The sequence below is a fragment of the Somniosus microcephalus genome, chromosome 12, assembly GCF_052327205.1.
Source record: "Somniosus microcephalus isolate GS21.2 chromosome 12, FLI_Smic_1.0, whole genome shotgun sequence".
NCBI lineage: Eukaryota > Metazoa > Chordata > Chondrichthyes > Squaliformes > Somniosidae > Somniosus > Somniosus microcephalus.
The window spans coordinates 197,903,754-198,192,111 of NC_140998.1; the positions used below are offsets into that span (position 1 = coordinate 197,903,754).

At 51.7% G+C, this 288,358-nt stretch overlaps 1 protein-coding gene across 1 annotated transcript; it reads left to right on the plus strand.

Moving 5' to 3' along the window:
* Window positions 1-18,102: 18,102 nt before the first annotated feature.
* Window positions 18,103-176,236, plus strand: grik5 (glutamate receptor, ionotropic, kainate 5). Its single transcript, XM_086002407.1, has 17 exons — window positions 18,103-18,108; window positions 19,141-19,306; window positions 21,434-21,612; window positions 22,734-22,787; window positions 77,673-77,834; window positions 81,409-81,561; window positions 89,025-89,129; window positions 90,622-90,729; window positions 95,809-96,012; window positions 101,188-101,301; window positions 141,928-142,037; window positions 145,686-145,859; window positions 147,501-147,666; window positions 153,976-154,201; window positions 169,288-169,416; window positions 171,086-171,213; window positions 174,696-176,236. The coding sequence occupies exons 1-17, from the start codon at window positions 18,103-18,105 to the stop codon at window positions 175,071-175,073; spliced, it is 2,562 nt and encodes an 853-aa protein (XP_085858533.1). The 3' UTR covers window positions 175,074-176,236.
* Window positions 176,237-288,358: the final 112,122 nt, after the last annotated feature.

The following is a 288,358-nucleotide window of genomic DNA, read 5'->3' on the forward strand; positions in this document are numbered from 1 at the left end:
TTGCAAAAGACCCCAACACACCCCAACACATTGCAACACACCCCAACACACTCCAACACATCCTAACACACTCCAACACATCCCAACACACCCCAAAACACCCCAACACAGTCCAGCACACCCCAACACAACACAACCCACCCAAACACATGCCAACACACCCCAGCATGCCCCAACACATCCCAACACACCCCAACACATCCCAACACAACCCAACAGACCCCAAGAGACACCAACACACCCCAGCACACCCCAACACATCCCAACACACCCCAACAAACCCCAACTCACCCCAACACATCCCAACACACCCCAACACATCCCAACACACCCCAACACACCCAACACACCCCAACACACTCCAACACACCCCAACACATCCCAACAAACCCCAACGCATCCCAACACAACCCAACACACCCCAACACATCCCAACACACTCTAACACACCTCAACACATCTCAACACATCCCACCACATCCCTACACATGCCAACACATCCCAACACATCCCAACAGATCCGAACAGACCCCAACACACCGCAACACATCACAACACACCCCAACACACCCCAACACATCCCAACCCACCCCAACACATCCCAACACACCACAACACACCCCAACACACCCCAACACACCCCACCACATCCCAACACACCCCACACTCCAACACATCCCAACACATTCCAACACATCCCAACACAGCCCAAACCTCCCAACACTCCCCAAAACACCACAACATTCCCCAACACACCCCAACATATCCCAACTCATCCCAACACATCCCAACACACCCCACAACATCCCAACACACCCCAACACAACACAACACAACCCAACACACCCCAACACACCCCAACACATCGCAACACACCGCAACACACTCCAACACACCCCAACACACCCCAACACATCCGAACACATCCCAACACATCCCAACACACCCCAACACACCCCAACACTCCCCAACACATCCCAATACACCCTAACACACCCCAACACATCCCAACACACCCCAACACATCCCAACACACCCAGCACACCCCAACGCACTCCAACACACCCCAACACACCACAACACACCCAAACACATGCCAACACATCCCAACACACCCCAACTCATCCCAACACCCCACAACACATCCCAACACACCCCAACAGACCCCAACACATCCCAGCACACCCCAACACATCCCAGCACACCCCAACACTTCCCAGCACACCACAACTCACCCCAACACATTCCAACACATCCCAACACATCCCAACACACCCCAACACACCCAAAACATCCCAGCACACCCCAACACACCCCAACACACCCCAACACATCCCAACAAACCCAGCACATCCCAACACACCCCAGCACATCCCAACACACCCCAACACACCCCAACACATCCCAACACACCCCAACACATCCCAACGCACCCAAACACACCCCAACGCATCCCAACACACCCCAACACACCCCAACACATCCCAACACATCCCGACACACGCCAGCACACCCAAACACATGCCAAAGCACCAAACACATGCCAACACAACCCAACACACCCCAACACATCCCAACATACCGCAACACACCCCAACTCACCCCAACACATCCCAACACACCCCAACACATCCCAACACATCCCAACACATCCCAACACACCCCACCATATCCCATCACACCCCACACCCCAACACATCCCAACACATTCCAACACATCCCAACACAGCCGAAACATCCCAACACTCCCCAACCCACCCCAACACTCCCCAGCATACCCCAACACTCCCCAACACATCCCAACACACCCAAGCACATCCCAACACACCCAAAAACATCCCAACACAACCCAAAACATCCCAACACAACCCAACACACCCCAACACACCCCAACACATCGCAACACACCCCAATACACTCTAACACACCCCAACACATCCCAACACACCCCAACACACCCCAACACACCCCAACACATCCCAACACATTCCAATAGACCCCAACTCATCCCAACACACCGCAACACATCCCAACACACCCCAACACACCCGAACTCACCCCAACACATCACAACACACCCCAACACATCCCCACACACCACAACACACCCCAACACATCCTAACACACACCAACACAACCCACCACACCCCAACACAACCCACAGCCAACACATCCCAACACATTCCAACAAATCCCAACACAGCCCAAACATCCCAACACTCCCCAACACACCCAACACTCCCCAACACACCCCAACACATCCCAACATATCCCAACACACCCCAACACATCCCAACCCACCCCACCACATTCCAACAAACCCTAACACATCGCACCACATCGCAACACACCCAAACACACCCCAGCACATCCCAACACATCCCACCACATACCAACACACCGCAACACACCCCATTACATCCCAACACACCCCAACACATCCCAACACATCCCACCGCATCCCAACACACCGCAACACACCCCACCACATCCCAACACACCCCACCACATGCCAACACATCCCAACACACCCCAACACACCCGAACTCAACCCAACACATCACAACACACCCCAACACATCCCCACACACCCCAACACACCCCAACACGTCCCAACACACCCCAACAGACCCCAACACGTCCCAGCACACCCCAACACATCCCAGCACACAGCAACACACCGCAACGCACCCCAACACACCCGAACTCACCCCAGCACATCACAACACATCGCAACACACCCCACAGCCCAACACATCCCAACACATTCCGACACATCCCTACACAGCCCAAACATCCCAGCACTCCCCAACACACCCCAGCACTCCTCAACACACCCCAACACACCCCAACACACCCCAACATGCCCCAACACATCCCAACACACACCAAAAATCCCAGCATACCCCAACACAACCCAACACAAACCAACACACCCCAACACACCCCAACAGATTGCAACAGACCCCAACACACCCCAACACATTGCAACACACCCCAACACACTCCAACACATCCCAACACACTCCAACACATCCCAACACACCCCAACACACTCCAGCACACCCCAACACACCCCAACCCACCCAAACACATTCCAACACACCCCAGCATGCCCCAACACATCCCAACACACCCCAACACATCCCAACACACCCCAACAGACCCCAAGAGACGCCAACACAGCCCAGCACACCCCAGCACATCCCAACACACCCCAACACACCCCAACGCACCCCAACACATCCCAACACACCCCAACACATCCCAACATACCCCAACACACCCAACACACCCCAACACACTCCAACACACGCCAACACATCCCAACAAACCCCAACACATCCCAACACAACACAACACACCCCAACACACCCCAACACACTCTAACACACCCCAACACAGCCCAACACATCCCAACACATTCCGACACATCCCAACACAGCCCAAACATCCCAGCACTCCCCAACACACCCCAACACTCCTCAACACACCCCAACACACCCCAACACACCCCAACACGCCCCAACACATCCCAACACGCCCCAACACATCCCAACACACCCCAAAACATCCCAGCATACCCCAACACAACCCAACACAAACCAACACACCCCAACAGATTGCAACAGACCCCAACACACCCCAACACATTGCAACACACCCCAACACACTCCAACACATCCCAACACACTCCAACACACCCCAACACACCCCAACACACCCCAACACACTCCAGCACACCCCAACACACCCCAACACACCCAAACACATTCCAACACACCCCAGCATGCCCCAACACATCCCAACACACCCCAACACATCCCAACACACCCCAACAGACCCCAAGATATGCCAACACACCCCAGCACACCTCAGCACATCCCAACACACCCAACACACCACAACTCACCCCAACACATCCCAACACACCCCAACACATCCCAACATACCCCAACACACCCAACACACCCCAACACACTCCAACACACCCCAACACATCCCAACAAACCCCAACACATCCCAACACAACCCAACACACCCCAACACACCCCAACACACTCTAACACACCCCAACACATCCCAACATACCTCAACACATCCCTACACACGGCAACACATCCCAACACATCCCAACAGACCGCAACAGAGCCCAACACACCGCAACACATCCCAACACACCCCAACACATCGCAACACACCCCAACACACTCCAACACACCCCAACACATCCCAACACATCCCAACACATCCCAACGCACCCCAACACACCCCAACACACCCCAACATGCCCCAACACATCCCAACACACACCAAAAATCCCAGCATACCCCAACACAACCCAACACAAACCAACACACCCCAACACACCCCAACAGATTGCAACAGACCCCAACACACCCCAACACATTGCAACACACCCCAACACACTCCAACACATCCCAACACACTCCAACACATCCCAACACACCCCAACACATTGCAACACACCCCAACACACTCCAACACATCCCAACACACTCCAACACATCCCAACACACCCCAACACACTCCAGCACACCCCAACACACCCCAACCCACCCAAACACATTCCAACACACCCCAGCAAGCCCCAACACATCCCAACACACCCCAACACATCCCAACACACCCCAACAGACCCCAAGAGACGCCAACACAGCCCAGCACACCCCAGCACATCCCAACACACCCCAACACACCCCTACTCACCCCAACACATCCCAACACACACCAACACATCCCAACATACCCCAACATACCCAACACACCCCAACACACTCCAACACACGCCAACACATCCCAACAAACCCCAACACATCCCAACACAACACAACACACCCCAACACACCCCAACACACTCTAACACACCCCAACACAGCCCAACACATCCCAACACATTCCGACACATCCCAACACAGCCCAAACATCCCAGCACTCCCCAACACACCCCAACACTCCTCAACACACCCCAACACACCCCAACACACCCCAACATGCCCCAACACATCCCAACACACCCCAAAACATCCCAGCATACCCCAACACAACCCAACACAAACCAACACACCCCAACAGATTGCAACAGACCCCAACACACCCCAACACATTGCAACACACCCCAACACACTCCAACACATCCCAACACACTCCAACACACCCAACACACCCCAACACACTCCAACACACCCCAACACATCCCAACAAACCCCAACGCATCCCAACACAACCCAACACACCCCAACACATCCCAACACTCTCTAACACACCCCAACACATCGCAACACATCCCACCACATCCCTACACATGCCAACACATCCCAACACATCCCAACAGATCCGAACAGACCCCAACACACCGCAACACATCACAACACACCCCAACACACCCCAACACATCCCAACCCACCCCAACACATCCCAACACACCACAACACACCCCAACACACCCCAACACACCCCACCACATCCCAACACACCCCACACCCCAACACATCCCAACACATTCCAACACATCCCAACACAGCCCAAACATCCCAACACTCCCCAAAACACCACAACATTCCCCAACACACCCCAACATATCCCAACTCATCCCAACACATCCCAACACACCCCAAAACATCCCAACACACCCCAACACAACCCAACACAACCCAACACACCCCAACACATCGCAACACACCGCAACACACTCCAACACACCCCAACACACCCCAACACATCCGAACACATCCCAACACATCCCAACACACCCCAACACACCCCAACACTCCCCAACACATCCCAATACACCCTAACACACCCCAACACATCCCAACACACCCGAACACATCCCAACACACCCAGCACACCCCAACGCACTCCAACACACCCCAACACACCACAACACACCCAAACACATGCCAACACATGCCAACACACCCCAACTCATCCCAACACCCCACAACACATCCCAACACACCCCAACAGACCCCAACACATCCCAGCACACCCCAACACATCCCAGCACACCCCAACACTTCCCAGCACACCACAACTCACCCCAACACATTCCAACACATCCCAACACATCCCAACACACCCCAACACACCCAAAATATCCCAGCACACCCCAACACACCCCAACACATCCCAACAAACCCAGCACATCCCAACACACCCCAGCACATCCCAACACACCCCAACACACCCCAACACATCCCAACACACCCCAACACATCCCAACGCACCCAAACACACCCCAACGCATCCCAACACACCCCAACACACCCCAACACATCCCAACACATCCCGAAACACGCCAGCACACCCAAACACATGCCAAAGCACCAAACACATGCCAACACAACCCAACACACCCCAACACATCCCAACATACCGCAACACACCCCAACTCACCCCAACACATCCCAACACACCCCAACACATCCCAACACATCCCAACACATCCCAACACACCCCACCATATCCCATCACACCCCACACGCCAACACATCCCAACACATTCCAATACATCCCAACACAGCCCAAACATCCCAACACTCCCCAACCCACCCCAACACTCCCCAGCATACCCCAACACTCCCCAACACATCCCAACACACCCAAGCACATCCCATCACACCCAAAAACATCCCAACACAACCCAAAACATCCCAACACAACCCAACACACCCCAACACACCCCAACACATCGCAACACACCCCAATACACTCTAACACACCCCAACACATCCCAACACACCCCAACACATCCCAACACACCCCAACACATCCCAACACATTCCAATAGACCCCAACTCATCCCAACACACCGCAACACATCCCAACACACCCCAACACACCCGAACTCACCCCAACACATCACAACACACCCCAACACATCCCCACACACCCCAACACACCCCAACACATCCTAACACACACCAACACAACCCACCACACCCCAACACAACCCACAGCCAACACATCCCAACACATTCCAACAAATCCCAACACAGCCCAAACATCCCAACACTCCCCAACACACCCCAACACTCCCCAACACACCCCAACACATCCCAACATATCCCAACACACCCCAACACATCCCAACCCACCCCACCACATTCCAACAAACCCTAACACATCGCACCACATCGCAACACACCCAAACACACCCCAGCACATCCCAACACATCCCACCACATACCAACACACCGCAACACACCCCATTACATCCCAACACACCCCAACACATCCCAACACATCCCACCGCATCCCAACACACCGCAACACACCCCACCACATCCCAACACACCCCACCACATGCCAACACATCCCAACACACCCCAACACACCCGAACTCAACCCAACACATCACAACACACCCCAACACATCCCCACACACCCCAACACACCCCAACACGTCCCAACACACCCCAACAGACCCCAACACGTCCCAGCACACCCCAACACATCCCAGCACACACCAACACACCGCAACGCACCCCAACACACCCGAACTCACCCCAGCACATCACAACACATCGCAACACACCCCACAGCCCAACACATCCCAACACATTCCGACACATCCCAACACAGCCCAAACATCCCAGCACTCCCCAACACACCCCAGCACTCCTCAACACACCCCAACACACCCCAACACACCCCAACATGCCCCAACACATCCCAACACACACCAAAAATCCCAGCATACCCCAACACAACCCAACACAAACCAACACACCCCAACACACCCCAACAGATTGCAACAGACCCCAACACACCCCAACACATTGCAACACACCCCAACACACTCCAACACATCCCAACACACTCCAACATATCCCAACACACCCCAACACACTCCAGCACACCCCAACACACCCCAACCCACCCAAACACATTCCAACACACCCCAGCATGCCCCAACACATCCCAACACACCCCAACACATCCCAACACACCCCAACAGACCCCAAGAGACGCCAACACAGCCCAGCACACCCCAGCACATCCCAACACACCCCAACACACCCCAACTCACCCCAACACATCCCAACACACCCCAACACATCCCAACATACCCCAACACACCCAACACACCCCAACACACTCCAACACACGCCAACACATCCCAACAAACCCCAACACATCCCAACACAACACAACACACCCCAACACACCCCAACATACTCTAACACACCCCAACACAGCCCAACACATCCCAACACATTCCGACACATCCCAACGCAGCCCAAACATCCCAGCACTCCCCAACACACCCCAACACTCCTCAACACACCCCAACACACCCCAACACACCCCAACATGCCCCAACACATCCCAACACACCCCAAAACATCCCAGCATACCCCAACACAACCCAACACAAACCAACACACCCCAACAGATTGCAACAGACCCCAACACACCCCAACACATTGCAACACACCCCAACACACTCCAACACATCCCAACACACTCCAACACACCCCAACACACCCCAACACACTCCAGCACACCCCAACACACCCCAACCCACCCAAACACATTCCAACACACCCCAGCATGCCCCAACACATCCCAACACACCCCAACACATCCCAACACACCCAACAGACCCCAAGATACGCCAACACACCCCAGCACACCTCAGCACATCCCAACACACCCAACACACCACAACTCACCCCAACACATCCCAACACACCCCAACACATCCCAACATACCCCAACACACCCAACACACCCCAACACACTCCAACACACCCCAACACATCCCAACAAACCCCAACACATCCCAACACAACCCAACACACCCCAACACACCCCAACACACTCTAACACACCCCAACACATCCCAACATACCTCAACACATCCCTACACACGGCAACACATCCCAACACATCCCAACAGACCGCAACAGAGCCCAACACACCGCAACACATCCCAACACACCCCAACACATCGCAACACACCCCAACACACTCCAACACACCCCAACACATCCCAACACATCCCAACGCACCCCAACACATCCCAACACACCCCAACACACCCCAACACATCCCAACACACCCCAACACATCCCAACACATCCCAACACATCCCAACACACCCCAACACATCCCAACACACCCCAACACATCCCTACACACGCCAACACATCCCAACAGACCCCAACACAACCCAACACAACCCAACACACCCCAACACATCGCAACACACCCCAACGCACTCCAACACACCTCAACACACTCCAACACATCCCAACACATCCCAACACATCCCAACACATCCCAACACACCACAACACACCCCAACACACCCCAACACACCCCAACACATCCCAACACACCCCAACACACGCCAACACATCCCAACACATCCGAACACATCCCAACACACCCCAACACACCCCAACACACTCCAACACACCCCAACACACCCCAACACACCCAAACACATGCCAACACATCCCAACACACCCCAACACATCCCCACACTCACCAACACATCCCAACACACCCCCACAGACCCCAACATATCCCAGCACAACCCAACACTTCCCAACACACCCCAACTCACCCCAACACATTCCAACACACCCCAACACATCCCAACACACCGCAACACACCCAACACACCCCAGCACACTCGAACACACCCCAACACACCCCAACACATCACAACAAACCCCAACACATCCCAACACACCCCAACACATGCCAACACACCCCAACACACCCCAACACAACCCAACACACCCCAACACTCCCCAACACATCCCAACACACAAAAGCACATCCCAAAACACCCAAAAACATCCCAACACAACCCAAAACATCCCAAAACAACCCAACACACCCCAACACATCGCAACACACCCCAATACACTCTAACACACCCCAACACATCCCAACACACCCCAACACATCCCAACACACCCCAACACATCCCAACACATCCCAATAGACCCCAACTCAGCCCAACACACCGCAACACATCCCAACACACCCCAACACACCCGAACTCACCCCAACACATCACAACACACCCCAACACATCCCCACACACCCCAACACATCCTAACACACCCCAACACAACCCACCACATCCCAACACACCCCACGGCCCAACACATCCCAACACATTCCAACACATCCCAACACAGCTCAAACATCTCAACACTCCCCAACACACCCCAACATTCCCCAACACACCCCAACACACCCCAACACATCCCAACACATCGCAACACACCCCAACACATCCCAACTCACCCCAAAACATCCCAACATACCCCAACACAACCCAACACAACCCAACACACCCCAACACACCGGAACACATTGCAACACACCCCAACACATTGCAACACACCCCAACACGCTCCAACACACCCCAACACACCCAAAACATCCCAACACACTCCAACACATCCCAACACACCCCAACACACCCCAACACACCCCAACACACCCCAAACCACCCAAACACATGCCAACACACCCCAGCACGCCCCAACACATCCCAACACAACCCAACACATCCCAACACACCCCAACAGACCCCAAGAGATGCCAACACACCCCAGCACACCCCAACACATCCCAACACACCCCAACACACCCCAACACACCCCAACACATCCCAACACACCCCAACACATCCCAACACACCCCAACACACCCAACACACCCCAACACACTCCAACACACCCTAACACACCCCAACACATCCCAACAAATCCCAACACATCCCAAAACAACCCAACAGACCCCAACACACCCCAACACACTCTAACACACCCCAACACATCCCAACACACCCCAACACATCCCAACACACGCCAACACATCCCATCACATCCCAACAGACCGCAACAGACCCCAACACACCGCAACACATCCCAATACACCCCAACACACCCCAACTCACCCCAACACATCCCAACACACCCCGACACATCAACACACCCCAACACATTCCAACACATCCCAACACAACCCAAACATCCCAACAGTCCCCAACACCCCCAACACTCACCAACACACCCCAACACACCCCAACACATCCCAACACATCCCAACACACCCCAAAACATCCCAACACAACCCAACACCACCCAACACACCCCAACACACCCCAACACATCGCAACACACCCCAACACACTCTAACACACCCCAACACATCCCAACACACACCAGCACATCCCAACATACCCCAACACATCCCAACACATCCCAATAGACCCCAACTGATCCCAACACACCGCAACACATCCCAACACACCCCAACACACCCGAACTCATGCCAACACATCACAACACACACCAACACATCCCCACACACCCCAACACACCCCAACACACCCCAACAGGCCCCAACACATCCCAGCAAACCACAACACATCCCAGCACACCCCAACACTTCCCAACACACCCCAACACACTCCAACACACCCCAACACACCCCAACACATCCGAACAAACCGCAACACATCCCAACACAACCCAACACATTCCACCACAACTCAACACACCCAAACACACCCAACACACCCCAACACATCCCAACACACTCCAACAAACCCTAACACACCCCAACACTGCCCAACTCATCGCAACACATTCCAACACACGCCAAAACACCCCAACATACTCCAACACACCCCAACACAAAGCAACACATCCCAACACACCCCAACACACCCCAACACATCCCAACACACACCAACACACGCCAACACACCCCAACACACCCCAACACTCGCCAGCACACCCCAACACATCCCACCACAACCCATCACATCCCAACACATCCCAACACATCCCAACACACCCCACCACACCTCAACACACACCAACACACCCCAACACGTCCACCCCAACACATCCCCATACCACCCCATCCTGACACACCCCACCACATCCCCACCCCATCCCATCCCAACACCTCCCCACTACATCCTCACCCCATCCCCACCACAACACATCCCAACACAACCCAACGCATCCCATCCCAATCCAATCCACCCCATCCCAACACACCCCAATACACCCCAACACACCCCAATACACCCCACCCCATCCCATCCAATCCAATCCACCCCATCCCAACACATCCCAATACACCCCAACACATCCCACCCCATCCCAATTAAATCACCCCATCCCAACACATCCCAACACACCCCACCACATTCCAACAATCCCTAACACATCACACCACATCCCAACACACCCAAACACACCCCAACACATCCCAACACATCCCACCACATCCCAACACACCGCAACGCACCCCACCACATCCCAACACACAACAGCACATCCCAACACATCCCACCACATCCCAACACATCCCAACACACCCCAACACACCCGAACTCACCCCAACACATCACAACACACCCCAACACATCCCCACACACACCAACACACCCCAACACATCCCAACAGACCCCAACAGACCCCAACACATCCCAGCACACCCCAACACATCCCAGCACACCCCAACACTTCCCAACACATCACAACACACCCCAACACATCCCAACACACCCCAACACACCCAACACATCCCAACACACTCCAACACACCCCAACACACCCCAACACATCCCAACAAACCCCAACACATCCCAACACAACCCAACACATTCCACCACACCTCAACACACCCAAACACACCGAACACACCCCAACACATTCCAACACACTCCAACAAACCCCAACACACCCCAACACTGCCCAACACATCGCAACACATTCCAACACACGCCAAAACACCCCAACATACTCCAACACACCCCAACACACCCCAACACAAACCAACACATCCCAACACACCCCAACACACCCCAACGCATCCCGACACACACCAACACACGCCAACACACCCCAACACACCCCAACACACCCCAGCACACCCCAACTCACCCCAACACATCCCAACACACCCCAACACATCCCAACACACCCCAACACACCCAACACGCCCCAGCACACTCCAACACCCCAACACATCCCAACAAACCCCAACACATCCCACCACAGCCCATCACATCCCAACACATCCCAACACATCCCAACACACCCCTCCACACCTCAAGACACACCAACACACCCCAACACATCCACCCCAACACATCCCCACACCATCCCATCCTGACACACCCCACCACATCCCCACCCCATCCCATCCCAACACCTCCCCACTACATCCCCACCCCAACCCCACCACAACACACCCCAACACACCCCACCACATCCCAACACACCCCAACACATGCGAATGCACCCCAACACACGCCAACACATCCCAACACATCCCAACACACCCCAACACATCCCATCCCAATCCAATCCACCCCATCCCAACACACCCCAATAAACCCCAACACATCCCAACACACCCCACCCCATCCCATCCCAATCCAATCCACCCCATCCCAACACATCCCAATACACCCCAACACATCCCACCCCATCCCAATCAAATCACCCCATCCCAACACATCCCAACACACCCCAATGCATCCCATCCCAATCCAATCCACCCCATCCCAACACACCCCAATACACACCAACACATCCCAACACACCCCACACCATCCCATCCCAATCCAATCCACCCCATCCCAACACATCCCAATACACCCCAACACATCCCACCCCATCCCAATCAAATCACCCCATCCCAACACATCCCAACACACCCCAACACATCCCAACACACCCCACCACATTCCAACAAACCCTAACACATCACACCACATCCCAACACGCCCAAACACACCCCAACACATCCCACCACATCCCAACACACCGCAACACACCCCACCACACCCCAACACACCACACCACATCCCAACACACCCCACCACATCCCAACACATCCCAACACACCCCAACACACCCGAACTCACCCCAACACATCACAACACACCCCAACACATCCCCACACGCCCCAACACACCCCAACACATCCCAACACACCCCAACAGACCCCAATACATCCCAGCACACCCGAACACATCCGAGCACACCCCAACACTTCCCAACACACCGCAACACACCCCAACTCACCCCAACACATCACAACACACCCCAACACATCCCAACACACCCCAAATCACCCAACACACCCCAACACACTCCAACACACCCCAACACACCCCAACACATCCCAACAAACCCCAACACATCCCAACACAACCCAACACATTCCACCACACCTCAACACACCCAAACACACCCAACACACCCCAACACATCCCAACACACTCCAACAAACCCCAACACACCCCAACACTGCCCAACAGATCGCAACACATTCCAACACACGCCAAAACAACCCAACATACTGCAACACACCCCAACACAAACCAACACATCCCAACACACCCCAACACACCCCAACACACCCCGACACACACTAGCACACCCCAACACATCCCCCCACAACCCATGACATCCCAACACATCCCAGCACATCCCAACACACCCCAACACACCTCAAGACACACCAACACAACACAACACATCCACCCCAACACATCCCCACACCATCCCATCCTGACACACCCCACCACATCCCCACCCCATCCCATCCCAACACCTCCCCACTACATCCCCACCCCATCACCACCACAACACACCCCAACACACCCCACCACATCCCAACACACCCCAACACATGCGAACGCACCCCAACACACCCCAACACATCCCAGCACATCCCAACACACCCCAACACATCCCATCCCAATCCAATCCACCCCATCCCAACACACCCCAATAAACCCCAACACATCCCAACACACCCCACCCCATCCCATCCCAATCGAATCCACCCCATCCCAACACATCCCAATACACCCCAACACATCCCACCCCATCCCAATCAAATCACCCCATCCCAACACACCCAACACATCCCAACAGACCCCACCACATTCCAACAAACCCTAACACATCCCACCACATCCCAACACACCCAAACACACCCCAACACATCCCAACACATCCCACCACATCCCAACACACCACAACACACCCCACCACATCCCAACACACCACACCACATCCCAACACACCCCACCACATCCCAACACACCCCAACACATGCCACCCCAACAAACCCAAACACACCCCACCCCACCACACCCCAACACACCCCACCACATCCCAACACACACCAACACACCTCACCACATCCCAACACATCCCACCACATACCAACACACCTCAACACACCCCCACCACATCCCATCCCAACCCAGCTGACCTCACCACAGCCACACCCCAAGCTATCCCAACCCAATCCACCCTATCCCATCCCACCCCAGCACACCCCAGCACGCCCAAACACATCCCAACACACTACAACACGCCCCACCACACCCCAACACACCACAACACACCACAACACACCCTAACATACCCAACACACCCCAGCAAAATCCACCCCAACACATCCCCACCACATCCCCACCCCATCCCATCCCAACGCACCCCACCACATCCCCACTCCAACACACCCCAACACATCCCCACCCCATCCCCACCACAACACACCCCAACACGCCCCACCACATCCCCAACCCATTCCATCCCAACACAATGCACACCATCCCATCCCAATACACCCCAATACACCCCCACCACATCCCATCCCAGCACAATCCACTGCATCCCAGCCCAACCCAGCCCAATCCACCCCATCCCATTGCAACCAAATCCACCGCAACACACCCAACAAACTCCAACACATCCCCACCGCATCCCATCCCAATGCACCCCACTACATTGCACCCATCCTACCATATCCCACCCCATTCCATCCCCACCCCATCCCAACCCATCCCACCTCAGCCTAACCCAGCCCACCCTATCCCATCCCAACCCATCCCACCCCATCCCAGCCCAACACAGCCCATCCCATTCCATCCCACCCTACCCACCTCACTCCACCACATCCCACCTCATCCCACCCCAATGCACCAACCCCATTCCACCCACCCTACACTATCCCACCCCATTCCACCCCATCCCAGTCTACCTCACCACTTCCCAATCTAGCCCATCCCATACCACCCTACCCCACCTCATACTAACCCATCGCACCCTACTAACAAATTCCCACTCCAACTCATCCAACCCCGCTCCGCCCAACCCCAAACTATCCCAGTCCTATCCACCCAACCTCAAACCATCCCAAAACACTCCACCCCACCCCACACCACCCCTCCCCACCACACACCAGCCAACCCCATTGAGGGTGAGGGTTTCGGTTTGGGATGGGTTGAGGGTGAGGGTGTGGGTTTGGGATGGGTTGAGGGTGAGGGTTTGGGATGGGTTGAGGGTGAGGGTTTGGGATGGGTTGAGGGTGAGGGTTTGGGATGGTTTGAGGGTGAGGGTTTGGGATGGGTAGAGGATGAGGGTTTAGGATGGGTTGAGGGTGCGGGTTTGGGATGGGCTTAGGGTGAGGGTGAGGGTTTGGGATGAGTTGAGGGTGAGGGTTTAGGATGGGTTGAGGGTGAGGGTTTAGGATGGGTTGAGGGTGAGGGTTTGGGATGGGTTGAGGGTGAGGGTGTGGATTTGGGATGAGTTGAGGGTGAGGGTGAGGGTTTGGGATGGGCTTAGGGTGAGGGTGAGGATTTGGGATGAGTTGAGGGTGAGGGTGAGGATTTGGGATGAGTTAAGGGTGAGGGCGCGGGTTTGGGATTGGTTGAGGGTGATGGTTTGGGATGGGTTGAGGGTGAGGCCGAGTGTTTGTGATGGTTTGAGGGTGAGGGTGTGGGTTTGGGATGTGTTGAGGGTGTGGGTGAGCGTTTGGCATGGGTTGAGGGTGAGGGTTTGGGATAGGTTGCTGGTGAGGGTGAGGGTGAGGGTTTGGGATGGGTTGAGGGTGAGGGTGTGGGTTTGGGATGGGTTGAGGGTGAAGGTGAGGGTGAGGGTATGGGTTGGATTGAGGGTGATAGTGAGGGTTTGGGATGAGTTGAGGGTGAGGGTTTGGGATTGGTTGAGGGTGAGGGTTTGGGATGGGTAGAGGGTGAGGGTTTAGGATGGGTTGAGGGTGAGGGTTTGGAATGGGTTGAGGGTGAGGGTTTGGGATTGGTTGAGGGTGCGGGTTTGGGGTGGGCTTAGGATGAGGGTGAGGGTTTGGGATGAGTTGAGGATGAGTGTTTAGGATGGGTTGAGTCTGAGGGTGAGGGTTTAGGATGGGTTGAGGGTGAGGGTTTAGGATGGGTTGAGGGTGAGTATTTGGGATGAGTTGAGGGTGAGGGTTTAGGATGGGTTGAGGGTGAGGGTTTAGGATGGGTTGAGGATACGGGTTTGCGATGGGTTTAGGTTGAGGGTGAGGGTTTGGGATTGGTTCAGGGTGAGGATTTGGGATGAGTTGAGGGTGAGGGTGAGGGTTTGGGATTGGTTCAGGGTGAGGGTTTGGGATGAGTTGAGGGTGAGGGTGAGGGTTTGGGATTGGTTCAGGGTGAGGGTTTGGGATGGGTTGAGGATGAGGGTGTGGGTTTGGGATGAGTTGAGGGTGAGGGTGAGGGTGAGGGTTTGGGTTGGGTTGAGGGTGAGGGCGAGGGTTTGGGATGGATTGAGCATGTTGGTTTGGGATGGGTTGAGGGTGAGTGTTTGGGATGGATTGAGGGTGAGGGTGTGGGTTTGGGATGAGTTGAGAGTGAGGGTGAGGGTTTGGGATGAATTGAGGGTGAGGGTGCGGGTTTGGGATGAATTGAGAGTGACGGTGAGGGTTTGGGATGGGTTGAGGGTGAGGGTGTGGGTTTGGGATGAGTTGAGGGTGAGGGTGTGGGTTTGGGATGAGTTGAGGGTGAGGGTGAGGGTTTGGGATGGGTTGAGGGTGAGGGTGTGGGTTTGGGATGAGTTGAGGGTGAGGGTGAGGGTTTGGGATGGGTTGAGGGTGAGGGTGTGGGTTTGGGATGAGTTGAGGGTGAGGGTGAGGGTTTGGGATGGGTTGAGGGTGAAGGTGAGGGTGAAGGTATAGGTTGGGAATAGTTGAGTGTGCGGGTTTGGAATGGGTTGAGGGTGAGGGTTTGGGATGGATTGAGGATGAAGGTCAGGGTGAGGATTTGGGATAGATTGAGGGTGAGTGTGAGGGTTTGGGATAGGTTGAGGGTTGAGGGTGAGGGTGAGGATTTAGATTGATTGAGGATGAGGGTGAGGGTGAGGGTGAGGGTGAGGGTTTGGGATGGATTGAGGGTGAGGGTGTGGGTTTGGGATGGGTTGAGTGTGAGGGTTTGGGGTGGGTTGAGGGTGAGGGTTTAGGATGGGTTGAGGGTGAGTATTTGGGACGAGTTGAGGGTGAGGGTTTAGGATGGGTGAGGGTGAGGGTTTAGGATGGGTTGAGGGTGAGTATTTGGGATGAGTTGAGGGTGAGGGTTTGGGGTGGGTTGAGGGTGAGGGTTTAGGATGGGTTGAGGGTGAGGGTTTGGGATGAGTTGAGGGTGAGGGTGAGGGTTTGGGATGGATTGAGGGTGAGGGTGAGGGTTTGGGATGAGTTGAGGGTAAGGGTGAGGGTTTGGGATTGGTTGAGGGTGAAGGTGAGGGTGAAGGTATAGGTTGGGAATAGTTGAGTGAGCGGGTTTGGAATGGGTTGAGGGTGAGGGTTTGGAATGGGTTGAGGGTGTAGACGAGGGTTTGGGATGGTTTGAGGGTGAAGGTCAGGGTGAGGATTTGGGATAGATTGAGGGTGAGGGTGAGGGTGAGGGTTTGGGATAGGTTGAGGGTTGAGGGTTTGGGATGGGTTGAGGGTGAGGGTGAGGATTTGGGATGGATTGAGGATGAGGGTGAGGGTGAGGGCATGGGTTGGGATGAGTTGAGGGTGTGGATTTGGGATGGGTTGAGGGTTGAGGGTGAGGTTGAGGGTTTGGGATGGGTTGAGGGTTGAGGGTTTGGGATGGGTTGAGGGTTGAGGGTTTGGGATGGGTTGAGGGTGAGGGTGAGGGTGAGGGTTGAGGTTTGGGATGAGTTGAGGGTGCGGGTTTTGGGATGGGTTGAGGGTTGAGGGTGAGGGTGAGGGTTTGGGATGAGTTGAGGGTGACTGCCAGGGTGAGGGATCTGAACTTTCTCTAAACTCTCTTTCTGTAGATTCCCCACATTAAGGTTGGTCCCGAAGAGACCCCGAAATTACAGTACTTGAGATTTGCTTCCATCAGCCTGTACCCCAGTAATGAAGACATCAGCCTGGCGGTGAGCAGTATCCTGAAGTTCTCCAGCTGCCCCTCCACCAGCCTCGTCTGTGCCAAGGCTGAATGTAAGGACACAAATCGATGCTCACTCTCTGTAATCACTCAACAGCCTGCCCCCACTAAAACCAAACTCCTCCCAGTCTCCCTCATCCCCTCTCCCACGAGTTCTCAACCTCGGTGATTTCCCCAGCAACCCTTGCCCTCTCTCCTCTGAGCTCACTGCCCTCCCGTGCTTCCTAAACCTCTCCCTCCTAAAAACTCCCTGACCCATATTCACTGCCACCCTCTTGACCTTGCCATCTCCCATGGCCTCTCTACTCTTGTGGTCTTTGTAGTGTATGTGCTTTAAGTCAGAACTACTTTTTACAGCTCCTGTATACTGTAGTACTGGCAGTAACCACACCGGTATATAAGCTGTGCGCATGCCTCTGTACTCCAGTCTAGAGATGACCCTCCTCCAGTAAAGACCTGTTGTTTGTTATATACAGCATCCGTGTAATTCTTTATCCACTGAACCACGGATCTAACAGTCTTGAGCACAGATAAGTCCATCTCTGATCATTCCCTTGTATCCCTCATTACCCTCACCCTCTTCCAATCCCACACCCTTCTGTGTCCACCCCTAGAATAAACTCTCCCTCGAGTCACTTACAACGGCACTTTCAAACTCCCAACTGCCAAGTCTTTGGCCCTCCATTGGCCCCAATACTTCTGCCGCTATCGATTTGCCTAAACATTCCCTCACTTCCAGCCTTGTCCCCTCACTCTCTCCCATCTCAGTTGTCTCTCCAGTATGGCCCCTTCGCTCCCTTCATTCCAAGGAGCAGAAGTATGAGTGTATCTGGTCCACCACTGGTTTGGTATCAATCACCATAGGAATATAGGAACAGGAGGAGACCATTCATCCCCTCGAGCCTGTTCCACCAATAAATTAGATCATGGCTGATCTGTATCTTAAATCCATCTATTCGCCTTGGTTCTGTATCCCTTAATACCTTTACCCAACAAAATTCTCTCAATCTCAGTTTTGAAATTGTCAATTGACCCCCAGCCTCAACAGCATTTTGGGGAGAGAGTTCCAGATTTCCACTCCCCTTTCTGACATCGCAACAACAAAAACAACTTGTATTTATATAGCGCCTTTATTGTCGTAAAATGTACCAAGGCGCTTCACAGGAGCGTTATCAATCAAAATTTGACACTGAGTCACGTAAGGAGATATTAGGGCAGGTGACCAAAAGCTTGGTCAAAGAGGTAGGTTTTAAGGAGCGTCTTAAAGGAGGAAAGAGAGAGGTAGAGAGGCGGAGAGATTTAGGGAGAGAATTCGAGAACTTAGAGCCTTGGCAGCTGAAGGCACGGCCGCCATTGGTGGAGCGATTAGAATCGGGGATGCTCAAGACACCAGAATTGGAGGAGCGCAGGTATCTCGGGGGGTTGTGGGGCTGGAGGAGATTACAGTGATAGGGAGGAGCGAGGCCATGGAGGGATTTGAAAACAAGGATGAGAATTTTGAAATCGAGGCGCTGCTTAACCGGGAGCCAATGTAGCTCAGTGAGAACCGGAGTGATGGGTGAACGGGACTTGGTGCAGGTTAGGACAAGGGCAGCAGAGTTTTGGATGACCTCAACTTTACGGAGAGTGGAATGTGGGAGGCCGGCCAGGAGTGCGTTGGAATAGTCAAGTCTGGAGGCAACAAAGGCATGGATGAGGGTTTCAGCAGCAGATGAGCTGAGGCAGGGGCGGAGTCGGGCGTTGTTACGGAGGTGGAAATGGGTGGCCTTAGTGATATGTGGTCGGAAGCTCATCTCAGAGTCAAATATGACACCAAGGTTGCAAACAGTCTGGTACAGCCTCAGACAGCTGCCAGGGAGAGGGATGGAGTTGGTGGCTAGGGAACGGAGTGTTGTGGCGGGGACCGAAGACAATAGCTTCAGTCTTCCCAATATTTAGTTGGCCTTACAAGGCCTAGCTCTAATTTTAAGATTATGCTCCTTACTCTGGATTCTCCCATCAAAGGAAATAGTTTCTCTCTACCCAGTGTTGCTCTCTATAGACAGTGCTGAGATCCTTGTTTTCAAATCCCTCCATGACCTCGCTCCTCCCTATCTCTGTTATGGTATCTCAGCTCCGTGACTGGAAGTCTAACTCCATTTTTTGTTGTTGTCTCGCTCCCTCTTGCCTCTCCTCTGCAGGCCTCCTTCGCCTGGAGGAGCTAGTGCGGCAGTTCCTGATTTCGAAGGAATCGCTCTCGATACGAATGCTGGACCATTCCAATGACCCCACGCCGCTGCTGAAAGAAATCCGTGATGACAAGATCTCCACCATCATCATCGACGCCAATGCTTCTGTGTCTTATCTCATTCTGAAAAAGGTCAAGTGAGGGCCCTAGGCTTTCTGGGGGCTTCTGTTACAGGGAAGGGATGCAGTTGGGACCTGCCTCGGTGGTGGGGGGGGGGGGGGTTGAGGAGTACGAGAGGGCAACCCTCAAGGGGAGGGTGGGGGGAGATGTAGCCTACGTTGCAGAGAGGGGTGTGACATGAACCGGTCCTTGCAACAGTTGGAACCCCTTTCATTCAGAAACATAGAAACATAGAAGGTAAGAGCAGGAGTAGGCCATTCGGCCCCTCGAGCCTGCTCCGCCATTCAATGTGATCATGGCTGATCATCCAAATTCAGTACCCTGTCCCTGCTTTCTCCCCATACCCCTTGATCGCTTTAGCCTTAAGAAATATATCCAACTCCTTCTTGAATATATTTAATGAATTGGCCTCTACTGCCTTCTGTGGTAGAGAATTCCACAGGTTCACCACTCTCTGGGTGAAGAAATTCCTCCTCATTTCTGTCCTAAATGGCTTACCCCTTATCCTTAGACTGTGACCCCTGGTCCTGGACTCCCCGACCATCGGGAACATCCTTCCTGCATCTAGTCTGTCCAGTCCTGTCAGAATTTTATAAGTTTCAAAGTGGATAACCTCGTATTTATCCACGTTATATTGCATCTGCCATGCTTCTGCCCAATCACCCAACCTGTCCAAATCATCCTGGAGTTTCTCGGCATCCTCCTCACAGCACACACGCCCACCCAGCTTTGTGTCATCTGCAAACTTGGAGATATTACATCTAGTTCCCTCGTCCAGATCAGTAAAGCGTGAGGTGAAGCCAGGTGTAGGGGCGGGAGGTGAAAACCAACTCTTCAATGGCCTGCGCTGGTTTGCCATTTGATTATTGCCGGCCTGTAAAGGCTGCTGCTGGATTCACTGACCTCTTTGTGCTTTGCGCTAGCCGTGGCTCAGCTGCTGCCAAATCACCTTCAGTTAGAAGGTCGTGGGTTCAAGTATCACCCCAGAAACGCGAACCCCATAACCCAGACTGACACTCAAAAGTGCAATGCTGAGGGAGCGTGGCACAGTCGGACATGCCGTCTTTCGGACAAGATGTTATCCGAGGCCCCTGGTAGCTATCAGATCACATGACTATTGGTTTCCATTACAGGCTGCTGAATTGGGAATGACCTCAGCATACTACAAGTACATCCTTACCACGATGGTAAGTACATCCTCAATGCATGGTAAACAGCCCTCGCCACATATTACAATTCCCTCACCTGATGGTAAACACTCCCATACCACAGGATAAACACCACCTGTATATTCAGGGTAAAGGTCAAGGTACAGGGTTCCTGTGTATTCAGGGTAAGTGTCACTGTACAGGATCCCTGTGTATTCAGGGTAAGGGTCACTGTACAGGGTCCCTGTGTGTTCAATGTAAGGGTCACTGTACAGGGTCCCTGTATATTCAGGGGAAGGGTCACTGTACAGGGTCCCTGTGTATTCAGGGAAAGGGTCACTGTACGGGGTCCCTGTGTATTCAGCGTAAGGGTCACTGAGAAGGGTCCCAGTGTATTCAGGGTAAGGGTCACTGTACAGGGTCCCTGTGTATTCAGGGAAAGGGTCACTGTACAGGGTCCCTGTGTATTCAGGGTAAGGTTCACTGTACAGGATCCCTGTATATTCAGGGTAAGGGTCACTGTACAGGGTCCCTGTGTATTCAGGGAAAGGGTCACTGTACAGGGTCCCTGTGTATTCAGGGTAAGGGCCACTGTGCAGGGTCCCTGTGTATTCAGGGTAAGGGTCACTGTACAGGGTCCCTGTGTATTCAGGGTAAGAGTCACTGTACAGGGTCCCTGTGTGTTCAGGGTAAGGGTCACTGTACAGGGTCCCTGTGTGTTCAGGGTAAGGGTCACTGCACAAGGTCCCTGTGTATTCAGGATAAGGGTCACTGTGCAGGGTCCCTGCGTATTCAGGGTAAGGGTCACTGTACAGGGTCCCTGTGTATTCAGGGTAAGAGTCACTGTACAGGGTCCCTGTGTGTTCAGGGTAAGGGTCACTGTACAAGGTCCCTGTGTATTCAGGGTAAGGTTCACTGTACAGGGTCCCTGTGTATTTAGGGTAAGGGTCACTGTACGGGGTCCCTGTGTATTCAGGGTGAGGGTCACTGTACAGGGTCCCTGCGTATTCAGGGTAGGGGTCACTGTACATCGTCTCTGTGTATTCAGGGTAAGGGTCACTGTGCAGGGTCCCTGTGTATTTAGGGTAAGGGTCACTGTACGGGGTCCCTGTGTATTCAGGGTAAGGGTCACTGTACAGGGTCCCTGTGTATTCAGGGTAAGGTTACTGTACAGGGTCCCTGTGTATTTAGGGAAAGGGTCACTGTACAAGGTCCCTGTGTATTCAGGGTAAGGGCCACTGTACAGGGTCCCTGTGTATTCAGGGTAAGGGTCACTGTACAGGGTCCCTGTGTATTCATGGTAAGGGTCACTGTACAGGGATCCTGTGTATTCAGGGTAAGGATCACTGTACAGGGCCGCTTCTGTATACAGGGTAAGGATCACTGTACAGGGTCCCTGTGTATTCAGGGTAAGGATCAGTGTATAGATTCCCACGGTATTCAGGGTAAGGGTCACTGTACAGGTTCCCTGTGAATTCAGGGTAAGGGTCACTGTACAGGGTCCCTGTGTATTCAGGGTAAGGGTCACTGTACAGAGTCCCTGTGTATTCAGGGTAAGGGTCACTGTACAGGGTCCCTATGTATTCACGGTAAGGGTCACTGTACAGGGTCCCTGTGAATTCAGGGTAAGGGTCACTGTACAGAGTCCCTGTGTATTCAGGGTAAGGGTCGCTGTACAGGATCCCTGTGTATTCAGGGTAAGGGTCACTGTACAGGGTCCCTGCGTATTCAGGGTAAGGGTCACTGTACATCGTCTCTGTGTATTAAGGGTAAGGGTCACTGTACAGGGTCCCTGTGTATTCAGGGTAAGGGTCGCTGTACAGGATCCCTGTGTATTAAGGGTAAGGGTCCCTGTACATCGTCTCTGTGTATTCAGGGTAAGGGTCATTGTACAGGTCCCTGTGTATTCAGGGAAAAGGTCACTGTACAGAGTCCCTGTGTATACAGGATATGGGTCATTGTACAGGGTCCCTGTGCATTCAGGGTATGGGTCACTGTACAGGATCCCTATGTATTCAGGATAAGGGTCACTGTACAGGGACCCTGTGTATTCAGCGTAAGGGTAACTGTACAGAGTCTCTGTGTATTCAGGGTAAAGGTTCACTGTACAGGGTCCCTGTGTATTCAGGGTAAGGGTTACTGTACAGGGTCCCTGTGTATTCAGGGTAAGAGTCACTGTACAGAGTCACTGTGTATTCAGGGTAATGGTCACTGCACAGGGTCCCTGTATATTTAGGGAAAAGGTCACTGTAGAGAGTCCCTGTGTATTCAGGGTAAGAGTCACTGCACACGGTCCCTGTGTATTCAGTGTAAGGGTTACTGTACAGGGTCCCTATGTATTCAGGCTAAGGGTCACTGTACAGGGTCCCTATGTATTCAGGGTAAGGGTCACTGTACAGGGTCCCTGTGTATTCAGAGTGAAACTCACTGTACAGGGTTCCTGTGTATTCAGGGTAAGGGTCACTGTACAGGGTCCCTATGCATTCAGGGTAAGGTTCACTGTACAGAGTCCCTGTGTATTCAGGGTAAGGGTCACTGTACAGGGTCCCTGTGTATTCAGGGTAAGGGTCACTGTACAGGGATCCTGTGTATTCAGGGTAAGGATCACTGTACAGGGCCGCTTCTGTATACAGGGTAAGGATCACTGTACAGGGTCCCTGTGTATTCAGGGTAAGGATCAGTGTATAGATCCCCACGGTATTCAGGGTAAGGGTCACTGTACAGGTTGCCTGTGAATTCAGGGTAAGGGTCACTGTACAGGGTCCCTGTGTATTCAGGGTAAGGGTCACTGTACAGAGTCCCTGTGTATTCAGGGTAAGGGTCACTGTACAGGTTCCCTATGTATTTACGGTAAGGGTCACTGTACAGAGTCCCTGTGTATTCAGGGTAAGGTTCACTGTACGGGGGACCTGTGTATTCAGGGTAAGTGTCACTGTACAGGGTGCCTGTGTATTCAGGGTAAGGGTCACTGTAAAGGTTCCCTGTTTATTCAGGGTAAGGATCACTGTACAGGGTCCCTCTGTATTCAGGTTAAGGGTCACTGTACAGGGTCCCTGTGTATTCAGGGTAAGGGTAACTGTACAGGGTCGCTGTGTATTCAGGGTAAGGTTCACATTACAGGGTCCCTGTGCATTCAGGGTAAGGGTCACAGTACAGGGACCCTGTGTATTCAGGGTAAGGATCACTGTACGGGGGACCTGTGTATTCAGGGTAAGTGTCACTGTACAGGGTGCCTGTGTATTCAGGGTAAGGGTCACTGTACAGGGTCCCTGTGTATTCAGGGTAAGGGTCTCTGTACAGGGTCCCTGTGTATTCAGGGTAAGTGTCACTGTACAGGGTCCCTGTGTATTCAGGGTAAGGTTCACTGTACAGTGCCCCTGTGTATTCAGGGTAAGGTTCACATTACAGGGTCCCTGTGGATTCAGGGTAAGGGTCACAGTAGAGGGTCCCTGTATATTCAGGGTAAGGGTCACTGTACAGGGTCCCTGTGTATTCAGGGTAAGGGTTACTGTAAATGGTCCCTGTGTTTTCAGGGTAAGGGTTACTGTACAGGGTCCCTGTGTATTCAGGGTAAGGGTCACTGTACAGGGTCCCTGTGTATTCAGGGTAAGGATCACTGTACAGGGTCCCTGTGTATTCAGGGTAAGGGTCACTGTACAGGGTCCCTGTGTATTCAGGGTAAGGGTCACTCTACAGAGTCCCTGTGTATTCAGGGAAAGGGTCACTGTACAGGGTCCCTGTGTATTCAGGTAAGGTCACTGTACAGGGTCCCTGTGCGTTCAGGGTAAGGGTCACTGTACAGGATCCTTGTGTATTCAGGGCAAGGGTCACTGTACAGGGTCCCTGTGTATTCAGGGTGTGGGTCACTGTACAGGGTCCCTGTTTATTCAGGGTAAGGGTTAATGTACAGGGTCCCTGTGCATTCAGGGGAAGGGTTACTGTGCAGGGTCACTGTGCAATCAGGGTAAGTGTTACTGTACAGGGTCCCTGTGTATTCAGGGTAAGGGTTACTGTACAGGGCCCCTGTGCATTCAGGGTAAGGGTCACTGTACAGGATCCTTGTGTATTCAGGGCATGGGTCACTGCACAGGGTCCCTGTGTATTCAGGGTAAGGGTCACGGTACAGGGTCCTTGTGTATTCAGGGTAAGGGTTACTGTACAGGGTCCCTGTGCATTCAGGGTAAGGGTCACTGTACAGGGTACATGTGTATTCAGGGTAAGGGTCACTGTACAGGGTCCCTGTGTATTCAGGGTAAGGGTTACTGTACAGGGTCCCTGTGTATTCAGGATAAGGGTCACTATACAGGGTCCCTGTGTATTCTGGGTAAAGGTCACAGTACAGGGTCCCTGTATATTCAGGGTAAGGGTCACTGTACAGGGTCCCTGTGTATTCAGGGTAAGGGTTACTAAACAGGGTCCCTGTGTATTCAGGGTAAGAGTTAATGTACAGGGACCCTGTGTATTCAGGGTAAAGTTACAGTACAGGGTCCCTGTGTATTCAGGGTAAGGGTCACTGTACAGGGTCCCTAAGTATTCAGGGTAAGGGTCACTGTACAGGGTCCCGGTGTATTCACGGTAAGGGTCACTGCACAAGGTCCCTGTGTATTCAGGGTAAGGGTCACTGTACAGTGTCCGTGTATATTCAGGGTAAGGGTCACTGTAAAGGGTCCCTGTGTATTCAGGGTAAGGGTCACTGTACAGGGTCCCTGCGTATTCAGGGTAAGGCTCACTGTACGGGGGACCTGTGTATTCAGGGTAAGTGTCACTGTACAGGGTGCCTGTGTATTCAGGGTAAGGGTCACTGTACAGGGTCCCTCTGTATTCAGGTTAAGGGTCACTGTACAGGGTCCCTGTGTATTCAGGGTAAGGGTAACTGTACAGGGTCCCTGTGTATTCAGGGTAAGGTTCACATTACAGGGTCCCTGTGCATTCAGGGTGAGGGTCACAGCACAGGGTCCCTGTGTATACAGGGTCCCTGTCTATTCAAGGTAAGGTTTACTGTACAGGGTCCCTGAGTTTTCAGGGTAAGGGTTAATGTACAGGGTCCCTGTGTATTCAGGGTAAGGATCAATGTGCAGGGTCCCTGTGTATTCAGGGTAAGGGTCACTGTACAGGGTCCCTGTGTATTCAGGGTAAGGCTCACTGTACGGGGGACCTGTGTATTCAGGGTAAGTGTCACTGTACAGGGTGCCTGTGTATTCAGGGTAAGGGTCTCTGTACAGGGTCCCTGTGTATTCAGGGTAAGTGTCACTGTACAGAATCCCTGTGTATTCAGGGTAAGGTTCACTGTACAGTGTCCCTGTGTATTCAGGGTAAGGGTCACTGTACAGGGTACCTATGTATTCAGGGTAAGTGTTAATGTACAGTCCCTGTGTATTCAGGGTAAGGGTCACTGTACAGGGTCCCTGTGTATTCAGGGTAAGGGTCACTGTACAGAGTCCCTGTGTATTCAGGGTAAGGGTCAGTGTACAGGGTACCTGTATATGCAGGGTAAGGCTCATTGTACAGAGTCCCTGTGTATTCAGGGTAAGGGTCACTGTACAGGTTCCCTGTTTATTCAGGGTAAGGGTCACTGTACAGGGTCCCTCTGTATTCAGGTTAAGGGTCACTGTACAGTGTCCCTGTGTATTCAGGGTAAGGGTAAATGTACAGGGTCCCTGTGTATTCAGGGTAAGGTTCACTTTACAGGGTCCCTGTGTATTCAGGGTAAGGGTCACTGTACAGGGTCCCTGTGTATTCAGGTAAGGTCACTGTGCAGGGTCCCTGTGTGTTCAGGGTAAGGGTCACTCTACAGGGTCCCTCTGTATTCAGGGTGAGGGTCACTGTACAGGGTCCCTGTGCATTCAGGGGAAGGGTTACTGTACAGGGTCACTGTGCAATCTGGGTAAGTGTTACTGTACAGGGTCCCTCTGTATTCAGGGTGAGGGTCACTGTACAGGGTCCCTGTGCATTCAGGGGAAGGGTTACTGTACATGGTCACTGTGCAATCAGGGTAAGTGTTACTGTACAGGGTCCCTGTGTATTCAGGGTAAGGGTTACTGTACAGGGTCCCTGTGCATTCAGGGTAAGGGTCACTGTACAGGGTCCTTGTGTATTCAGGGCAAGGGTCACTGCTCAGGGTCCCTGTGTATTCAGGGTAAGGGTCACTGTACAGGGTCCTTGTGTATTCAGGGTAAGGGTTGCTGTACAGGGTCCCTGTGCATTCAGGGTAAGGGTCACTGTACAGGGTCCTTGTGTATTCAGGGCAAGGTTCACTGTACAGGGTCCCTGTGCATTCAGGGTGTGGGTCACTGTACAGGGTTCCCTTTGTATTCATGGTAAGGGTTACTGTACAGGGTCCCTGTGTATTCAGGATAAGGGTCACTTTACAGGGTCCCTGTGTATTCTGGGTAAAGGTCACTGTACAGGGTCCCGCTGTATTCACGGTAAGGGTCACTGCACAAGGTCCCTGTGTATTCAGGGTAAGGGTCACTGTACAGTGTCCGTGTATATTCAGGGTAAGGGTCACTGTAAAGGGTCCCTGTGTGTTCAGGGTAAGGGTCACTGTACAGATTCCCTGTTTATTCAGGGTAAGGGTCACTGTAAAGGGTCCCTCTGTATTCAGGTTAAGGGTCACTGTACAGTGTCCCTGTGTATTCAGGGTAAGGGTAACTGTACAGGGTCCCTGTGTATTCAGGGTAAGGTTCACTTTACAGAGTCCCGGTGTATTCACGGTAAGGATCACTGCACAAGGTCCCTGTGTATTCAGGGTAAGGGTCACTGTACAGTGTCCGTGTATTTTCAGGGTAAGGGTCACTGTAAAGGGTCCCTGTGTATTCTGGGTAAGGGTCACTGTACAGGGTCCCTGCGTATTCAGGGTAAGGGTCACTGTACAGGGTCCCTGTGTATTCAGGGTAAGGCTCACTGTTCGGGGGACCTGTGTATTCAGTGTAAGCGTTACTGTACAGGGTGCCTGTGTATTCAGGGTAAGGGTCACTGTAGAAGGTTCCCTGTTTATTCAGGGTAAGGGTCACTGTACAGGGTCCCTCTGTATTCAGGTTAAGGGTCACTGTACAGGGTCCCTGTGTATTCAGGGTAAGGGTAACTGTACAGGGTCCCTGTGTATTCAGGGTAAGGTTCACATTACAGGGTCCCTGTGCATTCAGGGTAAGGGTCACAGTACAGGATCCCTGTGTATACAGCGTCCCTGTATATTCAGGGTAAGGTTTACTGTACAGGGTCCCTGAGTTTTCAGGGTAAGGGTTACTGTACAGGGTCCCTGTGTATTCAGGGTAAGGGTCACTGTACAGGGTCCCTGTGTATTCAGGGTAAGGCTCACTGTACGGGGGACCTGTGTATTCAGGGTAAGTGTCACTGTACAGGGTGCCTGTGTATTCAGGGTAAGGGTCACTGTATAGGGTCCCTGTGTATTCAGGGTAAGTGTCACTGTACAGTGTCCCTGTGTATTCAGGGTAAGGTTCACTGTACAGTGTTCCTGTGTATTCAGGGTAAGGGTCACTGTACAGGGTACCTGTGTATTCAGGGTAAGTGTTAATGTACAGTCCCTGTGTATTCAGGGCAAGGGTCACTGTACAGGGTCCCTGTGTATTCAGGGTAAGGGTCACTGTACAGAGTCCCTGTGTATTCAGGGTAAGGGTCAGTGTACAGGGTACCTGTATATGCAGGGTAAGGCTCACTGTACAGAGTCCCTGTGTATTCAGGGTAAGGGTCACTGTACAGGTTCCCTGTTTATTCAGGGCAAGGGTCACTGTACAGGGTCCCTCTGTATTCAGGTTAAGGTTCACTGTACAGTGTCCCTGTGTATTCAGGGTAAGGGTAACTTTACAGGGTCCCTGTGGATTCAGGGTAAGGGTCACAGTACAGGGTCCCTGTGTTTTCAGGGTAAAGGTCACTGTACAGGGTCCCTGTGTATTCAGGGTAATTGTTACTGTACAGGGTCCCTGTGATTTCAGGGTAAGGGTTACTGTACAGGGTCCCTGTGTATTCAGGGTAAGGATCACTGTACAGGGTCCCTGTGTATTCAGGGTAAGGATCACTGTACAGGGTCCCTGTGTATTCAGGGTAAGGGTCACTGTACAGGATCCCTGTGTATTCAGGGTAAGGGTCACTCTACAGAGTCCCTGTGTATTCAGGGTAAGGTCACTGTACAGGGTCCCTGTGTATTCAGGTAAGGTCACTGTACAGGGTCCCTGTGTGTTCAGGGTAAGGGTCACTGTACAGGGTCCCTCTGTATTCAGGGTAAGGGTCACTGTAAAGGGTCCCTGTGCGTTCAGGGGAAGGGTTACTGTACAGGGTCACTGTGCAATCAGGGTAAGTGTTACTGTACAGGGTCCCTGTGTATTCAGGGTAAGGGTTACTGTACAGGGTCCCTGTGCATTCAGGGTAAGGGTCACTGTACAGGGTCCTTGTGTATTCAGGGCAAGGGTCACTGCACAGGGTCCCTGTGTATTCAGGGTAAGGGTCACTGTACAGGGTCCTTGTGTATTCAGGGTAAGGGTTACTCTACAGGGTCCCTGTGCATTCAGGGTAAGGGTCACTGTACAGGGTCCTTGTGTATTCAGGGCAAGGGTCACTGTACAGTGTCCCTGTGTATTCAGGGTGTGGGTCACTGTACAGGGTCCCTGTTTATTCAGGGTAAGGGTTACTGTACAGGGTCCCTGTGTATTCAGGATAAGGGTCAATATACAGGGTCCCTGTGTATTCTGGGTAAAGGTCACTGTACAGGGTCCCTGTGTATTCAGGGTAAGGGTCACTGTACAGGGTCCCTGTGTATTCAGGGTAAGGGTTACAGTACAGGGTCCCTGTGTATTCAGGGTAAGGGTCACTGTACAGGGTCCCTAAGTATTCAGGGTAAGGGTCATTGTACAGGGTCCCGGTGTATTCACGGTAAGGTTCACTGCACAAGGTCCCTGTGTATTCAGGTTAAGGGTCACTGTACAGTGTCCGTGTATATTCAGGGTCAGGTTCACTGTAAAGGGTCCCTGTGTATTCAGGGTAAGGATCACTGTACAGTGTCCCTGTGTATTCAGGGTAAGGGTCACTGTAAAGGGTACCTGTGTATTCAGGGTAAGTGTTAATGTACAGTCCCTGTGTATTCAGGGTAAGGGTCACTGTATAGGGTCCCTGTGTATTCAGGGTAAGGGTCACTGTACAGGTTCCCTGTTTATTCAGGGTAAGGGTCATTGTACAGTGTCCCTCTGTATTCAGGTTAAGGGTCACTGTACAGAGACCCTGTGTATTCAGGGTAAGGGTCAGTGTACAGGGTACCTGTATATTCAGGGTAAGGGTCACTGTACAGAGTCCCTGTGTATTCAGGGTAAGGGTCACTGTACAGGTTCCCTGTTTATTCAGGGTAAGGGTCATTGTACAGTGTCCCTCTGTATTCAGGTTAAGGGTCACTGTACAGGGTCCCTGTATATTCAGGGTAAGGGTAACTGTACAGGGTCCCTGTGTATTCAGGGTAAGGTTCACATTACAGCGTCCCTGTGTATTCAGGATAAGGGTCACTATACAGGGTCCCTGTGTATTCTGGGTAAAGGTCACAGTACAGGGTCCCTGTATATTCAGGGTAAGGGTCACTGTACAGGGTCCCTGTGTATTCAGGGTAAGGGTTACTAAACAGGGTCCCTGTGTATTCAGGGTAAGAGTTAATGTACAGGGACCCTGTGTATTCAGGGTAAAGTTACAGTACAGGGTCCCTGTGTATTCAGGGTAAGGGTCACTGTACAGGGTCCCTAAGTATTCAGGGTAAGGGTCACTGTACAGGGTCCCGGTGTATTCACGGTAAGGGTCACTGCACAAGGTCCCTGTGTATTCAGGGTAAGGGTCACTGTACAGTGTCCGTGTATATTCAGGGTAAGGGTCACTGTAAAGGGTCCCTGTGTATTCAGGGTAAGGGTCACTGTACAGGGTCCCTGCGTATTCAGGGTAAGGCTCACTGTACGGGGGACCTGTGTATTCAGGGTAAGTGTCACTGTACAGGGTGCCTGTGTATTCAGGGTAAGGGTCACTGTACAGGGTCCCTCTGTATTCAGGTTAAGGGTCACTGTACAGGGTCCCTGTGTATTCAGGGTAAGGGTAAATGTACAGGGTCCCTGTGTATTCAGGGTAAGGTTCACATTACAGGGTCCCTGTGCATTCAGGGTGAGGGTCACAGCACAGGGTCCCTGTGTATACAGGGTCCCTGTATATTCAAGGTAAGGTTTACTGTACAGGGTCCCTGAGTTTTCAGGGTAAGGGTTAATGTACAGGGTCCCTGTGTATTCAGGGTAAGGGTTACTGTACAGGGTCCCTGTGTATTCAGGGTAAGGATCAATGTGCAGGGTCCCTGTGTATTCAGGGTAAGGGTCACTGTACAGGGTCCCTGTGTATTCAGGGTAAGGCTCACTGTACGGGGGACCTGTGTATTCTGGGTAAGTGTCACTGTACAGGGTGCCTGTGTATTCAGGGTAAGGGTCTCTGTACAGGGTCCCTGTGTATTCAGGGTAAGTGTCACTGTACAGAGTCCCTGTGTATTCAGGGTAAGGTTCACTGTACAGTGTCCCTGTGTATTCAGGGTAAGGGTCACTGTACAGGGTACCTATGTATTCAGGGTAAGTGTTAATGTACAGTCCCTGTGTATTCAGGGTAAGGGTCACTGTACAGGGTCCCTGTGTATTCAGGGTAAGGGTCACTGTACAGAGTCCCTGTGTATTCAGGGTAAGGGTCAGTGTACAGGGTACCTGTATATGCAGGGTAAGGCTCACTGTACAGAGTCCCTGTGTATTCAGGGTAAGGGTCACTGTACAGGTTCCCTGTTTATTCAGGGTAAGGGTCACTGTACAGGGTCCCTCTGTATTCAGGTTAAGGGTCACTGTACAGTGTCCCTGTGTATTCAGGGTAAGGGTAAATGTACAGGGTCGCTGTGTATTCAGGGTAAGGTTCACTTTACAGGGTCCCTGTGTATTCAGGGTAAGGGTCACTGTACAGGGTCCCTGTGTATTCAGGTAAGGTCACTGTGCAGGGTCCCTGTGTGTTCAGGGTAAGGGTCACTCTACAGGGTCCCTCTGTATTCAGGGTGAGGGTCACTGTACAGGGTCCCTGTGCATTCAGGGGAAGGGTTACTGTACAGGGTCACTGTGAAATCTGGGTAAGTGTTACTGTACAGGGTCCCTCTGTATTCAGGGTGAGGGTCACTGTACAGGGTCCCTGTGCATTCAGGGGAAGGGTTACTGTACATGGTCACTGTGCAATCAGGGTAAGTGTTACTGTACAGGGTCCCTGTGTATTCAGGGTAAGGGTTACTGTACAGGGTCCCTGTGCATTCAGGGTAAGGGTCACTGTACAGGGTCCTTCTGTATTCAGGGCAAGGGTCACTGCTCAGGGTCCCTGTGTATTCAGGGTAAGGGTCACTGTACAGGGTCCTTGTGTATTCAGGGTAAGGGTTGCTGTACAGGGTCCCTGTGCATTCAGGGTAAGGGTCACTGTACAGGGTCCTTGTGTATTCAGGGCAAGGTTCACTGTACAGGGTCCCTGTGCATTCAGGGTGTGGGTCACTGTACAGGGTCCCTTTGTATTCAGGATAAGGGTCACTTTACAGGGTCCCTGTGTATTCTGGGTAAAGGTCACTGTACAGGGTCCCGGTGTATTCACGGTAAGGGTCACTGCACAAGGTCCCTGTGTATTCAGGGTAAGGGTCACTGTACAGTGTCCGTGTATATTCAGGGTAAGGGTCACTGTAAAGGGTCCCTGTGTGTTCAGGGTAAGGGTCACTGTACAGGTTCCCTGTTTATTCAGGGTAAGGGTCACTGTAAAGGGTCCCTCTGTATTCAGGTTAAGGGTCACTGTACAGTGTCCCTGTGTATTCAGGGTAAGGGTAACTGTACAGGGTCCCTGTGTATTCAGGGTAAGGTTCACTTTACAGGGTCCCGGTGTATTCACGGTAAGGGTCACTGCACAAGGTCCCTGTGTATTCAGGGTAAGGGTCACTGTACAGTGTCCGTGTATTTTCAGGGTAAGGGTCACTGTAAAGGGTCCCTGTGTATTCTGGGTAAGGGTCACTGTACAGGGTCCCTGCGTATTCAGGGTAAGGGTCACTGTACAGGGTCCCTGTGTATTCAGGGTAAGGCTCACTGTACGGGGGACCTGTGTATTCAGTGTAAGCGTTACTGTACAGGGTGCCTGTGTATTCAGGGTAAGGGTCACTGTAGAAGGTTCCCTGTTTATTCAGGGTAAGGGTCACTGTACAGGGTCCCTCTGTATTCAGGTTAAGGGTCACTGTACAGGGTCCCTGTGTATTCAGGGTAAGGGTAACTGTACAGGGTCCCTGTGTATTCAGGGTAAGGTTCACATTACAGGGTCCCTGTGCATTCAGGGTAAGGGTCACAGTACAGGGTCCCTCTGTATTCAGGTTAAGGGTCACTGTACAGGGTCCCTGTGTATTCAGGGTAAGGTTCACATTACAGGGTCCCTGTGCATTCAGGGTAAGGGTCACAGTACAGGGTCCCTGTGTATTCAGGGTAAGGGTCACTGTACAGGGTCCCTGTGTATTCAGGGTAAGGGTCACTGTACAGGGTCCCTGTGTATTCAGGGTAAGGCTCACTGTACGGGGGACCTGTGTATTCAGGGTAAGTGTCACTGTACAGGGTGCCTGTGTATTCAGGGTAAGGGTCACTGTATAGGGTCCCTGTGTATTCAGGGTAAGTGTCACTGTACAGAGTCCCTGTGTATTCAGGGTAAGGGTCACTGTACAGGGTACCTGTGTATTCAGGGTAAGTGTTAATGTACAGTCCCTGTGTATTCAGGGCAAGGGTCACTGTACAGGGTCCCTGTGTATTCAGGGTAAGGGTCACTGTACAGAGTCCCTGTGTATTCAGGGTAAGGGTCAGTGTACAGGGTACCTGTATATGCAGGGTAAGGCTCACTGTACAGAGTCCCTGTGTATTCAGGGTAAGGGTCACTGTACAGGATCCCTGTGTATTCAGGGTAAGGGTCACTCTACAGAGTCCCTGTGTATTCAGGGTAAGGGTCACTGTACAGGGTCCCTGTGTATTCAGGTAAGGTCACTGTACAGGGTCCCTGTGTGTTCAGGGTAAGGGTCACTGTACAGGGTCCCTCTGTATTCAGGGTAAGGGTCACTGTAAAGGGTCCCTGTGCGTTCAGGGGAAGGGTTACTGTACAGGGTCACTGTGCAATCAGGGTAAGTGTTACTGTACAGGGTCCCTGTGTATTCAGGGTAAGGGTTACTGTACAGGGTCCCTGTGCATTCAGGGTAAGGGTCACTGTACAGGGTCCTTGTGTATTCAGGGCAAGGGTCACTGCACAGGGTCCCTGTGTATTCAGGGTAAGGGTCACTGTACAGGGTCCTTGTGTATTCAGGGTAAGGGTTACTGTACAGGGTCCCTGTGCATTCAGGGTAAGGGTCACTGTACAGGGTCCTTGTGTATTCAGGGCAAGGGTCACTGTACAGTGTCCCTGTGTATTCAGGGTGTGGGTCACTGTACAGGGTCCCTGTTTATTCAGGGTAAGGGTTACTGTACAGGGTCCCTGTGTATTCAGGATAAGGGTCAATATACAGGGTCCCTGTGTATTCTGGGTAAAGGTCACTGTACAGGGTCCCTGTGTATTCAGGGTAAGGGTCACTGTACAGGGTCCCTGTGTATTCAGGGTAAGGGTTACAGTACAGGGTCCCTGTGTATTCAGGGTAAGGGTCACTGTACAGGGTCCCTAAGTATTCAGAGTAAGGCTCATTGTACAGGGTCCCGGTGTATTCACGGTAAGGTTCACTGCACAAGGTCCCTGTGTATTCAGGGTAAGGGTCACTGTACAGTGTCCGTGTATATTCAGGGTCAGGTTCACTGTAAAGGGTCCCTGTGTATTCAGGGTAAGGGTCACTGTACAGGGTCCCTGCGTATTGAGGGTAAGGATCACTGTACAGTGTCCCTGTGTATTCAGGGTAAGGGTCACTGTAAAGGGTACCTGTGTATTCAGGGTAAGTGTTAATGTACAGTCCCTGTGTATTCAGGGTAAGGGTCACTGTATAGGGTCCCTGTGTATTCAGGGTAAGGGTCACTGTACAGGGTCCCTGTGTATTCAGGGTAAGGGTCACTGTACAGAGACCCTGTGTATTCAGGGTAAGGGTCAGTGTACAGGGTCCCTGTGTATTCAGGGTAAGGGTCACTGTACAGAGACCCTGTGTATTCAGGGTAAGGGTCAGTGTACAGGGTACCTGTATATTCAGGGTAAGGGTCACTGTACAGAGTCCCTGTGTATTCAGGGTAAGGGTCACTGTACAGGTTCCCTGTTTATTCAGGGTAAGGGTCATTGTACAGTGTCCCTCTGTATTCAGGTTAAGGGTCACTGTACAGGGTCCCTGTATATTCAGGGTAAGGGTAACTGTACAGGGTCCCTGTGCATTCAGGGTAAGGGTCACAGTACAGGGTCCCTGTGTATTCAGGGTGAGGGTCACTGTACAGGGTCCCTGTATATTCAGGGTAAGGATCACTAGACAGGGTCCCTGTGTATTCAGGGTAAGGGTCACTGTACAGGGTCCCTGTGTATTCAGGGTAAGGGTCACTGTACATGGTCCCTGTGTATTCAGAGTAAGGGTCACTGTACAGGGTCCCTGTGTATTCAGGTAAGGTCACTGTACAGGGTCCCTGTGTATTCAGGGTAATGGTCACTGTACAGGGTCCCTATGTATTCAGGGTAATGGTCACTGTACAGGGTCCCTATGTATTCAGGGTAAGGGTCAATGTACAGAGACCCTGTGTATTCAGGGTAAGGGTCAATGTAGAGGGTCCCTGTGTATTCTGGCTAAAGTTCACTGTACAGGGTCCCTATGTATTCAGGGTAAGGGTCACGGTACAGGGCCCCTGTGTATTCAGGGTAAGAGTCACTGTACAGGGTCCCTCTGTATTCAGGGTAAGGGTCACTGTACAGGGTCCCTGTGCATTCAGGGTAAGGGTCACTGTGCAGGGTTCCTGTGTATTCAGGGTAAGGGTCACTGTACAGGGTCCCTGTGTATTCAGGGTAAGGCTCACTGTACGGGGGACCTGTGTATTCAGGGTAAGTGTCACTTTACAGGGTGCCTGTGTATTCAGGGTAAGGGTCTCTGTACAGAGTCCCTGTGTATTCAGGGTATGGGTCACTGTACAGGGTCCCTGTGTATTCAGGCTAAGGGTCACTGTAGAGGGTCCCTGTGTATTCAGGGTAAGGGTTACTGTACAGGGTCCCTGTGTATTCAGGGTAAGGTTTACTGTACAGGGTCCCTGTGTATTCAGGTAAAAGGTCACTGTACAGAGTCGCTACGTATTCATGGTACGGGTCACTGTACAGTGTCCCTGTGTATTCAGGGTAATGATCAGTGTACAGGGTACCTGTATATTCAGGGTAAAGTTCACTATACAGGGTCCCTGTGTATTCATGGTAAGGGTCACTGTGCAGGGTCCCTCTGTATTCAGGTTAAGGGTCACTGTGCAGGGTCCCTCTGTATTCAGGTTAAGGGTCACTGTACAGGGTCCCTCTGTATTCAGGTTAAGGGTCACTGTACAGGGTCCCTGTGTATTCAGGGTAATGGTCACTGTGCAGGGTCCCTCTGTATTCAGGTTAAGGGTCACTGTACAGGGTCCCTGTGTATTCAGTGTAAGGGTAACTGTACAGGCTCCCTGTGTATTCAGGGTAAGGTTCACTGTACAGAGTCCCTGTGTATTCAGGGTAAGGGTCACTGTACAGGGCCCCTGTGTATTCAGAGTAAGGGTCACTGTACAGGGTCACTGAGTATTCAGGGTAAGGGTCAGTGTACAGGGTCCCTGTGTATTCAGGGTAAGGGTCAATGTACAGGGTCCCTCTGTATTCAAGGTAAGGGTCACTGTACAGGGTCCCTGTGTATTCAAGGTAAGGGTTACTGTACAGCGTCCCTGTGTATTCAGGGTAAGGGCCACTATACAGGGTCCCCGTGTATTCAGGTTAAGGGTCACTATACAGGGTCCCTGTGTATTCAGGATAAGGGTCACTGTACAGGGACCCTGTGTATTCAGGGTGAGGGTCACTGTACAGGGTCTCTGTTTATTCAGGGTAATGGTCAGTGTACAGGGTCCCTCTGTATTCAGGGTAAGTTTCACTGTGTATTCAGGGTAATGGTTACTGTACAGGGTCCCTGTGTATTCAGGGTAAGGGTAACTGTAGAGGGTCCCTGTGTATTCAAGGTAAGGGTAAATTTACAGGGTCCCTGTGTCTTCAGGATAAGGGTTACTGTACAGGGTCCCTGTGTATTCAGGGTAAGGGCCAATGTACAGGGTCCCTGTTTATTCAGGGTGAGGGTCACTGTACAGGGTCCCTGTGTATTCAGGGTAACGGTCACTGTACATGGTGCCTGTTTATTCAGGTAAGGGTCACTGTACAGTGTCCCTGTGTATTCAGGGTAATGGTCACTGTACATGGTGCCTGTGTATTCAGGGTAAGGGTCACTGTACCGAGGCCCTGCGTATTCAGGGTAAGGCTCACTGTACAGGGTCCCTGAGTACTCAGGGTAAGGGTCACTGTACAGGGTCCCTGTGTATTCAGGGTAAGGGTCACTGTACAGGGTCCCTGTGTATTCAGGGTAAGGGTCACTGTACAGGGTCCCTGTGTATTCAGGGTAAGGGTCACTGTACAGGGTCCCTGTGTATTCAGAGTAAGGGTCACTGTACAGGGTCTCTGTGTATTCAGGGTAAGGGTCAGTGTACAGGCTCCCTGTGTATTCAGGGTAAGGGTCAATGTACAGGGTCCCTATGTATTCAAGGTAAGGGTCACTGTACAGGGTCCCTGTGTATTCAAGGTAAGGGTTACTGTACAGCGTCCCTGTGTATTCAGGGTAAGGGCCACCATACAGGGTCCCCGTGTATTCAGGTTAAGGGTCACTATACAGGGTCCCTGTGTATTCAGGATAAGGGTCACTGTACAGGGTCCCTGTGTATTCAGGGTGAGGGTCACTGTACAGGGTCTCTGTTTATTCAGGGTAATGGTCAGTGTACAGGGTCCCTCTGTATTCAGGGTAAGTTTCACTGTGTATTCAGGGTAATGGTTGCTGTACAGGGTCCCTGTGTATTCAGGGTAAGGGTAACTGTAGAGGGTCCCTGTGTATTCAAGGTAAGGGTAAATTTACAGGGTCCCTGTGTATTCAGGATAAGGGTTACTGTACAGGGTCCCTGTGTATTCAGGGTAAGGGCCAATGTACAGGGTCCCTGTTTATTCAGGGTGAGGGTCACTGTACAGGGTCCCTGTGTATTCAGGGTAACGGTCACTGTACATGGTGCCTGTGTATTCAGGGTAAGGGTCACTGTACAGTGTCCCTGTGTATTCAGGGTAATGGTCACTGTACATGGTGCCTGTGTATTCAGGGTAAGGGTCACTGTACCGAGGCCCTGCGTATTCAGGGTAAGGCTCACTGTACAGGGTCCCTGAGTACTCAGGGTAAGGGTCACTGTACAGGGTCCCTGTGTATTCAGGGTAAGGGTCACTGTACAGGGTCCCTGTGTATTCAGGGTAAGGGTCACTGTACAGGGTCCCTGTGTATTCAGGGTAAGGGTCACTGTACAGGGTCCCTGTGTATTCAGGGTAAGAATTTCTGTACAGGGTCTCTGTGTATTCAGGGTAAGGGTTATTGTACAGGGTCCCTGTGTATTCAGGGTAAGAATCACTGCACAGTGTCCCTGTGTATTCAGGGTAAGGGTCACTGTACAGGGTCCCTGTGTATTCAGGGTAAGGGTTACTGTACAGGGTCCCTGTGAATTCAGGGTAAGGGTCACTGTGCAGGATCCCTTTGTATTCAGGGTAACGGTCACTGTACAGGGTCCCTGTGTATTCAGGGTAAGGGTTACTGTACAGGGTCCCTGTGTCTTCAGGGTAAGGGTTACTGTACAGGGTCCCTGTGTATTCAGGGTAAGGATCACTGAACAGGGTCCCTGTGAATTCAGGGAAAGGGTCACTGTACAGGGTCCCTGTGTATTCAGTGTAAGGCTCACTGTACAGGGTCCCTCTGTATTCAGGGTAACGATCACTGTACATGGTGCCTGTGTATTCAGGGTAAGGGTCACTGTACTGAGTCCCTCTGTATTCAGGGTAAGGGTCAATGTACAGGGTCCCTCTGTATTCAGGGTAAGGGTTACTGTACAGGGTCCCTGTGTATTCAGGGTAAGGATCACTGTACAGGGTCCCTGTGTATTCAGGGTAAGGGTCACTGTATAGGGTCCCTGTGTATTCAGGGTAAGAGTCACTGTACAGGGTCCCTAAATATTCAGGGTAAGGGTCACTGTAGAGGGTCCCTGTGTATTCAGGGAAAGGGTTACTGTACAGGGTCCCTGTGTATTCAGGGTAAGGGTCACTGTACAGGGTCCCTGTGTATTCAGGGTAAGGGTCACTGTACAGGGTCCCTAAGTATTCAGGGTAAGGGTCACTGTACAGGGTGCCTGTGTATTCAGGGTAAGGGTCACTGTACAGAGTCCCTGTGTATTCAGGGTAAGGTTCACTATACAGGGTCCCCGTGTATTCAGGTTAAGGGTCACTATACAGGGTCCCTGTGTATTCAGGGTAAGGGTCACTGTACAGTGTCCCTGTGTATTCAGGGTGAGGGTCACTCTACAGGGTCTCTGTTTATTCAGGGTAATGGTCAGTGAACAGGGTCCCTCTGTATTCAGGGTAAGTTTCACTGTACAGGGTCCCTGTGTATTCAGGGTAATGTGTACTGTACAGGGTCCCTGTGTATTCAGGGTAAGGGTAACTGTAGAGGGTCCCTGTGTATTCAAGGTAAGGGTAAATTTACAGGGTCCCTGTGTATTCAGGATAAGGGTTACTGTACAGGGTCCCTGTGTATTCAGGGTAAGGGTCACTGTGCAGGGTCCCTGTTTATTCAGGGTGAGGGTCACTGTACAGGGTCCCTGTGTATTCAGGGTGAGGGTCACTGTACAGGGTCCCTGTGTATTCAGGGTAACGGTCACTGTACATGGTGCCTGTGTATTCAGGTAAGGGTCACTGTACAGTGTCCCTGTGTATTCAGGGTAATGGTCACTGTACATGGTGCCTGTGTATTCAGGGTAAGGGTCACTGTACCGAGGCCCTGCGGATTCAGGGTAAGGCTCACTGTACAGGGTCCCTGAGTACTCAGGGTAAGGGTCACTGTACAGGGTCCCTGTGTATTCAGGGTAAGGGTCACTGTACAGGGTCCCTGTGTATTCAGGGTAAGGGTCACTGTACAGGGTCCCTGTGTATTCAGGGTAAGGGTCACTGTACAGGGTCCCTGTGTATTCAGGGTAAGAATTTCTGTACAGGGTCTCTGTGTATTCAGGGTAAGGGTCAGTGTACAGGGTCCCTGTGTATTCAGGGTAAGGGTCAATGTACAGGGTCCCTCTGTATTCAAGGTAAGGGTCACTGTACAGGGTCCCTGTGTATTCAAGGTAAGGGTTACTGTACAGCGTCCCTGTGTATTCAGGGTAAGGGCCACTATACAGGGTCCCCGTGTATTCAGGTTAAGGGTCACTATACAGGGTCCCTGTGTATTCAGGATAAGTGTCACTGTACAGGGTCCCTGTGTATTCAGGGTGAGGGTCACTGTACAGGGTCTCTGTTTATTCAGGGTAATGGTCAGTGTACAGGGTCCCTCTGTATTCAGGGTAAGTTTCACTGTGTATTCAGGGTAATGGTTACTGTACAGGGTCCCTGTGTATTCAGGGTAAGGGTAACTGTAGAGGGTCCCTGTGTATTCAAGGTAAGGGTAAATTTACAGGGTCCCTGTGTATTCAGGATAAGGGTTACTGTACAGGGTCCCTGTGTATTCAGGGTAAGGGCCAATGTACAGGGTCCCTGTTTATTCAGGGTGAGGGTCACTGTAAAGGGTCCCTGTGTATTCAGGGTAACGGTCACTGTATATGGTGCCTGTGTATTCAGGGTAAGGGTCACTGTACAGTGTCCCTGTGTATTCAGTGTAATGGTCACTGTACATGGTGCCTGTGTATTCAGGGTAAGGGTCACTGTACCGAGGCCCTGCGTATTCAGGGTAAGGCTCACTGTACAGGGTCCCTGAGTACTCAGGGTAAGGGTCACTGTACAGGGTCCCTGTGTATTCAGGGTAAGGGTCACTGTACAGGGTCCCTGTGTATTCAGGGTAAGGGTCACTGTACAGGGTCCCTGTGTATTCAGGGTAAGGGTCACTGTACAGGGTCCCTGTGTATTCAGGGTAAGAATTTCTGTACAGGGTCTCTGTGTATTCAGGGTAAGGGTTACTGTACAGGGTCCCTGTGTATTCAGGGTAAGAATCACTGCACAGTGTCCCTGTGTATTCAGGGTAAGGGTCACTGTACAGGGTCCCTGTGTATTCAGGGTAAGGGTTACTGTACAGGGTCCCTGTGAATTCAGGGTAAGGGTCACTGTACAGGATCCCTTTGTATTCAGGGTAACGGTCACTGTACAGGGTCCCTGTGTATTCAGGGTAAGGGTTACTGTACAGGGTCCCTGTGTCTTCAGGGTAAGGGTTACTGTACAGGGTCCCTGTGTATTCAGGGTAAGGATCACTGAACAGGGTCCCTGTGAATTCAGGGAAATGATCACTGTACAGGGTCCCTGTGTATTCAGTGTAAGGCTCACTGTACAGGGTCCCTCTGTATTCAGGGTAACGATCACTGTACATGGTGCCTGTGTATTCAGGGTAAGGGTCACTGTACTGAGTCCCTCTGTATTCAGGGTAAGGGTCAATGTACAGGGTCCCTCTGTATTCAGGGTAAGGGTTACTGTACAGGGTCCCTGTGTATTCAGGGTAAGGATCACTGTACAGGGTCCCTGTGTATTCAGGGTAAGGGTCACTGTATAGGGTCCCTGTGTATTCAGGGTAAGGGTCACTGTACAGGGTCCCTAAATATTCAGGGTAAGGGTCACTGTAGAGGGTCCCTGTGTATTCAGGGTAAGGGTTACTGTACAGGGTCCCTGTGTATTCAGGGTAAGGGTCACTGTACAGGGTCCCTGTGTATTCAGGGTAAGGGTCACTGTACAGGGTCCCTAAGTATTCAGGGTAAGGGTCACTCTACAGGGTGCCTGTGTATTCAGGGTAAGGGTCACTGTACAGAGTCCCTGTGTATTCAGGGTAAGGTTCACTATACAGGGTCCCCGTGTATTCAGGTTAAGGGTCACTATACAGGGTCCCTGTGTATTCAGGGTAAGGGTCACTGTACAGTGTCCCTGTGTATTCAGGGTGAGGGTCACTCTACAGGGTCTCTGTTTATTCAGGGTAATGGTCAGTGAACAGGGTCCCTCTGTATTCAGGGTAAGTTTCACTGTACAGGGTCCCTGTGTATTCAGGGTAATGGTTACTGTACAGGGTCCCTGTGTATTCAGGGTAAGGGTAACTGTAGAGGGTCCCTGTGTATTCAAGGTAAGGGTAAATTTACAGGGTCCCTGTGTATTCAGGATAAGGGTTACTGTACAGTGTCCCTGTGTATTCAGGGTAAGGGTCACTGTGCAGGGTCCCTGTTTATTCAGGGTGAGGGTCACTGTACAGGGTCCCTGTGTATTCAGGGTAAGGCTCACTGTACAGGGTCCCTGTGTATTCACGGTAACGATCACTGTACAGGGTCCCTGTGTATTCAGGGTAACGATCACTGTACATGGTGCCTGTGTATTCAGGGTAAGGGTCACTGTACCGAGTCCCTCTGTATTCAGGGTAAGGGTCAATGTACAGGGTCCCTCTGTATTCAGGGTAAGGGTTACTGTACAGGGTCCCTGTGTATTCAGGGTAAGGATCACTGTACAGGGTCCCTGTGTATTCAGGGTAAGGGTCACTGTACAGGGTCCCTGTGTATTCAGGGTAAGGGTCACTGTACAGGGTCCGTAAATATTCAGGGTAAGGGCCACTGTACAGGGTCCCTGTGTATTCAGGGTAAGGGTTACTGTACAGGGTCCCTGTGTATTCAGGGTAAGGGTCACTGTACAGGGTCCCTGTGTATTCAGGGTAAGGGTCACTGTACAGGGTCCCTAAGTATTCAGGGTAAGGGTCACTGTACAGGGTCCCTGTGTATTCAGGGTAAGGGTCACTGTACAGAGTCCCTGTGTATTCAGGGTAAGGGTCACTGTACAGGGTCCCTGTTTGTTCAGGGTAAGTGTCACTGTACAGGGTCCCTGTGTATTCAGGGTAAGGCTCAATGTACAGGGTCCCTGTGTATTCAGGGTAATGGTCACTTTAAAGGGCCCCTGTGTATTCAGGGTAAGGCTCAGTATACAGGGTCCCTGTGTATTCAGGGTAAGGGTTACTGTACAGGGTCCCTGTGTATTCAGGGTAAGGGTAACAGTACAGTGTCCCGGTGTATTCAGGGTAAGGGTCACTGTACAGGTCCCTGTGTATTTAGGGCAAGGGTCACTGTACAGGTTCCCTGTGTAATCAGGGTAAGGGTCACTGTACAGGTCCCTGTGTATTTAGGGCAAGGGTCACTGTACAGGTTCCCTGTGTAATCAGGATAGGGGTCACTGTACAGGGTCCCTGTGTATTTAGGGCAAGGGTCACTGTACAGGTTCCCTGTGTATTCAGGGTAAGGGTCACTGTACAGGTTCCCTGTGTATTCAGGGTAAGGGTCACTGTACAGCGTCCCTGTGTATTCAGGGTAAGGGTTATTGTACAGGGTCCCTGTGTATTCAGGGTAATGGTTACTGTACAGGGTCCCTGTGTATACAAGGTAGGTTCACTGTACAGGGTCCCTTTTTATTCAGGATAAGAGTCACTGTACAGGTTCCCTGTGTATTCAGGGTAAGGGTTAATGTACAGGGTCCCTGTGTATTCAGGGTAAGGGTTATTGTACAGGGTCCCTGTGTATTCAGGGTAAGGATTACTGTACAGGGTCCCTATGTATTCAGGGTAAGGGTTACTGTACAGAGTACCTGTATATTCAGGGTAAGGGTCACTGTACAGAGTCCCTGTGTAATCAGGGTAAGGATCACTGTACAGGTTCCCTGTTTATTCAGGGTAAGGGTCACTGTACAGGGTCCCTCTGTATTCAGGTTAAGGGTCACTGTACAGGGTCCCTGTGTGGTCAGGGTAAGGGTAACTGTACAGGGTCCCTGTGTATTCAGGGTAAGGTTCACTGTACAGGGTCCCTGTGTATTCAGTGTAAGGGTCACAATACAGGGTCCCTGTGTATTCAGGGTAAGGGTCACTGTACAGGGTCCCTAAGTATTCAGGGTAAGGGTCACTGTAAAGGGTGCCTGTGTATTCAGGGTAAGGGTCACTGTACAGAGTCCCTGTGTATTCAGGGTAAGGTTCACTATACAGGGTCCCCGTGTATTCAGGTTAAGGGTCACTATACAGGGTCCCTGTGTATTCAGGGTAAGGGTAACTGTAGAGGGTCCCTGTGTATTCAAGGTAAGGGTAAATTTACAGGGTCCCTGTGTATTCAGGATAAGGGTTACTGTACAGGGTCCCTGTGCATTCAGGGTAAGGGTCACTGTACAGGGTCCCTGTTTATTCAGGGTGAGGGTCACTGTACAGTGTCCCTGTGTATTCAGGGTAACGGTCACTGTACATAGTGCCTGAGTATTCAGGGTAAGGGTCACTGTACCGAGTCCCTGCGTATTCAGGGTAAGGTTCACTGTACAGGGTCCCTGTGTATTCAGGGTAAGGGTCATTGTACAGGGTCCCTGTGTATTCAGGGTAGGGATTACTGTCCAGGGTCTCTGTGTATTCAGGGTAAGGGTTACTGTACAGGGTCCCTGTGTATTCAGGGTAAGAATCACTGTACAGGGTCCCTGTGTATTCAGGGTAAGGGTCACTGTACAGGGTCCCTGTATATTCAGGGTAAGAGTTACTGTACAGGGTCCCTGTGTATTCAGGGTAAGGGTTACTGTACAGGGTCCCTGTGTATTCAGGGTAAGGATCACTGTTCAGGGTCCCTGTGAATTCAGGGTAAGGGTCACTGTGCAGGGTCCCTGTGTATTCAGGGTAAGGGGCACTGTACAGGGTCCCTGTGTATTCAGGGTAAGGCTCACTGTACAGGGTCCCTGTGTATTCAGGGTAACGATCACTGTACAGGGTCCCTGTGTATTCAGGGTAACGATCACTGTACATGGTGCCTGTGTATTCAGGGTAAGGGTCACTGTACCGAGTCCCTCTGTATTCAGGGTAAGGGTCAATGTACAGGGTCCCTCTGTATTCAGGGTAAGGGTTACTGTACAGGGTCCCTGTGTATTCAGGGTAAGGATCACTGTACAGGGTCCCTGTGTATTCAGGGTAAGGGTCACTGTACAGGGTCCCTGTGTATTCAGGGTAAGGGTCACTGTACAGGGTCCCTAAATATTCAGGGTAAGGGTCACTGTACAGGGTCCCTGTGTATTCAGGGTAAGGGTTACTGTACAGGGTCCCTGTGTATTCAGGGTAAGGGTCACTGTACAGGGTCCCTGTGTATTCAGGGTAAGGGTCACTGTACAGGGTCCCTAAGTATTCAGGGTAAGGATCACTGTACAGGGTCCCTGTGTATTCAGGGTAAGGGTCACTGTCCAGAGTCCCTGTGTATTCAGGGTAAGGGTCACTGTACAGGGTCCCTGTGTGTTCAGGGTAAGTGTCACTGTACAGGGTCCCTGTGTATTCAGGGTAAGGCTCACTGTACAGGGTCCCTGTGTATTCAGGGTAATGGTCACTTTAAAGGGCCCCTGTGTATTCAGGGTAAGGCTCAGTATACAGGGTCCCTGTGTATTCAGGGTAAGGGTTACTGTACAGGGTCCCTGTGTATTCAGGGTAAGGGTCACTGTACAGGGTCCCTGTGTATTCAGGGGAAGGTTCACTGTACAGGGTCCCTGTGAATTCAGGCTAAGGGTCACTATTACATCCGTGAATGATTGAGACACGGACAGCAGGAGTTGAACAAAACAAGTCTTTCCTGATGGAAGGCAATAGTGAAACTGAAAACAACAGAGGCTCACTAGCGCCTTTTATACAGGGGTTGTCACTGCCGGTACTGCAGCCTGAGACCAGTTATTCTCTTAAAGGTACATACACAACAATTCCTCCCCTTTTCGATAAACAGTACATAACATTCATTTAACAACTAAATGATAACTAATTGCAATCACAATTACGGTTGCTAGATACATTGGTTAAGATTAAGCAATTATAAGTTCAGTCTTTGAGGAGGTTTCCTGATTCTGTCTGGATAACGCCTCTTTGGGGTATTAGGTTCTTCTGGCAATGTTGAGTCGGGATCAATGTCGTTGTTTGGTTCACCTGCTTCCAATATTACCGGTTCTGCGGTAGCTGCAATTGGAACGTCGATTTCATTACCAGGTGTATCAGATCGTGGTGTGGAGTTGACGTTTTCCAGTGACTCTAGAATCTGGTCAGCATGGTGTCTTACAATGCTCTCCCCAATGTCCACGGTATACATGAGAGGTCCTTGCCGTGTACAAATCGTTCCTGGCTGCCATTTCTCAGTGCGGTAGTCCCGGGCCAAAACTGGTTGACCTATCTTAAAACTCCTGGTCGGCCTTTCATTCATATTCTGAAACTGCCTGTTCTCCACATCTCTTCGGATGTTTGGCTTAACCAAATCCAAGCGGCATCGTAGTCTTCGATTGAAGAACATCATGGCTGGAGTTTGGTTGGTAACCGCATGTGTCGCATTCCGGTAGGCAAACAAGAAGTTGTCCACCTTGTGTTGTAGGGGTATATCTTCATTACACATTGCCTTGATAGCCTTCTTGAATGTTTGGACAAACCTCTCGGCCAATCCATTAGTGGCTGGATGATATGGGGCAGATGTGTAATGCTTAACACCATTGTTCTTTAAGAACCTCTGGAACTATTCAGACACAAACTGTGGTCCATTGTCAGAGCAAATCTGTTCAGGCAGCCCATTCCTGGCGAATATGGTTCGTAAAACTGTGATAGTTTTTTCCGTGGTGGTTGAGGACATTTTTATTACCTCTGGCCCCTTTGAATGTGCATCCACCGCAATTAAAAACATCGAGTCCATGAAGGGACCAGCAAAATCAGTGTGCACCCTTTGCCATGGAGATGAGGGCCACTCCCATGGATGCAGAGGAGCTTGTGGTGGGGCGTTTTGGACCTTCTGGCATCCTGCACAGCTCTTGGTCAGCTCTTCGATTTCTCTATCGATTCCCGGCCACCACACAAACGCTCTGGCTAAGTTCTTCATTTTTACCCCACCCAGATGACCCTCATGAAGCTCATTGAGCACTCTATCCGTCAACTTAGGTGGAATTACTACTCTGGATCCACACATCAAGGTTCCTCTGCACACTGACAGCTGTTCTCTTCTCGGCGAGAATGCTGGCAGCAGTGGTTCGCCATGTGCTGGCCATCCCTTCACCATTAAATCATAGACCCGTGATAGTGTTGGGTCATTCCGTGTTTCCTTTTCTATGTTTGCATTCGTCACAGGGAGACATTCGACTATGGTCGAGTGGAATAACTCCATTGGATCCACTGCAAGGTCTTCTTCTTCCACCGTCGGCAACGGTAGGCGTGACAATCCATCAGCATTTCCATGCTGTTTAGTTCCTTTGTACTCGATGTCATATTGGTGTGCCCCTAGGAAAAGGGACCGCCTCTGCAGCTGTTGTGCTGTCATTATTGGTACGCCCTTCTGAGGGTTGAAAATGGAGACAAGATGTTGATGATCGGTTAGTAGAGTAAATTTTTGACCGTGCAGGTAGTGATTGAACTTCTTCACCCCCCACACTAGGCTGAGGGCCTCTCTGTCAATCTGGGCGTAGTTACGCTCGGCAGAAGTTAACGAGCGTGACGCAAAAGCTATCGGCCCCTCTAAACCATCAAGGAATTTATGTGACAGTACCGCCCCAATGCCGTAGGGAGACGCATCACACGCCAGTCTGATCGGCAGTGCTGGGTTGTAGTGAGCCAATACTTCCCTTGAAGTGATTAAGTCCTTACTCTTCTGAAAGGCCCGCTTACAATCATCGCTCCATTTCCATGCTACCCCCGTTCGTAGCAGGGCGTTCAGTGGGTGCAGAATTGTCGACAAATTCGGCAAAAACTTATGGTAGTAATTCACCAATCCGAGGAATGACCTCAGCTGCGACACATTTTCAGGCGCTGGGGCCTTAGCAGCCGCTTCAATTTTGTCAGGGGACTTATGTAACCCCTCTTCATCAATCACGTGGCCACAATACGATATCTGTTTCTTAAAAAATTCGCAATTGGGGCGGTTGGCTCGCAGCCCATGTTCCCGTAGTCTAGTGAGCAACTGTTCTAGGTTGTTAAGGTGTTCACTGTCATCTTCACCTTTCACAAGGATGTCGTCCAAGTAACACTGAGTCCCCGGAATCCCTTGCAGGACTTGTTCCATCGCTCTTTGCCATATCACCGGAGCCGATGCTACTCCGAATACCAATCGATGATACTGGTAAAGACCTTTGTGAGTGTTTATCGTGAGATACTTCCTAGAGGACTCTTCAACCTCCATCTGCAAATATGCTTGTGCTAGGTCAATTTTTGTAAAACGCTTCCCTCCAGACAGTGAGGCGAAGATGTCTTCTATCCTTGGAAGAGGATATTGTACTGTGTGAAGGACTGGATTCACCGTCACCTTGAAATCCCCACAGATGCAAATCTTCCTTGGCTCCCCGGACTTATTGCTTAACGTTTTCTTCATGACAGGAATGATGGGTGTCGCCCACTCGCTCCAGTCGACCTTAGACAACACGCCTGCCTTCTCCAGATTCTCCAGCTCTGCCTCGACGGCTGGGCGAATTGCATATGGTACCGGTCTTGCTTTGAAAAACTTGGGAACTGCATTCTCTTCTATTTTTATCGAGGTGGTTACGCCTTTAAGCGTGCCCAGTTCTTGTTGAAATACCTCTTTGGCGTTAGCTAAGATTGTTGACAATCGTCCAGGAGTGACGTCTTCATCTTTTTTACCGTCCACCGTCATTGCATGAATGGAGTGCCAATCTAAGTTTATCTTCCTGATCCATTCCCGTCCCAATAACGGTGGTCCACCATTTGGCAGTATGTAGAGATACAATTTCTGTATTTTCTTGCCGTTGTATTCGACAGGCACCCTTATTTTTCCTCTGGGGTATACTTTTTGCCCCGTATACGTCGTCAAGATGATGGATGTCTCTCTCAAGGGTATGTGTGAAAATAGCCGCTCGTAGTCTCGTCGATTCATGACGGTTAGCGCTGATCCTGTATCCAATTCCATTTTAACTTGGGACCCTGCTATCGTGAGGGTGACCCAAATGGTTCGGTGATCCTCTTTTGCGATTACATTGTGAAGTTTGAGACAGCTTAGTCTCCTGTTCCCGGATTCACTATCGCTCATCTGGTCTTCGGAACTACTGTCCGTCATCTTTTGTACTTTCTTGTACGGTTCCTTCGTAGCCTTTTTGTTGTTGCTGGTCTTCTTCCCAGACCTGCAAACTCGTGCAATGTGTCCCAACTTCCCGTATTGCCTGCATATTTTGTCTTTGGACCAGCAGTCCTTCTGGTCATGGTTAGTTCTGCCGCAGCGATAACATTTTGCAAATCCCCGTGTCATTTCGTGGGTGCCGTATTCCTGTGGTTTTTGTTGAATTTCTGCAGCTCCCCTGGCTGCTGCTTCATACGATACTGCCACGCTGAAAGCCTTATCTAGCGTCAGCCCTTTCTCTGAGAGTAACTTCTTCTGTGTTCCTTCACTCAGGAGTCCACAGACAAATTTGTCCCGTAGGGTATCTGCCAGTCCTGCTCCGAACTGGCATTGCTGTGGTGTATGTAACCTGTTCCACCTTAAGAGAACTTAAGCCTGTTCCACCTTAAGAGATGTACTACTTTCTCTGGGTGCTGTATACGTAATACCGGTGGTGACCACCGGTATATAAGTACTGTGTAGTGATATTGTATTTAGTATAGTCCTGACCTCCAACTAGTAAAGACCTGTTGAACTTTATTCTTGTAGTCTGTGTCAGTAATTAATCTTAATACAACTGGAACACACAGACTTAACAATTGCTTTGACAGCTTGTGTAGTTCTGTAAGGTACTCAGCATTGCTCTCATCTTTATGCTGAGTTCTCCTGTGGAATTTAAATCTTTCTGCTATCAACAGTGGTGCAGGGTTTAGGTGTTCCTGTACGACAGCAACAATTTTGTTAAAACTCTTCGCCTTCGGTTTGGCTGGAGTAATCAGGTCCCGCAAGAGGCCGTACGTTCTAGCACCCTTTAAGTTTAGCAATATCGATGCCTTTTTCTCCTCCGCTATTTCGTTTGCCTCGAAATATACCTCGACTCTTTCCACATACGTGGTCCAGTCCTCTATTGTATTATCAAAAGCAGTGATACAGCCAGTCTTTGGCATCTTGCAAACCAAAATGGCGCCTCCCGTGCTTTGCCTTCTTACCCGCTGATTAAGATGGCGCCTCCCGCGCTTTGCCTTCTTCCCCGCTGTTGTTAGCGCTGCTTTCCGCGGTTTCCATTGCAACCTGCAGCTCCTCGCGGTTTCTTGCGCGTTTAATATTTCTTTTTTTTATTCTTTTCCCGTCGTGGAACAACCCTGTGGGACTCTTGCCTCCCTCTTCGCGGGTCTATATGCAGCCCGGCTTCGTAGCACCGGCCACGCCCTGTGTGCTCCACCCTCTCTCTCTCATCTTTGCGACAACGCTGCTCGGCCCCGTTGCAAACCACCCGCTCGAGTTCGCGACCGCCGCAGCCCAGGAAGGATCAGTGCACTACCTGCCACCAGCCCGATTAGCTGAAGCACCGTCGACAGGAACCAGGCCCTGCTTCCGACAGCTTCTCCAGCAATCTTCAACTCCGCAAACACAGGGGCGGATGCCCACGGTCAACGCCCGTTTCTACTGCCTCTTACTTTCTTTTCTTTCTGGCCTCGACCTCTGCTCACTTCGCTGCAGGAATGGATCCCAGGAGGTGGTGCAGACTGTAGGTAGGTTCGTACCTGCTCGTCGCCAGTAATACGTCCGTGAATGATTGAGACACGGACAGCAGGAGTTGAACAAAACAAGTCTTTACTGATGGAAGCCAATAGTGAAACTGAAAACAACAGTGGCTCACTAGCGCCTTTTACACAGGGGTGGTCACTGCCGGTACTGCAGTCTGAGACCAGTTATTCTCTTAAAGGTACATACACAACAGTCACTGTACAGGGTCCCTGTGTATTCAGGGTAAGGGTCACTGTACAGAGTCCCTGTATATTCAGGGTAAGGGTCACTGTGCAGGGCCCCTGTGTATTCAGGGTAAGGGTCACTGTAAAGGGTCCCTGTTTATTCAGGGTAAGGGTCACTGTACAGGGTCCCTGTGTATTCAGGGTAAGGGTCACTGTACAGGGTCCCTGTGTATTCAGGGTAAGGGTCATTGTACAGGGTCCCTGTGTATTCAGGGTAAGGGTCACTGTACAGGGTCCCTGTGTATTCAGGGTAAGGGTTACTGTACAGGGTCCCTGTGTATTCAGGGTAAGGGTCACTGTACAGGGTCCCTGTGTATTCACGGTAAGAGTCACTGTACAGGGTCCCTGTGTACTCAGGGCAAGGGTCACTGTACAGGGTCCCAGTGTATGCAGGGTAAGGTTCATTGTACAGAGTCCCTGTGTATTCAGGGTAAGGGTCACTGTACAGGGTCCCTGTGTGTTAAGGGTAAGGTTCATTGTACAGGGTCCCAGTGTATTCAGAGTAAGGTTCATTGTACAGGGTCCCTGTGCATTCATGGTAAGGGTTACTGTACAGGGTCCCTGTGTATTCAGTGTAAGGGTCACTGTACAGGGTCCCTGTGTATTCAGGGTAAGGGTCACTGTACTGGGTCCGTGTGTATTCAGGGTAAGGGTCACTGTACAGGGTCCCTGTGTATTCAGGGTAAGGGTCACTGTACAGGGTCCCTGTGCATTCAGGGTAAGGGTTAATATACAGAGTCCCTGTGTATTCAGGGTAAGGGTCACTGTACAGGGACCCTGTGTATTCAGGGTAAGGGTTACTGTACACGGTCCCTGTGCATTCAGGGTAAGGGTCACGGTACAGGGTCCCTGTGTATTCAGGGTAAGGGTCACTGTACAGGGTCCCTGTGTATTCAGGGTAAGGGTCACTGTACAGGGTCCCTGTGTATTCAGGGTAAGGGTCACTGTACAGGGTCCCGGTGTATTCAGGGTAAGGGTCACTGTACAGCGACCCTGTGTATTCAGGGTAAGGGTCACAGCATAGAATCCCTGTGTATTCAGGGTAAGGGTCACTGTACAGGGTCCCTGTGTATTCAGGGTAAGGGTCACTGTACAGGGTCCCTGTGTATTCAGGGTAAGGGTCACTGTACAGGGTCCCTCAGTATTCAGGGTAAGGGTTACTGTACAGGGTCCCTGTGCAGTCAGGGTAAGGGTCACTGTACAGGGTCCCTGTGCAGTCATGGTAAGGGTCACTATACGGTGTCCCTGTGTATCAGGGTAAGGGTCACTGTACAGGGTTCCTGTGTATTCAGGGTAGGGGTCACTGTACAGGGTCCCTGTGTATTCAGGGTAAGGGTCGCTGTACAGAGTCCCTGTGTATTCAGGGTAAGGGTCACTGTAAAGGGTCCGTGTGTATTCAGGGTAACGGTCTCTGTACAGCGACCCTGTGTATTCAGGGTAAGGGTCACAGCATAGAATCCCTGTGTATTCAGGGTAAGGGTCACTGTACAGGGTCCCTGTGTATTCAGGGTAAGGGTCACTGTACAGGGTCCCTGTGTATTCAGGGTAGGGGTCACTGTACAGGGTCCCTGTGTATTCAGGGTAAGGGTCGCTGTACAGAGTCCCTGTGTATTCAGGGTAAGAGTCACTGTACAGGGTCCCTGTTTATTCAGGGTAAGGTTCACTGTACAAGGTCCCTGTGTATTCAGGGTGAGGGTCACTGTACAGGGTCCCTGTGTAATCAGGGTAAGGGTCAGTGGACAGTGTCCCTGTATTTTCAGGGTATGGGTCAGTGTACAGGGCCCCTGTGTACTCAGGTTAAGGGTCACTGTACAGGGTCCCAGTGTATTCAGGGTAAGGGTCACTGTACAGGGTCCCTGTGTATTCAGGGAAAGGGTCACTGTACAGGGTACCTGTGTATTCAGGGTAAGGATCAATGTACAGGGTCCCTGTGTATTCAGGATAAGGGTCACTGTGCAGGGTCCCTGTTTATTCAGGGAAGTGTAATTGTATAGGGTCCCTGTGTATTCAGGGTAAGGGTCATTGTACAGGGTTCCCTGTGTATTCAGGGTAAGGATCACTGTACAGGGTCCCTGTGTATTCAGGGTAAGGGTCACTGTACAGGGTCCCTGTGTATTCAGGGTAAGGTCACTGTACAGGGTCCCTGTGTATTCAGGGTAAGGGTCACTGTAAAGGGTCCCTGTGTATTCAGGGTAAGGGTCACTGTACAGGGTCCCTGTGTATTCAGGGTAAGGATCACTGTACAGGGTCCCTGTGTATTCAGGGTAAGGGTCACTGTACAGGGTCCTTGTGTATTCAGGGTAAGGGTCACTGTACAGGGTCCCTGTGTATTTAGGGTAAGGGTCAATGTACAGGGTCCCTGTGTATTCAGGGTAAGGGTCACTGTATAGGCTCCCTGTGTATTCAGGGTAAGAGTCACTGCACAGGGTCCTTGTGCATTCAGGGTAAGTGCCACTGTACAGGGTCCTTGTGTATTCAGTGTAAGGGTCACTGTACAGGGTCCCTGTGTATTCAGGGTAAGGGTCACTGTAAAGGGTCCCTGTGTATTCAGGGTAAGGGTCACTGTACAGAGTCCCTGTGTATTCAAGGTAACGGTCACTGTACAGGGTCCGTGTGTATTCAGGGTAACGGTCACTGTACAGGGTCCCTCTGTATTAAGGTAAGGGTTACAGTTCAGGGCCCCTGTGCAGTCAGGGTAAGGGTCACTGTACAGGGTCCCTGTGTATTCAGGGTAAGGGTCACTGTGCAGGGTTCCTGTGTATTCAGGGAAAGGGTCACTGTACAGGGTCCCTGTGTATTCAGGGAAAGGGTCACTGTACAGGGTACCTGTGTATTCAGGGTAAGGATCAATGTACAGGGTCCCTGTGTATTCAGGATAAGGGTCACTGTGCAGGGTCCCTGTTTATTCAGGGAAGTGTAATTGTATAGGGTCCCTGTGTATTCAGGGTAAGGGTCATTGTACAGGGTCCCTGTGTATTCAGGGTAAGGATCACTGTACAGGGTCCCTGTGTATTCAGGGTAAGGGTCACTGTACAGGGTCCCTGTGTATTCAGGGTAAGGTCACTGTACAGGGTCCCTGTGTATTCAGGGTAAGGGTCACTGTACAGGGTCCCTGTGTATTCAGGGTAAGGATCACTGCACAGGGTCCCTGTGTATTCAGGGTAAGGGTCACTGTACAGGGTCCTTGTGTATTCAGGGTAAGAGTCACTGCACAGGGTCCTTGTGCATTCAGGGTAAGTGCCACTGTACAGGGTCCTTGTGTATTCAGTGTAAGGGTCACTGTACAGGGTCCCTGTGTATTTAGGGTAAGGGTCAATGTACAGGGTCCCTGTGTATTCAGGGTAAGGGTCACTGTATAGGGTCCCTGTGTATTCAGGGTAAGAGTCACTGCACAGGGTCCTTGTGCATTCAGGGTAAGTGCCACTGTACAGGGTCCTTGTGTATTCAGTGTAAGGGTCACTGTACAGGGTCCCTGTGTATTCAGGGTAAGGGTCACTGTAAAGGGTCCCTGTGTATTCAGGGTAAGGGTCACTGTACAGAGTCCCTGTGTATTCAAGGTAACGGTCACTGTACAGGGTCCGTGTGTATTCAGGGTAACGGTCACTGTACAGGGTCCCTCTGTATTAAGGTAAGGGTTACAGTTCAGGGCCCCTGTGCAGTCAGGGTAAGGGTCACTGTACAGGGTCCCTGTGTATTCAGGGTAAGGGTCACTGTGCACGGTTCCTGTTTATTCAGGGTAAGGGTCACTGTACAGGGTTCCTGTTTATTCAGTGTAAGGGTCCCTGTACAGGGTCCCTGTGTATTCAGGGTAAGGTTCATTGTACAGAGTCCCACTGTATTCAGGGTAAGGTTCATTGTACAGGGTCCCTGTACATTCAGAGTAAGGGTTACTGTACAGGGTCCCTGTGTATTCAGTGTAAGGGTCACTGTACAGGGTCCATGTGTATTCAGGGTAAGGGTCACTGTACAGGGTCCCTGTGTATTCAGGGCAAGGGTCACTGTACATGGTCCCTGTGTATTCAGGGTAAGGGTTACTGTACAGAGTCCCTGTGTATTCAGGGTAAGGATCACTGTACAGGGTCCCTGTGTATTCAGGGTAAGGGTCACTGTACAGGGTCCGTATGTATTCAGGGTAACGGTCACTGTACAGGGTCCCGGTGTATTCAGGTTAAGGGTCACTGTACAGCGACCCTATGTATTCAGGGTAAGGGTCACAGTTTAGAATCCCTATGTATTCAGGGTAAGGGTCACTGTACAGGGTCCCTGTGTATTCAGGGTAAGGCTCACTGTACAGGGTCCCTGTGTATTCAGGGTAAGGGTCACTGTACAGAGTCCCTGTGCATTCATAGTAAGGGTCACTGTACAGGGTCCCTGTGTATTCAGGGTAACGGTCACTGTACAGGGTCCCTCTGTATTCAGGGTAAGGGTTACTGTACAGGGTCCCTGTGCAGTCAGGGTAAGGGTCACTGTACAGGGTCCCTGTGCAGTCAGGGTAAGGATCACTGTACAGGGTCCCTGTGTATCAGGGTAAGGGTCACTGTACAGGGTTCCTGTGTATTCAAGGTAGGGATCACTGTACAGGGTCCCTATGTATTCAGGGTAAGGATCGCTGTACAGAGTCCCTGTGTATTCAGGGTGAGGGCCACTGTACAGCGTCCCTGTGTATTCAGGGTAAGGGTCAATGTACAGGGTCCCTGTATTTTCAGGGTATGGGTCAGTGTACAGCGTCCCTGTGTATTCAGGGTAAGGATCACTGTACCGGGTCCCTGTGTGATCAGGGTAAGGGTCACTGTACAGGGTCCCTGTGTATTCAGGGCATGTGTAACTGTACAGGGTCCCTGTGTATTCAGGGTAAGGGTCACTGTACAGGGTCTGTGTTTATTCAGGGTAACGGTCATTGTACAGGGTCCCGGTGTATTCAGGGTAAGGGTCACTGTACAGCGACCCTGTGTATTCAGGGTAAGGGTCACTCTATAGAATCCCTGTGTATTCAGGGTAAGGGTCACTGTACAGGGTTCCTGTGTATTCAGGGTAAGGGCCACTGTACAGGGTTCCTGTGTATTCAGGGTAAGGATTGCTGTACAGAGTCCCTGTGTATTCAGGGTAAGGTTCACTGTACAGGGTCCCTGTGTATTCAGGGTAAGGGTCGCTGTACAGAGTCCCTGTGTATTCAGGGTAAGGGTCACTGTACAGGGTCCCTGTTTATTCAGGGTAAGGTTCACTGTACAAGGTCCCTGTGTATTCAGGGTGAGGGTCACTGTACAGGGTCCCTGTGTAATCAGGGTAAGGGTCAGTGTACAGGGTCCCTGTATTTTCAGGGTATGGGTCAGTGTACAGGGCCCCTGTGTACTCAGGTTAAGGGTCACTGTACAGGGTCCCAGTGTATTCAGGGTAAGGGTCACTGTACAGGGTCCCTGTGTATTCAGGGTAAGGGTCATTGTACAGGGTCCCTGTGTATTCAGGGTAAGGGTCACTGTACAGGGTCCCTGTGTATTCAGGGTAAGGTCACTGTACAGGGTCCCTGTGTATTCAGGGTAAGGGTCACTGTATAGGGTCCCTGTGTATTCAGGGTAAGGGTCACTGTACAGGGTCCTTGTGTATTCAGGGTAAGGGTCACTGTACAGGGTCCCTGTGTATTCAGGGTATGGGTCAATGTACAGGGTCCCTGTGTATTCAGGGTAAGGGTCACTGTACAGGGTCCCTGTGTATTCAGGGTAAGAGTCACTGCACAGGGTCCCTGTGCATTCAGGGTAAGTGCCACTGTACAGGGTCCTTGTGTATTCAGTGTAAGGGTCACTGTACAGGGTCCCTGTGTAGTCAGGGTAAGGGTCACTGTACAGGGTCCCTGTGTATTCAGGGTAAGGGTCACTGTACAGAGTCCCTGTGTATTCAAGGTAACGGTCACTGTACAGGGTCCGTGTGTATTCAGGGTAACGGTCACTATACTTGGTCCCTCTGTATTAAGGTAAGGGTTACAGTTTAGGGCCCCTGTGCAGTCAGGGTAAGGGTCACTGTACAGGGTCCCTGTGTATTCAGGGTAAGGGTCACTGTACAGGGTTCCTGTTTATTCAGGGTAAGGGTCACTGTACAGGGTTCCTGTTTATTCAGGGTAAGGGTCCCTGTACAGGGTCCCTGTGTATTCAGGGTAAGGTTCATTGTACAGGGTCCCTGTGCGTTCAGAGTAAGGGTGACTGTACAGGGTCCGTGTGTATTCAGGGTAAGGGTCACTGTACAGGGTCCCTGTGTATCCAGGGCAAGGGTGTCTGTACATGGTCCCTGTGTATTCAGGGTAAGGGTTACTGTACAGAGTCCCTGTGTATTCAGGGTAAGGATCACTGTACAGGGTCCCTGTGTATTCAGGGTAAGGGTCACTGTACAGGGTCCGTATGTATTCAGGGTAACGGTCACTGTACAGGGTCCCGGTGTATTCAGGTTAAAGGTCACTGTACAGCGACCCTATGTATTCAGGGTAAGGGTCACAGCTTAGAATCCCTATGTATTCAGGGTAAGGGTCACTGTACAGGGTCCCTGTGTATTCAGGGTAAGGCTCACTGTACAGGGTCCCTGTGTATTCAGGGTAAGGGTCACTGTACAGGGTCCCTGTGCATTCATAGTAAGGGTCACTGTGAAGGGTCCCTGTGTATTCAGGGTAACGGTCACTGTACAGGGTCCCTCTGTATTCAGGGTAAGGGTTACTGTACAGGGTCCCTGTGTATTCAGGGTGAGGGCCACTGTACAGCGTCCCTGTGTATTCAGGGTAAGGGTCAATGTACAGGGTCCCTGTATTTTCAGGGTATGGGTCAGTGTACAGCGTCCCTGTGTACTCAGGGTAAGGGTCACTGTACAGGGTCCCTGTGTATTCAGGGTAAGGATCACTGTACAGGGTCCCTGTGTGTTCAGGGTAAGGGTCACTGTACAGGGTCCCTGTGTATTCAGGGTATGTGTTACTGTACAGGGTCCCTGTGTATTCTGGGTAAGGTCACTGTACAGGGTCCCTGTGTATTCAGAGTAAGGGTCACTGTACAGGGTCCCTGTGTATTCAGGGTAAGGATCACTGTACACGGTCCCTGTGTATTCAGGCTAAGGGTCACTGTACAGGGTCCCTGTGTATTCAGCGTAAGTGCCACTGTACAGGGTCCCTGTGTATTCAGGGTAAGGGTCACTGTACAGGGTCCGTGTTTATTCAGGGTAACGGTCACTGTACAGGGTCCCGGTGTATTCAGGGTGAGGGTCACTGTATAGAATCACTGTGTATTCAGGGTAAGGGTCACTGTACAGGGTCCCTGTGTATTCAGGGTAAGGGTCACTGTACAGAGTCCCTGTGTATTCAGGGTAAGGGTCACTGCACAGGGTCCTGTGTATTCAGGGTAAGGGTCACTGTACAGGGTCCCTGTGTATTCAGGGTAAGGGTCACTGTACAGGGTTCCTCTGTATTCAGGGTCAGGGTTACTGTACAGGGTCCCTGTGTATTCAGGGTAAGGGTCACTGTACAGGGTCCATGTGTATTCAGGGTAAGGGTCACTGTACAGGGTTCCTGTGTATTCAGGGTAAAGGCCACTGTACAGGGTCCCTGTGTATTCAGGGTAAGGTTCACTGTACAGGGTCCCTGTATATTCAGGGTAAGGGTCACTGTACAGGGTCCCTGTATATTCAGGGTGAGGGTCACTGTACAGGGCCCCTGTTTATTCAGGGTAAGGGTCACAGTACAGGGTCCCTGTGTTTTCAGGGTATGGTTCAGTGTACAGGGTCCCTGTGTATTCAGGGTAAGGGTCACTGTATAGGGTCCCTGTGTATTCAGGGTAAGGGTTACTGTACAGGGTCCCTGTGTATTCAGGGTAAGGGCTACTGTACAGGGTCCCTGTGTATTAAGGGTAAGGTTCATTGTACAGGGTCCCAGTGTATTCCTGGTAAGGTTCATTGTATAGGGTCCCTGTGCATTCAGGGTAAGGGTTACTGTACAGGGTCCCTGTGTATTCAGGGTAAGGGTTACTGTACAGTGTCCCTCTGCATTCAGTGTAAGGGTCACTGTACAGGGTCCCTGTGTATTCAGGGTAAGGGTCACTGTACAGGGTCCCTGTGTATTCAGGGTAAGGGTTGCTGTACAGGGTCCCTGTGTATTCAGCGTAAAAAGCACTGTACAGGGTCCCTGTGTAGTCAGGGTAAGAGTCACTGTCGAGGATCCCTGTGTATTCAGGTTAAGGACCAATGTACAGGGTCCCTGTGTATTCAGGGTAAGGGTCACTGCACAGGGTCCCTGTGCATTCAGGTTAAGGTATCACTGTACAGTGTCCCAGTGTATTCAGGGTAAGGGTCACTGTACAGGGTCCCTGTGTATTCAGGGTAAGGATCACTGTACAGGGTCCCTGTGTATTCAGGGTAAGGGTCACTGTACAGGGTCCCTGTGTATTCAGGGTAAGGTCACTGTACAGGGTCCCTGTGTATTCAGGGTAAGGGTCACTGTACAGGGTCCCTGTGTATTCAGGGTAAGGATCACTGCACAGGGTCCCTGTGTATTCAGGGTAAGGGTCACTGTACAGGGTCCTTGTGTATTCAGGGTAAGAGTCACTGCACAGGGTCCTTGTGCATTCAGGGTAAGTGCCACTGTACAGGGTCCTTGTGTATTCAGTGTAAGGGTCACTGTACAGGTTCCCTGTGTATTTAGGGTAAGGGTCAATGTACAGGGTCCCTGTGTATTCAGGGTAAGGGTCACTGTATAGGGTCCCTGTGTATTCAGGGTAAGAGTCACTGCACAGGGTCCTTGTGCATTCAGGGTAAGTGCCACTGTACAGGGTCCTTGTGTATTCAGTGTAAGGGTCACTGTACAGGGTCCCTGTGTATTCAGGGTAAGGGTCACTGTAAAGGGTCCCTGTGTATTCAGGGTAAGGGTCACTGTACAGAATCCCTGTGTATTCAAGGTAACGGTCACTGTACAGGGTCCGTGTGTATTCAGGGTAACGGTCACTGTACAGGGTCCCTCTGTATTAAGGTAAGGGATACAGTTCAGGGCCCCTGTGCAGTCAGGGTAAGGGTCACTGTACAGGGTCCCTGTGTATTCAGGGTAAGGGTCACTGTGCAGGGTTCCTGTTTATTCAGGGTAAGGGTCACTGTACAGGGTTCCTGTTTATTCAGTGTAAGGGTCCCTGTACAGGGTCCCTGTGTATTCAGGGTAAGGTTCATTGTACAGAGTCCCACTGTATTCAGGGTAAGGTTCATTGTACAGGGTCCCTGTGCATTCAGAGTAAGGGTTACTGTACAGGGTCCCTGTGTATTCAGTGTAAGGGTCACTGTACAGGGTCCATGTGTATTCAGGGTAAGGGTCACTGTACAGGGTCCCTGTGTATTCAGGGCAAGGGTCACTGTACATGGTCCCTGTGTATTCAGGGTAAGGGTTACTGTACAGAGTCCCTGTGTATTCAGGGTAAGGATCACTGTACAGGGTCCCTGTGTATTCAGGGTAAGGGTCACTGTACAGGGTCCGTATGTATTCAGGGTAACGGTCACTGTACAGGGTCCCGGTGTATTCAGGTTAAGGGTCACTGTACAGCGACCCTATGTATTCAGGGTAAGGGTCACAGTTTAGAATCCCTATGTATTCAGGGTAAGGGTCACTGTACAGGGTCCCTGTGTATTCAGGGTAAGGCTCACTGTACAGGGTCCCTGTGTATTCAGGGTAAGGGTCACTGTACAGAGTCCCTGTGCATTCATAGTAAGGGTCACTGTACAGGGTCCCTGTGTATTCAGGGTAACGGTCACTGTACAGGGTCCCTCTGTATTCAGGGTAAGGGTTACTGTACAGGGTCCCTGTGCAGTCAGGGTAAGGGTCACTGTACAGGGTCCCTGTGCAGTCAGGGTAAGGATCACTGTACAGGGTCCCTGTGTATCAGGGTAAGGGTCACTGTACAGGGTTCCTGTGTATTCAAGGTAGGGATCACTGTACAGGGTCCCTATGTATTCAGGGTAAGGATCGCTGTACAGAGTCCCTGTGTATTCAGGGTGAGGGCCACTGTACAGCGTCCCTGTGTATTCAGGGTAAGGGTCAATGTACAGGGTCCCTGTATTTTTAGGGTATGGGTCAGTGTACAGCGTCCCTGTGTATTCAGGGTAAGGATCACTGTACCGGGTCCCTGTGTGTTCAGGGTAAGGGTCACTGTACAGGGTCCCTGTGTATTCAGGGCATGTGTAACTGTACAGGGTCCCTGTGTATTCAGGGTAAGGGTCACTGTACAGGGTCTGTGTTTATTCAGGGTAACGGTCATTGTACAGGGTCCCGGTGTATTCAGGGTAAGGGTCACTGTACAGCGACCCTGTGCATTCAGGGTAAGGGTCACTGTATAGAATCCCTGTGTATTCAGGGTAAGGGTCACTGTACAGGGTTCCTGTGTATTCAGGGTAAGGGCCACTGTACAGGGTTCCTGTGTATTCAGGGTAAGGATTGCTGTACAGAGTCCCTGTGTATTCAGGGTAAGGTTCACTGTACAGGGTCCCTGTGTATTCAGGGTAAGGGTCGCTGTACAGAGTCCCTGTGTATTCAGGGTAAGGGTCACTGTACAGGGTCCCTGTTTATTCAGGGTAAGGTTCACTGTACAAGGTCCCTGTGTATTCAGGGTGAGGGTCACTGTACAGGGTCCCTGTGTAATCAGGGTAAGGGTCAGTGTACAGGGTCCCTGTATTTTCAGGGTATGGGTCAGTGTACAGGGCCCCTGTGTACTCAGGTTAAGGGTCACTGTACAGGGTCCCAGTGTATTCAGGGTAAGGGTCACTGTACAGGGTCCCTGTGTATTCAGGGTAAGGGTCATTGTACAGGGTCCCTGTGTATTCAGGGTAAGGGTCACTGTACAGGGTCCCTGTGTATTCAGGGTAAGGTCACTGTACAGGGTCCCTGTGTATTCAGGGTAAGGGTCACTGTATAGGGTCCCTGTGTATTCAGGGTAAGGGTCACTGTACAGGGTCCTTGTGTATTCAGGGTAAGGGTCACTGTACAGGGTCCCTGTGTATTCAGGGTATGGGTCAATGTACAGGGTCCCTGTGTATTCAGGGTAAGGGTCACTGTACAGGGTCCCTGTGTATTCAGGGTAAGAGTCACTGCACAGGGTCCCTGTGCATTCAGGGTAAGTGCCACTGTACAGGGTCCTTGTGTATTCAGTGTAAGGGTCACTGTACAGGGTCCCTGTGTAGTCAGGGTAAGGGTCACTGTACAGGGTCCCTGTGTATTCAGGGTAAGGGTCACTGTACAGAGTCCCTGTGTATTCAAGGTAACGGTCACTGTACAGGGTCCGTGTGTATTCAGGGTAACGGTCACTATACTTGGTCCCTCTGTATTAAGGTAAGGGTTACAGTTTAGGGCCCCTGTGCAGTCAGGGTAAGGGTCACTGTACAGGGTCCCTGTGTATTCAGGGTAAGGGTCACTGTACAGGGTTCCTGTTTATTCAGGGTAAGGGTCACTGTACAGGGTTCCTGTTTATTCAGGGTAAGGGTCCCTGTACAGGGTCCCTGTGTATTCAGGGTAAGGTTCATTGTACAGGGTCCCTGTGCGTTCAGAGTAAGGGTGACTGTACAGGGTCCGTGTGTATTCAGGGTAAGGGTCACTGTACAGGGTCCCTGTGTTTTCAGGGCAAGGATGTCTGTACATGGTCCCTGTGTATTCAGGGTAAGGGTTACTGTACAGAGTCCCTGTGTATTCAGGGTAAGGATCACTGTACAGGGTCCCTGTGTATTCAGGGTAAGGGTCACTGTACAGGGTCCGTATGTATTCAGGGTAACGGTCACTGTACAGGGTCCCGGTGTATTCAGGTTAAAGGTCACTGTACAGCGACCCTATGTATTCAGGGTAAGGGTCACAGCTTAGAATCCCTATGTATTCAGGGTAAGGGTCACTGTACAGGGTCCCTGTGTATTCAGGGTAAGGCTCACTGTACAGGGTCCCTGTGTATTCAGGGTAAGGGTCACTGTACAGGGTCCCTGTGCATTCATAGTAAGGGTCACTGTGAAGGGTCCCTGTGTATTCAGGGTAACGGTCACTGTACAGGGTCCCTCTGTATTCAGGGTAAGGGTTACTGTACAGGGTCCCTGTGTATTCAGGGTGAGGGCCACTGTACAGCGTCCCTGTGTATTCAGGGTAAGGGTCAATGTACAGGGTCCCTGTATTTTCAGGGTATGGGTCAGTGTACAGCGTCCCTGTGTACTCAGGGTAAGGGTCACTGTACAGGGTCCCTGTGTATTCAGGGTAAGGATCACTGTACAGGGTCCCTGTGTGTTCAGGGTAAGGGTCACTGTACAGGGTCCCTGTGTATTCAGGGTATGTGTAACTGTACAGGGTCCCTGTGTATTCTGGGTAAGGTCACTGTACAGGGTCCCTGTGTATTCAGAGTAAGGGTCACTGTACAGGGTCCCTGTGTATTCAGGGTAAGGATCACTGTACACGGTCCCTGTGTATTCAGGCTAAGGGTCACTGAACAGGGTCCCTGTGTATTCAGCGTAAGTGCCACTGTACAGGGTCCCTGTGTATTCAGGGTAAGGGTCACTGTACAGGGTCCGTGTTTATTCAGGGTAACGGTCACTGTACAGGGTCCCGGTGTATTCAGGGTGAGGGTCACTGTATAGAATCACTGTGTATTCAGGGTAAGGGTCACTGTACAGGGTCCCTGTGTATTCAGGGTAAGGGTCACTGTACAGAGTCCCTGTGTATTCAGGGTAAGGGTCACTGCACAGGGTCCTGTGTATTCAGGGTAAGGGTCACTGTACAGGGTCCCTGTGTATTCAGGGTAAGGGTCACTGTACAGGGTTCCTCTGTATTCAGGGTCAGGGTTACTGTACAGGGTCCCTGTGTATTCAGGGTAAGGGTCACTGTACAGGGTCCATGTGTATTCAGGGTAAGGGTCACTGTACAGGGTTCCTGTGTATTCAGGGTAAAGGCCACTGTACAGGGTCCCTGTGTATTCAGGGTAAGGTTCACTGTACAGGGTCCCTGTATATTCAGGGTAAGGGTCACTGTACAGGGTCCCTGTATATTCAGGGTGAGGGTCACTGTACAGGGCCCCTGTTTATTCAGGGTAAGGGTCACAGTACAGGGTCCCTGTGTTTTCAGGGTATGGTTCAGTGTACAGGGTCCCTGTGTATTCAGGGTAAGGGTCACTGTATAGGGTCCCTGTGTATTCAGGGTAAGGGTTACTGTACAGGGTCCCTGTGTATTCAGGGTAAGGGCTACTGTACAGGGTCCCTGTGTATTAAGGGTAAGGTTCATTGTACAGGGTCCCAGTGTATTCCTGGTAAGGTTCATTGTATAGGGTCCCTGTGCATTCAGGGTAAGGGTTACTGTACAGGGTCCCTGTGGATTCAGGGTAAGGGTTACTGTACAGTGTCCCTCTGCATTCAGTGTAAGGGTCACTGTACAGGGTCCCTGTGTATTCAGGGTAAGGGTCACTGTACAGGGTCCCTGTGTATTCAGGGTAAGGGTTGCTGTACAGGGTCCCTGTGTATTCAGCGTAAAAAGCACTGTACAGGGTCCCTGTGTAGTCAGGGTAAGAGTCACTGTCGAGGATCCCTGTGTATTCAGGTTAAGGACCAATGTACAGGGTCCCTGTGTATTCAGGGTAAGGGTCACTGCACAGGGTCCCTGTGCATTCAGGTTAAGGTATCACTGTACAGTGTCCCAGTGTATTCAGGGTAAGGGTCACTGTACAGGGTCCCTGTGTATTCAGGGTAAGGATCACTGTACAGGGTCCATGTGTATTCAGGGTAAGGGTTACTGTACAGGGTCCCTGTGTATTCAGGGTAAGGGTCAGTGCATTGGGTCCCTGTGTATTCAGGGTAAGGGTCACTGTAAAGGGTCCCTGTGTATTCAGGGTAAGGGTCACTGTACAGGGCCCCTGTGCATTCTGGGTAAGGATCACTGTACAGGATCGCTGTGTGTTCAGGGTAAGGGTTACTGTACCGGGTCCCTGTATATTCAGAGTAAAGTTTAATTTACAGGGTCCCTGTGTATTCAGGGTAAGGGTTAATGTACAGGGTCCCTGTGTATTCCGGGTAAGGGTCACTGTACAGGGCACCTGTGTATTCAGGATATGGGTTACTGTACAGGGTCCCTGTGTATTCAGCGTAAGGGTCACTGTACAGGGTCCCTGTGTATTCAGGATATGGGTTACTGTAGAGGGTCCCTGTGTATTCCGGGTAAGGGTCACTGTACAGGGCCCCTGTTTATTCAGGATATGGGTTACTGTACAGGGTCCCTGTGTATTCAGGGTAAGGGTCACTGTTCAGGGTCCCTGTGTATTCAGGGTAAGGGTCACTGTACAGGGTCCCTGTGTATTCAGGGTAAGGGTCACTGCACAGGGACCCTGTGTATTCAGGGTAAGGATTACTACACAGGGCCCCTGTGTATTCAGGGTAAGGGTCACTGTACAGGGTCCCTGTCTGTTCAGGGTAAGGCTCACTGCACAGGGTCCCTGTGTGTTCAGGGTAAGGGTCACTGTACAGGGTCCCTGTGTATTCAGGTTAAGGATTACTCTACAGTGTCCCTGTGTATTCAGGGTAAGGTTTACTGTAGAGGGTCCCTGTGTATTCAGGGTAAGTGTCACTGTACAGGGTCCCTGTGCATTCAGGGTAAGGGTCACTGTACAGTGTCCCTGTGTATTCAGGGTAAGGGTCACTGTACAGAGTCCCTGTGTATTCAGGGTAAGGGTCACTGTACAGAGTCCCTGTGTATTCAGGGTAAGGGTCACTGTACAGGGTCCCTGTGTATTGAGGGTAAGGGTCACTGTACAGGGTCCCTGTGTATTCAGGGTAAGGGTTACTGTACAGAGTCCCTGTGTATTCAGGGTAAGGCTCACTGTACAGGGTCCCTGTGTATTGAGGGTAATGGTCACTGTACAGGGTCCCTGTGTATTCAGGCTAAGGGTCACTGTACAGAGTCCCTGTGTATTCAGGGTAAGGGTCACTGTACAGGGTCCCTGTGCATTCAGGGTAAGGGTCACTGTACAGAGTCCCTGTGTATTCAGGGTAAGGGTCACTGTACAGCGTCCCTGTGTACTCAGGGTAAGGGTCACTGTACAGGGTCCCTGTGTATTCAGGGTAAGGATCACTGTACAGGGTCCCTGTGTGTTCAGGGTAAGGGTCACTGTACAGGGTCCCTGTGTATTCAGGGTATGTGTTACTGTACAGGGTCCCTGTGTATTCTGGGTAAGGTCACTGTACAGGGTCCCTGTGTATTCAGAGTAAGGGTCACTGTACAGGGTCCCTGTGTATTCAGGGTAAGGATCACTGTACACGGTCCCTGTGTATTCAGGCTAAGGGTCACTGTACAGGGTCCCTGTGTATTCAGCGTAAGTGCCACTGTACAGGGTCCCTGTGTATTCAGGGTAAGGGTCACTGTACAGGGTCCGTGTTTATTCAGGGTAACGGTCACTGTACAGGGTCCCGGTGTATTCAGGGTGAGGGTCACTGTATAGAATCACTGTGTATTCAGGGTAAGGGTCACTGTACAGGGTCCCTGTGTATTCAGGGTAAGGGTCACTGTACAGAGTCCCTGTGTATTCAGGGTAAGGGTCACTGCACAGGGTCCTGTGTATTCAGGGTAAGGGTCACTGTACAGGGTCCCTGTGTATTCAGGGTAAGGGTCACTGTACAGGGTTCCTCTGTATTCAGGGTCAGGGTTACTGTACAGGGTCCCTGTGTATTCAGGGTAAGGGTCACTGTACAGGGTCCATGTGTATTCAGGGTAAGGGTCACTGTACAGGGTTCCTGTGTATTCAGGGTAAAGGCCACTGTACAGGGTCCCTGTGTATTCAGGGTAAGGTTCACTGTACAGGGTCCCTGTATATTCAGGGTAAGGGTCACTGTACAGGGTCCCTGTATATTCAGGGTGAGGGTCACTGTACAGGGCCCCTGTTTATTCAGGGTAAGGGTCACAGTACAGGGTCCCTGTGTTTTCAGGGTATGGTTCAGTGTACAGGGTCCCTGTGTATTCAGGGTAAGGGTCACTGTATAGGGTCCCTGTGTATTCAGGGTAAGGGTTACTGTACAGGGTCCCTGTGTATTCAGGGTAAGGGCTACTGTACAGGGTCCCTGTGTATTAAGGGTAAGGTTCATTGTACAGGGTCCCAGTGTATTCCTGGTAAGGTTCATTGTATAGGGTCCCTGTGCATTCAGGGTAAGGGTTACTGTACAGGGTCCCTGTGTATTCAGGGTAAGGGTTACTGTACAGTGTCCCTCTGCATTCAGTGTAAGGGTCACTGTACAGGGTCCCTGTGTATTCAGGGTAAGGGTCACTGTACAGGGTCCCTGTGTATTCAGGGTAAGGGTTGCTGTACAGGGTCCCTGTGTATTCAGCGTAAAAAGCACTGTACAGGGTCCCTGTGTAGTCAGGGTAAGAGTCACTGTCGAGGATCCCTGTGTATTCAGGTTAAGGACCAATGTACAGGGTCCCTGTGTATTCAGGGTAAGGGTCACTGCACAGGGTCCCTGTGCATTCAGGTTAAGGTATCACTGTACAGTGTCCCAGTGTATTCAGGGTAAGGGTCACTGTACAGGGTCCCTGTGTATTCAGGGTAAGGATCACTGTACAGGGTCCCTGTGTATTCAGGGTAAGGGTCACTGTACAGGGTCCCTGTGTATTCAGGGTAAGGTCACTGTACAGGGTCCCTGTGTATTCAGGGTAAGGGTCACTGTACAGGGTCCCTGTGTATTCAGGGTAAGGATCACTGCACAGGGTCCCTGTGTATTCAGGGTAAGGGTCACTGTACAGGGTCCTTGTGTATTCAGGGTAAGAGTCACTGCACAGGGTCCTTGTGCATTCAGGGTAAGTGCCACTGTACAGGGTCCTTGTGTATTCAGTGTAAGGGTCACTGTACAGGTTCCCTGTGTATTTAGGGTAAGGGTCAATGTACAGGGTCCCTGTGTATTCAGGGTAAGGGTCACTGTATAGGGTCCCTGTGTATTCAGGGTAAGAGTCACTGCACAGGGTCCTTGTGCATTCAGTGTAAGTGCCACTGTACAGGGTCCTTGTGTATTCAGTGTAAGGGTCACTGTACAGGGTCCCTGTGTATTCAGGGTAAGGGTCACTGTAAAGGGTCCCTGTGTATTCAGGGTAAGGGTCACTGTACAGAATCCCTGTGTATTCAAGGTAACGGTCACTGTACAGGGTCCGTGTGTATTCAGGGTAACGGTCACTGTACAGGGTCCCTCTGTATTAAGGTAAGGGTTACAGTTCAGGGCCCCTGTGCAGTCAGGGTAAGGGTCACTGTACAGGGTCCCTGTGTATTCAGGGTAAGGGTCACTGTGCAGGGTTCCTGTTTATTCAGGGTAAGGGTCACTGTACAGGGTTCCTGTTTATTCAGTGTAAGGGTCCCTGTACAGGGTCCCTGTGTATTCAGGGTAAGGTTCATTGTACAGAGTCCCACTGTATTCAGGGTAAGGTTCATTGTACAGGGTCCCTGTGCATTCAGAGTAAGGGTTACTGTACAGGGTCCCTGTGTATTCAGTGTAAGGGTCACTGTACAGGGTCCATGTGTATTCAGGGTAAGGGTCACTGTACAGGGTCCCTGTGTATTCAGGGCAAGGGTCAATGTACATGGTCCCTGTGTATTCAGGGTAAGGGTTACTGTACAGAGTCCCTGTGTATTCAGGGTAAGGATCACTGTACAGGGTCCCTGTGTATTCAGGGTAAGGGTCACTGTACAGGGTCCGTATGTATTCAGGGTAACGGTCACTGTACAGGGTCCCGGTGTATTCAGGTTAAGGGTCACTGTACAGCGACCCTATGTATTCAGGGTAAGGGTCACAGTTTAGAATCCCTATGTATTCAGGGTAAGGGTCACTGTACAGGGTCCCTGTGTATTCAGGGTAAGGCTCACTGTACAGGGTCCCTGTGTATTCAGGGTAAGGGTCACTGTACAGAGTCCCTGTGCATTCATAGTAAGGGTCACTGTACAGGGTCCCTGTGTATTCAGGGTAACGGTCACTGTACAGGGTCCCTCTGTATTCAGGGTAAGGGTTACTGTACAGGGTCCCTGTGCAGTCAGGGTAAGGGTCACTGTACAGGGTCCCTGTGCAGTCAGGGTAAGGATCACTGTACAGGGTCCCTGTGTATCAGGGTAAGGGTCACTGTACAGGGTTCCTGTGTATTCAAGGTAGGGATCACTGTACAGGGTCCCTATGTATTCAGGGTAAGGATCGCTGTACAGAGTCCCTGTGTATTCAGGGTGAGGGCCACTGTACAGCGTCCCTGTGTATTCAGGGTAAGGGTCAATGTACAGGGTCCCTGTATTTTTAGGGTATGGGTCAGTGTACAGCGTCCCTGTGTATTCAGGGTAAGGATCACTGTACCGGGTCCCTGTGTGTTCAGGGTAAGGGTCACTGTACAGGGTCCCTGTGTATTCAGGGCATGTGTAACTGTACAGGGTCCCTGTGTATTCAGGGTAAGGGTCACTGTACAGGGTCTGTGTTTATTCAGGGTAACGGTCATTGTACAGGGTCCCGGTGTATTCAGGGTAAGGGTCACTGTACAGCGACCCTGTGCATTCAGGGTAAGGGTCACTGTATAGAATCCCTGTGTATTCAGGGTAAGGGTCACTGTACAGGGTTCCTGTGTATTCAGGGTAAGGGCCACTGTACAGGGTTCCTGTGTATTCAGGGTAAGGATTGCTGTACAGAGTCCCTGTGTATTCAGGGTAAGGTTCACTGTACAGGGTCCCTGTGTATTCAGGGTAAGGGTCGCTGTACAGAGTCCCTGTGTATTCAGGGTAAGGGTCACTGTACAGGGTCCCTGTTTATTCAGGGTAAGGTTCACTGTACAAGGTCCCTGTGTATTCAGGGTGAGGGTCACTGTACAGGGTCCCTGTGTAATCAGGGTAAGGGTCAGTGTACAGGGTCCCTGTATTTTCAGGGTATGGGTCAGTGTACAGGGCCCCTGTGTACTCAGGTTAAGGGTCACTGTACAGGGTCCCAGTGTATTCAGGGTAAGGGTCACTGTACAGGGTCCCTGTGTATTCAGGGTAAGGGTCATTGTACAGGGTCCCTGTGTATTCAGGGTAAGGGTCACTGTACAGGGTCCCTGTGTATTCAGGGTAAGGTCACTGTACAGGGTCCCTGTGTATTCAGGGTAAGGGTCACTGTATAGGGTCCCTGTGTATTCAGGGTAAGGGTCACTGTACAGGGTCCTTGTGTATTCAGGGTAAGGGTCACTGTACAGGGTCCCTGTGTATTCAGGGTATGGGTCAATGTACAGGGTCCCTGTGTATTCAGGGTAAGGGTCACTGTACAGGGTCCCTGTGTATTCAGGGTAAGAGTCACTGCACAGGGTCCCTGTGCATTCAGGGTAAGTGCCACTGTACAGGGTCCTTGTGTATTCAGTGTAAGGGTCACTGTACAGGGTCCCTGTGTAGTCAGGGTAAGGGTCACTGTACAGGGTCCCTGTGTATTCAGGGTAAGGGTCACTGTACAGAGTCCCTGTGTATTCAAGGTAACGGTCACTGTACAGGGTCCGTGTGTATTCAGGGTAACGGTCACTATACTTGGTCCCTCTGTATTAAGGTAAGGGTTACAGTTTAGGGCCCCTGTGCAGTCAGGGTAAGGGTCACTGTACAGGGTCCCTGTGTATTCAGGGTAAGGGTCACTGTACAGGGTTCCTGTTTATTCAGGGTAAGGGTCACTGTACAGGGTTCCTGTTTATTCAGGGTAAGGGTCCCTGTACAGGGTCCCTGTGTATTCAGGGTAAGGTTCATTGTACAGGGTCCCTGTGCGTTCAGAGTAAGGGTGACTGTACAGGGTCCGTGTGTATTCAGGGTAAGGGTCACTGTACAGGGTCCCTGTGTATTCAGGGCAAGGATGTCTGTACATGGTCCCTGTGTATTCAGGGTAAGGGTTACTGTACAGAGTCCCTGTGTATTCAGGGTAAGGATCACTGTACAGGGTCCCTGTGTATTCAGGGTAAGGGTCACTGTACAGGGTCCGTATGTATTCAGGGTAACGGTCACTGTACAGGGTCCCGGTGTATTCAGGTTAAAGGTCACTGTACAGCGACCCTATGTATTCAGGGTAAGGGTCACAGCTTAGAATCCCTATGTATTCAGGGTAAGGGTCACTGTACAGGGTCCCTGTGTATTCAGGGTAAGGCTCACTGTACAGGGTCCCTGTGTATTCAGGGTAAGGGTCACTGTACAGGGTCCCTGTGCATTCATAGTAAGGGTCACTGTGAAGGGTCCCTGTGTATTCAGGGTAACGGTCACTGTACAGGGTCCCTCTGTATTCAGGGTAAGGGTTACTGTACAGGGTCCCTGTGTATTCAGGGTGAGGGCCACTGTACAGCGTCCCTGTGTATTCAGGGTAAGGGTCAATGTACAGGGTCCCTGTATTTTCAGGGTATGGGTCAGTGTACAGCGTCCCTGTGTACTCAGGGTAAGGGTCACTGTACAGGGTCCCTGTGTATTCAGGGTAAGGATCACTGTACAGGGTCCCTGTGTGTTCAGGGTAAGGGTCACTGTACAGGGTCCCTGTGTATTCAGGGTATGTGTAACTGTACAGGGTCCCTGTGTATTCTGGGTAAGGTCACTGTACAGGGTCCCTGTGTATTCAGAGTAAGGGTCACTGTACAGGGTCCCTGTGTATTCAGGGTAAGGATCACTGTACACGGTCCCTGTGTATTCAGGCTAAGGGTCACTGAACAGGGTCCCTGTGTATTCAGCGTAAGTGCCACTGTACAGGGTCCCTGTGTATTCAGGGTAAGGGTCACTGTACAGGGTCCGTGTTTATTCAGGGTAACGGTCACTGTACAGGGTCCCGGTGTATTCAGGGTGAGGGTCACTGTATAGAATCACTGTGTATTCAGGGTAAGGGTCACTGTACAGGGTCCCTGTGTATTCAGGGTAAGGGTCACTGTACAGAGTCCCTGTGTATTCAGGGTAAGGGTCACTGCACAGGGTCCTGTGTATTCAGGGTAAGGGTCACTGTACAGGGTCCCTGTGTATTCAGGGTAAGGGTCACTGTACAGGGTTCCTCTGTATTCAGGGTCAGGGTTACTGTACAGGGTCCCTGTGTATTCAGGGTAAGGGTCACTGTACAGGGTCCATGTGTATTCAGGGTAAGGGTCACTGTACAGGGTTCCTGTGTATTCAGGGTAAAGGCCACTGTACAGGGTCCCTGTGTATTCAGGGTAAGGTTCACTGTACAGGGTCCCTGTATATTCAGGGTAAGGGTCACTGTACAGGGTCCCTGTATATTCAGGGTGAGGGTCACTGTACAGGGCCCCTGTTTATTCAGGGTAAGGGTCACAGTACAGGGTCCCTGTGTTTTCAGGGTATGGTTCAGTGTACAGGGTCCCTGTGTATTCAGGGTAAGGGTCACTGTATAGGGTCCCTGTGTATTCAGGGTAAGGGTTACTGTACAGGGTCCCTGTGTATTCAGGGTAAGGGCTACTGTACAGGGTCCCTGTGTATTAAGGGTAAGGTTCATTGTACAGGGTCCCAGTGTATTCCTGGTAAGGTTCATTGTATAGGGTCCCTGTGCATTCAGGGTAAGGGTTACTGTACAGGGTCCCTGTGGATTCAGGGTAAGGGTTACTGTACAGTGTCCCTCTGCATTCAGTGTAAGGGTCACTGTACAGGGTCCCTGTGTATTCAGGGTAAGGGTCACTGTACAGGGTCCCTGTGTATTCAGGGTAAGGGTTGCTGTACAGGGTCCCTGTGTATTCAGCGTAAAAAGCACTGTACAGGGTCCCTGTGTAGTCAGGGTAAGAGTCACTGTCGAGGATCCCTGTGTATTCAGGTTAAGGACCAATGTACAGGGTCCCTGTGTATTCAGGGTAAGGGTCACTGCACAGGGTCCCTGTGCATTCAGGTTAAGGTATCACTGTACAGTGTCCCAGTGTATTCAGGGTAAGGGTCACTGTACAGGGTCCCTGTGTATTCAGGGTAAGGATCACTGTACAGGGTCCATGTGTATTCAGGGTAAGGGTTACTGTACAGGGTCCCTGTGTATTCAGGGTAAGGGTCAGTGCATTGGGTCCCTGTGTATTCAGGGTAAGGGTCACTGTAAAGGGTCCCTGTGTATTCAGGGTAAGGGTCACTGTACAGGGCCCCTGTGCATTCTGGGTAAGGATCACTGTACAGGATCGCTGTGTGTTCAGGGTAAGGGTTACTGTACCGGGTCCCTGTATATTCAGAGTAAAGTTTAATTTACAGGGTCCCTGTGTATTCAGGGTAAGGGTTAATGTACAGGGTCCCTGTGTATTCCGGGTAAGGGTCACTGTACAGGGCACCTGTGTATTCAGGATATGGGTTACTGTACAGGGTCCCTGTGTATTCAGCGTAAGGGTCACTGTACAGGGTCCCTGTGTATTCAGGATATGGGTTACTGTAGAGGGTCCCTGTGTATTCCGGGTAAGGGTCACTGTACAGGGCCCCTGTTTATTCAGGATATGGGTTACTGTACAGGGTCCCTGTGTATTCAGGGTAAGGGTCACTGTTCAGGGTCCCTGTGTATTCAGGGTAAGGGTCACTGTACAGGGTCCCTGTGTATTCAGGGTAAGGGTCACTGCACAGGGACCCTGTGTATTCAGGGTAAGGATTACTACACAGGGCCCCTGTGTATTCAGGGTAAGGGTCACTGTACAGGGTCCCTGTCTGTTCAGGGTAAGGCTCACTGCACAGGGTCCCTGTGTGTTCAGGGTAAGGGTCACTGTACAGGGTCCCTGTGTATTCAGGTTAAGGATTACTCTACAGTGTCCCTGTGTATTCAGGGTAAGGTTTACTGTAGAGGGTCCCTGTGTATTCAGGGTAAGTGTCACTGTACAGGGTCCCTGTGCATTCAGGGTAAGGGTCACTGTACAGTGTCCCTGTGTATTCAGGGTAAGGGTCACTGTACAGAGTCCCTGTGTATTCAGGGTAAGGGTCACTGTACAGAGTCCCTGTGTATTCAGGGTAAGGGTCACTGTACAGGGTCCCTGTGTATTGAGGGTAAGGGTCACTGTACAGGGTCCCTGTGTATTCAGGGTAAGGGTTACTGTACAGAGTCCCTGTGTATTCAGGGTAAGGCTCACTGTACAGGGTCCCTGTGTATTGAGGGTAATGGTCACTGTACAGGGTCCCTGTGTATTCAGGCTAAGGGTCACTGTACAGAGTCCCTGTGTATTCAGGGTAAGGGTCACTGTACAGGGTCCCTGTGCATTCAGGGTAAGGGTCACTGTACAGGGTCCTTGTGTATTCAGGTTAAGGATTACTCTACAGAGTCCCTGTGTATTCAGGGTAAGTGTCACTGTACAGAGTCCCTGTGTATTCAGGGTAAGGGTCAGTGTACAGGGTCCCTGTGTATTCAGGGTAAGGGTCACTGTACAGGGTCCCTGTGTATTCAGGGTAATGGTCACTGTACAGGGTCCCTGTGTATCCAGGGTAAGGGTTACTGTACAGGGTCCCTGTGTATTGAGGGTAAGGGTCACTGTACAGGGTCCCTGTGTATTCAGGGTAAGGGTTACTGTACAGAGTCCCTGTGTATTCAGGGTAAGGGTCACTGTACAGGGTCCCTGTGTATTCAGGGTAAGGCTCACTGTACAGTGTCCCTGTGTATTGAGGGTAAGGGTCACTGTACAGGGTCCCTGTGTATTCAGGGTAAGGGTCACTGTACAGGGTCCCTGTGTATTCAGGGTAAGGGTTACTGTACAGAGTCCCTGTGTATTCAGGGTAAGGGTCACTGTGCAGAGTCCCTGTGTATTCAGGGTAAGGGTTACTGTACAGAGTCCCTGTGCATTCAGGGTAAGGGTCACTGTACAGGGTCCCTGTGTATTCAGGGTAAGGGTCACTGTACAGGGTCCCTGTGTATTCAGGGTAAGGGTCACTGTACAGGTCCCTGTGTATTGAGGGTAAGGGTCACTGTACAGGGTCCCTGTGTATTCAGGGTAAGGGTCACTGTACAGGTCCCTGTGTATTCAGGGTAAGGGTCACTGTGCAGGGTCCCTGTGTATTCAGGGTAAGGGTCACTGTACAGAGTCCCTGTGTATTCAGGGTAAGGGTCACTGTACAGGGTCCCTGTGTATTCAGGGTAAGGGTCACTGTACAGGGTCCCTGTGTATTCAGGGTAAGGGTCACTGTACAGGGTCCCTGTGCATTCAGGGTAAGGGTCACTGTACAGGGTCCCTGTGTATTCAGGTTAAGGATTACTCTACAGTGTCCCTGTGTATTCAGGGTAAGGGTTACTGTACAGGGTCCCTGTGTATTCAGGGTAAGTGTTACTGTACAGAGTCCCTGTGTATTCAGGGTAAGGCTCACTGTACAGGGTCCCTGTGTATTCAGGGTAAGGGTCACTGTACAGGGTCCCTGTGTATTCAGGGTAATGGTCACTGTACAGGGTCCCTGTGTATTCAGGGTAAGGGTTACTGTACAGGGTCCCTGTGTATTCAGGGTAAGGCTCACTGTACAGGGTCCCTGTGTATACAGGGTAAGGGTTACTGTACAGGATCCCTGTGTATTCAGGGTAAGGGTCACTGTACAGAGTCCCTGTGTATTCAGGGTAAGGGTCACTGTGCAGGGTCCCTGTGTATTGAGGGTAAGGGTCACTGTACAGGGTCCCTGTGTATTCAGGGTAAGGGTTACTGTACAGAGTCCCTGTGTATTCAGGGTAAGGGTCACTGTACAGGGTCCCTGTGTATTCAGGGTAAGGGTCACTGTACAGGTCCCTGTGTATTCAGGGTAAGGGTCACTGTACAGGGTCCCTGTGTATTCAGGGTAAGGCTCACTGTACAGGGTCCCTGTGTATTCAGGGTAAGGGTCAGTGTACAGGGTCCCTGTGTATTCAGTGCTCTCTCTCTCTCTTCCCAGGATTTCCCTGTTTTGCAGCTCCGTGAGATTGTAGACGACCAGGCGAACATCATTGGGTTTTCCATGTTCAATACCAGGCACCCATTCTTCCTCGAGTTTATCCGCAGCCTTAACATGTCCTGGCGGGAAAACTGTGATACGGCTCATTTTCCTGGAGCTACAGTAAGTCTCAGCGTGCGGACGGCGGGTCAGTGAGTGAGAGAGGGTCAGAGTGCGAGGGTCAGGGTGTGAGGGTCGGTGAGTGGGGAGGTCGCTGACTGAGGGTTAGTGAGTGAGGGAGGGTCAGAGTGCAAGGGTCAGGGTGTGCGGGTCGGTGAGTGGGGGGATCGCTGACTGAGGGTCAGTGAGTGAGGGAGGGTCAGAGTGCGAGGGTCAGGGTGTGAGGGTCGGTGAGTGGGGAGGGTCGCTGACTGAGGGTCAGTGAGTGAGGGAGGGTCAGATTGCAAGGGTCAGGGTGTGAGGGTCGGTGAGTGGGGAGGTCGCTGACTGAGGGTTAGTGAGTGAGGGAGGGTCAGAGTGCGAGGGTCAGGGTGTGAGGGTCGGTGAGTGGGGGGATCGCTGACTGAGGGTAAGTGAGTGAGGGAGGGTCAGAGTGCGAGGGTTAGAGTGCAAGGGTTGGTGAGTGGGGGGTTCGCTGACTGAGTGTCAGTGAGTGAGGGAGGGTCAGAGTGCGAGGGTCAGGGTGTGAGTGTCAGTGAGTGGGGAGGGCCGCTGACAGAGGGTCAGTGAGTGAGAGAGGGTCAGAGTGCGAGGGTCAGGGTGTGAGGGTTGGTGAGTGGGGGGGTCGCTGACTGAGGGTCAGTGAGTGAGGGAGGGTCAGAGTGCGAGGGTCAGGGTGTGAGGGTCAGTGAGTGGGGAGGGCCGCTGACAGAGGGTCAGTGAGTGAGAGAGGGTCAGAGTGCGAGGGTCAGGGTGTGAGGGTCAGTGAGTGGGGAGGGTCGCTGACTGAGGGTCAGTGAGTGAGGGAGGATCAGCGTGCGAGGGTCAGGGTGTGAGGGTCGTTGAGTGGGGGGTGTCGCAGACGGTGGGTCAGTGAGTGAGGGAGGGCCAGAGTGCGAGGGTCAGGGTGTGAGTTTCGGTCAGTGGGGAGGGTTGCTGACTGAGGGTCAGTGAGTGAGGGAGGGCCAGAGTGCGAGGGTCAGGGTGTGAGTTTCGGTCAGTGGGGAGGGTCGCTGACGGAGGGTCAGTGAGTGAGGGTCAGAGAAACCTGGGGCTGTATGTTCACAAATCATTGAAGCTGGCAGGACAAGTTGAGAAGGCTGTTAAAAAAGCATACGGGATCCTTGGCTTTATTTATCGAGGAATAGAGTACAAAATTGAGGATTTGAGTACAGGAGCAAGGATGTCTTACTACAGTTATACAGGGCCTTGGTGAGACCACACCTGGAGCACTGTGTGCAGTTTTTGGTCCCCTTACCTAAGAAAAGATATACTTGCAGCGAAGGTTCACCAGACTGATTCCTGGGATGGCAGGACTGTCGTATGAGGAGAGATTGGGTTGACTAGGCCTGTATTCACTAGAGTTTAGAAGAATGAGAGGGGATCTCGTTGAAATGTATAAAATTCTGACAGGGCTAGACAGACTGGATGCAGGGAGGATGTTTCCTCTCGCTGGGGGGTCTAGAACGAGGGGTCACAGTCTCAGGATACGGGGTAGGACATTTAGGACTGAGATGAGGAGAAATTTCTTCACTCAGAGGGTGGTGAACTTGTGGAATTCTCTACCACAGAAGACTGTGGAGGGCAAGCCACTGAATATATTTAAGAAGGAGATAGATAGATTTCTAGACGCAAAAGGCATCAAGGGGCCTGGGGAGAGAGCAGGAGTATGGTATTGAGATAGAGGCTCAGCCATGATCATAGTGAATGGCGGAGCAGGCTCGAAGGACCGAATGGCCGACTCCTGCTCCTATCTTCTATGTTTCTATGTTCTAAAAGCAAGGAAGTTATGCTAAATCTTTATGAAACACTGGTTAGGCCTCAGCCGGAATATTGTGGCCAATTCCGGGCGTCACACTTTAGCAAGAATGTCAAAGCCTTGGAGACCATACAGTGGAGATTGACCAGATTGCTACCAGGAATGAGGGACTTCAGTTATGTGGAGAGACTGGAGAAGCTGGGGTTATTCTCCATAGAGCAAAGAAGGTTAAGGGGAGATTTAACGGAGGTGTTCAAAATCATGCAGGTTTTGATCGAGTAAATAAGGAGGGACTGTTCCCAGTGGCAGGAGGGTCGCTAACCAGAGGACACCGATTTAAGATAATTGGCAAAAGAACCAGAGGCGACATGAGAAACATGTTTTAACACAGCGGGTTGTTGTGATCTGGAATGTGCTGCCCAGACGGGCGGTGGAAGCAGATTCAATAATAACTTTGAAAAGGGAATTGGATAAATACTTGAAGGGGAGAAAATTACAGGGCTCTGGGGAAAGAGCGGGACTAATTGCAAATCTCTTTCAATCAGCCGGCACAGGCACAATGAGCTGAATCACCTTCTGTGCTGTACAATTCTATGATTCTATGTCTCTCTCTTTCCCTGTCTATCTCTGCCTGTCCCCCTGCCTCACGCTATCTCTCTGTCTCTCTCTCTGTCTCTCTCTCTCTTTGTCTCTCTCTCTCTCTCCCTCTCTGTCTCTCTGTCTCTCCCTCTCTATCTCTCCCTCTCTGTCTCTCTGTCTCTCTCTCCCTCTCTCTCTGTCTCTCTCTCTCTATCTCTCCCTCCCTCTCTGTCTCTCTCTCTCTTTGTCTCTCTCTCTCTCTCCCTCTCTGTCTCTCTGTCTCTCTCTCTCTATCTCTCCCTCTCTGTCTCTCTGTCTCTCTCTCCCTCTCTCTCTGTCTCTCTCTCTCTATCTCTCCCTCTCTGTCTCTCTGTCTCTCTCTCTCTCTCTGTCTGTCTCTCTCTCTGTCTCTCTGTCTGTCTCTATCTTTCTCTCTCTTTCTCTGTCTCTCTCTTTGTCTCTCTCTCTCTCTCTCCCTCTCTGTCTCTCTCTCTCTCTCTCTCCCTCTCTGTCTCTCTGTCTCTCTCTCTCTCTGTGTCTCTCTCTCTTTCTCTGTCTCTCTCTTTCTCTGCCTCTTTCTCTCTCTTTCTTTCTCTGTCTCTCTCTCTCTCTCTTTCTGTCTCTCTCTGTCTCTCTCTCTTTCTCTGTCTATTCAATTCAATTCAATTCAAATTGCTTTATTGGCATGACAAGGTACATCTTATGTTTCTCTCTCTGTCTCTGTCTGTCTCTGTCTCTCTGTCTCTGACTCCCCCTCTCTCTTTCTTTCTCTGTCTCTCTCTCTCTGTGTCTCTCTCTTTCTCTGTCTCTCTCTCTGTCTCTCTCTTTTTTTTTTCAATTCAAATGCTTTATTGGTATGAAAGTTTACAGGGAACCATATTGCCAAAGCTTACATAACAAAAAGTACAGGTTTCCAACATTCTGTAGGTGTCAAACAATTTTGACCCTCGTTGGGTACAGACAATATGTACAGACAATATGTCTCTCTCTGTCTCTGTCTCTCTCTTTCTCTGTCTCTCTGTCTCTCTCTTTCTGTCTCTCTCTGTCTCTGTCTCTCTGTCTCTCTCTCTTTGTCTCTCTCTCTGTCTCTCTGTCTCTCTCTCTGTCTCTCTGTCTCTCTCTGTCTCTCTCTCTCTCTCTGTCTCGCTCTGTCTCCCTCTCTGTCTCTCTCTCTCACTCTGTGTTGCAGTGTTCCCTCAGTCCTTACCCTTATGTTACAGTCCGTGCCTCTGATTGCAGCTTCCCTCTGCGCTGATGTTTGATGCGGTCCACGTTGTGGTGAACGCGGTTCGGGAGCTGAACCGCAGCCAGGAGATTGGTCTGAGGCCCCTGTCATGTACGACCTCCCAAATCTGGCAGCACGGAACCAGCCTGATGAATTACCTGCGCACGGTGAGTAAGGGCAGTGCCCGCAACCGTGACTGACTGTACGCACAGGGTCAAACATCGTGCACGAGGAGATTGGCACACATGCAGCGCCCCACACTAGTGACTGATGAGCAACATCAGTGAACGCACTGGACGGAATATCAGCATCACTCACTTGTGAGCAGTGCCCCTGGTGAGCAGTGCCCCTGGTGAGCAATGCCCCTGGTGAGCGATGCCCCTGGTGAGTGGTGCCCCTGGTCAGCAGTGCCCCTGGTGATCGATGCCCCTGGTGAGCAGTGCCCCTGGTGAGCGATGCCCCTGGTGAGTGGTGCCTCTGGTCAGCAGTGCCGCTGGTAAGGGGTGCCCCTGGTGAGCAGTGCCCTGGTAAGGGGTGCCCCTGGTGAGCAGTGCCCCTGGTGATCGATGCCCCTGGTGAGCAGTGCCCCTGGTAAGGGGTGCCCCTGGTGAGCAGTGCCCCTGGTGAGTAGTGCCCCTGGTGAGCAGTGCCTCTAGTGAGCAGTGCCCCTGGTGAGCAGTGCCTTGGTAAGGGGTGCCTCTGGTGAGCAGTGCCCCTGGTGATTGATGCCTCTGGTGAGCAGCACCCCTGGTGAGCAGTGCCCCTGGTGAGCAGTGCCCCTGGTAAGGGGTGCCCCTGGTGAGCAGTGCCCCTGGTGAGCAGTGCCCCTGGTGAGCGGTGCCCCTGGTAAGGGGTGCCCCTGGTGAGCAGTGCCCCTGGTGATTGATGCCTCTGGTGAGCAGCACCCCTGGTGAGCAGTGCCCCTGGTGAGCAGTGCCCCTGGTGAGCAGTGTCCCTGGTGAGCGGTGCCCCTGGTGAGCAGTGCCCCTGGTGAGCAGTGCCCCTGGTGAGCAGTGCCCCTGGTGAGCGGTGCCCATGGTGAGCAGTGCCCCTGGTGAGCAGTGCCCCTGGTGATCGATGCCTCTGGTGAGCAGTGCCCCTGGTAAGGGGTGCCCCTGGTGAGCAGTGCCCCTGGTGAGCAGTGCCCCTGGTGAGGGGTGCCCCTGGTGAGCGGTGCCCATGGTGAGCAGTGCCCCTGGTGAGCAGTGCCCCTGGTGAGCGATGCCTCTGGTGAGCAGTACCCCTGGTGAGCAGTGCCCCTGGTAAGGGGTGCCCCTGGTGATCACTGCCCCTGGTGAGCAGTGCCCCTGGTGAGCAGTGCCACTGGTGAGCAGTGCCCCTGGTGAGGGGTGCCCCTGGTGAGCGGTGCCCATGGTGAGCAGTGCCCCTGGTGAGCAGTGCCCCTGGTGATCGATGCCGCTGGTGAGCGGTGCCACTGGTGAGCAAGCCCCTGTTGAGCGGTGCCCCTGGTGATCGATGCCACTGGTGAGCAGTGCCCCTGGTGAGCAGTGCCCCTGGTAAGGGGAGCCCCTGGTGAGCAGTGCCCCTGGTGATCGATCCCACTGGTGATTGATACTAATGGTGTGCCATTCAGCCCCTCGAGCCTGTGCCGCCATTCAATGAGATTATGGCTGATCTGCGACCTAACTCCATATACCCGCCTTTGGCCCATATCCCTTAATACCTTTGGTTAACAAAAATCAATCTCTGATTTAAAATGAACAATTGATCTAGTGTGGCGGAGACCACATAGGGACAATAACACAATTCACAATGTACAGCCAATGTTATATGTACCTAAACACAATTCACTATGTATAGCCAATGTTGTTATATGTACGTACTTGGTTGGGTTATCGGGGCAGGGTCCCTTTAAGAGCGTCGGTAGCGTGATGTCGTCATGCGTCGGTAGCGTGATGACGTCATAGCCCTGCAACGAGGCTGAGACCCTCAGTCCTCATGGAGAGTGAATAAAGTAACACGCGTTTTGCCTTTGCTGCAACATAAGTCTCAGAGCCTGTTGGTTTCTAGCGACCCCAACACTGGTGACCCCGCTGTTCTTTTGGATGATTCCAAAGACCTCATCCGAAATGGCGACGAACGCCATTTCCATCAAATTACCCGAGTTTTGGGAACGACAGGCTGCCGCTTGGTTTGCCCAGGCCGAGGCTCAATTTGCACTCTGGGACATCACCATGGACGACACGAGGTACTACTACGTCATCTCTGCTCTCAGCAGCTCCACCACAGCCAGAGTCGTGAGCCTGCTCGAGAACCCGCTGGAGCTCAACAAATTCGAAACGCTGAAAAAGCACCTCTTAGAAACTTTTGGACTCACCGAAGTCGAACGCGCACGCCGGCTTCTCTCTCTACCCGGGCTTGGTGACTCCAAGCCCTCGGAGCTGATGGACCACATGCTGGCCCTCCTGGGCACACACACGCCGTGCTTCCTCTTCAAGGAACTGTTCCTCCAACAGCTGCCAGGTCAGGTGCGGTCGGCTTTAGCCAACTCTTCCAGTACCGATTTCCGCGACCTGGCCAAGGAGGCCGACAAATTTTTCTCCGCCGGGCAACAGTACTGCGCGGCCACGTGGAGCCCCGCCCCCACCGATACAGCCCAACGGCCCGCCAAGCCTCTGCTTCTACCACGCGCAGTTCGGCCCCAAAGCCAGGAAGTGCCGGCCCCCGTGCAGTTTTCCCGCATCGAAACAAACGAAAGACCACTCGTCGGCTGCTATGGCTGTCGGCCGTTCAGGCAGTTTGTTATTTATTACGGACACCGACTCTGGGCGTCATTTTCTTTGCGACACGGGTGCCCAGGTGAGCGTCCTGCCCGCGTCAACCATAGACATGCAAGGGGGGAACCACAGCCCCGTTCTCGAAGCCGCCAATGGCAGTTCCATCCGCACCTTCGGGAAACGGAGCGTGGCGCTTTGTTTTGGCGGGCAGCGGTTCACCTGAGACTTTGTCACGGCAAAAGTGTCCACCCCCCTTCTCGGCGCTGACTTCCTCTGTGCCAATGGCCTTTTGGTGGACATCAAGAACCAACGTCTCATCAATGCTGAGACTTTCAGCTCGCTCCCGTGTTCCCTCAGTGGGTCCAGCATGACGAAGTTGTCCAGCGCACTCTCGACCTCCGACGAGTTTTCCCGCCCCCTCGCCGAGTTCCCGGACCTCACGAAGCCCACGTTCTCGTCCGCCGCCACCAAACACGGGGTAGAACACCACATCTCGACCACCAGTCCGCCCGTCTACGCCCGCCCTCGGCGCCTCGACCCGGGGAAACTCGCCATCGCTAAAGCTGAGTTCGACACCATGGAGCGCCTCGGCATCATCCGCCGGTCGAACAGTCCGTGGGCCTCGCCCCTCCACATCGCTCCGAAACCAGGCGGCGGGTGGCGCCCGTGCGGCGATTACCGGCGCCTCAACAACGCTACGACCCCCGACCGCTACCCGATCCCACACATCCAGGACTTTTCCGCCCGCCTGGCCGGGAAAGTGGTATTCTCGAAAGTGGACCACGTCCGGGGTTACCACCAGGTCCCTGTCCGGCCGCAGGACGTCCCGAAAACCGCGATGATCACCCCGTTCGGGCTGTTCGAATTCCTCCGCATGCCATTCGGCCTCAAAAACACCGCCCAGGCGTTTCAACGCCTAATGGACACCGTGTTACGGGACCTGACATTCCTGTTCGTCTACCTGGACGACATCCTCATCGCCAGCGCCTCCAGGACGGAGCATGTGTCGCACCTTCGGACTCTCTTCCGACGCCTCAGCCAGCACGGCCTAATCGTCAACCCGGCCAAGTGCCAGTTCGGGCTGTCCTCGATCGACTTTCTCGTGCACCGCATCACGAAGGGCGGGGCGGTGCCACTGCCGTCGAAAGTGGAGGCCGTGATGGACTTCCCGTGACCCCTCAGCATGAAGGCCCTGCAGGAGTTTTTGGGCACGGTGAACTTTTACCATCGCTCCGTCCCCCGAACAGCGCAGCTTATGCGGCCCCTTTACGAGGCCCTCAAAGGCAAGCCCGACAAGCTCGCCGTCGACTGGTCCGAGGAGATGGCCAATTCTTTCACGGACACAAAAAGGGCCCTGGCTAACGCGACCATGCTGGCGCATCCGTTACCTGATGCGCCGATCACTCTCACCACCGACGCCTCGGACTATGCGGTCGGCGCCGTCCACGAACAGTGGGTCAACGACACCTGGCAGCCGCTCGCCTTCTTCAGTCGGCAGCTCCGCCCCAACGGGCGGAAGTACAGCACCTTCAATCGCGAGCTTCTCGGCCTCTACCTCGCCGTCCGACACTTCCGTTTCCTACTGGAGACTTGCCCGCTCACAGCGTTCGTGGACCACAAACCGTTGACCTTCACCATGGCCAAAGCTTCCGAGCCGTGGTCGGCCTGTCAGCAACGCCAATTGGCCTTCATCTCAGAGTTTACAACGGACATCCAGCATGTGGCAAGGAAAGACAACCCCGTCGCCGACTGTCTCTCCCGAGCCGTCGCCAGCGCCATACACCTCGGCATCGACTACACCCGCATGGCGGCCGACCAGGCCTCCGACCCGGACGTCCAGGCCTACAGGATGGCGGTCACGGGCCTTCAACTAGCGGATGTCGCGTTCGACGATGCCGGCACCACGCTCCTGTGCGACGTCTCCGTTGGGCAGCCATGTCCCGTCGCGCCCGACGGGTGGAGACGGCAGGTTTTCGACGCCGTCCATAATCTTTCCCACCCGGGCAGGAAGCCGTCACAGAAGCTGGTGGCGGCTAAGTTCGTCTGGCACGGGCTCAGGAAAGACGTTCGCGACTGGGCCAGCACCTGCGTGGTATGCCAACGCTCGAAAGTACATCGTCATTTCGCGGTGCCCGAGAGGCGGTTCGACCATGTTAACGTGGACCTGGTGGGGCCCCTGCCGCCCTCCCGCGAGTTCACCCACCTCCTCACAATGGTCGACAGAACCACCCGATGGCCGGAAGCCATCCCGCTGTCTTCAACGACATCCGCCGATGTGGCTCGGGCGTTCATCAGCACTTGGGTCACCCGGTTCGGCGCCCCATCTGACATTTCCTCTGACCCGGGGCTCCAGTTCACATTGGAGCTCTGGAACGTTGTCGCCCGAGGCCTCGGGTTGAGACTCCACTGCACCACAGCATACCACCCTCAGGCTAACGGACTGTGTGAACGGTTTCATCGCTGCATGAAGGCTGCGCTCCGGGCCAGCCTCCAGGACGACAGTTGGATCGACAGACTCCCGTGGGTCATGCTGGGACTCAGGCCCGCCCCCAAGGAGGACCTCCAGTCCTCGTCCGCTGAGCTCGTCTACGGACAGCCGCTGCGGGTTCCCGGGGATTTCGTCCCCAACGCAACGGAACCTTGATCCGCAGCCCGTCAGCAGTCCGACCTTCTGGACAACGCTAAGGTTTTCGCGCTGGTGCCCACGTCGCAGCACGGCCTCCCGCAGTCCCACGTTCCGCTCGACCTTCGTGCGGTGGAGTACGTTTTCGTCCGCCACAACGCCCACCGGGGACCTCTTCAGCCACCCTACGATGGACCATTCCGCGTCCTGGAAACCGGGGACAAGACCTTCGTAGTGGATGTCAGTGGTAAGCCGGACTGCATTTCCGTGGACCGTCTTAAGCCGGCCCACCTGGATCTGGACCGACCCGTTGAGTTGGCACAGCCCCCAAGGCGGGGCCGACCTCCGGTTTCTGCACCCTCAGTCCACCACTGAGCGCCCGAGATCCCTCCGATGAACCCCCCGGTCCCCGCCGCGGAATTGAGGAGCCGTTCCAACTGTGTGATCCGGCCCCCCCAACGACTGACATTGCCAGTGCTAGTGAATTCTGGGGGGGCGTATGTGGCGGAGACCACATTGGGACAATAACACAATTCACTATGTATAGCCAATGTTGTTATATGTACGTACTTGGTTGGGTTATCGGGGCAGGGTCCCTTTAAGAGCGTCGGTAGCGTGATGACGTCATGCGTCGGTAACGTGATGATGTCATAGCCCTGCAACGAGGCTGAGACCCTCAGTCCTCATGGAGAGTGAATAAAGTAACACGCGTTTTGCCTTTTCTGCAAAAGAAGTCTCAGAGCCTGTTGATTTCTAGCGACCCCAACACTAGCACCAATTGCCGTTTGCGGAAGAGTTCCAAACTTCTACCACCCTTTGTGTGTAGGAGTGTTTCCTAATTTCACTCCTGAAAGGTCTGGCTCTAAATTTTAGACTCTGCCCCCTAGTCCTAGAATCCCCAACCAGCGGAAATAGTTTCTCTCTATCTACCCTCTCTGTTCCCCTTAATATCTTGAAATCTTCGATCAGATCATCCCTGAACCTTCTAAATTCTAGGGAATACAATCCTAATTTGTGTAATGGCTCCTCGTAACTTAACCCTTGGAGTCGGGGTATCATTCTGGTAAACCTACGCTGCACTCCCTCCAAGGCCAATATATCCTTCCTAAGGTGTGGTGCCCAGAACTGCTCACAGTGCTCCAGGTGTGGTCTAACCAGGGCTTTGTATAGCTGCAGTATAACTTCTATCCCCTTGTATTCTAAAGGAACTGGAGAACACTGAGGTCTGCCAGCACTGGGGAGCAGGTACCTCACGGCGACTGTGCGTTCTTTCTCTGACTCTCCCAAACACTCATCCTCACTTTGTCTTTTTATTTCCATATTTATTGCTGTCTCTCGCTCTCTGTCTCTCCCTCTCTCTCCCTTTGCTCTCTCTCCTTGTCTCTCTCGCTCTCCGTCTATCTCTCTCTCTCCCTTCTCTCTCTCCCTGTCTCTCTCGCTCTCTGTCTCTTGCTCTCTCTCCCTGTCTCTCTCGCTCTCCATCTCTCTCTCTCTCGCTCTCTCTCTCTGCCTCTCTCCCTCTGTCTCTCTCACTCTCCGTCTCTCTCTCTCTATCCCTGACTCTCTCACTCTCCGTCTCTCTCTCTCTCTCCCTGACTCTCTCCCTCTCTGTCTCTCTCACTCTGTCGCTCTCGGTCTCTCTGTCTCTCTCTCTCTGTCTCTCTCTCTGTCTCTCTTTCTCTGTCTCTCCCTGTCTCTCTCTGTCTCTGACTCTCGCTCTCTCTGTTCCTTTCCCTCTCTCTGTCTGTCCCTCTCTCTCTATCTCTCTCTCTCTCTGTCTCTCTCTCTTTCTCTCTCTCTCTGTCTCTCTCTCTCTGTCTCTCTGTTTCTCGCGCTTTCTCTGTCTTTCTCTCTGTCTTTCTGCTTCTCTCTGTCTCTGTCTCTGTCTCTCTCTCACTCTCTCTCTGTCTCTCTGTCTCTCTCTGTCTCTCTGTCTCACTCACTCTCTCTCTGTCTGTCTCTCTCTGTCTCTCTCACTCTCTCTCTCTGTCTCTCTCTGTTTCTCTGTCTCTCTGCCTCTCTCTCTCTGTCTCTCTCACTCTCTCTGTCTCTCTCTGTCTCTCTGCCTCTCTCTCTGTCTCTCTCTCTCTCTCTCTCTCACTCTCTCTCTCTGTCTCTCTCTGTCTCTCTGCCTCTCTCTGTCTCTGTCTCTCTCTGTCTTTCTGCCTCTCTCTGTCTCTCTCTGTCTCTCTCACTCTCTCTCTGTCTGTCTCTCTGTCTCTCTCTGTCTCTCTCACTCTCCCTCACTGTCTCTCTCTCGCTATGCCAGGTGGAGTATGAAGGTCTCACGGGTCATGTGGAGTTTAACAGTAAAGGCCAGCGGATGAATTACACACTGAAGATCCTCGAGCAAGGGAAGTACGGTCACAAGCAGGTAAGACCTGGGTGTGGGGGTGGCAGAGGGGGAGGGGGTGAGTTTGTGGTCCTGGGGTCGGGGGGGGGGGGTTGTATTTCCTGCGCCTGGGGGGGAGCGGATTCACTCAGTGCGTTTCATTATTCTCCCTCCCCTGAAGGTGCTGACTCTCTCACCCCTCCCCTGAAGGTGCTGACTCTCTCCCCCCCCTCCCCCTGAAGGTGCTGACTCTCTCACCCCTCCCCTGAAGGTGCTGACTCTCTCCCCCCCTCCCCTGAAGGTGCTGACTCTCTCCCCCCCTCCCCTGAAGGTGCTGACTCTCTCCCCCCTCCCCTGAAGGTGCTGACTCTCTCACCCCTCCCCTGAAGGTGCTGACTCTCTCCCCCCTCCCCTGAAGGTGCTGACTCTCTTCCCCCTCCCCTGAAGGTGCTGACTCTCTCCCCCCTCCCCTGAAGGGGCTGACTCTCTCCCCCCTCCCCTGAAGGTGCTGACTCTCTCCCCCCTCCCCTGATGGCGCTGACTCTCTCCCCCCTCCCCTGAAGGTGCTGACTCTCTCCCCCCTCCCCTGAAGGTGCTGACTCTCTCCCCCCTCCCCTGATGGCGCTGACTCTCTCCCCCCTCCCCTGAAGGGGCTGACTCTCTCCCCCCTCCCCTGAAGGTGCTGACTCTCTCCCCCCTCCCCTGAAGGTGCTGACTCTCTCCCCCCTCCCCTGAAGGTGCTGACTCTCTCCCCCCTCCCCTGATGGCGCTGACTCTCTCCCCCCTCCCCTGAAGGTGCTGACTCTCTCCCCCCTCCCCTGAAGGTGCTGACTCTCTCCCCCCCTCCCCTGAAGGTGCTGACTCTCTCCCCCTCCCCTGAAGGTGCTGACTCTCTCCCCCCTCCCCTGAAGGTGCTGACTCTCTCCCCCCTCCACTGAAGGTGCTGACTCTCTTCCCCCCTCCCCTGAAGGTGCTGACTCTCTCCCCCCTCCCCTGAAGGTGCTGACTCTCTCCCCCCTCCCCTGAAGGTGTTGACTCTCCCCCCTCCCCTGAAGGTGCTGACTCTCTCCCCCCTCCCCTGAAGGTGCTGACTCTCTCCCCCCTCCCCTGAAGGTGCTGACTCTCTCCCCTCCCCTGAAGGTGCTGACTCTCTCCCCTCCCCTGAAGGTGCTGACTCTCTCCCCCCTCCCCTGTAGGTGCGGACTCTCTTTCCCCCCCCCTGAAAGTGCGGACTCTCCCCCCTCCCCTGAAGGTGCGGACTTTCCCCCCTCCCCTGAAGGTGCTGACTCTCCCCCCTCCCCTGAAGGTGCTGACTCTCTCCCCACCCCTGAAGGTGCTGACTCTCTCCCCCCTCCCCTGAAGGTGCTGACTCTCTCTCTCCTCCCCTGAAGGTGCTCACTCTCTCCCCATACACACCAGGCCGGAGATGAACCCTGTGGCCTGCTAGTCAGGGACTTCACCCCACACAGAGAGGCTTTCAGGGAAAGTAATGTTGGAGGCCCGGGTGTTTTGTTGACTGTTAATCTCTGCTCAGATCGGGAGCTGGCACTCGAGTCGAGGGCTGACCATGGACGCCACGTTCCTGGACATCAATGTCTCTGAGACGCTAATCAACAAAACGCTGATCGTAACCACCATTCTGGTGAGTGCCCCACCCCTCCCATCCCTGCCCATCCCTCACCTATTGCCCGTCCCTTACCCTGTCCCCAGGTCTGCCCCTCGCCCCGTCCCTGCCCCTTCTGCTCCTGTTCCCCGTCCCTTACCCTGTCCCCGGGTCCACCCCTCGCCCGGTCCCTGCCCCCGCCCTCCTGTTCCCTGTCCCTTACCCTGTCCCTGGGTCCGCCCCTCACCCCGTCCCTGCCCCTCCCCCTCCTGTTCCCCGTCCCTCATCCTGTCGCCTTCCCTCGTCCCTTCCCTGCCCCTCCACTGTCCCTGTCTCTTCCCCTCCTATCCCTACCTCACACCTGCCCCTGCTCCTCCCCCAACCTTACTCCTCCCCAACTCTCCCCCTCCCCCATCCTTACTCCTCCTCGACCCTGCCCCTCCCCCATCCTTACTCCTCCCCAACCCTGCCCCTCCCCCATCTTACTCCTCCCCGACCCTGCCCCTCTCCCACTTTGCCCCTCCTGTTCCCAAACCTGTGCCACCCCAGCCCTGCCCCATCCCGGCACTGGCACATTTATCTGTAAGTGCGTGTGTAACTGTGTGAGTGTGTGTGTATGTGTGTGAGGGCCTGTGTAAGTGTGTGTGTATGTCTTGTGAGTGTGTGTGCATGTGAGTGAGCGTGTGTGTGTGAGTATGTGTGAGTTTGTGTGTGTGAGTGTGTGCGTCTGTGTGTTTGAGTGAGTGTGTGAGTGAGTGTGTGTAAGTGTGTGTATGAGTGTCTGTTTGAGTGAGTGTGTGCATAAGTGTGTATGTGTGTAAGTGTGTGTGTGTGTAAGTGTGTGTGAGTGTGGGTGTGTGTGAGTGTGTGTGTAAGTGTGTGTGTGTCAGTGTCAGTGTGTCAGTGTGTGTATATGAGTGAGCGTGTGTGTGTGTAGGTGTGTGTGAGTGTGTGTATGTAAGTGTGTATGAGTGTGTGTGTGAGTGTGTGTGTGTGTATGTCAGTATGTGTATGTAAGTGTGTATGAGTATGTGTGTGTGTCCGTGTGTTAGTGTGTGTATGTGAGTGTGTGCGAGGTGAGATAATCGGGCGCCGTGTCCTGTGACTGCCCTTGTGGTGTGAGGCGGTGTGAATCTGTGGGTATGTCCCCGGTGGTGTGAGGCGGTGTGAATCACCGGGTGTGTCTCGTGGTGGTGTGAGGCGGTGTGAATCGGCGGGTGTGTGTCTCCTGGTGGTGTGAGGCGGTGTGAATCACCGGGTGTGTCTCCCGCTGGTGTGAGGCAGTGTGAATCACCGGGTGTGTGTCTCCCGGTGGTGTGAGGCGGTGTGAATCACCGGGTGTGTCTCCTGGTGGTGTGAGGCGGTGTGAATCGCCGGGTGTGTGTACCCGGTGGTGTGAGGCGGTGTGAATCGGCGGGTGCGTCCCCGGTGGTGTGAGGCGGTGTGAATCGGCGGGTGTGTATCCCCGGTGGTGTGAGGCGGTGTGAATCGGCGGGTGTGGGTCCCCGGTGGTGTGAGGCGGTGTGAATCACCGGGTGTGTCTCCCGGTGGTGTGAGGCGGTGTGAATCGGCGGGTGTGTGTCTCCCGGTGGTGTGAGGCGGTGTGAATCGGCGGGTGTGTGTCTCCCGGTGGTGTGAGGCGGTGTGAATCACCGGGTGTGACTCCTGGTGGTGTGAGGCAGTGTGAATCGGCGGGTGTGTCCCCGGTGGTGTGAGGCGGTGTGAATCACCGGGTGTGTCTCCCGGTGGTGTGAGGCTGTGTGAATCGGCGGGTGTGTGTCCCTGGTGGTGTGAGGTGGTGTTAATCAGCGGGTGTGTGTCCCGGTGGTGTGAGGAGGTGTGAATCGGCGGGTGTGTGTCTCCCGGTGGTGTGAGGCAGTGTGAATCGGCGGGTGTGTGTCCCCGGTGGTGTGAAGCGGTGTGAATCGGCGGGTGTGTGTCCCGGTGGTGTGAGGCGGTGTGAATCGGCAGGTGTGTGTCCCGGTGGTGTGAGGTGGTGTGAATCGTCAGGTGTGTGTCTCCCGGTGGTGTGAGTTGGTGTGAATCAGCGGGTGTGTGTCCCGGTGGTGTGAAGCGGTGTGAATCGGCGGGTGTGTGTCCCGGTGGTGTGAGGTGGTGTGAATCGGCAGGTGTGTGTCCCGGTGGTGTGAGTTGGTGTGAATCGGCAGGTGTGTGTCCCGGTGGTGTGAGGTGTTATGAATCGGCGGGTGTGTCTCCCGGTGGTGTGAGGCGGTGTGAATCGGCAGGTGTGTGTCTCCCGGTGGTGTGAGGTGGTGTGAATCGGTGGGTGGGTGTCCCGGTGGTGTGTGGTGGTGTGAATCACCGGGTGTGTCTCCCGGTGGTGTGAGGCGGTGTGAATCGGCAGGTGTGTGTCCCGGTGCTGTGAGGTGGTGTTAATCGGTGAGTGTGTGCCCCGGTGGTGTGAGGCAGTGTGAATCACCGGGTGTGTCTCCCCGGTGGTGTGAGATGGTGTGAATCACCGGGTGTGTCTCCCGGTGGTGTGAGGCGGTGTGAACCACTGGGTGTGTCTTCCCAGTGGTGTGAGGTGGTGTGAATCACTGGGTGTGTCTCCCGGTGGTGTGAGGTGGTGTGAATTACTGGATGTGTCTACCTGGTGGTGTGAGGCGGTGTGAATCACTGGGTGTGCCTGCCCGGTGGTATGAGGTGGTGTCAATTACTGGATGTGTCGCCCCGGTGGTGTGAGGCAGTGTGAATCACCGGCTGTGTCTCCCGGTGGTGTGAGGCGATGTGAATCACCGGGTGTGTCTCCCAGCGGTGTGAGGCGATGTGAATCACCGGGTGTGTCTCCCAGCGGTGTGAGGTGGTGTGAATCACCGGGTGTGTCTCCCCGGTGGTGTGAGGCGGTGTGAATCACCGGGTGTGTCTCCCGGTGGTGTGAGGTGGTGTGAATCACCGGGTGTGTGTCCCCGGTGGTGTGAGGCGGTGTGAATCACCGGGTGTGTGTCCCTGTGGTGTGAGGAGGTGTGAATCGGCGAGTGTGTGTCCCCGGTGGTGTGAGGCGGTGTGAATCACCGGGTGTGTCTCCCAGTGGTGTGAGGCGGTGTGAATCGGCGGTTGTGTGTCTCCTGGTGGTGTGAGGTGGTGTGAATCGGCGGGTGTGTGTCTCCCGGTGGTGTGAGGCAGTGTGAATCGGCGGGTGTGTATCCCCGGTGGTGTGAGGTGGTGTGAATCGGCGGGTGTGTGTCTCCCGGTGGTGTGAGGCAGTGTGAATCGGCGGGTATGTGTCCCCGGTGGTGTGAGGCAGTGTGAATCGGCGGGTGTGTGTCTCCCGGTGGTGTGAGGCAGTGTGAATCAGCAGGTGTGTATCCCCGGTGGTGTGAGGCGGTGTGAATTGGCGGGTGTGTGTCTCCCGGTGGTGTGAGGCAGTGTGAATCGGCGGGTGTGTATCCCCGGTGGTGTGAGGTGGTGTGAATCAGCGGGTGTGTGTCTCCCGGTGGTGTGAGGCAGTGTGAATCGGCGGGTATGTGTCCCCGGTGGTGTGAGGCGGTGTGAATCGGCGGGTGTGTGTCTCCCGGTGGTGTGAGGCAGTGTGAATCAGCAGGTGTGTATCCCCGGTGGTGTGAGGCGGTGTGAATTGGCGGGTGTGTGTCTCCCGGTGGTGTGAGGCGGTGTGAATCGGCGAGTGTGTGTCTCATGGTGGTGTGAGGAGTTATGAATCGGTGGGTGTGTGTCTCCGGTGGTGTGAGGCGGTGTGAATCGGCGGGTGTGTATCCCCGGTGGTGTGAGGTGGTGTGAATCGGCGGCTGTGTGACTCCCGGTGGTGTGAGGCGTTGTGAATCGGCGGGTGTGTGTCTCCCTGTGGTGTGAGGCAGTGTGAATCGGCGGGTGTGTGTCCACGGTGGTGTGAGGCGGTGTGAATCACTGGGTGTGTATCCCCGGTGGTGTGAGGCGGTGTGAATCACCGGGTGTGTGTCCCCGGTGGTGTGAGGCGGTGTGAATCGGCGGGTGTGTGTCTCCCTGTGGTGTGAGGAGTAGTGAATCAGTGGGTGTGTCTCCTGGTGGTGTGAGGCGGTGTGAATCGGCGGGTGTGTGTCCCTGTGGTGTGAGGAGTTGTGAATCGGCGGGTGTGTCTCCTGGTGGTGTGAGGAGTTGTGAATCGGCGGGTGTGTCTCCTGGTGGTGTGAGGCGGTGTGAATCGGCGGGTGTGTGTCCCTGTGGTGTGAGGCGGTGTGAATCGGCGGGTGTGTGTCCCCGGTGGTGTGAGGCGGTGTGAATCGCCAGGTGTGTGTCCCCGTTGGTGTGAGGAGTTGTGAATCGGCGGGTGTGTGTCCCCGTTGGTGTGAGGCAGTGTGAATTGGCGGGTGTGTGTCTCCCTGTGGTGTGAGGCAGTGTGAATCGGCGGGTGTGTCTCCTGGTGGTGTAAGGAGGTGTGAATCGGCAGGTGTGTGTCTCCCGGTGGTGTGAGGCGGTGTGAATTGGCGGGTGTGTGTCCCCGGTGGTGTGAGGCAATGTGAATCGGCGGGTGTGTGTTTCCCGGTGGTGTGAGGCGGTGTGAATTGGTGGGTGTGTGTCCCCGGTGGTGTGAGGCGGTGTGAATCACCGGGTGTGTCTCCTGGTGGTGTGAGATGGTGTGAATCGGCAGGTGTGTGTCTCCCGGTGGTGTGAGGCAGTGTGAATCGGCAGGTATGTGTCTCCCGGTGGTGTGAGGCGGTGTGAATCGGCGGGTGTGTGTCTCCCGGTGGTGTAAGGTGGTGTGAATCGGCGGGTGTGTGTCTCCCGGTGTGTGAGGTGGTGAGAATCACTGGGTGTGTCTCCCCGGTGGTGTGAGGCGGTGTGAATCGGCAGGTGTGTGTCTCCCGGTGGTGTGAGGCAGTGTGAATCGGCAGGTATGTGTCTCCCGGTGGTGTGAGGCGGTGTGAATCGGCGGGTGTGTGTCCCCGGTGGTGTGAGGCGGTGTGAATCGGTGAGTCTGTGTCCCGGTGGTGTGAGGAGGTGTGAATCGGCGGGTGTGTGTCTCCCGGTGGTGCGAGGTGGTGTGAATCGGTGGGTGTGTGCCCCGGTAGTGTGAGGTGGTGTGAATCGTCGGGTGTGTGTTTCCCGGTGGTGTGAATCGTCGGGTGTGTGCATGCTCACACTCTGGGTCTCCCGGCCCTGCAGGAAAACCCGTACGTGATGCGGAAGCGCAACTTCCAGGAGCTGAAGGAGGACGACCGATACGAGGGCTTCTGCGTCGACATGCTGAAGGAGCTGGGCGATATCCTCAAGTTCAACTTCAAGATCAAACTGGTGGAGGACGGGCTGTACGGAGCCCCCGAGTCCAACGGTTCCTGGACTGGGATGGTCGGGGAGCTCATCCAGCGGGTAGGAGCTGGCCCAGACAGCCAGGGCACCAGATCAGAGCCAACAACTGCCCGGGGACACAGGAACAGGAGGAGGCCATTCAGCCCCTCGAGCCCGTTACACAGGAACAGGAGGAGGGCCATTGAGCCCCTCGAGCTTGTTACACAGGAACAGGAGGAGGCCCATTCAGCCCCTCGAGCCTGTTACACAGGAACAGGAGGAGGCCCATTCAGCCCCTCGAGCCCGTTACACAGGAACAGGAGGAGGCCCATTCAGCCCCTCGAGCCTGTTATACAGGAACAGGAGGAGGCCATCAGCCCCTCGAGCCTCTTATACAGGAACAGGAGGAGGCCATTCAGCCCCCTCGAGCCTGTTACACAGGAACAGGAGGAGGCCATTCAGCCCCTCGTGCGGTTATACAGGAATAGGAGGAGGCCATTCAGCTCCTTGGGCCTGTTACACAGGAACAGGAGGAGGCCATTCAGCCCCTCGTGCTGTTACACAGGAACAGGAGGAGGCCCATTCAGCCCCTCGAGCCTGTTACACAGGAACAGGAGGAGGCCCATTCAGCCCCTCGTGCGGTTATACAGGAATAGGAGGAGGCCATTCAGCTCCTCGGGCCTGTTACACAGGAACAGGAGGAGGCCATTCAGCCCCTCATGCTGTTACACAGGAACAGGAGGAGGCCCATTCAGCCCCTCGAGCCTGTTACACAGGAACAGGAGGAGGCCCATTCAGCCCCTCGAGCCTGTTACACAGGAACAGGGGGAGGCCATTCGCCTTGGCTATGCAACCTTTTTTTTATTCTTTCATGGGATGTGGGCATCGCTAGCAAGACCAACATTTATTACCCATCCCTAGTTGCCCTTGAGAAGGCCCTGTCCTTGTAATTTAACCCTCTATGGCCCAAGGAGTCTGGTAGCTTCCATCAGTTCTGGGTGTGGGGCGGGAGGTGGTGTAGTAACCAAGATCTCATTACAAACAAAAACCGCGATCAAGGCCAAACATGAGAAGCCACCTCTGTCGCCCAGGCCTCGGAGATTGGACACTTGATATAAATCCATTTCTCGATCCATCCGTCTTGTTCCCTCAAACGGGGCCTGGTGGTGCGATGTTCACATGTGGGGGTAAGAGGAGAGGGGGGGATAGAGAGAGAAGAGGAGCGGAGAGGGAAGGAGAGAGGAGGGAAGCGGGAGGAGGAGAGGAGTGGAAAGGAAGGGAGGAGAGAAGAGAAGGTAGGAGAGGAAAGGAGCAGGGAGGGGAGGAGATTAGAGGAGAGGAGAGGGGAGGAGAGGAGAGGGGCAGAGGGGAGGAGAGGAGGGGGAGGAGAGGAGATGGAAGGAGAGGAGAGGGGAGGAGACTGTTGTGTCGGTACCTTTTTTACCTAGACACAATTAGAACTCAGAACTCAGAGATTCAAACATGAAGTGCTTTATTCGAAGGGAAAGGGAAGTTCTGGAGAGTTCCGAACAAAGAGAGCTAAACTTAACCAAGAGAACACCCAACCATTTATCTGCTGTGAGAGCGCCACCACAGGTGGGAGGAGAACACACGATACATAACAGAGAGGAGGGGGTGGAGAGGAGAGGGGAGGAGAGGAGACGGGAGGAGAGGGGAGGAGGGGGAGGGCAGGAGAGGAGAGGGAAGGAGAGGGGAGGAGAGGAGAGGGGAGGAGAGGAGAGGGGAGGAGGGGGCGGAGAGGAGAGGGGAGGAGAGGAGGGGGAGGAGAGTAGAGTGGAGGGGAGGGATGGAGACGGGAGGAGAGGGGAGTGAAGGAGAGGGGAGGAGAGGAGATGGGAGTAGAGAGAAGGAGAGGGGAAGAGAGGGATGGAGAGGAGAAGAGCGGTGAGGGTAAGAGAGGGGAGGAGAGGCGAGGAGAGGAGAGGGGAGGGGAAGGGAGGGGAGGAGAGGAGAGTTGGGGAGAGGGGAGGTGAGGATAGTGGAGGGGAGGAGAGGAGAGTGGAGGTGAGGAGAGTGGAGGGGAGGGGAGGGGAGGAGAGGTGAGTTGTGCCCTTGTGAGGGATGTGGTTGAGCAGGTTGCTGTCAGTGTCTGGTTCGATGGGATGTGCAAGACCAGCTTATCCCTTTCAGCCATGGTTAAGGCCTGGGAATAGATCTCAGCGGCCCTGGATTTGTTCGAGGATCGTACCTGTGGAGATGGGGCCTATGGGGATGGGTTCTGTGGGGAAGAGGCCTGTGGTGACAGGGCCTGTGGTGATGTGTGCTTGGTGATGAGGCCTGTGGTGATGGGGCCTGTAGTTACAGGGCCTGACGTGACAGGGCCTGTGGTGACAGGGCCTGTGGTGACCGTGCCTGTGGTGACAGGGCCTGTGGTGACGGGGCCTGTGGTGACAGGGCCTGTGGTGACCGGGCCTGTAGTTACAGGGCCTGTGGTGACCGGGCCTGTGGTGACAGGGCCTGTGGTGACCGGGCCTGTGGTGATGGGGCCTGTGGTGACGGGGCCCGCGGTGACGGGGCCTGCGGTGACGGGGCTGTGGTGATGAGGCCTGTGGTGATGGGGCTGTGGTGACAGGGCCTGTGGTGATGGGGCTGTGGTGACAGGGCCTGTGGTAATGAGGCCTGTGGTGACAGGGCCTGTGGTGACAGGGCCTGTGGTAATGTGGCCTGTGGTGACTGGGCCTGTGGTAAAGTGGCCTGTGGTGATGGGGCCTGTGGTGACAGGGCTTGTGGTGACGGGGCCTGTGGTGACGTGGCCTGTGGTGATGAGGCCTGTGGTAACGTGACCTGTGGTGACCGGACCTGTGGTAACATGGCCTGTGGTGATGGGGCCTGTGGTGACAGGGCCTGTGGTAACATGGCCTGTGGTGATAGGGCCTGTGGTAACGTGGCCTGTGGTGATGGGGCCTGTGGTGACAGGGCCTGTGGTAACATGGCCTGTGGTGATGGGACCTGTGGTGACAGGGCCTGTGGTAACGTGGCCTGTGGTGATGGGACCTGTGGTTACAGGGCCTGTGGTGATGGGGCCTGTGGTAACGTGGTCTGTGGTGATGGGAGCTGTGGTTACAGGGCCTTTGGTGATGAGGCCTGTGGTGACAGGGCCTGTGGTAACGTGGCCTGTGGTGACGGGGCCTGTGGTGATGAGGCCTGTGGTTACAGGGCCTAAGGTGACAGGGCCTATGGTAATGGGGCCTGTGGTGACAGGGCCTGTAGTAACGTGGCCTGTGGTGACGGGGCCTGTGGTGACGGGGCCTGTGGTGATGAGGCCTGTGGTTACAGGGCCTGTGGTGATGGAGCTGTGGTGACAGGGCCTGTGGTGACGGGGCCTGTGGTAACGTGGCTGTGGTAACGTGGCCTGTGGTGACAGGACCTGTGGTAACGTGGCCTGTGGTGACAGGGCCTGTGGTAACGTGGCCTGTGGTGACAGGGCCTGTGGTGACGGGGCCTGTGGTAATGTGGCCTGTGGTGACAGGGCCTGTGGTGATGAGGCCTGTGGTTACAGGGCCTGTGGTGACAGGGCCTATGGTGATGGGCCTGTGGTGACGGGGCCTGTGGTGACGGGGCCTGTGGTTACAGGGCCTGTGGTGACAGGGCCTGTGGTGACGTGGCCTATGGTGACGTGGCCTGTGGTAATGTGGCCTGTGGTTACAGGGCCTGTGGTGACGGGGCCTGTGGTGACGGGGCCTGTGGTAATGTGGCCTGTGGTTACAGGGCCTGGTATGATGGGGCCCGTGGTGAAGAGGCTCCTGCAGTCTCAGGTACACTATCAAGGCACTGACTGACTCTGCAGCATCTGAAATAGATTAATATTTAACAACTGTCGGTGTAAACCTTCACGTTACAGAACAAGGATTGGGGCAGAACTGTGAGTGAAAGATAATATCACTGGGACAATAGAAGCAGGCCTGAGGGCCTCGGACAGGCAGGAGAGAGATACAGCGAGAGAGAGAGAGAGAGAGAGAGAGAGGGACTGAGAGACAAAGTGAGATTCAGAAAGAGATGGAGAAAGAGAGAGGTGGAAAAATGAAGAGTAAGAAAAAGACAGAGAGTTGGAGAGAGACAGATCAAAAGAGAAAGAGACAGAGAGACATAGAGAGAGAGACAGAAAGAGAGAGGCAGAGGCAGAGACAGACAGAACGAGAGACACGGGGTGAGAGAGATTGACAGATAGACAGAGATAGAGATGGAGAGAAAGAGAGACAGAGAGAGATGGAAAGAGAGCAAGAGAGGAACAGAGACAGTCAGAGATAATGAGAAAAACAAAGAGAGACAGAGAGAAAGAGAGAGAAAAAGAGAGAGGGGGAGACTGACAGAGACAAAGATGGAGCCAAGAGAGACAGAGAGAGAGAGATGGGGAGTAAATGAGACAGAGCGAGAGAAAGAGGCAGTTTGAGAGAGACAGAGAAGGAAAAAGATGTGAGAGACAGAGAGAGACGGAAAGAGAGAGATGGAATAAGAGAGATGGAAAGAGGGAGGGAGACGGAAAAAGAGATGGAGCGAAGTATAGAGAGAATAAGAGACATAGAAAGAGACCCAGAATTGGAGAGGGAGATAAACAGGGAGATAGAGACAGACAGACATAGAGTAACAGAGAGAGAGAGAGAGAGAGAATCACACAGAGAGTGAAAGAGAATGAGAGAGACAGCGAGAGAGATAGAGATAGAGAGAGAGTGACAGGGAGAGACCGAGAGAGAGAGAGACAGAGACAGAGAGAAATATACAGAGAGAGAGAGACAGAGAAAGAGAGAGAGAGAGACAGAAACAGAGAGAGAGAGACAGAGAGAGAGAGCGACAGACAGAGATAGAGAGACAGAGATAGAGAGACAGAGAGAGAGAGACAGAGAGAGAGAGAGAGACAGAGAAAGAGAGAGAGAGAGAGAGACAGAAACAGAGACAGAGAAAGAGAGAGAGAGAGAGAGACAGAAACAGAGAGACAGAGAGAGACAGAGAGAGAGAGACAGAGAGAGACAGAGAGAGAGAGACAGAGAAAGAGAGAGAGAGAGAGAGCGACAGAGAGAGACAGAGAGAGAGAGACAGAGAGAGAGAGACAGAGAAAGTGACAGAGAGAGAGAGAGACAGAGAGAGAGACAGAGAGAGAGAGAGAGAGAGAGAGAGACAGAGAGAGAGACAGAGAGAGAGAGAGAGAGACAGAGAGAGACAGAGAGAGAGACAGAGAGAGAGAGAGAGAGGTAATACTGGTGAACCCTGTGGGCTGACTGTGTGTTTGTGTATATGTAGAAAGCGGACCTTGCTGTAGCTGCCTTCACCATCACTGCTGAGAGGGAGAAAGTTATTGACTTCTCAAAACCCTTCATGACTCTGGGAATCAGCATCCTGTACAGAATGCACATGGTAAGAAAGATTGGTCTTCATCATTATCTTTATACCCGGAGAAATCAGGGGGAGAGCAAGCTCACGCCTATCACTGTACTGTACATCGGGCATTTAAACATGCTCCCTAATGTCCGCAACATCATTTACACATGCTCCCTACAGTCGGCAACGCCATTTACACATGCTCACTACAGTCTGCAAAATCATTTACACATGCTCCCTACAGTCTGCAACACCATTTACACACGATCCCTACAGTCGACAACATAATTTACACATGCTCCCTGCAGCCTGCAACACCATTTACAGACGCTCCCTATAATACGCCCAACACCATTTACACACGCTCCCTATAATACGCCCAACACCATTTACACACGCTCCCTACAGTACACCCAACATCATTTACACACGCTCCCTACAGCACCTGAATTGAGCTTCCGACCACCTATCCACTCCATCAGCAAGACCGCCTTCTTCCAAATCCATAACATCACCTTACTCTGCCCCTGCCTCAGCTCATCTGCTGCTGAAAACCCTCATCCACGCCATTGTTACCTCCAGACCTGACTATTCCAACGCTCTCCTGGCCGGTCCCCCCAGGTTCTACCCTCCGTAAACTTGAGCTCATCCAAAGCTCTGGAGCCCGTGTCCTAACTCGCACCAAGTTCTGTTCATCCATCACCCCTGTGCTCGCTGACCTACATTGGCTTCTGGTCTAGCATTGCTTCGATTTCAAAATTCTCATCCTTGTTTTCAAATCCCGCCATGGCCTTCCCCCCTCCCTAAATATATAGTACCACATTTAGACACACTCCCTGAATATATATTACCACATTTACAAACGCACCCTAAATATATATTACCACATTTACGAGCAACCCCTAAATATATATTACCACATTTACACACATTCCCTAAATATATATTACTGTCGGTATTCGGGGTCACCAATTGTAGGTGTTGGACAAATGCCTACTTAATAATCGAGTTCGACTCCAGGAGAACAATCAAAAAGGTTTTTAATGCAGGAACAGAGGAATTCAAACAGGTTGCTGAGCTCGCTACAGGAGAGCCTTAAAATAGGTCTTCACCAGACGGAGACGCCACGAGGACTGACCAGGCAGTCCCGTGGATTGCGTCATGAAGTCACCGCGTTTTCCCGCGCTTGGGGCGGTCACGTGATGTGCGTCATGACATCATCGCGTTTTCCCGCGCTTGGGACGGTCACGTGATGTGCGACGTGACATCATCACGTTTGCCCACGTCATCGCGTTCGCCCGTTTCATCACGTTCAAGAGAATTATGTCCGGGAAGTAAGGGACACTCGGTGGTACCGCTACATGCGCCCCCCCAGAATTCACTTTAACGGACGTCAAATGGTGAGGTGGTCTGACGAGCCTGTCCGAACGACTCCTGTAGTCGCGAGACGGAGACTGCCGGGTAGCTGGTGGTTAGGCGGACGATCGTACCAGGTGTGCCGTAATGACGATGGGTGGCTGGTGGTCAGGCGGACGATCATACCTGGTGTGCCGTAACGATGATGGGTGGCTGGTGGTCAGGCGGACGATCATACCTGGTGTGCCGTAACGATGATGGGTGGCTGGTGGTCAGGCGGACGGTCGTGCTGCCTCAACGTGGCAGGCGAGGTCGAAATATGTGGTCCGGTAGATGGGGTCTTGAGCGGATCCCGGTGTGTGTAAGGGTGAATAAAACGTATTCAGCTCTGCGAAGGACCGTGGAAGCGTGTGACCTCTGTAGCCCGTGGTTCGAAGCGGGCACCGGGGCGAAACAGCTGGCCGCGTCATAGTGACTGGCAGGTTGGGCAGATGCGGACCATGGCTCTGTCATTGTTGGAAGAAGGTCCCCAGTCTGACGAAATCTGCAGGAACGCCGAATGGGCGATCCAGGAGAAAATAAACGTGGGTCTTGGCAGGTCGGTGAACTCGCCGACAGGCGAGTGAACTCTTCGGCAGTCGGGAACGCACGGGACGGTGCATGCCGTAGTGCTACTATGGTAACACAGAAGAGAGTGAACCGTTGCTGCGTTGATCAGTGATCGGTGATGACAGCAATTTTCGCGTGGCCGATCGCGGCCGCGGGATGCCCGTTGGACCCGTCCTCGATGTTCGCAGCGTCAGTAGATGTTTGCTTTTGTTGAGGGGAAAACTGTAGAGAGGGCGGCAACGCTTCTAGTTGTCGTTGATTTCGGTAGGGGGAAAACTGCCGGGAGGGCGGCAACGCTTCTAGTTGTTGTTGGTTTAGGGGAAAAACTGCCGGGAGGGCGGCAACGCTTCTCTTTCGCGCTGAAAAGCGTGGTAGAAAAGACAGACCAGCAGGCTGACGGGCTGGTGCGGCGTCGGCGGGGAATGGTTCCCCGTGGTTTGCGAGGGACGCATCTTCATGGGTTGCGAGGGATGGGTCCTCGTGGTTCGCGAGGGAGGAATTTGTGAGGGAGGAATCCCCGTGGTTTGCGAGGGGTGGGTCCTCGTGTGTTGCGAGGAGCGAAGCCTCGTGGATTGCGAGGGGCGAGTCCTCGTGGGTTGTGAGGGGTGCATCCTCATGGGTTGCGAGGGGTGCGTCCTCATGGGTTGCGAGGGTTGTGAGGCTTGGTTTGTGAGGACTGAGTCCTCGTGGCCTCTCCGCTGGGGCACGCTCCGATCCTGTGAGCCCGAAAACGTGCTGCACCCGCGCTGTGAGGTGTTATACTTCCTGTTCCGCCGTGGGATTGTCGAAGAGGCTGATGCTCCGAAATTCGGTAGAACTGTCGAAAACGGAGACCGTATCCAGGTATGTGGTCTGCGCCGTATCGATGTTGCACAGGGCGAATGGGGTTTCTACCTTTATAAAGCACGAGGGCGATTGTTGCTCCCAGTGTTGTGGTAGCTGAGCGAAACGGTTTAAGCTTCCATGCGTGCTTCTTTCGTGAAAAACATTCACGAAAAATCGGGGTCCGGCTGCGCTGCTTTCGTGAAAAACGTTCACGAAAAACGGGGTCACCAATGTAGGTATTGATGAGCTCCCATCCTCACGTCGTTAGTCACCAATTGTAGGTATTCGGGTTCACCAATTGTAGGTGTTGGACGAATGCCTACTTAATAATCGAGTTCGACTCCAGGAGAACAATCAAAAAGGTTTTTAATGCAGGAACTGAGGAATTCAAACAGGTTGCTGAGCTCGCTACAGGAGAGCCTTAAAATAGGTCTTCACCAGACGGAGACGCCATGAGGACTGACCAGGCAGTCCCGTGGATTGCGTCATGAAGTCACCGCGTTTTCCCGTGCTTGGGGTGGTCAGGTGATGTGCGTCATGATGTCATCGCGTTTTCCCGCGCTTGGGACGGTCACGTGATGTGCGACGTGACGTCATTGCGTTTACCCGCGTCATCGCGTTTGCCCGCGCCATCGCGTTCGCCCGTTTCATCGCGTTAAAGAGAATTATGTCTGGTAAGTAAGGGACACTCGGTGGTACCGCTCCATGCGCCCCCCCAGAATTCACTTTAACGGACGTCAAACGGTGAGGTGGTCTGACGAGCCTCTCCGAATGACTCCTGTAGTCGCGAGACAGAGACTGCCGGGTAGCTGGCGGTCTGGCGGGCGGTCGTACTTGAGTTGGCGTAACGACGATGGGTGGCTGGTGGTCAGGCGGACGATCGTACCAGGTGTGCCGTAACGACGATGGGTGGCTGGTGGTCAGGCGGGCGGTCGTGCTGCCTTGACGTGGCTGGCGAGGTCGAAATATGTGGTCCAGCAGATGGGGTCTTGAGCAGATCCCGATGTGTGTAAGGGTGAATAAAACGTATTCAGCCCTGCGAAGGACCGTGGAAGCGTGTGACCTCTGTAGCCCGTGGTTCGAAGCGGGCACCGGGGCGAAACAGCTGGCCGCGTCATAGTGACTGGCAGGTTGGGCAGACGCGGACCATGGCTCTGTCATTGTTGGAAGAAGGTCCCCAGTCAGACGAAATCTGCAGGAACGCCGAACGGGCGATCCAGGAGGAAAGAAACGTGGGTCTTGGCAGGTCGGTGAACTCGCCGACAGGCGAGCAAACTCTTCGGCAGTCGGGAACGCACGGAACGGTGCGTGCCGTAGTGCTCCTACGGTAACACAGAAGAGAGTGAACCGTTGCTGCGTTGATCAGTGATCGGTGATGACAGCAATTTTCGCGTGGCCGATCGTGGCCGCGGGATGCCCGTTGGACCCGTCCTCGATGTTCGCAGCGTCAGTAGATGTTTGCTTTTGTTGAGGGGAAAACTGCCGGGAGGGCGGCAACGCTTCTAGTTGTTGTTGATTTAAGGGGAAACTGCCGAGAGGGCGGCAACGCTTCTAGTTGTTGTTGGTTTAGGGGAAAAACTGCCAGGAGGGCGGCAACGCTTCTCTTTCGCGCTGAAAAGCGTGGTAGAAAAGACAGACCAGCAGGCTGACGGGCTGGTGCGGCGTCGGCGGGGGATGGGTCCCCGTGGTTTGCGAGGGACGAACCTTCGTGGGTTGCGAGGGATGGGTCCTCGTGCTTCGGGAGGGAGGAATCCTCGTGGTTTGCGAGGGAGGAATCCCCGTGGTATGCGAGGGGTGGTTCCTCGTGGGTTGCGAGGAGCAAAGCCTCGTGGATTGCGAGGGGCGAGTCCTCGTGGGTTGCAAGGGGTGAGTCCTCGCGGGTTGCGAGGGTTGCGAGGCTTGGTTTGTGAGGACTGAGTCCTCGTGGCCTCTCCGCCGGGGCGCGCTCCGATCCTGTGAGCCCGAAAACGTGCTGCACCCGCGCTGTGAGGTGTTATACTTGCTGTTCCGCCGTGGGATTGTCGAAGAAGCTGACGCTCCGAAATTCGGTAGAGCTGTCGAAAACGGAGACCGTATCCAGGTACGTGGTCTGCGCCGTATCAATGTTGCACAGGGCGAACGGGGCTTCTACCTTTATGGTGTTGGACGAATGCCTACTTAATAATCTAATTCGACTCCAGGAGAACAATCAAAAAGGTATTTAATGCAGGAACAGAGGAATTCAAACAGGTTGCTCAGCTCGCTACAGGAGAGCCTTAAAATAGGTCTTCAGCAGACAGAGAAGCCACGAGGACTGACCAGGCAGTCCCGTGGATTGCGTCATGACGTCACTGCGTTTTCCCGCGCTTGGGGTGGTCACGTGATGTGCGTCATGACGTCATCGTGTTTTCCCACGCTTGGGACAGTCATGTGATGAGCGACGTGACGTCATCGCGTTTGCCTGCGTCATCGCGTTTACCCACGTCATCGCGTTCGCCCGCGTCATCGTGTTCGCCCGCGTCATCGCGTTAAAGAGAATTATGTCCGGTAAGTAAGGGACACTCGGTGGTGCCGCTACATTACCACATTTACACAAACTCCCTAAATATGTATTACCACATTTACACACATTCCCTAAATATATTACCATATTTACACACATTCCCTAAATATATATTACCACATTTACACAAACTCCCTAAATATATATTACCACATTTACACAAACTCCCTAAATATATATTACCACATTTACACAAACTCCCTAAATATATATTACCACATTTACACTCACTGCATAAGTATAGATTAACACATTTGCACACACACCCAAATATTTATTACCACATTTACACACATTCCCTAAATATTTATTACTACATTTACACACACGCCCTAAATATATATTACCACATTTACACACACTCCCTAAATACATAATACTGTAGGAACGGAGGTTCCTAATGAAAAGACTGAGTTCGACTCAGGCAATTAAAACAACGAACTTTAATGGAATAAAACAGGTTTTAACTGAAAACTGCTGGAATACATCGAATACAGGTCTGTTCTCTCTGAAGGCTCCACGAGGACTGCTGGGCTGGTCCGATGGCTGACATCATGACGTCATCACGTTCTACCCGCCATTGGGGGATCACGTGACGAACGGCATGACGTCATCACGTTAAAACCGCGATGTAAAGGTAACTAGACATAGTACAGTTAAACAGTGTGATTAAAGGTACAGACACAGGCTATAACTACATTGCTGTTAAAGGAATTATGTACAACCGCTCTGAGTCCTTTGGTGGCTCCGCCACATGCGCCCCCCAGAATTGTCTTTAACAGAAAAAGTGAGCCGAGGCGGAGGTCTGACCAGTCTGTCCGATTGACTTCGATAGCCTGGCAGAGGAAGTTGAGGACTGGTGGTCGAGCTAGCAGGCGACTGTGGCTGGACAGGTGCGGCGGGTGTAGTCGAACTGGCAGGCGGCTGTGGTTGCACCGGCACGGTGGCTGCGGGCGGACGGCCACATTTCGGCGGCTGAGCGATGACGACTGGGCTATCCAAGTCCAAATGAGCCGGCTTCAAGCGGTCCACCGAAATGTGATCCGGCTTCCCTCCGACGTCGACCGCAAAGGACTTGTCTCCTGGTTCGATGACTCGGAAGGGACCGGTGTAAGGAGGCTTGAGCAGGTCCCGGTGAGCATCATGCCGGATGAAGACGTACTCGGCGCTCTTCAGCTCAACCGGTGCTTGAGAGTTCTGCAGGCTGTGGTTGGATGTAGGCACCGGGACGAAACACTTGGCCGCTTCCTGGTGGCTGATGAGCTGCTTGGAAGCCGGCCCTTGGCTCCGTGGGAGAAGGGAGAAAATCACCAGGAACTCGGAGTGGCTGGCCGTAAACAAGCTCTGCTGAAGAAGAGTGCAGGTCGTCCTTGGGCGCCATGCGAAGACCCAACAAGACCCAAGGGAGCCTGTCCACCCAGCCCGCACATAGAAACATAGAAGATAGGAGCAGGAGTCGGCCATTCGGCCCTTCGAGCCTGCTCCGCCATTCAATGAGATCATGGCTGATCATCCAAATTCAGTACCCTGTCCCTGCCTTCTCCCCATATCCCTTGATCCCTTTGGCCTCAAGAAATATATCCAACACTTTCTTGAATATATTTAATGAACTGGCCTCCACCGCCCTCTGTGGCAGAGAATTCCACAGGTTCACCACTCTCTGGGTGAAGAAATTCCTCCTCATTTCAGTCCTAAATGGCTTGCCCCTTATCCTTAGACTATGACCCCTGGTTATGGACTCCCCGGCCGTCAGAAACATCCTTTCTGCATCTAGTCTGTCCAGACCTGACAGAATTTTATAGGTTTCGATGAGATCCCCTCTCAATCTTCTAAACTCCAGTGAGTATAAGCCCAATCGACACAATCTCTCCTCGTACGTCATCCCTGCCATCCCAGGTATCAGCCTGGTGAATCTTCGCTGCACTCCCTCCATGGCAAGAACGTCCTTCCTCAGGTAAGGTGACCAAAACTGCACACAATACTCAAGGTGCGGTCTCACCAAGGCCCTGTACAACTGCAGCAAGACATCCTTGTTCTTGTACTCGAACCCTCTCGCTACGAAGGCCAACATACCATTTGCCTTCTTAACCGCCTGCTGCACCTGCATGCTTACCTTCAGCGACTGGTGCACAATTACACCCATCTTTTTGCACTTCCCCTTCTCCCAATCTATTGCCATTCAAATAATAATCTGCGTTCCTGTTTTTGCCACCAAAGTGGATAACCTTACATTTATCCACATTTTAGTGCATTTGCCATGTTTCTGCCCAATCACCCAACCTGTCCAAATCGTACTGAAGTTTCACGACATCCTCCTCACAGCTTACCCGCCCACCCAGCTTTGTGTCGTCTGCAAATTTGGAGATATTACATCCAATTCCCTCGTCCAGATCATTAATATATATTGTGAACAGCTGGGGTCCTAGGACCGATCCTTGCGGTACCCCACTAGTCACTGCCTGCCACTCGGAAAAAGACCCATTTATTCCAACTCTTTGCTTCCTATCTGCCAACCAGTTCTCTATCCAAGTCAGTACCTTGCCCCCAATCCCATGTGCCTTAACTTTACACGCTAATCTCTTATGCGGGACCTTATCAAAAGCCTTTTGAAAGTCCAAATACACCACATCCACTGGTTCTCCCTTATCTATTTTACCAGTTACATCCTCAAAAAATTCCAGTAGATTAGTCAAGCATGATTTACCTTTTGTAAATCCATGTTGACTTTGTCCGATCCTGTCACTGCTTTCCAAGTGCTCTGCTATTACATCTTTTATAATGGACTTTAGCATTTTCCCCACTACCGATGTCAGGCTTACCGGTCTATAATTCCCCGCTTTTTCTCTACCACCTTTTTTGAATAGTGGGGTAACATTAGCTACCCTCCAATCCATGGGTACTGTTCCGGAGTCTATCGAGTTCTGGAAGATGACCAGCAATGCATCTACTATCTCTAGGGCCACTTCCTTAAGTACCCTGGGATGTAGACCATCAGGCCCTGGGGATTTATCGGCCTTCAGTCCCATCAATTTTCCTAACACCATTTCCCTACAAATACTGATTTCTTTCAGTTCCTCCCTCTCATTAGGCCTTATGTTCCCCGGCGTCTCTGGGAGGTTATTTGTGTCCTCCTTTGTGAAGACAGACCAAAGTATGCATTTAGTTGGGCTGCCATTTCCTTGTTTCCCATTATAAATTCCCCTGATTCTGACTGTAAGGGACCTACGCTTGACTTCACCAATCTTTTTCTCTTCGCATATCTATGAAAGCTTTTACAGTCAGTTTTTATGTTCCCTGCTAGCTTACTCTCATATTCTATTTTCCCTTTCTTAATTGATCCCTTTGTCCTCCTTTGTTGACTCCTAAACTGCTCCCAATCCTCAGGATTTTTGCTTTTTCTAGCCAATTTATATGTCCTCTCCTTGGATCTTATGCTATCCCTAATTTCCCTTGTTAGCCACGGTTGAGTCACCTTTTTTGTTTTATTTTTATGCCAAACTGGAATTAACAAATTCTGTAGCTCATCCTTTCGGTCTTTGAATGTTTGCCATTGCCTATCCACCGTCAACCCTTTGAGTGCCATTCCCCAATCAATCCTACCCAACTCGCTCCTCAGACCATCGTAGTTTCCTTTATTTAAATTGAGGACCCTTGTCTCTGAGTCAACTACTTCATTCTCCATCTCAATGAAGAATTTGATCATATTATGATCGCTCCGACCTAAGGGGCCTCATACAACAAGATGCTAATTAATCCTTTCTCGTTACATAATACCCAGTCTAAGATGGCCTGATCTCTGGTTGGCTCCTTGACATATTGGTCCAGGAAACCATCCCGTAAACACTCCAGGAATTCCTCCTCCACAGTATTGTTACTAATTTGGTTGGCCCAATCTATATGTAGATTAAAGTCACCCATGATGGCTGCTGTGCCCTTATTGCACGCTTCTTTAATTTCCCTTTTAATGCCATCCCCAACCTCCGCCTTACTGTTGGGAGGTCTATATACCACTCCCACTAATGTTTTTTTCCCCTTAGTATTTCTCAATTCTACCCATACAGATTCCACATCATCAGAGCTAATATCCTTCATTGCAATTGTATTAATCCCTTCTTTAACCAGTAATGCTACCCCACCTCCCTTTCCTTTTTGCCTATCTTTCCTGAATATCGAATACCCCTGGATGTTGAGTTCCCAGTCTTGGCCATCCTTGAGCCATGTTTCCGTAATCCCAACCAAATCATATTCGTTTACCTCTATTTGCGCAGCCAATTCATCCACCTTATTACAAATGCTCCTCGCATTAAGACACAAAGCCTTCAGGCTTGTTTTTTTAACGCTCTTAGACCTATTAGAATTATTATTTACTGTGGCCACGTTTGATTTAAACCGTTGATTTCTCTGACTGCCACTTTTGTTTTTCTCCTTCCTATCTTTTGCTTTTATCCCTGTTTTCCTTTCCTCTGTCTCCCTGCTCAGGTTCCCAACCCCCTGCCATTTTAGTTTAAACCCCCCCGAACAGTGCTAGCAAACCTCCCCGCAAGGATATTTGCCCCGCTCTGGTTCAGGTGCAACCCGTCCGACTTGTACAAGTCCCACCTTCCCCAGAAGCAGGACCAGTGATCCAGGAAACTAAAGCCCTCCCTCCTGCACCAACTCATTAGCCATGCATTCATCTGCTGTATCCTCCTATTCCTATAATCACTAGCACGTGGCACCGGGAGTAATCCAGAGATTACAACCTTTGAGGTCCTACTCTTTAATCTGCTACCTAGCTCACTAAATTCTTGCTGCAGGACCTCATCCCTCTTCCTACCTATGTCGTTGGTCCCAATGTGAACCACGACCTCTGCCTGTTCACCCTCCCCCTTCAGAATGCCCTGCAGCCGTTCAGTGACATCCTTGACCCTGGCACCAGGGAGGCAACAAACCATCCTGGAGTCACGTCTACGGCCACAGAAACGCCTATCTGTTCCCCTTACGATAGAATACCCTACCGCTATTGCTCTCGCACTCTTTTTCCTCCCTTCCTGAGCAGCAGAAGCACCCCTGGTGCCAGGAAGTTGGCTGCTGCTGCCTTCCCCTGGAGAGTCATCCCCCTCAACAGTATCCAAACTGGTATACCTGTTTGAAAGGGGGATGGCCACAGGGGTCCCCTGCACTACCTGCCTGCTTCTATTGCTCCGCCTGGTGGTCACCCATTTCCCTTCTGCTTGTGCAGCCCTACCCTGCGGCGTGACCAACTCATCAAACGTGTAATCCACGACCCTCTCAGCATTGTGAATGCTCCACAACCCATCCATCCGCAGCTCCAACGCCTCCATACGGCCCGTTAGTAGCTGCAGCTGGATGCATTTCTGGCACACGTGGTCGTCAGGGACACTGGCAGCATCCCTGAATTCCCACATAGAGCAAGAGGAGCATAACACGGGGCTGGGCTCTCCTGGCATGACTTACCCCTTTAATTAATTTAAATTAATTCAATACCACCAGTTAAAGATATACTCTAGGGCGCTTATTTACCAACTGTCCCCACTACACCACAGAGACCCAAGAAAATATAAACCGCAGAATTTAAGCTTGTAATGAAAAGGAGAAAGAAATACTCACCAACCAATCACTTACCTGCTTCCTGGTGACATCACACTTGGATTACTTTTTACCTCTCTCCCCTGCTGTTGAACTGGTACACCGCTCCTCACTCCTCACTGTCGCCGGTTTCAAACTGCCGCCGATGCTCAGTGTTCCCACACAGGTCCGCTCTGGTCGGGCCGCTCCTCACTCCTCACTCACCTTGAAGACTGGCCCGTAAAGCGGCTTTAAGCGACCTGTGGAATCGTTCGCACAGGCCGTTTGCCTGTGGATGATAGGCGGTGGTGTGATGCAGTTTGGCGCCGAGCCCCTGAGCTACAGCGTTCCAAAGCTCTGAGGTAAATTGCGGCCCCTGATCGGAGGAGATGTCGGCCGGCACTCCGAAACGAGCCACCCAACAGGAGATGAAGGCCCTAGCGACGTCCGCCGAGCTGGTGGAAACCAAAGGAATTGCCTCTGGCCACCTGGTGGTGCGGTCCACCATGGTGAGGAGATGAGTAAAACCACGGGAAGGAGGTAGTGGTCCCACAAGGTCTACATGTACGTGGTCGAAACGACGCTCCGGAACGACGAACGGCGCTACTGGTGCTTTGACATGCCACTGGACCTTGGCCTTCTGGCAGACCACGCAGGTGTTGGCCCAGTCACGGACATCCAGGTGCACACCCTTCCAGATGAACTTCGTCGACATTAGACGTTTTGAAGTACGCATACCGGGGTGCGACAATCCGTGTATTGCGTTGAAAACCTTCCGGCGCCACGCAGCTGGCACAATAGGTCGGGGAACGCCCATGGAGACGTCGCAAAGGAGCGTGGTGCCCGCGGCCCGGAAGCTGACGATGGCCGGTTGGAAACTCGACGGGACGGTTCTGTATGCTTGAACCTCCTGCTCTGAAATCTGATCCTCAGCCATGCAAGCGTAACCAATTCCCAGATGAACCGCCTGGACCGTCGCGCGGGAGAGGCAATCTGCCACCAGGTTGTCTTTACCAGACACATGTCGAATGTCCGTAGTGAACTCCAAAATGAACGTCAGGTGACGTTGCTGATGAGCCGACCACGGTTCTGTGGTCTTTGACATGGCGATGGTAAGCGGCTTGTGGTCGACAAAAGCCATGAAGGGACGCCTTTCTAACAAAAACCTGAAATGGCGGACGGCCAGAAAAGGGCCAGCAGCTCCCGATCAAAGGTGCTGTATTCTTTTTCATTTTTTTTTAGCTGACGGCTGAAAAACGCCAGCGGTTGCCTCGTGCCATTGACCCATTGCTCTTGTACCGCGCCTATGGCGTAGTCGGACGCGTCCGTAGTGAGGGCGATGGTGGCGCCTGGAAGAGGGTGCGCCAACATGGTTGCATCAGCCAAGGCGCTCTTGGTGTTCCTGAATGCCCAGTCCATCTCGGCCATCCAGCCGATTGGGTCTTTGCCAGATTTGCATAAGTAGAGCCGCCCTGGGGACGAAGCGGTGGTAGAAATTTACCATCCCCAGGAACTCTCAGAGGGCCCTGATGGTCCGCGGGCGTGGGAAAGACGTGACGGCTTCCACCTTCGTTGCTAGGGGGATGGCGCCATCCGAGGTGATGCGGTGTCCCAGAAAATCGATGATTTGCAGGCCAAACTGGCACTTGGCCGGGTTGATGATTAACCCATGCTGACTAAGGCGTGTGAAAAGAGTACGCAGATGCCCGATGTACTCTTCCTCGCTAGCACTGGCGATGAGGATGTCATCGAGATAGACGAAAATGAACGGCAGATCACGGAGCACAGAGTCCATTAGTCGCTGAAAAGCCTGTGCTGCGTTCTTTAAACCGAACGGCATTCGCAGGAACTCGAAAAGCCCAAACGGTGTGATCACAGCGGTTTTTGGAACATCCTGCGGATGAACGGGAACCTGGTGATACCCGCGGACGAGGTCGACCTTAGAGAAGATGGACTTTCCCGCCAAATGAGCTGAAAAATCTTGTATATGTGGGATCGGGTACCGATCAGGAGTAGTAGCTTCGTTCAGCCGTCGGTAGTCGCCGCATGGCCGCCAGCCGCCACCAGGTTTCGGAACGATGTGGAGAGGCGAAGACCAGGGACTATTTGACCGTTGAATAATTCCCAGCCGCTCCATTGTGTCAAACTTGCCGCGAGCTTGCCAGGTTCTGGCCTTCGAGCCCGTGCATAAACCGGGGAGCCCGTCATGGTGATATGGTGCTCCACACCATGCTTCGTGACCGAGGAAGAGAAGGTGGGCCTGGTCAGCTCCGGGAACTCCCCGAGGAGACGAGTGAATCCATCTGATGATGGGTACATGCAGGCAACAGACCACGACACGGCGGTGCTGCGGTGGCAGGGGATCGAATGGAAAGTGGCCGCGTTGATCAAGCGGCAGTGCCTGACATCAACGAGGAACCCGTTCGCACACAGAAAATCCGCCCCTAGGATGGCCTGCGAGACCTTGGCCGTGACGAACTCCCAGCAGAAGCGCTGACCGCCGAAGCACAGTTGGACCTGCCGCTTCCCGAAGGTACGAATGGCCGCGCCATTAGCTGCCTCGAGGGGAAGGCCGTGGCCCCCAGTTTGAAGATCAAGCCTCGACGCAGGCAAGATACTACACTGCGAACCGGTGTCACAAAGAAAACGGCAACCTGATAGGGAGTCTGTGATGTAAAGAAGCTGCCCTGAAGATCCGATGGACATCGCAGCCATGGCGCGCCCTTTAGACCCGGTCCTCCTTCGTGAAAAACGCTGCGGGAGCTGTGTTGGTTTTTTTTTGGGCGAAAAACTGCATGGAGGATGGCAGCATCTGGCTTTCTCGCCAAAACGGGCGTGGTAGCAGCACCAGCCCACCGCCTGAGGAGCTGGAGACGCGTCTGTGGGGGTTGGGTGCCTCGTGGCCGCGCAGCACTGTTGGGTTACCGTGAATATCTTATCCGCCTCTGCTGCGAGTTCAGCACAGTCTGTGATCGCAGAGCTGGCTAAGGCAGTTTGCACTGGTTCTGGGAGCTGGCAGAGGAACAGTTCCCTGAAAAGGAAACATTCCGGTTCGGCACCCAAGAGCGTGAGCATTTGGCTCATGAGCTCAGACGGTTTGGAGTCCCCGAGGCCGGGCATAGCGAGAAGTCTGCGAGCGCGCTCTGATTTAGATAGGCCGAAGACCTGGAGCAACCGCGCCTTTAAAGTATCGTACTTGCTGTCATCCGGTGGGCTACCGAGGAGGCTGACGATCCGCGAGGCTGTGGCGCTGTCGAGGGTGGAGACCACGTAATAGTAACGGGTCAAATCCGCGACGATGTTCCAGATGGCAAATTGAGCTTCAGCCTGGATAGACCACGCGGCTGGTTGTTGCTCCCAGAATTGTGGCAGTTTCAGGGTCACGGCGTTTGTATCCATGATAAATATCTTCCACGAAAACCGATCGTAGAAGTCGGGGTCACCAATGTAGGAACGGAGGTTCCTAACGAAAAGACTGAGTTCGACTCAGGCAATTAAAACAACGAACTTTAATGGAACAAAACAGGTTTAAACTGGAAACTGCTGGAATACATCGAATACAGGTCTGTTCTCTCTGAAGGCTCCACGAGGACTGCTGGGCTGGTCTGATGGCTGACGTCATAATGTCATCACGTTCTTCCCGCCATTGGGGATCACATGACAAACGGAATGACATCATCACGTTAAAACCGCGCTGTAAAGGTAACTGGACATAGTACAGTTAAACAGTGTGATTAAAGGTACAGACACAGGCTATAACTACATTGCTGTTAAAGGAGTTATGTACAACCGCTCTGAGTCCTTTGGTGGCTCCGCCACAATACCACATTTACACACACTCCCTAAATATTTACTACCACATTTACACCCCCCCAAAATATATATTACCACATTTACACACATTGCCTAAATACAGAAATTCTACATTTACGCATACTCCCTAAATACATATTAACACATTTACACACACTCCCTAAATATATATTACCACATTTACACATACTCCCTAAATTTTTGTTACCACAGCTACACACATTCCCTAAAAATATATTAACGCATTTACACACAGTCCCTAAATATATATTACCACATTTACACACACTCCCTAAAAATACATTAAATTTACACACACTCCCTAAATAAATATTACCACATTTACACACATTCCCTGAATATATATTAACACATTTACACACACTTCCTAAATATATATTACCAGGTTTACAAACACTCCCTAAATATATATTACCACATTTACGAGCACTTCCTAAATATATATTACCACATTTGCACAAACTCCCTAAATATATATTATCAATTTACATACACTTCCTGAATATATATTGCCACATTTACACACACTCCCGAAATATATATTAACGCATTTACACACACTCCCTAATTATGTAGTACCACATTTGCACATACTCCCTAAATATATAGCACCACTTTTACACACTTTCCCTAAATATACAGTAGCACATCTACACACACTCGCTAAATATATATTATCATTTACAGACGCTCCCTAAATATATTTTACCACATTTACACACACACACCCTAAATATATCTTACATTTAGACACACTCCCTAAATATGTATTAAAACATTTACACACACTCCCTAAAAATTATTACATTTACACACACTCTCTAAATATATATTACAACATTTACACACACTCCCTAAAAATTATTACATTTACACACACTCCCTAAATATATTGTTCCACATTTACGCAACACTCCTTAAATATATATTACCTGATTACACACATTCCTTAAATATATATTACCACATTTACACACACGCACTAACTACATATTACCACATTTACACACACTGCCTAAATATTTAGTAACACATGTAGTCACATTCCCTAAATATATATTACCACATTTACACACACTCCCTAAATTTATATTACCACATTTAGAAACATTCCCTAAATATATATTAGCACTTTTACTCACATTCCCTAAATATATAATAACACATTTACACACACGCCCTAAATATATATTACCACATTTACACACACTCCCTAAATATATATTACATTTACACACACTCCCTAAATATATATTACCACATTTACACACACTCCCTAAATATATATTACATTTAAACACACTCCCTAAATATATATTACCACATTTACACATGCTTCCGAAATATATATTACCACCTTTACACACATTCCTGAATACATATTACCATATTTACAAATGCTCGCTAAATATGCAGTACCACATTTACACAGACTCCCTAATTATATATTATGTTTACACACTTTCACTAATTATATATTACCACATTTACACATACTCCCTAAATATATGTTACCACATTTACACAGACTCCCTAAATATTTTTTTCCACATTTACACACACTCCCTAAATTTATATTGCCACATTTAGAAACATTCCCTAAATATAAACCCATTTTGAAGCATTCCCTAAATATATATTAGCACTTTTACACACACTCCCTAAATATATATTAAAACATTTACACACACTCCCTAAATATATATTACCACATTTAGAGGCATTCCCTACATATATGTTACCACATTTACACGCGCTCCTTAAATATATGTTTCCACATTTACACACATTCCCTAAATATTGGTCCACATTTACACACACTCCCTAAATTTATATTACCACATTTAGAAACATTCCCTAAATATATATTAGCACTTTTATTCACATTCCCTAAATATATAATAACACATTTACACACACTCCCTAAATATATATTACCACATTTACACACACTCCCTAAATATATATTACCACATTTACACACACTCCCTAAATATATATTACATTTACACACACTCCCTAAATATATATTACCACATTTACACACACTCCCTAAATATATATTACATTTAAACACACTCCCTAAATATATATTGCCATACATACATACACTTCATCATAAATATATATTACCACATTTACACATGCTTCCTAAATATATATTACCACCTTTACACACAATCCCTAAATACATATTACCATATTTACAAATGCTCGCTAAATATGTTGTACCACATTTACACACACTCCCTAATTATATATTAAGTTTACACACATTCACTAATTTGTATTACCACATTTACACATACTCCCTAAATATATATGACCACATTTACACACACTCCCTAATTATATATTACTGCATTTACACACACTCCCTAAATATATGTTACCACTTTTACACACACTCCTAAATATATATTATCATATTTAAACACACGCCCTAAATATGTAATACCACATTTACACATACTCCCTAATATATTTCACATTTACACACACTCCCTAAATATGTAATATCACATTTACACGCACACCCATAATGTATATTACCACATTTACACACACTCCCTAAATATATTACCACATTTACGCACATTCCCTAAATATATAATCACATTTAAACACACCCCCTAAATATTTAATATCACATTACACACACTGCCTAAATATATATTACCACATTTGCACACACTCCCTAAATATATAATACCACATTTACACATACTCCCTAAATATATATTTCACATTTACACACACTCCCTAAATATATATTACCACATTTACAAGCATTCGCTAAATATATAGTACCACATTTAGACATGCTCCCTAAATATATGTTTCCACATTTACACACACTCCCTAAATATATTGTTCCACATTTACACACACTCGGTAAATTTATATTACCACATTTAGAAACATTCCCTCAATATAAACCCATTTTGAAGCATTCCCTAAATATAAATGAGCACTTTTACACACATTCCCTAAATATATATTAACACATTTAAACACATTCCCTAAATATATATTAACACATTTACACACACTCCTGTAGTTGGGCGCCAATTTGTAGCTTCTAAAAGCTCTTATAAAGATTTGTCCTTGACTACATTAACCACTCCCAGTACAGGGATATTGTGTATCAGTAAAACAGGTTTATTGAGCATTAAACATCCAGTGCAAAGATGTAATACTTAACAAGAAGCTAGTCACAGTCTGTTCGTTCGAACCCCGGCGTTCTTTCCAAGTGACCACGGCGCAAGTCTCCTGATGTAAGTTGCTGTGTTCCATTGACCGATGCTCGCTTCCTTGGGATCTTGCTGTGTTCTGTTGACTGATGCTCCTATCAATCTCTGGTTACACGGTGCGCGCTTTCGATGTTCAAAACCTATATCCTTATACACTTTTCCCTCACGTTTTGCCTACATGGCAGTAATTAACCCTCTGACAACTGGTAAAAAGTCTTGCTTCCCTCGTTAGCCACCTTATGACCTTGTTGATGCCACTAGGTTCCTCTCTATGTGTAACAAAGTACCCTTATCTCAGATGTTCACGTTTCACAGAACACTTCCTAGAATGTTGACAAAACAGTCTGTTCATCCTATAGCTGTACCAATGAAGGATGTCTCCAACTCTTATCTCTCTCTCTCTAGTTTTTATCTCTTTAAGCATAATATTGCTGAATTTCTCATCTCCATAAACTTAGCACTACATCCCGTTACTTCAGTAATTTTAAACAGAGGTTTTTAGTCAGGTTGGCATAATTTCCCATCCTGCTTTGCTCTCAGCCATTCACCATTTTATACAGGCTTTTAGGCTTTTACCATACAATTTCACATATTATACTTATACAAAAATTGTAATAGAATCTTAATAATGTTTACTAAATCCTACAGGTACACCCTATCCTACACTCCCTAAATATATATTACATTTACCAGCACTCCCTAAACATATTTTACCACATTTACATACACTTCCTAAATATATATTACATTTAAACATACTCCCTAAATATATATTGCCACATTTACACACACTCCCTAAATATATATTACCCCATGTACACACACTCCCTAATTATATAGAAACATAGAAACATAGAAGATAGGAGCAGGAGTAGGCCATTCGACCCTTCGAACCTGCTCCGCCATTCAATGAGATCATGGCTGATCATTCAAATTCAGTACCCTGTCCCTGCCTTCTCCCCATATCCCTTGATCCCTTTAGCCTTAAGAAATATATCCAACTCTTTCTTGAATATATTTAATGAACTGGCCTCCACCGCCCTCTGTGGCAGAGAATTCCACAGGTTCACCACTCTCTGGTGAAGGAATTCCTCCTCATCTCAGTCCTAAATGGCTTACCCCTTATCCTTAGACTATGACCTCTGGTTCTGGACTCCCCGGCCATCAGAAACATCCTTCCTGCATCTAGTCTGTCCAGGCCTGACAGAATTTTATAGGTTTCGATGAGATCCCCTCTCAATCTTCTAAACTCCAGTGAGTATAAGCCCAATCGACACAATCTCTCCTCATATGTCATTCCTGCCATCCCAGGTATCAGCCTGGTGAATCTTCGCTGCACTCCTTCCATGGCAAGAACATCCTTCCTCAGGTAAGGCGACCGAAACTGCACACGATACTCAAGGTGCGGTCTCACCAAGGCCCTGTACAACTGTAGCAAGACATCCATGTTCCTGTACTCGAACCCTCTTGCTACGAAGGCCAACATACCATTTGCCTTCTTAACCGCCTGCTGCACCTGCATGCTTACCTTCAGCGACTGGTGCACAAGAACACCCAGGTCTCTTTGCACGTCCCCTTCTCCCAATCTATTGCCATTCAAATAATAATCTGCCTTCCTGTTTTTGCCACCAAAGTGGATAACCTCACATTGATCCACATTATAGTGCATTTGCCATGTTTCTGCCCAATCACCCAACCTGTCCAAATCATACTGGAGTTTCACGACATCCTCCTCACAGCATACCCTCCCACCCAGCTTTGTGTCATCTGCAAATTTGGAGATATTACATCCAATTCCCTCGTCCAGATCATTAATATATATTGTGAACAGCTGGGGTCCTAGGACCGACCCTTGCGGTACCCCACTAGTCACTGCCTGCCACTCAGAAAACGACCCGCTTATTCCAACTCTTTGCTTTCTGTCCACCAACCAGTTCTCTATCCAAGTCAATACCTTGCCCCCAATCCCATGTGCCTTAATTTTGCATGCTAATCTCTTATGCGGGACCTTATCGAAAGCCTTCTGAAGGTCCAAATACACTGCATTTACACACACTCCCTAAATATATATTACCACTTTTACACACACTCACTAAATACATAATCACATTTAAACATACTCCCTAAATATGTAATGCCACATTTATACATATTCCCTAAATATATATTTCACATTTACACACACTCCCTAAATATATATTACCACATTTAGCAACATTCCCTAAATATATATTAGCACTTTTACTCACATTCCCTAAATATATAACACATTTACACACACTCCCTAAATATATGTTACCACATTTACACACACTCCCTAAATATATATTGTCACATTTGCACACACTCCCTAAATATATATTACATTTACACACACTCCCTAAATATATATTGCCATACATACACACACTGCATCATAAATATATATTACCACATTTACACATGCTTCCTGAATATATATTACCACCTTTACACACAATCCCTAAATACATATTACCATATTTACAAATGCTCACTAAATATGTAGTACCACATTTACACAGACTCCCTAATTATATATTAAGTTTACACACATTCACTAATTATATATTACCACATTTACACATACTACCGAAATATATATTACCACATTTACACACACTCCCTAAATATATATGACCACATTTACACACACTCTCTAATTATATATTACGGCATTTACACATACTCCCTAAATATATGTTACCACTTTTACACACACTCCTAAATATATATTATCATATTTAAACACACGCCCTAAATATGTAATACCACATTTACACATACTCCCTAATATATTTCACATTTACACACACTCCCTAAATATGTAATATCACATTTACACGCACGCCCATAATGTATATTACCACATTTACACACACTCCCTAAATATATTACCACATTTACGCACATTCCCTAAATATATAATCACATTTAAACACACCCCCTAAATATTTAATATCACATTACACACACTGCCTAAATATATATTACCACATTTGCACACACTCCCTAAATATATAATACCACATTTACACATACTCCCTAGATATATATTTCACATTTACACACACTCCCTAAATATATATTACCACATTTACAAAAATTCGCTAAATATATAGTACCACATTTACACATGCTCCCTAAATATATGTTTCCACATTTACACACACTCCCTAAATATATTGTTCCACATTTACACACACTCCCTAAATTTATATTACCACATTTCGAAACATTTCCTAAATATAAACCCATTTTGAAGCATTCCCTAAATATAAATGAGCACTTTTACACACATTCCCTAAATATATATTAACACATTTAAACACATTCCCTAAATATATATTAACACATTTACACACACTCCTGTAGTTGGGCACCAATTTGTAGCTTCTAAAAGCTCTTATAAAGATTTGTCCTTGACTACATTAACCACTCCCAGCACAGGGATATTGTGTATCAGTAAAACAGATTTATTGAGCATTAAACATCCAGTGCAAAGATGTAATACTTAACAAGAAGCTAGTCACAGTCTGTTCGTTCGAACCCCGGCGTTCTTTCCGAGTGACCACGGCGCAAGTCTCCTGATGTATGTTGCTGTGTTCCATTGACCGATGCTCGCTTCCTTGGGATCTTGCTGTGTTCTGTTGACTGATGCTACTATCAATCTCTGGTTACACGGTGCGCGCTTTCGATGTTCAAAACCTATATCCTTATACACCTTTCTCTCACGTTTTGCCTACATGGCAGTAATTAACCCTCTGACAACTGGTAAAAAGTCTTGCTTCCCTCGTTAGCCATCTTATGACCTTGTTGATGCCACTAGGTTCCTCTCCATGTGTAACAAAGTACCCTTATCTCAGATGTTCACATTTCACAGAACACTTCCTAGAATGTTGAGAAAACAGTCTGTCCATCCTATAGCTGTACCAATGAAGGATGTCTCCAACTCTTATCTCTCTCTCTCTAGTTTTTATCTCTTTAAGCATAATATTGCTGAATTTCTCGTCTCCATAAACTTAGCACTACATTCCGTTACTTCAGTAATTTTAAACAGAGGTTATTAGTCAGGTTGGCATAATTTCCCATCCTGCTTTGCTCTCAGCCATTCACCATTTTATACAGGCTTTTAGGCTTTTACCATACAATTTCACATATTATAGTTATACAAAAATGGTAATAGAATCTTAATAATGTTTACTAAATCCTACAGGTACACCCTATCCTACACTCCCTAAATATATATTACATTTACCAGCACTCCCTAAACAAATATTACCACATTTACATACACTTCCTAAACATATATTACATTTAAACAAACTGCCTAAATATATATTGCCATATTTACACACACTACATAAATATATACCACCACATTTACACATGCTTCCTAAATATATATTACCACCTTTGCACACAATCCGTAAATATATATTACCATATTTACACATGCTCGCTAAATATGTAGTACCACATTTACACACACTCCCTAAATATATATTTCACAATTACACACACTCCCTAAATATATAATACCACATTTACACGCACTCCCATAATATATATTAACACATTTACACATGCTCCCTAAATATATATTACCAAAATTACGCACACTCCCTAATTATATATTAAGTTTACACACACTCCCTAATTATATATTAAGTTTACACACATTCACTAATTTTATATGACCACATTTACACATGCTCCCTCAATATATATTACCACATTTACACACACTCCCTAAATATATATTACCCCATGTACACACATTCCCTAATTATATAGAAACATAGAAACATAGAAGATAGGAGCAGGAGTAGGCCATTCGACCCTTCGAGCCTGCTCCACCATTCAATGAGATCATGGCTGATCATTCAAATTCAGTACCCTGTCCCTGCCTTCTCCCCATATCCCTTGATCCCTTTAGCCTTAAGAAATATATCCAACTCTTTCTTGAATATATTTAATGAACTGGCCTCCACCGCCCTCTGTGGCAGAGAACTCCACAGGTTCACCACTCTCTGGTGAAGGAATTCCTCCTCATCTCAGTCCTAAATGGCTTACCCCTTATCCTTAGACTATGACCTCTGGTTCTGGACTCCCCGGCCATCAGAAACATCCTTCCTGCATCTAGTCTGTCCAGGCCTGACAGAATTTTATAGGTTTCGATGAGATCCCCTCTCAATCTTCTAAACTCCAGTGAGTATAAGCCCAATCGACACAATCTCTCCTCATATGTCATTCCTGCCATCCCAGGTATCAGCCTGGTGAATCTTCGCTGCACTCCTTCCATGGCAAGAACATCCTTCCTCAGGTAAGACGACCAAAACTGCACACAATACTCAAGGTGCGGTCTCACCAAGGCCCTGTACAACTGTAGCAAGACATCCTTGTTCCTGTACTCGAACCCTCTTGCTACGAAGGCCAACATACCATTTGCCTTCTTAACCGCCTGCTGCACGTGCATGCTTACCTTCAGCGACTGGTGCACAAGAACACCCAGGTCTCTTTGCACTTCCCCTTCTCCCAATCTATTGCCATTCAAATAATAATCTGCCTTCCTGTTTTTGCCACCAAAGTGGATAACCTCACATTGATCCACATTATAGTGCATTTGCCATGTTTCTGCCCAATCACCCAACCTGTCCAAATCATACTGGAGTTTCACGACATCCTCCTCACAGCATACCCTCCCACCCAGCTTTGTGTCATCTGCAAATTTGGAGATATTACATCCAATTCCCTCGTCCAGATCATTAATATATATTGTGAACAGCTGGGGTCCTAGGACCGATCCTTGCGGTACCCCACTAGTCACTGCCTGCCACTCAGAAAACGACCCGCTTATTCCAACTCTTTGCTTTCTGTCCACCAACCAGTTCTCTATCCAAGTCAATACCTTGCCCCCAATCCCATGTGCCTTAATTTTGCATGCTAATCTCTTATGCGGGACCTTATCGAAAGCCTTCTGAAGGTCCAAATACACTGCATTTACACACACTCCCTAAATATATATTACCACTTTTACACACACTCACTAAATACATAATCACATTTAAACATACTCCCTAAATATGTAATGCCACATTTATACATATTCCCTAAATATATATTTCACATTTACACACACTCCCTAAATATATATTACCACATTTAGCAACATTCCCTAAATATATATTAGCACTTTTACTCACATTCCCTAAATATATAATAACACATTTACACACACTCCCTAAATATATATTACCACATTTACACACACTCCCTAAATATATATTACCACATTTACGCACACTCCCTAAATATATATTGTCACATTTGCACACACTCCCTAAATATATATTACATTTACACACACTCCCTAAATATATATTGCCATACATACACACACTGCATCATAAATATATATTACCACATTTACACATGCTTCCTGAATATATATTACCACCTTTACACACAATCCCTAAATACATATTACCATATTTACAAATGCTCACTAAATATGTAGTACCACATTTACACAGACTCCATAATTATATATTAAGTTTACACACATTCACTAATTATATATTACCACATTTACACATACTCCCGAAATATATATTACCACATTTACACACACTCCCTAAATATATATGACCACATTTACACACACTCCCTAATTATATATTACGGCATTTACACACACTCCCTAAATATATGTTACCACTTTTACACACACTCCTAAATATATATTATCATATTTAAACACACGCCCTAAATATGTAATACCACATTTACACATACTCCCTAATATATTTCACATTTACACACACTCCCTAAATATATACTATCACATTTACACGCACACCAATAATGTATATTACCACATTTACACACACTCCCTAAATATGTAATATCACATTTACACGCACACCCATAATGTATATTACCACATTTACACACACTCCCTATATATTACCACATTTACGCACATTCCCTCAATATATAATCACATTTAAACACACCCCCTAAATATTTAATATCACATTACACACACTGCCTAAATATATATTACCACATTTGCACACACTCCCTAAATATATAATACCACATTTACACATACTCCCTAAATATATATTTCACATTTACACACACTCCCTAAATATATATTACCACATTTACAAGCATTCGCTAAATATATCGTACCACATTTACTCATGCTCCCTAAATATATGTTTCCACATTTACACACACTCCGTAAATATATTGTTCCACATTTACACACACTCCCTAAATTTATATTACCACATTTAGAAACATTCCCTAAATATAAACCCATTTTGAAGCATTCCCTAAATATAAATGAGCACTTTTACACACATTCCCTAAATATATATTAACACATTTAAACACATTCCCTAAATATATATTAACACATTTACACACACTCCTGTAGTTGGGTGCCAATTTGTAGCTTCTAAAAGCTCTTATAAAGATTTGTCCTTGACTACATTAACCACTCCCAGTACAGGGACATTGTGTATCAGTAAAACAGGTTTATTGAGCATTAAACATCCAGTGCAAAATGTAATACTTAACAAGAAGCTAGTCACAGTCTGTTCGTTCAAACCCCGGCGTTTTTTCCGAGTGACCACGGCGCAAGTCTCCTGATGTTAGTTGCTGTGTTCCATTGACCGATGCTCGCTTCCTTGGGATCTTGCTGTGTTCTGTTGACTGATGCTCCTATCAATCTCTGGTTACACGGTGCACCCTTTCGATGTTCAAAACCTATATCCTTATACACTTTTCCCTCACGTTTTGCCTACATGGCAGTAATTAACCCTCTGACAACTGGTAAAAAGTCTTGCTTCCCTCGTTAGCCATCTTATGACCTTGTTGATGCCACTAGGTTCCTCTCTATGTGTAACAAAGTACCCTTATCTCAGATGTTCACGTTTCACAGAACACTTCCTAGAATGTTGACAAAACAGTCTGTTCATCCTATAGCTGTACCAATGAAGGATGTCTCCAACTCTTATCTCTCTCTCTCTGGTTTTTATCTCTTTAAGCATAATATTGCTGAATTTCTCGTCTCCATAAGCTTAGCACTACATTCCGTTACTTCAGTAATTTTAAACAGAGGTTTTTAGTCAGGTTGGCATAATTTCCCATCCTGCTTTGCTCTCAGCCATTCACCATTTTATACAGGCTTTTAGGCTTTTACCATACAATTTCACATATTATAGTTATACAAAAATTGTAATAGAATCTTAATAATGTTTACTAAATCCTACAGGTACACCCTATCCTACACTCCCTAAATATATATTACATTTACCAGCACTCCCGAAACATATATTACCACATTTATACACACTACCTAAATATATATTACATTTAAACAAACTGCCTAAATATATATTGCCATATTTACACACACTACATAAATATATACCACCACATTTACACATGCTTCCTAAATATATATTACCACCTTTGCACACAATCCCTAAATATATATTACCATATTTACACATTGATGCGCTATCAACAATACCAAAGACTACGTGATGGACTTATATGAAATAGGCTTTTATTGACTAAGAACTAGAGCATGCCTCTGCTAGTGAATCCATCCTAAGAGCACCCAGGGGAAGGGTGGTGAGTCACCTTTATACCCGGGCTTAGGGGTGGAGCCAGGGGCTGAGACATGCCTGGACTTGTACAGGGTTAACAGTGGTTTACCACACAGGCATGTACAGGTTAACAGTGGTTTACCACATTCACCCCTCGTTTAAAAAAGTGTCCGGCGGGGTGAAGTGTTTCAAAAGTTCGTATACGAAAGTCTCTCCAGGGGTCTTGTCTGCCGTAATGATCTTCGTGGTGCCGGTTGCGGCGGTTCTTTGCCCACGGCCGCTTCTTGCGTGGGACGGAGCACTGGCGTGTCGTCCTCTCGGGGTAGGGATGGCACCGGCATGTCGTCAGTTCGTGGTAGACACCCCGGTGGTGCGTCGTGGCTGGTGGTGGTGGGTGGAGGTAGTGGATGGTGATCGATGGTGTTTTGGGTGGTACCTGAGGGTGCGAGGTCTCGAATTGAGACTGTGTCCTCCCGCCCGTCAGGATACACCACGTAGGCGTACTGTGGGTTGGCGTGGAGGAGGTGAACCTTTTCAACCAGGGGGTCCGTCTTATGGCTCCTCACGTGTTTCCTGAGCAGGACGGGTCCCGGGGACGTCAGCCATGACGGTAGTGATGTCCCCAAGGTGGATTTCCTGGGGAAGACGAACATCTTCTCGTGAGGGGTGGCATTTGTGGCAGTACAGAGCAGTGATCGTATGGAGTGGAGCGCATGGGGAGGACATCTTGCCAGCGGGAGATTGGGAGGCCCTTGGATTTTAGGGGGAGCATGGCGGTCTTCCACACCGTTGCGTTCTCCCTCTCTACCTGTCCGTTACCCCGGGGGTTGTAGCTGGTAGTCCTGCTCGTGGCTATGCCCTTCTCGAGCAGGTACTGGCGCAGCTCGTCGCTCATGAACGATGAGCCCCTGTCGCTGTCGATGTAATTGGGGAAGCCAAATATGGCGAACAGGTCGTGGAGGCACCTGATGACTGTGGCGCTGGTCATGTCCGGGCAGGGGATGGCGAAGGGGAAACGGGAGTACTCGTCAATAATATTGAGGAAGTACGTGTTGCGGTCAGAGGAGGGAAGGGTCCCCTTGAAATCGACGCTGAGACGTTCGAAGGGGCGGGTGGCTTTAATCAGGTGTGCCCTGTCTGGCCTATAAAAATGCGGTTTGCATTCGGCGCAGACCTGGCAGTTCCTGGTCATGGCCCTGACCTCCTCGATGGAGTAAGGCAGGTTGCGAGCTTTAATAAAGTGGAAGAACCTGGTGACCCCCGGGTAGCAGAGATCATTGTGGAGGGTCCGTAGCCTATCGACTTGTGCGTTGGCACATGTCCCACGGGATAGGGCGTCTGGGGGCTCATTAAGTTTCCCGGGCCGGTATAAGATATCGTTGTTGTAGGTGGATAACTCGATCATCCACCGCAATATCTTATCATTTTTGATTTTCCCACTTTGTCTGTTGTTAAACATAAATGCTACTGACCGTTGGTCAGTGAGCAGGGTGAAACGTTTACCGGCCAGGTAATGTCTCCAGTGCCGTACAGCCTCCACTATTGCCTGGGCCTCCTTCTCGACTGAGGAGTGTCGAATTTCGGGGCCCTGGAGGGTCCGTGAAAAGAAGGCCACGGGTCTCCCCGCCTGGTTAAGGGTTGCGGCTAGGGCGAAGTCGGATGCATCGCTCTCCACTTGGAAAGGGATGGACTCATCCACTGCGTGCATTGTGGCCTTCGCAATGTCCTCTTTTATGAGGGTGAAGGCCGCACGGGCCTCTGCCGTCAGGGGGAAGGAGGTTGACTTGATGAGGGGCCGGGCTTTGTCCGCATAGTTGGGCACCCACTGGGCGTAGTAAGAGAAGAACCCTAGGCATCTCTTCAGGGCTTTTAGGCAGTGGGGGGTAGTTCCAGGAGGGGGCGCATTCGGTCGGGGTCGGGGCCGATGACTCCGTTTTCCACCACGCAGCCAAGAATAGCGAGGCGCGCGGTGCAGAACATACATTTTTCTCTGCTGTATGTCAGATTCAGCCGTTGGGCCGTACGGAGGAATTTTTCTAGGTTGGCGTCGTGGTCCTGCCGGTCATGGCCGCAGATGGCGACGTTGTCTAGATAGGGGAAGGTGGCCTGCAGCGCGTTCTGGTCAACCATCCGGTCCATCTCCCTTTGGAAGACCGAGACCCCGTTGGTGACGCCGAAGGGGACTCGGAGGAAGTGGTAGAGGCGACCGTCAGCCTCGAAGGCCGTGTACTGGCGGTCCTCAGTCCTGATGGGGAGCTGGTGGTATGCCGACTTCAGATCAATCGTCGAGAATACCCGGTATTGTGCTATCTGGTTGACCATGTCAGATGTGCGGGGAAGTGGGTATGCGTCTAATTGCGTGTATCGATTGATCGTCTGGCTGTAATCAATAACCAGGCGCTGTTTTTCGCCGGTCTTTACTACCACCACTTGGGCTCGCCATGGGCTGGTGCTGCCCTCGATAGTCCCTTCCCTCAGGAGTCTTTGTACTTCTGATTTAATAAAGCTCCTATCCCCGGCACTGTACCGCCTGCTTTTAGTAGCAATTGGCTTGCAGTCTTTGGCGAGGTTAGCGAACAACGGGGGGGGTTTGACCTTCAGGGTGGACAGGCTGCATACTTTGCGCGGCGCCGTGTTTAAATTCTGCTGGCTGCAGACTAAGTGGGGGCAGGGGCCCGCCATATGCCATCGTGACGCTCTCCAGATGGCACTGGAAGTCTAATCCTAGCAGTACGGAAGTGCAGAGCTGTGGCAGGACGAGGAATTTAAACTCTCTGTACTCCACGCCGTTCACTGTCAGAGTCGCTACACAGTAGCCGCCGACGTCCGCCGTATGGGACTTTGAGGCCATAAAGACCCGGTGGCGTGTGCGCATAACCGATAGGGAGTAGCGTCGCACCGTGTCGGGGTGGATGAAGCTCTCCGTGCTTCCGCAGTCGAAAAGGCAATTTGTGGCATGGCCATTTACCTTTACGTTCATCATGGACCTGGCTAGTTGATGGGGCCTAGGTTGGTCCAGGGTGATGGAGGCCATCGTCGAGGTCGGTGGGTCGCTGTAGTATTCACCCGCGCCGAGGGCCTGGTCCCGAGATGGTGTCCAAGATGGCGGCTCCCCCTCGGCTGGTGGTGTCCAAAATGGCAGCCCGCACGGCTCACACGTGGTTGGTGAGGTCCAAAATGGCGGCCTGTACGGTTCACACGCGTCGCTGCTGGAATTGGGGGTCGATTTCGCCTTGCACACTCTCGCGTAGTGGCCTTTCTTGCCGCATTTGGAGCAGGTCGCGTCCTTTGCTGGGCATTGCTGTCTGGGGTACTTGGCCTGGCCGCAGAAGTAGCATTTCTGGCCTCTGGTCATTGCAGCTGTAGTTGGGCTGCTGGCGGCTTGTGGCCTTACCGGGTCCCAAGATGGCTGCTCCCGTGGCATCCACGTGGCCATCCGGTCAGGGGGGTAGGTGTCCATGTTCTGGAGGGCCACGTCTAATGAGTTAGCGAGGGCCACCGTCTTCTGCAGATCGAGCCCCCTCTGTTCCAGCATCCTCTGCCGAGTATAGTTGGACCTGATGCCGGCTACGTAGGCGTCTCGGATCAGGTCTTCCGTGCATTCCTTGGCCGTCACCGCTTTGCAATTACAGTCCCGGCCGAGGACTCTCAGTGCCAGTAAATATTCAGCGCCCGATTCCCCGGGGCGCTGTTTTCGGGTACCCAGGAGGTGTCTGGCGTAGACCTCGTTAACAGGCCTCACGTATTGTTCCTTTAGCGTCGCGATGGCGGCCGCGTAAGTAGTGGCGTCTCGGATGATCGAGTAGACTCGGTGGCTCACCCGTGAGTTCAAGACAAGCCATTTCGCGTCACCTGTAGTGACAGTAGTGCTGGAGGCCTCCAGGAAGGCTTCGAAACAGCTCAGCCAGTGTTCAAAGTTATTGGCTGCATCTGCTGCTTGAGGATCCAGGTCTAAACGTTCCAGCTTCAAGATTTGCTCCATGTTGAAAATTAGTCAATAAAATTGATGCGCTATCAACAATACCAAAGACTACGTGATGGACTTATATGAAGTAGGCTTTTATTGACTAAGAACTAGAGCATGCCTCTGCTAGTGAATCCATCCTAAGAGCTCCCGGGGGAAGGGTGGTGAGTCACCTTTATACCCGGGCTTAGGGGTGGAGCCAGGGGCTGAGACATGCCTGGACTTGTACAGGGTTAACAGTGGTTTACCACACAGGCATGTACAGGTTAACAGTGGTTTACCACACACATGCTCGCTAAATATGTAGTACCACATTTACACACACTCCCTAAATATATATTTCACAATTACACACACTCCCTAAATATATAATACCACATTTACACGCACTCCCATAATATATATTACCACATTTACACATGCTCCCTAAATATATATTACCACATTTACGCACACTCCCTTGTTATATATTAAGTTTACACACACTCCCTAATTATATATTAAGTTTACACACATTCACTAATTTTATATTACCACATTTACACATACTCCCTAAATATATATTACCACATTTACACACACTCCCTAAATATATATTACCACATGTACACACACTCCCTAATTATATATTACTGCATTTACACACACTCCCTAAATATATATTACCACTTTTACACACACTCACTAAATATATAATCACATTTAAACATACTCCCTAAATATATAATACCACATTTATACATATTCCCTAAATATATATTTCACATTTACACACACTCCCTAAATATATATTACCACATTTAGAAACATTCCCTAAATATATATTAGCATTTTCACTCACATTCCCTAAATATATAATAACACATTTACACACACTCCCTAAATATATATTACCACATTTACACACACTCCCTAAATATACATTACATTTACACACACTCCCTAAATATATATTACCACTTTTACACACACTCACTAAATATATATTACAGTTAAACACACTACATAAATATATACTACCACATTTACACATGCTTCCTAAATATATATTACCACCTTTACACACAATCCCTAAATACATATTACCATATTTATAAATGCTCGCTAAATATGTAGTACCACATTTACACACACTCCCTAATTATATATTAAGTTTACACACATTCACTAATTATATATTACCACATTTACACATACTCCCTAAATATATATTACCACATTTACACACACTCCCTAAATATATATGACCACATTTACACACACTCCCTAAATATATATGACCACATTTACACACACTCCCTAAATATATGTTACCACTTTTACACACACTCCTAAATACATATTATCATATTTAAACATACTCCCTAAATATGTAATACCACATTTACACATACTCCCTAATATATTTCACATTTACACACACTCCCTAAATATATAATATCACATTTACACGCACACCCATAATGTATATTACCACATTTACACACACTCCCTAAATATATTACCACATTTACGCACATTCCCTAAATATATAATCACATTTAAACACACCCCCTAAATATTTAATATCACATTACACACACTGCCTAAATATATATTACCACATTTGCACACACTCCCTAAATATATAATACCACATTTACACATACTCCCTAAATATATATTTCACATTTACACACACTCCCTAAATATATATTACCACATTTACAAGCATTCGCTAAATATATAGTACCACATTTACACATGCTCCCTAAATATATGTTTCCACATTTACACACACTCCCTAAATATATTGTTCCACATTTACACACACTCCCTAAATGTATATTACCACATTTAGAAACATTCCCTAAATATAAACCCATTTTGAAGCATTCCCTAAATATAAATTAGCACTTTTACACACATTCCCTAAATATATATTAGCACATTTAAACACATGCCCTAAAATATATTAACACATTTACACACAGTCCTGTAGTTGGGTGCCAATTTGTAGCTTCTAAAAGCTCTTATATTAATTTGCCCGTGACTACACAAACCACTCCCAGTACAGGGATATTGTGTATCAGTCAAACAGGTTTATTGAGCATTAAACATCCAGTACAAAGAAGTAATACTTAACAAGAAGCTAGTCACAGTCTGTTCGTTCGAACCCCGGCGTTCCTGCCAAGTGACCACGGCGCAAGTCTCCTGATGTAAGCTGCTGTGTTCTGTTGACTGATGCTCGCTTCCTTGGGATCTTGCTGTGTTCCATTGACTGAAGCTCCTATCAATCCCTGGTTACACGGTGTGCGCTTTCGATGTTCAAACCCTGTATCTTTATACCCTTTTCCCTCTCGTTTTGCCTACATGGCAGTAATTAACCCTCTGACACCTGGTAAAAAGTCTTGCTTCCCTCGTTAGCCATCTTCTGACCTTGTTGATGTTGCTAGGTTCCTCTCTATGCGTAACAAAGTACCCTTATCTCAGATGTTCACGTTTCACAGAACACTTCCTAGAATGTTGACAAAACAGTCTGTCCATCCTATAGCTGTACCAATGAAGGATGTCTCCAACTCTTATCTCTTTCTCTAGTTTTTATCTCTTTAAGCATAACATTGCTGAATTCCTCGTCTCCATAAACTTAGCACTACATTCCGTTACTTCAGTAATTTTAAACAGAGGTTTTTAGTCAGGTTGGCATAATCCCATCCTGCTTTGCTCTCAGCCATTCGCCATTGTATACAGGCTTTTAGGCTTTTAACATACAATTTCACATATTATAGTTATACAAAAATGGTAATAGAATCTTAATAATGTTTACTAAATCCTACAGGTACACCCTATCCTACACTCCCTAAATATATATTACATTTACCAGCACTCCCTAAATATATATTACCACATTTACACACACTACCTAAATATATATTACATTTACACAAACTCCCTAAATATATATTGCGATATTTACACATACTACATAAATATATACTACCACATTTACACATGCTTCCTAAATATATATTACCACCTTTGCACACAATCCCTAAATACATATTAGCACATTTACACACACTCCCTAAATATGTATTACATTTACACACACTCCCTAAATATATACTACCAAATTTACACACACTCCCTAAATATATATAACATTTAAACAAACTCCCTAAATATATAATATCACATTTACACACACTCCCTAAATATATATAATCACATTTACACACATTGTCCAAATACATAATACCACATTTGCAAACACTCCCTAAATATATAATACCACATTTACACATACTCCCTAAATATATATTACCACATTTACACACACTCCCTAAATATATATTACAAAATTTACACACACTCCCTAAATATATATAACATTTATACAAACTCCCTAAATATATAATATCACATTTACACACGTTGTCTAAATATATAGTACCACATTTGCAAACACTCCCTAAATATATTGTTCCACATTTACACACACACCCTAAATTTATATTACCACATTTAGAAACATACCCTAAATATAAACCCATTTTTGAAGCATTCCCTAAATATATATTACCACATTTACACACACTCCCTAAATATATATTACCACATTTACACACACTTCCTAAATATATATTACCACATTTGCAAACACTCCCTAAATATATAATACTGTAGGTATTCGGGTTCACCTAAGTAGGTATTGAATGAATGCCTACTAAATAATCGAGTTCGACTTCAGGAGAACAATCAAGAAGTTCATTAATGCAGGAAACAGATGACATACAGCAAGCAATAGAGATCGATGCAGGAGAGCCTTGGAGTAGGTCTTTCCCCAGCGGGGACGCCACGAGGACTGAGTCCGCAGTCCCGTGGATTGCGTGATGATGTCATCACGCTCGGCCGTGTTTTCCCGCGCTTGGGTGGTCACGTGACCGCGTCGTGACGTCAGCGCGTTTGCCCACGCTTGGGCAGTCACGTGACCCGCGTCATGACGTCGGCACGTCTACCCGCACTGTAGCTGGCCATTGCGGCCGAACTCGCGGGAGCGGGAGGCCAAACCGGGCCGGCGGCCATCGCAGGCGCAGGAGGCCAAACTGGGCCGGCAGCCACCGCGGGAGCAGGAGGCCGAGCTGTGCCAGCTCGCATCTGGGTGAGTCACGTGATGAGCGACGTGAAGTCAGTGCGTTAGGTCGCGTTCTTAAAGGGGCAACGGCCCGAACAGGTAAGTTATATATATATAGTTAAGTTAAAGGGAATTATTATGTATTATAAGTAAGGGACACCTGGTGGTACCGCCACATACGCCCCCCCAGAATTCGCTTTAACGAAAGTCAAAAGACGAGGTGGTCTGATGAGCTCGTGGTCTCAGCGGTCGTGCTGTCTCGACTTGGCAGGCGAGGTCTAAAGATGCTGGTCGTGAACGGATCCTTACGCGCGTCGCGGCGAATAAAACGTATCTGTCATGCGAAGGACCGTGGAGACGTTTGACCTCTGCAGCCCATGGTTCGAAGCGGGCGCTGGGGCGAAACAGCTGGCCATGTCATAGTGGTGGGCAGGTTTGGCAGACGCGGACCATGGCTCTGTTGATGTTGGAAAATGTCCTCAGTCGGACGAAATCTGCAGGAACGCCGAACAGACGATCCAGGAGGACTTGGCGGGCGAGTTTTGTGAAATCGCCGACAGGTGAGCGAACTCTTCGGCAGTCTGGAACGCACGGAACGATGCATGCCGTAGTGCTAAGACGGTAGCACAAAAGAGCGTGAACCGTTGCTGCGTTGATCAGTGACCGGTGATGACAGCAACTTTCGCGTAGCCGATCGTGGCCGTGGGATGCCCGTTGGGCCCGTTGTCGGTGTTTGCAGCGACAGTAGATGTTTGCATTTGTGGAGGGGAACACTGTAGAGAGGGCGGTAACGCTTCGAGTTGTTGTTGCTTTAGGGGGAAAACTGCCGGGAGGGCGGCAACGCTTCTAGTGGTTGTTGATGTAAGTGGAAAACTGCCGGGAAGGCGGCAATGCTTCGCTTTCGCGCCGAAAAGAATGGTAGAAAACACAACCAGCAGGCTGACGGGCTGGTGTATCGTCGGCGGGGAATGAGTCTTCGTGTTTCACGAGGGATGGGTCCTCGTGGTTTGCGAGGGATGGGTCCTTGTGGTTCACGAGGGTTGGGTCCACGTGGTTCACGAGGGATGGGTCCTCGTGGGTCGTGGGTCGTGAGGAGTGCGTCCTCGTGGTTCGTGAGGGATGGATCCTCATGGTTCGCAAGGGATGGGTCCTCGTGGGTTGTGAGGAGCGAGTCCTCGTGGCATCTCCGCGGGGGCGCGCTCCGATCTTGAGGGCCAGAGACCCTGCGGAACCCGTGCTTGGAGGGATGTATACTTGCTGTTGCGTTGGGAGATGTCGTGGAGGTGGACGATCCGTGTGGTGGTAGAAATGTCGAATACGGAGACCGTAAGCAGGTGCGTGGTCTGCGCCGCATCGATGTTCTTGGCGAACGGGGCTTCTACCTGAAGAAAGCACGAGGGTGGTTGCTGCTCCCTGTATTGCGGTAGCGACAGCGAAATGGCTGATGCTTCCGTGGCGTGCTTCTTTTGTGAAAATCGTTCACAAAAATCGGGGTCCGGCTGTGTTACGTTTGTGAAAAACGGGATCACCTCCAGGCTGCGCTTCCTTTGCGAATACGTTCGCAAAGACAGGGTCGCCAATGTAGGAACTGGTGTTCGTCGGTTGCTGTTCGTCGGTTGTTCGTCGGTTGTCTTCTGTGAAGACGAGGTTCAGGCTATGCGTTTCTTCCGTGAAAAACGTTCATGGATACGGGGTCACCAATGTAGGTATTGATGAGCTCCCATACTCACGTCGTTGGGTCACCAATTGTAGGTATTCGGGTTGTTGGACGAATGCCTACTAAATAATCGAGTTCGACTTCAGGAGAACAATCAAGAAGTTCATTAATGCAGGAAACAGATGACATACAGCAAGCAATAGAGATCGATGCAGGAGAGCCTTGGAGTAGGTTTTTCCCCAGTGGGGACGCCACGAGGACTGAGTCCGCAGTCCCGTGGATTGCGTGGTGACGTCATCACGCTCGGCCGCGTTTTCCCGCGCTTGGGTGGTCACGTGACCGCGTCGTGATGTCAGCGCGTTTGCCCGCGCTTGGGCGGTCATGTGACCCGTGCCGTGACGTCGGCACGTCTACCCGGCACCCGGCACTGTAGCTGGCCGTTGCGGCCGAAGTCGCGGGAGCGGGAGGCCGAACTGGGGCGGCGCCCATAGCGGGCGTGGGAGGCCGAACTGGGCCGGTGGCCACCGCGGGAGCGGGAGGCCGAGCTGTGCCGGCTTGCATCTGGGTGAGTCACGTGATGCGTGACGTGACGTCAGTGGTTTAGGTCGCGTTCTTAAAGGAGCAACGGCCCGAACAGGTAAGTTATTACATATATATAGTTAAGTTAAAGGGAATTATGTATTATAAGTAAGGGACACCCAGTGGTACCGTCACAATACCACATTTACACACACGCCCTAAATATATATTTCCACATTTACACACATTCCTTAAATATATATTACCACATTTACAAGCATTCCCTACATACATATTATCACATTTACATGGATTCCCTCAATCTATATAAGCAAATTTACACACACTCCCTAAATATATATTACCACATTTACATGCACTCCCTAAGTATATATTACCAAATTTATACACACTCCCTAAATATATATCACCACATTTACACACACTTCCTAAATATATAGTACCACATTTAGACACACTCCCTAAATATATATTACCACATTTACACACATTCCTTAAATATATTACCATATTTACACACACTCCTTAAATATGTATTACCACATTTACACACACTCCCTAAATATATATTACATTTACACACATTCCTTAAATATATTACCATATTTATACACACTCCCTAAATATATATTACCACATTTACACACATTCCTTAAATATATTACCATATTTACACACACTCCTTAAATATATATTACCATATTTACACACACTTCCTAAATATGTATTACCACATTTACACACACTCCCTTCATATATATTACCTCATTTACATGCTCTCCCTAAAAATAATACTACATTTACACACACTGCCTCAATCTATATTAAGTAATTGCACAAAGACACTAAATTCATATTTTGGAAATTACACCCGCTTCCTAAATTTATATTGCAACATTTAAACACGTTCTCTGGCTCTGTTATGGTATTTACACATACTCCCTAAACTTATGTAACTGTATTTACATAAAGACCCTAAATTCACATTGCAGCATTTACACACGCACCCCTCATTCTATGTTACAATATTTACACAGACTCCCCCAATCAATGCAACAATTTACGCACAGACCTTAAATCTTTTTGGACCATTTACACTCGCTCCTTAAAATTATATTGGAGCATTCTCATCCGGTCCTTAAATCTAAATGATACGTACACCCGAAATTAATTTTACAGCATTTACAAACGCTGCCGATTGAAGTGGGCACAGTGAGATTGGGGCACAGTGAGAATGGGGCACAGTGAGAATGGGGCACAGTGAGAATGGGGCACAGTGGGATTGGGGCACAGTGGGATGGGGCACAGTGAAAATGGGGCACAGTGAGAATGGGGCACAGTGGGATTGGGGCACAGTGGGATTGGGGCACAGTGAGAATGGGGCACAGTGGGATTGGGGCACAGTGAGAATGGGGCACAGTGAGAATGGGGCACAGTGAGAATGGGGCACAGTGAGAATGGGACAAAGTGAAAATGGGGCACAGTGAGAATGGGGCACAGTGAGAATGGGACACAGTGAAAATGGGGCACAGTGAGAATGGGGCACAGTGAGAATGGGGCACAGTGGGATTGGGGCACAGTGGGATTGGGGCACAGTGAGAATGGGGCACAGTGAGAATGGGGCACAGTGGGATTGGGGCACAGTGAGAATGGGGCACAGTGGGATTGGGGCACAGTGAGAATGGGGCACAGTGGGATTGGGGCACAGTGAGAATGGGGCACAGTGGGATTGGGGCACAGTGAGAATGGGGCACAGTGAGAATGGGGCACAGTGAGAATGGGGCACAGTGGGATTGGGGCACAGTGAGAATGGGGCACAGTGGGATTGGGGCACAGTGAGAATGGGGCACAGTGGGATTGGGGCACAGTGAGAATCGGGCACAGTAGGATTGGGGCACAGTGAGAATGGGGCACAGTTGGAATGGGGCACAGTGGGATTGGGGCACAGTGAGAATGGGGCACAGTGGGATTGGGGCACAGTGAGAATGGGGCACAGTGGGATGGGGGCACAGTGAGAATGGGGCACAGTGGGATTGGGGCACAGTGAGAATGGGGCACAGTGAGAATGGGGCACAGTGAGAATGGGGCACAATGATAATGGGGCACAGTGAGAATGGGGCACAGTGGGATTGGGGCACAGTGAGAATGGGGCACAGTGGGAATGGGGCACAGTGGGATTGGGGCACAGTGAGAATGGGGCACAGTGAGAATGGGGCACAGTGGGATTGGGGCACAGTGAGAATGGGGCAAAGTGAGAATGGGGCACAGTGAGAATGGGGCACAGTGATAATGGGGCACAGTGAGAATGGGGCACAGTGAGAATGGGGCACAGTGAGAATGGGGCACAGTGGGATTGGGACAGAGTGGGATTGGGACAGAGTGGGAATGGGACAGGTTGGGAATGGGACAGGTTGGGAATGGGACACAGTGGAATTGGGACACAGTGGGATTGGGACAGAGTGGGAATGGGACAGGTTGGGAATGGGACAGATTGGGAATGGGACACAGTGGAATTGGGACACAGTGGGATTGGGACAGAGTGGGAATGGAACACAGTGGGATTGGAACACAGTGGGATTGGGACAGAGAGGGAATGGGACAGATTGGGAATGGGACACAGTGGGATTGGGACACAGTGGGATTGGGACAGAGTGGGAATGGGACACAGTGGAATTGGGACACAGTAGGATTGGGACAGAGTGGGAATGGGACACAGTGGAATTGGGACACAGTGGGATTGGGACAGTGTGGGAATGGGACAGATTGGGAATGGGACACAGTGAAATTGGGACACAGTGGGATTGGGATAGAGTGGGAATGGGACAGATTGGGAATGGGACACAGTGGGATTGGAACACATTGGGATTGGGACAGAGTGGGAATGGGAGAGAGTGGGAATGGGACAGATTGGGAATGGGGCACAGTGGGATTGGAACAGAGTGGGAATGGGACAGAGTGGGAATGGGAGAGAGTGGGAATGGGACAGATTGGGAATGGGGCACAGTGGGATTGGGACAGAGTGGGATTGGGACAGAGTGGGAATGGGAGAGAGTGGGAATGGGACAGATTGGGAATGGGGCACAGTGGAATTGAGACACAGTGGGATTGGGACAGAGTGGGAATGGGACAGATTGGGAATGGGAACAGTTGGGAAACAGACAGAGTCAGATTGGGAAAAAGTGGGAATGGGCACAGTGGGAATGGGAGCAGTGGGAATGGGAGACAGTGGGAATGGGTACAGTGGAAATGGGAACAGTGGGAATGGGAAAGAGTGGGAATGGGCACAGTGGGAGTGGGACTGTTTGTTCGACCAGACATCTCACTCTGTGCTCGGGAAACTATCACTGTTCATGAACAACATCTGTCTCTTTCTCTCCATTCCTCTATTGCCCGGCCTTACACCTACCTCTGCCTCTTGTCCTCCCTCTTCTCCCCACTTCCTCTCCCCTCTCTCTCTGTCTATATCTCATTACTTTCACCATTTCCTTCCCTCCCTCCCTCTCCCCCTCTCTCCCTCTCCCCTCCCTCCCTCTCGCCTCCACCCTGCCCCCATATCTCTCTCTCCCTCCCACTCCCCTCCACTATTCCCCATGCTCTCCCGCCCTCTCCCCACCTCTCTTCCCCTTGAAATCTCTCTTCCTCTACCCTCGTCTATTCCCCCACATCTCTCCCCTCCTCCCTTGCCCACCTCTCTCCCTCCGCCCCTCTACCCTCCTCCCTTCCCCCAAATCTCCCCATTCTCCATCTGTAGGGTCGGAAGCCGGGTTACTTCTCGTTCCTGGACCCCTTCTCCCCCGCGGTCTGGCTCTTTATGCTTCTGGCATATCTCGCTGTCAGCTGTGTGCTGTTCCTCGCCGCCAGGTAAGAACTCACCACTGAAGGGCAGAGGGAGCAAGGCTCGCCCACTCACTGCCTCCACACAACAGAGCAGAAACACTGTCAGAACCCCGGGGGTTAATGGGGTTCAAACACTCACCCTGTCCTATTCAGTGTCCGAGGACAGACTCTCCCCCTCAGCACTCCGGTGGGGGGGGGGTTAATGGAATTCGAGCTCCTTGGGACTGTTCCGGTTTCCAGCTCCCCCCATCTCTCCCCCAGTTGAATAGTGGAACAGACCCGAGGGGCTGATTGGCCTCCTCCTTTTCCGATGTTCCTAGGATCTGGGGTTGAGGGATTCAGTTCTCTCGGGATCTGGATTCAGGGATATAGTTCCTGCTCCAATAAAAACAGGAAAGTGTTGGAAATGCTCAGCAGGTCAGGCAGCATCTGTGGAGAAGGAAACAGAGTTAATGTTTCAGGTCGATGACCTTCCAATACCACTGGGAAAACGTTCAGAGACGAGGCAGGTTTTAAGCAAGTATAGAGGCAGAGACAGGGGGGAGGGGAGGAGAGAACAAAAGGTCTGCGGTAGGGTGGAAGGCGGGAGTGATGAAATGACAAAGGGGATGATGATGCAAGGCAAAAGAGGGTGGTAATGGGACAAGTAAAGAAACAAAAGATGGGTCTGAAGGAGCTGAAAACGGCAACAACAGAATCATTACCAGCAACTGCTGTCCGATAAAATGGAAGCAGTGTATATGATCTAGTCCCTCCACAATCTGGATTCAGGGACCCAGTTCCCTCAGGATCGGGATTAAGAGATGTACGGGGTAGAAATTCAGTTATGTCCTGTTTGGGGGCGGTAACCGAAATAGCACCAGGTGTTTAGCGCCTGGTGCGGGAGAATCGCCCCGGCCGCTAATTTGGGCTTACCGCCCCGGCTAGGAAACGGAGCGCTATCTCGGGCGCTCCAATTCCTCTTGGGGCGGTGTCTGGGGGCGTCAAGCGCGGTAACGCCAGAGCGTTATGCGGCCGGCCCACGTAGCGCTGACGCGTTTCAGCGCCTCTCCCGTTCCGTCAAAGGGGAGGACCGCTGCGCACTCTGCAGGCCGCTTGACGTTCTCCGCTAGCCCACCAGGGCGGCATGGCTGCACACCCCGGCACCAAGACGCGGCGCCGTGGCCTCACCGATGGCCGTCACGTCCCACGCCAAGGGCCGCCACCAGGGCCCCACCTGGAGGTCGGCCAAAACCGATGAAATGGCGGCACGGGGCCGCGGCCGGGCTTCCCCTTTAATTACCGCCTCGCGAGTGGAGGTCGGCCCAGTTCGCGGCCCGCGAGGCTGTCGCCGATGTCGCCTGCGGCAGCTTCGCGGGGCGCAGATGAATTTCTGCCGCAGTGCGCTAAGGGGCTGTGGCGGGGAGCTAAGTGGTCATGTCGCTTGGCAATGACGTCATCGCTGGCGGCGCAGCGCCGCGGGGCGCTACCGGCTACCGCCGCCGCTAACCTCCCGCTGAATTTCGCGGGAGGTGTTAGCGGCGCCGCGCCCGGGCGTTAGGGGATTTGCCCGGGGTGAGCTAACGAGAGGCGCAAACAAACCCAGTTTTTCCCCCACGCGTAGTTCCCTCATCGATCTGGATGAAGGGATGCAGTTCCGTCATAATCTGGGTTCAGGGATCCAGTTCCTTCAACATGTGGATGAAGAGATGCCGTTCTCACAGGATCTGACTCAAGGGATTCAGCCACCTCGAACTGCAGATCCACAATTCTCTCACTCAGGTCCTCTGATGAACTGTTTTCGGCTCTTCAATGAGATTAGAACCTGTTCCCGGATTCCCGGAGTTGGCACCCATTGCCATGTTTACTATCCGGGCGTGCATTGGGTGACTCATCTCACAGTGAGACTTTCCCACATCAACATCCCTCTCCCTCCTGAAACTGGACCATTGGCGTTTGATTCCGTCGCCCTCGACCATTCAAAATCGGACGGCGCGACCCCGTGGAATAATTTGGTCGGAGCCGGCGATTAGTGCGGGCCCAGAATATTTAACTGCGCTGAGGCCCCTTGGCAGGGATCAGTCTGCGTGAAGGCTGTGCTGACCTCCTGCGTCTCTCATTTGGTGGGACTCTCCGTGGATCTGCTGAGCGAGGTTGTCCCACACGCGGGTCAGTGGGAGCAAGGGCATCCTATCTACCAGCCTTGTGCAGTTGAGGCCGAGGAAAAGATTTAGGGGTCCAACTACAGGAATCACTAAAGGCTGGTGGACAGGTACAAAAAAATAATGAAAAATGCTATTGGAATGTTGGCCTTTATCTCGAGGGCTGGAATACACAGGGACGGAAGTGATGTTACAGCTGTACAGAGCTCTGGTTAGACCCCATCTGGACACTGCATTCAGTTCTGGGCATCACACCTCAGGAAGGATATCTTGGCCTTGGAGTGGGAGCAGCGCAGATTCACCAGAATGATACCGAGGCTAAAAGGGTTAAATTATGAGGACAGATTGCACGGACTTGAATTGCACTCCGTCAAATATAAAAGAATAAGGGGTGATCTAATTCATAGAAACATAGAAGATAGGAGCAGGAGTAGGCTATTCGGCCCCTCGAGCCTGCTCCGCCATTCAATGCAATCATGGCTGATCATCCAAATTCAGTACCCTGTCCCTGCTTTCTCCCCATACCCCTTGATCCCTTTAGCCTTAAGAAATATATCTAACTCCTTCTTGAATATATTTAATGAATTGGCCTCTACTACCTTCTGTGGTAGAGAATTCCACAGGTTCACCACTCTCTGGGTGAAGAAATTCCTCCTCATTTCTGTCCTAAATGGCTTACCCCTTATCCTTAGACTGTGACCCCTGGTTCTGGACTCCCCGACCATCGGGAACACCCTTCCTGCATCTAGTCTGTCCAGTCCTGTCAGAATTTTATAAGTTTCAATGAGATCCCCTCTCATTCTTGTAAACTCCAGCGAGTATAAGCCCAATCGACCCAATCTCTCCTCATACGTCATTCCTGCCATCCCAGGTATCAGCCTGGTGAATCTTCGCTGAACTCCTTCCATGGCAAGAACATCCTTCCTCAGATAAGGCGACCAAAACTGCACACAATACTCCAGGTGTGGTCTCACCAAGGCCCTGTACAACTACAGCAAGACATCCTTGTTCCTGTACTCAAACCCTCTCGCTACGAAGGCCAACATACCATTTGCCTTCTTAACTACCTGCTGCACCTGCATGCTTACCTTCAGGTGTTTGAAGGGTCGATCGAGAGAGAAACTCTTTCCTCTGGTGGGGGGAGTCCAGAACAAGGGGGCAGAACCTTAAAATTAGAGCCAGGCCATTCAGGGGTGATGTCAGGAAGCACTTCTTCACACAAAGGGTGGTGGAAATCTGGGACTCTCTCTTCCAAAAAGCTTTTTGAGGCTGGGGGTCAATTGATAAATCCAAGATTGAGATTGATAGTTTTTCCTTAGGCAAAGGTATTAAGGATTACAGAACCACGGCGGGCGGATGGAGTTGAGATACAGATCAGCCACGATCTCATTGAATGGCGGGACAGGCCTGAGGGGCTGAATGCCCTCCTCCTGGTCCTATGTTCCCTCAGTTTGCATGTTGGGAGCATGGAGGGTAGCGGAGCCAAGGCCGCCCCAACTTTCATCATGCCTTCTCTCCTTTTCTCTGTAAGAATGAGTCCTTACGAATGGTACAACCCTCATCCGTGCCTGAGGGAACGTATGGACATCCTGGAGAATCAGTACACCCTGGGTAACAGTCTCTGGTTCCCAGTCGGAGGCTTCATGCAGCAAGGTTCTGAGATCATGCCCCGTGCCCTCTCTACGCGGTGTGTCAGCGGAGTCTGGTGAGTTTGTGCAGACATGAGCCACAGAGAAGGACAAGCTGACCATGTCTGCAAGCTTCCCATTACATCCATTAACACCCAGACAGCGCCTCCTCATTACACGTTTCATTAACATGGTGAAAGTACAGAGAGGTCAGGAGTGGACAGTATGGGGAAATATTTTTACAGGCTATATATATGTAAGTACTGAGTAAGTTGCTCCAATTGGATTCTACAGACTGAGAATAATTCGGTTGGAGCTAGCAATTCGTGCAGCCCAGAATATTTAACTGTGCTGAGGCCCACTGGCTGAAAAGGTTAAATTATGAGGACAGTTTGCATGGACTAGGCTTGAACTCCCTCAAGTATAAAAGAATAAGAGGCGATCTAATGCAGGCGTTGATAGGGTAGATAGAGAGAAACTATTTACTCTGGTGGGAGAGTCCAATGGGATTCTGTAGACTGTGGGACAGAGACCGAGTCAGTTCTAATTGTTACGACAGGTGATGATTTGGGCGATTGGGTTCTACAGAGTAGATTGGAGTAGAATCACTGGGGAGCTTAGAGTGGAGCTGATTTGGCCCATTTCCGTTATATAAACAAGAGCCGATTTGGTCCTTTGTGAAACTGTTGCCTGAAGGCGACTTAGTCCATTATAAAGATGAGAAGATCTATCGATCCAAGGTGATCTGGCCCATTTGAGATTCCGTAGTCTTGGGGCAATTTGATCTGTTCAGATTGGTCTATTAGGATTCTGCAGAGAGGGGTTGACCTGGACCATTGGGATTCTGTAGACTGGTAGATGTTTGATCCATTGGGGTTCCATTGGAATGGTTTGGTCCAATGGATGAGGAATATTTGGTTCACTGGGATCATATAGACTGGGTGTGATCTGAGCCATTGTGACTAGTGGTGATCTGGTCCATTGGGGTTCCATTGACTAGTGGTGATCTGGTCCATTGAGGTTCCATGGACTAGTGGTGATCTGGTCCATTGAGGTTCCATGGACTAGTGGTGATCTGGTCCATTGAGGTTCCATGGACTAGTGGTGATCTGGTCCATTGAGGTTCCATGGACTAGTGGTGATCTGGTCCATTGAGGTTCCATGGACTAGTGGTGATCTGGTCCATTGAGGTTCCATGGACTAGTGGTGATCTGGTCCATTGAGGTCCCATGGACTACTGGTGATCTGGTCCATTGAGGGTCCATGGACTAGTGGTGATCTGGTCATTGGGGTTCCATGGACTAGTGGTGATCTGGTCCATTGAGGGTCCATGGACTAGTGGTGATCTGGTCCATTGGGGTTCCATGGACTAGTGGTGATCTGGTCCATTGGGGTTCCATGGACTAGTGGTGATCTGCTCCATTCAGGTTCCATGGACTACTGGTGATCTGGTCCATTGAGGTCCCATGGGCTACTGGTGATCTGGTCCGTTGAGGGTCCATAGACTAGTGGTGATCTGGTCCATTGGGGTTCCATTGATCAGGAAGATCAGGTCCACTGGGATTCTTTAGAACAGGGAGATCTGGTCCATTGAGGTCTTTAGCTCAAGGAACTTTCATCCATTGACATTCCACAGATGGGTATGTTTTGGTGTATTTAATCTGTGCTTCTGCCCAGCGTTGACTGCCTGTGACCTGAATTCTGTGTCTGATAACTAGGTGGGCGTTTACTCTGATAATTATCTCCTCCTACACCGCCAATCTCGCTGCGTTCCTGACCGTGCAGAGGATGGAAGTCCCCATCGAGTCTGCTGATGATCTAGCCGACCAAACCAACATAGAATATGGAACAATTCAGGGTGGTTCAACGATGACATTTTTCCAGGTACCACCCCTTGTATATGAAAGCCAGACAACTCGTCAAGCACAAATTCAACTTAAAAGGGCATGAGGTAGCGGCAATCACTGAGACCTGGCTATAAACGGGGCATGACTGGGAGGTACATATTCCAGGCCACAGGGTCTTTCAAAAGGACAGGGAAATTGGAAAAGGAGGAGGAGTAGCAATTTTGATAAAAGGCAGAAAGGATTTCAGTAAGCGTGATCGGGCAGTGGAAACACCATGGGTAGAGTTAAGGAACAGCAAAGGATGCAAGACTGTGGTGAGAGTTGTCTATGGGCCTCCAACAGTAGTGGTGGAGTGGGGGGATGGATAAATACAGAGACCAGGGGAGCATCTAGCACAAACGGTGCAATAGTGGGAGATTTTAATTTCCCCATAAACTGGGAGAAGCAGATCAGCTCAAGAAATAAAGGCTGCGAATTTCTAGGGGGTGATTTTCACTCAGAAGTCGGGAAGGAGGCAGGACTACAACTTTCGGGGTTGTAGTCCCGCCTCCATCGAGATGCGGCCAATCCACGCGATTTTAACTTGATTGACCTTGTTGAGCCCGCCCAGCGGGCTCAGCAGGCCAATTAAGGGCCACCCGGCAACAGGTGTCATCACAGACTGAAATTTCATCTGTCAAGACCTTTTGACAGATGAAATATCAGTGTTTCACAGCTGTTTGAAGCTGTCAAACACTGACAGTCTTACCTCTAACCTGAGTCCTTCTACACAGACTCAGTTAGAAATCTCTCCGGCACAGAAAGCTGCAGGCTGTCACTTTTGACAGTTCGCAGCCGTTCTGCTTTCTGTGCCGGTTAGATGATGGACTCCCGAAACCTAGAGGAAGGAAGGCTAAAAAGGTAAGTACAGGTAATTTAAACTTCTTTACACACTTTAGACATACCAAACACACTTACCTTTGCACTCATGCACCCATCAGTCAGCTGAACACCAACATCTCGACCCCTCCAAGTCCTTCAACCTGACGGCCCGACTCCTCTAACTTGGCATGGTTTGGAGCCATCGGGAAGCCCACATTTCAAGTTTTAAAATAGGGATTAGGCTAAAAACTGCCTGTTAACTACCTGTTAACAGGCAGTTAATTGTCACTAATCCCATCCCGCCTCGGGGAGGCGGGTCCCAGTGCGGGGCGGGTATCCGCCTCCTTTGAAACTTAGATGGAGGCGGGTTGGGGGCGGGATGGTGTCGGGACCCCCGAATTCGGGACTTTAACTCCCCTCCCCGCACGCCTCCAATCCCGACTCCGCAGGTCAGTTAAAATCAAAGCCCTAGAGTGTATTCGGGACAGTTTTCTGGAGCAATGGCCCAACATTTGCGATCGGAGGCTTCCGACCTGTGAACAATATCCGAATTTACCCGGTGGCTCAGGAGGTACGGAGACTCGCGATCCAGGGCCTCTCTGGGTACGCGCAGGCAGAGACCCAGGTACCCCAGGGGCGCATACGGTTCGCAAGCAGCCCTGGGATCACGTGGGCCGGCTCAACCAATAAAAGAAGGGAATCCCCATTCATATTTATGGGAGTTTCGTATGTAGGGAATCCCCATAAGTATGAATGGGCATCACTTAAAAAATACACCAACACATGAAATAATTGTCTTTTTAATTACATATTTAAAATTAATTAAAATGCCATTTAATTAAATATTTTAAATAAAAATTTAATTTTTTGAATTGTCTTTTATATGTTTCAGCAGGGCTAAAAATAAACTTACATTATTGGACGGTTTTTAATGTATAAATGTGTGATAACATTTTATTTTTCCATTTTTTTAAACTCTTGTGCTGGTGAAAGCTGGCCTTACGCTCGCTTTTACCGGGCGTAAGAATTTCACGGGCGTTCAGCGGGCGGAAGTTGGGCAAATAGCGCAAATCTCCGCCCAGGGAGGCCTGTCTCCCGGGGATGCGGAGGAACTGTCAAGAGGATTCTTGTCAGATTGCAAGTGCCGGGTTTTAGCGCATGTGCTTCTCATGCCTAATCTTGGGACTTGCGCGGCCCCTACGGGCGCGTGCGCACCTCGTACGCACCCATAGGGGTCGCAAAAATACGGCCCATTATGTTTTAGACCCCGCAAGGGAAACAGGCTGTACTAGGTTTAGCGATGGGTAATGAACGAGAAATCTGGTGGTAAAGGAGCATTAGATAGCGTAATAACAACAGGAAACACTGGAAAAACTCAGCAGGCCAGGCAACATCCGTGGAGAGAGAAACAGAGTTAACATTTCAGGTCGAAACCCTTCTTCAGAACTGAGAAAAAAGCAGGAAATGAAACAGATTAAAAGGCCAGTTTGGGGGCTGGGAAATGGGGGGAGGGGATGAAAGAACCAAAGGGAAGTAAGAGACATTAAGAGATAGTCAAGGCGAGACGAGATGGTAATAGGACAGGTAAAGAGACAAAAGATGGCTCGAGATGAAGTGTGAAATGCGCTGGCAGAATAAGAGACAGCTGCCACCTGTCCTATTACCATCTCGTCTCGCCTTGAATATCTCTTAATGTCTCTTCACCTCCCATAGACCTTCCCTTTGGTTCTTTCATCCCCTCCCCCATTTCCCAGCCCCCAAACTGGCCTTTTAATCTGTTTCATTTCCTGCTTTTTTCTCAGTCCTGACGAAGGGCCTTCGACCTGAAACGTTAACTCTGTTTCTCTCTCCACGGATGCTGCCTGGCCTGCTGAGTTTTTCCAGCGTTTTCTGTTGTTATTTCGGATTTCCAGCATCTGCAGTATTTTGCGATCGTATTAGTTAGCATAATATTTGATAATTACGTTTGAGAGGGTGAGTCACAAACCAAGGGTTTAAACTTAACTGAGGCAAAGTTCGAAGGGGTGAGCCGTAAATTGACCGCAGTAAACTGGGCTGAACTGTCAATGGCTGAACCCACAGACAAACAGTGGGAGGCATTCAAAGTGTTTGTTACAATACAAAGCCAGCAGTACCCTTGAAGGCAAAGTCGTCACTTGTGCAGTTAACCAACCATGGCCAACAAACGAGATAAGACATAGCATCAAACAAAAAGAAAAAGCTCACACAAATACGAAGGAAAAATGGAACTCTGCCAGACTGGGAGAGCTGTGAAAAAAGCAACAATGGATTGCGCAGAAAGAGGTACAAAAAGGGAATATGGAAAACAAACTTGCAAACCTAACAGCCACAGTTTCTATAAATATATTAAGAGAAAGAGAGTGGTAAAGGGAGCAATGTGGGCCCATTAAAGGCAGGCGCAGGCGAGACTGTAATGGACAATAAGGAATAACAACAGAAAATGCTGGAAACACTCAGCAGGTCAGGCAGCATCCATGGAGAGAGAAACAGAGTTAACGGGCTGGATTTTCATTGAGGAGTCAGGTTGGAGGCGGGACTACAACTTTCGGGGTTGTAGTCCCGCCTCCATCGAGTTCTAGCCAACCCACGTGATTTTGACTTGATTGACCTTGTTGAGCCCGCCTAGCGGGCTCAGCAGGCCAATTAAGGGCCACCCAGCAACAGGTGACGTCACAGATTGATATTTCATCTGTCAAGACCTTTTGACAGATGAAATATCAGCGTTTGACAGCTGTTTGAAGCTGTCAAACACTGACAATCTGTACTCCAAGTTAATTCCTTCCTGTCAGGGTGATTTAAAGATCTCCCCGGAACAGAAAGCTGAATGCGAGAACTTTTGACAGATCGCGGCCATTCTGCTTTCTGTGCTGGTGAGACGAGGGACTCCCGAGGCCTAAGGGAAGGAAGGCTGTAAAGGTATGTAAATGTAAGTAAAACTTATTTAAGCACTTTCAACACACCAAACACACTTACCTCTGCACTCATGCACCCATCACTCACGTGAACACCGGACATCTCGATCCCTCCAAGCCCTTCATCCTGACGGCCCGCCTCGCTAACTTGGCGTGGTTTGGAGCCATCGGGAATCCCACATTTCAACAATGAAAATAGGGATTAGGCTAAAAACTGCCTGTTAACTACCTGTTAACAGGTAGTTAATTGGCACTAATCCCTTTCCCGCCTCGGGGAGGCGGGTCCCAGTGTGGGTTGGGTACCTGCCTCCTTTGAAACTGGCGTGGAGGCGGGTTGGGGGCGGGATAGGTTCGTGCCCCCCGATTTCGGGATTTTAACCCCCCACATGCCTCCAATCCCGCCTCCACAGCCCAATGAAAATCCTGCCCAACGTTTCAGGTCTGTGGCCCTTCATCAGAACTGGAAAAAGTTAGAGGTGTAACAGGTTTCAAGCAGATGCAGAGCAGGGAAAGGGGGGAGGGGAGGAAAGAACTAAAGAGGCGGTCTGTGATAGGGTGGAAGGCAGGAGAGATTAAATGACAAATGGGGATGGCAGAATCATCAACAACTGCCGATTGAAAAAATAAGGGCAGGGGTTATGATCTGAAATTGTTGAACTCAATGTTGAGTCCGGAAGGTTACAAAGTGCCCAATCGAAAGATGACGTGCTGTTCCTCGAGCTTACATTGAGCTTCATTGGAACAATGTAATAGGCCGAAGACAGAGAGATCAGAGTGGGAGTGAAGTGGAGAATTAAAGTGACAGGCGACCGGAAGCTCAGGGTCACCCTTACAGACTGAACGGAGGTGTTCCGCAAAGCGGCCGCCCAATCTGCATTTGGTCTGCCCAATGTAGAGGAGACCGCATCGTGAGCAGCGAATACAGTATACTAAATTGCAAGAAGTACAAGTAAATCACTGTTTCACCTGGAAGGGGTGTTTGGGGCCCTGGACAGTGGGAAGGGAGGAGGTAAAAGGGCATGTGTTGCATCTCCTGCGCTTGCACGGGAAGGTACCGTGGGGAGGGTGGGGGTGCTGTTGGGGACAATAAGGAAATGGTAGCCTTGTTAAATGAGGACGCAATTCCCCCCCATTATTGAAGCAATTCTAACTCTTCAACGGGTGCCCTGCCTGCAATCAGCTGGTTCGACCTTGAGTGGAGAATGGACCCTGGGAGCCTCACATTCCTGGGAGACTGGGAGCCTCAGAGCCTGGGACCCCTGTGACCCCGGGACCCTGGGACACTGGGAGCCTCGGACCCTGGGAGCTCCTGGGACACTGGGACGCTAGGAGCCTGGGAGCCTGGGGCCCCAGGAGCTTGGGAGCCTCGGACCCCTGGGAGCCTGGGACTCTGGGATCCTGGACACTGGGAGTCTGGAACCCCTGGGAGCCTGGGACTCTAGGATACTGGACACTGGGAGTCTGGGATACTGGACACTGGGACTATGGGACCCCTGGGTGCTTGGGACTCTGGGATACTGGACACTGGGACTCTGGGATACTAGACACTGGGACTCTGGGATACTGGACACTGGGAATCTGGGATACTGGACACTGGGAGTGTGGGACCCCTGGGAGCCTGGGACTCTGGGATACTGGACACTGGGACTCTGGGATACTGGACACTGGGACTATGGGATACTGGACACTGGGAGTGTGGGACCCCTGGGAGCCTGGGACTCTGGGATACTGGACACTGGGACTCTGGGATACTGGACACTGGGACTATGGGATACTGGACACTGGGAATGTGGGACCCCTGGGAGCTTGGAACTCTGGGATACTGGACGCTGGGAATCTGGGATGCTGGACACTGGGACTCTGAGATACTGGACACTGGGAGTGTGGGACCCCTGGGAGCTTGGAACTCTGGGATACTGGACACTGGGACTCTGGGATACTGGACACTGGGACTCTGGGATACTGGACACTGGGACTCTGGGATACTGGACACTGGGAGTGTGGGACCCCTGGGAGTTTGGGACTCTGGGATACTGGACACTGGGACTCTGGGATACTGGACACTGGGACTCTGGGATACTGGATACTGGGAGTGTGGGACCCCTGGGAGCTTGGGACACTAGGATACTGGACACTGGGAATCTGGGATCTTGGACACTGGGAGTGTGGGACCCCTGGAAGCCCAGGACTCCGGGATACTGGACACTGGGACTCTGGGATACTGGACACTGGGACTCTGGGATACTGGACACTGTGCATCTGGGATACTGGACACTGGGACTCTGGGATACTGGACACTGCGAGTATGGGACTCCTGGGAGCTTGGGACTCTGGGATATAGGACACTAGGAGCCTGGGAGCCTGGGACAATGGGAGCCTGGAAGCCTGGGACAATGAGAGGTTCAGAGCCTGGGACCCTGGGAGTCTGGGACCCTGGGACACTGGGAGCCTAAGACCCCTGGGCATTGTGTTTCCCCGCTGAGACATTCAGGGGCTGATGAGTTTTATCTCTTCCCCCCTGCTCCTCCCCCGCTCTCCCCCCCCCTCCTCAGAATTCCCGGTACCAGACCTACCAGCGGATGTGGAACTACATGCACTCCAAGCAGCCTAGTGTCTTTGTCAAGACCACGGAGGAAGGGATCGCCCGGGTCTTAAACTCCAAGTACGCCTTCCTCCTGGAGTCCACCATGAACGAGTACCACAGGAAACGCAACTGCAACCTGACGCAGATCGGAGGGCTGCTGGACACCAAGGGCTATGGGATCGGCATGCCTCTGGGTAGGTGTGAGGGAGCTGTGAGTAACGGCAACACACACTGGGGAGAGTGGCACAGAATTACATCGAATGCACAGCACAGGAACAGACCATTAGGCCCAAGCAGTTCGTGCTCCACATGAGCCTCCTCCCACCCTTCTTCATCTCACCCCATCAGCATATCCTTCTATTCCTTTCTCCCCCATGTGTTTATCCAGCTTCCCCTTAAATGCATCTACGCTATTTGCCTCAACCATTCCGTGTGATAGCAAGTTCCACATTCTCACCGCTCTCTGGGTGAAGAGGTTTCTCCTGAATCCCTTATTGGATTTATTAGTGACTATTTTATATTTATGGCCCCTAGTTTTGATCTCTTATGAAGAAAGATTGAGCAGGTTGGGCCTATACTCATTGGAGTTTAGAAGAATGAGAGGGGATCTTATTGAAATATATAAGATTCTGAAGGGGCTTGACAGGGTAGATGCAGAAAGGATGTTTCCCCTCGTGGGGGAACCTAGAACTAGGAGGCATAGTTTCAGAATAAGGGGGCACTTTTTAAAATCGGAAATGAGGAGGAATTTCGTCTCTCAAAGGGTCGTGAATCTTTGGAATTCTCTTCCCCAGAGAGCTGTGGAGGCTGGGTCATTGAATATATTTAAGGTGGAGATAGACAGATGCTGAAAGGTAAGGGAGTCAAGGGTTATGGGGAGCAGGCAGGGAAGTGGAGTTGAGGCCAAGATCAGATCAGCCATGATCTTATTGAATGGCGGAGCAGGTTCGAGGGGCCGAATGACCTACTCCTGCTCCTATGTCTTACGGTCTTATGTTATGCTCTCCCCTGCAAGTGGAAACATCTTCTCTACGTCTACCCTATCGAAACCTTTCATAATTTTAAAGACCTCTATCAGGTCGGCCCCTCAGTCTTATCTTTTCTAGAGAAAAGAGCCCCAGCCTGCTCAGTTTGGTGAGTGCCCTCAAACCTGTTTCCCCCATTCAGTGAGATCATGGCTGATCTATATCCTAACTCAATCCAATAGGCTTGGCTCCATATCCCTTTGTTATGTATTGTGTGTTCTCCTCCCACCTGTGGTGGTGCTGTCACAGGAGATAAATGGTTGGGTGTTCTCTGTTAAGTTTAGCTCTCTTTGTTCGGAACTTTCCAGAACTTCCTTTCCTTCCAATAAAGCACTTCATGTTTGAATCTCTGAGTTCTGAGTCCTAAATTGTGTCTAGGTAGAAAGGTACCGACACAGCAAGTGGCAACGAGGAGCGGATGAATCTGCGTACGTTACGGGTGCAGTGAGTAAACAGAAAATTTAATTTGAAACGTGAGATGGCTACTATATTAGGAAACATCGGTGATTTTGATGAAAATGTGGAGCAATGGAGCGCATATACGGAACGTTTTGACTATTTTGTATTGGCGAATGCGGTGGCAAATGAAAAGGTCGTGCCTACCTTTTTGAGTGTAATCGGGCCGAAGACTTTCAATTTACTTCGCAGCCTCGTGCAGCCAGATAAGCCAGGAACTAAAACATATAAGCAACTAGTGGAAATTCTTGGAGCACATTTTTCACCAAAACCTCTGGTTATTGCTGAGAGATTTAGATTTCACAAACGGAATCAAGAGGAGGGGGAATCAGTGACGATGTTTATTGCTGTTTTAAAAAGGTTGTCGGAACACTGCCAGTTCAAGGAGGTGCTGAATGACACCATTAGAGACAGACTTGTGTGTGGTCTGCAAAATGCAGCCACACAGAAGCGCCTTCTTACTGAGGACAACCTTACTCTTGAAAAGGCCATTGAAGTTAGTGTCTCCATGGAGATGGCGGAAAAGGAGGCTCACCAGTTGAGTTCAACAGGGAGAGTTCACAAGGTGTCGTCTGAGCCTAAAGGTGCGCGGAACGGCACATGTTACCGTTGTGGGAAAACGGGCCATCACGCTAATGACTGCTGGTGTACGGAGCTGGAATGCCGAAATTGTGGCAAAAAGGGTCACATTGAACGCACCTGTAGAGATAAAAAAAGAACAGACAGAGCTGGGAAGCATGGAAGCAAAATGTCTGTATTTTGACAAGAGAGGAAAAAGAGTGTTCATTCAGTGCAGTATGATGGAACAAGCAAAACAGAGGGGAGCGACACCTCTGAGGAGGAAGAGGTGCACATACTGATGGTTGCAGGTGGTTCAAATGGCTACTGGGTGTCACCACTGGTGGAGGGACAATCAGTGCGGATGGAGGTGGACACAGGCGCGGCTGTGTCCCTTGTTTCAGACACTGTCTACAACAAAATACTAAAGCATCTTACCCTTCAGCCAACAAACATTGTGCTAAAGACGTATACCGGCGAACCTGTGGCCATGAGAGGTGTCATTGAGGTGACAGTTAAATTGAACGGACAGACTGCAAAACTGCCACTATATTTGGTAAAGGGAAATTACCCATCGCTACTGGGACGTGCGTGGCTGGAGAAAATCACGCTGGACTGGCCTGCAGTCCGCATGATGTCAAAAGGGGAGTCAGGTCTGACTGCAGTGTTAAACAAACATGCAGAACTCTTCAATGGGGAACTTGGGAGCATGAAAAAGATCAGTGTGAGACTGGACATTAAACCTGACAGCCAGCCGAAGTTTCACAAAGCCCGACCTGTACCCTATGCAATTAGGCCAAAAGTTGAGGCTAACTTGGAGGCCTTAGTCGAGAATGGAGTCCTGGAGCCTGTGAGCGTGAGCAAATGGGCCACACCCATTGTTCCTGTCCTGGAAAAGGATGGACCTGTTCGAATCTGCGGGGATTTTAAAGTGACTATTAACCCGGTGCTGTCTGTGGAACAGTAACTTCTTCCCCTCATTGATGATCTTTTTACGGGCCTGGCCAGAGGGCAAAAGTTCAGCAAAATAGACTTATGCCAGGCTTATCTACAAATGCATGTCGATGACAAATCAAAGAAGCTGCTGACAATTGTGACACACAAGGGGCTATACAGGTACTGTTGTGTATGTAACCGTTTACCTTTAAGGGAACTATAGAATGTAACCGTTCGCCTTTAAGAGCACTACTTTAGGGTGGCACTATTTATTGGCTCATGTATACTGTAATACCGATAGTGACCACACCAGTATATAAGGGTTGGAATACGTTAACTAGGGCAGAAATCGCCCAGACCTCTGAATAGTAAAGACCTGTTTTGTTTGTACTTCTAAAGTCTCTGAAGTTATTTACTGCACAACCTACAGACTTTACAGTGGCGACGAGTCCGATCGTACTCTGCGGCAAGACTAACCAGTAGCAGAGAGCTTCAAAAAGAAAACACGAGGCTCCGTCTACTAAAAGTATAGTACTTACTGGAAGCTGGAAGATTAACAGCAAAGCTGCGGCAGCAACAGGCACAGATTACCCTGCTGCCACATCTTGAGCGAGCCAATCAGCCTAAAACAAGGCGGCCGAAGAGACTGTGAGTAGGAAAAAAAATTAAAACAAATAAATAAAAAAAACGGGGTAGAAGTATTTGGAGGAGAAGGGCAAAGCATTCGGGTCCAACGGCGTCGGGTGACAGCCGGACCGCGGGCAGTGTGAGAAGCTGTGCAGCAACCGCTGCCACGAAGCGCTGAGCCTGCGAGTAGGCGCGGGAGTGTCAGAGCCGAGAGCCGCGCGAGCGGGGGAGCCAGAGCCGAGCGGGAGGCGTTGCAAGCCAGCGATCGCATCTCCAGATAAGGGCCGAGAGCCGCGAGAGCGATCGCATCTACAGATAAGGGCCGGCAGCCGCTTCGCGATCCAGCGATCGCATTATAGATAAGGGCCGCACTCGGGCTGACAGACGGCGTCGGGGGACCGGGTGAAGACTGCCAAGTGCGGGAAAACCGCCATTGAAGTGGGCGGGGAGAGCGAGAAGCGCGGGAAAGCCGCCATTTTCGCGGGGAAACCACTGAAGAAGAAGAAGACGGAAGCGGGAAACCGCCATCTTGGAAATTATTAAGAATTTTCAAAAATTAATAATAAGTAAAGAAATACTTGTGTTGTTCTCGAGAAGAGAAGAGGATGCCTAAACGAGGTAATATCACCAAATGCTATCGTTGTGGGAAGTCAACACACGACCAAAAGCAATGCTGGGGTAAAAACCAGGAATGCTGGAAATGTGGCAAGATCGGGCACATAGCTAAAGTGTGCCGGTCAGGAACGACGTGCAACAATAATGAGTCCTCACAAAAATGGGACAGAAAGGTACATGACGCAAATAGGAAGAGTCTGAAGGAACAGAAGTCGGACACACACGCCAAAGGCAGAGGACTGGACGGTCTAAGAATTCACAACGTGAGCAATGAAGCCGACCGTCAAACTATTTGGATAACGCTACCGATTGAAAAGGTCCCAGCAAAAATGGAAGTGGACACCGGATCGGCGTTGACGGTCATGAATAAGCATGACTATCAAAAGTTTTTCAAGCACATTCCACTACGGGATGCGGATCTGATACTGAAGACATACACGGGGCAAAAAGTATTCCCCATCGGGAAGATAGAGGTCAAGGTGAAATACAAAGATAAAGTTCACCACCGGTTGGAGCTGTATGTGTTGTCTGAGGGAGGCCCACCACTTCTGGGACGGGAGTGGATCCGGAAAATAAAGATGGATTGGCATGCACTAAACACCATGACGGTGGAGCCCGAAAAAGAGGACGTCAAACCTGAACGGTTGGCCAGAATATTAGACGAAGCTAAAGAGGTATTCCAGCAAGGACTGGGAAAGCTACGAGGTATTAAAGCAAAGGTCAAGATTGCAGAACATGCAAGCCCAAAGTTTTGTAAGGCCAGGTCGGTACCGTATGCAATACGACCAGCAGTGGAGGCAGAACTAGAAGAACTTGAACGATCAGGGGTTCTGTCAAAAGTAGACCACAGTGAGTGGGCCACGGCCATTGTACCCGTCATGAAATCCTCACCAAGTAGTAAGCCAGGGGGACCGGGGAAGGTCCGTATCTGCGGGGATTTCAAGATCACAGTGAACCCGGTGCTTCAGTCGGTACAATACCCGCTGCCAAGGATTGAAAATATTTTCGCTTCGTTGGCTGGAGGAAAACACTTCACGAAGATAGACCTAGCTCAGGCATATTTACAGATGGAGGTTGAGGAAGAGTCACGCCAATACCTAACTATCAATACCCACAGAGGGTTGTACCGTTATAACAGACTGGTCTTTGGAGTGGCTTCGGCACCAGCAATTTGGCAGAGGGCCATGGAACAGGTGTTACAAGGAATTCCAAGCACGCAGTGCTATTTGGATGATATCCTAATCACGGGAATGGATGAAGAGGAACACCTCACGAATTTGAAACTGGTACTCACCAGGTTAAAGGAGTATGGCCTTAGGGTTAACCGCAATAAGTGTGGGTTTTTCCAAAAACGAATCTCATACTGCGGTCATATCATTGACCGCGAGGGACTACATAAATCACCGGAGAAGATAGAAGCAGTCGTGAAGGCTCCCGCTCCAGGGAACGTGTCACAGTTAAGATCATTCTTGGGGTTAATCAATTACTACCACAAGTTCCTACCAAATTTGTCCACGGTGCTGCATCCACTGAATGAGCTGTTGCGAAAGGAGACACCATGGAAGTGGAGTGAGGAGTGCAAAAAGGCTTTTCGCAGAAGCAAGGAGTTGATTACCTCTGAAGAAGTGTTGGCTCATTTCAACCCAGCATTACCCCTTCGGCTGGCGTGTGATGCTTCACCGTACGGAATTGGAGCAGTACTTTTGCACAGGCTACCAAATGGCTCGGAAAGGCCAGTGGCTTTTGCGTCCCGATCTTTGACACCCGCGGAGCGAAATTACGCCCAGATAGACAGGGAGGCCCTCAGTCTTGTGTGGGGCATGAAGAAATTCAACCATTACTTGCAATGTAAGAGGTTCACATTGCTGACAGACCACCAGCCGTTGGTGTCCATATTTAACCCGAACAAGGCCGTGTCCAACATGACAGCACAAAGGCTACAAAGATGGTCAGTCTTACTTGGGGCACACCAGTATGATATTGAATACAAACGGTCCAAGCAACATGGAAACGCTGATGGGCCAATGGTAGAAGAAGCGAGGACAGTAGACCCAGTAGAGTTGTTCCACTCATCAATAGTGGAGTGTTTGCCGATCACGAACTCAATGATCGAAAATGAGACAAGGAATGACCCGACTCTTTCACGAGTCTATGACTTAACGGTGGAGGGATGGCCAGCGCAGTGCGAACCAACACTGCAAGCATTCGCACAGAGGAAAGAACAACTGTCTGTGTGTCGAGGAACCCTGATGTGTGGGTCTAGAGTGGTGATTCCACCCAAACTCCAAAAGAAAATACTCAAGGAGCTGCACGAAGGACACCTGGGGGGCGTAAAGATGAAGAACCTAGCTAGGGCGTTTGTGTGGTGGCCAGGCATCGATGGGGACATAGAGGAGATAACGAAGAATTGCCTAGGATGTCAGAGGGTTCAGAACGCGCCACCACAGGCTCCTCTGCACCCATGGGAGTGGCCCTCATCTCCCTGGCAAAGAGTACACATCGACTTTGCGGGCCCTTTCATGGACTCGATGTTCTTAATAGCGGTAGATGCCCACTCCAAGTGGCCGGAAGTAATTAAGATGACCACCACCACGACAGAAAAAACCATTACGGTGCTAAGGACAATGTTTGCGCGGAATGGTCTGCCAGGACAGGTCTGTTCCGATAATGGGCCGCAATTTGTGTCTGAGGAATTTAAGAAATTTCTAAAAAGCAATGGGGTTAAACATTACACATCAGCCCCATACCATCCCGCCTCCAATGGACTGGCTGAAAGATTTGTCCAGACCTTCAAGAAGGCCATAAAGGCCATGAGTAATGAAGACATAAGTTTACAGCATAAGGTGGATAGCTTTTTGTTGGCCTATCGAAATGCAACACATGCGGTCACGAATCAAACTCCCGCAATGATGTTTTGCAATAGACGCCTAAGATGCCGGCTGGATTTGCTCAAACCAAACGTAAGAAGGGACGTAGAGAACCGGCAATTCCAGGGCATGAATGAAAGGGCCACCAGATCTTTCCAGATGGGGCAACAAGTTTTGGCCCGGGACTACCGTACGGAGAAATGGCAGCCTGGAACTATTAAAAAAAGGCTAGGACCGTTGATGTACACGGTGGACATTGGGGACAAGGTAATAAGGCGCCATGTTGACCAGATCATAGGGTCCGCCACAAATGAGCAGCCGACTTCACCACCTTACCCGAGTAATGTTGAAACTGAAGTACCCAGAACACCTACTTCTGATCTAGTAATACTAGAATCAGATAAACCTGACACTGTTGTTCCAGCTGAATCGACTTTACCAGAGACACCTACTGGACCGCTGGGAATGACGACACCACTGCGGCGTTATCCGGACAGAATCCGGAAACCTCCACAGAGACTGAACCTGTAAACTGTTTCCACTAAGAGTATGTTGCAACTGTTCCTACGGAGACTGAATCTGTGATCTGTTTTGACATGAAGTTATATATGTTATTATGTTATGTTAAACATGAAGTTATATGACGTTGACTCCATCGAGAGTATATCTGTAAATTGTTATATGACGTTGACTCCATCGAGAGTATATCTGCAAACTGTCTATATAAGTTGAAGATTGTATGTTTAACGGGATTCTGTAAGTAATAAGCTAGAAAGGGAGGAGTGTTGTGTATGTAACCGTTTACCTTTAAGGGAACTATAGAATGTAACCGTTCGCCTTTAAGAGCACTACTTTAGGGTGGCACTATTTATTGGCTCATGTATACTGTAATACCGATAGTGACCACACCAGTATATAAGGGTTGGAATACGTTAACTAGGGCAGAAATCGCCCAGACCTCTGAATAGTAAAGACCTGTTTTGTTTGTACTTCTAAAGTCTCTGAAGTTATTTACTGCACAACCTACAGACTTTACAGGTACTGCCGCCTTCCGTTTGGAATTACGTCGGCCCCTGCTCTATTCCAAAGGGCAATGGATCAGATTTTGAGTGGAGTGCCAGGAGTCCAGTGCTACCTGGGACAAATGAGGAGGATCATCTTCTGATCTCGGATGTGACACTACAACGACTGAAAGAGTACGGACTCAGAGTTCGTAAAGACAAATGTGAATTCTTTCAGTCTTCAGTTGAGTACCTGGGGCATGTGATTGACGCTACTGGCCTGCATAAGGCGCCGCCAAAGGTCAAGGTGATCGTGGAGACCCCAGCACCCCAGAATGTGAGCCAGTTACGTTCATTTCTGGGGCTACTTAACTACTATGGGAAGTTTATTCCAGACTTAGCAACATTGCTGAAGCCGTTACATCAGTTGCTATGTCAAGGCAAAACATGGTAATGGACTGAACTGTGCAATGAAGCTTTCACCCAAGCAAAGAAAGCATTGCTGAATTCGGAGGTCCTGACACACTTCGACCCAAAGCTACCCGTGCAGCTAGCATGTGATGCATCACCATATGGTGTGGGAGCAGTCATATCCCACATCATGCCTTCGGGTGAAGAGAAACCTATCGCCTTCGCATCACGCACCTTGAACAAGGCCGAGAGTAACTATGCGCAGATCGAGCACGAGGCCTTGGGAATCGTTTTTGGAATTCGAAAATTTCATCAGTACCTGTTTGGGAGAAGGTTCACACTCCTGACGGACCACCGTCCATTGACTTCAATCTTCGGGCCCCACACCGGAATTCCGTCTCTCGCTGCAAGCAGGATGCAAAGGTGGGCTTTACTGTTGTCAGGACACACATACGACATCAAATATCGCAAATCAGACTTGCACGGCAACGCAGACGGTCTCTCGAGGCTACCCTTGCCTGTTACTCCCCCAGAGCCTCGTCAGATAGACATCTTCTACTTTAGACAAGTGGAGGGAGCATCTGTCATGGCAGTTCAGGTGCGAAGATACACCCGCAACGATCCAGTCCTGTCTGAGGTAATGGGCGATGTCATTCGAGGGAGAGCGATAGGAGATTCTCCTAGTTTGAAACCTTACGTTTCAAAAAGAAATGAGCTCTCCGTCCAGGCAGGTTGTCTTCTTTGGGGACGCCGTGTCATCATTCCGCCACCCCTGAGGGAACCTATACTGCAACAACTTCATACAGGCCACAGTGGGATGGTTCGGATGAAGGAAATGGCAAGAAGCTACTTCTGGTGGCCAGGTCTCGATGGGAATATTGAGGAGAAAGCCAAAACATGTTCCCCATGTCAAAGGGTCCGGAATGTTCCACAGCTGGCAACCCTACACCCCTGGGATTGGCCTGCAGAAGTGTGGCAGCGAGTACATGTGGACTTCGCCGGTCCTTTCGAAGGGAAGATGTTTATGGTGGTTGTGGACGCTCGTAGCAAGTGGCCGGAGGTCGCTGTGATGAGGTCTACCACGGCAGAGAAAACAATTGAGAAACTTGGTGAGATGTTCAGCCGTTATGGCTCACCAGAACAACTCGTAAGTGGCAACGGTCCACAATTTGTATCACAGGAGTTTGCAACCTTCCTGCATGTGAATGGTGTCCAACACATCAGGTCTGCGACCTATCATCCCTCTACTAACGGCCAGGCAGAAAGGTTTGTGCAAACTTTGAAGCACGCCTTGAAGGCATCGCAAGGTCAGGGCTCAATCCACCAACGTCTGAACAGCTTCCTGTTGTCTTACAGGAACGAGCCGCATGCCACAACCAAAACTTCCCCCGCTTCGCTCATGATGAAGAGGCAGTTGCGGACAAGTTTTGACTTACTCAAACCTCCAAGTGCAGAACGGGTTGTCCATTGTCAACAACAAGCTCGAGTTGAAAAGAGAGAGAAAAGAGCCAAGGAGAGACGGTTTCATCCGGGAGAGCACGTCCTAGCTCGAAACTACAACACTGGACCGAAATGGGTTCCTGCTACGGTGATCGCGCAGACGGGCCCTGTGTCTTACACGGTTGAGACTGCTGAGGACGTCGTCTGGAGAAGACACACAGAGCAACTGTTGCTAGGAGCAGAGACAGCCACAGAGGCTCCAACGGCTGGTTGGCCTGAACTGTTTCTGGATGATACCGCAAACCAGCATCCTTTGCCACAGTGCTCTTCTCCAACACAGGAAGTCAAAGAGACTGTTCCACCTGTGCAAACTCCTGACTTTCAACTGACACAGGCACCTTCTCCATCCAGGCCTGTGTCAATGCCTACTGCTGTGGAAGCCAGCGATGACCGCCGGTATCCTGTCAGAGAGCGGCGGCCTCCAAGACGCTTGGATCTGTAGGCTTAGTGACTTACCCACAAGACTGGGGCAGAATAAACCCCAGGGTAAAGTCAGGGTTTGAGGCAGTCTACCTCTACCCTAGGTTCGTTGAGTGCATTGAAACTAACTTACCTGTTGAGGAATAATGTGGACCTTCCATTTAAGAGGGGGAGGAAATGTTATGTATTGTGTGTTCTCCTCTCACCTGTGGTGGCGCTGTCACAATAGATAAATGGTTGGGTGTTCTCTGTTAAATTTTAGCTCTCTTTGTTCGGAACTTTCCAGAACTTCCTTTCCTTCCAATAAAGCACTTCATGTTTGAATCTCTGAGTTTTGAGTCCTAAATTGTGTCGAGGTAGAAAGGTACCGACACAACACCCTTAATACCCCTGACTTGCAAAAATCTATCAATCTCAGACTTAAAATTACGAATTGAGCTAGCATCTACTGCTTTTTGTGAGAGAGAGTGCCACACTTCTCGCACACTTTGTCAGTGTCAGCTGTGGCTCAGTTGGTAGCCCCCTCGCCTCTGAGTCAGAAGGTTATGGGTTTAAGTCCCGCTCCAGAGACTTGAGCACAGAAAGCTAGACTGACACTCCAGTGCAGTGCTGAGGGAGTGCTGCACTGTTGGAGGGGCCGTCTTTTGGATGAGACGTTAAACGAAGGGCCCGTCTGCTCTCTCAGGTGGGTGTAAAAGTTCCCTTGGCACTATTTCGAAGAAGAGCGGGGAGTTCTCCCCGGTGTCCTGGGCCAATATTTATCCCTCAATCAACATAACAAAACAGTTTATCTGGTCATTATCACATTGCTGTTTGTGGGAGCTTGCTGTGTGCAAGCTCGCTGCTGCGTTTCCCACATTACAACAGTGACTACACTTCAAGAGTACTCCATTGGCTGTAAATCACTTTGGGATGGCTGGTGGTCGTGAAAGGCGCTACATCAATGCAAGTCTTTCTTTGCGTGAAGCAGCGATCCCTAACTTCTCTCCTGAATGGCCTGGCTCGGATTTTAAGGTTATGTCCCCTTGACCTAGACTCCCCTAACAGTGGAAAAAGTTTCTCACAATCCTATCAGTTCCTTTCAAAATACTAAAAACCTCAATCAAATCACCCCTTAACTTTCTATATTCCAGGGATGGGCTGTGACTAATGGACCCCACCGTACAATGGGGATGGGTGGGCTTTGGGGCACATTCACTCGGCCTATCAGCAGACTTGCCAGCCCTGACAACCAAAAGCAAGTCATTACCTTCGCCCCAACATTGGCGGCCGTGCCTTCAGCTGCCAAGGCCCTAGGGTCTGGAATCCGCTCTCTAAACCTCTCCGCCATTCGGCCTCTCCTCCTTTCAGACACTCCTTAAAACCTACCTCTTTGACCAAGCTTTTGGTCGCCTCTCCTAAAGAAAGACTTGCATTTAGATAGCGCCTTTCACGACCACCGGACGTCTCAAAGCGTTTTATAGCCAATGAAGTACTTTTTGAAGTGGAGTCACTGTCGTAATATAGGAAATGTGGCAGCCAATTTGTGCACAGCAAGCTCCCACAAACAGCAATGTGATACTGACCAGATAAGCTGTTTTTGTTATGTTGGTTGGTGGATAAATATTAGCCAGGACACCGGGGAGAACTCCCCTGCTCGTCTTCAAGATCTTTTACATCCACCTGAGAGAGCAGATGGGGCCTCGGTTTAATGTCTCATCCAAAAGACGGCACCTCCAACAGTGCAGCACTCCCTCAGCATAAGAGATTAGCGTGTAAAGTTAAGGCACATGGGATTGGGTGCAAGGTACTGACTTGGATAGAGAACTGGTTGGCAGACAGAAAGCAAAGAGTTGGAATAAACGGGTCTTTTTCCGAGTGGCAGGCAGTGACTAGTGGGGTACCGCAAGGATCGGTCCTAGGACCCCAACTATTCACAATATATATAAATGATCTGGACAAGGGAACTAGATGTAATATCTCCAAATTTGCAGACGACACAAAGCTGGGTGGGCATGTGTGCTGTGAGGAGGATGCCGAGAAACTCCAGGATGATTTGGACAGGTTGGGTGATTGGGCAGAAGCATGGCAGATGCAATATAGCGTGGATAAATGTGAGGTTATCCACTTTGGTAGCAAAAACAGGAAGGCAGATTATTATTTAAATGGCAATAGATTGGGAGGAGGGGAAGTGCAACGAGACCTGGGTGTCCTTGTGCACCAGTCGCTGAAGGTAAGCATGCAGGTGCAGCAGGCGGTTAAGAAGGCAAATGATATGTTGGCCTTCGTAGCGAGAGGGTTTGAGTACAGGAACAAGGATGTCTTGCTGCAGTTGTACAGGGCCTTGGTGAGACCACATCTTGAGTATTGTGTGCCATTTTGGTCGACTTACCTGAGGAAGGGTGTTCTTGCCATGGAAGGAGTTCAGCGAAGATTCACCAGGCTGATACCTGGGATGGCAGGAATGACATATGAGGAGAGATTGGATCGACTGGGCTTGTACTTGCTGGAGTTTAGAAGAATGAGAGGGGATCTCATCGAAACTTATAAAATTCTAACAGGACTAGACAGACTAGATGCAGGGAGGATGTTCCCGATGGTCGGGGAGTCCAGAACCAGGGGTCACATTCTAAGGATAAGGGGTAGGCCATTTAGGACAGAAATGAGGAGGAATTTCTTCACCCAGAGAGTGGTGAACCTGTGGAATTCTCTACCACAGAAGGCAGTTGAGGCCAATTCATTAAATATATTCAAGAAGGAGTTGGATATATTTCTTAAGGCTAAAGGGATCAAGGGATATGGGGAGAAGGCAGGGACAGGGTACTGAATTTGGATGATCAGCCATGATCGCATTGAATGGCGGAGCAGGCTCGAGGGGGCGAATGGCCTACTCCTGCTCCTATCTTCTATGTTTCTATGTTTCAGTACTGCACTGGAGTGTCAGCCTAGATTTATGTGCTCAAGTTGCATGGAGTGGGACTTGAACCCACAACCTTCTGCTACCCACTGAGCCGCAGTTGACACATCTAACATCTCCTTCTGTGACTTGGTGCCAAATCTTGTCCGATAGCGCTCCCGTGGAGTTTCCCGACGTTAAAGGGGCTGTATAAATGCAAGTTGTTATTGAAATTCAAGAATGATTCCGACAGATGAGGACAAAGTCACAACATCCATTCAGTTGCGTTGGCGAGAAACAAGACAAGGACAGTAGGCTGAAGGGGGCCTGAGTGTACTGATGGGGCAGTTCTAGTGAATCCAGGGGAATCAACCCACAGGTTAGAATTTCTACATTCAAAATGCGGTTTCTTGCTTAACTTCAATCACTTTCATATCTCAAAACAGTAAATTAACCCACTCCCAAAGCAGGTACAGCACGGACTCAAAGACAATGAGAATACCCCTTCCTCAGAGGTTACCTCAACACACACAATCCAACAACTAAACCTTACTAGCCCATCTCATATAGACAAGGACCCCCATCCAATTCCCACCCATTCATGTTGGCAGTCTAGTCCCGCTCCAACCAAGTTAAACAGCTCCTCCCCACCAAACCCCAAACTGCTGCTCCCAGCTTCTGCCCACTTCCCTCCTCCATTCTCCTCCCTTGCCTTTCCCCTTATCACCATCTCTTTCCCCTCTTTCACCGCTGTGCAGTCTCTCTCTCCACTCTGCTCCCCTCTGTTCCACTCTCACTGAAACTCATGCCCTCCCCTTCACTCCACTCTCATGAGCATCCATTTCCCCCTCCTCCCGAACCACCATCCATCTCCTCAAATACTGCCGTCAAAACCAGTGACTGCTCTTCATCCGTCCACCACTGGTTGCCAGGTGCTGTGGGCGTGTCCTGGGGCCGTGGGCGTGTCCGGGGGAGGTGGGCGTGTCCTGGGGAGGTGGGTGTGTCCTGGGATTGTGGGCGTGTCCTGGGTGGTGGGCGTGTCCTGGGGTTGTGGGCGTGTCCTGGGATTGTGGGCATGTCCTGTGGAGGTGGGTGTGTCCTGGGGAGGTGGGTGTGTCCTGGGGAGGTGGGCGTGTCCTGAGGAGGTGGGTGTGTCCTGGGACTGTGGGCATGTCCTGGGGAGGTGGGCGTGTCCTGGGCTTGTGGGCGTGTCCTGGGGGGTGGGTGTGTCCTGGGATTGTGGGCGTGTCCTGAGGAGGTGGGCGTGTCCTGGGGAGGTGGGCGTGTCCTGGGATTGTGGGCGTGACCTGAGGAGGTGGGTGTGTCCTGGGGAGGTGGGTGTGTGCTGGGGAGCTGGGCGTGTCCTGGGATTGTGGGCATGTCCTGGGATTGTGGGCGTGTCCTGGGGAGATGGGCGTGTCCTGGGGGGTGGGTGTGTCCTGGGATTGTGGGCGTGTCCTGGGATTGTGGGCGTGTCCTGGGATTGAGGGCGTGAGCTGGGGAGGTGGGCGTGTCCTGGGGAGGTGGGTGTGTCCTGGGGAGGTGGGTGTGTCCTGGGGGTGGGCGTGTCCTGGGATTGTAGGCGTGTCCTGGGGGGTGGGCGTGTCCTGGGGAGGTGGGCGTGTCCTGGGGGGTGGGCGTGTCCTGGGGGTGGGCGTGTCCTGGGGTGGGCATGTCCTGTGATTGTGGGCGTGTCCTGGGGAGTTGGGCGTGTCCTAGGGGTGGGCGTGTCCTGGGATTGTGGGCGTGTCCTGGGATTGTGGGTGTGTCCTGGGGGTGGGCGACTCCTGGGGAGGTGGGCGTGTCCTGGGGAGGTGGGTGTGTCCTGGGATTGTGGGCGTGTCCTGGGATTGTGGGCGTGTCCTGGGGAGGTGGGCGTGTCCTGGGGAGGTGGGTGTGTCCTGGGATTGTGGGCGTGTCCTGGGATTGTGGGCGTGACCTGGGGAGGTCTCTGGTGTTCTATAACGCGGGCCTTTTCTCTCTCCATAGGTTCACCATTCCGCGATGAGATCACGCTCGCCATCCTCCAACTCCAGGAGAATAACCGACTGGAAATCCTGAAAAGGAAGTGGTGGGAGGGAGGCAAGTGTCCGAAGGAAGAGGATCATCGAGCGAAAGGTGAGACCCACCAATCACAGGGCCTAGACCCCCATCAATGCTGCCAGAACCAATCACAGGGCCCAGACCCCAATCCCAGGGCACAGACCACTCCCACTGGATGTTTGTATTTGAATTGAGGACAGTGGGTGGCTGTGTTGTTTCCCACGCTCAGTCACCCCACAGTGATTATTCAGACTACAGAGTAAATTAAATCCGCACGAGGGGTCTGAGTCGCGGCAAAGCCCGGACAACGCTGGCACATCCGCTCACACTGGGGGAATGAGCCTTAGCTCGTTGTGGGAGCTCGTGGCTCAGGCAGACGGCTGGGTGTTTCTCCCACTCGTCATTTCCCTGACTCAGCACTCATGCTCCCGTCCGCAGTGTCAGTACAAACCACAGACACACGGCAATAATCAGGCCATCCAGTACACACATATCTCCAGCATCTCACTCTCTCTCTTTGTCTCTCTCTCTCTCTCGCTCCCTGGCTCTCTCTCATGCTCTCTCTCTCTGTGTCTCTCTCTCTCGCTCCCTGGCTCTCTCTCACATTCTCTCTCTGTCTCTACCTATCTCTCTCTCTGTCTCTCTCTCAATTTTTCAATTCAATTCAAATTGCTTTATTGGCATGACAAGGTACATCTTATGTTGCCAAAGCACCGAAAAAAACATTTATGGTTGAACACATAAACGCAGATCTATCCATACAGTGTATAAACAGATATATTCCTGTGTGTATAAATATACACTCATATAATATGTATATACCCTTTTCTTAGATTTAATGGTTGTCCCTCTGCTTCTGGCAAGCTGTAACATAGTTTGCCGCTAAAGTTACGCAAGTTCTCTGTTCCCCTAATAGGTATGGGAGTTTTTGGTCGTCATTCAAATTTTTGAATTCAGGGCATATTTTTATGAATTTTGGGTAGAAATTCCCCCTTATGCCCTGATATTTTCCACAAGCTGTGAGGAAGTGCATCTCTGTCTCCACCACTCCCTGACTGCAGTGAGAGCATATCCTGTCCTCTCTTGGCAGCCAGGTCTGTCTGTGTCTGCCTTTTTCGATGGCCAGGCTCTGCCTCTCTGTCTCTCTCTCTCTGTCTCTCTCTCTCTGTCTCTCTCTCTGTCTCTCTCTCTCTCTCTCTCTCTCTCTCAATCCCTCTCACTCTCTCTCTCTGTCTCTCTCTGTCTCTCTCTCTCTCTGTCTCTCCCTCTCTCTCTCGCTCTGTCTCTCTCTCTCTCGCTCTGTCTCTCTCTCATGCTCTCTCTCTGTTTCTCTCTCTCTCTGTCTCTCTCTGTCACTCTATGTGTCTCTCTCTCTCTCTGGCTCTCTCTCTCTCTGTCTCTGTCTCTCTCTCTCTCTGTGCCTGTCTGTCTGTCTCTCTCTCTCTCTGTCTCTCTCTCTGTCTCCCTGTCTCTCTCTGTCTCTCTCTCTGTCTCTCTCTCTCTCTGTCTCTCTGTGTCTCTCTCTGTCTCTCTCTCTGTCTCCGTCTCTCTGTCTCTCTCTCTCTCTCTGTCTCTCTCTCTCTCTGTCTCTCTCTGCCTCTCTCTCTCTGTCTCTCCCTGCCTCTCTCTCTCTTTGTCTGTCTTGCTCTCTGTCTGACTGTCTCTCTGTCTGTCTGTCTGTCTCTATCCTTGTCTATCACTGATCGCCTTCCCATCACTAACGCTCTCTTTCTTTGCCTGTCAGGTTTAGGAATGGAAAACATTGGTGGGATATTTGTAGTGTTAATCTGTGGTTTGATAATCGCGGTGTTCGTGGCCGTCATGGAGTTCGTGTGGACAACCCGTCGCTCAGCAGAAACGGAGGAGGTATCGGTAAACAGACCTTCACTCACTAAACCCTCTCTCTATTTTTGTTTATTTGTTTATGGGATGTGGGCGCCGCTGGCAAGGCCAGAATTTATTGCCCATATCTAGTTGCCCTTGAGAAGGTGGTGGTGAGCTGCTTTCTTGAACCACTGCAGTCAGTGTGGTGAAGGTGCTCCCAAAGTGCTGTTAGGGAGAGAGTTCCAGGATTTTGACCCAGCGACGATGAAGGAACGGCCGATATATTTCCAAGTCAGGATGGTGTGTGACTTGGAGGGGAACTTGGAGGTGGTGGTGTTCCCATGCACCTGCTGCCCTTGTCATTCTAGGTGGAAGAGGTCGCGGGTTTGGGAGGTGCTGCCGAAGAAGCCTTGGCGAGTTGCTGCAGTGCATCTTGTAGATGGTACACACTGCAGCCACGGTGCGCTGGTGGTGGAGTGAGTGAATGTTTAAGGTGGTGGATGGGTTGCCAATCAAGCAGGCTGCTTTGTCCTGGATGGTGTCGAGCCTCTTGAGTGTTGTTGGAGCTGCACTCATCCAGGCAAGTGGAGAGTATTCCATCACACTCCTGACTTGTGCCTTGTAGATGGTGGAAAGGCTTTGGGGAGTCAGGAGGTGAGACACTCGCTGCAGAATTCCCAGCCTCTGACCTGCTCTTGTTGCCACAGTATTTATATGGCTGGTCCAGTTAAGTTTCTGGTCAATGGTGACCCCCAGGATGTTGATGGTGGGGGATTCGGCGATGTTAATGCCGTTGAATGTCAAGGGGCTGTGGTTAGACTCTCGCTTGTTGGAGATAGTCATTGCCTGGCACTTGTGTGGCGCAAATGTTACCTGCCACTTATCAACCCAAGCCTGAACATCGTCCAGGTCTTGTTGCATGCGGGCATGGACTGCTTCATTATCTGAGGAGTTGTGAATGGCGCTGAACACTGTGCAGTCATCAGCAAACATCCCCATTTCTGACCTTATGTTGGAGGGAAGGTCATTGATGAAGCAGCTGAAGATGGTTGGGCCTAGGACACTGCCTTGAGGAACTCCTGCAGCGATGTCCTGGGGCTGAGATGATTGACCTTCAATCAGCACAACCATCTTCCTTTGTGCTAGGTATGACTCCAGCCAGTGGAGAGTTTTCCCCCTGATTCCCATTGACTTCAGTTTTACTAGGGCTCCTTGATGCCACACTCGATCAAATCCTGCCTTGATGGCAAAGGCAGTCACTCTCACCTCACCTCTGGAATTCAGCTCTTTTGTCCATGTTTGGACCAAGGCTGTAATGAGGTCAGGAGCCGAGTGGTACTGACGGAACCCAAACTGGGCATCAGTGAGCAGGCTATTGGTGAGTAAGTGTCGCTTGATAGCACTGTTGATGACACCTTCCATCACTTTGCTGATGATTGAGAGTAGACTGATGGGGGCGGTAATTAGCCGGATTGGATTTGTCCTGTTTTTTGTGGACAGGACGTACCTGGGCAGTTTTCCACATTGTCGGATAGATGCCAGTGTTATGGTTGTACTGGAACAGCTTGGCTAGAGGCACGGCTGGTTCTTGAGCACAGGTCTTCAGCACGACAGCTGGGATGTTGTTGGGGCCCATATATCAGAGACTGCACCGTAATCCACCCAGAGCCCCAAAGAGAGCAACAGGAGGAGACTGAGCATCAGTGAAACTCCGCACTGACCACAGTGACGCCCCGGGGTCAGTGAGTGACCTCAGCCCGAGGGGTTGGTGAATGACCTCAGTCCGAGGGGTCATTGAGTGATCTCAGCCCGAGGGGTCATTGAGTGACCTCAGCTGGAGGGGTCAGTGAGTGACCTCAGCCCGAGGGGTCGGTGAGTGACCTCAGCCCAAGGGGTCGGTGAGTGACCTCAGCCCGAGGGGTCGGTGAGTGACCTCAGTCCGTGGGGTCATTGAGTGACCTCAGCCCGAGGGGTCATTGAGTGATCTCAGTCCGAGGGGTCATTGAGTGACCTCAGCCTGAGGGGTCGGTGAGTGACCTCAGCCTGAGGGGTCGGTGAGTGACCTCAGTCTGAGGGGTCATTGAGTGACCTCAGCCCGAGGGGTCGGTGAATGACCTCAGCTCGAGGGGTCGGTGAGTGACCTCAGCCCGAGGGGTCGGCGAGTGACCTCAGCCCAAGGGGTCAGTGAGTGACCTCAGCTGGAGGGGTCATTGAGTGATCTCAGCTGGAGGGGTCAGTGAATGACCTCAGCCCGAGGGGTGAATGACCTCAGCCCGAGGGGTCAGTGAATGACCTCAGCCTTAGGGGTCAGTGAGTGACCTCAGCCCAAGGGGTCAGTGAATGACCTCAGCCTTAGGGGTCAGTGAGTGACCTCAGCCCGAGGGGTCAGTGAAGGACCTCAGCCTGAGGGGTCAGTGAGTGACCTCAGTCCGAGGGGTCGGTGAGTGACCTAAGCCTGAGGGGTCGGTGAGTGACCTCAGCCCGAGGGGTCAGTGAGTGATCTCAGCCTGAGGAGTCAATGTGCAATCTCAGTCCGAGGGGTCAATGAGTGACCTCAGTCCGAGGGGTCATTGAGTGACCTCAGCCTAAGGGGTCAGTGAGTGACCTCAGCCTGAGGGGTCGGTGAGTGACCTCAGCCGGAGGGGTCAGTGCGTGACCTCAGCCCGAGGGGTCGGTGATTGACGTCAGCTGGAGGGGTCAGTGAGTGACCTCACTCTGAGGGGTCGGTGAATGACCTCAGCCCGAGGGGTCAGTGAGTGACCTCAGCCCGAGGGGTCGGTTAGTGATCTCAGCCCGAAGGGTCAATGAGTGTCCTCAGCCTGAGGGGTCGGTGAGTGACCTCAGCCCGAGGGGTCGGTTAGTGATCTCAGCCCGAAGGGTCAATGAGTGTCCTCAGCCTGAGGGGTCAGTGAGTGACCTCAGCCCGAGGGGTCGGTTAGTGATCTCAGCCCAAGGGGTCAGTGAGTGACCTCAGCCTGAAGGGTCAGTGAGTGACCTCAGCCCGAGGGGTCTGCGAGTGACCTCAGCCCGAGGGGTGAGTGAGTGACCTCAGCCCGAGGGGTCATTGAGTGACCTCAGCCCGAGGGGTCAATAAATGACCTCAGCCCGAGGGGTCAGTGAGTGACCTCAGCCCGAGGGGTCAGTGAGTGACCTCAGCCCGAAGGGTCAGTGAGTGACCTCAGCCCGAGGGGTCTGCGAGTGACCTCAGCCCGAGGGGTGAGTGAGTGACCTCAGCCTGAGGGGTCATTGAGTGACCTCAGCCCGAGGGGTCAATAAGTGACCTCAGCCCGAGGGGTCAGTGAGTGACCTCAGCCCGAGGGGTCAGTGTCGGCCTGAGGCCTGAGTCCCCAAGTATAAAAGGGCACCACGCATTCTCAGGCCATGCCGCAGGAGAGGAGGGAAGAACATCTGGAAGGCGCAGTGCGAGTGCCCATGAAGGGGGAATGGGAGCGGGGAAGTAGTGAGCCGACCACTGGTTTGTCCGGAGTCATTCTAATGCGGACTCTCTCTCTCTCTTTCCTCCCTTGCAGATCTCCATGTGCCAAGAGATGTTGAGCGAGCTCCGCCACGCGGTATCCTGCAAGAAGACGTCGCGGTCTAGACGCCGCCGGAGGCCGGGCCGGGTGGGCGTCTCCGTCTCCAAGCAGCTGAGGGCGGGTCGCGACCTCCGACTCAGCAACGGCAAGCTGTACTCGGGGGCCTCGGTGGTGGAGCCAGGCCTGGGGCCAGGGCCGCAGCGGCTGCTGGACGAGGTGGCTCCTCTGAGAGGCTGCACCCACATCCGCATCTGCCAGGAGTGCCGTCGGATACAGGGCATGAGGACCACCCGCATCCCTCGCATCGCGGTGCAGGCCGAGGACCAGCCGCCCGTGACCGGGCCGCAGGGGGACGGAGACGAGCAGGAGTGACCGGAACTGCCGCTGCCCCTGAGAAGCCGTCACTCCCGCCTGGTCTCCGACCCCGACTAATGCCGATCGACCTCTCTCCGAGGGTACCTTGTCTTAAATTGTGCGCCGTGCGCATGTGGCTGAGGTGGGGGGAGCCCTTCGCCCCCCTCTGACCCTGGACCCCCAACCCACCATCACCTACGACCCCGACCACGGCCCCAACCCCTGATCCTCGACCCCCAACCCACCATCACCCGCGACCCCGACCATGACCCCAACTCCTCTGAACCTCGACCCCAACCCACCATCAGCCGCGACCACGACTCTGACCCTCAACCCCAACCCACCATCAACTGCGGCCCCTCTCACGGCCCCAGCCCCTCTCACCTTTGACCCCCAACCCACCATCACCCATGACCATGACCCCAACCCCTTTGACCCTCGATCCCAACCCACCATCACCCGCGACCCCGACCCCAGGACCCCAACCCCTCTCACCTTCGACCCCAACCCACCATCACCCACGACCCCAACCCCTCTCACCTTTCGACCCCAACCCACCATTGCCCGTGACCCCCGCCCAACCCACCATCGCCCCCGATCCCTCCGACCCTCGACCCCAACTCCACCATCACCTGCAACCCAAGACCCACGACCGCAGCCCCTTGACCCAACCACCCTGGCACCTGACACACCCTCGAGAGGCGGGGGGGGGGCCCTCATTTAGTTTTTGTCGTCAAAATGGACAAGAAGCAGGAGAATGCGGCAGAGACGGACAGAAGCGAGAGAGAGAGAGAGGGAGACGGACGGAGGGATGCCGGACGATGCCCGTTGGCAGGGAGTCATCGCCGAGGGACAGTGTGCCGGATGGTGAGCGAACGGCTGGCACCAGAACTATACCCGCTGTCGCAGAACTCAGGGTTCTTAACTGCCTTGTCAAAGGGTTAAAACAAAAAACAAGACACACACCGCGTGCTCCGCACTTTTAACAAAACAATGGACTCCATGTTTGGAGCGTCTTGGACCATGTCTGAAAAATCCCATGGAGATTTCACCGTTCTTTTCTGGGTTTTTTTGTCTTTTATTTTGCTAATTTCTATGTATAGTTACCAAAAAAAAAAATAGCAACTCAAAAGTGGCAAGGACACATCTGCTGAATTGAGTAAATAAAGGACTCTACTATGCATTTCTCCAATTGCAGCTATTTATTCAACAAGCTTCTCAAGGCGACAGAACGAGGCTGCAGATACCAGTTCTCTTCCGCACCCGACCCCGTCGATCTCCTCCAAACCCTTGCGATTTTCTGCTTCACCTCTATCCATCTCAGGAACCTCGCAGGGGGCGACAGCGAAAGACACCGTCAAGGGTTTGGGAAAGGTGGGAGAGATTGACAATAACTACCTTTAGAAACAGCTGTAGGAGGAAGGGAAGGGCTGAGGGAGGGGAGAAGTTCCACAGTTTGGAGGTTCTGGTGCAGGGAAGAGTTGAAGTAGGAGACAGGGCGATGAGTCTCGGAGACAGGGCGATGAGTCTCGAATTCAGTGCAATAAAGTTGCGGGTGGAGTGAGATCACAAGGGGTCAGAGGATTGCAAGCCCTGGAGCAGAAAGTTCAGAGCCGCATTGAGCACAGTGAAGAGAGAACAAGGGGAACGGTTGGATGCTGTTCATAAAAGAGCTATCACTGATCACCAGAAGCTTTGTCGTGTACCCTGCACAACATATGAGTAATAAAGAACGTGCAATTATATAACACCTCACACAACCTAAAGCAGTCCTAAAGAGTTTCACAGCCAATGAAGTATATTTAAAGTGTAAACAATAGTGGAATATGGCCTGAGTGAGTTGCATGCTGGGCTGGGTGTATGCGATGTTGGACTGGGTGAGTGTGATGTTGGACTGGGTGAGTGTGATGTTGGACTGGGTGAGTGTGATGTTGGACTGGTTCAGTGTGATGTTGGGCTGGGTGAGTGTGATGTTGGACTGGGTGAGTGTGATGTTGGACTGGGTGAGTGTGATGTTGGACAGGGTGAGTGTGATGTTGGACTGGGTGAGTGTGATGTTGGACTGGGTGAGTGTGATGTTGGACTGGGTGAGTGTGATGTCGGACTGGGTGAGTGTGATGTTGGACTGGGTGAGTGTGATGTTGGACAGGGTGAGTGTGATGTTGGACTGGGTGAGTGATGTTGGACTGGGTGAATGTGATGTTGGACTGGGTGTGTGTGATGTTGGACTGGGTGAGTGTGAAGTTGGACTGGGTGAGTGTGATGTCGGACTGGGTGAGTGTGATGCTGGACTGGGTGAGTGTGATGTTGGACAGGGTGAGTGTGATGTTGGACTGGGTGAGTGATGTTGGACTGGGTGAATGTGATGTTGGACTGGGTGTGCGTAATGTTGGACTGGGTGAGTGTGATGTTGGACTGGGTGAGTGTGATGTTGGACTGGGTGAGTGTGATGTCGGACTGGGTGAGTGTGATGTTGGACTGGGTGAGTGTGATGTTGGACTGGGTGAGTGCGATGTTGGACTGGGTGAGTGTGATGTTGGACAGGGTGAGTGTGATGTTGGACTGGGTGAGTGATGTTGGACTGGGTGAATGTGATGTTGGACTGGGTGTGTGTGATGTTGGACTGGGTGAGTGTGATGTTGGACTGGGTGAGTGTGATGTCGGACTGGGTGAGTGTGATGTTGGACTGGGTGAGTGTGATGTTGGACAGGGTGAGTTGATGTTGGACTGGGTGAGTGTGATGTCGGACAGGGTGAATGTGATGTTGGACTGGGTGAGTGTGATGTTGGACTGGGTGAGAGTGATGTTGGACAGGGTGAGTGTGATGTTGGACTGGGTGAGTGATGTTGGACTGGGTGAATGTGATGTTGGACTGGGTGTGTGTGATGTTGGACTGGGTGAGTGTGAAGTTGGACTGGGTGAGTGTGATGTTGGACTGGGTGAGTGTGATGTCGGACTGGGTGAGTGTAATGTTGGACTGGGTGAGTGTGATGTTGGACTGGGTGAGTGTGATGTCGGACTGGGTGCGTGTGATGTCGGACTGGGTGAGTGTGATGACGGACTGGGTGAGTGTGATGTCGGACTGGGTGCGTGTGATGTCGGACTGGGTGAGTGTGATGTCGGACAGGGTGAATGTGATGTTGGACTGGGTGAGTGTGATGTTGGACTGGGTGAGAGTGATGTTGGACAGGGTGAGTGTGATGTTGGACTGGGTGAGTGATGTTGGACTGGGTGAATGTGATGTTGGACTGGGTGTGTGTGATGTTGGACTGGGTGAGTGTGAAGTTGGACTGGGTGAGTGTGATGTTGGACTGGGTGAGTGTGATGTCGGACTGGGTGAGTGTGATGTTGGACTGGGTGAGTGTGATGTTGGACTGGGTGAGTGCGATGTTGGACTGGGTGAGTGTGATGTTGGACAGGGTGAGTGTGATGTTGGACTGGGTGAGTGATGTTGGACTGGGTGAGTGTGATGTTGGACAGGGTGAGTGTGATGTTGGACTGGGTGAGTGATGTTGGACTGGGTGAATGTGATGTTGGACTGGGTGTGTGTGATGTTGGACTGGGTGAGTGTGATGTTGGACTGGGTGAGTGTGATGTTGGGCTGGGTGCGTGTGATGTTGGACTGGGTGAGTGTGATGTTGGGCTGGGTGAGTGTGATGTTGGACTGCGTGAGTGTGATGTTGGACTGGGTGAGTGTGATGTTGGACTGGGTGAGTGTGATGGGCTGGGTGAGTGTGATGGGCTGGGTGAGTGTGATGTTGGGCTGGGTGAGTGTGATGTTGGGCTGGGTGAGTGTGATGTTGGGCTGGGTGAGTGTGATGTTGGGCTGGGTGAGTGTGATGTTGGACTGGGTGAGTGTGATGTTGGGCTGGGTGAGTGTGATGTTGGACTGGGTGAGTGTGATGTCGGACTGGGTGAGTGTGATGTCGGGTTGGGTGAGTGTGATGTTGGACTGGGTGAGTGTGATGTTGGACTGGGTGAGTGTGATGTTGGATTGGGTGAGTGTGATGTTGGACTGGGTGAGTGTGATGTTGGACTGGGTGAGTGGGATTTCGGACTGGGTGAATGTGATGTTGGACTGGGTGAGTGTGATGTGGGGCTGGGTGTGTGTGATGTTGGACTGGGTGAGTGTGATGTTGGACTGGGTGAGTGTGATGTTGGACTGGGTGAGTGTGATGTTGGACTGGTTGAGTGTGATGTTGGACTGGGTGTGTGTGATGTTGGACTGGGTGAGTGTGATCTTGGACTGGGTGAGTGTGATGTTGGACAGGGTGAGTGTGATGTTGGACTGGGTGAGTGTGATGTCGGACTGGGTGAGTGGGATGTTGGACTGGGTGAGTGTGATGTTGGACTGGGTGTGTGTGATGTTGGAATGGGTAAGTGTGATGTTGGACTGGGTGAGTGCGATGTTGGACTGGGTGAGTGTGATGTTGGACTGGGTGAGTGTGATGTTGGACTGGTTGAGTGTGATGTTGGACTGGGTGAGTGTGATGTCGGACTGGGTGAGTGTGATGTTGGACTGTGTGAGTGTGATGTTGGACTGGGTGAGTGTGATGTCGGACTGGGTGAATGTGATGTTGGACTGGGTGAGTGTGATGTCGGGCTGGGTGTGTGTGATGTTGGACTGGGTGAGTGTGATGTCGGACTGGGTGAGTGTGATGTTGGACTGGGTGAGTGTGATGTTGGACTGGGTGAGTGTGATGTTGGGCTGTGTGAGTGTGATGTTGGGCTGGGTGAGTGTGATGTTGGACAGGGTGAGTGTGATGTTGGGCTGGGTGAGTGTGACGTTGGGCTGGGTGAGTGTGATGTTGGACTGGGTGAGTGTGATGTTGGGCTGTGTGAGTGTGATGTTGGACTGGGTGTGTGTGATGTTGGACTGGGTGAGTGTGATGTTGGACAGGGTGAGTGTGATGTCCGACTGGGTGAGTGTGATGTTGGACTGGGTGAGTGGGATGTTGGACTGGGTGAGTGTGATGTTGGACTGGGTGAGTGTGATGTCCGTCTGGGTGAGTGTGATGTTGGACTGGGTGTGTGTTATGTTGGACTGGGTGAGTGCGATGTTGGACTGGGTGTGTGTGATGTTGGACTGGGTGAGTGTGATGTTGGACTGGGTGAGTGTGATGTAGGACTGGGTGAGTGTGATGTTTAACTGGGTGAGTGTGATGTTGGACTGGGTGAGTGTGATGTTGGACTGGGTGAGTGTGATGTTGGACTGGGTGAGTGTGATGTTGGACTGGGTGAGTGTGATGTTGGACTGGGTGAGTGTGATGTTGGACTGTGTGAGTGTGATGTTGGACTGGGTAAGTGTGATGTTGGACTGGGTGAATGTGATGTTGGACTGGGTGAGTGTGATGTTGGACTGGGTGAGTGTGATGTTGGACTGGGTGAGTGTGATGTTGGACTGGGTGAGTGTGATGTTGGACTGGGTGAGTGTGATGTTGGACTGGGTGAGTGTCATGTCGGACTGGGTTGAGTGTGATGTCCGGCTGGGTGAGTGTGATGTTGGGCTGGGTGAGTGTGATGTTGGACTGGGTGAGTGTGATGTTGGACTGGGTGAGTGTGATGTTGGACTGGGTGAGTGTGATGTTGGACATGGTGAGTGTGATGTTGGACTGGGTGAGTGTGATGTTGGACTGGGTGAGTGTGGTGTTGGACTGGGTGAGTGTGATGTTGGACTGGGTGAGTGTGGTGTTGGACTGGGTGAGTGTGATGTTGGACTGGGTGAGTGTGATGTCGGACTGGGTGAGTGTGATGTTGGACTGTGTGAGTGTGATGTTGGACTGGGTGAGTGTGATGTCGGACTGGGTGAATGTGATGTTGGACTGGGTGAGTGTGATGTCGGGCTGGGTGTGTGTGATGTTGGACTGGGTGAGTGTGATGTCGGACTGGGTGAGTGTGATGTTGGACTGGGTGAGTGTGATGTTGGACTGGGTGAGTGTGATGTTGGGCTGTGTGAGTGTGATGTTGGGCTGGGTGAGTGTGATGTTGGACAGGGTGAGTGTGATGTCCGACTGGGTGAGTGTGATGTTGGACTGGGTGAGTGGGATGTTGGACTGGGTGAGTGGGATGTTGGACTGGGTGAGTGTGATGTCCGTCTGGGTGAGTGTGATGTTGGACTGGGTGTGTGTTATGTTGGACTGGGTGAGTGCGATGTTGGACTGGGTGTGTGTGATGTTGGACTGGGTGAGTGTGATGTTGGACTGGGTGAGTGTGATGTAGGACTGGGTGAGTGTGATGTTTAACTGGGTGAGTGTGATGTTGGACTGGGTGAGTGTGATGTTGGACTGGGTGAGTGTGATGTTGGACTGGGTGAGTGTGATGTTGGACTGGGTGAGTGTGATGTTGGACTGTGTGAGTGTGATGTTGGACTGGGTAAGTGTGATGTTGGACTGGGTGAATGTGATGTTGGACTGGGTGAGTGTGATGTTGGACTGGGTGAGTGTGATGTTGGACTGGGTGAGTGTGATGTTGGACTGGGTGAGTGTGATGTTGGACTGGGTGAGTGTGATGTTGGACTGGGTGAGTGTCATGTCGGACTGGGTTGAGTGTGATGTCCGGCTGGGTGAGTGTGATGTTGGGCTGGGTGAGTGTGATGTTGGACTGGGTGAGTGTGATGTTGGACTGGGTGAGTGTGATGTTGGACTGGGTGAGTGTGATGTTGGACATGGTGAGTGTGATGTTGGACTGGGTGAGTGTGATGTTGGACTGGGTGAGTGTGGTGTTGGACTGGGTGAGTGTGATGTTGGACTGGGTGAGTGTGATGTTGGACTGGGTGAGTGCGATGTTGGACTGGGAGAACGTGATGTTAGACTGGGTGAGTGTGATGTTGGACAGGGTGAATATGATGTTGGACTGGGTGAGTGTGATTTTGGACTGGGTGAGTGTGATGTTGGACTGGGTGAGTGTGATGTTGGACTGGGTGAGTGCGATGTTGGACTGGGTGAATGTGATGTTGGACTGGGTGAGTGTGATGTTGGACTGGGTGAGTGTGATGTTGGATTGGGTGAGTGTGATGTTGGACTGGGTGAGTGCGATGTTGGACTGGGTGAATGTGATGTTGGACTGGGTGAGTGTGATGTTGGGCTGGGTGAGTGCGATGTTGGACTGGGTGAATGTGATGTTGGACTGGGTGAGTGTGATGTTGGACTGGGTGAGTGTGAAGTTGGACTGGGTGAGTGTGATAACTGGACTACGTGAGTGTGATGTTGGACTGGGTGAGTGTGATGTTGGACTGGGTGAGTGTGATGTTGGACTGGGTGAGTGTGATGTTGGACTGGGTGAGTGTGATGTCGGACTGGGTGAGTGTGATGTTGGACTGGGTGAGTGTGATGTCGGACTGGGTGAGTGTGATGTCAGACTGGGTGAATGTGATGTAGGACTGGGTGAGTGTGATGTCGGGCTGGGTGTGTGTGATGTTGGACTGGGTGAGTGTGATGTTGGACTGGGTGAGAGTGATGTTGGACAGCGTGAGTGCGATGTCGGACTGGATGACTGTGATGTCGGACTGGGTGAAGGTGATGTTGGACTGGGTGAGTGTGATGTCGGACTGGGTGAGTGTGATGTTGGACTGGGTGAATGTAATGTTGGACTGGGTGAGTGTGATGTCGGACTGGGTGAATGTGATGTTGGACTGGGTGAGTGTGATGTTGGACTGGGTGAGTGTGATGTTGGACTGGGTGAGTGTGAGGTTGGACTGGGTGAGTGTGATGTTGGACTGGGTGAGTGTGATGTTGGACTGGGTGAGTGTGATGTTGGACTGTGTGAGTGTGATGTTGGACTGGGTGAGTGTGATGTTGGACTGGGTGAGTGTGATGTTGGACTGGGTGAGTGATGTTGGACTGGGTGAATGTGATGTTGGACTGGGTGTGTGTGATGTTGGACTGGGTGAGTGTGATGTTGGACTGGGTGAATGTAATGTTGGACTGGGTGAGTGTGATGTCGGACTGGGTGAGTGTGATGTTGGACAGGGTGAGTGTGATGTTGGACTGGGTGAGTGATGTTGGACTGGGTGAATGTGATGTTGGACTGGGTGTGTGTGATGTTGGACTGGGTGAGTGTGATGTCGGACTGGGTGAGTGTGATGTTGGACAGGGTGAGTGTGATGTGGGGCTGGGTGAGTGTGATGTTGGGCTGGGTGAGTGTGATGTTGGACTGGCTGAGTGTGATGTTGGGCTGTGTGGGTGTGATTTTGGACTGGGTGAGTGTAATGTCGGACTGGGTGAGTGTGATGTCGGGCTGGGTGAGTGTGATGTTGGACTGGGTGAGTGTGATGTTGGACAGGGTGAGTGTGATGTTGGACTGGGTGAGTGATGTTGGACTGGGTGAATGTGATGTTGGACTGGGTGTGTGTGATGTTGGACTGGGTGAGTGTGATGTCGGACTGGGTGAGTGTGATGTCGGACTGGGTGCGTGTGATGTCGGACTGGGTGAGTGTGATGTCGGACAGGGTGAATGTGATGTTGGACTGGGTGAGTGTGATGTTGGACTGGGTGAGTGTGATGTTGGACTGGGTGAGTGTGATGGACTGGGTGAGTGTGATGTTGGACTGGGTGAGTGTGATGTTGGACTGGGTGAGTGTGATGTTGGGCTGGATGAGTCTGATGTTGGACTGGGTGAGTGTGATGTTGGGCTGGGTGAGTGTGATGTTGGACTGGGTGAGTGTGATGTTGGGCTGGGTGAGTGTGATGTTGGACTGCGTGAGTGTGATGTTGGACTGGGTGAGTGTGATGTTGGACTGGGTGAGTGTGATGGGCTGGGTGAGTGTGATGTTGGGCTGGGTGAGTGTGATGTTGGGCTGGGTGAGTGTGATGTTGGGCTGGGTGAGTGTGATGTTGGGCTGGGTGAGTGTGATGTTGGACTGGGTGAGTGTGATGTTGGGCTGGGTGAGTGTGATGTTGGACTGGGTGAGTGTGATGTCGGACTGGGTGAGTGTGATGTCGGGTTGGGTGAGTGTGATGTTGGACTGGGTGAGTGTGATGTTGGACTGGGTGAGTGTGATGTTGGATTGGGTGAGTGTGATGTTGGACTGGGTGAGTGTGATGTTGGACTGGGTGAGTGTGATTTCGGACTGGGTGAATGTGATGTTGGACTGGGTGAGTGTGATGTGGGGCTGGGTGTGTGTGATGTTGGACTGGGTGAGTGTGATGTTGGACTGGGTGAGTGTGATGTTGGACTGGGTGAGTGTGATGTTGGACTGGTTGAGTGTGATGTTGGACTGGGTGTGTGTGATGTTGGACTGGGTGAGTGCGATGTTGGACTGGGTGAGTGTGATGTTGGACTGGGTGAGTGTGATGTTGGACTGGTTGAGTGTGATGTTGGACTGGGTGAGTGGGATGTTGGACTGGGTGAGTGTGATGTTGGACTGGGTGAGTGTGATGTTGGACTGGGTGAGTGTGATGTTGGACTGGGTGAATGTGATGTTGGACTGGGTGAGTGTGATGTCGGACTGGGTGAGTGTGATGTCGGACTGGGTGAGTGTGATGTTGGACTGGGTGAGTGTGACGTTGGACTGGGTGAGTGTGATGTTGGGCAGGGTGAGTGTGATGTTGGGCTGTGTGAGTGTGATGTTGGACTGGGTGAGTGTGATGTTGGGCTGGGTGAGTGTGATGTTGGACTGGGTGAGTGTGATGTTGGACTGGGTGAGTGTGATGTCGGACTGGGTGAATGTGATGTTGGACTGGGTGAGTGTGATGTCGGGCTGGTTGTGTGTGATGTTGGACTGGGTGAGTGTGATGTCGGACTGGGTGAGTGTGATGTTGGACTGGGTGAGTGTGATGTTGGACTGGGTGAGTGTGATGTTGGGCTGTGTGAGTGTGATGTTGGGCTGGGTGAGTGTGATGTTGGACAGGGTGAGTGTGATGTTGGGCTGGGTGAGAGTGACGTTGGGCTGGGTGAGTGTGATGTTGGACTGGGTGAGTGTGATGTTGGACTGGGTGAGTGTGATGTTGGGCTGGGTGAGTGTGATGTTGGTCTGGGTGAGTGTGATGTCGGACTGGGTGAGTGTGATGTCGGGCTGGGTGAGTGTGATGTTGGACTGGGTGAGTGTGATATTGGACTGGGTGAGTGTGATGTCGGACTGGGTGAATGTGATGTTGGACTGGGTGAGTGTGATATCGGGCTGGGTGTGTGTGATGTTGGACTGGGTGAGTGTGATGTCGGACTGGGTGAGTGTGATGTTGGACTGGGTGAGTGTGATGTTGGACTGGGTGAGTGTGATGTTGCACTGGGTGAGTGTGATGTTGGATGAGTGAGTGTGATGTTGGACTGTGTGTGTGTGATGTTGGACTGGGTGAGTGTGATGTTGGACTGGGTGAGTGTGATGTTGGACAGGGTGAGTGTGATGTCCGACTGGGTGAGTGTGATGTTGGACTGGGTGAGTGGGATGTTGGACTGGGTGAGTGTGATGTTGGACTGGGTGAGTGTGATGTCCGTCTGGGTGAGTGTGATGTTGGACTGGGTGTGTGTTATGTTGGACTGGGTGAGTGCGATGTTGGACTGGGTGTGTGTGATGTTGGACTGGGTGAGTGTGATGTTGGACTGGGTGAGTGTGATGTAGGACTGGGTGAGTGTGATGTTTAACTGGGTGAGTGTGATGTTGGACTGGGTGAGTGTGATGTTGGACTGGGTGAGTGTGATGTTGGACTGGGTGAGTGTGATGTTGGACTGGGTGAGTGTGATGTTGGACTGTGTGAGTGTGATGTTGGACTGGGTAAGTGTGATGTTGGACTAGGTGAATGTGATGTTGGACTGGGTGAGTGTGATGTTGGACTGGGTGAGTGTGATGTTGGACTGGGTGAGTGTGATGTTGGACTGGGTGAGTGTCATGTCGGACTGGGTTGAGTGTGATGTCCGGCTGGGTGAGTGTGATGTTGGGCTGGGTGAGTGTGATGTTGGACTGGGTGAGTGTGATGTTGGACTGGGTGAGTGTGATGTTGGACTGGGTGAGTGTGATGTTGGACATGGTGAGTGTGATGTTGGACTGGGTGAGTGTGATGTTGGACTGGGTGAGTGTGGTGTTGGACTGGGTGAGTGTGATGTTGGACTGGGTGAGTGTGATGTTGGACTGGGTGAGTGCGATGTTGGACTGGGTGAACGTGATGTTAGACTGGGTGAGTGTGATGTTGGACAGGGTGAATATGATGTTGGACTGGGTGAGTGTGATTTTGGACTGGGTGAGTGTGATGTTGGACTGGGTGAGTGTGATGTTGGACTGGGTGAGTGCGATGTTGGACTGGGTGAATGTGATGTTGGACTGGGTGAGTGTGATGTTGGACTGGGTGAGTGTGATGTTGGACTGGGTGAGTGTGATGTTGGACTGGGTGAGTGCGATGTTGGACTGGGTGAATGTGATGTTGGACTGGGTGAGTGTGATGTTGGACTGGGTGAGTGTGATGTTGGACTGGGTGAGTGTGATGTTGGACTGGGTGAGTGTGATGTTGGACTGGGTGAGTGTGATGTTGGACTGGGTGAGTGTGATGTTGGACCGGGTGAGTGTGATGTTGGACTGGGTGAGTGTGATGTCAGACTGGGTGAATGTGATGTAGGACTGGGTGAGTGTGATGTCGGGCTGGGTGTGTGTGATGTTGGACTGGGTGAGTGTGATATTGGACTGGGTGCGTGTGAAGGTCGGACTGGGTGAGTGTGATGTTGGACTGGGTGAGTGTGATGTTGGACTGGGTGAGTGTGATGTTGGACTGGGTGTGTGTGATGTTGGACTGGGTGTGTGTGATGTTGGACTGGGTGAGTGTGATGTCGGACTGGGTGAGTGTGATGTCGGACAGGGTGAGTGTGATGTCGGACTGGGTGAGTGTGATGTTGGACTGGGTGAGTGTGATGTTGGACTGGGTGAGTGGGATGTTGGACTGGGTGAGTGTGATGTTGGACTGGGTGTGTGGCATGTTGGACTGGGTGAGTGTGATGTTGGACTGGGTGAGTGTGATGTTGGACTGGGTGAGTGTGATGTTGGACTGGGTGAGTGTGATGTTGGACTGGGTGAGTGTGATGTTGGACTGGGTGAGTGTGATGTTGGACTGGGTGAGTGTGATGTTGGACTGTGTGAGTGTGATGTTGGACTGGGTGAGTGTGATGTTGGACTGGGTGAATGTGATGTTGGACTGTGTGAGTGTGATGTCGGACTGGGTGAGTGTGACGTTGGACTGGGTGAGTGTGACGTTGGACTGGGTGAGTGTGATGTTGGACTGGGTGAGTGTGATGTTGGACTGGGTGAGTGTGATGTTGGACAGGGTGAGTGTGATGTGGGGCTGGTTGAGTGTGATGTTGGGCTGGGTGAGTGTGATGTTGGACTGGGTGAGTGTGATGTTGGGCTGGGTGAGTGTGATTTTGGACTGGGTGAGTGTAATGTCGGACTGGGTGAGTGTGATGTCGGGCTGGGTGAGTGTGATGTTGGACTGGGTGAGTGTGATGCTGGACTGGGTGAGTGTGAGGTTGGACTGGGTGAGGGTGATGTTGGACAGGGTGAGTTTGATGTTGGACTGGGTGAGTGTGATGTCAGACTGGGTGAATGTGATGTTGGACTGGGTGAGTGTGATGTCGGGCTGGGTGTGTGTGATGTTGGACTGGGTGAGTGTGATGTCGGACTGGGTGAGTGTGATGTTGGACTGGGTGAGTGTGATGTTGGACTGGGTGAGTTTGATGTTGGACTGGGTGAGTGTGATGTTGGACTGGGTGAGTGTGATGTTGGACTGAGTGAGTGTGATGTTGGACTGTGTGTGTGTGATGTTGGACTGGGTGAGTGTGATGTTGGACTGGGTGAGTGTGATGTTGGACAGGGTGAGTGTGATGTCGGATTGGGTGAGTGTGATGTTGGACTGGGTGAGTGGGATGTTGGACTGGGTGAGTGTGATGTTGGACTGGGTGAGTGTGATGTCGGTCTGGGTGAGTGTGATGTTGGACTGGATGTGTCTGATGTTGGACTGGGTGAGTGTGATGTTGGACTGGGTGTGTGTGATGTTGGACTTGGTGAGTGTGATGTTGGACTGGGTGAGTGTGATGTTGGACTGGGTGAGTGTGATGTTGGACTGGGTGAGTGTGATGTTTAACTGGGTGAGTGTGATGTTGGACTGGGTGAGTGTGATGTTGGACTGGGTGAGTGTGATGTTGGACTGGGTGAGTGTGATGTTGGACTGGGTGAGTGTGATGTTGGACTGTGTGAGTGTGATGTTGGACTGCGTGAGTGTGATGTCGGACTGGATGACTGTGATGTCGGACTGGGTGAAGGTGATGTTGGACTGGGTGAGTGTGATGTCGGACTGGGTGAGTGTGATGTCGGACTGCGTGAGTGTGAATTCGGACTGGGTGAGTGTGTTGTCGGACTGGGTGAGTGTGAGGTTGGACTGGGTGAGTGTGATGTTGGACTGGGTGAGTGTGATGTTGGACTGGGTGAGTGTGATGTTGGACTGTGTGAGTGTGATGTTGGACTGGGTGAATGTGATGTTGGACTGGGTGAGTGTGATGTTGGACTGTGTGAGTGTCATGTTGGACTGGGTGAGTGTGATGTTGGACTGTGTGAGTGTGATGTTGGACTGGGTGAATGTGATGTTGGACTGGGTGAGTGTGATGTTGGACTGGGTGAGTGTGATGTTGGACTGGGTGAGTGTGAGGTTGGACTGGGTGAGTGTGATGTTGGACTGGGTGAGTGTGATGTTGGACTGGGTGAGTGTGATGTTGGACTGTGTGAGTGTGATGTTGGACTGGGTGAGTGTGATGTTGGACTGGGTGAATGTGATGTTGGACTGGGTGAGTGTGATGTCGGACTGGGTGAGTGTGATATGGGGCTGGGTGAGTGTGATGTTGGGCTGGGTGAGTGTGATGTTGGACTGGGTGAGTGTGATGTCGGGCTGGGTGAGTGTGATGTTGGACTGGGTGAGTGTGATGTTGGACTGGGTGAGTGTGAGTTTGGACTGGGTGAGGGTGATGTTGGACAGGGTGAGTTTGATGTTGGACTGGGTGAGTGTGATGTCAGACTGGGTGAATGTGATGTTGGACTGGGTGAGTGTGATGTCGGACTGGGTGTGTGTGATGTTGGACTGGGTGAGTGTGATGTCGGACTGGGTGAGTGTGATGTTGGACTGGGTGAGTGTGATGTTGGACTGGGTGAGTTTGATGTTGGACTGGGTGAGTGTGATGTTGGACTGGGTGAGTGTGATGTTGGACTGAGTGAGTGTGATGTTGGACTGTGTGTGTGTGATGTTGGACTGTGTGAGTGTGATGTTGGACGGGGTGAGTGCGATGTTGGACAGGGTGAGTGTGATGTCGGATTGGGTGAGTGTGATGTCGGACTGGGTGAGTGGGATGTTGGACTGGGTGAGTGTGATGTTGGACTGGGTGAGTGTGATGTCGGTCTGAGTGAGTGTGATGTTGGACTGGGTGTGTGTGATGTTGGACTTGGTGAGTGTGATGTTGGACTGGGTGAGTGTGATGTTGGACTGGGTGAGTGTGATGTTTAACTGGGTGACTGTGATGTTGGACTGGGTGAGTGTGATGTTGGACTGGGTGAGTGTGATGTTGGACTGTGTGAGAGTGATGTCGGACTGCGTGAGTGTGATGTCGGACTGGATGACTGTGATGTCGGACTGGGTGAATGTGATGTTGGACTGGGTGAGTGTGATGTTGGACTGGGTGAGTGTGATGTTGGACTGGGTGAGAGTGACGTTGGACTGGGTGAGTGTGATGTTGGACTGGGTGAGTGTGATGTTGGACTGGGTGAGTGTGATGTCAGACTGGGTGAATGTGATGTTGGACTGGGTGAGTGTGATGTCGGGCTGGGTGTGTGTGATGTTGGACTGGGTGAGTGTGATGTCGGACTGGGTGAGTGTAATGTTGGACTGGGTGAGTGTGATGTTGGACTGGGTGAGTGTGATGTTGGACTGGGTGAGTGTGATGTTGGACTGGGTGAGTGTGATGTTGGACTGAGTGAGTGTGATGTTGGACTGTGTGTGTGTGATGTTGGACTGGGTGAGTGTGATGTTGGACTGGGTGAGTGTGATGTTGGACAGGGTGAGTGTGGTGTCGGATTGGGTGAGTGAGATGTTGGACTGGGTAAGTGGGATGTTGGACTGGGTGAGTGTGATGTTGGACTAGGTGAGTGTGATGTCGGTCTGGGTGAGTGTGATGTTGGACTGGGTGTGTGTGATGTTGGACTGGGTGAGTGTGATGTTGGACTGGGTGTGTGTGATGTTGGACTTGGTGAGTGTGATGTTGGACTGGGTGAGTGAGATGTTGGACTGGGTGAGTGTGATGTTTAACTGGGTGAGTGTGATGTTGGACTGGGTGAGTGTGATGTTTGACTGGGTGAGTGTGATGTTGGACTGGGTGAGTGTGATGTTGGACTGGGTGAGTGTGATGTTGGACTGGGTGAGTGTGATGTTGGACTTGGTGAGTGTGATGTTGGACTGGGTGAGTGTGATGTTGGACTGGGTGAGTGTCATGTCGGACTGGGTGAGTGTGATGTCCGGCTGGGTGAGTGTGATGTTGGGTTGGGTGAGTGTGATGTTGGACTGGGTGAGTGCGATGTTGGACTGGTTGAGTGTGATGTTGGACTGGGTGAGTGTGATGTTGGACATGGTGAGTGTGATGTTGGACTGGGTGAGTGTGATGTTGGACTGGGTGAGTGTGGAGTTGGACTGGGTGAGTGTGATGTTGGACTGGGTGAGTCTGATGTTGGACTGGGTGAGTACGATGTTGGACTGGGTGAATGTGATGTTAGACTGGGTGAGTGTGATGTTGGACAGGGTGAATGTGATGTTGGACTGGGTGAGTGTGATGTTGGACTGGGTGAGTGTGATGTTGGACTGGGTGAGTGTGATGTTGGACTGGGTGAGTGCGATGTTGGACTGGGTGAATGTGATGTTGGACTGGTTGAGTGTGATGTTGGACTGGGTGAGTGTGATGTTGGACTGGGTGACTGCGATGTTGGACTGGGTGAGTGCGATGTTGGACTGGGTGAATGTGATGTTGGACTGGGTGAGTGTGATTTTGGAATGGGTGAGTGCGATGTTGGACTGGGTGAATGTGATGTTGGACTGGGTGAGTGTGATGTTGGACTGGGTGAGTGTGATGCTGGACTGGGTGAGTGTGATAACTGGACGAGGTGAGTGTGATGTTGGACTGGGTGAGTGTGATGTTGGACTGGGTGAGTGTGATGTTGGACAGGGTGAGTGTGATGTTGGACTGGGTGAGTGTGATGTTGGACTGGGTGAGTGTGATGCTGAACTGGGTGAGTGTGATGTTGGACTGGGTGAGTGTGACTTTGGACTGGGTGAGTGATGTTGGACTGGGTGAATGTGATGTTGGACTGGGTGAATGTGATGCTGGGCTGGGTGAGTGTGATGTTGGGCTGGGTGAGTGTGATGTTGGGCTGGGTGAGCGTGATGTCGTGCTGGGTGAGTGTGATATTGGACTGGGTGAGTGTGATGTCGGACTGGGTGAGTGTGATGTCGGACTGCTTGAGTGTGATGTCGGACTGGGTGAGTGTGATGTTGGACTGGATGTGTGTGATGTTGGACTGGGTGAGTGTGATGTTGGACTGGGTGAGTGTGATGTTGGACTGGGTGAGTGTGATGTTGGACTGGGTGAGTGTGATGTTGGACTGTGTGAGTGTGATGTTGGACTGGGTGAGTGTGATGTTGGACTGGGTGAATGTGATGTTGGACTGGGTGAGTGTGATGTCGGACTGGGTGAGTGTGATGTTGGACTGGGTGAGAGTGACGTTGGACTGGGTGAGCGTGATGTTGGACTGGGTGAGTGTGAAGTTGGACTGGGTGAGTGTGATGTTGGACAGGGTGAGTGTGATGTTGGGCTGAGTGAGTGTGATGTTGGGCTGAGTGAGTGTGATGTTGGGCTGGGTGAGTGTGATGTTGGACTGGGTGAGTGTAATGTTGGGCTGGGTGAGTGTGATGTTGGACTGGGTGAGTGTGATGTCGGACTGGGTGAGTGTGATGTCGGGCTGGGTGAGTGTGATGTTGGACTGGGTGAGTGTGATGTTGGACTGGGTGAGTGTGAGGTTGGACTGGGTGAGTGTGATGTTGGACTGGGTGAGTGTGATGTTGGACTGGGTGAGTGTGATGTTGGACTGGGTGAGTGTGATGTCAGACTGGGTGAATGTGATGTTGGACTGGGTGAGTGTGATGTCGGGCTGGGTGTGTGTGATGTTGGACTGAGTGAGTGTGATGTCGGACTGGGTGAGTGTGATGTTGGACTGGGTGAGTGTGATGTTGGACTGGGCGAGTGTGATGTTGGACTGGGTGAGTGTGATGTTGGACTGGGTGAATGTGATGTTGGACTGGGTGAGTGTGATGTCGGACTGCGTGAGTGTGATGTCGGACTGGATGACTGTGATGTCGGACTGGGTGAAGGTGATGTTGGACTGGGTGAGTGTAATGTCGGACTGGGTGAGTGTGATGTCGGACTGCTTGAGTGTGATGTCGGACTGGGTGAGTGTGATGTCGGACTGGGTGAATGTGATGTTGGACTGGGTGAGTGTGATGTTGGACTGGGTGAGTGTGATTTTGGACTGGGTGAGTGTGATGTTGGACTGGGTGAGAGTGACGTTGGACTGGGTGAGTGTGATGTTGGACTGGGTGAGTGTGATGTTGGACTGGGTGAGTGTGATGTTGGACAGGGTGAGTGTGATGTTGGGCTGAGTGAGTGTGATGTCGGACTGGGTGAGTGTGATGTTGGGCTGGGTGAGTGTGATGTTGGAGTGGGTGAGTGTGATGTTGGACTGGGTGAGTGTGAGGTTGGACTGGTTGAGTGTGATGTTGGACTGGGTGAGTGTGATGTGGGACTGGGTGAGTGTGATCTCAGACTGGGTGAATGTGATGTTGGACTGGATGAGTGTGATGTCGGGCTGTGTGTGTGCGATGTTGGACTGAGTGAGTGTGATGTCGGACTGGGTGAGTGTGATGTTGGACTGGGTGAGTGTGATGTTGGACTGGGTGAGTGCGATGTTGGACTGGGTGAGTGTGATGTTGGACTGGGTGAGTGTGATGTTGGACTGGGTGAGTGTGATGTTGGACTGGGTGAGTGTGATGTTGGACTGGGTGAGTGTGATGTTGGACTGGGTGAGTGTGATGTTGGACTATGTGAGTGTGATGTTGGACTGGGTGAGTGTGATGTTGGACTGGGTGAATGTGATGTTGGACTGGGTGAGTGTGAAGTCGGACTGGGTGAGTGTGACGTTGGACTGGGTGAGTGTGACGTTGGACTGGGTGAGTGTGATGTTGGACTGGGTGAGTGTGATGTTGGACTGGGTGAGTGTGATGTTGGACAGGGTGAGTGTGATGTGGGGCTGGGTGAGTGTGATGTTGGGCTGGGTGAGTGTGATGTTGGACTGGGTGAGTGTGATGTTGGACTGGGTGAGTGTGATTTTGGACTGGGTGAGTGTAATGTCGGACTGGGTGAGTGTGATGTCGGGCTGGGTGAGTGTGATGTTGGACTGGGTGAGTGTGATGTTGGACTGGGTGAGTGTGAGGTTGGACTGGGTGAGGGTGATGTTGGACAGGGTGAGTGTGATGTTGGACTGGGTGAGTGTGATGTCAGACTGGGTGAATGTGATGTCGGACTGGGTGAGTGTGATGTCGGGCTGGGTGTGTGTGATGTTGGACTGGGTGAGTGTGATGTCGGACTGGGTGAGTGTGATGTTGGACTGGGTGAGTGTGACGTTGGACTGGGTGAGTGTGATGTTGGACTGGGTGAGTGTGATGTTGGACTGGGTGAGTGTGATGTTGGACTGAGTGAGTGTGATGTTGGACTGTGTGTGTGTGATGTTGGACTGGGTGAGTGTGATGTTGGACTGGGTGAGTGTGATGTTGGACAGGGTGAGTGTGATGTCGGATTGGGTGAGTGTGATGTTGGACTGGTTGAGTGTGATGTTGGACTGGGTGAGTGTGATGTTGGACTGGGTGACTGCGATGTTGGACTGGGTGAGTGCGATGTTGGACTGGGTGAATGTGATGTTGGACTGGGTGAGTGTGATGTTGGAATGGGTGAGTGCGATGTTGGACTGGGTGAATGTGATGTTGGACTGGGTGAGTGTGATGTTGGACTGGGTGAGTGTGATGTTGGACTGGGTGAGTGTGATAACTGGACGAGGTGAGTGTGATGTTGGACTGGGTGAGTGTGATGTTGGACTGGGTGAGTGTGATGTTGGACAGGGTGAGTGTGATGTTGGACTGGGTGAGTGTGATGTTGGACTGGGTGAGTGTGATGCTGAACTGGGTGAGTGTGATGTTGGACTGGGTGAGTGTGACTTTGGACTGGGTGAGTGATGTTGGACTGGGTGAATGTGATGTTGGACTGGGTGAATGTGATGCTGGGCTGGGTGAGTGTGATGTTGGGCTGGGTGAGTGTGATGTTGGGCTGGGTGAGCGTGATGTCGTGCTGGGTGAGTGTGATATTGGACTGGGTGAGTGTGATGTCGGACTGGGTGAGTGTGATGTCGGACTGCTTGAGTGTGATGTCGGACTGGGTGAGTGTGATGTTGGACTGGATGTGTGTGATGTTGGACTGGGTGAGTGTGATGTTGGACTGGGTGAGTGTGATGTTGGACTGGGTGAGTGTGATGTTGGACTGGGTGAGTGTGATGTTGGACTGTGTGAGTGTGATGTTGGACTGGGTGAGTGTGATGTTGGACTGGGTGAATGTGATGTTGGACTGGGTGAGTGTGATGTCGGACTGGGTGAGTGTGATGTTGGACTGGGTGAGAGTGACGTTGGACTGGGTGAGCGTGATGTTGGACTGGGTGAGTGTGAAGTTGGACTGGGTGAGTGTGAAGTTGGACTGGGTGAGTGTGATGTTGGACAGGGTGAGTGTGATGTTGGGCTGAGTGAGTGTGATGTTGGGCTGGGTGAGTGTGATGTTGGACTGGGTGAGTGTAATTTTGGGCTGGGTGAGTGTGATGTTGGACTGGGTGAGTGTGATGTCGGACTGGGTGAGTGTGATGTCGGGCTGGGTGAGTGTGATGTTGGACTGGGTGAGTGTGATGTTGGACTGGGTGAGTGTGAGGTTGGACTGGGTGAGTGTGATGTTGGACTGGGTGAGTGTGATGTTGGACTGGGTGAGTGTGATGTTGGACTGGGTGAGTGTGATGTCAGACTGGGTGAATGTGATGTTGGACTGGGTGAGTGTGATGTCGGGCTGGGTGTGTGTGATGTTGGACTGAGTGAGTGTGATGTCGGACTGGGTGAGTGTGATGTTGGACTGGGTGAGTGTGATGTTGGACTGGGTGAGTGTGATGTTGGACTGGGTGAGTGTGATGTTGGACTGGGTGAATGTGATGTTGGACTGGGTGAGTGTGATGTCGGACTGCGTGAGTGTGATGTCGGACTGGATGACTGTGATGTCGGACTGGGTGAAGGTGATGTTGGACTGGGTGAGTGTAATGTAGGACTGGGTGAGTGTGATGTCGGACTGCTTGAGTGTGATGTCGGACTGGGTGAGTGTGATGTCGGACTGGGTGAATGTGATGTTGGACTGGGTGAGTGTGATGTTGGACTGGATGAGTGTGATGTTGGACTGGGTGAGTGTGATGTTGGACTGGGTGAGAGTGACGTTGGACTGGGTGAGTGTGATGTTGGACTGGGTGAGTGTGATGTTGGACTGGGTGAGTGTGATGTTGGACAGGGTGAGTGTGATGTTGGGCTGAGTGAGTGTGATGTCGGACTGGGTGAGTGTGATGTTGGACTGGGTGAGTGTGATGTTGGACTGGGTGAGTGTGATGTTGGACTGTGTGAGTGTGATGTTGGACTGGGTGAGTGTGATGTTGGACTGGGTGAATGTGATGTTGGACTGGGTGAGTGTGATGTTGGACTGTGTGAGTGTGACGTTGGACTGGGTGCGTGTGATGTTGGACTGGGTGAGTGTGATGTTGGACTGGGTGAGTGTGATGTTGGACAGGGTGAGTGTGATGTGGGGCTGGGTGAGTGTGATGTTGGGCTGGGTGAGTGTGATGTTGGACTGGGTGAGTGTGATGTTGGACTGGGTGAGTGTGATTTTGGACTGGGTGAGTGTAATGTCGGACTGGGTGAGTGTGATGTCGGGCTGGGTGAGTGTGATGTTGGACTGGGTGAGTGTGATGTTGGACTGGGTGAGTGTGAGGTTGGACTGGGTGAGGGTGATGTTGGACAGGGTGAGTGTGATGTTGGACTGGGTGAGTGTGATGTCAGACTGGGTGAATGTGATGTTGGACTGGGTGAGTGTGATGTCGGGCTGGGTGTGTGTGATGTTGGACTGGGTGAGTGTGATGTCGGACTGGGTGAGTGTGATGTTGGACTGGGTGAGTGTGACGTTGGACTGGGTGAGTGTGATGTTGGACTGGGTGAGTGTGATGTTGGACTGGGTGAGTGTGATGTTGGACTGAGTGAGCGTGATGTTGGACTGTGTGTGTGTGATGTTGGACTGGGTGAGTGTGATGTTGGACTGGGTGAGTGTGATGTTGGACAGGGTGAGTGTGATGTCGGATTGGGTGAGTGTGATGTTGGACTGGGTGAGTGGGATGTTGGACTGGGTGAGTGTGATGTTGGACTGGGTGAGTGTGATGTCGGTCTGGGTGAGTGTGATGTTGGACTGGGTGTGTGTGATGTTGGACTGGGTGAGTGTGATGTTGGACTGGGTGAGTGTGATGTTTAACTGGGTGAGTGTGATGTTGGACTGGGTGAGTGTGATGTTGGACTGGGTGAGTGTGATGTTGGACTGGGTGAGTGTGATGTTGGACTGGGTGCGTGTGATGTTGGACTGTGTGAGTGTGATGTTGGACTGCGTGAGTGTGATGTCGGACTGGATGACTGTGATGTCGGACTGGGTGAAGGTGATGTTGGACTGGGTGAGTGTGATGTCGGACTGGGTGAGTGTGATGTCGGACTGCTTGAGTGTGATGTCGGACTGGGTGAGTGTGATGTCGGACTGGGTGAATGTGATGTTGGACTGGGTGAGTGTGATGTTGGACTGGCTGAGTGTGATGTTGGACTGGGTGAGAGTGACGTTGGACTGGGTGAGCGTGATTTTGGACTGGGTGAGTGTGATGTTGGACTGGGTGAGTGTGATGTTGGGCTGGGTGAGTGTGATGTTGGACTGGGTGAGTGTGATGTTGGGCTGGGTGTGTGTGATGTTGGACTGGGTGAGTGTGAGGTTGGACTGGGTGAGTGTGATGTTGGACTGGGTGAGTGTGATGTTGGACTGGGTGAGTGTGATGTCAGACTGGGTGAGTGTGATGTCGGGCTGGGTGAGTGTGATGTTGGGCTGGGTGAGTGTGATGTCGGACTGGGTGAGTGTGATGTTGGACTGGGTGAGTGTGACGTTGGACTGGGTGAGTGTGATGTTGGACTGGGTGAGTGTGATGTTGGACTGGGTGAGTGTGATGTTGGACTGAGTGAGTGTGATGTTGGACTGTGTGTGTGTGATGTTGGACTGGGTGAGTGTGATGTTGGACTGGGTGAGTGTGATGTTGGACAGGGTGAGTGTGATGTCGGATTGGGTGAGTGTGATGTTGGACTGGTTGAGTGTGATGTTGGACTGGGTGAGTGTGATGTTGGACTGGGTGACTGCGATGTTGGACTGGGTGAGTGCGATGTTGGACTGGGTGAATGTGATGTTGGACTGGGTGAGTGTGATGTTGGAATGGGTGAGTGCGATGTTGGACTGGGTGAATGTGATGTTGGACTGGGTGAGTGTGATGTTGGACTGGGTGAGTGTGATGTTGGACTGGGTGAGTGTGATAACTGGACGAGGTGAGTGTGATGTTGGACTGGGTGAGTGTGATGTTGGACTGGGTGAGTGTGATGTTGGACAGGGTGAGTGTGATGTTGGACTGGGTGAGTGTGATGTTGGACTGGGTGAGTGTGATGCTGAACTGGGTGAGTGTGATGTTGGACTGGGTGAGTGTGACTTTGGACTGGGTGAGTGATGTTGGACTGGGTGAATGTGATGTTGGACTGGGTGAATGTGATGCTGGGCTGGGTGAGTGTGATGTTGGGCTGGGTGAGTGTGATGTTGGGCTGGGTGAGCGTGATGTCGTGCTGGGTGAGTGTGATATTGGACTGGGTGAGTGTGATGTCGGACTGGGTGAGTGTGATGTCGGACTGCTTGAGTGTGATGTCGGACTGGGTGAGTGTGATGTTGGACTGGATGTGTGTGATGTTGGACTGGGTGAGTGTGATGTTGGACTGGGTGAGTGTGATGTTGGACTGGGTGAGTGTGATGTTGGACTGGGTGAGTGTGATGTTGGACTGTGTGAGTGTGATGTTGGACTGGGTGAGTGTGATGTTGGACTGGGTGAATGTGATGTTGGACTGGGTGAGTGTGATGTCGGACTGGGTGAGTGTGATGTTGGACTGGGTGAGAGTGACGTTGGACTGGGTGAGCGTGATGTTGGACTGGGTGAGTGTGAAGTTGGACTGGGTGAGTGTGATGTTGGGCTGGGTGAGCGTGATGTCGTGCTGGGTGAGTGTGATATTGGACTGGGTGAGTGTGATGTCGGACTGGGTGAGTGTGATGTCGGACTGCTTGAGTGTGATGTCGGACTGGGTGAGTGTGATGTTGGACTGGATGTGTGTGATGTTGGACTGGGTGAGTGTGATGTTGGACTGGGTGAGTGTGATGTTGGACTGGGTGAGTGTGATGTTGGACTGGGTGAGTGTGATGTTGGACTGTGTGAGTGTGATGTTGGACTGGGTGAGTGTGATGTTGGACTGGGTGAATGTGATGTTGGACTGGGTGAGTGTGATGTCGGACTGGGTGAGTGTGATGTTGGACTGGGTGAGAGTGACGTTGGACTGGGTGAGCGTGATGTTGGACTGGGTGAGTGTGAAGTTGGACTGGGTGAGTGTGATGTTGGACAGGGTGAGTGTGATGTTGGGCTGAGTGAGTGTAATGTTGGGCTGGGTGAGTGTGATGTTGGACTGGGTGAGTGTGATGTCGGACTGGGTGAGTGTGATGTCGGGCTGGGTGAGTGTGATGTTGGACTGGGTGAGTGTGATGTTGGACTGGGTGAGTGTGAGGTTGGACTGGGTGAGTGTGATGTTGGACTGGGTGAGTGTGATGTTGGACTGGGTGAGTGTGATGTTGGACTGGGTGAGTGTGATGTCAGACTGGGTGAATGTGATGTTGGACTGGGTGAGTGTGATGTCGGGCTGGGTGTGTGTGATGTTGGACTGAGTGAGTGTGATGTCGGACTGGGTGAGTGTGATGTTGGACTGGGTGAGTGTGATGTTGGACTGGGTGAGTGTGATGTTGGACTGGGTGAGTGTGATGTTGGACTGGGTGAATGTGATGTTGGACTGGGTGAGTGTGATGTCGGACTGCGTGAGTGTGATGTCGGACTGGATGACTGTGATGTCGGACTGGGTGAAGGTGATGTTGGACTGGGTGAGTGTAATGTCGGACTGGGTGAGTGTGATGTCGGACTGCTTGAGTGTGATGTCGGACTGGGTGAGTGTGATGTCGGACTGGGTGAATGTGATGTTGGACTGGGTGAGTGTGATGTTGGACTGGATGAGTGTGATGTTGGACTGGGTGAGTGTGATGTTGGACTGGGTGAGAGTGACGTTGGACTGGGTGAGTGTGATGTTGGACTGGGTGAGTGTGATGTTGGACTGGGTGAGTGTGATGTTGGACAGGGTGAGTGTGATGTTGGGCTGAGTGAGTGTGATGTCGGACTGGGTGAGTGTGATGTCGGGCTGGGTGAGTGTGATGTTGGAGTGGGTGAGTGTGATGTTGGACTGGGTGAGTGTGAGTTTGGACTGGGTGAGTGTGATGTTGGACTGGGTGAGTGTGATGTGGGACTGGGTGAGTGTGATCTCAGACTGGGTGAATGTGATGTTGGACTGGATGAGTGTGAAGTCGGGCTGTGTGTGTGCGATGTTGGACTGAGTGAGTGTGATGTCGGACTGGGTGAGTGTGATGTTGGACTGGGTGAGTGTGATGTTGGACTGGGTGAGTGCGATGTTGGACTGGGTGAGTGTGATGTTGGACTGGGTGAGTGTGATTTTGGACTGGGTGAGTGTGATGTTGGACTGGGTGAGTGTGATGTTGGACTGGGTGAGTGTGATGTTGGACTGGGTGAGTGTGATGTTGGACTGTGTGAGTGTGATGTTGGACTGGGTGAGTGTGATGTTGGACTGGGTGAATGTGATGTTGGACTGGGTGAGTGTGATGTTGGACTGTGTGAGTGTGACGTTGGACTGGGTGCGTGTGATGTTGGACTGGGTGAGTGTGATGTTGGACTGGGTGAGTGTGATGTTGGACAGGGTGAGTGTGATGTGGGGCTGGGTGAGTGTGATGTTGGGCTGGGTGAGTGTGATGTTGGACTGGGTGAGTGTGATGTTGGACTGGGTGAGTGTGATTTTGGACTGGGTGAGTGTAATGTCGGACTGGGTGAGTGTGATGTCGGGCTGGGTGAGTGTGATGTCGGACTGGATGACTGTGATGTCGGACTGGGTGAAGGTGATGTTGGACTGGGTGAGTGTGATGTCGGACTGGGTGAGTGTGATGTCGGACTGCTTGAGTGTGATGTCGGACTGGGTGAGTGTGATGTCGGACTGGGTGAATGTGATGTTGGACTGGGTGAGTGTGATGTTGGACTGGGTGAGTGTGATGTTGGACTGGGTGAGAGTGACGTTGGACTGGGTGAGCGTGATTTTGGACTGGGTGAGTGTGATGTTGGACTGGGTGAGTGTGATGTTGGGCTGGGTGAGTGTGATGTTGGACTGGGTGAGTGTGATGTTGGGCTGGGTGTGTGTGATGTTGGACTGGGTGAGTGTGAGGTTGGACTGGGTGAGTGTGATGTTGGACTGGGTGAGTGTGATGTTGGACTGGGTGAGTGTGATGTCAGACTGGGTGAGTGTGATGTCAGACTGGGTGAGTGTGATGTCGGGCTGGGTGTGTGTGATGTTGGGCTGGGTGAGTGTGATGTCGGACTGGGTGAGTGTGATGTTGGACTGGGTGAGTGTGACGTTGGACTGGGTGAGTGTGATGTTGGACTGGGTGAGTGTGATGTTGGACTGGGTGAGTGTGATGTTGGACTGAGTGAGTGTGATGTTGGACTGTGTGTGTGTGATGTTGGACTGGGTGAGTGTGATGTTGGACTGGGTGAGTGTGATGTTGGACAGGGTGAGTGTGATGTCGGATTGGGTGAGTGTGATGTTGGACTGGTTGAGTGTGATGTTGGACTGGGTGAGTGTGATGTTGGACTGGGTGACTGCGATGTTGGACTGGGTGACTGCGATGTTGGACTGGGTGAGTGCGATGTTGGACTGGGTGAATGTGATGTTGGACTGGGTGAGTGTGATGTTGGAATGGGTGAGTGCGATGTTGGACTGGGTGAATGTGATGTTGGACTGGGTGAGTGTGATGTTGGACTGGGTGAGTGTGATGTTGGACTGGGTGAGTGTGATAACTGGACGAGGTGAGTGTGATGTTGGACTGGGTGAGTGTGATGTTGGACTGGGTGAGTGTGATGTTGGACAGGGTGAGTGTGATGTTGGACTGGGTGAGTGTGATGTTGGACTGGGTGAGTGTGATGCTGAACTGGGTGAGTGTGATGTTGGACTGGGTGAGTGTGACTTTGGACTGGGTGAGTGATGTTGGACTGGGTGAATGTGATGTTGGACTGGGTGAATGTGATGCTGGGCTGGGTGAGTGTGATGTTGGGCTGGGTGAGTGTGATGTTGGGCTGGGTGAGCGTGATGTCGTGCTGGGTGAGTGTGATATTGGACTGGGTGAGTGTGATGTCGGACTGGGTGAGTGTGATGTCGGACTGCTTGAGTGTGATGTCGGACTGGGTGAGTGTGATGTTGGACTGGATGTGTGTGATGTTGGACTGGGTGAGTGTGATGTTGGACTGGGTGAGTGTGATGTTGGACTGGGTGAGTGTGATGTTGGACTGGGTGAGTGTGATGTTGGACTGTGTGAGTGTGATGTTGGACTGGGTGAGTGTGATGTTGGACTGGGTGAATGTGATGTTGGACTGGGTGAGTGTGATGTCGGACTGGGTGAGTGTGATGTTGGACTGGGTGAGAGTGACGTTGGACTGGGTGAGCGTGATGTTGGACTGGGTGAGTGTGAAGTTGGACTGGGTGAGTGTGATGTTGGACAGGGTGAGTGTGATGTTGGGCTGAGTGAGTGTGATGTTGGGCTGGGTGAGTGTGATGTTGGACTGGGTGAGTGTAATGTTGGGCTGGGTGAGTGTGATGTTGGACTGGGTGAGTGTGATGTCGGACTGGGTGAGTGTGATGTCGGGCTGGGTGAGTGTGATGTTGGACTGGGTGAGTGTGATGTTGGACTGGGTGAGTGTGATGTTGGACTGGGTGAGTGTGATGTTGGACTGGGTGAGTGTGATGTTGGACTGGGTGATTGTGATGTTGGACTGGGTGAGTGTGATGTCAGACTGGGTGAATGTGATGTTGGACTGGGTGAGTGTGATGTCGGGCTGGGTGTGTGTGATGTTGGACTGAGTGAGTGTGATGTCGGACTGGGTGAGTGTGATGTTGGACTGGGTGAGTGTGATGTTGGACTGGGTGAGTGTGATGTTGGACTGGGTGAGTGTGATGTTGGACTGGGTGAGTGTGATGTTGGACTGGGTGCGTGTGATGTTGGACTGTGTGAGTGTGATGTTGGACTGCGTGAGTGTGATGTCGGACTGGATGACTGTGATGTCGGACTGGGTGAAGGTGATGTTGGACTGGGTGAGTGTGATGTCGGACTGGGTGAGTGTGATGTCGGACTGGGTGAGTGTGATGTCGGACTGCTTGAGTGTGATGTCGGACTGGGTGAGTGTGATGTCGGACTGGGTGAATGTGATGTTGGACTGGGTGAGTGTGATGTTGGACTGGGTGAGTGTGATGTTGGACTGGGTGAGAGTGACGTTGGACTGGGTGAGCGTGATTTTGGACTGGGTGAGTGTGATGTTGGACTGGGTGAGTGTGATGTTGGGCTGGGTGAGTGTGATGTTGGACTGGGTGAGTGTGATGTTGGGCTGGGTGTGTGTGATGTTGGACTGGGTGAGTGTGAGGTTGGACTGGGTGAGTGTGATGTTGGACTGGGTGAGTGTGATGTTGGACTGGGTGAGTGTGATGTCAGACTGGGTGAGTGTGATGTCGGGCTGGGTGTGTGTGATGTTGGGCTGGGTGAGTGTGATGTCGGACTGGGTGAGTGTGATGTTGGACTGGGTGAGTGTGACGTTGGACTGGGTGAGTGTGATGTTGGACTGGGTGAGTGTGATGTTGGACTGGGTGAGTGTGATGTTGGACTGAGTGAGCGTGATGTTGGACTGTGTGTGTGTGATGTTGGACTGGGTGAGTGTGATGTTGGACTGGGTGACTGTGATGTTGGACAGGGTGAGTGTGATGTCGGATTGGCTGAGTGTGATGTTGGACTGGTTGAGTGTGATGTTGGACTGGGTGAGTGTGATGTTGGACTGGGTGACTGCGATGTTGGACTGGGTGAGTGCGATGTTGGACTGGGTGAATGTGATGTTGGACTGGGTGAGTGTGATGTTGGAATGGGTGAGTGCGATGTTGGACTGGGTGAATGTGATGTTGGACTGGGTGAGTGTGATGTTGGACTGGGTGAGTGTGATGTTGGACTGGGTGAGTGTGATAACTGGACGAGGTGAGTGTGATGTTGGACTGGGTGAGTGTGATGTTGGACTGGGTGAGTGTGATGTTGGACAGGGTGAGTGTGATGTTGGACTGGGTGAGTGTGATGTTGGACTGGGTGAGTGTGATGCTGAACTGGGTGAGTGTGATGTTGGACTGGGTGAGTGTGACTTTGGACTGGGTGAGTGATGTTGGACTGGGTGAATGTGATGTTGGACTGGGTGAATGTGATGCTGGGCTGGGTGAGTGTGATGTTGGGCTGGGTGAGTGTGATGTTGGGCTGGGTGAGCGTGATGTCGTGCTGGGTGAGTGTGATATTGGACTGGGTGAGTGTGATGTCGGACTGGGTGAGTGTGATGTCGGACTGCTTGAGTGTGATGTCGGACTGGGTGAGTGTGATGTTGGACTGGATGTGTGTGATGTTGGACTGGGTGAGTGTGATGTTGGACTGGGTGAGTGTGATGTTGGACTGGGTGAGTGTGATGTTGGACTGGGTGAGTGTGATGTTGGACTGTGTGAGTGTGATGTTGGACTGGGTGAGTGTGATGTTGGACTGGGTGAATGTGATGTTGGACTGGGTGAGTGTGATGTCGGACTGGGTGAGTGTGATGTTGGACTGGGTGAGAGTGACGTTGGACTGGGTGAGCGTGATGTTGGACTGGGTGAGTGTGAAGTTGGACTGGGTGAGTGTGATGTTGGACAGGGTGAGTGTGATGTTGGGCTGAGTGAGTGTGATGTTGGGCTGGGTGAGTGTGATGTTGGACTGGGTGAGTGTAATGTTGGGCTGGGTGAGTGTGATGTTGGACTGGGTGAGTGTGATGTCGGACTGGGTGAGTGTGATGTCGGGCTGGGTGAGTGTGATGTTGGACTGGGTGAGTGTGATGTTGGACTGGGTGAGTGTGATGTTGGACTGGGTGAGTGTGATGTTGGACTGGGTGAGTGTGATGTTGGACTGGGTGAGTGTGATGTCAGACTGGGTGAATGTGATGTTGGACTGGGTGAGTGTGATGTCGGGCTGGGTGTGTGTGATGTTGGACTGAGTGAGTGTGATGTCGGACTGGGTGAGTGTGATGTTGGACTGGGTGAGTGTGATGTTGGACTGGGTGAGTGTGATGTTGGACTGGGTGAGTGTGATGTTGGACTGGGTGAATGTGATGTTGGACTGGGTGAGTGTGATGTCGGACTGCGTGAGTGTGATGTCGGACTGGATGACTGTGATGTCGGACTGGGTGAAGGTGATGTTGGACTGGGTGAGTGTAATGTCGGACTGGGTGAGTGTGATGTCGGACTGCTTGAGTGTGATGTCGGACTGGGTGAGTGTGTTGTCGGACTGGGTGAATGTGATGTTGGACTGGGTGAGTGTGATGTTGGACTGGGTGAGTGTGATGTTGGACTGGGTGAGTGTGATGTTGGACTGGGTGAGAGTGACGTTGGACTGGGTGAGTGTGATGTTGGACTGGGTGAGTGTGATGTTGGACTGGGTGAGTGTGATGTTGGACAGGGTGAGTGTGATGTTGGGCTGAGTGAGTGTGATGTCGGACTGGGTGAGTGTGATGTCGGGCTGGGTGAGTGTGATGTTGGAGTGGGTGAGTGTGATGTTGGACTGGGTGAGTGTGAGTTTGGACTGGGTGAGTGTGATGTTGGACTGGGTGAGTGTGATGTGGGACTGGGTGAGTGTGATCTCAGACTGGGTGAATGTGATGTTGGACTGGATGAGTGTGAAGTCGGGCTGTGTGTGTGCGATGTTGGACTGAGTGAGTGTGGTGTCGGACTGGGTGAGTGTGATGTTGGACTGGGTGAGTGTGATGTTGGACTGGGTGAGTGCGATGTTGGACTGGGTGAGTGTGATGTTGGACTGGGTGAGTGTGATGTTGGACTGGGTGAGTGTGATGTTGGACTGGGTGAGTGTGATGTTGGACTGGGTGAGTGTGATGTTGGACTGGGTGAGTGTGATGTTGGACTGTGTGAGTGTGATGTTGGACTGGGTGAGTGTGATGTCGGACTGGGTGAGTGTGACGTTGGACTGGGTGAGTGTGACGTTGGACTGGGTGAGTGTGATGTTGGACTGGGTGAGTGTGATGTTGGACTGGGTGAGTGTGATGTTGGACAGGGTGAGTGTGATGTGGGGCTGGGTGAATGTGATGTTGGGCTGGGTGAGTGTGATGTTGGACTGGGTGAGTGTGATGTTGGACTGGGTGAGTGTGATTTTGGACTGGGTGAGTGTAATGTCGGACTGGGTGAGTGTGATGTCGGGCTGGGTGAGTGTGATGTTGGACTGGGTGAGTGTGATGTTGGACTGGGTGAGTGTGAGGTTGGACTGGGTGAGGGTGATGTGGGACAGGGTGAGTGTGATGTTGGACTGGGTGAGTGTGATGTCAGACTGGGTGAATGTGATGTTGGACTGGGTGAGTGTGATGTCGGGCTGGGTGTGTGTGATGTTGGACTGGGTGAGTGTGATGTCGGACTGGGTGAGTGTGATGTTGGACTGGGTGAGTGTGACGTTGGACTGGGTGAGTGTGATGTTGGACTGGGTGAGTGTGATGTTGGACTGGGTGAGTGTGATGTTGGACTGAGTGAGTGTGATGTTGGACTGTGTGTGTGTGATGTTGGACTGGGTGAGTGTGATGTTGGACTGGGTGAGTGTGATGTTGGACAGGGTGAGTGTGATGTCGGATTGGGTGAGTGTGATGTTGGACTGGGTGAGTGGGATGTTGGACTGGGTGAGTGTGATGTTGGACTGGGTGAGTGTGATGTCGGTCTGGGTGAGTGTGATGTTGGACTAGGTGTGTGTGATGTTGGACTGGGTGAGTGTGATGTTGGACTGGGTGAGTGTGATGTTTAACTGGGTGAGTGTGATGTTGGACTGGGTGAGTGTGATGTTGGACTGGGTGAGTGTGATGTTGGACTGGGTGAGTGTGATGTTGGACTGGGTGCGTGTGATGTTGGACTGTGTGAGTGTGATGTTGGACTGCGTGAGTGTGATGTCGGACTGGATGACTGTGATGTCGGACTGGGTGAAGGTGATGTTGGACTGGGTGAGTGTGATGTCGGACTGGGTGAGTGTGATGTCGGACTGCTTGAGTGTGATGTCGGACTGGGTGAGTGTGATGTCGGACTGGGTGAATGTGATGTTGGACTGGGTGAGTGTGATGTTGGAGTGGGTGAGTGTGATGTTGGACTGGGTGAGTGTGAGTTTGGACAGGGTGAGTGTGATGTTGGACTGGGTGAGTGTGATGTGGGACTGGGTGAGTGTGATCTCAGACTGGGTGAATGTGATGTTGGACTGGATGAGTGTGAAGTCGGGCTGTGTGTGTGCGATGTTGGACTGAGTGAGTGTGATGTCGGACTGGGTGAGTGTGATGTTGGACTGGGTGAGTGTGATGTTGGACTGGGTGAGTGCGATGTTGGACTGGGTGAGTGTGATGTTGGACTGGGTGAGTGTGATGTTGGACTGGGTGAGTGTGATGTTGGACTGGGTGAGTGTGATGTTGGACTGGGTGAGTGTGATGTTGGACTGGGTGAGTGTGATGTTGGACTGTGTGCGTGTGATGTTGGACTGGGTGAGTGTGATGTTGGACTGGGTGAATGTGATGTTGGACTGGGTGAGTGTGATGTCGGACTGGGTGAGTGTGACGTTGGACTGGGTGAGTGTGACGTTGGACTGGGTGAGTGTGATGTTGGACTGGGTGAGTGTGATGTTGGACTGGGTGAGTGTGATGTTGGACAGGGTGAGTGTGATGTGGGGCTGGGTGAGTGTGATGTTGGACTGGGTGAGTGTGATGTTGGACTGGGTGAGTGTGATTTTGGACTGGGTGAGTGTAATGTCGGACTGGGTGAGTGTGATGTCGGGCTGGGTGAGTGTGATGTTGGACTGGGTGAGTGTGATGTTGGACTGGGTGAGTGTGAGGTTGGACTGGGTGAGGGTGATGTTGGACAGGGTGAGTGTGATGTTGGACTGGGTGAGTGTGATGTCAGACTGGGTGAATGTGATGTTGGACTGGGTGAGTGTGATGTCGGGCTGGGTGTGTGTGATGTTGGACTGGGTGAGTGTGATGTCGGACTGGGTGAGTGTGATGTTGGACTGGGTGAGTGTGACGTTGGACTGGGTGAGTGTGATGTTGGACTGGGTGAGTGTGATGTTGGACTGGGTGAGTGTGATGTTGGACTGAGTGAGTGTGATGTTGGACTGTGTGTGTGTGATGTTGGACTGGGTGAGTGTGATGTTGGACTGGGTGAGTGTGATGTTTAACTGGGTGAGTGTGATGTTCGACTGGGTGAGTGTGATGTTGGACTGGGTGAGTGTGATGTTGGACTGGGTGAGTGTGATGTTGGACTGGGTGCGTGTGATGTTGGACTGGGTGAGTGTGATGTTGGACTGGGTGAGTGTGATGTTGGACTGGGTGAGTGACGTTGGACTGGGTGAATGTGATATTGGACTGGGTGAATGTGATGTTGGGCTGGGTGAGTGTGATGTTGGGCTGGGTGAGTGTGATTTTGGGCTGGGTGAGTGTGATGTGGGGCTGGGTGAGTGTGATGTTGGACTGGGTGAGTGATGTTGGACTGGGTGAATGTGATGTTGGACTGGGTGAGTTTGATGTTGGACTGGGTGTGTGTGATGATGGGCTGGGTGAGTGTGATGTCGGGCTGGGTGAGTGTGATGTCGGACTGGGTGAGTGTGATGTTGGACTGGGTAAGTGTGATGTTGGACTGGCTGAGTGTGATGTTGGACTGGCTGAGTGTGATGTTGGACTGGGTGAGTGTGATGTCGGACTGGGCGAGTGTGATGTTGGACAGGGTGAGTGTGATGTTGGACTGGGTGAGTGATGTTGGACTGGGTGAATGTGATGTTTGACTGGGTGAGTGTGATGTTGGACTGGGTGAGTGTGATGTTGGACAGGGTGAGTGTGATGTTGGGATGAGTGAGTGTGAAGTCGGACTGGGTGAGTGTGATGTCGGGCTGGGTGAGTGTGATGTTGGACTGGGTGAGTGTGATGTTGGACTGGGTGAGTGTGATGTTGGACTGGGTGAGTGTGATGTTGGACTGGGTGTGTGTGATGTTGGACTGGGTGAGTGTGATGTTGGACTGGGTGAGTGTGATGTTGGACTGGGTGAGTGTGATGTTGGACTGGGCGAGTGTGATGTTGGACTGGGTGCGTGTGATGTTGGACTGGGTGAGGGTGATGTTGGACAGGGTGAGTGTGATGTTGGACTGGGTGAGTGTGATGTCAGACTGGGTGAATGTGATGTTGGACTGGGTGAGTGTGATGTCGGGCTGGGTGTGTGTGATGTTGGACTGGGTGAGTGTGATGTCGGACTGGGTGAGTGTGATGTTGGACTGGGTGAGTGTGACGTTGGACTGGGTGAGTGTGATGTTGGACTGGGTGAGTGTGATGTTGGACTGGGTGAGTGTGATGTTGGACTGAGTGAGTGTGATGTTGGACTGTGTGTGTGTGATGTTGGACTGGGTGAGTGTGATGCTGGACTGGGTGAGTGTGATGTTTAACTGGGTGAGTGTGATGTTGGACTGGGTGAGTGTGATGTTGGACTGGGTGAGTGTGATGTTGGACTGGGTGAGTGTGATGTTGGACTGGGTGCGTGTGATGTTGGACTGGGTGAGTGTGATGTTGGACTGGGTGAGTGTGATGTTGGACTGGGTGAGTGACGTTGGACTGGGTGAATGTGATATTGGACTGGGTGAATGTGATGTTGGGCTGGGTGAGTGTGATGTTGGGCTGGGTGAGTGTGATTTTGGGCTGGGTGAGTGTGATGTGGGGCTGGGTGAGTGTGATGTTGGACTGGGTGAGTGATGTTGGACTGGGTGAATGTGATGTTGGACTGGGTGAGTTTGATGTTGGACTGGGTGTGTGTGATGATGGGCTGGGTGAGTGTGATGTCGGGCTGGGTGAGTGTGATGTCGGACTGGGTGAGTGTGATGTTGGACTGGGTAAGTGTGATGTTGGACTGGCTGAGTGTGATGTTGGACTGGCTGAGTGTGATGTTGGACTGGGTGAGTGTGATGTCGGACTGGGCGAGTGTGATGTTGGACAGGGTGAGTGTGATGTTGGACTGGGTGAGTGATGTTGGACTGGGTGAATGTGATGTTTGACTGGGTGAGTGTGATGTTGGACTGGGTGAGTGTGATGTTGGACAGGGTGAGTGTGATGTTGGGATGAGTGAGTGTGAAGTCGGACTGGGTGAGTGTGATGTCGGGCTGGGTGAGTGTGATGTTGGACTGGGTGAGTGTGATGTTGGACTGGGTGAGTGTGATGTTGGACTGGCTGAGTGTGATGTTGGACTGGGTGTGTGTGATGTTGGACTGGGTGAGTGTGATGTTGGACTGGGTGAGTGTGATGTTGGACTGGGTGAGTGTGATGTTGGACTGGGCGAGTGTGATGTTGGACTGGGTGCGTGTGATGTTGGACTGGGTGAGTGTGATGTTGGACTGGGTGAATGTGATGTTGGACTGGGTGAGTGTGATGTTCGACTGGGTGATTGTGATGTTGGACTGGGTGAGTGTGAGGTTGGACTGGGTGAGTGTGATGTTGGACTGGGTGAGTGTGATGTTGGACTGGGTGAGGGTGATGTCAGACTGGGTGAATGTGATGTTGGACTGGGTGAGTGTGATGTCGGGTTGGGTGTGTCTGATGTTGGACTGGGTGAGTGTGATGTCGGACTGGGTGAGTGTGATGTTGGTTTGGGTGAGTCTGATGTTGGACTGGGTGTGTGTGATTTTGGACTGGGTGAGTGTGATGTTGGACTGAGTGAGTGTGATGTTGGACTGTGTGTGTGTTATGTTGGACAGGGTGAGTGTGATGTTGGACTGGGTGAGTGTGATGTTGGACAGGGTGAGAGTGATGCCGGACTGGGTGAGTGTGATGTTGGACTGGGTGAGTGGGATGTTGGACTGGGTGAGTGTTATGTTGGACTGGGTGAGTGTGATGTCGGTCAGGGTGAGTGGGATGTTGGACTGGGTGTGTGTGATGTTGGACTGGGTGAGTGTGATGTTGGACTGGGTGAGTGTGATGTTGGACTGGGTGAGTGTGATGTTGGACTGGGTGAGTGTGATGTTGGACTGGGTGAGTGTGATGTTGGACTGGGTGAATGTGATGTTTGACTGGGTGAGTGTGATGTTGGACTGGGTGAGTGTGATGTTGGACTGGGTGAGTGTGATGTTGGACTGGGTGAGTGTGAAGTTGGACTGGGTGAGTGTGATGTTGGACAGGGTGAGTGTGATGTTGGACTGTGTGAGTGTGATGTTGGACTGGGTGAGTGTGATGTTGGACTGGGTGAGTGTGATGTTGGACTGGGTGAGTGTGATGTTGGGCTGGGTGAGTGGGATGTTGGACTGGGTGAGTGTGATGTTGGACTGGGTGAGTGTGATGTTGGACTGGGTGAGTGTGATGTTGGACATGGTGAGTGTGATGTTGGACTGGGTGAGTTTGATTTTGGACTGGGTGAGTGTGGTGTTGGACTGGGTGAGTGTGATGTTGGACTGGGTGAGTGTGATGTTGGACTGGGTGAGTGCGATGTTGGACTGGGTGAATGTGATGTTAGACTGGGTGAGTGTGATATTGGACAGGGTGAATGTGATGTTGGACTGGGTGAGTGTGATGTTGGACTGGGTGAGTGTGATGTTGGACTGGGTGAGTGTGATGTTGGACTGGATGAGTGCGATGTTGGACTGGGTGAATGTGATGTTAGACTGGGTGAGTGTGATGTTGGACAGGGTGAATGTGATGTTGGACTGGGTGAGTGTGATGTTGGACTGGGTGAGTGTGATGTTGGACTGGGTGAGTGTGATGTTGGACTGGGTGAGTGTGATGTTGGACTGGGTGAGTGTGATGTTGGACTGGGTGAGTGTGATGTTGGACTGGGTGAGTGACGTTGGACTGGGTGAATGTGATGTTGGACTGGGTGAATGTGATGTTGGGCTGGGTGAGTGTGATGTTGGGCTGGGTGAGTGTGATTTTGGGCTGGGTGAGTGTGATGTCGGGCTGGGTGAGTGTGATGTTGGACTGGGTGAGTGATGTTGGACTGGGTGAATGTGATGTTGGACTGGGTGAGTTTGATTTTGGACTGGGTGTGTGTGATGATGGGCTGGGTGAGTGTGATGTCGGGCTGGGTGAGTGTGATGTCGGACTGGGTGAGTGTGATGTTGGACTGGGTGAGTGTGATGTTGGACTGGCTGAGTGTGATGTTGGACTGGCTGAGTGTGATGTTGGACTGGGTGAGTGTGATGTCGGACTGGGCGAGTGTGATGTTGGACAGGGTGAGTGTGATGTTGGACTGGGTGAGTGATGTTGGACTGGCTGAATGTGATGTTTGACTGGGTGAGTGTGATGTTGGACTGGGTGAGTGTGATGTTGGACAGGGTGAGTGTGATGTTGGGCTGAGTGAGTGTGAAGTCGGACTGGGTGAGTGTGATGTCGGGCTGGGTGAGTGTGATGTTGGACTGGGTGAGTGTGATTTTGGACTGGGTGAGTGTGAGGTTGGACTGGGTGAGTGTGATGTTGGACTGGGTGAGTGTGATGTTGGACTGGGTGAGTGTGATGTTGGACTGGGTGAGAGTGACGTTGGACTGGGTGAGTGTGACGTTGGACTGGGTGAGTGTGACATTGGACTGGGTGAGTGTGACGTTGGACTGGGTGAGTGTGATGTTGGACTGGGTGAGTGTGATGTTGGACAGGGTGAGTGTGATGTTGGGCTGAGTGAGTGTGATGTCGGACTGGGTGAGTGTGATGTCGGGCTGGGTGAGTGTGAAGTTGGACTGGGTGAGTGTGATGTTGGACTGGGTGAGTGTGAGGTTGGACTGGGTGAGTGTGATGTTGGACTGGGCGAGTGTGATGTGGGACTGGGTGAGTGATGTTGGACTGGGTGAATGTGATGTTTGACTGGGTGAGTGTGATGTTGGACTGGGTGAGTGTGATGTTGTACAGGGTGAGTGTGATGTTGGGCTGAGTGAGTGTGATGTCGGACTGGGTGAGTGTGATGTCGGGCTGGGTGAGTGTGATGTTGGACTGGGTGAGTGTGATGTTGGACTGGGTGAGTGTGAGGTTGGACTGGGTTTGTGTGATGTTGGACTGGGTGAGTGTGATTTTGGACTGGGTGAGTGTGATGTTGGACTGGGTGAGAGTGACGTTGGACTGGGTGAGTGTGACGTTGGACTGGGTGAGTGTGACATTGGACTGGGTGAGTGTGACGTTGGACTGGGTGAGTGTGATGTTGGACTGGGTGAGTGTGATGTTGGACAGGGTGAGTGTGATGTTGGGCTGAGTGAGTGTGATGTCGGACTGGGTGAGTGTGATGTCGGGCTGGGTGAGTGTGAAGTTGGACTGGGTGAGTGTGATTTTGGACTGGGTGAGTGTGAGGTTGGACTGGGTGAGTGTGATGTTGGACTGGGTGAGTGTGATGTGGGACTGGGTGAGTGTGATGTTGGACTGGATGAGTGTGATGTCCGGCTGGGTGCGTGCGATGTTGGAATGAGTGAGTGTGATGTCGGACTGGGTGAGTGTGATGTTGGACTGGGTGAGTGTGATGTTGGACTGGGTGAGTGTGATGTTGGACTGGGTGAGTGTGATGTTGGACTGGGTGAGTGTGATGTTGGACTGGGTGAGTGTGATGTTGGACTGGGTGAGTGTGATGTTGGACTGGGTGAGTGTGATAACTGGACTAGGTGAGTGTGATGTTGGACTGGGTGAGTGTGAAGTTGGACTGGGTGAGTGTGATGTTGGACAGGGTGAGTGTGATGTTGGACTGTGTGAGTGTGATGTTGGACTGGGTGTGTGTGATGTTGGACTGGGTGAGTGTGATGTTGGACTGGGTGAGTGTGATGTTGGACTGGGTGAGTGTGATGTTGGACTGGGCGAGTGTGATGTTGGACTGGGTGCGTGTGATGTTGGACTGGGTGAGTGTGATGTTGGACTGGGTGAATGTGATGTTGGACTGGGTGAGTGTGATGTTGGACTGGGTGAGTGTGAGGTTGGACTGGGTGAGTGTGATGTTGGACTGGGTGAGTGTGATGTTGGACTGGGTGAGGGTGATATCAGACTGGGTGAATGTGATGTTTGACTGGGTGAGTGTGATGTTGGACTGGGTGAGTGTGATGTTGGACAGGGTGAGTGTGATGTTGGGATGAGTGAGTGTGAAGTCGGACTGGGTGAGTGTGATGTCGGGCTGGGTGAGTGTGATGTTGGACTGGGTGAGTGTGATGTTGGACTGGGTGAGTGTGATGTTGGACTGGGTGAGTGTGATGTTGGACTGGGTGTGTGTGATGTTGGACTGGGTGAGTGTGATGTTGGACTGGGTGAGTGTGATGTTGGACTGGGTGAGTGTGATGTTGGACTGGGCGAGTGTGATGTTGGACTGGGTGCGTGTGATGTTGGACTGGGTGAGTGTGATGTTGGACTGGGTGAATGTGATGTTGGACTGGGTGAGTGTGATGTTCGACTGGGTGATTGTGATGTTGGACTGGGTGAGTGTGAGGTTGGACTGGGTGAGTGTGATGTTGGACTGGGTGAGTGTGATGTTGGACTGGGTGAGGGTGATGTCAGACTGGGTGAATGTGATGTTGGACTGGGTGAGTGTGATGTCGGGTTGGGTGTGTCTGATGTTGGACTGGGTGAGTGTGATGTCGGACTGGGTGAGTGTGATGTTGGTTTGGGTGAGTCTGATGTTGGACTGGGTGTGTGTGATTTTGGACTGGGTGAGTGTGATGTTGGACTGAGTGAGTGTGATGTTGGACTGTGTGTGTGTTATGTTGGACAGGGTGAGTGTGATGTTGGACTGGGTGAGTGTGATGTTGGACAGGGTGAGAGTGATGCCGGACTGGGTGAGTGTGATGTTGGACTGGGTGAGTGGGATGTTGGACTGGGTGAGTGTTATGTTGGACTGGGTGAGTGTGATGTCGGTCAGGGTGAGTGGGATGTTGGACTGGGTGTGTGTGATGTTGGACTGGGTGAGTGTGATGTTGGACTGGGTGAGTGTGATGTTGGACTGGGTGAGTGTGATGTTGGACTGGGTGAGTGTGATGTTGGACTGGGTGAGTGTGATGTTGGACTGGGTGAATGTGATGTTTGACTGGGTGAGTGTGATGTTGGACTGGGTGAGTGTGATGTTGGACTGGGTGAGTGTGATGTTGGACTGGGTGAGTGTGAAGTTGGACTGGGTGAGTGTGATGTTGGACAGGGTGAGTGTGATGTTGGACTGTGTGAGTGTGATGTTGGACTGGGTGAGTGTGATGTTGGACTGGGTGAGTGTGATGTTGGACTGGGTGAGTGTGATGTTGGGCTGGGTGAGTGGGATGTTGGACTGGGTGAGTGTGATGTTGGACTGGGTGAGTGTGATGTTGGACTGGGTGAGTGTGATGTTGGACATGGTGAGTGTGATGTTGGACTGGGTGAGTTTGATTTTGGACTGGGTGAGTGTGGTGTTGGACTGGGTGAGTGTGATGTTGGACTGGGTGAGTGTGATGTTGGACTGGGTGAGTGCGATGTTGGACTGGGTGAATGTGATGTTAGACTGGGTGAGTGTGATATTGGACAGGGTGAATGTGATGTTGGACTGGGTGAGTGTGATGTTGGACTGGGTGAGTGTGATGTTGGACTGGGTGAGTGTGATGTTGGACTGGATGAGTGCGATGTTGGACTGGGTGAATGTGATGTTAGACTGGGTGAGTGTGATGTTGGACAGGGTGAATGTGATGTTGGACTGGGTGAGTGTGATGTTGGACTGGGTGAGTGTGATGTTGGACTGGGTGAGTGTGATGTTGGACTGGGTGAGTGTGATGTTGGACTGGGTGAGTGTGATGTTGGACTGGGTGAGTGTGATGTTGGACTGGGTGAGTGACGTTGGACTGGGTGAATGTGATGTTGGACTGGGTGAATGTGATGTTGGGCTGGGTGAGTGTGATGTTGGGCTGGGTGAGTGTGATTTTGGGCTGGGTGAGTGTGATGTCGGGCTGGGTGAGTGTGATGTTGGACTGGGTGAGTGATGTTGGACTGGGTGAATGTGATGTTGGACCGGGTGAGTTTGATTTTGGACTGGGTGTGTGTGATGATGGGCTGGGTGAGTGTGATGTCGGGCTGGGTGAGTGTGATGTCGGACTGGGTGAGTGTGATGTTGGACTGGGTGAGTGTGATGTTGGACTGGCTGAGTGTGATGTTGGACTGGCTGAGTGTGATGTTGGACTGGGTGAGTGTGATGTCGGACTGGGCGAGTGTGATGTTGGACAGGGTGAGTGTGATGTTGGACTGGGTGAGTGATGTTGGACTGGGTGAATGTGATGTTTGACTGGGTGAGTGTGATGTTGGACTGGGTGAGTGTGATGTTGGACAGGGTGAGTGTGATGTTGGGCTGAGTGAGTGTGAAGTCGGACTGGGTGAGTGTGATGTCGGGCTGGGTGAGTGTGATGTTGGACTGGGTGAGTGTGATTTTGGACTGGGTGAGTGTGAGGTTGGACTGGGTGAGTGTGATGTTGGACTGGGTGAGTGTGATGTTGGACTGGGTGAGTGTGATGTTGGACTGGGTGAGAGTGACGTTGGACTGGGTGAGTGTGACGTTGGACTGGGTGAGTGTGACATTGGACTGGGTGAGTGTGACGTTGGACTGGGTGAGTGTGATGTTGGACTGGGTGAGTGTGATGTTGGACAGGGTGAGTGTGATGTTGGGCTGAGTGAGTGTGATGTCGGACTGGGTGAGTGTGATGTCGGGCTGGGTGAGTGTGAAGTTGGACTGGGTGAGTGTGATGTTGGACTGGGTGAGTGTGAGGTTGGACTGGGTGAGTGTGATGTTGGACTGGGCGAGTGTGATGTGGGACTGGGTGAGTGATGTTGGACTGGGTGAATGTGATGTTTGACTGGGTGAGTGTGATGTTGGACTGGGTGAGTGTGATGTTGTACAGGGTGAGTGTGATGTTGGGCTGAGTGAGTGTGATGTCGGACTGGGTGAGTGTGATGTCGGGCTGGGTGAGTGTGATGTTGGACTGGGTGAGTGTGATGTTGGACTGGGTGAGTGTGAGGTTGGACTGGGTTTGTGTGATGTTGGACTGGGTGAGTGTGATTTTGGACTGGGTGAGTGTGATGTTGGACTGGGTGAGAGTGACGTTGGACTGGGTGAGTGTGACGTTGGACTGGGTGAGTGTGACATTGGACTGGGTGAGTGTGACGTTGGACTGGGTGAGTGTGATGTTGGACTGGGTGAGTGTGATGTTGGACAGGGTGAGTGTGATGTTGGGCTGAGTGAGTGTGATGTCGGACTGGGTGAGTGTGATGTCGGGCTGGGTGAGTGTGAAGTTGGACTGGGTGAGTGTGATTTTGGACTGGGTGAGTGTGAGGTTGGACTGGGTGAGTGTGATGTTGGACTGGGTGAGTGTGATGTGGGACTGGGTGAGTGTGATGTTGGACTGGATGAGTGTGATGTCCGGCTGGGTGCGTGCGATGTTGGAATGAGTGAGTGTGATGTCGGACTGGGTGAGTGTGATGTTGGACTGGGTGAGTGTGATGTTGGACTGGGTGAGTGTGATGTTGGACTGGGTGAGTGTGATGTTGGACTGGGTGAGTGTGATGTTGGACTGGGTGAGTGTGATGTTGGACTGGGTGAGTGTGATGTTGGACTGGGTGAGTGTGATAACTGGACTAGGTGAGTGTGATGTTGGACTGGGTGAGTGTGAAGTTGGACTGGGTGAGTGTGATGTTGGACAGGGTGAGTGTGATGTTGGACTGTGTGAGTGTGATGTTGGACTGGGTGTGTGTGATGTTGGACTGGGTGAGTGTGATGTTGGACTGGGTGAGTGTGATGTTGGACTGGGTGAGTGTGATGTTGGACTGGGCGAGTGTGATGTTGGACTGGGTGCGTGTGATGTTGGACTGGGTGAGTGTGATGTTGGACTGGGTGAATGTGATGTTGGACTGGGTGAGTGTGATGTTGGACTGGGTGAGTGTGAGGTTGGACTGGGTGAGTGTGATGTTGGACTGGGTGAGTGTGATGTTGGACTGGGTGAGGGTGATATCAGACTGGGTGAATGTGATGTTGGACTGGGTGAGTGTGATGTCGGGTTGGGTGTGTCTGATGTTGGACTGGGTGAGTGTGATGTCGGACTGGGCGAGTGTGATGTTGGTTTGGGTGAGTCTGATGTTGGACTGGGTGAGTGTGATTTTGGACTGGGTGAGTGTGATGTTGGACTGAGTGAGTGTGATGTTGGACTGTGTGTGTGTTATGTTGGACTGGGTGAGTGTGATGTTGGACTGGGTGAGTGTGATGTTGGACAGGGTGAGAGTGATGCCGGACTGGGTGAGTGTGATGTTGGACTGGGTGAGTGGGATGTTGGACTGGGTGAGTGTTATGTTGGACTGGGTGAGTGTGATGTCGGTCAGGGTGAGTGGGATGTTGGACTGGGTGTGTGTGATGTTGGACTGGGTGAGTGTGATGTTGGACTGGGTGAGTGTGATGTTGGAATGGGTGAGTGTGATGTTGGACTGGGTGAGTGTGATGTTGGACTGGGTGAGTGTGATGTTGGACTGGGTGAGTGTGATGTTGGACTGGGTGAATGTGATGTTTGACTGGGTGAGTGTGATGTTGGACTGGGTGAGTGTGATGTTGGACTGGGTGAGTGTGATGTTGGACTGGGTGAGTGTGAATTTGGACTGGGTGAGTGTGATGTTGGACAGGGTGAGTGTGATGTTGGACTGTGTGAGTGTGATGTTGGACTGGGTGAGCGTGATGTTGGACTGGGTGAGTGTGATGTTGGACTGGGTGAGTGTGATGTTGGGCTGGGTGAGTGGGATGTTGGATTGGGTGAGTGTGATGTTGGACTGGGTGAGTGTGATGTTGGACTGGGTGAGTGTGATGTTGGACATGGTGAGTGTGATGTTGGACTGGGTGAGTTTGATTTTGGACTGGGTGAGTGTGGTGTTGGACTGGGTGAGTGTGATGTTGGACTGGGTGAGTGTGATGTTGGACTGGGTGAGTGCGATGTTGGACTGGGTGAATGTGATGTTAGACTGGGTGAGTGTGATGTTGGACAGGGTGAATGTGATGTTGGACTGGGTGAGTGTGATGTTGGACTGGGTGAGTGTGATGTTGGACTGGGTGAGTGTGATGTTGGACTGGGTGAGTGCGATGTTGGACTGGGTGAATGTGATTTTGGACTGGGTGAGTGTGATGTTGGACTGGGTGAGTGTGATGTTGGACTGGGTGAGTGTGATGTTGGACTGGGTGAGTGCGATGTTGGACTGGGTGAATGTGATGTTGGACTCGGTGAGTGTGATGTTGGACTGGGTGAGTGCGATGTTGGACTGGGTGAACGTGATGTTGGACTGGGTGAGTGTGATGTTGGACTGGGTGAGTGTGATGTTGGACTGGGTGAGTGTGATAACTGGACTCGGTGAATGTGATGTTGGACTGGGTGAGTGTGATGTTGGACTGGGTGAGTGTGATGTTGGACAGGGTGAGTGTGATGTTGGACTGGGTGAGTGTGATGTTGGACTGGGTGAGTGTGATGTTGGACTGGGCGAGTGTGATGTTGGACTGGGTGAGTGTGATGTTGGACTGGGTGAGTGATGTTGGACTGGGTGAATGTGATGCTGGACTGGGTGAATGTGATGTTGTGCTGGGTGAGTGTGATGTTGGGCTGGGTGAGTGTGATTTTGGGCTGGGTGAGTGTGATGTCGGGCTGGGTGAGTGTGATGTTGGACTGGGTGAGTGATGTTGGATTGGGTGAATGTGATGTTGGACTGGGTGAGTGTGATGTTGGACTGGGTGTGTGTGATGTTGGACTGGGTGAGTGTGATTTCGGGCTGGGTGAGTGTGATGTTGGACTGGGTGAGTGTGATGTTGGACTGGGTGAGTGTGATGTTGGACTGGCTGAGTGTGATGTTGGACTGGCTGAGTGTGATGTTGGACTGGGTGAGTGTGATGTCGGACTGGGTGAGTGTGATGTTGGACTGGGTGAGTGATGTTGGACTGGGTGAATGAGATGTTGGACTGGGTGAGTGTGATGTCGGAATGGGTGAGTGTGATGTTGGACTGGGTGAGTGTGATGTCGGGCTGGGTGAGTGTGATGTTGGACTAGGTGAGTGATGTTGGACTGGGTGAATGTGATGTTTGACTGGGTGAGTGTGATGTTGGACTGGGTGAGTGTGATGTTGGACAGGGTGAGTGTGATGTTGGGCTGAGTGAGTGTGATGTCGGACTGGGTGAGTGTGATGTCGGGCTGGGTGAGTGTGATGTTGGACTGGGTGAGTGTGATGTTGGACTGGGTGAGTGTGAGGTTGGACTGGGTGAGTGTGATGTTGGACTGGGTGAGTGTGATGTTGGACTGGGTGAGTGTGATGTTGGACTGGGTGAGAGTGACGTTGGACTGGGTGAGTGTGACGTTGGACTGGGTGAGTGTGATGTTGGACTGGGTGAGTGTGATGTTGGACAGGGTGAGTGTGATGTCGGGCTGAGTGAGTGTGATGTCGGACTGGGTGAGTGTGATGTCGGGCTGGGTGAGTGTGATGTTGGACTGGGTGAGTGTGATGTTGGACATGGTGAGTGTGATGTTGGACTGGGTGAGTGTGATGTTGGACTGGGTGAATGTGGTGTTGGACTGGGTGAGTGTGATGTTGGACTGGGTGAGTGTGATGTTGGACTGGGTGAGTGCGATGTTGGACTGGGTGAGTGTGATGTTGGACTGGGTGAGGGTGATGTTGGACTGGGTGAGTGCGAAGTTGGACTGGGTGAGTGCGATGTTGGACTGGGTGAATGTGATGTTGGACTGGGTGAGTGTGATGTTGGACTGGGTGAGTGTGATGTTGGACTGGGTGAGTGTGATGTTGGACTGGGTGAGAGTGATGTTGGACTGGGTGAATGTGATGATGGACTGGGTGAGTGTGATGTTGGACTGGGTGAGTGCGATGTTGGACTGGGTGAATGTGATGTTAGACTGGGTGAGTGTGATGTTGGACTGGCTGAGTGTGATGTTGGACTGGGTGAGTGTGATAACTGGACTAGGTGAGTGTGATGTTGGACTGGGTGAGTGTGAAGTTGGACTGGGTGAGTGTGATGTTGGACAGGGTGAGTGTGATGTTGGACTGTGTGAGTGTGATGTTGGACTGGGTGAGTGTGATGTTGGACTGGGTGAGTGTGATGTTGGACTGGGTGAGTGTGATGTTGGACTGGGTGAGTGTGATGTTGGGCTGGGTGAGTGGGATGTTGGACTGGGTGAGTGTGATGTTGGACTGGGTGAGTGTGATGTTGGACTGGGTGAGTGTGATGTTGGACATGGTGAGTGTGATGTTGGACTGGGTGAGTTTGATTTTGGACTGGGTGAGTGTGGTGTTGGACTGGGTGAGTGTGATGTTGGACTGGGTCAGTGTGATGTTGGACTGGGTGAGTGCGATGTTGGACTGGGTGAATGTGATGTTAGACTGGGTGAGTGTGATGTTGGACTGGGTGAGTGTGATGTTGGACTGGGTGAGTGTGATGTTGGACTGGGTGAGTGCGATGTTGGACTGGGTGAATGTGATTTTGGACTGAGTGAGTGTGATGTTGGACTGGGTGAGTGTGATGTTGGACTGGGTGAGTGTGATGTTGGACTGGGTGAGTGCGATGTTGGACTGGGTGAATGTGATGTTGGACTCGGTGAGTGTGATGTTGGACTGGGTGAGTGCGATGTTGGACTGGGTGAACGTGATGTTGGACTGGGTGAGTGTGATGTTGGACTGGGTGAGTGTGATGTTGGACTGGGTGAGTGTGATAACTGGACTCGGTGAATGTGATGTTGGACTGGGTGAGTGTGATGTTGGACTGGGTGAGTGTGATGTTGGACAGGGTGAGTGTGATGTTGGACTGGGTGAGTGTGATGTTGGACTGGGTGAGTGTAATGTTGGACTGAGCGAGTGTGATGTTGGACTGGGTGAGTGTGATGTTGGACTGGGTGAGTGATGTTGGACTGGGTGAATGTGATGCTGGACTGGGTGAATGTGATGTTGGGCTGGGTGAGTGTGATGTTGGGCTGGGTGAGTGTGATTTTGGGCTGGGTGAGTGTGATGTCGGGCTGGGTGAGTGTGATGTTGGACTGGGTGAGTGATGTTGGACTGGGTGAATGTGATGTTGGACTGGGTGAGTGTGATGTTGGACTGGGTGTGTGTGATGATGGACTGGGTGAGTGTGATTTCGGGCTGGGTGAGTGTGATGTCGGACTGGGTGAGTGTGATGTTGGACTGGGTGAGTGATGTTGGACTGGGTGAATGAGATGTTGGACTGGGTGAGTGTGATGTCGGACTGGGTGAGTGTGATGTTGGACTGGGTGAGTGTGATGTCGGGCTGGGTGAGTGTGATGTTGGACTAGGTGAGTGATGTTGGACTGGGTGAATGTGATGTTTGACTGGGTGAGTGTGATGTTGGACTGGGTGAGTGTGATGTTGGACAGGGTGAGTGTGATGTAGGGCTGAGTGAGTGTGATGTCGGGCTGGGTGAGTGTGATGTTGGACTGGGTGAGTGTGATGTTGGACTGGGTGAGTGTGAGGTTGGACTGGGTGAGTGTGATGTTGGACTGGGTGAGTGTGATGTTGGACTGGGTGAGTGTGATGTTGGACTGGGTGAGAGTGACGTTGGACTGGGTGAGTGTGAAGTTGGACTGGGTGAGTGTGATGTTGGACTGGGTGAGTGTGATGTTGGACAGGGTGAGTGTGATGTCGGGCTGATTGAGTGTGATGTCGGACTGGGTGAGTGTGATGTCGGGCTGGGTGAGTGTGATGTTGGACTGGGTGAGTGTGATGTTGGACTGGGTGAGTGTGAGGTTGGACTGGGTGAGTGTGATGTTGGACTGGGTGAGTGTGATGTGGGACTGGGTGAGTGTGATGTGAGACTGGGTGAATGTGATGTTGGACTGGATGAGTGTGATGTCGGGCTGGGTGTGTGCGATGTTGGAATGAGTGAGTGTGATGTCGGACTGGGTGAGTGTGATGTTGGACTGGATGAGTGTGATGTTGGACTGGGTGAGTGTGATGTTGGACTGGGTGAGTGTGATGTTGGACTGGGTGAGTGTGATGTTGGACTGGGTGAGTGTGATGTTGGACAGGGTGAGTGTGATGTTGGGCTGGGTGAGTGTGATGTTGGGCTGGGTGAGTGTGATGTTGGACTGGGTGAGTGTGATGTTGGGCTGGGTGAGTGTGATGTCGGACTGGGTGAGTGTGATGTCGGACTGGGTGAGTGTGATGTCGGGCTGGGTGAGTGTGATGTTGGACTGGGTGAGTGTGATGTTGGACTCGGTGAGCGTGAGGTTGGACTGGGTGAGTGTGATGTTGGACTGGGTGAGTGTGATGTAGGACTGGGTGAGTGTGATGTCAGACTGGGTGAATGTGATGTTGGACTGCGTGAGTGTGATGTCGGGATGGGTGTGTGTGATGTTGGACTGGGTGAGTGTGATGTCGGAGTGGGTGAGTGTGATGTTGGAGTGGGTGAGTGTGATGTTGGAGTGGGTGAGTGTGATGTTGGACAGGGTGAGTGTGATGTTGGACTGGGTGAGTGTGATGTTGGACTGAGTGAGTGTGATGTTGGACTGTGTGTACGTGATGTTGGACTGGGTGAGTGTGATGTTGGACTGGGTGAGTGTGATGTTGGACAGGGTGAGTGTGATGTCGGACTGGGTGAGTGTGATGTTGGAATGGGTGAGTGGGATGTTGGACTGGGTGAGTGTGATGTTGGACTGTGTGAGTGTGATGTCGGTCTGGGTGAGTGTGATGTTGGACTCGGTGTGTGTGATGTTGGACTGGGTGAGTGTGATGTTGGACTGGGTGTGTGTGATTTTGGACTGGGTGAGTGTGATGTTGGACTGGGTGAGTGTGATGTTTAACTGGGTGAGTGTGATGTTGGGCTGGGTGAGTGTGATGTTGGACTGGGTGAGTGTGATGTTGGACTGGTGAGTGTGATGTTGGACTGGGTGGGTGTGATGTTGGACTGTGTGAGTGTGATGTTGGACTGTGTGAGTGTGATGTTGGACTGGGTGTGTGTGATGTTGGACTGGGTGAATGTGATGTTGGACTGGGTGAGTGTAATGTTGGACTGGGTGAGTGTGATGTTGGACTGGGTGAGTGTGATGTTGGACTGGGTGAGTGTGATGTTGGACTGGGTGAGTGTGATGTTGAACTGGGTGAGTGTGATGTTGGACTGGGTGAGTGTGATGTTGGACTGGGTGAGTGTGATGTTGGACATGGTGAGTGTGATGTTGGACTGGGTGAGTTTGATTTTGGACCGGGTGAGTGTGGTGTTGGACTGGGTGAGTGTGATGTTGGACTGGGTGAGTGTGATGTTGGACTGGGTGAGTGTGATGTTGGACTGGGTGAGTGTGATGTTGGGCTGGGTGAGTGTGATGTTGGACTGGGCGAGTGTGATGTTGGACTGGGTGAGTATGATGTTGGACATGGTGAGTGTGATGTTGGACTGGGTGAGTTTGATTTTGGACTGGGTGAGTGTGGTGTTGGACTGGGTGAGTGTGATGTTGGACTGGGTGTGTGTGATGTTGGACTGGGTGAGTGCGAAGTTGGACTTTGTGAATGTGATGTTAGACTGGGTGAGTGTGATGTTGGACAGGGTGAATGTGATGTTGGACTGGGTGAGTGTGATGTTGGACTGGGTGAGTGTGATGTTGGACTGGGTGAGTGTGATGTTGGACTGGGTGAGTGCGATGTTGGACTGGGTGAATGTGATTTTGGACTTGGTGAGTGTGATGTTGGTCTGGGTGAATGTGATGTTGGACTGGGTGAGTGTGATGTTGGACTGGGTGAGAGCGATGTTGGACTGGGTGAATGTAATGTTGGACTCGGTGAGTGTGATGTTGGACTGAGTGAGTGCGATGTTGGACTGGGTGAACGTGATGTTGGACTGGGTGAGTGTGATGTTGGACTGGGTGAGTGTGATGTTGGACTGGGTGAGTGTGATAACTGGACTCGGTGAATGTGATGTTGGACTGGGTGAGTGTGATGTTGGACTGGGTGAGTGTGATGTTGGACAGGGTGAGTGTGATGTTGGACTGGCTGAGTGTGATGTTGGACTGGGTGAGTGTGATGTTGGACTGGGTGAGTGTGATGTTGGACTGGGTGCGTTTGATGTTGGACTGGGTGAGTGATGTTGGACTGGGTGAATGTGATGTTGGACTGGGTGAATGTGATGTTGGGCTGGGTGAGTGTGATGTTGGGTTGGGTGAGTGTGATTTTGGGCTGGGTGAGTGTGATGTCGGGCTGGGTGAGTGTCATGTTGGACTGGGTGAGTGATGTTGGACTGGGTGAATGTGATGTTGGACTGGGTGAGTGTGATGTTGGACTGGGTGTGTGTGATGATGGACTGGGTGAGTGTGATGTCGGGCTGGGTGAGTGTGATGTTGGACTGGGTGAGTGTGATGTTGGACTGGGTGAGTGTGATGTTGGACTGGCTGAGTTAAATGTTGGACTGGCTGAGTGTGATGTTGGACTGGGTGAGTGTGATGTCGGACTGGGCAAGTGTGATGTTGGACAGGGTGAGTGTGATGTTGGACTGGGTGAGTGATGTTGGACTGGGTGAATGTGATGTTTGACTGGGTGAATGTGATTTTGGACTGGGTGTGTGTGATGTCGGACTGCGTGAGTGTGATGTCGGACTGGGTGACTGTGATGTCGGACTGGGTGAGGGTGACGTTGGACTGGGTGAGTGTGCTGTCTGACTGGGTGAGTGTGATGTCGGACTGCTTGAGTGTGATGTCGGACTGGGTGAGTGTGATGTCGGAATGGGTGAATGTGATGTTGGACTGGGTGAGTGTGATGTTGGACTTGGTGTGTGTGATGTTGGACTGGGTGAGTGTGATGTTGGACTGGGTGAGTGCGATGTTGGACTGGGTGAATGTGATTTTGGACTGGGTGAGTGTGATGTTGGACTGGGTGAGTGTGATGTTGGACTGGGTGAGTGTGATGTTGGACTGGGTGAGTGCGATGTTGGACTGGGTGAATGTGATGTTGGACTCGGTGAGTGTGATGTTGGACTGGGTGAGTGCGATGTTGGACTGGGTGAACGTGATGTTGGACTGGGTGAGTGTGATGTTGGACTGGGTGAGTGTGATGTTGGACTGGGTGAGTGTGATAACTGGACTCGGTGAATGTGATGTTGGACTGGGTGAGTGTGATGTTGGATTGGGTGAGTGTGATGTTGGACAGGGTGAGTGTGATGTTGGACTGGGTGAGTGTGATGTTGGACTGGGTGAGTGTGATGTTGGACTGGGCGAGTGTGATGTTGGACTGGGTGAGTGTGATGTTGGACTGGGTGAGTGATGTTGGACTGCGTGAATGTGATGCTGGACTGGGTGAATGTGATGTTGGGCTGGGTGAGTGTGATGTTGGGCTGGGTGAGTGTGATTTTGGGCTGGGTGAGTGTGATGTCGGGCTGGGTGAGTGTGATGTTGGACTGGGTGAGTGATGTTGGACTGGGTGAATGTGATGTTGGACTGGGTGAGTGTGATGTTGGACTGGGTGTGTGTGATGATGGACTGGGTGAGTGTGATTTCGGGCTGGGTGAGTGTGATGTAGGACTGGGTGAGTGTGATGTTGGACTGGGTGAGTGTGATGTTGGACTGGCTGAGTGTGATGTTGGACTGGCTGAGTGTGATGTTGGACTGGGTGAGTGTGATGTCGGACTGGGTGAGTGTGATGTTGGACTGGGTGAGTGATGTTGGACTGGGTGAATGAGTTGTTGGACTGGGTGAGTGTGATGTCGGACTGGGTGTGTGTGATGTTGGACTGGGTGAGTGTGATGTCGGGCTGGGTGAGTGTGATGTTGGACTAGGTGAGTGATGTTGGACTGGGTGAATGTGATGTTTGACTGGGTGAGTGTGATGTTGGACTGGGTGAGTGTGATGTTGGACAGGGTGAGTGTGATGTTGGGCTGAGTGAGTGTGATGTCGGACTGGGTGAGTGTGATGTCGGGCTGGGTGAGTGTGATGTTGGACTGGGTGAGTGTGATGTTGGACTGGGTGAGTGTGAGGTTGGACTGGGTGAGTGTGATGTTGGACTGGGTGAGTGTGATGTTGGACTGGGTGAGTGTGATGTTGGACTGGGTGAGTGTGATGTTGGACTGGGTGAGAGTGACGTTGGACTGGGTGAGTGTGACGTTGGACTGGGTGAGTGTGATGTTGGACTGGGTGAGTGTGATGTTGGACAGGGTGAGTGTGATGTCGGGCTGAGTGAGTGTGATGTCGGACTGGGTGAGTGTGATGTCGGGCTGGGTGAGTGTGATGTTGGACTGGGTGAGTGTGATGTTGGACTGGGTGAGTGTGAGGTTGGACTGGGTGAGTGTGATGTTGGACTGGGTGAGTGTGATGTGGGACTGGGTGAGTGTGATGTCAGACTGGGTGAATGTGATGTTGGACTGGATGAGTGTGATGTCGGGCTGGGTGTGTGCGATGTTGGAATGAGTGAGTGTGATGTCGGACTGGGTGAGTGTGATGTTGGACTGGATGAGTGTGATGTTGGACTGGGTGAGTGTGATGTTGGACTGGGTGAGTGTGTTGTTGGACTGGGTGAGTGTGATGTTGGACTGGGTGAGTGTGATGTTGGACAGGGTGAGTGTGATGTTGGGCTGGGTGAGTGTGATGTTGGGCTGGGTGAGTGTGATGTTGGACTGGGTGAGTGTGATGTTGGGCTGGGTGAGTGTGATGTCGGACTGGGTGAGTGTGATGTCGGACTGGGTGAGTGTGATGTCGGGCTGGGTGAGTGTGATGTTGGACTGGGTGAGTGTGATGTTGGACTCGGTGAGCATGAGGTTGGACTGGGTGAGTGTGATGTTGGACTGGGTGAGTGTGATGTAGGACTGGGTGAGTGTGATGTCAGACTGGGTGAATGTGATGTCGGACTGCGTGAGTGTGATGTCGGGATGGGTGTGTGTGATGTTGGACTGGGTGAGTGTGATGTCGGACTGGGTGAGTGTGATGTTGGACTGGGTGAGTGTGATGTTGGACTGGGTGAGTGTGATGTTGGACAGGGTGAGTGTGATGTTGGACTGGGTGAGTGTGATGTTGGACTGAGTGAGTGTGATGTTGGACTGTGTGTACGTGATGTTGGACTGGGTGAGTGTGATGTTGGACTGGGTGAGTGTGATGTTGGACAGGGTGAGTGTGATGTCGGACTGGGTGAGTGTGATGTTGGAATGGGTGAGTGGGATGTTGGACTGGGTGAGTGTGATGTTGGACTGTGTGAGTGTGATGTCGGTCTGGGTGAGTGTGATGTTGGACTGGGTGTGTGTGATTTTGGACTGGGTGAGTGTGATGTTGGAATGGGTGAGTGTGATGTTTAACTGGGTGAGTGTGATGTTGGGCTGGGTGAGTGTGATGTTGGACTGGGTGAGTGTGATGTTGGACTGGGTGAGTGTGATGTTGGACTGGGTGGGTGTGATGTTGGACTGTGTGAGTGTGATGTTGGACTGTGTGAGTGTGATGTTGGACTGGGTGTGTGTGATGTTGGACTGGGTGAATGTGATGTTGGACTGGGTGAGTGTAATGTTGGACTGGGTGAGTGTGATGTTGGACTGGGTGAGTGTGATGTTGGACTGGGTGAGTGTGATGTTGGACTGGGTGAGTGTGATGTTGAACTGGGTGAGTGTGATGTTGGACTGGGTGAGTGTGATGTTGGACTGGGTGAGTGTGATGTTGGACATGGTGAGTGTGATGTTGGACTGGGTGAGTTTGATTTTGGACCGGGTGAGTGTGGTGTTGGACTGGGTGAGTGTGATGTTGGACTGGGTGAGTGTGATGTTGGACTGGGTGAGTGTGATGTTGGACTGGGTGAGTGTGATGTTGGGCTGGGTGAGTGTGATGTTGGACTGGGCGAGTGTGATGTTGGACTGGGTGAGTGTGATGTTGGACTGGGTGAGTGTGATGTTGGACCTGGTGAGTGTGATGTTGGTCTGGGTGAGTTTGATTTTGGACTGGGTGAGTGTGGTGTTGGACTGGGTGAGTGTGATGTTGGACTGGGTGTGTGTGATGTTGGACTGGGTGAGTGCGATGTTGGACTTTGTGAATGTGATGTTAGACTGGGTGAGTGTGATGTTGGACAGGGTGAATGTGATGTTGGACTGGGTGAGTGTGATGTTGGACTGGGTGAGTGTGATGTTGGACTGGGTGAGTGTGATGTTGGACTGGGTGAGTGCGATGTTGGACTGGGTGAATGTGATTTTGGACTGGGTGAGTGTGATGTTGGACTGGGTGAATGTGATGTTGGGCTGGGTGAGTGTGATGTTGGGTTGGGTGAGTGTGATTTTGGGCTGGGTGAGTGTGATGTCGGGCTGGGTGAGTGTCATGTTGGACTGGGTGAGTGATGTTGGACTGGGTGAATGTGATGTTGGACTGGGTGAGTGTGATGTTGGACTGGGTGTGTGTGATGATGGACTGGGTGAGTGTGATGTCGGGCTGGGTGAGTGTGATGTTGGACTGGGTGAGTGTGATGTTGCACTGGGTGAGTGTGATGTTGGACTGGCTGAGTGTAATGTTGGACTGGCTGAGTGTGATGTTGGACTGGGTGTGTGTGATGTTGGACTGGGTGAGTGTGATGTTGGACTGGGTGAGTGTGATGTTGGACTGGGTGAGTGTGATGTTGGACTGGGTGAGTGATGTTGGACTGGGTGAATGTGATGTTGGACTGGGTGTGTGTGATGTTGGACTGGGTGAGTGTGATGTTGGACTGGGTGAGTGTGATGTCGGACTGGGTGAGTGTGATGTTGGACTGGGTGAGTGTGATGTTGGACAGGGTGAGTTGATGTTGGACTGGGTGAGTGATGTTGGACTGGGTGAATGTGATGCTGGACTGGGTGAATGTGATGTTGGGCTGGGTGAGTGTGATGTTGGGCTGGGTGAGTGTGATTTTGGGCTGGGTGAGTGTGATGTCGGGCTGGGTGAGTGTGATGTTGGACTGGGTGAGTGATGTTGGACTGGGCGAATGTGATGTTGGACTGGGTGAGTGTGATGTTGGACTGGGTGTGTGTGATGATGGACTGGGTGAGTGTGATTTCGGGCTGGGTGAGTGTGATGTTGGACTGGGTGAGTGTGATGTTGGACTGGGTGAGTGTGATGTTGGACTGGCTGAGTGTGATGTTGGACTGGCTGAGTGTGATGTCGGACTGGGTGAGTGTGATGTCGGACTGGGTGAGTGAGATGTTGGACTGGGTGAGTGATGTTGGACTGGGTGAATGAGATGTTGGACTGGGTGAGTGTGATGTCGGACTGGGTGAGTGTGATGTTGGACTGGGTGAGTGTGATGTCGGGCTGGGTGAGTGTGATGTTGGACAGGGTGAGTGTGATGTTGGACTGGGTGAGTGTGATGTTGGACTGAGTGAGTGTGATGTTGGACTGTGTGTACGTGATGTTGGACTGGGTGAGTGTGATGTTGGACTGGGTGAGTGTGATGTTGGACAGGGTGAGTGTGATGTCGGACTGGGTGAGTGTGATGTTGGAATGGGTGAGTGGGATGTTGGACTGGGTGAGTGTGATGTTGGACTGTGTGAGTGTGATGTCGGTCTGGGTGAGTGTGATGTTGGACTGGGTGTGTGTGATTTTGGACTGGGTGAGTGTGATGTTGGACTGGGTGAGTGTGATGTTTAACTGGGTGAGTGTGATGTTGGGCTGGGTGAGTGTGATGTTGGACTGGGTGAGTGTGATGTTGGACTGGGTGAGTGTGATGTTGGACTGGGTGGGTGTGATGTTGGACTGTGTGAGTGTGATGTTGGACTGTGTGAGTGTGATGTTGGACTGGGTGTGTGTGATGTTGGACTGGGTGAATGTGATGTTGGACTGGGTGAGTGTAATGTTGGACTGGGTGAGTGTGATGTTGGACTGGGTGAGTGTGATGTTGGACTGGGTAAGTGTGATGTTGGACTGGGTGAGTGTGATGTTGAACTGGGTGAGTGTGATGTTGGACTGGGTGAGTGTGATGTTGGACTGGGTGAGTGTGATGTTGGACATGGTGAGTGTGATGTTGGACTGGGTGAGTTTGATTTTGGACCGGGTGAGTGTGGTGTTGGACTGGGTGAGTGTGATGTTGGACTGGGTGAGTGTGATGTTGGACTGGGTGAGTGTGATGTTGGACTGGGTGAGTGTGATGTTGGGCTGGGTGAGTGTGATGTTGGACTGGGCGAGTGTGATGTTGGACTGGGTGAGTGTGATGTTGGACTGGGTGAGTGTGATGTTGGACCTGGTGAGTGTGATGTTGGTCTGGGTGAGTTTGATTTTGGACTGGGTGAGTGTGGTGTTGGACTGGGTGAGTGTGATGTTGGACTGGGTGTGTGTGATGTTGGACTGGGTGAGTGCGATGTTGGACTTTGTGAATGTGATGTTAGACTGGGTGAGTGTGATGTTGGACAGGGTGAATGTGATGTTGGACTGGGTGAGTGTGATGTTGGACTGGGTGAGTGTGATGTTGGACTGGGTGAGTGTGATGTTGGACTGGGTGAGTGCGATGTTGGACTGGGTGAATGTGATTTTGGACTGGGTGAGTGTGATGTTGGACTGGGTGAATGTGATGTTGGGCTGGGTGAGTGTGATGTTGGGTTGGGTGAGTGTGATTTTGGGCTGGGTGAGTGTGATGTCGGGCTGGGTGAGTGTCATGTTGGACTGGGTGAGTGATGTTGGACTGGGTGAATGTGATGTTGGACTGGGTGAGTGTGATGTTGGACTGGGTGTGTGTGATGATGGACTGGGTGAGTGTGATGTCGGGCTGGGTGAGTGTGATGTTGGACTGGGTGAGTGTGATGTTGGACTGGGTGAGTGTGATGTTGGACTGGCTGAGTGTAATGTTGGACTGGCTGAGTGTGATGTTGGACTGGGTGTGTGTGATGTTGGACTGGGTGAGTGTGATGTTGGACTGGGTGAGTGTGATGTTGGACTGGGTGAGTGTGATGTTGGACTGGGTGAGTGATGTTGGACTGGGTGAATGTGATGTTGGACTGGGTGTGTGTGATGTTGGACTGGGTGAGTGTGATGTTGGAATGGGTGAGTGGGATGTTGGACTGGGTGAGTGTGATGTTGGACTGTGTGAGTGTGATGTCGGTCTGGGTGAGTGTGATGTTGGACTGGGTGTGTGTGATTTTGGACTGGGTGAGTGTGATGTTGGACTGGGTGAGTGTGATGTTTAACTGGGTGAGTGTGATGTTGGGCTGGGTGAGTGTGATGTTGGACTGGGTGAGTGTGATGTTGGACTGGGTGAGTGTGATGTTGGACTGGGTGGGTGTGATGTTGGACTGTGTGAGTGTGATGTTGGACTGTGTGAGTGTGATGTTGGACTGGGTGTGTGTGATGTTGGACTGGGTGAATGTGATGTTGGACTGGGTGAGTGTAATGTTGGACTGGGTGAGTGTGATGTTGGACTGGGTGAGTGTGATGTTGGACTGGGTAAGTGTGATGTTGGACTGGGTGAGTGTGATGTTGAACTGGGTGAGTGTGATGTTGGACTGGGTGAGTGTGATGTTGGACTGGGTGAGTGTGATGTTGGACATGGTGAGTGTGATGTTGGACTGGGTGAGTTTGATTTTGGACCGGGTGAGTGTGGTGTTGGACTGGGTGAGTGTGATGTTGGACTGGGTGAGTGTGATGTTGGACTGGGTGAGTGTGATGTTGGACTGGGTGAGTGTGATGTTGGGCTGGGTGAGTGTGATGTTGGACTGGGCGAGTGTGATGTTGGACTGGGTGAGTGTGATGTTGGACTGGGTGAGTGTGATGTTGGACCTGGTGAGTGTGATGTTGGTCTGGGTGAGTTTGATTTTGGACTGGGTGAGTGTGGTGTTGGACTGGGTGAGTGTGATGTTGGACTGGGTGTGTGTGATGTTGGACTGGGTGAGTGCGATGTTGGACTTTGTGAATGTGATGTTAGACTGGGTGAGTGTGATGTTGGACAGGGTGAATGTGATGTTGGACTGGGTGAGTGTGATGTTGGACTGGGTGAGTGTGATGTTGGACTGGGTGAGTGTGATGTTGGACTGGGTGAGTGCGATGTTGGACTGGGTGAATGTGATTTTGGACTGGGTGAGTGTGATGTTGGACTGGGTGAATGTGATGCTGGGCTGGGTGAGTGTGATGTTGGGTTGGGTGAGTGTGATTTTGGGCTGGGTGAGTGTGATGTCGGGCTGGGTGAGTGTCATGTTGGACTGGGTGAGTGATGTTGGACTGGGTGAATGTGATGTTGGACTGGGTGAGTGTGATGTTGGACTGGGTGTGTGTGATGATGGACTGGGTGAGTGTGATGTCGGGCTGGGTGAGTGTGATGTTGGACTGGGTGAGTGTGATGTTGGACTGGGTGAGTGTGATGTTGGACTGGCTGAGTGTAATGTTGGACTGGCTGAGTGTGATGTTGGACTGGGTGTGTGTGATGTTGGACTGGGTGAGTGTGATGTTGGACTGGGTGAGTGTGATGTTGGACTGGGTGAGTGTGATGTTGGACTGGGTGAGTGATGTTGGACTGGGTGAATGTGATGTTGGACTGGGTGTGTGTGATGTTGGACTGGGTGAGTGTGATGTTGGACTGGGTGAGTGTGATGTCGGACTGGGTGAGTGTGATGTTGGACTGGGTGAGTGTGATGTTGGACAGGGTGAGTTGATGTTGGACTGGGTGAGTGATGTTGGACTGGGTGAATGTGATGCTGGACTGGGTGAATGTGATGTTGGGCTGGGTGAGTGTGATGTTGGGCTGGGTGAGTGTGATTTTGGGCTGGGTGAGTGTGATGTCGGGCTGGGTGAGTGTGATGTTGGACTGGGTGAGTGATGTTGGACTGGGCGAATGTGATGTTGGACTGGGTGAGTGTGATGTTGGACTGGGTGTGTGTGATGATGGACTGGGTGAGTGTGATTTCGGGCTGGGTGAGTGTGATGTTGGACTGGGTGAGTGTGATGTTGGACTGGGTGAGTGTGATGTTGGACTGGCTGAGTGTGATGTTGGACTGGCTGAGTGTGATGTCGGACTGGGTGAGTGTGATGTCGGACTGGGTGAGTGTGATGTTGGACTGGGTGAGTGATGTTGGACTGGGTGAATGAGATGTTGGACTGGGTGAGTGTGATGTCGGACTGGGTGAGTGTGATGTTGGACTGGGTGAGTGTGATGTCGGGCTGGGTGAGTGTGATGTTGGACTAGGTGAGTGATGTTGGACTGGGTGAATGTGATGTTTGACTGGGTGAGTGTGATGTTGGACTGGGTGAGTGTGATGTTGGACAGGGTGAGTGTGATGTTGGGCTGAGTGAGTGTGATGTCGGACTGGGTGAGTGTGATGTCGGGCTGGGTGAGTGTGATGTTGGACTGGGTGAGTGTGATGTTGGACTGGGTGAGTGTGAGGTTGGACTGGGTGAGTGTGATGTTGGACTGGGTGAGTGTGATGTTGGACTGGGTGAGTGTGATGTTGGACTGGGTGAGAGTGACGTTGGACTGGGTGAGTGTGACGTTGGACTGGGTGAGTGTGATGTTGGACTGGGTGAGTGTGATGTTGGACAGGGTGAGTGTGATGTCGGGCTGAGTGAGTGTGATGTCGGACTGGGTGAGTGTGATGTCGGGCTGGGTGAGTGTGATGTTGGACTGGGTGAGTGTGATGTTGGACTGGGTGAGTGTGAGGTTGGACTGGGTGAGTGTGATGTTGGACTGGGTGAGTGTGATGTGGGACTGGGTGAGTGTGATGTCAGACTGGGTGAATGTGATGTTGGACTGGATGAGTGTGATGTCGGGCTGGGTGTGTGTGATGTTGGAATGAGTGAGTGTGATGTTGGACTGGGTGAGTGTGATGTTGGACTGGATGAGTGTGATGTTGGACTGGGTGAGTGTGATGTGGGACTGGGTGAGTGTGATGTTGGACTGGGTGAGTGTGATGTTGGACTGGGTGAGTGTGATGTTGGACAGTGTGAGTGTGATGTTGGGCTGGGTGAGTGTGATGTTGGGCTGGGTGAGTGTGATGTTGGACTGGGTGAGTGTGATGTTGGGCTGGGTGAGTGTGATGTCGGACTGGGTGAGTGTGATGTCGGACTGGGTGAGTGTGATGTCGGGCTGGGTGAGTGTGATGTTGGACTGGGTGAGTGTGATGTTGGACTCGGTGAGCGTGAGGTTGGACTGGCTGAGTGTGATGTTGGACTGGGTGAGTGTGATGTAGGACTGGGTGAGTGTGATGTCAGACTGGGTGAATGTGATGTTGGACTGCGTGAGTGTGATGTCGGGATGGGTGTGTGTGATGTTGGACTGGGTGAGTGTGATGTCGGACTGGGTGAGTGTGATGTTGGACTGGGTGAGTGTGATGTTGGACTGGGTGAGTGTGATGTTGGACAGGGTGAGTGTGATGTCGGACTGCGTGAGTGTGATGTCGGACTGGGTGACTGTGATGTCGGACTGGGTGAGAGTGACGTTGGACTGGGTGAGTGTGCTGTCTGACTGGGTGAGTGTGATGTCGGACTGCTTGAGTGTGATGTCGGACTGGGTGAGTGTGATGTCGGAATGGGTGAATGTGATGTTGGACTGGGTGAGTGTGATGTTGGACTTGGTGTGTGTGATGTTGGACTGGGTGAGTGTGATGTTGGACTGTGTGAGTGTGATTTTGGACTGGTTAAGTGTGATGTCGGACTGGGTGAGCTTGATGTCTGACTGGGTGAGTGTGATGTTGGACTGGGTGTGTGTGATGTTGGACTGGGCGAGTGTGATGTTGGACTGTGTGAGTGTGACGTTGGACTGTGTGAGTGTGACGTTGGACTGGGTGAGTGTGATGTTGGACTGGGTGCGTGTGATGTTGGACTGGGTGCGTGTGATGTTCTACTGGGTGAGTGTGATGTTGGGCTGGGTGAGTGTGATGTTGGGCTGGGTGAGTGTGATGTTGGACTGGGTGAGTGTGATGTTGGGCTAGGTGAGGGTGATGTTGGACTGGGTGAGTGTGATGTTGCACTGGGTGAGTGTGATGTTGGACTGGGTGAGTGTCATGTCGGACTGGGTGAGTGTGATGTTGGACTGGGTGAGTGTGATGTTGGACTGGGTGCGTTTGATGTTGGACTGGGTGAGTGATGTTGGACTGGGTGAATGTGATGTTGGACTGGGTGAATGTGATGTTGGGCTGGGTGAGTGTGATGTTGGGTTGGGTGAGTGTGATTTTGGGCTGGGTGAGTGTGATGTCGGGCTGGGTGAGTGTCATGTTGGACTGGGTGAGTGATGTTGGACTGGGTGAATGTGATGTTGGACTGGGTGAGTGTGATGTCGGGCTGGGTGAGTGTGATGTTGGACTGGGTGAGTGTGATGTTGGACTGGGTGAGTGTGATGTTGGACTGGCTGAGTGTAATGTTGGACTGGCTGAGTGTGATGTTGGACTGGGTGTGTGTGATGTTGGACTGGGTGAGTGTGATGTTGGACTGGGTGAGTGTGATGTTGGACTGGGTGAGTGATGTTGGACTGGGTGAATGTGATGTTGGACTGGGTGTGTGTGATGTTGGACTGGGTGAGTGTGATGTTGGACTGGGTGAGTGTGATGTTGGACTGGGTGAGTGATGTTGGACTGGGTGAATGTGATGTTGGACTGGGTGTGTGTGATGTTGGACTGGGTGAGTGTGATGTTGGACTGGGTGAGTGTGATGTCGGACTGGGTGAGTGTGATGTTGGACTGGGTGAGTGTGATGTTGGACAGGGTGAGTTGATGTTGGACTGGGTGAGTGATGTTGGACTGGGTGAATGTGATGCTGGACTGGGTGAATGTGATGTTGGGCTGGGTGAGTGTGATGTTGGGCTGGGTGAGTGTGATTTTGGGCTGGGTGAGTGTGATGTCGGGCTGGGTGAGTGTGATGTTGGACTGGGTGAGTGATGTTGGACTGGGTGAATGTGATGTTGGACTGGGTGAGTGTGATGTTGGACTGGGTGTGTGTGATGATGGACTGGGTGTGTGTGATTTCGGGCTAGGTGAGTGTGATGTTGGACTGGGTGAGTGTGATGTTGGACTGGGTGAGTGTGATGTTGGACTGGCTGAGTGTGATGTTGGACTGGCTGAGTGTGATGTTGGACTGGGTGAGTGTGATGTCGGACTGGGTAAGTGTGATGTTCGACTGGGTGAGTGATGTTGGACTGGGTGAATGAGATGTTGGACTGGGTGAGTGTGATGTCGGACTGGGTGAGTGTGATGTTGGACTGGGTGAGTGTGATGTCGGGCTGGGTGAGTGTGATGTTGGACTAGGTGAGTGATGTTGGACTGGGTGAATGTGATGTTTGACTGGGTGAGTGTGATGTTGGACTGGGTGAGTGTGATGTTGGACAGGGTGAGTGTGATGTTGGGCTGAGTGAGTGTGATGTCGGACTGGGTGAGTGTGATGTCGGGCTGGGTGAGTGTGATGTTGGACTGGGTGAGTGTGATGTTGGACTGGGTGAGTGTGAGGTTGGACTGGGTGAGTGTGATGTTGGACTGGGTGAGTGTGATGTTGGACTGGGTGAGTGTGATGTTGGACTGGGTGAGAGTGACGTTGGACTGGGTGAGTGTGACGTTGGACTGGGTGAGTGTGATGTTGGACTGGGTGAGTGTGATGTTGGACAGGGTGAGTGTCATGTCGGGCTGAGTGAGTGTGATGTCGGACTGGGTGAGTGTGATGTCGGGCTGGGTGAGTGTGATGTTGGACTGGGTGAGTGTGATGTTGGACTGGGTGAGTGTGAGGTTGGACTGGGTGAGTGTGATGTTGGACTGGGTGAGTGTGATGTGGGACTGGGTGAGTGTGATGTCAGACTGGGTGAATGTGATGTTGGACTGGATGAGTGTGATGTCGGGCTGGGTGTGTGCGATGTTGGAATGAGTGAGTGTGATGTCGGACTGGGTGAGTGTGATGTTGGACTGGATGAGTGTGATGTTGGACTGGGTGAGTGTGATGTTGGACTGGGTGAGTGTGATGTTGGACTGGGTGAGTGCGATGTTGGACTGGGTGAGTGTGATGTTGGACAGGGTGAGTGTGATGTTGGGCTGGGTGAGTGTGATGTTGGGCTGGGTGAGTGTGATGTTGGACTGGGTGAGTGTGATGTTGGGCTGGGTGAGTGTGATGTCGGACTGGGTGAGTGTGATGTCGGACTGGGTGAGTGTGATGTCGGGCTGGGTGAGTGTGATTTTGGACTGGGTGAGTGTGATGTTGGACTCGGTGAGCGTGAGGTTGGACTGGGTGAGTGTGATGTTGGATTGGGTGAGTGTGATGTAGGACTGGGTGAGTGTGATGTCAGACTGGGTGAATGTGATGTTGGACTGCGTGAGTGTGATGTCGGGATGGGTGTGTGTGATGTTGGACTGGGTGAGTGTGATGTCGGACTGAGTGAGTGTGATGTTGGACTGGGTGAGTGTGATGTTGGACTGGGTGAGCGTGATGTTGGACAGGGTGAGTGTGATGTCGGACTGCGTGAGTGTGATGTCGGACTGGGTGACTGTGATGTCGGACTGGGTGAGGGTGACGTTGGACTGGGTGAGTGTGCTGTCTGACTGGGTGAGTGTGATGTCGGACTGCTTGAGTGTGATGTCGGACTGGGTGAGTGTGATGTCGGAATGGGTGAATGTGATGTTGGACTGGGTGAGTGTGATGTTGGACTTGGTGTGTGTGATGTTGGACTGGGTGAGTGTGATGTTGGACTGTGTGAGTGTGATTTTGGACTGGTTAAGTGTGATGTCGGACTGGGTGAGCTTGATGTCTGACTGGGTGAGTGTGATGTTGGACTGGGTGTGTGTGATGTTGGACTGGGTGAGTGTGATGTTGGACTGTGTGAGTGTGATGTTGGACTGTGTGAGTGTGACGTTGGACTGGGTGAGTGTGATGTTGGACTGGGTGCGTGTGATGTTGGACTGGGTGCGTGTGATGTTCTACTGGGTGAGTATGATGTTGGGCTGGGTGAGTGTGATGTTGGGCTGGGTGAGTGTGATGTTGGACTGGGTGAGTGTGATGTTGGGCTGGGTGAGGGTGATGTTGGACTGGGTGAGTGTGATGTTGCACTGGGTGAGTGTGATGTTGGACTGGGTGAGTGTCATGTCGGACTGGGTGAATGTGATGTTGGACTGGGTGAGTGTGATGTCGGGCTGGGTGTGTGTGATGTTGGACTGGGTGTGTGTGATGTTGGACTGGGTGAGTGTGATGTTGGACTGGGTGAGTGTGATGTTGGACATGGTGAGTGTGATGTTGGGCTCGGTGAGTGTGATGTTGGGCTGGGTGAGTGTGATGTTGGACTGGGTGAGTGTGATTTTGGGCTGGGTGAGTGTGATGTTGGACTGGGTAAGTGTGATGTCGGACTGGGTGAGTGTGATGTCGGGCTGGGTGAGTGTGAGGTTGGACTGGGTGAGTGTGATGTTGGACTGGGTGAGTGTGAGGTTGGACTGGGTGAGTGTGAGGTTGGACTGGGTGAGTGTGATGTTGGACTGGGTGAGTGTGATGTTGGACTGGGTGAGGGTGATGTCAGACTGGGTGAATGTGATGTTGGACTGGGTGAGTGTGATGTCGGGCTGGGTGTGTCTGATGTTGGACTGGGTGAGTGTGATGTCGCACTGGGTGAGTGTGATGTTGGACTGGGTGAGTGTGATGTTGGATTGGGTGAGTGTGATGTTGGACTGGGTGAGTGTGATTTTGGACTGGGTGAGTGTGATGTTGGACTGGGTGAGTGGGATGTTGGACTGGGTGAGTGTTATGTTGGACTGGGTGAGTGTGATGTCGGTCTGGGTGAGTGGGATGTTGGATTGGGTGTGTGTGATGTTGGACTGGGTGAGTGTGATGTTGGACTGGGTGAGTGTGATGTTGGACTGGGTGAGTGTGATGTTGGACTGGGCGAGTGTGATGTTGGGCTGGGTGCGTGTGATGTTGGACTGGGTGAGTGTGATGTTGGACTGGGTGAATGTGATGTTGGACTGGGTGAGTGTGATGTTGGACTGGGTGATTGTGATGTTGGACTGGGTGAGTGTGAGGTTGGACTGGGTGAGTGTGATGTTGGACTGGGTGAGTGTGATGTTGGACTGGGTGAGGGTGATGTCAGACTGGGTGAATGTGATGTTGGACTGGGTGAGTGTGATGTCGGGTTGGGTGTGCCTGATGTTGGATTGGTTGAGTGTGATGTCGGACTGGGTGAGTGTGATGTTGGTCTGGGTGAGTGTGATGTTGTACTGGGTGAGTGTGATGTTGGACTGGGTGAGTTTGATGTTGGACTGAGTGAGTGTGATGTTGGACTGTGTGTGTGTGATGTTGGACTGGGTGAGTGTGATGTTGGACTGGGTGAGTGTGATGTTGGACAGGGTGAGAGTGATGTCGGACTGGGTGAGTGTGATGTTGGACTGGGTGAGTGGGATGTTGGACTGGGTGAATGTCATGTCGGACTGGGTGAGTGTGATGTCCGGCTGGGTGAGTGTGATGTTGGGCTGGGTGAGTGTGATGTTGGACTGGGTGAGTGTGATGTTGGACTGGGTGAGTGTGATGTTGGACTGGGTGAGTGTGATGTTGGATTGGGTGAGTGTGATGTTGGACTGGGTGACTGTGATGTTGGACTGGGTGAGTGTGATGTTGGACTGGGTGAGTGTCATGTCGGACAGGGTCAGTGTGATGTCCGGCTGGGTGAGTGTAATGTTGGGCTGGTTGAGTGTGATGTTGGACTGGGTGAGTGTGATGTTGGACATGGTGAGTGTGATGTTGGACTGGGTGAGTGTGATGTTGGACTGGGTGAATATGGTGTTGGACTGGGTGAGTGTGATGTTGGACTGTGTGAGTGTGATGTTGGACTGGGTGAGTGCGATGTTGGACTGGGTGAATGTGATGTTGGACTGGGTGAGTGTGATGTCGGGCTGGGTGTGTCTGATGTTGGACTGGGTGAGTGTGATGTCGCACTGGGTGAGTGTGATGTTGGACTGGGTGAGTGTGATGTTGGACTGGGTGAGGGTGATGTTGGACTGGGTGAGTGTGATGTTGGACTGAGCGAGTGTGATGTTGGATTGTGTGTGTGTGATGTTGGATGGGTGAGTGTGATGTTGGACTGGGTGAGTGTGATGTTGGACAGGGTGAGTGTGATGTCGGACTGGGTGAGTGTGATGTTGGACTGGGTGAGTGGGATGTTGGACTGGGTGAGTGTTATGTTGGACTGGGTGAGTGTGATGTCGGTCTGGGTGAGTGGGATGTTGGATTGGGTGTGTGTGATGTTGGACTGGGTGAGTGTGATGTTGGACTGGGTGAGTGTGATGTTGGACTGGATGAGTGTGATGTTGGACTGGGCGAGTGTGATGTTGGACTGGGTGCGTGTGATGTTGGACTGAGTGAGTGTGATGTTGGACTGGGTGAATGTGATGTTGGACTGGGTGAGTGTGATGTTGGACTGGGTGATTGTGATGTTGGACTGGGTGAGTGTGAGGTTGGACTGGGTGAGTGTGATGTTGGACTGGGTGAGTGTGATGTTGGACTGGGTGAGGGTGATGTCAGACTGGGTGAATGTGATGTTGGACTGGGTGAGTGTCATGTCGGGTTGGGTGTGTCTGATGTTGGACTGGGTGAGTGTGATGTCGGACTGGGTGAGTGTGATGTTGGTCTGGGTGAGTGTGATGTTGGACTGGGTGAGTGTGATGTTGGACTGGGTGAGTGTGATGTTGGACTGAGTGAGTGTGATGTTGGACTGTGTGTGTGTGATGTTGGACTGGGTGAGTGTGATGTTGGACTGGGTGAGTGTGATGTTGGACAGGGTGAGAGTGATGTCGGACTGGGTGAGTGTGATGTTGGACTGGGTGAGTGGGATGTTGGACTGGGTGAGTGTTATGTTGGACTGGGTGAGTATGATGTCGGTCAGGGTGAGTGGGATGTTGGACTGGGTGTGTGTGATGTTGGACTGGGTGAGTGTGATGTTGGACTGGGTGAGTGTGATGTTGGACTGGGTGAGTGTGATGTTGGACTGGATGAGTGTGATGTTGGACTGGGTGAGTCTGATGTTGGACTGGGTGAATGTGATGTTGGACTGGGTGAATGTGATGTTGGACTGGGTGAGTGTGATGTTGGACTGGGTGAGTGTGATGTTGGACGGGGTGAGTGTGATGTTGGACTGGGTGAGTGTGATGTTGGACAGGGTGAGTGTGATGTTGGGCTCGGTGAGTGTGATGTTGGGCTGGGTGAGTGTGATGTTGGACTGGGTGAGTGTGATTTTGGGCTGTGTGAGTGTGATGTTGGACTGGGTGAGTGTGATGTTGGACTGGGTGTGTGTGATGCTGGACTGGGTGAGTGTGATGTTGGACTGGGTGAGTGTGATGTTGGACTGTGTGAGTGTGATGTTGGACTGGGTGAATGTCATGTCGGACTGGGTGAGTGTGATGTACGGCTGGGTGAGTGTGATGTTGGGCTGGGTGAGTGTGATGTTGGACTGGGTGAGTGTGATGTTGGACTGGGTGAGTGTGATGTTGGACTGGGTGAGTGTGATGTTGGATTGGGTGAGTGTGATGTTGGACTGGGTGACTGTGATGTTGGACTGGGTGAGTGTGATGTTGGACTGGGTGAGTGTCATGTCGGACAGGGTCACTGTGATGTCCGGCTGAGTGAGTGTAATGTTGGGCTGGTTGAGTGTGATGTTGGACTGGGTGAGTGTGATGTTGGACATGGTGAGTGTGATGTTGGACTGGGTGAGTGTGATGTTGGACTGGTTGAATATGGTGTTGGACTGGGTGAGTGTGATGTTGGACTGGGTGAGTGTGATGCTGGACTGGGTGAGTGCGATGTTGGACTGGGTGAATGTGATGTTAGACTGGGTGAGTGTGATGTTGGACAGGGTGAATGTGATGTTGGACTGGGTGAGTGTGATGTTGGACTGGGTGAGTGTGATGTTGGACTGGGTGAGTGTGATGTTGGACTGGGTGAGTGCGATGTTGGACTGGGTGAATGTGATGTTGGACTGGGTGAGTGCGATGTTGGACTGGGTGAGTGTGATGTTGGACTGGGTGAGTGTGATGTGGGACTGGGTGAGTGTGATGTCAGACTGGGTGAATGTGATGTTGGACTGGATGAGTGTGATGTCGGGCTGGGTGTGTGCGATGTTGGAATGAGTGAGTGTGATGTTGGACTGGGTGAGTGTGATGTTGGACTGGATGAGTGTGATGTTGGACTGGGTGAGTGTGATGTGGGACTGGGTGAGTGTGATGTTGGACTGGGTGAGTGTGATGTTGGACTGGGTGAGTGTGATGTTGGACAGTGTGAGTGTGATGTTGGGCTGGGTGAGTGTGATGTTGGGCTGGGTGAGTGTGATGTTGGACTGGGTGAGTGTGATGTTGGGCTGGGTGAGTGTGATGTCGGACTGGGTGAGTGTGATGTCGGACTGGGTGAGTGTGATGTCGGGCTGGGTGAGTGTGATGTTGGACTGGGTGAGTGTGATGTTGGACTCGGTGAGCGTGAGGTTGGACTGGCTGAGTGTGATGTTGGACTGGGTGAGTGTGATGTAGGACTGGGTGAGTGTGATGTCAGACTGGGTGAATGTGATGTTGGACTGCGTGAGTGTGATGTCGGGATGGGTGTGTGTGATGTTGGACTGGGTGAGTGTGATGTCGGACTGGGTGAGTGTGATGTTGGACTGGGTGAGTGTGATGTTGGACTGGGTGAGTGTGATGTTGGACAGGGTGAGTGTGATGTCGGACTGCGTGAGTGTGATGTCGGACTGGGTGACCGTGATGTCGGACTGGGTGAGAGTGACGTTGGACTGGGTGAGTGTGCTGTCTGACTGGGTGAGTGTGATGTCGGACTGCTTGAGTGTGATGTCGGACTGGGTGAGTGTGATGTCGGAATGGGTGAATGTGATGTTGGACTGGGTGAGTGTGATGTTGGACTTGGTGTGTGTGATGTTGGACTGGGTGAGTGTGATGTTGGACTGTGTGAGTGTGATTTTGGACTGGTTAAGTGTGATGTCGGACTGGGTGAGCTTGATGTCTGACTGGGTGAGTGTGATGTTGGACTGGGTGTGTGTGATGTTGGACTGGGCGAGTGTGATGTTGGACTGTGTGAGTGTGACGTTGGACTGTGTGAGTGTGACGTTGGACTGGGTGAGTGTGATGTTGGACTGGGTGCGTGTGATGTCGGGCTGGGTGAGTGTGATTTTGGACTGGGTGAGTGTGATGTTGGACTCGGTGAGCGTGAGGTTGGACTGGGTGAGTGTGATGTTGGATTGGGTGAGTGTGATGTAGGACTGGGTGAGTGTGATGTCAGACTGGGTGAATGTGATGTTGGACTGCGTGAGTGTGATGTCGGGATGGGTGTGTGTGATGTTGGACTGGGTGAGTGTGATGTCGGACTGAGTGAGTGTGATGTTGGACTGGGTGAGTGTGATGTTGGACTGGGTGAGCGTGATGTTGGACAGGGTGAGTGTGATGTCGGACTGCGTGAGTGTGATGTCGGACTGGGTGACTGTGATGTCGGACTGGGTGAGGGTGACGTTGGACTGGGTGAGTGTGCTGTCTGACTGGGTGAGTGTGATGTCGGACTGCTTGAGTGTGATGTCGGACTGGGTGAGTGTGATGTCGGAATGGGTGAATGTGATGTTGGACTGGGTGATTGTGATGTTGGACTTGGTGTGTGTGATGTTGGACTGGGTGAGTGTGATGTTGGACTGTGTGAGTGTGATTTTGGACTGGTTAAGTGTGATGTCGGACTGGGTGAGCTTGATGTCTGACTGGGTGAGTGTGATGTTGGACTGGGTGTGTGTGATGTTGGACTGGGTGAGTGTGATGTTGGACTGTGTGAGTGTGATGTTGGACTGTGTGAGTGTGACGTTGGACTGGGTGAGTGTGATGTTGGACTGGGTGCGTGTGATGTTGGACTGGGTGCGTGTGATGTTCTACTGGGTGAGTATGATGTTGGGCTGGGTGAGTGTGATGTTGGGCTGGGTGAGTGTGATGTTGGACTGGGTGAGTGTGATGTTGGGCTGGGTGAGGGTGATGTTGGACTGGGTGAGTGTGATGTTGCACTGGGTGAGTGTGATGTTGGACTGGGTGAGTGTCATGTCGGACTGGGAGAATGTGATGTTGGACTGGGTGAGTGTGATGTCGGGCTGGGTGTGTGTGATGTTGGACTGGGTGTGTGTGATGTTGGACTGGGTGAGTGTGATGTTGGACTGGGTGAGTGTGATGTTGGACATGGTGAGTGTGATGTTGGGCTCGGTGAGTGTGATGTTGGGCTGGGTGAGTGTGATGTTGGACTGGGTGAGTGTGATTTTGGGCTGGGTGAGTGTGATGTTGGACTGGGTAAGTGTGATGTCGGACTGGGTGAGTGTGATGTCGGGCTGGGTGAGTGTGAGGTTGGACTGGGTGAGTGTGATGTTGGACTGGGTGAGTGTGAGGTTGGACTGGGTGAGTGTGAGGTTGGACTGGGTGAGTGTGATGTTGGACTGGGTGAGTGTGATGTTGGACTGGGTGAGGGTGATGTCAGACTGGGTGAATGTGATGTTGGACTGGGTGAGTGTGATTTTGGGCTGTGTGAGTGTGATGTTGGACTGGGTGAGTGTGATGTTGGACTGGGTGTGTGTGATGCTGGACTGGGTGAGTGTGATGTTGGACTGGGTGAGTGTGATGTTGGACTGTGTGAGTGTGATGTTGGACTGGGTGAATGTCATGTCGGACTGGGTGAGTGTGATGTACGGCTGGGTGAGTGTGATGTTGGGCTGGGTGAGTGTGATGTTGGACTGGGTGAGTGTGATGTTGGACTGGGTGAGTGTGATGTTGGACTGGGTGAGTGTGATGTTGGATTGGGTGAGTGTGATGTTGGACTGGGTGACTGTGATGTTGGACTGGGTGAGTGTGATGTTGGACTGGGTGAGTGTCATGTCGGACAGGGTCACTGTGATGTCCGGCTGAGTGAGTGTAATGTTGGGCTGGTTGAGTGTGATGTTGGACTGGGTGAGTGTGATGTTGGACATGGTGAGTGTGATGTTGGACTGGGTGAGTGTGATGTTGGACTGGTTGAATATGGTGTTGGACTGGGTGAGTGTGATGTTGGACTGGGTGAGTGTGATGCTGGACTGGGTGAGTGCGATGTTGGACTGGGTGAATGTGATGTTAGACTGGGTGAGTGTGATGTTGGACAGGGTGAATGTGATGTTGGACTGGGTGAGTGTGATGTTGGACTGGGTGAGTGTGATGTTGGACTGGGTGAGTGTGATGTTGGACTGGGTGAGTGCGATGTTGGACTGGGTGAATGTGATGTTGGACTGGGTGAGTGCGATGTTGGACTGGGTGAGTGTGATGTTGGACTGGGTGAGTGTGATGTGGGACTGGGTGAGTGTGATGTCAGACTGGGTGAATGTGATGTTGGACTGGATGAGTGTGATGTCGGGCTGGGTGTGTGCGATGTTGGAATGAGTGAGTGTGATGTTGGACTGGGTGAGTGTGATGTTGGACTGGATGAGTGTGATGTTGGACTGGGTGAGTGTGATGTGGGACTGGGTGAGTGTGATGTTGGACTGGGTGAGTGTGATGTTGGACTGGGTGAGTGTGATGTTGGACAGTGTGAGTGTGATGTTGGGCTGGGTGAGTGTGATGTTGGGCTGGGTGAGTGTGATGTTGGACTGGGTGAGTGTGATGTTGGGCTGGGTGAGTGTGATGTCGGACTGGGTGAGTGTGATGTCGGACTGGGTGAGTGTGATGTCGGGCTGGGTGAGTGTGATGTTGGACTGGGTGAGTGTGATGTTGGACTCGGTGAGCGTGAGGTTGGACTGGCTGAGTGTGATGTTGGACTGGGTGAGTGTGATGTAGGACTGGGTGAGTGTGATGTCAGACTGGGTGAATGTGATGTTGGACTGCGTGAGTGTGATGTCGGGATGGGTGTGTGTGATGTTGGACTGGGTGAGTGTGATGTCGGACTGGGTGAGTGTGATGTTGGACTGGGTGAGTGTGATGTTGGACTGGGTGAGTGTGATGTTGGACAGGGTGAGTGTGATGTCGGACTGCGTGAGTGTGATGTCGGACTGGGTGACCGTGATGTCGGACTGGGTGAGAGTGACGTTGGACTGGGTGAGTGTGCTGTCTGACTGGGTGAGTGTGATGTCGGACTGCTTGAGTGTGATGTCGGACTGGGTGAGTGTGATGTCGGAATGGGTGAATGTGATGTTGGACTGGGTGAGTGTGATGTTGGACTTGGTGTGTGTGATGTTGGACTGGGTGAGTGTGATGTTGGACTGTGTGAGTGTGATTTTGGACTGGTTAAGTGTGATGTCGGACTGGGTGAGCTTGATGTCTGACTGGGTGAGTGTGATGTTGGACTGGGTGTGTGTGATGTTGGACTGGGCGAGTGTGATGTTGGACTGTGTGAGTGTGACGTTGGACTGTGTGAGTGTGACGTTGGACTGGGTGAGTGTGATGTTGGACTGGGTGCGTGTGATGTCGGGCTGGGTGAGTGTGATTTTGGACTGGGTGAGTGTGATGTTGGACTCGGTGAGCGTGAGGTTGGACTGGGTGAGTGTGATGTTGGATTGGGTGAGTGTGATGTAGGACTGGGTGAGTGTGATGTCAGACTGGGTGAATGTGATGTTGGACTGCGTGAGTGTGATGTCGGGATGGGTGTGTGTGATGTTGGACTGGGTGAGTGTGATGTCGGACTGAGTGAGTGTGATGTTGGACTGGGTGAGTGTGATGTTGGACTGGGTGAGCGTGATGTTGGACAGGGTGAGTGTGATGTCGGACTGCGTGAGTGTGATGTCGGACTGGGTGACTGTGATGTCGGACTGGGTGAGGGTGACGTTGGACTGGGTGAGTGTGCTGTCTGACTGGGTGAGTGTGATGTCGGACTGCTTGAGTGTGATGTCGGACTGGGTGAGTGTGATGTCGGAATGGGTGAATGTGATGTTGGACTGGGTGATTGTGATGTTGGACTTGGTGTGTGTGATGTTGGACTGGGTGAGTGTGATGTTGGACTGTGTGAGTGTGATTTTGGACTGGTTAAGTGTGATGTCGGACTGGGTGAGCTTGATGTCTGACTGGGTGAGTGTGATGTTGGACTGGGTGTGTGTGATGTTGGACTGGGTGAGTGTGATGTTGGACTGTGTGAGTGTGATGTTGGACTGTGTGAGTGTGACGTTGGACTGGGTGAGTGTGATGTTGGACTGGGTGCGTGTGATGTTGGACTGGGTGCGTGTGATGTTCTACTGGGTGAGTATGATGTTGGGCTGGGTGAGTGTGATGTTGGGCTGGGTGAGTGTGATGTTGGACTGGGTGAGTGTGATGTTGGGCTGGGTGAGGGTGATGTTGGACTGGGTGAGTGTGATGTTGCACTGGGTGAGTGTGATGTTGGACTGGGTGAGTGTCATGTCGGACTGGGAGAATGTGATGTTGGACTGGGTGAGTGTGATGTCGGGCTGGGTGTGTGTGATGTTGGACTGGGTGTGTGTGATGTTGAACTGGGTGAGTGTGATGTTGGACTGGGTGAGTGTGATGTTGGACATGGTGAGTGTGATGTTGGGCTCGGTGAGTGTGATGTTGGGCTGGGTGAGTGTGATGTTGGACTGGGTGAGTGTGATTTTGGGCTGGGTGAGTGTGATGTTGGACTGGGTAAGTGTGATGTCGGACTGGGTGAGTGTGATGTCGGGCTGGGTGAGTGTGAGGTTGGACTGGGTGAGTGTGATGTTGGACTGGGTGAGTGTGAGGTTGGACTGGGTGAGTGTGAGGTTGGACTGGGTGAGTGTGATGTTGGACTGGGTGAGTGTGATGTTGGACTGGGTGAGGGTGATGTCAGACTGGGTGAATGTGATGTTGGACTGGGTGAGTGTGATGTCGGGTTGGGTGTGCCTGATGTTGGATTGGTTGAGTGTGATGTCGGACTGGGTGAGTGTGATGTTGGTCTGGGTGAGTGTGATGTTGGACTGGGTGAGTGTGATGTTGGACTGGGTGAGTTTGATGTTGGACTGAGTGAGTGTGATGTTGGACTGTGTGTGTGTGATGTTGGACTGGGTGAGTGTGATGTTGGACTGGGTGAGTGTGATGTTGGACAGGGTGAGAGTGATGTCGGACTGGGTGAGTGTGATGTTGGACTGGGTGAGTGGGATGTTGGACTGGGTGAATGTCATGTCGGACTGGGTGAGTGTGATGTCCGGCTGGGTGAGTGTGATGTTGGGCTGGGTGAGTGTGATGTTGGACTGGGTGAGTGTGATGTTGGACTGGGTGAGTGTGATGTTGGACTGGGTGAGTGTGATGTTGGATTGGGTGAGTGTGATGTTGGACTGGGTGACTGTGATGTTGGACTGGGTGAGTGTGATGTTGGACTGGGTGAGTGTCATGTCGGACAGGGTCAGTGTGATGTCCGGCTGGGTGAGTGTAATGTTGGGCTGGTTGAGTGTGATGTTGGACTGGGTGAGTGTGATGTTGGACATGGTGAGTGTGATGTTGGACTGGGTGAGTGTGATGTTGGACTGGGTGAATATGGTGTTGGACTGGGTGAGTGTGATGTTGGACTGGGTGAGTGTGATGTTGGACTGGGTGAGTGCGATGTTGGACTGGGTGAATGTGATGTTGGACTGGGTGAGTGTGATGTCGGGCTGGGTGTGTCTGATGTTGGACTGGGTGAGTGTGATGTCGCACTGGGTGAGTGTGATGTTGGACTGGGTGAGTGTGATGTTGGACTGGGTGAGGGTGATGTTGGACTGGGTGAGTGTGATGTTGGACTGAGCGAGTGTGATGTTGGACTGTGTGTGTGTGATGTTGGATGGGTGAGTGTGATGTTGGACTGGGTGAGTGTGATGTTGGACAGGGTGAGTGTGATGTCGGACTGGGTGAGTGTGATGTTGGACTGGGTGAGTGGGATGTTGGACTGGGTGAGTGTTATGTTGGACTGGGTGAGTGTGATGTCGGTCTGGGTGAGTGGGATGTTGGATTGGGTGTGTGTGATGTTGGACTGGGTGAGTGTGATGTTGGACTGGGTGAGTGTGATGTTGGACTGGATGAGTGTGATGTTGGACTGGGCGAGTGTGATGTTGGACTGGGTGCGTGTGATGTTGGACTGAGTGAGTGTGATGTTGGACTGGGTGAATGTGATGTTGGACTGGGTGAGTGTGATGTTGGACTGGGTGATTGTGATGTTGGACTGGGTGAGTGTGAGGTTGGACTGGGTGAGTGTGATGTTGGACTGGGTGAGTGTGATGTTGGACTGGGTGAGGGTGATGTCAGACTGGGTGAATGTGATGTTGGACTGGGTGAGTGTCATGTCGGGTTGGGTGTGTCTGATGTTGGACTGGGTGAGTGTGATGTCGGACTGGGTGAGTGTGATGTTGGTCTGGGTGAGTGTGATGTTGGACTGGGTGAGTGTGATGTTGGACTGGGTGAGTGTGATGTTGGACTGAGTGAGTGTGATGTTGGACTGTGTGTGTGTGATGTTGGACTGGGTGAGTGTGATGTTGGACTGGGTGAGTGTGATGTTGGACAGGGTGAGAGTGATGTCGGACTGGGTGAGTGTGATGTTGGACTGGGTGAGTGGGATGTTGGACTGGGTGAGTGTTATGTTGGACTGGGTGAGTGTGATGTCGGTCAGGGTGAGTGGGATGTTGGACTGGGTGTGTGTGATGTTGGACTGGGTGAGTGTGATGTTGGACTGGGTGAGTGTGATGTTGGACTGGGTGAGTGTGATGTTGGACTGGATGAGTGTGATGTTGGACTGGGTGAGTCTGATGTTGGACTGGGTGAATGTGATGTTGGACTGGGTGAATGTGATGTTGGACTGGGTGAGTGTGATGTTGGACTGGGTGAGTGTGATGTTGGACGGGGTGAGTGTGATGTTGGACTGGGTGAGTGTGATGTTGGACAGGGTGAGTGTGATGTTGGGCTCGGTGAGTGTGATGTTGGGCTGGGTGAGTGTGATGTTGGACTGGGTGAGTGTGATTTTGGGCTGTGTGAGTGTGATGTTGGACTGGGTGAGTGTGATGTTGGACTGGGTGTGTGTGATGCTGGACTGGGTGAGTGTGATGTTGGACTGGGTGAGTGTGATGTTGGACTGTGTGAGTGTGATGTTGGACTGGGTGAATGTCATGTCGGACTGGGTGAGTGTGATGTACGGCTGGGTGAGTGTGATGTTGGGCTGGGTGAGTGTGATGTTGGACTGGGTGAGTGTGATGTTGGACTGGGTGAGTGTGATGTTGGACTGGGTGAGTGTGATGTTGGATTGGGTGAGTGTGATGTTGGACTGGGTGACTGTGATGTTGGACTGGGTGAGTGTGATGTTGGACTGGGTGAGTGTCATGTCGGACAGGGTCACTGTGATGTCCGGCTGAGTGAGTGTAATGTTGGGCTGGTTGAGTGTGATGTTGGACTGGGTGAGTGTGATGTTGGACATGGTGAGTGTGATGTTGGACTGGGTGAGTGTGATGTTGGACTGGTTGAATATGGTGTTGGACTGGGTGAGTGTGATGTTGGACTGGGTGAGTGTGATGCTGGACTGGGTGAGTGCGATGTTGGACTGGGTGAATGTGATGTTAGACTGGGTGAGTGTGATGTTGGACAGGGTGAATGTGATGTTGGACTGGGTGAGTGTGATGTTGGACTGGGTGAGTGTGATGTTGGACTGGGTGAGTGTGATGTTGGACTGGGTGAGTGCGATGTTGGACTGGGTGAATGTGATGTTGGACTGGGTGAGTGCGATGTTGGACTGGGTGAGTGTGATGTTGGACTGGGTGAGTGTGATGTGGGACTGGGTGAGTGTGATGTCAGACTGGGTGAATGTGATGTTGGACTGGATGAGTGTGATGTCGGGCTGGGTGTGTGCGATGTTGGAATGAGTGAGTGTGATGTTGGACTGGGTGAGTGTGATGTTGGACTGGATGAGTGTGATGTTGGACTGGGTGAGTGTGATGTGGGACTGGGTGAGTGTGATGTTGGACTGGGTGAGTGTGATGTTGGACTGGGTGAGTGTGATGTTGGACAGTGTGAGTGTGATGTTGGGCTGGGTGAGTGTGATGTTGGGCTGGGTGAGTGTGATGTTGGACTGGGTGAGTGTGATGTTGGGCTGGGTGAGTGTGATGTCGGACTGGGTGAGTGTGATGTCGGACTGGGTGAGTGTGATGTCGGGCTGGGTGAGTGTGATGTTGGACTGGGTGAGTGTGATGTTGGACTCGGTGAGCGTGAGGTTGGACTGGCTGAGTGTGATGTTGGACTGGGTGAGTGTGATGTAGGACTGGGTGAGTGTGATGTCAGACTGGGTGAATGTGATGTTGGACTGCGTGAGTGTGATGTCGGGATGGGTGTGTGTGATGTTGGACTGGGTGAGTGTGATGTCGGACTGGGTGAGTGTGATGTTGGACTGGGTGAGTGTGATGTTGGACTGGGTGAGTGTGATGTTGGACAGGGTGAGTGTGATGTCGGACTGCGTGAGTGTGATGTCGGACTGGGTGACCGTGATGTCGGACTGGGTGAGAGTGACGTTGGACTGGGTGAGTGTGCTCTCTGACTGGGTGAGTGTGATGTCGGACTGCTTGAGTGTGATGTCGGACTGGGTGAGTGTGATGTCGGAATGGGTGAATGTGATGTTGGACTGGGTGAGTGTGATGTTGGACTTGGTGTGTGTGATGTTGGACTGGGTGAGTGTGATGTTGGACTGTGTGAGTGTGATTTTGGACTGGTTAAGTGTGATGTCGGACTGGGTGAGCTTGATGTCTGACTGGGTGAGTGTGATGTTGGACTGGGTGTGTGTGATGTTGGACTGGGCGAGTGTGATGTTGGACTGTGTGAGTGTGACGTTGGACTGTGTGAGTGTGACGTTGGACTGGGTGAGTGTGATGTTGGACTGGGTGCGTGTGATGTTGGACTGGGTGCGTGTGATGTTCTACTGGGTGAGTGTGATGTTGGGCTGGGTGAGTGTGATGTTGGGCTGGGTGAGTGTGATGTTGGACTGGGTGAGTGTGATGTTGGGCTAGGTGAGGGTGATGTTGGACTGGGTGAGTGTGATGTTGCACTGGGTGAGTGTGATGTTGGACTGGGTGAGTGTCATGTCGGACTGGGTGAGTGTGATGTTGGACTGGGTGAGTGTGATGTTGGACTGGGTGAGTGTGATGTTGGACTGGGTGCGTTTGATGTTGGACTGGGTGAGTGATGTTGGACTGGGTGAATGTGATGTTGGACTGGGTGAATGTGATGTTGGGCTGGGTGAGTGTGATGTTGGGTTGGGTGAGTGTGATTTTGGGCTGGGTGAGTGTGATGTCGGGCTGGGTGAGTGTCATGTTGGACTGGGTGAGTGATGTTGGACTGGGTGAATGTGATGTTGGACTGGGTGAGTGTGATGTCGGGCTGGGTGAGTGTGATGTTGGACTGGGTGAGTGTGATGTTGGACTGGGTGAGTGTGATGTTGGACTGGCTGAGTGTAATGTTGGACTGGCTGAGTGTGATGTTGGACTGGGTGTGTGTGATGTTGGACTGGGTGAGTGTGATGTTGGACTGGGTGAGTGTGATGTTGGACTGGGTGAGTGATGTTGGACTGGGTGAATGTGATGTTGGACTGGGTGTGTGTGATGTTGGACTGGGTGAGTGTGATGTTGGACTGGGTGAGTGTGATGTTGGACTGGGTGAGTGATGTTGGACTGGGTGAATGTGATGTTGGACTGGGTGTGTGTGATGTTGGACTGGGTGAGTGTGATGTTGGACTGGGTGAGTGTGATGTCGGGCTGGGTGAGTGTGATGTTGGACTGGGTGAGTGTGATGTTGGACAGGGTGAGTTGATGTTGGACTGGGTGAGTGATGTTGGACTGGGTGAATGTGATGCTGGACTGGGTGAATGTGATGTTGGGCTGGGTGAGTGTGATGTTGGGCTGGGTGAGTGTGATTTTGGGCTGGGTGAGTGTGATGTCGGGCTGGGTGAGTGTGATGTTGGACTGGGTGAGTGATGTTGGACTGGGTGAATGTGATGTTGGACTGGGTGAGTGTGATGTTGGACTGGGTGTGTGTGATGATGGACTGGGTGTGTGTGATTTCGGGCTAGGTGAGTGTGATGTTGGACTGGGTGAGTGTGATGTTGGACTGGGTGAGTGTGATGTTGGACTGGCTGAGTGTGATGTTGGACTGGCTGAGTGTGATGTTGGACTGGGTGAGTGTGATGTCGGACTGGGTAAGTGTGATGTTCGACTGGGTGAGTGATGTTGGACTGGGTGAATGAGATGTTGGACTGGGTGAGTGTGATGTCGGACTGGGTGAGTGTGATGTTGGACTGGGTGAGTGTGATGTCGGGCTGGGTGAGTGTGATGTTGGACTAGGTGAGTGATGTTGGACTGGGTGAATGTGATGTTTGACTGGGTGAGTGTGATGTTGGACTGGGTGAGTGTGATGTTGGGCTGAGTGAGTGTGATGTCGGACTGGGTGAGTGTGATGTCGGGCTGGGTGAGTGTGATGTTGGACTGGGTGAGTGTGATGTTGGACTGGGTGAGTGTGAGGTTGGACTGGGTGAGTGTGATGTTGGACTGGGTGAGTGTGATGTTGGACTGGGTGAGTGTGATGTTGGACTGGGTGAGAGTGACGTTGGACTGGGTGAGTGTGACGTTGGACTGGGTGAGTGTGATGTTGGACTGGGTGAGTGTGATGTTGGACAGGGTGAGTGTCATGTCGGGCTGAGTGAGTGTGATGTCGGACTGGGTGAGTGTGATGTCGGGCTGGGTGAGTGTGATGTTGGACTGGGTGAGTGTGATGTTGGACTGGGTGAGTGTGAGGTTGGACTGGGTGAGTGTGATGTTGGACTGGGTGAGTGTGATGTGGGACTGGGTGAGTGTGATGTCAGACTGGGTGAATGTGATGTTGGACTGGATGAGTGTGATGTCGGGCTGGGTGTGTGCGATGTTGGAATGAGTGAGTGTGATGTCGGACTGGGTGAGTGTGATGTTGGACTGGATGAGTGTGATGTTGGACTGGGTGAGTGTGATGTTGGACTGGGTGAGTGTGATGTTGGACTGGGTGAGTGCGATGTTGGACTGGATGAGTGTGATGTTGGACTGGGTGAGTGTGATGTTGGACTGGGTGAGTGCGATGTTGGACTGGGTGAGTGTGATGTTGGACAGGGTGAGTGTGATGTTGGGCTGGGTGAGTGTGATGTTGGGCTGGGTGAGTGTGATGTTGGACTGGGTGAGTGTGATGTTGGGCTGGGTGAGTGTGATGTCGGACTGGGTGAGTGTGATGTCGGACTGGGTGAGTGTGATGTCGGGCTGGGTGAGTGTGATTTTGGACTGGGTGAGTGTGATGTTGGACTCGGTGAGCGTGAGGTTGGACTGGGTGAGTGTGATGTTGGATTGGGTGAGTGTGATGTAGGACTGGGTGAGTGTGATGTCAGACTGGGTGAATGTGATGTTGGACTGCGTGAGTGTGATGTCGGGATGGGTGTGTGTGATGTTGGACTGGGTGAGTGTGATGTCGGACTGAGTGAGTGTGATGTTGGACTGGGTGAGTGTGATGTTGGACTGGGTGAGCGTGATGTTGGACAGGGTGAGTGTGATGTCGGACTGCGTGAGTGTGATGTCGGACTGGGTGACTGTGATGTCGGACTGGGTGAGGGTGACGTTGGACTGGGTGAGTGTGCTGTCTGACTGGGTGAGTGTGATGTCGGACTGCTTGAGTGTGATGTCGGACTGGGTGAGTGTGATGTCGGAATGGGTGAATGTGATGTTGGACTGGGTGAGTGTGATGTTGGACTTGGTGTGTGTGATGTTGGACTGGGTGAGTGTGATGTTGGACTGTGTGAGTGTGATTTTGGACTGGTTAAGTGTGATGTCGGACTGGGTGAGCTTGATGTCTGACTGGGTGAGTGTGATGTTGGACTGGGTGTGTGTGATGTTGGACTGGGTGAGTGTGATGTTGGACTGTGTGAGTGTGATGTTGGACTGTGTGAGTGTGACGTTGGACTGGGTGAGTGTGATGTTGGACTGGGTGCGTGTGATGTTGGACTGGGTGCGTGTGATGTTCTACTGGGTGAGTATGATGTTGGGCTGGGTGAGTGTGATGTTGGGCTGGGTGAGTGTGATGTTGGACTGGGTGAGTGTGATGTTGGGCTGGGTGAGGGTGATGTTGGACTGGGTGAGTGTGATGTTGCACTGGGTGAGTGTGATGTTGGACTGGGTGAGTGTCATGTCGGACTGGGTGAATGTGATGTTGGACTGGGTGAGTGTGATGTCGGGCTGGGTGTGTGTGATGTTGGACTGGGTGTGTGTGATGTTGGACTGGGTGAGTGTGATGTTGGACTGGGTGAGTGTGATGTTGGACATGGTGAGTGTGATGTTGGGCTCGGTGAGTGTGATGTTGGGCTGGGTGAGTGTGATGTTGGACTGGGTGAGTGTGATTTTGGGCTGGGTGAGTGTGATGTTGGACTGGGTAAGTGTGATGTCGGACTGGGTGAGTGTGATGTCGGGCTGGGTGAGTGTGAGGTTGGACTGGGTGAGTGTGATGTTGGACTGGGTGAGTGTGAGGTTGGACTGGGTGAGTGTGAGGTTGGACTGGGTGAGTGTGATGTTGGACTGGGTGAGTGTGATGTTGGACTGGGTGAGGGTGATGTCAGACTGGGTGAATGTGATGTTGGACTGGGTGAGTGTGATGTCGGGCTGGGTGTGTCTGATGTTGGACTGGGTGAGTGTGATGTCGCACTGGGTGAGTGTGATGTTGGACTGGGTGAGTGTGATGTTGGATTGGGTGAGTGTGATGTTGGACTGGGTGAGTGTGATTTTGGACTGGGTGAGTGTGATGTTGGACTGGGTGAGTGGGATGTTGGACTGGGTGAGTGTTATGTTGGACTGGGTGAGTGTGATGTCGGTCTGGGTGAGTGGGATGTTGGATTGGGTGTGTGTGATGTTGGACTGGGTGAGTGTGATGTTGGACTGGGTGAGTGTGATGTTGGACTGGGTGAGTGTGATGTTGGACTGGGCGAGTGTGATGTTGGGCTGGGTGCGTGTGATGTTGGACTGGGTGAGTGTGATGTTGGACTGGGTGAATGTGATGTTGGACTGGGTGAGTGTGATGTTGGACTGGGTGATTGTGATGTTGGACTGGGTGAGTGTGAGGTTGGACTGGGTGAGTGTGATGTTGGACTGGGTGAGTGTGATGTTGGACTGGGTGAGGGTGATGTCAGTCTGGGTGAATGTGATGTTGGACTGGGTGAGTGTGATGTCGGGTTGGGTGTGCCTGATGTTGGATTGGTTGAGTGTGATGTCGGACTGGGTGAGTGTGATGTTGGTCTGGGTGAGTGTGATGTTGGACTGGGTGAGTGTGATGTTGGACTGGGTGAGTTTGATGTTGGACTGAGTGAGTGTGATGTTGGACTGTGTGTGTGTGATGTTGGACTGGGTGAGTGTGATGTTGGACTGGGTGAGTGTGATGTTGGACAGGGTGAGAGTGATGTCGGACTGGGTGAGTGTGATGTTGGACTGGGTGAGTGGGATGTTGGACTGGGTGAATGTCATGTCGGACTGGGTGAGTGTGATGTCCGGCTGGGTGAGTGTGATGTTGGGCTGGGTGAGTGTGATGTTGGACTGGGTGAGTGTGATGTTGGACTGGGTGAGTGTGATGTTGGACTGGGTGAGTGTGATGTTGGATTGGGTGAGTGTGATGTTGGACTGGGTGACTGTGATGTTGGACTGGGTGAGTGTGATGTTGGACTGGGTGAGTGTCATGTCGGACAGGGTCAGTGTGATGTCCGGCTGGGTGAGTGTAATGTTGGGCTGGTTGAGTGTGATGTTGGACTGGGTGAGTGTGATGTTGGACATGGTGAGTGTGATGTTGGACTGGGTGAGTGTGATGTTGGACTGGGTGAATATGGTGTTGGACTGGGTGAGTGTGATGTTGGACTGGGTGAGTGTGATGTTGGACTGGGTGAGTGCGATGTTGGACTGGGTGAATGTGATGTTGGACTGGGTGAGTGTGATGTCGGGCTGGGTGTGTCTGATGTTGGACTGGGTGAGTGTGATGTCGCACTGGGTGAGTGTGATGTTGGACTGGGTGAGTGTGATGTTGGACTGGGTGAGGGTGATGTTGGACTGGGTGAGTGTGATGTTGGACTGAGCGAGTGTGATGTTGGACTGTGTGTGTGTGATGTTGGATGGGTGAGTGTGATGTTGGACTGGGTGAGTGTGATGTTGGACAGGGTGAGTGTGATGTCGGACTGGGTGAGTGTGATGTTGGACTGGGTGAGTGGGATGTTGGACTGGGTGAGTGTTATGTTGGACTGGGTGAGTGTGATGTCGGTCTGGGTGAGTGGGATGTTGGATTGGGTGTGTGTGATGTTGGACTGGGTGAGTGTGATGTTGGACTGGGTGAGTGTGATGTTGGACTGGATGAGTGTGATGTTGGACTGGGCGAGTGTGATGTTGGACTGGGTGCGTGTGATGTTGGACTGGGTGAGTGTGATGTTGGACTGGGTGAATGTGATGTTGGACTGGGTGAGTGTGATGTTGGACTGGGTGATTGTGATGTTGGACTGGGTGAGTGTGAGGTTGGACTGGGTGAGTGTGATGTTGGACTGGGTGAGTGTGATGTTGGACTGGGTGAGGGTGATGTCAGACTGGGTGAATGTGATGTTGGACTGGGTGAGTGTCATGTCGGGTTGGGTGTGTCTGATGTTGGACTGGGTGAGTGTGATGTCGGACTGGGTGAGTGTGATGTTGGTCTGGGTGAGTGTGATGTTGGACTGGGTGAGTGTGATGTTGGACTGGGTGAGTGTGATGTTGGACTGAGTGAGTGTGATGTTGGACTGTGTGTGTGTGATGTTGGACTGGGTGAGTGTGATGTTGGACTGGGTGAGTGTGATGTTGGACAGGGTGAGAGTGATGTCGGACTGGGTGAGTGTGATGTTGGACTGGGTGAGTGGGATGTTGGACTGGGTGAGTGTTATGTTGGACTGGGTGAGTGTGATGTCGGTCAGGGTGAGTGGGATGTTGGACTGGGTGTGTGTGATGTTGGACTGGGTGAGTGTGATGTTGGACTGGGTGAGTGTGATGTTGGACTGGGTGAGTGTGATGTTGGACTGGATGAGTGTGATGTTGGACTGGGTGAGTCTGATGTTGGACTGGGTGAATGTGATGTTGGACTGGGTGAATGTGATGTTGGACTGGGTGAGTGTGATGTTGGACTGGGTGAGTGTGATGTTGGACGGGGTGAGTGTGATGTTGGACTGGGTGAGTGTGATGTTGGACAGGGTGAGTGTGATGTTGGGCTCGGTGAGTGTGATGTTGGGCTGGGTGAGTGTGATGTTGGACTGGGTGAGTGTGATTTTGGGCTGTGTGAGTGTGATGTTGGACTGGGTGAGTGTGATGTTGGACTGGGTGTGTGTGATGCTGGACTGGGTGAGTGTGATGTTGGACTGGGTGAGTGTGATGTTGGACTGTGTGAGTGTGATGTTGGACTGGGTGAATGTCATGTCGGACTGGGTGAGTGTGATGTACGGCTGGGTGAGTGTGATGTTGGGCTGGGTGAGTGTGATGTTGGACTGGGTGAGTGTGATGTTGGACTGGGTGAGTGTGATGTTGGACTGGGTGAGTGTGATGTTGGACTGGGTGACTGTGATGTTGGACTGGGTGAGTGTGATGTTGGACTGGGTGAGTGTCATGTCGGACAGGGTCACTGTGATGTCCGGCTGAGTGAGTGTAATGTTGGGCTGGTTGAGTGTGATGTTGGACTGGGTGAGTGTGATGTTGGACATGGTGAGTGTGATGTTGGACTGGGTGAGTGTGATGTTGGACTGGTTGAATATGGTGTTGGACTGGGTGAGTGTGATGTTGGACTGGGTGAGTGTGATGCTGGACTGGGTGAGTGCGATGTTGGACTGGGTGAATGTGATGTTAGACTGGGTGAGTGTGATGTTGGACAGGGTGAATGTGATGTTGGACTGGGTGAGTGTGATGTTGGACTGGGTGAGTGTGATGTTGGACTGGGTGAGTGTGATGTTGGACTGGGTGAGTGCGATGTTGGACTGGGTGAATGTGATGTTGGACTGGGTGAGTGCGATGTTGGACTGGGTGAATGTGATGTTGGACTGGGTGAGTGTGATGTTGGACTGGGTGACTGCGATGTTGGACTGGGTGAATGTGGTGTTGGACTGGGTGAGTGTGATGTTGGACTGGGTGAGTGTGATGTTGGACTGGGTGAGTGTGATAACTGGACTAGGTGAGTGTGATGTTGGACTGGGTGAGTGTGAAGTTGGACTGGGTGAGTGTGAAGTTGGACAGGGTGAGTGTGATGTTGGACTGGGTGAGTGTGATGTTGGACTGGGTGAGCGTGATGTTGGACTGGGTGAGTGTGATGTTGGACTGGGTGAGTGTGATGTTGGACTGGGTGAGTGTGATGTTGGACTGGGTGAATGTGATGTTGGGCTGGGTGAGTGTGATGTTGGGCTCGGTGAGTGTGATGTTGGGCTGGGTGAGTGTGATTTCGGGCTGGGTGAGTGTGATGTTGCACTGGGTGAGTGATGTGGGACTGGGTGAATGTGATGTTGGACTGGGTGAATGTGATGTTGGACTGGGTGTGTGTGATGATGGACTGAGTGAGTATGATGTCGGGCTGGGTAAGTGTGATGTTGGACTGGGTGAGTGTGATGTTGGACTGGTTGAGTGTGATGTTGGACTGGCTGAGTGTGATGTTGGACTGGCTGAGTGTGATGTTGGACTGGGTGAGTGTGATGTCGGACTGGGCGAGTGTCATTTTGGACAGGGTGGGTGTGATGTTGGACTGGGTGAGTGTGATGTTGGACTGGGTGAGTGTGATGTTGGACTGGGTGAGTGTGATGTTGGACTGGGTGAGTGTGATGTTGGACTGGGTGAGTGTCATGTCGGACTGGGTGAGTGTGATGTCCGGCTGGGTGAGTGTGATGTTGGGCTGGGTGAGTGTGATGTTGGACTGGGTGAGTGTGATGTTGGACTGGGTGAGTGTGATGTTGTACTGGGTGAGTGTGATGTTGGACATGGTGAGTGTGATGTTGGACTGGGTGAGTGTGATGTTGGACTGGGTGAGTGTGATGTTGGACTGTGTGAGTGTGATGTTGGACTGGGTGAGTGTGATGTCGGACTGGGTGAATGTGTTTTCGGACTGGGTGAGTGTGATGTTGGACTGGGTGTGTGTGATGTTGGACTGGGTGAGTGTGATGTTCGACTGGGTGAGTGTGATGTTGGACTGGGAGAGTGTGATGTTGGACTGGGTGCGTGTGATGTTGGACTGGGTGAGTGTGATGTTCTACTAGGTGAGTGTGATGTTGGGCTGGGTGAGTGTGATGTTGGGCTGGTTGAGTGTGATGTTGGACTGGGTGAGTGTGATGTTGGGCTGGGTGAGTGTGATGTTGGACTGGGTGAGGGTGATGTTGGACTGGGTGAGTGTGATGTTGGACTGGGTGAGTGTGATGTCGGACTGGGTGAATGTTATGTTGGACTGGGTGAGTGTGATGTCGGGCTGGGTGTGTGTGATGTTGGTCTGGGTGTGTGTGATGTTGGACTGGGTGAGTGTGATGTTGGGCTGGATGAGTGTGATGTTGGACTGGGTGAGTGTGATGTTGGGCTGGGTGTGTGTGATGTTGGACTCGGTGAGTGTGATGTTGGACTGGGTGAGTGTGATGTTGGACTGGGTGAGTGTGATTTTGGACAGGGTGAGTGTGATGTTGGGCTGGGTGAGTGTGATGTTGGGCTGGGTGAGTGTGATGTTGGACTGGGTGAGTGTGATGTTGGGCTGGGTGAGTGTGCTGTTGGACTGGGTGAGTGTGATGTCCGACTGGGTGAGTGTGATGCCGGGCTGGGTGAGTGTGATGTTGGACTGGGTGAGTGTGATGTTGGACTGGGTGAGTGTGAGGTTGGACATGGTGAGAGTGATGTTGGACATGGTGAGTGTGATGTTGGACTGGGTGAGTGCGTTGTTGGACTGGGTGAGGGTGATGTCAGACTGGGTGAATGTGATGTTGGACTGGGTGAGTGTGATTTCGGGCTGGGTGTGTGTCATGTTGGACTGGGTGAGTGTGATGTCGGACTGGGTGAGTGTGATGTCGGGCTGGGTGAGTGTGATGTTGGACTGGGTGAGTGTGATGTTGGACTGGGTGAGTGTGATGTTGGACTGAGTGAGTGTGATGTTGGACTGTGTGTGTGTGACGTTGGACTGGGTGAGTGTGATGTTGGACTGGGTGAGTGTGATGTTGGACAGGGTGAGTGTGATGTCGGACTGGGTGAGTGTGATGTTGGACTGGGTGAGTGGGATGTTGGACTGGGTGAGTGTGATGTTGGACTGGGTGAGTGTGATGTCGGTCTGGGTGAGTGTGATGTTGGACTGGGTGTGTGTGATGTTGGACTGGGTGAGTGTGATGTTGGACTGGGTGTGTGTGATGTTGGCCTGGGTGAGTGTGATGTTGGACTGGGTGTGTGTGATGTTGGACTGGGTGAGTGTGATGTTGGACTGGGTGAGTGTGATGTTTAACTGGGTGAGTGTGATGTTGGACTGGGTGAGTGTGATGTTGGTCTGGGTGAGTGTGATGTTGGACTGGGTGAGTGTGATGTTGGACTGGGTGAGTGTGATGTTGCACAGAGTGAGTGTGATGTTGGGCTCGGTGAGTGTGATGTTGGGCTGGGTGAGTGTGATGTTGGACTGGGTGAGTGTGATTTTGGGCTGTGTGAGTGTGATGTTGGACTGGGTGAGTGTGATGTTGGACTGGGTGTGTGTGATGCTGGACTGGGTGAGTGTGATGTTGGACTGGGTGAGTGTGATGTTGGACTGTGTGAGTGTGATGTTGGACTGGGTGAATGTCATGTAGGACTGGGTGAGTGTGATGTCCGGCTGGGTGAGTGTGATGTTGGGCTGGGTGAGTGTGATGTTGGACTGGGTGAGTGTGATGTTGGACTGGGTGAGTGTGATGTTGGACTGGGTGAGTGTGATGTTGGATTGGGTGAGTGTGATGTTGGACTGGGTGACTGTGATGTTGGACTGGGTGAGTGTGATGTTGGACTGGGTGAGTGACATGTCGGACAGGGTCAGTGTGATGTCCGGCTGGGTGAGTGTAATGTTGGGCTGGTTGAGTGTGATGTTGGACTGGGTGAGTGTGATGTTGGACATGGTGAGTGTGATGTTGGACTGGGTGAGTGTGATGTTGGACTGGGTGAATATGGTGTTGGACTGGGTGAGTGTGATGTTGGACTGGGTGAGTGTGATGCTGGACTGGGTGAGTGCGATGTTGGACTGGGTGAATGTGATGTTAGACTGGGTGAGTGTGATGTTGGACAGGGTGAATGTGATGTTGGACTGGGTGAGTGTGATGTTGGACTGGGTGAGTGTGATGTTGGACTGTGTGAGTGTGATGTTGGACTGGGTGAGTGCGATGTTGGACTGGGTGAATGTGATGTTGGACTGGGTGAGTGTGATGTTGGACTGGGTGAGTGTGATGTTGGACTGGGTGAGTGTGATGTTGGACTGGGTGAGTGTGATGTTGGACTGGGTGAATGTGATGTTGGACTGGCTGAGTGTGATGTTGGACTGGGTGAGTGTGATGTCGGACTGGGCGAGTGTCATTTTGGACAGGGTGGGTGTGATGTTGGACTGGGTGAGTATGATGTTGGACTGGGTGAGTGTGATGTTGGACTGGGTGAGTGTGATGTTGGACTGGGTGAGTGTGATGTTGGACTGGGTGAGTGTGATGTTGGACTGGATGAGTGTCATGTCGGACTGCGTGAGTGTCATGTCCGGCTGGGTGAGTGTGATGTTGGGCTGGGTGAGTCTGATGTTGGACTGGGTGAGTGTGATGTTGGACTGGGTGAGTGTGATGTTGTACTGGGTGAGTGTGATGTTGGACATGGTGAGTGTGATGTTGGACTGGGTGAGTGTGATGTTCGACTGGGTGAGTGTGATGTTGGACTGTGTGAGTGTGACGTTGGACTGGGAGAGTGTGATGTTGGACTGGGTGCGTGTGATGTTGGACTGGGTGAGTGTGATGTTCTACTAGGTGAGTGTGATGTTGGGCTGGGTGAGTGTGATGTTGGGCTGGGTGAGTGTGATGTTGGACTGGGTGAGTGTGATGTTGGGCTGGGTGAGTGTGATGTTGGACTGGGTGAGGGTGATGTTGGACTGGGTGTGTGTGATGTTGGACTGGGTGAGTGTGATGTCGGACTGTGTGAATGTTCTGTTGGACTGGGTGAGTGTGATGTCGGGCTGGGTGTGTGTGATGTTGGACTGGGTGTGTGTGATGTTGGACTGGGTGAGTGTGATGTTGGACTGGATGAGTGTGATGTTGGACTGGGTGAGTGTGATGTTGGACTGGGTGTGTGTGATGTTGGACTCAGTGAGTGTGATGTTGGACTGGGTGAGTGTGATGTTGGACTGGGTGAGTGTGATTTTGGACAGGGTGAGTGTGATGTTGGGCTGGGTGAGTGTGATGTTGGGCTGGGTGAGTGTGATGTTGGACTGGGTGAGTGTGATGTTGGGCTGGGTGAGTGTGCTGTTGGACTGGGTGAGTGTGATGTCCGACTGGGTGAGTGTGATGTCGGGCTGGGTGAGTGTGATGTTCGACTGGGTGAGTGTGATGTTGGACTGTGTGAGTGTGAGGTTGGACATGGTGAGTGTGATGTTGGACTGGGTGAGTGCGTTGTTGGACTGAGTGAGGGTGATGTCAGACTGGGTGAATGTGATGTTGGACTGGGTGAGTGTGATTTCGGGCTGGGTGTGTGTCATGTTGTACTGGGTGAGTGTGATGTCGGACTGGGTGAGTGTGATGTTGGACTGAGTGAGTGTGATGTTGGACTGTGTGTGTGTGACGTTGGACTGGGTGAGTGTGATGTTGGACTGGGTGAGTGTGATGTTGGACAGGGTGAGTGTGATGTCGGACTGGGTGAGTGTGATGTTGGACTGGGTGAGTGTGATGTCGGACTGGGTGAGTGTGATGTTGGACTGGGTGAGTGGGATGTTGGACTGGGTGAGTGTGATGTTGGACTGGGTGTGTGTGATGTTGGACTGGGTGAGTGTGATGTCGGTCTGGGTGAGTGTGATGTTGGACTGGGTGTGTGTGATGTTGGACTGGGTGAGTGTGATGTTGGACTGGGTGTGTGTGTTGTTGGACTGGGAGAGTGTGATGTTGGACTGGGTGTGTGTGATGTTGGACTGGGTGAGTGTGATGTTGGACTGGGTGAGTGTGATGTTTAACTGGGTGAGTGTGATGCTGGACTGGGTGAGTGTGATGTTGGTCTGGGTGAGTGTGATGTTGGACTGGGTGAGTGTGATGTTGGACTGGGTGAGTGTGATGTTGGACAGGGTGAGTGTAATGTTGGGCTTGGTGAGTGTGATGTTGGGCTGGGTGAGTGTGATGTTGGACTGGGTGAGTGTGATTTTGGGCTGTGTGAGTGTGATGTTGGACTGGGTGAGTGTGATGTTGGACTGGGTGTGTGTGATGCTGGACTGGGTGAGTGTGATGTTGGACTGGGTGAGTGTGATGTTGGACTGGGTGAGTGTGATGTTGGACTGTGTGAGTGTGATGTTGGACTGGGTGAATGTCATGTCGGACTGGGTGAGTGTGATGTCCGGCTGGGTGAGTGTGATGTTGGGCTGGGTGAGTGTGATGTTGGACTGGGTGAGTGTGATGTTGGACTGGGTGAGTGTGATGTTGGACTGGGTGAGTGTGATGTTGGACATGGTGAGTGTGATGTTGGACTGGGTGAGTGTGATGTTGGACTGGGTGAGTGTGATGTTGGACTGTGTGAGTGTGATGTTGGACTGGGTGAGTGTGATGTCGGACTGGGTGAATGTGACGTTGGACTGGGTGAGTGTGATGTTGGACTGGGTGCGTGTGTTGTTGGACTGGGTGCGTGTGATGTTGGACTGGGTGAGTGTGATGTTCTACTAGGTGAGTGTGATGTTGGGCTGGGTGAGTGTGATGTTGGGCTGGGTGAGTGTGATGTTGGACTGGGTGAGTGTGATGTTGGACTGGGTGAGTGTGATGTTGGACTGAGTGAGTGTGATGTTGGACTGTGTGTGTGTGACGTTGGACTGGGTGAGTGTGATGTTGGACTGGGTGAGTGTGATGTTGGACTGGGTGAGTGGGATGTTGGACTGGGTGAGTGTGATGTTGGACTGGGTGAGTGTGATGTTGGACTGGGTGTGTGTGATGTTGGACTGGGTGAGTGTGATGTTGTACTGGGTGTGTGTGATGTTGGACTGGGTGAGTGTGATGTTGGACTGGGTGAGTGTGATGTTTAACTGGGTGAATGTGATGTTGGACTGGGTGAGTGTGATGTTGGTCTGGGTGAGTGTGATGTTGGACTGGGTGAGTGTGATGTTGGACTGGGTGAGTGTGATGTTGGACTGGGTGAGTGTGATGTTGGGCTCGGTGAGTGTGATGTTGGGCTGGGTGAGTGTGATGTTGGACTGGGTGAGTGTGATGTTTAACTGGGTGAATGTGTTGTTGGACTGGGTGAGTGTGATGTTGGTCTGGGTGAATGTGATGTTGGACTGGGTGAGTGTGATGTTGGTCTGGGTGAGTGTGATGTTGGACTGGGTGAGTGTGATGTTGGACTGGGTGAGTGTGATGTTGGGCTGGGTGAGTGTGCTGTTGGACTGGGTGAGTGTGATGTCCGACTGGGTGAGTGTGATGTCGGGCTGGGTGAGTGTGATGTTCGACTGGGTGAGTGTGATGTTGGACTGTGTGAGTGTGAGGTTGGACATGGTGAGTGTGATGTTGGACTGGGTGAGTGCGTTGTTGGACTGAGTGAGGGTGATGTCAGACTGGGTGAATGTGATGTTGGACTGGGTGAGTGTGATTTCGGGCTGGGTGTGTGTCATGTTGTGCTGGGTGAGTGTGATGTCGGACTGGGTGAGTGTGATGTCGGGCTCGGTGAGTGTGATGTTGGACTGGGTGAGTGTGATGTTGGACTGGGTGAGTGTGATGTTGGACTGAGTGAGTGTGATGTTGGACTGTGTGTGTGTGACGTTGGACTGGGTGAGTGTGATGTTGGACTGGGTGAGTGTGATGTTGGACAGGGTGAGTGTGATGTCGGACTGGGTGAGTGTGATGTTGGACTGGGTGAGTGGGATGTTGGACTGGGTGAGTGTGATGTTGGACTGGGTGTGTGTGATGTTGGACTGGGTGAGTGTGATGTCGGTCTGGGTGAGTGTGATGTTGGACTGGGTGTGTGTGATGTTGGACTGGGTGAGTGTGATGTTGGACTGGGTGTGTGTGTTGTTGGACTGGGAGAGTGTGATGTTGGACTGGGTGTGTGTGATGTTGGACTGGGTGAGTGTGATGTTGGACTGGGTGAGTGTGATGTTTAACTGGGTGAGTGTGATGCTGGACTGGGTGAGTGTGATGCTGGACTGGGTGAGTGTGATGTTGGTCTGGGTGAGTGTGATGTTGGACTGGGTGAGTGTGATGTTGGACTGGGTGAGTGTGATGTTGGACAGGGTGAGTGTAATGTTGGGCTTGGTGAGTGTGATGTTGGGCTGGGTGAGTGTGATGTTGGACTGGGTGAGTGTGATTTTGGGCTGTGTGAGTGTGATGTTGGACTGGGTGAGTGTGATGTTGGACTGGGTGTGTGTGATGCTGGACTGGGTGAGTGTGATGTTGGACTGGGTGAGTGTGATGTTGGACTGTGTGAGTGTGATGTTGGACTGGGTGAATGTCATGTCGGACTGGGTGAGTGTGATGTCCGGCTGGGTGAGTGTGATGTTGGGCTGGGTGAGTGTGATGTTGGACTGGGTGAGTGTGATGTTGGACTGGGTGAGTGTGATTTCGGGCTGGGTGTGTGTCATGTTGTGCTGGGTGAGTGTGATGTCGGACTGGGTGAGTGTGATGTCGGGCTCGGTGAGTGTGATGTTGGACTGGGTGAGTGTGATGTTGGACTGGGTGAGTGTGATGTTGGACTGAGTGAGTGTGATGTTGGACTGTGTGTGTGTGACGTTGGACTGGGTGAGTGTGATGTTGGACTGGGTGAGTGTGATGTTGGACAGGGTGAGTGTGATGTCGGACTGGGTGAGTGTGATGTTGGACTGGGTGAGTGGGATGTTGGACTGGGTGAGTGTGATGTTGGACTGGGTGTGTGTGATGTTGGACTGGGTGAGTGTGATGTCGGTCTGGGTGAGTGTGATGTTGGACTGGGTGTGTGTGATGTTGGACTGGGTGAGTGTGATGTTGGACTGGGTGTGTGTGTTGTTGGACTGGGAGAGTGTGATGTTGGACTGGGTGTGTGTGATGTTGGACTGGGTGAGTGTGATGTTGGACTGGGTGAGTGTGATGTTTAACTGGGTGAGTGTGATGCTGGACTGGGTGAGTGTGATGTTGGTCTGGGTGAGTGTGATGTTGGACTGGGTGAGTGTGATGTTGGACTGGGTGAGTGTGATGTTGGACAGGGTGAGTGTAATGTTGGGCTTGGTGAGTGTGATGTTGGGCTGGGTGAGTGTGATGTTGGACTGGGTGAGTGTGATTTTGGGCTGTGTGAGTGTGATGTTGGACTGGGTGAGTGTGATGTTGGACTGGGTGTGTGTGATGCTGGACTGGGTGAGTGTGATGTTGGACTGGGTGAGTGTGATGTTGGACTGTGTGAGTGTGATGTTGGACTGGGTGAATGTCATGTCGGACTGGGTGAGTGTGATGTCCGGCTGGGTGAGTGTGATGTTGGGCTGGGTGAGTGTGATGTTGGACTGGGTGAGTGTGATGTTGGACTGGGTGAGTGTGATGTTGGACTGGGTGAGTGTGATGTTGGACATGGTGAGTGTGATGTTGGACTGGGTGAGTGTGATGTTGGACTGGGTGAGTGTGATGTTGGACTGTGTGAGTGTGATGTTGGACTGGGTGAGTGTGATGTCGGACTGGGTGAATGTGACGTTGGACTGGGTGAGTGTGATGTTGGACTGGGTGCGTGTGTTGTTGGACTGGGTGCGTGTGATGTTGGACTGGGTGAGTGTGATGTTCTACTAGGTGAGTGTGATGTTGGGCTGGGTGAGTGTGATGTTGGGCTGGGTGAGTGTGATGTTGGACTGGGTGAGTGTGATGTTGGACTGGGTGAGTGTGATGTTGGACTGAGTGAGTGTGATGTTGGACTGTGTGTGTGTGACGTTGGACTGGGTGAGTGTGATGTTGGACTGGGTGAGTGTGATGTTGGACTGGGTGAGTGGGATGTTGGACTGGGTGAGTGTGATGTTGGACTGGGTGAGTGTGATGTTGGACTGGGTGTGTGTGATGTTGGACTGGGTGAGTGTGATGTTGTACTGGGTGTGTGTGATGTTGGACTGGGTGAGTGTGATGTTGGACTGGGTGAGTGTGATGTTTAACTGGGTGAATGTGATGTTGGACTGGGTGAGTGTGATGTTGGTCTGGGTGAGTGTGATGTTGGACTGGGTGAGTGTGATGTTGGACTGGGTGAGTGTGATGTTGGACTGGGTGAGTGTGATGTTGGGCTCGGTGAGTGTGATGTTGGGCTGGGTGAGTGTGATGTTGGACTGGGTGACTGTGATTTTGTTCTGTGTGTGTGTGATGTTGGACTGGGTGAGTGTGATGTTGGACTGGGTGTGTGTGATGCTGGACTGGGTGAGTGTGATGTTGGACTGGGTGAGTGTGATGTTGGACTGGGTGAGTGTGATGTTGGACTGGGTGAATGTCATGTAGGACTGGGTGTGTGTGATGATGGACTGAGTGAGTATGATGTTGGGCTGGGTAAGTGTGATGTTGGACTGGCTGAGTGTGATGTTGGACTGGCTGAGTGTGATGTTGGACTGACTGAGTGTGATGTCGGACTGGGCGAGTGTCATTTTGGACAGGGTGGGTGTGATGTTGGACTGGGTGAGTGTGATGTTGGACTGGGTGAGTGTGATGTTGGACTGGGTGAGTGTGATGTTGGACTGGGTGAGTGTGATGTTGGACTGGGTGAGTGTGATGTTGGACTGGGTGAGTGTCATGTCGGACTGCGTGAGTGTGATGTCCGGCTGGGTGAGTGTAATGTTGGGCTGGGTGAGTGTGATGTTGGACTGGGTGAGTGTGATGTTGGACTGGGTGAGTGTGATGTTGTACTGGGTGAGTGTGATGTTGGACATGGTGAGTGTGATGTTGGACGGGGTGAGTGTGATGTTCGACTGGGTGAGTGTGATGTTGGACTGTGTGAGTGTGACGTTGGACTGGGAGAGTGTGATGTTGGACTGGGTGCGTGTGATGTTGGACTGAGTGAGTGTGATGTTGGACTGTGTGTGTGTGACGTTGGACTGGGTGAGTGTGATGTTGGACTGGGTGAGTGTGATGTTGGACTGGGTGAGTGGGATGTTGGACTGGGTGAGTGTGATGTTGGACTGGGTGAGTGTGATGTTGGACTGGGTGTGTGTGATGTTGGACTGGGTGAGTGTGATGTTGTACTGGGTGTGTGTGATGTTGGGCTGGGTGAGTGTGCTGTTGGACTGGGTGAGTGTGATGTCCGACTGGGTGAGTGTGATGTCGGGCTGGGTGAGTGTGATGTTCGACTGGGTGAGTGTGATGTTGGACTGTGTGAGTGTGAGGTTGGACATGGTGAGTGTGATGTTGGGCTGGGTGAGTGTGATGTTGGGCTGGGTGAGTGTGATGTTGGACTGGGTGTGTGTGATGTTGGACTGGGTGAGTGTGATGTTGGACTGGATGAGTGTGATGTTGGACTGGGTGAGTGTGATGTTGGCCTGGGTGTGTGATGTTGGACTGGGTGAGTGTGATGTTGGACTGGGTGAGTGTGATTTTGGACAGGGTGAGTGTGATGTTGGGCTGGGTGAGTGTGATGTTGGGCTGGGTGAGTGTGATGTTGGACTGGGTGAGTGTGATGTTGGGCTGGGTGAGTGTGCTGTCGGACTGGGTGAGTGTGATGTCCGACTGGGTGAGTGTGATGTCGGGCTGGGTGAGTGTGATGTTCGACTGGGTGAGTGTGATGTTGGACTGTGTGAGTGTGAGGTTGGACATGGTGAGTGTGATGTTGGACTGGGTGAGTGCGTTGTTGGACTGAGTGAGGGTGATGTCAGACTGGGTGAATGTGATGTTGGACTGGGTGAGTGTGATTTCGGGCTGGGTGTGTGTCATGTTGTACTGGGTGAGTGTGATGTCGGACTGGGTGAGTGTGATGTCGGGCTCGGTGAGTGTGATGTTGGACTGGGTGAGTGTGATGTTGGACTGGGTGAGTGTGATGTTGGACTGAGTGAGTGTGATGTTGGACTGTGTGTGTGTGACGTTGGACTGGGTGAGTGTGATGTTGGACTGGGTGAGTGTGATGTTGGACAGGGTGAGTGTGATGTCGGACTGGGTGAGTGTGATGTTGGACTGGGTGAGTGGGATGTTGGACTGGGTGAGTGTGATGTTGGACTGGGTGTGTGTGATGTTGGACTGGGTGAGTGTGATGTCGGTCTGGGTGAGTGTGATGTTGGACTGGGTGTGTGTGATGTTGGACTGGGTGAGTGTGATGTTGGACTGGGTGTGTGTGATGTTGGACTGGGAGAGTGTGATGTTGGACTGGGTGTGTGTGATGTTGGACTGGGTGAGTGTGATGTTGGACTGGGTGAGTGTGATGTTTAACTGGGTGAGTGTGATGCTGGACTGGGTGAGTGTGATGTTGGTCTGGGTGAGTGTGATGTTGGACTGGGTGAGTGTGATGTTGGACTGGGTGAGTGTGATGTTGGACAGGGTGAGTGTGATGTTGGGCTCGGTGAGTGTGATGTTGGGCTGGGTGAGTGTGATGTTGGACTGGGTGAGTGTGATTTTGGGCTGTGTGAGTGTGATGTTGGACTGGGTGAGTGTGATGTTGGACTGGGTGTGTGTGATGCTGGACTGGGTGAGTGTGATGTTGGACTGGGTGAGTGTGATGTTGGACTGTGTGAGTGTGATGTTGGACTGGGTGAATGTCATGTCGGACTGGGTGAGTGTGATGTCCGGCTGGGTGAGTGTGATGTTGGGCTGGGTGAGTGTGATGTTGGACTGGGTGAGTGTGATGTTGGACTGGGTGAGTGTGATGTTGGACTGGGTGAGTGTGATGTTGGACATGGTGAGTGTGATGTTGGACTGGGTGAGTGTGATGTTGGACTGGGTGAGTGTGATGTTGGACTGTGTGAGTGTGATGTTGGACTGGGTGAGTGTGATGTCGGACTGGGTGAATGTGACGTTGGACTGGGTGAGTGTGATGTTGGACTGGGTGCGTGTGTTGTTGGACTGGGTGCGTGTGATGTTGGACTGGGTGAGTGTGATGTTCTACTAGGTGAGTGTGATGTTGGGCTGGGTGAGTGTGATGTTGGGCTGGGTGAGTGTGATGTTGGACTGGGTGAGTGTGATGTTGGACTGGGTGAGTGTGATGTTGGACTGAGTGAGTGTGATGTTGGACTGTGTGTGTGTGACGTTGGACTGGGTGAGTGTGATGTTGGACTGGGTGAGTGTGATGTTGGACTGGGTGAGTGGGATGTTGTACTGGGTGTGTGTGATGTTGGACTGGGTGAGTGTGATGTTGGACTGGGTGAGTGTGATGTTGGACTGGGTGTGTGTGATGTTGGACTGGGTGAGTGTGATGTTGTACTGGGTGTGTGTGATGTTGGACTGGGTGAGTGTGATGTTGGACTGGGTGAGTGTGATGTTTAACTGGGTGAATGTGATGTTGGACTGGGTGAGTGTGATGTTGGTCTGGGTGAGTGTGATGTTGGACTGGGTGAGTGTGATGTTGGACTGGGTGAGTGTGATGTTGGACTGGGTGAGTGTGATGTTGGGCTCGGTGAGTGTGATGTTGGGCTGGGTGAGTGTGATGTTGGACTGGGTGACTGTGATTTTGGTCTGTGTGAGTGTGATGTTGGACTGGGTGAGTGTGATGTTGGACTGGGTGTGTGTGATGCTGGACTGGGTGAGTGTGATGTTGGACTGGGTGAGTGTGATGTTGGACTGGGTGAGTGTGATGTTGGACTGGGTGAATGTCATGTAGGACTGGGTGTGTGTGATGATGGACTGAGTGAGTATGATGTTGGGCTGGGTAAGTGTGATGTTGGACTGGGTGAGTGTGATGTTGGACTGGCTGAGTGTGATGTTGGACTGGCTGAGTGTGATGTTGGACTGGGTGAGTGTGATGTCGGACTGGGCGAGTGTCATTTTGGACAGGGTGGGTGTGATGTTGGACTGGGTGAGTGTGATGTTGGACTGGGTGAGTGTGATGTTGGACTGGGTGAGTGTGATGTTGGACTGGGTGAGTGTGATGTTGGACTGGGTGAGTGTGATGTTGGACTGGGTGAGTGTCATGTCGGACTGCGTGAGTGTGATGTCCGGCTGGGTGAGTGTGATGTTGGGCTGGGTGAGTGTGATGTTGGACTGGGTGAGTGTGATGTTGGACTGGGTGAGTGTGATGTTGTACTGGGTGAGTGTGATGTTGGACATGGTGAGTGTGATGTTGGACTGGGTGAGTGTGATGTTCGACTGGGTGAGTGTGATGTTGGACTGTGTGAGTGTGACGTTGGACTGGGAGAGTGTGATGTTGGACTGGGTGCGTGTGATGTTGGACTGGGTGAGTGTGATGTTCTACTAGGTGAGTGTGATGTTGGGCTGGGTGAGTGTGATGTTGGGCTGGGTGAGTGTGATGTTGGACTGGGTGAGTGTGATGTTGGGCTGGGTGAGTGTGATGTTGGACTGGGTGAGGGTGATGTTGGACTGGGTGTGTGTGATGTTGGACTGGGTGAGTGTGATGTCGGACTGGGTGAATGTTCTGTTGGACTGGGTGAGTGTGATGTCGGGCTGGGTGTGTGTGATGTTGGACTGGGTGTGTGTGATGTTGGACTGGGTGAGTGTGATGTTGGACTGGATGAGTGTGATGTTGGACTGGGTGAGTGTGATGTTGGACTGGGTGTGTGTGATGTTGGACTCAGTGAGTGTGATGTTGGACTGGGTGAGTGTGATGTTGGACTGGGTGAGTGTGATTTTGGACAGGGTGAGTGTGATGTTGGGCTGGGTGAGTGTGATGTTGGGCTGGGTGAGTGTGATGTTGGACTGGGTGAGTGTGATGTTGGGCTGGGTGAGTGTGCTGTTGGACTGGGTGAGTGTGATGTCCGACTGGGTGAGTGTGATGTCGGGCTGGGTGAGTGTGATGTTCGACTGGGTGAGTGTGATGTTGGACTGTGTGAGTGTGAGGTTGGACATGGTGAGTGTGATGTTGGACTGGGTGAGTGCGTTGTTGGACTGAGTGAGGGTGATGTCAGACTGGGTGAATGTGATGTTGGACTGGGTGAGTGTGATGTCGGACTGGGTGAGTGTGATGTCGGGCTCGGTGAGTGTGATGTTGGACTGGGTGAGTGTGATGTTGGACTGGGTGAGTGTGATGTTGGACTGAGTGAGTGTGATGTTGGACTGTGTGTGTGTGACGTTGGACTGGGTGAGTGTGATGTTGGACTGGGTGAGTGTGATGTTGGACAGGGTGAGTGTGATGTCGGACTGGGTGAGTGTGATGTTGGACTGGGTGAGTGGGATGTTGGACTGGGTGAGTGTGATGTTGGACTGGGTGTGTGTGATGTTGGACTGGGTGAGTGTGATATCGGTCTGGGTGAGTGTGATGTTGGACTGGGTGTGTGTGATGTTGGACTGGGTGAGTGTGATGTTGGACTGGGTGTGTGTGATGTTGGACTGGGAGAGTGTGATGTTGGACTGGGTGTGTGTGATGTTGGACTGGGTGAGTGTGATGTTGGACTGGGTGAGTGTGATGTTTAACTGGGTGAGTGTGATGCTGGACTGGGTGAGTGTGATGTTGGTCTGGGTGAGTGTGATGTTGGACTGGGTGAGTGTGATGTTGGACTGGGTGAGTGTGATGTTGGACAGGGTGAGTGTGATGTTGGGCTCGGTGAGTGTGATGTTGGGCTGGGTGAGTGTGATGTTGGACTGGGTGAGTGTGATTTTGGGCTGTGTGAGTGTGATGTTGGACTGGGTGAGTGTGATGTTGGACTGGGTGTGTGTGATGCTGGACTGGGTGAGTGTGATGTTGGACTGGGTGAGTGTGATGTTGGACTGTGTGAGTGTGATGTTGGACTGGGTGAATGTCATGTCGGACTGGGTGAGTGTGATGTCCGGCTGGGTGAGTGTGATGTTGGGCTGGGTGAGTGTGATGTTGGACTGGGTGAGTGTGATGTTGGACTGGGTGAGTGTGATGTTGGACTGGGTGAGTGTGATGTTGGACATGGTGAGTGTGATGTTGGACTGGGTGAGTGTGATGTTGGACTGGGTGAGTGTGATGTTGGACTGTGTGAGTGTGATGTTGGACTGGGTGAGTGTGATGTCGGACTGGGTGAATGTGACGTTGGACTGGGTGAGTGTGATGTTGGACTGGGTGCGTGTGTTGTTGGACTGGGTGCGTGTGATGTTGGACTGGGTGAGTGTGATGTTCTACTAGGTGAGTGTGATGTTGGGCTGGGTGAGTGTGATGTTGGGCTGGGTGAGTGTGATGTTGGACTGGGTGAGTGTGATGTTGGACTGGGTGAGTGTGATGTTGGACTGAGTGAGTGTGATGTTGGACTGTGTGTGTGTGACGTTGGACTGGGTGAGTGTGATGTTGGACTGGGTGAGTGTGATGTTGGACTGGGTGAGTGGGATGTTGGACTGGGTGAGTGTGATGTTGGACTGGGTGAGTGTGATGTTGGACTGGGTGTGTGTGATGTTGGACTGGGTGAGTGTGATGTTGTACTGGGTGTGTGTGATGTTGGACTGGGTGAGTGTGATGTTGGACTGGGTGAGTGTGATGTTTAACTGGGTGAATGTGATGTTGGACTGGGTGAGTGTGATGTTGGTCTGGGTGAGTGTGATGTTGGACTGGGTGAATGTGATGTTGGACTGGGTGAGTGTGATGTTGGTCTGGGTGAGTGTGATGTTGGACTGGGTGAGTGTGATGTTGGACTGGGTGAGTGTGATGTTGGACTGGGTGAGTGTGATGTTGGGCTCGGTGAGTGTGATGTTGGGCTGGGTGAGTGTGATGTTGGACTGGGTGACTGTGATTTTGGTCTGTGTGAGTGTGATGTTGGACTGGGTGAGTGTGATGTTGGACTGGGTGTGTGTGATGCTGGACTGGGTGAGTGTGATGTTGGACTGGGTGAGTGTGATGTTGGACTGGGTGAGTGTGATGTTGGACTGGGTGAATGTCATGTAGGACTGGGTGTGTGTGATGATGGACTGAGTGAGTATGATGTTGGGCTGGGTAAGTGTGATGTTGGACTGGGTGAGTGTGATGTTGGACTGGCTGAGTGTGATGTTGGACTGGCTGAGTGTGATGTCGGACTGGGCGAGTGTCATTTTGGACAGGGTGGGTGTGATGTTGGACTGGGTGAGTGTGATGTTGGACTGGGTGAGTGTGATGTTGGACTGGGTGAGTGTGATGTTGTACTGGGTGAGTGTGATGTTGGACATGGTGAGTGTGATGTTGGACTGGGTGAGTGTGATGTTCGACTGGGTGAGTGTGATGTTGGACTGTGTGAGTGTGACGTTGGACTGGGAGAGTGTGATGTTGGACTGGGTGCGTGTGATGTTGGACTGGGTGAGTGTGATGTTCTACTAGGTGAGTGTGATGTTGGGCTGGGTGAGTGTGATGTTGGGCTGGGTGAGTGTGATGTTGGACTGGGTGAGTGTGATGTTGGGCTGGGTGAGTGTGATGTTGGACTGGGTGAGGGTGATTTTGGACTGGGTGTGTGTGATGTTGGACTGGGTGAGTGTGATGTCGGACTGGGTGAATGTTCTGTTGGACTGGGTGAGTGTGATGTCGGGCTGGGTGTGTGTGATGTTGGACTGGGTGTGTGTGATGTTGGACTGGGTGAGTGTGATGTTGGACTGGATGAGTGTGATGTTGGACTGGCTGAGTGTGATGTTGGACTGGCTGAGTGTGATGTTGGACTGGGTGAGTGTGATGTTGGACTGGGTGAGTGTGATGTTGGACTGGGTGAGTGTGATGTTGGACTGGGTGAGTGTGATGTTGGACTGGGTGAGTGTGATGTTGGACTGGGTGAGTGTCATGTCGGACTGCGTGAGTGTGATGTCCGGCTGGGTGAGTGTGATGTTGGGCTGGGTGAGTGTGATGTTGGACTGGGTGAGTGTGATGTTGGACTGGGTGAGTGTGATGTTGTACTGGGTGAGTGTGATGTTGGACATGGTGAGTGTGATGTTGGACTGGGTGAGTGTGATGTTCGACTGGGTGAGTGTGATGTTGGACTGTGTGAGTGTGACGTTGGACTGGGAGAGTGTGATGTTGGACTGGGTGCGTGTGATGTTGGACTGGGTGAGTGTGATGTTCTACTAGGTGAGTGTGATGTTGGGCTGGGTGAGTGTGATGTTGGGCTGGGTGAGTGTGATGTTGGACTGGGTGAGTGTGATGTTGGGCTGGGTGAGTGTGATGTTGGACTGGATGAGGGTGATTTTGGACTGGGTGTGTGTGATGTTGGACTGGGTGAGTGTGATGTCGGACTGGGTGAATGTTCTGTTGGACTGGGTGAGTGTGATGTCGGGCTGGGTGTGTGTGATGTTGGACTGGGTGTGTGTGATGTTGGACTGGGTGAGTGTGATGTTGGACTGGATGAGTGTGATGTTGGACTGGGTGAGTGTGATGTTGGACTGGGTGTGTGTGATGTTGGACTCAGTGAGTGTGATGTTGGACTGGGTGAGTGTGATGTTGGACTGGGTGAGTGTGATTTTGGACAGGGTGAGTGTGATGTTGGGCTGGGTGAGTGTGATGTTGGGCTGGGTGAGTGTGATGTTGGACTGGGTGAGTGTGATGTTGGGCTGGGTGAGTGTGCTGTTGGACTGGGTGAGTGTGATGTCCGACTGGGTGAGTGTGATGTCGGGCTGGGTGAGTGTGATGTTCGACTGGGTGAGTGTGATGTTGGACTGTGTGAGTGTGAGGTTGGACATGGTGAGTGTGATGTTGGACTGGGTGAGTGCGTTGTTGGACTGAGTGAGGGTGATGTCAGACTGGGTGAATGTGATGTTGGACTGGGTGAGTGTGATGTCGGACTGGGTGAGTGTGATGTCGGGCTCGGTGAGTGTGATGTTGGACTGGGTGAGTGTGATGTTGGACTGGGTGAGTGTGATGTTGGACTGAGTGAGTGTGATGTTGGACTGTGTGTGTGTGACGTTGGACTGGGTGAGTGTGATGTTGGACTGGGTGAGTGTGATGTTGGACAGGGTGAGTGTGATGTCGGACTGGGTGAGTGTGATGTTGGACTGGGTGAGTGGGATGTTGGACTGGGTGAGTGTGATGTTGGACTGGGTGTGTGTGATGTTGGACTGGGTGAGTGTGATGTCGGTCTGGGTGAGTGTGATGTTGGACTGGGTGTGTGTGATGTTGGACTGGGTGAGTGTGATGTTGGACTGGGTGTGTGTGATGTTGGACTGGGAGAGTGTGATGTTGGACTGGGTGTGTGTGATGTTGGACTGGGTGAGTGTGATGTTGGACTGGGTGAGTGTGATGTTTAACTGGGTGAGTGTGATGCTGGACTGGGTGAGTGTGATGTTGGTCTGGGTGAGTGTGATGTTGGACTGGGTGAGTGTGATGTTGGACTGGGTGAGTGTGATGTTGGACAGGGTGAGTGTGATGTTGGGCTCGGTGAGTGTGATGTTGGGCTGGGTGAGTGTGATGTTGGACTGGGTGAGTGTGATTTTGGGCTGTGTGAGTCTGATGTTGGACTGGGTGAGTGTGATGTTGGACTGGGTGTGTGTGATGCTGGACTGGGTGAGTGTGATGTTGGACTGGGTGAGTGTGATGTTGGACTGTGTGAGTGTGATGTTGGACTGGGTGAATGTCATGTCGGACTGGGTGAGTGTGATGTCCGGCTGGGTGAGTGTGATGTTGGGCTGGGTGAGTGTGATGTTGGACTGGGTGAGCGTGATGTTGGACTGGGTGAGTGTGATGTTGGACTGGGTGAGTGTGATGTTGGACATGGTGAGTGTGATGTTGGACTGGGTGAGTGTGATGTTGGACTGGGTGAGTGTGATGTTGGACTGTGTGAGTGTGATGTTGGACTGGGTGAGTGTGATGTCGGACTGGGTGAATGTGACGTTGGATTGGGTGAGTGTGATGTTGGACTGGGTGCGTGTGTTGTTGGACTGGGTGCGTGTGATGTTGGACTGGGTGAGTGTGATGTTCTACTAGGTGAGTGTGATGTTGGGCTGGGTGAGTGTGATGTTGGGCTGGGTGAGTGTGATGTTGGACTGGGTGAGTGTGATGTTGGACTGGGTGAGTGTGATGTTGGACTGAGTGAGTGTGATGTTGGACTGTGTGTGTGTGACGTTGGACTGGCTAAGTGTGATGTTGGACTGGGTGAGTGTGATGTTGGACTGGGTGAGTGGGATGTTGGACTGGGTGAGTGTGATGTTGGACTGGGTGAGTGTGATGTTGGACTGGGTGTGTGTGATGTTGGACTGGGTGAGTGTGATGTTGTACTGGGTGTGTGTGATGTTGGACTGGGTGAGTGTGATGTTGGACTGGGTGAGTGTGATGTTTAACTGGGTGAATGTGATGTTGGACTGGGTGAGTGTGATGTTGGTCTGGGTGAGTGTGATGTTGGACTGGGTGAGTGTGATGTTGGACTGGGTGAGTTTGATGTTGGACTGGGTGAGTGTGATGTTGGACTGGGTGAGTGTGATGTTGGGCTCGGTGAGTGTGATGTTGGGCTGGGTGAGTGTGATGTTGGACTGGGTGACTGTGATTTTGGTCTGTGTGAGTGTGATGTTGGACTGGGTGAGTGTGATGTTGGACTGGGTGTGTGTGATGCTGGACTGGGTGAGTGTGATGTTGGACTGGGTGAGTGTGATGTTGGACTGGGTGAGTGTGATGTTGGACTGGGTGAATGTCATGTAGGACTGGGTGAGTGTGATGTCCGACTGGGTGAGTGTGATGTTGGGCTGGGTGAGTGTGATGTTGGACTGGGTGAGTGTGATGTTGGACTGGGTGAGTGTGATGTTGGACTGGGTGAGTGTGATGTTGGACATGGTGAGTGTGATGTTGGACTGGGTGAGTGTGATGTTGGACTGGGTGAGTGTGATTTTGGACTGTGTGAGTGTGATGTTGGACTGGGTGAGTGTGATGTCGGACTGGGTGAATGTGACGTTGGACTGGGTGAGTGTGATGTTGGACTGGGTGCGTGTGATGTTGGACTGGGTGCGTGTGATGTTGGACTGGGTGAGTGTGATGTTCTACTAGGTGAGTGTGATGTTGGGCTGGGTGAGTGTGATGTTGGGCTGGGTGAGTGTGATGTTGGACTGGGTGAGTGTGATGTTGGGCTGGGTGAGTTTGATGTTGGTCTGGGTGTGGGTGATGTTGGACTGGGTGAGTGTGATGTTGGACTGGGTGAGTGTGATGTCGGACTGGGTGAATGTGATGTTGGACTGGGTGCGTGTGATGTCGGGCTGGGTGTGTGTGATGTTGGACTGGGTGTGTGTGATGTTGGACTGGGTGAGTGTGATGTTGGGCTGGGTGAGTGTGATGTTGGACTGGGTGAGTGTGATGTTGGACTGGGTGTGTGTGATGTTGGACTCGGTGAGTGTGATGTTGGACTGGGTGAGTGTGATCTTGGACTGGGTGAGTGTGATTTTGGACAGGGTGAGTGTGATGTTGGGCTGGGTGAGTGTGCTGTTGGACTGGGTGAGTGTGATGTCCGACTGGGTGAGTGTGATATCGGGCTGGATGAGTGTGATGTTCGACTGGGTGAGTGTGATGTTGGACTGGGTGAGTGTGAGGTCGGACATGGTGAGTGTGATGTTGGACTGGGTGAGTGCGTTGTTGGACTGGGTGAGGGTGATGTCAGACTGGGTGAATGTGATGTTGGACTGGGTGAGTGTGATTTCGGGCTGGGTGTGTGTGATGTTGGACTGGGTGAGTGTGATGTCGGACTGGTTGAGTGTGATGTTGGGCTGGGTGAGTGTGATGTTGGACTGGGTGAGTGTGATGTTGGACTGGGTGAGTGTGATGTTGGACTGAGTGAGTGTGATGTTGGACTGTGTGTGTGTGATGTTGGACTTGGTGAGTGTGATGTTGGACTGGGTGTGTGTGATGTTGGACAGGGTGAGTGTGATGTTGGACTGGGTGAGTGTGATGTTGGACTGGGTGAGTGTGATGTTGGACAGGGTGAGTGTGATGTTGGGCTCGGTGAGTGTGATGTTGGGCTGGGTGAGTGTGATGTTGTACTGGGTGAGTGTGATTTTGGGCTGTGTGAGTGTGATGTTGGACTGGGTAAGTGTGATGTCGGACTGGGTGAGTGTGATGTCGGGCTGGGTGAGTGTGATGTTGGACTGGGTGAGTGTGATGTTGGACTGGGTGAGTGTGAGGTTGGACTGGGTGAGTGTGATGTTGGACTGGGTGAGTGTGATGTTGGACTGGGTGAGGGTGATGTCAGACTGGGTGAATGTGATGTTGGACTGGGTGAGTGTGATGTCGCACTGGGTGAGTGTGATGTTGGACTGGGTGAGTGTGATGTTGGACTGGTTGAGCGTGATGTTGGACTGGGTGAGTGTTATGTTGGACTGAGTGAGTGTGATGTTGGACTGTGTGTGTGTGATGTTGGACTGGGTGAGTGTGATGTTGGACTGGGTGAGTGTGATGTCGGACTGGGTGAGTTTGATGTTGGACTGGGTGAGTGGGATGTTGGACTGGGTGAGTGTGATGTTGGGCTCGGTGAGTGTGATGTTGGGCTGGGTGAGTGTGATGTTGTACTGGGTGAGTGTGATTTTGGGCTGTGTGAGTGTGATGTTGGACTGGGTAAGTGTGATGTCGGACTGGGTGAGTGTGATGTCGGGCTGGGTGAGTGTGATGTTGGACTGGGTGAGTGTGATGTTGGACTGGGTGAGTGTGAGGTTGGACTGGGTGAGTGTGATGTTGGACTGGGTGAGTGTGATGTTGGACTGGGTGAGGGTGATGTCAGACTGGGTGAATGTGATGTTGAACTGGGTGAGTGTGATGTCGCACTGGGTGAGTGTGATGTTGGACTGGGTGAGTGTGATGTTGGACTGGTTGAGCGTGATGTTGGACTGGGTGAGTTTTATGTTGGACTGAGTGAGTGTGATGTTGGACTGTGTGTGTGTGATGTTGGACTGGGTGAGTGTGATGTTGGACTGGGTGAGTGTGATGTCGGACTGGGTGAGTTTGATGTTGGACTGGGTGAGTGGGATGTTGGACTGGGTGAGTGTTGTGTTGGACTGGGTGATTGTGATGTCGGTCTGGGTGAGTGGGATGTTGGACTGGGTGTGTGTGATGTTGGACAGGGTGAGTGTGATGTTGGACTGGTGAGTGTGATGTTGGACTGGGTGAGTGTGATGTTGGACTGGGCGAGTGTGATGTTGGACTGGGTGCGTGTGATGTTGGACTGGGTGAATGTGATATTCGACTGGGTGGGTGTGATGTTGGACTGTGTGAGTGTGACGTTGGACTGGGTGAATGTGATGTTGGACTGGGTGCGTGTGATGTTGGACTGGGTGCGTGTGATGTTGGACTGGGTGAGTGTGATGTTCTACTAGGTGAGTGTGATGTTGGGCTGGGTGAGTGTGATGTTGGGCTGGGTGAGTGCGATGTTGGACTGGGTGAGTGTGATGTTGGGCTGGGTGAGTGTGATGTTGGACTGGGTGAGGGTGATGTTGGACTGGGTGACTGTGATGTTGGACTGGGTGAGTGTGATGTTGGGCTGGGTGTGTGTGATGTTGGGCTGGGTGTGTGTGATGTTGGACTGGGTGAGTGCGATGTTGGACTGGGTGAGTGTGATGTTGGGTTGGGTGAGTGTGATGTTGGACTGGGTGAGGGTGATGTTGGACTGGGTGAGTGTGATGTTGGACTGGGTGAGTGTGATGTTGGGCTGGGTGTGTGTGATGTTGGGCTGGGTGTGTGTGATGTTGGACTGGGTGAGTGTGATGTTGGGCTGGGTGAGTGTGATGTTGGACTGGGTGAGTGTGATGTTGGACTGGGTGAGTGTGATGTTGGACTGGGTGAGTGTGATGTTGGACTGGGTGAGTGTGATGTTGGACTGGGTGAGTGTGATGTCGGACTGGGTGAGTGTGATGTTGGACTGGGTGAGTGTGATGTTGGACTGGGTGAGTGTGATGTTGGACTGGGTGAGTGTGATGTTGGGCTGGGTGTGTGTGATGTTGGACTGGGTGAGTGTGATGTCCGGCTGGGTGAGTGTGATGTTGGGCTGGGTGAGTGTGAGGTTGGACTGGGTGAGTGTGATGTTGGACTGGGTGAGTGTGATGTTGGACTGGGTGAGTGTGATGTTGGACTGGGTGAGTGTGATGTCGGATTGGGTGAATGTGATGTCGGACTGGCTGAGTGTGATGTCGGGCTGGGTGTGTGTGATGTTGGACTGGGTGAGTGTGATGTTGGACTGGGTGAGTGTGATGTCCGGCTGGGTGAGTGTGATGTTGGGCTGGGTGAGTGTGAGGTTGGACTGGGTGAGTGTGATGTTGGACTGGGTGAGTGTGATGTTGGACTGGGTGAGAGTGATGTTGGACATGGTGAGTGTGATGTTGGACTGGGTGAGTGCGATGTTGGACTGGGTGAGTGTGATGTTAGGCTGGGTGAGTGTGATGTTGGACAGGGTGAATGTGATGTTGGACTGGGTGAGTGTGATGTTGGACTGGGTGAGTGCGATGTTGGACTGGGTGAATGTGATGTTAGGCTGGGTGAGTGTGATGTTGGACAGGGTGAATGTGATGTTGGACTGGGTGAGTGTGATGTTGGACTGGGTGAGTGTGATGTTGGACTGGGTGAGTGTGATGTTGGACTGGGTGAGTGCGATGTTGAACTGGGTGAATGTGATGTTGGAATGGGTGAGTGTGATTTTGGACTGGGTGAGTGTGATGTTGGACTGGGTGAGTGTGATGTTGGACTGGGTGAGTGCGATGTTGGACTGGGTGAATGTGATGTTGGACTGGGTGAGTGTGATGTTGGACTGTGTGAGTGCGATGTTGGACTGGGTGAATGTGATGTTGGACTGGGTGACTGTGATGTTGGACTGGGTGAGTGTGATGTTGGACTGGGTGAGTGTGAGGTCGGACATGGTGAGTGTGATGTTGGACTGGGTGAGTGCGTTGTTGGACTGGGTGAGGGTGATGTCAGACTGGGTGAATGTGATGTTGGACTGGGTGAGTGTGATTTCGGGCTGGGTGTGTGTGATGTTGGACTGGGTGAGTGTGATGTCGGACTGGTTGAGTGTGATGTTGGGCTGGGTGAGTGTGATGTTGGACTGGGTGAGTGTGATGTTGGACTGGGTGAGTGTGATGTTGGACTGAGTGAGTGTGATGTTGGACTGTGTGTGTGTGATGTTGGACTTGGTGAGTGTGATGTTGGACTGGGTGTGTGTGATGTTGGACAGGGTGAGTGTGATGTTGGACTGGGTGAGTGTGATGTTGGACTGGGTGAGTGTGATGTTGGACAGGGTGAGTGTGATGTTGGGCTCGGTGAGTGTGATGTTGGGCTGGGTGAGTGTGATGTTGTACTGGGTGAGTGTGATTTTGGGCTGTGTGAGTGTGATGTTGGACTGGGTAAGTGTGATGTCGGACTGGGTGAGTGTGATGTCGGGCTGGGTGAGTGTGATGTTGGACTGGGTGAGTGTGATGTTGGACTGGGTGAGTGTGAGGTTGGACTGGGTGAGTGTGATGTTGGACTGGGTGAGTGTGATGTTGGACTGGGTGAGGGTGATGTCAGACTGGGTGAATGTGATGTTGGACTGGGTGAGTGTGATGTCGCACTGGGTGAGTGTGATGTTGGACTGGGTGAGTGTGATGTTGGACTGGTTGAGCGTGATGTTGGACTGGGTGAGTGTTATGTTGGACTGAGTGAGTGTGATGTTGGACTGTGTGTGTGTGATGTTGGACTGGGTGAGTGTGATGTTGGACTGGGTGAGTGTGATGTCGGACTGGGTGAGTTTGATGTTGGACTGGGTGAGTGGGATGTTGGACTGGGTGAGTGTGATGTTGGGCTCGGTGAGTGTGATGTTGGGCTGGGTGAGTGTGATGTTGTACTGGGTGAGTGTGATTTTGGGCTGTGTGAGTGTGATGTTGGACTGGGTAAGTGTGATGTCGGACTGGGTGAGTGTGATGTCGGGCTGGGTGAGTGTGATGTTGGACTGGGTGAGTGTGATGTTGGACTGGGTGAGTGTGAGGTTGGACTGGGTGAGTGTGATGTTGGACTGGGTGAGTGTGATGTTGGACTGGGTGAGGGTGATGTCAGACTGGGTGAATGTGATGTTGAACTGGGTGAGTGTGATGTCGCACTGGGTGAGTGTGATGTTGGACTGGGTGAGTGTGATGTTGGACTGGTTGAGCGTGATGTTGGACTGGGTGAGTTTTATGTTGGACTGAGTGAGTGTGATGTTGGACTGTGTGTGTGTGATGTTGGACTGGGTGAGTGTGATGTTGGACTGGGTGAGTGTGATGTCGGACTGGGTGAGTTTGATGTTGGACTGGGTGAGTGGGATGTTGGACTGGGTGAGTGTTGTGTTGGACTGGGTGATTGTGATGTCGGTCTGGGTGAGTGGGATGTTGGACTGGGTGTGTGTGATGTTGGACAGGGTGAGTGTGATGTTGGACTGGTGAGTGTGATGTTGGACTGGGTGAGTGTGATGTTGGACTGGGCGAGTGTGATGTTGGACTGGGTGCGTGTGATGTTGGACTGGGTGAATGTGATATTCGACTGGGTGGGTGTGATGTTGGACTGTGTGAGTGTGACGTTGGACTGGGTGAATGTGATGTTGGACTGGGTGCGTGTGATGTTGGACTGGGTGCGTGTGATGTTGGACTGGGTGAGTGTGATGTTCTACTAGGTGAGTGTGATGTTGGGCTGGGTGAGTGTGATGTTGGGCTGGGTGAGTGCGATGTTGGACTGGGTGAGTGTGATGTTGGGCTGGGTGAGTGTGATGTTGGACTGGGTGAGGGTGATGTTGGACTGGGTGACTGTGATGTTGGACTGGGTGAGTGTGATGTTGGGCTGGGTGTGTGTGATGTTGGGCTGGGTGTGTGTGATGTTGGACTGGGTGAGTGCGATGTTGGACTGGGTGAGTGTGATGTTGGGTTGGGTGAGTGTGATGTTGGACTGGGTGAGGGTGATGTTGGACTGGGTGAGTGTGATGTTGGACTGGGTGAGTGTGATGTTGGGCTGGGTGTGTGTGATGTTGGGCTGGGTGTGTGTGATGTTGGACTGGGTGAGTGTGATGTTGGGCTGGGTGAGTGTGATGTTGGACTGGGTGAGTGTGATGTTGGACTGGGTGAGTGTGATGTTGGACTGGGTGAGTGTGATGTTGGACTGGGTGAGTGTGATGTTGGACTGGGTGAGTGTGATGTCGGACTGGGTGAGTGTGATGTTGGACTGGGTGAGTGTGATGTTGGACTGGGTGAGTGTGATGTTGGACTGGGTGAGTGTGATGTTGGGCTGGGTGTGTGTGATGTTGGACTGGGTGAGTGTGATGTCCGGCTGGGTGAGTGTGATGTTGGGCTGGGTGAGTGTGAGGTTGGACTGGGTGAGTGTGATGTTGGACTGGGTGAGTGTGATGTTGGACTGGGTGAGTGTGATGTTGGACTGGGTGAGTGTGATGTCGGATTGGGTGAATGTGATGTCGGACTGGCTGAGTGTGATGTCGGGCTGGGTGTGTGTGATGTTGGACTGGGTGAGTGTGATGTTGGACTGGGTGAGTGTGATGTCCGGCTGGGTGAGTGTGATGTTGGGCTGGGTGAGTGTGAGGTTGGACTGGGTGAGTGTGATGTTGGACTGGGTGAGTGTGATGTTGGACTGGGTGAGAGTGATGTTGGACATGGTGAGTGTGATGTTGGACTGGGTGAGTGCGATGTTGGACTGGGTGAGTGTGATGTTAGGCTGGGTGAGTGTGATGTTGGACAGGGTGAATGTGATGTTGGACTGGGTGAGTGTGATGTTGGACTGGGTGAGTGCGATGTTGGACTGGGTGAATGTGATGTTAGGCTGGGTGAGTGTGATGTTGGACAGGGTGAATGTGATGTTGGACTGGGTGAGTGTGATGTTGGACTGGGTGAGTGTGATGTTGGACTGGGTGAGTGTGATGTTGGACTGGGTGAGTGCGATGTTGAACTGGGTGAATGTGATGTTGGACTGGGTGAGTGTGATTTTGGACTGGGTGAGTGTGATGTTGGACTGGGTGAGTGTGATGTTGGACTGGGTGAGTGCGATGTTGGACTGGGTGAATGTGATGTTGGACTGGGTGAGTGTGATGTTGGACTGTGTGAGTGCGATGTTGGACTGGGTGAATGTGATGTTGGACTGGGTGACTGTGATGTTGGACTGGGTGAGTGTGATGTTGGACTGGGTGAGTGTGATAACTGGACTAGGTGAGTGTGATGTTGGACTGGGTGAGTGTGATGTTGGACTGGGTGAGTGTGATGTTGGACAGGGTGAGTGTGATGTTGGACTGGGTGAGTGTGATGTTGGACTGGGTGAGTGTGATGTTGGACTGGGTGAGTGTGATGTTGGACTGGGTGAGTGTGAATTTGGACTGGGTGAGTGTGATGTTGAACTGGGTGAGTGTGATGTCCGGCTGGGTGAGTGTGATGTTGGGCTGGGTGAGTGTGATGTTGGACTGGGTGAGTGTGATGTTGGACTGGGTGAGTGTGATGTTGGACTGGTTGAGTGTGATGTTGGACATGGTGAGTGTGATGTTGGACTGGGTGAGTGTGATGTTGGACTGGGTGAGTGTGATGTTGGACTGTGTGAGTGTGATGTTGGACTGGGTGAGTGTGATGTCGGACTGGGTGAATGTGACGTTGGACTGGGTGAGTGTGATGTCGGACTGGGTGTGTGTGATGTTGGACTGGGTGCGTGTGTTGTTGGACTGGGTGCGTGTGATGTTGGACTGGGTGAGTGTGATGTTCTACTAGGTGAGTGTGATGTTGGGCTGGGTGAGTGTGATGTTGGGCTGGGTGAGTGTGATGTTGGACTGGGTGAGTGTGATGTTGGACTGGGTGAGTGTGATGTTGGACTGAGTGAGTGTGATGTTGGACTGGGTGTGTGTGATGATGGACTGGGTGAGTGTGATGTCGGGCTGGGTGAGTGTGATGTTGGACTGGGTGAGTGTGATGTTGGACTGGGTGAGTGTGATGTTGGACTGGCTGAGTGTGATGTTGGACTGGGTGTGTGTGATGTTGGACTGGGTGAGTGTGATGTTGGACTGGGTGAGTGTGATGTTGGACTGGGTGAGTGTGATGTTGGACGGGGTGAGTGATGTTGGACTGGGTGAATGTGATGTTGGACTGGGTGTGTGTGATGTTGGACTGGGTGAGTGTGATGTTGGACTGGGTGAGTGTGATGTCGGACTGGGTGAGTGTGATGTTGGACTGGGTGAGTGTGATGTTGGACAGGGTGAGTTGATGTTGGACTGGGTGAGTGATGTTGGACTGGGTGAATGTGATGCTGGACTGGGTGAATGTGATGTTGGGCTGGGTGAGTGTGATGTTGGGCTGGGTGAGTGTGATTTTGGGCTGGGTGAGTGTGATGTCGGGCTGGGTGAGTGTGATGTTGGACTGGGTGAGTGATGTTGGACTGGGTGAATGTGATGTTGGACTGGGTGAGTGTGATGTTGGACTGGGTGTGTGTGATGATGGACTGGGTGAGTGTGATTTCGGGCTGGGTGAGTGTGATGTTGGACTGGGTGAGTGTGATGTTGGACTGGGTGAGTGTGATGTTGGACTGGCTGAGTGTGATGTTGGACTGGCTGAGTGTGATGTTGGACTGGGTGAGTGTGATGTCGGACTGGGTGAGTGTGATGTTGTACTGGGTGAGTGATGTTGGACTGGGTGAATGAGATGTTGGACTGGGTGAGTGTGAAGTCGGACTGGGTGAGTGTGATGTTGGACTGGGTGAGTGTGATGTTGGACTGGGTGAGTGTGATGTTGGA

What these genes read in the sequence shown, in the direction of transcription:
- grik5 (XM_086002407.1), top strand. An exon ending in AGTACATCCTTACCACGATG is followed by an intron (nt 22,788 to 77,672) that starts GTAAGTACATCC and finishes CTCTCTTCCCAG; the next exon opens with GATTTCCCTGTTTTGCAGCT. An exon ending in GGAAGTACGGTCACAAGCAG is followed by an intron (nt 89,130 to 90,621) that starts GTAAGACCTGGG and finishes ATCTCTGCTCAG; the next exon opens with ATCGGGAGCTGGCACTCGAG.